The 288,358-nt window shown below is 46.9% G+C and overlaps 1 protein-coding gene across 2 annotated transcripts; it reads left to right on the top strand.

Annotated features, from left to right (window-relative positions):
* Nucleotides 1–78,050: 78,050 nt before the first annotated feature.
* Nucleotides 78,051–245,418, top strand: PRPS1 (phosphoribosyl pyrophosphate synthetase 1). Of its 2 annotated transcripts, none has more exons than XM_069613046.1 (7): nucleotides 78,051–78,298; nucleotides 109,574–109,757; nucleotides 140,315–140,413; nucleotides 180,893–181,017; nucleotides 196,261–196,434; nucleotides 218,017–218,176; nucleotides 242,890–245,418. In XM_069613046.1, the coding sequence occupies exons 2-7, from the start codon at nucleotides 109,653–109,655 to the stop codon at nucleotides 242,980–242,982; spliced, it is 756 nt and encodes a 251-aa protein (XP_069469147.1). In that variant the 5' UTR covers nucleotides 78,051–78,298; nucleotides 109,574–109,652; the 3' UTR covers nucleotides 242,983–245,418. The 2 variants fall into 2 exon arrangements, with proteins under 2 accessions (XP_069469147.1, XP_069469146.1); XM_069613045.1 differs by having other exon boundaries at nucleotides 78,053–79,426.
* The last annotated feature ends 42,940 nt before the right edge of the window (nucleotides 245,419–288,358 follow it).

Here is a 288,358-nt window from a genome sequence, read left to right as displayed (position 1 = left end):
ATACACTACAGCAGGGAAACACGTACCTTATTTACTTACATTAAGATATACACAACTACAAGTCATACATACACACCACATTTGCTTATACACTTACCTGGCATTACATTTCAAAAATAAAACTGCAACCACCCCAAAAGAAAAACATGTCCATTCACAAACGCATGTGTTAATAATTACCACCTGTGCATGCATCATTTAAACTATTTCTATGTTGCTATAGTAATAACCAATCATTATACACTCTGCCGAACTTATTTTTACAACAAACACATGTGCAATGTGTGCTTTGAACCACACCCAAACGCAGAACCGTTCCAACCACGCCAATTAACAATATTAAACATTACAATTGAAGACAGTGACCCGTGCGTATGCAAAGTACCCTTTACAAACGTTTATCATTTCTGCATAAACATAACCACTAGTATTATAAATTATGTTAAATGTGTTGAATTTCTAATTTCATATTATAAAATAATTCATGTATGCTTATTTTATTGCAGCAAATTAAAAAAAAAAATCCACCACGCCTATGTGAGCCGCGTATACCAGTAATTTAATGCATAACATATTGAACACTCTTTACTACCCATTTTGTCCCTCTTGAATGTCTCTTGTGCCTGCCTTCCTTCTCCTGGTTTTTCCTTTTCACTTCTTCTGGCTCTCTTTTGTTACTTCTGGTATTCTCTTCTCCTTTACCTCTTGGTCCCAAATGGTATACCCTTTTCTCCTGTTCCTTGGGTTACACCACAATCCTCTGCTAAAACCTATCATCCACTTTCTCCAAAATACATTCCCTCCCTTGATGGTCTCCTTCTCTAGCCAAGCCTTCAAACGTGTGGCATCCCATCATCTGCCTTTCTACACAAAGTTCTTCCAAGGACTGACAGCTGATTGGGCTGGCTGCCTTTTATATGATGATTGCTCCTCCATTGGATTTAGCTTCAAAGAATAGCTTGCACCTGGGGTAAGGTGCTTGTGTTGTCAACTCATTGGGCCATGTGCTCCTGCTAATGAAGTCTCTCAGGGGGCTGGTCTATAGCGATATAAAGTGTATCCACCATTTTGGATTCAATACTGATCTCTGCTGCATGTGTGCTTTTGTTTCTCTCGCCAGAGATCTCCTCTGAGGCTATCTGTATCACCATGTGTGTACCGGTTGTATGTATTTGACTTATGAAGCACAAACCTAGCTGGGAAGCAACTAAGTGTTGTACAAAGAAGATGCATCCAGGGGTTTTGGTTATGGTACAGGGGTAGAAGAGAGGCTGGGATGGGTGTGGGGGAGCATAGGAGTAGAAAAGCACAGTGTGTGTTTGCTTTATTTGGAAACCCTTCAGTATGCCTGGGGAAGTATATGTTACATTTGTTTCCTTTACCTTATTAAGGATTTGGAAATTAAAGAAAGTAACACTTCCGTCGCCTAAAACAGCTTTTTCGAGGAAAGAGCACAATGCTGGATACATTTTAGCTTCCCAATGTTTCATGTTTTCCTTTGGATATTCCTTAGCAACCTTCTACAGAGCATTGAGCAGAACAAGACAAATGTTTCTGTGGTCAGTATGCTACTCTCCAGAAAGGCACATCCTAAAAAAAGTCTGACAGTTCATCTCTCCAAAGAGCTATAACCAACAGTCACCACAATTGTTAATCTTGAGCTTAACCTCACTGACAAGCCGTCAAGGTTATATTGTTTATTGGAGTTAATTTTTGCCCAAGCGCTGTACAAGGCACAATAACAGAACAATGATATGAAGTACTGAAAAACCAAATGTCATAACTGATACAATTTATATTTTAAAAAGAGAGACAAGAAGTTGAAAGACATAGATAAAACATGGCATCCTAACGATGGATAGGACCTGACATTTAGAGGCAGTGAATTACAGTGATTAGTAGCCCGAAGACAGAGGGGGCAAAGGTGGGATTGAGCACAATTGTGATTGAGAACCCTGTCTGGGTTTGTAGTTTTTCCCTCAGCAGAGAGAAGATTATGTGTGTGTGCTGTAGAGAAACCCCTCAATGCTCACACGAGAAAAAATACAACCCTCAACGGAAAAAGACCAAGCACACCCCTTGCAAGAGAGAACAAAGTTTGATTTCCACAAAAATAGAAATGCGCCAGCAAAGCACTCTGCTATCATGGAACGTTCTGGCAAACCAGTATGAGCAACACTTTATGAAGGCACACAGCGTCATCAGTAATACAAATGACATAATGTACAAATCCAAATGGCTGGTTGGTGCGACCCTATACATAGGCTATCTGCTCCAGAGGGGATGACTGGCCATTGGCCCCAGCCCCTCCTGCCCGTCTTCTTCCACAGGGCTCCTCCTTGCGTGTCATCAGGCATGAAGCTACACTTAATTGGTTATTAGGTGAAGAAAAACAATGCAGGCTCTATCTCTCATTTGATGTGCACTTGGTACTGCAGACAAGGGCTAAGGGGATGCTTCGACATCATTGCATCACACACACTAACTCGATTCCAGACACGTCGACGCACATTCAAAGCTCCCCACCCTCTTTTTGCTATTTTGTTTTACCCCTTCTGGCACCTCACAGCACAAATCGTGTGACCTACAGTGAAGGCAACTGGTCCCTACTTTCTGATCTTTCCTGATCAAATCAGGGTATAAACGTTCTATGGTTGGTGGTATGGGATGGTCTGGTACCTTGGAATGCTGTGGGTCTTGGAACGGGGGCTTTTGTGTGCTAATACTTAGAGCTGCGACAGGCAAGGTCGGAGGCTTGTGCCCTCCTTCTTTTGGAATTGCTTTTTGCAGAAAGTTCTCAACCCCGTTGTGGCCTTGAAGGGGGCATTCCTTCTGGGGTACGAAATGTTCACAACATGAAACAATCAAGGGTCTATGAATCTCTGCAGCTCTGACCTTTCTAACCAGTGCCCAAGCTGCACCCTATTCCCGCACTTATTTCCATGTGTGTGGCTCTGGCCTGTGGCCATGGCTGCAGCACAAAGTTAGGCTTTGATTCCAATATGGATGCTACTATCTAAGAGGGTGTTTGGTTTCCCATGTTCACTAGAACAAAAACATCACCCATGCATCCCACACTATGGCCCTTGCCACCACCCCCCTCACCCTTGTCCCCTCCCCCGAGTCCCTATTGCACACTTCCAGGCCTCTGCCTCATCTGAAAGCGCAGGGGGCCCTGGGACGATTATACACCTTCCCATCATCCCCCCTTTTGTTAATACTACATTAATGAACTCCCATGTGGGCACCTCATCCTTCTCACCGCTTCTTTCCTTTTCCAATCTTTCAGCTTCCAAGTATGGAGGTCAACCTTCCTTTGGTACCCATGCCTTACATGTGGACTGTAAACGTTCCTCTGACTGTGCATATTGCTCAGGGGTACATGTCATGTATATACATCCTCCATCCCCTGCTAAATCTACCCAGTGATCTGTGTAATTCTAGGGGTCAGGTCGGGGAACTGTGGTGATACCTGGGGGTATTGTGGTGGTACCTGGGGGGGGGGTGAAGACGCTGCTCTGTCACAACCATGCATGGCTTGTTTGGGTCGTCAGTCTGAACTGCGCTGTCTTTTGTACCACAAGGTGCCTCGTCCTCCTGTAACCCAATTGAAACCATCATCATTGCGCTGCTAGGCACTGCTTTAGCACAGCATCAAAGCCCAAGCTGGCAGATGCAGAAGAAAACCAACACAAACACGATCACAGGAACCAGCATCTTCACAATGGCTCTCATCCAGGACAGTGCCCATGAAAAAAGGTTGTCAAACCAATTAGTCTCTTGTATTCAAGCTTCTGTTTGCGTGTGAGTGCTGAGGATGTGCAGGGCCCCTATTATGTTGGTAAGGGACCCATTCTCTGCATCATTAAGAGGTACATAGGTGCAACATGAATCGCCAATCTTCTTGCAGACCTCTCCCTCCATGGCCATGCTGAGGTACAACACATAACGATTCTGCAACATCATCAGCCGGATTGTGCACATTTTGATCTTGATCGCATTGAGGCCCTGTTCAGTGTCATTGGCCAGCTGGATCACCTCCCACTGCACAATTTGCAGCCATTTGGCATTCACAACGGTGTGCACTCCTGGTAACAGTAAGGAGGCAAAAAATGTTTCTTCTTTGTTGACGAATCGATATTGACCTGGTATTTCTTTAAGTAGTTTCAGTAGTTCAACCTTCTCTTGCTCCACAAATGATCTTTTTTCTCCTTTTCTGGCAGGATACAGAATATGGGCTTCTGCCGTGGCACTGTAGTGGGGATGTCGAATGCTAGTGCAGATGTTGGGGCCGACAAGCCACCTGGTCCCGCTATCAAATGTTCTTCAGGGACCAACAGGAGAGCTGAATGCAGCGAGGCCAGCAAGCAGGTGCCCCTCCGTGATCGCGGGATGTGCAGGAATGCCTGCTGGCCATCACGGCTGCTGTCCCTTTCTTGAGATCTGGGATGTATTATGTTTTGTTGCACCTGCTGTTGATCCCCACAAATATGCTTCCTTCATTGTAAAAACACAGTTCGTATTCTTCCTGCTTTTGTACTTTCACCGGTTTTTCCATTGCCTCCATCTAAGTGAGATTTGCTACTTGCCCATTTCAGTACCCACGGCATACTGTGTTCACTTTTTCAATCACTTTGTCTCCAAATCCTACCAGTTGACCTACTATACAGTTCACTGTAGTTTCTTGCCACAAACCTCACGCCTTCCAATTCTAGATAGGGTCTTTGTAGGCACTGTATACTTTTGGAATTTTGGGCACATTGCTCTTGATTACTTTGAGTTGCATGCTTCATGCCTGGAAAGTGCTTTGCAACCTGCACAAGGTCAGATGGAGTAAACATTGAGCCTCCTCAATCGGAATTTCCTGTGGCAGTAATACCTTGGGGGGCCCAACGCTTGTTGAATCAAGGAACACACATAACAACTTCCATTCATTTTCCCCACTGAGCTCATGTCTGCATGCCAGCTATTACTTAACCCTGGATTGGGCACATCTTCTATTGTTTCTAACCCAGGTTCTTTCTACTGGTCATACTTGTCCCTTCTAGCTTGTATTTTAAAACATTTCGGGCCTCTAGAATGTGAAACACTAGAAAAGAAAGTATCATTTGCTATTATGTTAGAAAACACATGAGAAAATAATGATAACATAAGACAAATTGTGAAATCCCCCATAGGTTGCTGGTTGACACATGTATCATTAGCAGATGCATTAGGTTGTATATTGTGGACCGCAGCCATGGTATTATTTGTTTCAACCACATTTGCATCATTGTCATGTATTTAAGAACCTAAAGAGCCATTAGTAAAAGATCCATTAGTTGCGTTTCTTATTCCCCCCCATTTTTATATGACCACCCCATGTAAAACTACACCCTAAATATATTCCTAATCCAAACATAGAAATAGCAAATAGACCAGCTACCCAATTGTTGTGACCACCACCACTGAATAGGGTTGAACTAACAAGATTTTGGAATTCGGAATCTAGGTCGGATCTGCCTCAAACCCTGTGAGCCGGGGTCTCCTGAATACAGGGCAACCTTTTTCTCTAAACACCACTCTATCTGTTCAAGGTTACAGACAAAATTGCGGTTAGAGCAAAAGAGCAATTCATATTGTCTTGGTATGCGCCAGGCTGCAAAGAAGAAAAACAAAGACTTTAGTATCCGAAGGAGGTAAGGATAATATGGTATACTAGGAGTAGTAGTAAGACAAACCTGATAGCATGGGCTAGCATTGGCCTTTATCCTAGGTGATGTTGCTCTATGTTTAGCCCTCCTGAAGGTAGAACACAGAGTCCCAATTTAGGTCAATTGAACAATTAGGCACAACTATCCAAACACGTGGTGGAAAAAATAATAAAGAGGAAGGTTAGTAAGGACCTACCCGGGCAGAATGAGGACACTCTAGAGGCTCTATAGCAGACACCAGAATACTGCAGAGCGCCGTATCCCGGTGCGTGCTCCTTCAGTTATTTCAGAAGTCCACTGAAACTTCAAGAATAAACAAAAGAAAAAAGTTCAAAACTCCTAAATTCAAAGCCAAGGGAGTCCAAAGCAGTCCAGTGTTGGATCCGAGGTCAGTTTAAAGGGGCGTCCATGGAGCAAACCGGGTTGATTTACTGTGTAGCTGAAGAGTAGATGGTATCTCTCAACTTAAGAATCCAAAACCAAAGGGAGTCCAAAAGCAATCCAGTATTTGATCCGAGGTCAGTTCAAGGAGTCTGGGGGGGCAGCGAGAGGACAGTGTCCATGGAGCAAACCGGGTTGATTTGCTGTGCAGCAGAAGAGAAGATGGCGTCTCTCACTTCAGGATAGAACGCCAAGTATGGGAAGATAAGGGGAATCCTCAGGTAGTATTGAAGATAGTTACCGTGGGAAGGAAGGACAACAGAGTTGAAGGTAATTCTTGGATAGGAATCCAAGTGAACCTGTAGTCCCTTTAAGACGAGGTAACAGTATCTGAAATGGATGGGTATGCAGATCCTACTCATACATCAATAATCAGACAGACTCAGCAAGTTGGCAAAACACCATTTTTTTTATTGCAATTCTAAAACAAGGAGTACAATGGGCAACAACGGACGCCGCACAGTCATACGATTTTCATGAAAAAACACATTCATAACAAAGAATTATCATTACTGACGTCATACTACGTGGGAAAATAAGAAAACCTACTAGGGCATGTGATAGGCTTAAGGGGAACATCTAAGTATACTTTCTTTGGGGTATGGAATCGTGATTGTGTCTCTAAGGTCAGGTGGACAGCTATGCCCACCACTAGTGCAAGTCATCTTCTGTGTCATACTAATACACAATGTTTCATTGGCTTTCAAACTATAGGGCTCTTTGCTACGTGGCCCTCTACAATTGGTTGGCACGCTTGTACCCTTCGGCAATATTCCACTCGTTAGCAGCAGGCTGGAACCCCAGAGGCTGGAGGGTTGGCTTGGTCATGCCTCCCCACCCCATTATCCCAACATCCACCATCACTCCTACTGTCTGCCATTCAATTAGTTCTTTGAACTCAGCCTTGCAAGTATCACTGTGCCTGAGAATAAAAGGGAGTGTGAGCATGGCCTTATCTTCTGGTTTCAGTGTAGCTTGCCCAAAGTCTATTTTCAACTTGGCCATGTGACAGGAGACCATGTTTTGATCTCCTTCGTTGTATTTAATACTATTAAATGAATAAAACCTGGCACTTCCAATGTTAGTTCATCATACCTCAACAGGAGCTTCTCATGTTCATTGTATCGCCTCGAATAGATAACCAGTTACTTGGCTGCTCCAACCCTCGACACTGGGCCAGACAAGCCTTCTCCAATCTTCATTCGCCCTCAGCTGTTTATTTCTACTGTGCCATGCTTTCAGCCCTTCTATTCACGGAGTCCAAGTTTGCTACAATGCATCATGGAACATCCAGATTCTATACACACTTATATATTGGCAGCACCGCCTGCAGTCTATTCACTACGTATAGCCAGCCTTATAATTACTTAGTCTGCTTGCGTTACTGCATCTGTACAATTATAAAACAACATTGCATTTTCTTCAGTGCTCTCTGCATGTGCAATCTTCATTTTGCTCATGAAATGTTGCTCAATTCTTTACTTCGCCATCAGATTCTATAAGGTCTATTCAACTTCTTCATTGGCATCTCTTCTGTGTGCGTCATTTCTGCTTCATGTGACGTCACCCGTCTTCACTTTCACTCATCTTCACACTTCTCCCGGAATTTCCATAAGAAGACTGTCATTTGTTTGCAGATACATCATATAGGGTTTTCTCAATGGATACCTTGTTTCAAGGACTCTTTGCACTATAGGTACCATTATTGGCTTTGCGCATGTCGCAATTTACAGCTTCCAACATATAGGCAAAATGGGGGCGGGACCTGTGGTAGAGGCACTTGGCTACTCCTCAACACTCCCCCCTCTGGTTGATTCATCAACCACTCTCTCATCAGTTTTCACATCTAAACATCCTCGCCTGAAAAAGTGTTTTTTTGGAGTCAATATCATCATTAATCCTTTCAGGGATCCAGCTGATTTTACATGGCATCAATACTCCAGGCCATGAGACTACATTGTCCATTCGGAGATCCATCTTCCCACATACTTCTTGTGGTTTCTTGGATACAGGAACTTTGTTCCCTCAGGTACATGAATGCTTGCTTCTACAGACTTCATCTGTCAGCTCTTTGGGTCCAAATCCTGACTCGACATTGATCATCGATCATGATCTTCATTCCTGTTGCTTTCTTTGCTGTCTTTTTGCACTGTGTGATTATTATTCTGATCACACAGAATCCAAACATGATCATCACCAACAAGGCTCCAAGGAACTTGAAGATATTCACCATTCACTGTGGAACCCATAAGAAAATTGATGCAAACCAGCTGTCATCTGCAATATCTTCTACTTCATCTTCCATCTTGACGTGCAAGTTCGTCAGCATCGGTATGGCCTTGGTCAAGGTTCCATTCTCTTCATAAGGACAAGGTATGAATGTGCAACACTATTCTCTGATGTTGGCACAAGCACCTCCATCCATAGCTGTAATCATGTCCAGGACATATCTGTTCTGAAGAGTCATCAGTCTTAGGGCTCTCACATCTTCTTTGATAGCATTCAATCCCTTTATGGTAGTGTTGATCATCTGCAGAAGCTCCCATCTCCTTATCTGTACCCATCTGGCATTTGCCATCATCTGGATCCCTACTATGAAGATTGTTGTGAATATCGCTGAAGTCTGACTGAACAGCCTGTGTTGGTATGGAATGTCATTGAAAACTTCTATCCATTTAGCTGAAAAGTAGTTCTCCCTCTTTGTTCGATTGACGAATCCAACTGCTCTCTTCTTCCTCTGGTGAGCATCTGCTTGTGGAAACTCTCCAATGTTCAGGGCACTTTTCGGAATCACTAACGCTGGAACATGGACAAGTACTATAGAACACAGCCCTCCCCAGTCCTTGGGCAGCTTCATGTATGCTCTGGATCCGCAGGCCCATTAGTTGTCCATTATCACTACTGTTCCATCCTTCATTCCTGGTACATCGAAGATTCGACCGCACTGCTGATTTTCTCCAACCTTTCTTGTACCATTGTTTCTGAAGCATAGCTCTGCACTAGCCAGAGGGACAATCTGCAACTGGCCTCCTTTATCCTCAAAAGGTTTGCATCCCTTTTCCACATGATCTATAACTAGTTTGTGATGTCCTGCTACTGCCACCGCTCTGCATACAACTATGCCTTCTTCCCATTCATCTGAAGAAAGTACTGTTCCCCAGATCTGCATCTGGACTCTCTCCTTGCATCTTCATATTTCTTCATCATTCTTTCCTTGGCAATTGAGCTTTTTATTTATTGCCCATCTAATTCCTGCTTCCTTCATTCCAGGGTGTTCGTAACTTATCACATGATCTCTGGTATGTTTTCTTGCTCTTGTCTTCAAAATTTGCACATAATCATCTTCTTCTGGAGCTGACCACTCAGTCACCCATACAAAGGATGCTGTTCGACCTGGAACTGACCTCTTGTATGGCAGAGTGCAAGGTGAGTCAGGCAATGAGCTGTCTGGACTTCTAGTTCTATAGCTATGAATATCTTGGACTTCCCCATTGCATATGGTAGGAGAGCACAAACATTGCAACTCTCCTCAGAGGGTCTTTCTACCACCTCCATCATGTGCTGATACCACATGTTATTCCCCAAATGTGCTGTACTGTCTAGATAATTATTTAACTCATAATCATCTTCCCTTGTGCTCCTCTTGGCTCTCCCACTTGCAAGGAGAGCATGTGCGTAATGCTCATGGAGTACATCAAACATGGATCTTCCTACAGGGGGAATCACAGGAACACTTGTCAGAGAAATAGGTGACTTCACATGCGTCACTGGTGTGGGGATAATCAATATGGCCTTGGTCTCTTTGCAACAGTTAATTCTGCATAGGACACTGGAGTGGGAATCAAAGGAACTTCTACCTTTTTGGGTTCAATGAAGTAGACAGTGTGGATAAGCAAAATCAGAAAAACAATGACAAATGCTGAGCATGCATGTATTATGCAACAATACATCAGTCCCCACCACTTCCGATTCTCCACACGTCATTGAGTTTGCTCATTTTCTGGAACTGCATTACTCTCAACAGTCCACATCGTGCCAGTGTACTACTTTTAAAGAAGGAAAAAACCTTTTTAATTAGGCAGCCCCGTTAAATGCTCAGGTAGCTACCAGAACTGCTCAATTATCTCCATAAGTAACCTTCTAATTGCAGGGCGATTCTTAGGATCTTGCAGAAACACGCAAATGTTAGTATTACACCAAACAAGAGCAGGATAGAGTCGAAGTATGCAAACAAAGATAGCGATAAGTAGACTATGGGCATCGACATTAGAGAGAACCATGAGTCTAACCAAAGAGAAACTCAGTGAGGAATGAATTAGGGAACTGCTCCCTTTTCCATTCATCAAACTCAATGTCCAGATTTGGCATTTTTTAGCACATCAGCACTTTCTAAAGTCCAATTCAAAGATTCCTGTGGCTCAATAAAATTAGCTTTTTGCACTCCTGCTAAATATCTATAAAGAGTGTCCGAGGTGAACCACAGTCCAAATGCACACTTGCATTTATTTAATCAGCAATCTTAGCATCCTTCTTCCTCGTCATCAATCGAGTTTGCACGTGCTGAACTACTTCTTCTTGTCTTGCTTCCAAATCAACAGGTGTGGGTGCCTCGGTCTAACCAGCATACGGCTTCACGTCACCCAGGTGTATCCAGGCGCGCCTTTCATGGACTTTTACTGCTTAGGGAGTGATATTCTCAACTGCAAAGGGACCACTAAAATGGGGCTTGTGCCACTTCCTTGTCTCCAATAAATAATTTGGGAATAGGTAGTAGTTATTTACATCCGGTTGCTGAATGGTCTTCATCTGTGTCCTGAGACCGACACCCCTTATGCCTGAGTTGATCTGAAATGACAGAGATACCAGCAGTCATACATGTCAAATATGTTTGTAACTCATTTCATAACAATTCTTCAGTCGTCTGGGCATCACTTCTAATCCTTGATGGAGGAGACGGGGGTGTTCTCATTCACCACCCTGTTACTAACTCTTTAGGCTGATTCCTAAATGCATATAATGCAAGGGGCAGGCAATACAGCCATCCCTTCTTCAGTGACAATTTGAGTTTAACGATTCTTTCTTTGAGAAAACCGTTGAGTCTCACACATATTCCGTTCGCTTGAGAGTGATAAGCAGAAGAAAACTTATGTTTGATGCTAAGCATTAAGCTGATCTGTTCAAATACTTTACTAACAAAATGGGTCCCATTGTCGGATCTCAGCACCTCACGTACTCCCCATCTAGGAAAGACTTCTTGGACTAAAAACTTTGCAGTGCAAAAGGCATTAGAGTGTGTACATGGACCTGCTTCGATCCATCTCGAAAAAGGGTCACACCACCACTATCATATACCTATGTCCACTACATACTTGCAGCATATCAACATAGTCAATGGGCCTCATTACAAGTTTGGCGGTAACCTTGCCGGTAAAAGCGGCAGGCTGCCACTGAACTTGCGTATTTTACAGGTGCCCAGGAATGGGCAATTACCGGGTCATTACAGCCCCGCCAGACCCGGTGTTTGCCCATTCCCAGGTGCCGGTAAAATATGCTCCACATTCCCATTGAGCCAAATAGGGCTCAATGGGAATGGGGAGGCCGGATGCTCTGCTCGCGGGTGCCGGTCCGCCCCACAAGGTCCGACCTGGCGAGTGAAAAGGCATCCGCGAGCAGCTTACCGGTAACGTAGTTACCAGACCGGCAAACTTGTAATGAGGCCCAATATGTAAATGCTGAAAAGGACCATTCGGTCGAGGAATCACCCCTTTGATTGTTCGCAGTGTGTGCCCAGCTGTAAACTTTGGACATATGATGCAATTTACTACATAAAAGGCAAAGGGCCTCATTACGAGTTTGGGGGTAATGAAAAAAGGAACGCGGAATGGCATTAGCGGCATCGTTAACGGGTCCGGGCCATTACGAGCCGGCAACCCGCCAATACCACCACCGACCATACCGTCCCCCTTCTTACCGGCATGCGCATGTACACGCGCCCCTACACGGGGCCAATACCAGGATGCCGCTAACAGGAGGACATTACAAGTTATGCAGGCATGCACTTACCGGCATCCCAAAGGCGGTAATTAGGGCCTACACGACGGCAGCAATACAGGCATCGCGGACCACCCGCAAATAGCAACCTGCAGTGCAGGCAACTGCCACAGGTGCACACAATCACCACAGGTGGAGTCAATGGAGCCTGTCCCAATACAAAAGGAGCACACCCACACACCACACCCCTTCCTACACCAAAATGATCCCACTAGCTGTTGCAATCATGGGGTTGGAGGACATGCCAGTACTGCTACAACAACAGCAACAACAACAACTACAACTACAACAACAGGCAGAACAGAGGAGACACAGGAGGAGAGGGAGGGTGAGACAGGCCCTGCAAGTTCCACCAGTGCTGCCAGTGGTACCACGTAGGCAGCCACCAATCCCTCGCATCAGACCCAGTCCATTCAATCTAACACCTGAGCAGATCCACACCCTGTACCGGTTGGACCGGGACACCATGGACATGATACACGACAACATTGTCAGCCTGATAGAAATCCACACTGCCATCCCCCCTCTACTGAAGGTGGTGTCTGTGCTCCACTTCCAGGCCACAGGCACCTACCAGCACACAGTGGGGCAACTGCATGGCATATCACAACCACTCTTGTCCCACATGCTGACCCAAGTGCTTGATGCCCTCCTGATGCATGCAAGCAACCACATTTCCCTACACGGACTAGCCAGGAGCTCGCTGACACCAAAGTAGGCTTCCCTGCACTGGCAGGCATGCCCAATTGTGTTGGTGCCCTCGACTGCACCCATGTAGAATTGGTGGCCCTCATGCCAATGAGGCGGTGTACCGCAATAGCAGGCAATACCACTCCATCACTGTGCAGATGGTATGTGACTCCAGCAAGATCATCACGCATTGCTGTGCCCGATATCCCGGATCTACACATGATGCAATGGTGCTGCGTAACTCCACGCTACCCCGCTACATGGAGCGACATGCTGGACAACGTGCATGGCTGCTCGGTAAGTTGCCTGACTGGGCAATGGCAGTGCATTGGGGTTGTGAGGTGGGGGGATGCATACTCCACCTGGGTAGGATTGGGGGTCATGCATACTCCACCTGGTTGGGATTGGGGGGCAAAGCATACTCCACCTGGGTGGGATTGTGGGGGATGCATACTCCATGTGGGTGGGATTGGGGGGATGCATTCTCCACCTGGGTGGGATTGGGGGGATGCATACTCCACCTGGGTGGGATTGGGGGGGATGCATATTGGGGGGATGCATACTCCACCTGGGTGGGATTGCACGGTGAGTGGACAATGCACTCAGAGCTAAACACTGTTGTCCTGAACATCCCAACCTGAACATGACACATTAATGCCATACATAAGACCAATACTGCACATCAATGACAACATGCGAGACGCACAAGCAGGCCACCATGGGTATGTCAAGCGGTGCATGACTAAACATGATTACAACTGTGACAATGCCTCTTGTGTGATTAGGTACAGATTAGCATACACTGCAATAACGAGTGGCAAGACATTGTTCCGCATCCACAGTACATCTGCATCAGCATGCAAGTAAACACCCTGCATCATATGTACAATGCAATCCACACTAGTAGACCATTGTGCAGTACACAATGCATCGGATGAACCTGTGTGCATACATCCAGGGACATGTGCATGTCAACACCAAATAGCTGCAGCCATGGCCGTTAATCCTAAAGGTGTCAGCTCAGATTGACTCACACATACCTCTTTGTGCTCCAATGCAGGTGATGGAAGCTATCCCTTGAAGCCGTGGCTACTTACCCCTGTGCAGAACCCGCATAACAGGCACGCAGAGGAGTACAATTGGGTTCATACCCGTACCCGTGTTGTGATTGAGCAGACATTTGGCCTGTTGAAGGCATGGTTCCGCTGCCTAAACACGTCTGGGGGAGCACTCCTTTATGGGCCTGAGAAGGTGGCAAAGATCACCATGGTCTGTGTCATGCTGCACAACATGTGCATCCGGAGAAACGTACCACTGCCACAGGACATTGACATGCATGCACCGGGTGAGGATGATGAGGATGATGATGGAGGAGAAGCAGCACCCCTGGCAGTATGTGATGCACAAGATGGCCGTGATGTACGCCAATCGCTGATTGACGATTCTGAACCACAGGAATGTTGATGGTTATGTGTCAGTACTACACTGAGCACTGGGACCGTGTGGACATGGACACAGGGTATGTGGGGAGTTGGGCACTGTGCACTGTCATGAATGCAATGAACACACACGAAATGAACAATGTACAAGCATTAAATGATTTTGAACACAACGGGTGTATTAAGAAATATAACAACATAGTGCTTCCTCCCTCCACCACTCTCACGCCCGCTCCCCCAAAAACACCCAAACAACCCATACCACCATACAAGCCAAACCCCCCCCAAACAACTTAAATCCCCCCAAAAAACCCATACCCCCCAATAAACACCCCCGTAATCCCCTCAACACCACCAACACCACCTCCCCCCTCACCCACTGTAATCCCAAAAACGATGTGGTTGGGCCGGCTATTTCCAGACATTTTTTGTGTCGGGGGCAGCATTTCTGTGTGCCTTGCCCTGCGCCTTGTCATTCGCACAGGACTGGAGGGAGTGCAGCTTGCAGGTGTGGACCATGGGGTGCAGGCGGGTGGATTTTGCACCACCAGTGCAGGTTGTTGTTGGTGCTGCATATGTTCCAGCATCCTGTTTAGGACCTGTGTGATGGGCCCCCAAACTGTCACGTATCATTATGGCAGTTGAATTGATGGCCGCAATGGTTCCAGCATTCGCCTCCCGGACCTTACGACGTGTTTCCTCGCCCTCAGCCACATACTGGCGCACCAGCTCGATTATTGAGTCCTGGCAGACCTCTACACTTGACAAGCGTGCCTCCATGTCAGTGGGGGCTGTGGAGGTGGAGGGTGCTGCGGATGGGTGGGCCACTGCAGGGCTGGCCTCTGAGGTGCTTGTCAGATGCGGACTCTGCAGTTCAACCGCTGGTTCCTGCTTGGGGCTGGATGGTGTGCCCTGTCTGGAGTGGTGGGGGGTGGACGCGGGGCTTGGTGTCTGAGGACACTCGACATGGATGGTGCCATCAATGTCCTCGTACTCCTGTCCGCATCGCTGACGGGGGCCCTGGCTGCTGCCTCACCCACTGAACTGGTGGCAGCGGACTGCATGCCATCAGCCTCGCCTTCAGCAGGTGTTGCCAGTTCAGTGGTTGCAGTCTCGTCCACTGCTGTTACCTCCTCCTCAGCCGGCATGGCCTGTACACGTGCCCTGGGTTGTACTCTGGGCCGCGGTGCTGCAGCGGAGGTGGATTGCCCAGTGCCCTGTGGTCTGGCCCTGAATGTTGATGCCCTTGGGGCAGGCTCCTGCCCTTCGCCTTCAGCATCAGTGCCTGTGATGCAAGAGATGCAGGGCATCAGTGATGGTGTCACATGCAAGATGCATGAGTTGGTGCTGTACAGTACTTAATTTCTCAAGCATTGCATTCTTATAGGTGTGTCACACAGGGCACTTTCAAGGGGAGGGGGGGCATGTTGGCATAAGCCGTGGCCTCTCCATTCGTTACTGATTTGTACCAGGTGGCATACCGTTGTATTGAGGTTTGCATGCTTTGTGACATGTGAATGATCCCTGTGTGTTGGGTGTCTGTTGTTAATGGGATTGGCACACAGCATGCATTTCATTGTGCCAGGGTTTGGGCCTCCATCTGGACATGGATCTGTATATGTGTGTATGATGGGCCATGCATTGGCTTGGCTCACTTTCACATCTGTTGTACTACATCATGGTTTGGCCTACTGGGGTTTGAAGGGTCACTCACCTCCATCTCTCGATGTCGCTGAACCCGTCTCCATTTTGCCAAATCCCTCTATGGACTCCATCTTTAGGGTTGTGCTGCAGGTTTCTTCCCAGCGCATCAGTTTTACTGGTGAGTGGGCACCCCCGCCTGTGGCCATGGCCTCCCTGCGATTGGATGCCAGGATATTACAAACCCGGAGACGTAGGTCATCCCATCATTTTTTACAGTCTTTGACCGTGCGGTGGGTGATGCCAACCGCTGAAACCTTGCGCGCAACCTCCTCCCAGATTTCTTTCTTTCTTAGCTGCACTTCCCTTTTGAGGTTGTTTGCAAAAACCTCATCTGCATGGGCTGCAAGGGTATCAGCCAGCACATTTAGCTCCTCATCGGAGAAGGTCTTCTTGCGCAGGCAGGGGGTAGTTTTGCAGGTAGCCTTGGACATGCTGGATGCTATGGCCCTGCTCTCTCCTCTGTAGCACTGCTGGATGAGAGGATTGCAATGGATTGTGTTTTTAAAGATGGCCGCACATTTCCCATTACGACGCAATGGCATTACTTCCGGGTCCGGTATTACAAGCCCGGTATTACCATGATGTTATTACTGGGTGGTTATTAAGGGGTTGCTCCTTGGCGGAGGCGGTATCGGCGGGTCCTGTGATGGCGCTATCGGGGGGTTGGAGGGCCTTTAGCGGCATTGCGGTGCAGCCATTACTGGCATTGGGGTTCGCATGTGCTCGCGCACTCGTAATCCACTGCTATTGGCCCCGTCAAGGGTGCACGGACGCACTATTACCACCATGCCGCTAATTACTCCGTTTTTACCTCCATACTCATAATGAGGCCAAACATGTTCTAACAGGTTCGGTACGAACCAGTCCTCCACAATAGCTGCTGCTAGGCTTTCCCTAGTTCCAAGCACTGGCTGGTTCAGCTGTTCAAGCACTACCCTTAATAAGGCTACAGGCATCACCGGCTTTCCAGTGCTGTCCTGTCGCCACAATGCTTCAGAGGGGGATAAAGAACACCCCCTTTGTTTCCACAAGCCTTGCTCTTCCTGTGGAGCACTGCCTTGAAACTCCACCAACATGCGTTCTTGACAAATGATTAAAACCCTTCATTTATAATGATTATTGTGACTACTTTTTCTTTTACATTTGGAGTATCAAAACTGGCATATGCAATCCTTTTGGCCTCTTTCGGCTTCGTTTGCACGTGAGATAAAATGAGTATGCTTAGTATGAACTGCGCACTTAACTATTGCGATGGCTAATGGGAGTTGTAGTGCCTTGATAAGCCTGTCCAATAATGCTGAATGTTGTACAGGAGTGCCGTCCACTCTGCGGTAGCCCCTCCTTTTCCAACGTGCTAGCCATACGTGCACTGTTGACGTCACATAGGCAGAGTCACTGTACACCGTCACTTCCTGCCCTGCATGTATCTCGAGCACGACAATAAGCGCCACCAATCCTTCTGCTTGTACCGAAAAGGGAGATGGTAGTCTTGCACTTGCTACCACTTCAAATTCACCATTAGCTCTGTTCCTTACCACAAAACCTGAATGCCTTTCCCCATCAGTTTGATCAATTTTTAAAACCCATCAATAAAGAGAACCTCCCCTCCTGCTACCGCATTCTCATTTACTCTTGGGATATCATAATAGAACACCTCGTATTTTGAGCTGTCATGCACATGCTCACCTTCTGCCAAAGGCTCGGCTACAAACGTGGCATTGTTCACTATTTTACACCGGACTACTTTGATTTCTGTATTCAATATGACTACCTCATATGCAGAAGCCCTCTGAGATGTCAACATACCCTTAGGTTTCTCTAAAACGGCAAACAAAGCATGCTCAACAAATAAAGTCATAGAACACCCCATCACAATGCTGGTAGTCTTCTCAATGGTGAGCATGGCTGCTGCCAGTGATTGTTCGCGAGGAAAGTGCCGTCTCATAACTGGATCCAAAATCCCACTATAATAGGCCAGAGTGTTGTACCCTAGTGTAGTCCTCTGTGTAGGCACTGCTGTCATAACTGTCCCATTCATGTGCGAAAATAAAAATAACTCCTCAGAATAATTGGGAATTCCTAAAACTGGAACTGTACAAATTGCTTTCTTCAATTCATCAAACCCTCCCTCCAGTTCCACGGACCATTCTATTTTTCCTTGTTCACTTGGTCTTTCTTTAGAGCCTGCAAAAGGGGTCTTGTGTATGAACTATAATCAAATACCCATGCTCTAACATAGTTGCACATTCCCAAAAACTGCTGCATTTGCTTTATAGAGTGTGCGGTTTTGCTGTTTTCATAATCGCCTCAGTTCTTTCAGGTGTGACTTTTTTCCCCTCATGTGAGATCAACTGACCTATGTACAACACCTCTTCTTGAAAATATTGCAACTTCTCCTTGTCTACTTTATATCCCTTGTCTGCCAGAATAATCATTAGCTGAATCGAGTCTCCCCAGCACTCCTCTTCTTTCGTGATACATACTAAAATGTCATCTATGTACTGCAGCATAATACTTTGCAAATCAATATTGCTTAGGTCCATCTGCAGGGCCCAATTAAAGATCAATGAAGATTCACAGTACCCTTGGGGCAAATGAGTGCTCTTTATCTTAGTCTGATGAAACGTAAATGGCGTACGGTCTTGGGAGTCCTTATGCAACGGGATTGAGAAAAACGCATTGTTCAAGTCAATCACCATGAAATATCATGCCTCCGCTGGGATACTACATAAAATAATCGCCAGATTCGGAACTAAAGGAAAATCCACCTCTTTAATCTGGTTAATTGGTCTCATGTCCTGAAATAGTCTCCACTGCCCCTCTTTTGATTTTTTCACAGGGTACACTGCGGGATTACATGGTGACTCTGGCATCGCTAAGAAACCCTGGCTGATATAGTCTTAAAAATATCCTCATCCGCCTCTCGAGACATGGATACTGTCTTGCTCGGGGTAAAATGTCTCCTGGCTTCAGCTTGATCTCAACCTCCCCTCCCCTCTTCAATAGGCCTACATCATAGGGGCCTGTAGTCCATAAAAAGGTTGGCACTTTTTCCAATACTCGTCAAAAAATGTTGATTGCTGCCGTACTATCATCATTTGCTGTGGGACCTCTCTTTTCTCTAATCTGATCCACTATGTAATACTCATCTCGAATATTACTTCATGATCTGAAGGATCATCTCTAAACATATCCTTTTCTGTGCCGTCCGTCAATCTATACCCTTCCCCAATGGCAATCACTGTTCTCCATGGCTTGCCCTCGACATTGGTTCCTTCGAACATGGCCAATTCCCCTCGCACTATGGCTGCATCTAACCCCAGGGGAATAATCTATCCCCCCTCTTCGTCCATAGGTATCTGTGGCCTGAACAAAAACTCATCAGGTATTCTCTTAATCTTTCCCACTAAACCGGGCACCCATGTAAACAAAATGTGCTCCCCATAAAGAAAGACTTCTGGCTCTAATGGCATTCCTCGCAGAGACATTTGCCCAGTAAACGGCAATATAAATTTGCCCACATTTAGATCATGTATCCCCGGAGTGGAACACACTATGCCTTCATCAGTAAAAATAATTGTCATATTTAGCTTTGTCATTAAATCTCGGCCCAAAATATTAACCAGTGTCTGCCTTGAATACAATAATGGAACAGACATCTCACACTCTCCTACAAAGACTGGTAATTCATTAGTAAAAGGAACTTTGCTTGTGGCTCCAGAGAAGCCTTGCACATTCATAGCATTTCCAGATAACATATATTTTTCCTCTCGTATACATGGGCGAGTCACACCCGTGTCTACTAAAAAAGAAAATGATTTGCCTCCTATGGTAACATCAACCTTTGGTTCCTCTTGGGGGTCTGGTGTTACCGATAGTACTGAATACATCAAGTCACCCTTTGAGCTGTCCTATTGTGGGTACATGCTTATCCCCATACCCGTAAAAGGACTTCCTCCCACTACAGTGACACCCCCTACTCTAGGTGTCAATAACTATCCCGTCTTTGAATTCTGCTGTATCTGCATGGGTGCATGCTATGACTGCCCTTGTGGTGGATTCAATTGTGCTTGCTGTGGTTGCAATGTATGTTGCAATTGCGGCGCTTGTGCTTGATACACTGTCTGATCTTGGGTAAATCCGTCTCTATTTTGTGAGCTATATGGTGGAGGATTAGCTGTCCCCCCTCTTGAGAAATGCCCATTCTGTACATACCCTTGGCTCCCACATGTTCACGCAATGTGCCCTGTCATTCCACATGTCCAACACACAGGAGGAGCTCTTCTGACTAGCCCCCTTGGTTGAATCCTCCTTGCACATTTTGGTGATCATTCTGCATATTCTGAAACCTGCCTTGGTTATTTTGAAAACCACCCTGATTATTCTGGAAACCACCCCTTCCTCTGTATCCCATTCCTCTGCCTCTCGGTATAACCCCATTCCCTCCTTGGTCCATCTGGCATTGATTATTCACTTGCGATGTACCCACTGCTTGCTGCATTCCCGGCCCTTCTCCGCTTGTCAGTACCGCCTCTTCTATGGCGTACTTTGACAATTTCTTCTGAACTAACATGTCTTCCTCAAGTTTTCCAGCATCTTCCTTCTTATTTTTCTCTTGTAAGAGGCGGCAGTGATGCGAGATAGTCAACTGTATCTCTGCCCATGGTTTCGCTTCCATTCCCACTAGTTTGGTAAGCTGTCTCTGTACCTGTTCTGGCAATCCCTGACACAGAATATGGTAAAAAACTGGCTCTGATTTCCCCCACAGCTCCCTTGTTTCCAAAGTCCACAGTTCCTGAATACTTTGAATGTAAACAAGCAGATCTTCATCATCTTTCATCTTACATGCCATAATTGCAGACATATCTGATGTATCAGGATATTGTACCCTGAGTGCCCTCCAGATGCCTGCTCTACAATTATTAAATGGCGCTCTGTCATGAGCTGTGTTCTGTGCCGTAACACTTGAGTAGCCTGCTCTTGTCCAAATGTCATCACCCCTTTCTACAAGAATGGCTGCCAGGAGATCCTTAGGGCCTGATTCACAGAAGTGTTTTATAATGGCGCAATCCCATTGGAAAACGTTCTGTGAATCAGGCCCTTAATGTCCCCTATTGCTAGAGTATTTCCTCCTGTCATCTTTTCTAGCCGTTAAACTAGGGAGTTCGCATCTTAAATTATCCCTATCCATTTGTGGCCTGGGAATATACTGTGGCTGGCCCCTCCTTTTTCCAAGAAGGGAAACTTTGTGAACCCAAATCGGCAATCTTCTCCCAATGTCTGCTTATCCATAGTAGGAACAATGGTTCCTGATCCCCTTCTTCCTCTCAATGACCTTAACCTGTTCACATATGGTGCTGTCTCCCCCTTCTCACTATGCAATCGCCCTTTAGGATTCTTTGGATACGCCATGGGGTCTGGCATCCTATCCTTAGGATGCTCTATATCAGACCATCTTACTTCTTTGTCTGTCTGCAGACATCCCTCAGGACCGCATGCACTTTCTCCCTCCTCACCACAGAAGGTTTCTCTCTCTGCATCTGACATATCTAGTCCCCAGCTAGTATGGCTTTTGTCTCTTTCATCACTATTTAAGGTCAGCCGGTCTAAGGACAATGCTCTATGCTCGAGACTAAATGGACTTCCTGCTTTGCCTTGTGATTGATATGATATGATATGGCATTTGATATGACATGATGTGGCATTTATAACACGGCCATACACAGGTGTTTCAAGGTGCGACTATAGATCGATCTTCTTTTCCTCTGCTTCCCAATTCACCTCTTGCTCTCAAATCTGGATGGGCTCTATCGATCCTACCTCCCTATCTCGAAATTCTCATCTAATATAACTTTAGATGGCCCTGACTTTGCTCCCTGTGCTGGGAGGAACTCTTCTAAATTTATCCTAAGTGGTCTTGTCGTTGCTTCCTGTGAAGGGAGAAACTTCTCTATATGACTCCATGATATTACTGGACTCGGCTCCATTAACTCATTCTGAATGCGATCAATATCGCGTTCCCTTTGTCTTCTTTTTTTCTTCATTTCTTTGGCCCTCATTACAAGTCAGGCGTTAAGGGTTTAACGGCGCCGTCGGCGCCGTTAACCCTTAACGCCTGATTCACACTTTAACGCCTGCTTTTTGCAGGCGTTAAAGTCCAAGGCTCTAAGCGACCTTGGTGCTAATTACGGGACCGTAATTTACGGTGCCGTAATTAGCGCCTTCCCCATCCCCATTATGCCCTATAGGGCAAACATGGGAATGGGGAAGGGCAAATGGTGAATGGGGAATTACCGCCCCACTCACCTTGGAATGGGGCGGTAATTCCGCCATCCATCATGGCGGAATCCGGCATGGACCATGGTGCTAATAGCACCATGGTCCACCGCCTGACTTGTAATGAGGGCCTTTGTCTAATTCCCTTCACTTTCTTGCTTCTCATCTAACCCTTTCCTCTTCTTGTCCTTTCTCTTCCCTTCTTTCGTTTTCTCTGTGCTCTTCTTCTTCCCTTAGTCTTTGCATTCTTTTATCCCGTAATTTCTGCGCTTCCTCCTCTTGTCTCCTCTTCTCTTGCCTATCTCGTTCTTCAATTGCTCTCTGCCTGTTGTCATACTTCCTTTGGTCCTCTGCCCTTTCTTACATATTTTGCTGCTACTCTTGATATATCTGTTCTCACCTCTGTCTATTCTTTCTTTTATATTCATCCTCCTTCAGTCTTTTTTCTCGTTCCCTGTCTTTTCTATCCTGTTCGTCTTGGTCTTCCGTTTGCCTAACTTCCTCGATACTTTTCCCATCGAGATTGAGCAATATCTTTCCACCCATCCATTCTTTCTGTACGAGCGTTACCTCGTCATCTTTATCCTTTTCTCCTTTACATCTCTTCATCTCTCGTTCTATGTTTAAGGTCACATTTGGTTGTTCAATTTTCTCCTCTTTGACTTGTAAGACCTTAAAGATCTCCTCCTTTCCCTTAGTCTCCGTTGGACTTTCATTACTGCTGTAAGCAGGCGGTTCATATATCGGATTACCATAGCCCGTTGCCGCTTTTAGTTCCCTTAATGGATACAACCCTTCATCTTTTGAACTATCGCCACATTTATCGCACCTTCCTCCCTACACTGGTTAAGCATCAGTCCTCAGGAGGCAGGTCTTCCCGTTCCTCCTGGTACATCTTCCAGAGCTCTAAACTATTTTGCCTTTTCTCCACCTTCTTCCCTGTGTACGTGGGGTGCACGTATGTGGTCACATGTTGCAAAACCGCCTTTGACAGCGATTCCCCTTGTGGCCATGGCATGAACATTTTGTCCGCTGTACCCTTTACCCACTCCGCACTATACTGTTTGAGCTTGGGTGCGTGTTTTGGCAGTGTCTTGCACATGTGCATCAGTGGAGTAGCATCCCCCATTGTACAAGTCTCAATGGACTGTCAATACTTACCGTTGATTTACACACAATACGTTTCATAAAAATAACAAATATGAGCGTGTACCAAAAGTCCCCACTCAAAGCCTCTACTTCTCAGTTATCCAAACCAATCTGTTCAGTAGGTGCAGACAATGACTAAAAGATAGATAACAACTTTTTATCTCTTCTTTAACCTCACAGTTTTGCTTTTGTCGCTCTTTGACACATTATTTTCAATTTCAAAATTCACAAACAGGCACACTAGTCGACTTTACATATATCTCATCATAATACTCCTATTCTCTTAGCCCCTAAAATACCCCGATTGGAGTTTGAATCATTCCCTCTCATAAACCTTTTTATGTGCCACCTAAGTACCCACTTGGCTTTTGAAATGGCTCCTTCTAAAGGTCCTTCAGCTAGGATGCTGGGCCCTTTGACGTTCCTCGTCATATATCTCTAACGCTCCTCTTCATATATTAACCAACCCCCCCATTACTTTTCTTTTACCACAATCCCATCCCCTTTATTTTGCCAGTCCCCTCAATCTATTCAACATTCGTTTTTCAGCTCCAGACCTTTGGGATCGTCCCTTCCAGCCACCGTCGCCTTTGGTCCGCTCAGCGCCTGTGGAAACCAGGAGGGATTTTGTGAAAGAGGGACCCATCCCACCTATATCGATTTTCTTGCAAGTGTTCTATATTGGCCACTCTCCATAGGAAACTTCACAATCCTACAGCTAAATGGCAGAGGGTATCCTTTTTCCATAAATTCTAAAAACCTACTAACCGACAGGTCTGAACCATCCTCTTTCTGCTAACAAATGAAACCATAGAACCTTTAAGACAAGTTAACAGTATCTGAGATGGATGGGGATGCAGATCTTACTCATACATCAACAATCAGACCGACTCAGGAAGTTGGCAAAACACGGCTGTTTTAATTGCAATTGTCTAAAACAGGGAGAACAACAGGCGTCAACGGACACTGCACAGTCATAACTCTCTCAACGATTTTCGTGAAAAAACACATATTTATAAAACAATAAATCGTTATTACTGACATCATACTACATGGTAAAATAAGAAATCCTACTAGGGGATGTGAGAGGCTTAAGAGGAACATCTAAGTATACTTACTATGGGGTATGGAATCATGATTGGGTCTCTAAGGTCAGGTGGACAGCTATGCTCACCCCTAATGCAAGTCATCTTCTGTGTCATACTAATACATGCTTCATTGGCTTTCAAACTATAGGGCTCCTTGCTATGTGGCCTTCTACAATTGGTTGGCATGCTTGTACCATTCTGGAATATTTCACTCGCTAGCAGCACGCAAGCTGGTACCCCAGGTGCTGGAGGGTTGGCTTGGTCATGTCTCCTCACCCAACTAGCCCAACATCTATCATCACTCCTATGGTCTGCCATTCAATTAGTTCTTTGAACTCGGACTTGCAAGTATCACTGTGCCCCGAGACTAAAAGGAAGTGTGAGTATGGCCTTCTCTTCTGGTCTGCTGGTCGCAGTGTAGCTTGCCAAAGTCTATTTTCAACTTGACCATGTGACAGGAGACCACGTTTTGAGCTCCTTCATTGCATTTAATACTATTAAATGAATAAAACCTGGCACTTCCAGTGTTTTTCCATTACAACTCAACATGAGCCTGTCTTGCTTCTCATGTTCATTGTATCGCCCCAAATAGATAACAAGTTTCTTGGCTGCTCCAACCCTTGACACTGGGCCAGACAAGCCTTCTCGAATCTTCCTTCGCCGTCAGCTGTTTTATTCTACTGCACCATACTTTTAGCCCTTCTATTCACGGGGTACAAGTTTGCTAAAATGCATCGTGTAACATCCAGATTCTGTACACACTTATATTTATATTGGCGGCACCGCCTGCAGTCTACTCACTACGCATAGCCAACCTTATGATTACTCAGTCTGCTTGCGTTACTGCATCTGTACAATTATAAAATGGCATTGCATTTTCTTCAGTGCTCTCTGCACAGGCAATCTTCATTTTGCTCATGAAATGTTGCTCAATTCTTTACTTCACCATCAGATTCTATAAGGTCTATTTACCCTCTTCATTGGCATCTCTTCTGTGTGCATCATTTCTGCTTCATGTGCCAGTCTTCTCTTTCACTCATCTTCACACTTCTTATGGAATTTCCTTCAGAAGACTGTTATTTCTTTGTGGATACATCATATAGGGTTTTCTCAATGGATACCTTGTTTGAAGGACTCTTTGCGGTATAGGTACCATTATTGGCTTTGCGCATGCCGCAATTTCCGGCTGCCAACATATAGGCAAAATGCGGGTGGAACCTCTGGTAGAGGCACTTAGCTCCTCCTCTACATAACAATGAAGAACAAAGTTCCAGGAAGTGATTCAGAAGAAACGAGTTGGATGAAAGTTGTGGGAACAAACAACTTTAATCAGAAGCGCCGGACCACCAGATGGGAAATTCCTTAATGGAAATTCCAGAAGCCCTTCCTCATTGCGGCGGTTCCTCGCATCGGGTAACCATGGCAACAAGTGAATTTACCCGATGCGAGTGTCCAGCTATTGTGGGCGCCATGGCAACCGCCACTTGCGTAGTAGTGACAGAGAGCGCTGAAGGTACCCGCTATGCATACCCTCACTCGTGCAGTGAGCCATGACAGTATCCTCGCCCAAAGGGGCAGAAACCCCATGGGAGGCATGGTGTTTATCCAGCAATAGAGGCGCAAGAACATCCTCTGCCCGTACCCACGACCTGTCCTCCGGGCCACAACCTTTCCAGTCAATAAAGGAATAACATGTACACCCACACATCTTAAGGATCCAAAATAGCATGCACTTCATACTCCTCAGAACCCTCCACCATCAGGGGGACAGGCGGTTCACATATTCTGGTATTGGGCAAGCACGGCTTTAATAATGAAACATGGAATACCGGATGGATATGCCAGTGTCTAGGGAGATCCAGGCAAACTGCTGCATGGTTCAGGACATGAGAAATAGCGTAGGGACTGACATATCAGGGCAGCAGCTTCCTCTTTCCCAACAGTCTCAGGTGTTTAGTTGAAAGCCATACTTGCGTCCCCACCACATACAGGGGAGCAGGGGTGTAGTGAGTGTCCGCATATTTCTTTGTCCGCTCTTGCGCCTTTGTCAGGTGTTTCCTTACTCCAGCATGTAACAAGGCTAGGTCACGGACACAATCAGCAGCTGCAGGAATATCCATCGGTAGAGATGGATCCAGAGGAATGGACCTAGAATGCTGGCCATACAATGCATAAAAAGGAGACGATTGAGTAGAGGAGTGCAGGGAATTATTATAAGCAAACTCAGCTGTGTGGCAAGGCAGATAGCTAGCTGTCTTGATGTTGGAGACAAACACAACAGAGATACTGTTCAATGGTGGCATTCAGTCTCTCCATGTTTCCGTTGGTTTGTGGGTGGTAAGCACTAGAATATCGATCCTCAATACCAAGCGAGGTAGTCAAAGCAGTCCAAAATTGGGAAGTCAACTGAGATCATCTGTCAGAAACCATGATAGAGGGTAACCCAAAATATCAGAAGATGTGTTTGGAAAACAGGTCCACCAACACCAAAGCCGATGGAATACCTGGACAAGGAACGAATATGGCAATTTTAGTGAAATAATTGATGATGGACCAGAAAGTGTCACAACCCTGTACAGGAGGGAGTTCTACGAGAAAGGCCATGGATACCTTATACTAGGGCTTATGGGGAAATCAGGAGAGGGCACTAAAGGCCCATGGGTTTTGTGCATTGATTTTTACACTGAATACATACAGAACATGTGGAGACATACTCAAGAACATCACGAAGTCATGGAGGGCCACCAACACCATCTCCTTAATAGATCCAGCATCTTTTGCCTGTCTAGGTGTACTGTTATTTGTGAATCATGACACCATTGGGGAGCTCTCCTTCTTGTCTCTTCAGTAGGAATATAGATTTTCCCCTGCATGTAAAGGAGCCCATTGATGACATTAGCATTCAAGTCTGTGAGCTCTTTGGATGACTTTAGAACCCACATCTGGAGTTGTTCCCTAAGCAATGAATGTGGTGTGCAACCGCAGGCCACCTGGTGAGGCAGTAAGAAATACTGGTCTTCTTTTGATACCACAGCCAGGACACCTATACGAGAGAGAGCATCAGCCTTAGAGTGATGAACAGCTGGGCGATAGGTGATAACAAAATCGAACAAAGAAAAGAAAAAATGCCAACGTGCTTGCCCGGCAGATAAGCATTTCAGGGTTTTCAGGGCCAACTGGTTGTGATGGTCAGTGCACACAGTAATGGTATTCTCTGCCCCTAACAGATGGTGTCTCCATTCAACAAAGGCAGATTTAATTGCCAATAGCTTAAGTTCTGTGATGGTGAAATACCTCTCAGAAGGGCTCAGTTTCTGGGAGAAAAAGGCAACTGGATGGATCCGGCCCATCCAGGGACACAACTGTGACAAGACAGCACCTACTGCAACACCCGAGGCGTCAGCTTCGACTAAAAACGGTAGCAAAGGATCCGGATGCTAGAGCACCGGAACAGTCATGAACACCAACTTGAGAGCATTGAAGGCCTGTTGGGCAGCCGAGGTCCAGTAGAAGGGAGTTTTAGTACTCGTGAGAGATGTCAAAGAGGAAGTAATGGAGGAAAGGTAATCAACAAATCTTCTATAGAAGTTAGCAAATCCTGGAAAAGATTGCAATGATTTAACTGAAGACGGAACAGGCCAGTCTAATACAGCCTTAACCTTAGAGTTATTCATCTTAACACCCTTGTCTGTTAGAGCAGATCATAAAAACTTAATTACATTGTTGTTTAAAATGCATTTTTCGGGATTGGCATACAGATGGTTGTTTCTTAGCCTTTGTAGAACTGTACGGACGTGCTCAATGCGTTGTTCATAAGACCTAGAATAGATCGGGATGTCGTCCAAGTATATGACAACAAATTGATCCAACATATCTTGGAAAACATTGTTCTTAAAGAACTGGAATGTGGCGGGAGCGTTACATAGCCCGAAGGGCATTACCATGCATTCAAACAATCCATAGCGTGTTTTAAATGCTGTTTTCCACTCATCGCCGTCCCTTATGCGGACCAGATTGTAAGCTCCCCTGAGATCCGGTTTGGAGAAGATCACAGAGGAAACCAACTGGTCCAACAAGACAGAGATAAGTGGCAGAGGATATTGATTCTTTATGGTGATTGTATTGAGTGCTCTGTATTCATTCCAGGCTCTCAGATCACCCCCTTCTTAGGTACGAAAAACAGTGGGGATGCAGCAGGCAACTTAGACAGGCAGATAAACCCATGTGCTAATGATGCCTTGATGTATTCCTTAAGAACCTGGTCCTGCCTAAGGATAAGGGAGAATACCCGGTCAGAAGGGACTTTAGAACCAGGGACCAGGTCAATAGGGAAGTCATATGGGCTTTGCGGCAGAAGTTGCTCAGCCTTTTTCTTATCAATTACATCGGAGTATTCCAGATATACATCTGAGATTTGGGTATCTGCGTTCTTGATGACTGCTCCGACCGAATTGAGTGAATCAAGCATGGACCTACAAGGGGACTGTGAAACGGGAGCACTAGAAAGACAGTGTGAATCACAAAAGGAAGATGGAAAGGCTATCTTCTGTGACATCCAGTCGATTTGAGGGTTGTGAGTTTGCAACCAAGGTAGCCCCATTATAACACTGTATTGGGGTGTTGTCATGAGATCAAAAGCAATCTGCTCATCATGTCCAGAGCTGGTGGACATGTGGATAGACTTGGTTTGTTCGGTCACTAAGCCATATATGAGAGTGGTATCATCGACTCCATTAAAAACTTCAGGCTTGCTTTTAGGTAGGATAGGGATACCTGCTTGTTGGGCAAACCATAAGTCCATGTAATTGCCAGTAGTACCCGAGTCAATAGAGACACGGGTAAGCAGAGGAATTTCACATCCATCCATAAAAGTAATGGGTAAGTAAACAAGTGACAGAGTAGGGGCCAAATGGGAGGCCAAAGGACAACTACTCGACAGAGGGACTCTTTCTACGGCCGAGTTTTGTTTCCCAATTTCCTAATTAGGTTTTTGGGACAGTCACGTAATAAATGATCGGCGGACCCACAGTACATACATAGGTTTGCCTTGCGATGATGTTCCCTCTCAGCACTAGATAACGGACCATGTACCGCCCTTATCAGCATGGGTTCCATTTCAGTGTGGCTGACCACTGTATCCAGGGGTTTAACCACTGTCGGAACGGTGGTCCTTCATTCCCCCAACCTTTCAGCCTGTCTGGTGTCGATCTGTAGAACCAGATCCAACAGTTCAAGAAAAACACCAGGTACTACGGGAACAGTAGAAAGCACATCCTTGAGCCCTTCGGGTAATCCTTTATAGAACATGTCGGCCTTCTTCTCTTCAGGCCTTCCATTTTCCGCAGCTAATTGATTAAACCTAGCCAAATAAGTAAGCAAGGGTGAATTTCCTTGGCTAAGGTTAAGAAACTCCAGATTAGTGGCTTACGTCTTGTATCTGTATCAAAAACACAGTTAATGGCCGTGATCAAGGCCTCACATATAGCATGTAGCTATTTGTTTCCAACAATGGATTAGCCCATGTAGCTGCCACCCGTCCGAGATATGAAAGCACAAATGCCGCCTTGGTAGTGGAATCAGGAAACAAGGCAGGGCTGCAAAGAAAGTGTAGTTTGCATTGGTTTATAAAGGTCCTATAGGCCCTCGGATCGCTATTGGACCTTTCAGGTGGGGCCAAAGGGAATTGTGTGGACATTAAGACCGGTACAGGCTTTTGGCCCAAAACAGGGTAGGAAGACCCGGATGAAGAGTGACCAACTTGGGTGCCATCCTGTGAGCCGGGAGTCTCCTGAATGTAGGGGGACCTTTTTCTCTAAACATCACTCTATCTGTTCAAGGTTACAGACAAAATTGTGGTTAGAGCAGAGCAAAAGAGCAATTCATACCGCCTCGGTATGAGCCAGACTGCAAAGAAGAAAAACAAGTATGTTAGTATCCAAAGGAGGTAAGGATAAAATGGTATAATAGGAGTAGTAGTAGGACAAACCTGACAGCATGGACGTAAGGCCTTTATCCTAGGTGATAATAGGAGTAGTAGTGGGACAAACCTGATAGCATGGACGTAAAGCCTTTATTTTAGGTGATGTTACTCTATGTTTAGCCCGCCTGAAGGTAGAAAAAGAGAATCCCAATTTAGGCCAATTGAACAATTGGGCACAACTATCCAAACACATAGAGGAAAAAATAATAAAGAGGAAAGTTAGTAAGGACCTACCCGGGCAGAACGAGGATGCTCTAGCGGCTCTATAGCAGCAACAGAATACTGCAGGGTGCGATATCCTGGCATGTACTCATTCAGTTATTTCAGAAGTCCGCCGAAACTTCAATAATAAACAAAAGAAAAAAGTTAAAAACTCCAACATCCAAAGCCAAGGGAGTCCAAAGCAGTCCAGTGTTCGATCTGAGGTCAGTTCAGGGGGGGTGTCCGTGGAGCAAACGGGGTTGATTTGCCATGTAGCTGAAGAGTAGATGCTATCTCTAGACTCAAGAATCCAAAACCAAAGGGAGTCCAAAAGCAATCTAGTATTCGATCCGAGGTCAGTTCAAGGGGGCGGGGGAAAGGAGGACAGTGTCAGTGGAGCAAACTGGGTTGATCTGCCATGTAGCAGAAGAGAAGATGGTGTCTCTCACTTCAGGATAGAACGCCAAGTAAGGGAGATAAGAGAAATCTGGAAGTAGTATCGGCGATAGTTGCCGCGGGAAAGAAGGACAACAGAGCTGAAGGTAATTCTTGGATAGGAATCCAACCAGGAAGAACAAAGTTCCAGGAAGTGGTTTGGAAGAAACGAGCTGGATGAAAGTTGTGGGAACAACTTCAATCAAAAGCGCCGAACCACTGGAAGGGGAATTCCTTTATGGAAATTCCAGAAGCACTTCGTCATTGCAGTGGTTCCTCGGGTCGGGTAACCATGGCAACAAGTGAATTTACCTGACGCGAGTGTCCAGCTGCAGATACGGCGCACCCACTCTTGCACCACTGTCATAGGAGCCATGGCAACCGTCACTTGCGCAGTAGTGACAGAGGGCGCAGAAGCCACCCCCTACGCATACCCTTGCTCGTGAGGCGAGCCATGACACCAATGCATTACACACATGTATGTGGGGTAAAACACAGTTATAGCTTTAGTTGCTTTTCATAGATAGAGTTGTTGGGCCCATGTACATCCATTGCGAGGTAAATAGATGAGAGAAAGACAATAGAGAGGGACACAATGGAGAGAGAGAGCAAGAGAGAGAGTGAGAGAGAGATAGAGAGAGAGAGAGAGAGAGAGAGAGAGAGAGAGAGAGAGAGAGAGAGAGAGTGAGAGCACTCTCAGTGCAAACAATGCCTAGCATCGTTTTTCTATTTATCACAGAGATAGGCTTGTTGTAGAACTTTGAAAAAATAAAGTCAAAAACACATCAGGAAGACAACAGCAGTCACTCTGCAACTACATGTGATTCTCTAGACTGTATACCAGGAGAATGATTTTTACTAGGAGGCACTCAACATGTACTATTTAGTTCTATACTGAGTTTGGGCTGGGAGTGTGGCCGGGGTGCCTTGCGAACATCAGATAAATGCACCCAGTATTGTAATTCACAAACTTTTACCGCAAGAGGAGTAGCATAGACGACCTCAAAGGGGCTGTTAAATCTAGGCTTGCTCGACCAGTGGACAAAGTTCATTACATAGACATGATTGCCAAGGAAAAGCTTGAGAGGAGACGACACGGGTGGAGTATCAGATGCAGCACTGGTCAATTCTTCAATTCTTGGCGGTGCAATCTGTTGCAAGATATATTTTATGGCTTTGGTTAGGGCAGACAAGCCCTAAAACAGATGCAGCCCTGTGAGCATCAGATGCTCCTCCTGATTGGTGATAGGGGTGTTGCCCCAGTACCACCTTGTGGGGTGATAAGTGATGATCACTACAGAGAGGCACATGCTAAATAGAGTGAGAAGTAAGCAGTGCACCCCATTTTTCTTTAAGGAGGTGCAAAGCTTAGACAACTTGCTCTTTAGAAGACCATTAATCCTCTCCACCCCCGTTGGCCTGGGGGTGGTAAATTGTACACATCCGATGCTTAATTGTCATGATTACATCCAGGGTTTCTGGTTTAGACTCAGGACTTCTGTATCTCTGTAGGCTTTAGGTGGGTGTTAGCTTGGCAAGCATTGCATTCTTACAGTTTGCTACATTAAGTTAACCATAGACTTCCATAGGGACTCAGTGTACCAGAACCCTTAAAATGGCCACACTATGGGTCACTATGATATGTTATAGTAGAGAACTAGAGGTAGTGCTTTGGAGGATACTTAAGTCCCGCCTCTGCAGTAATGCACGCTTAACATTAGGTCCACTGACAGCGGTGTAAAACTACCAGCGCTCAGCTCACAGAACCTGCAGAATGAAAAAAAAGTAATGTCAATAACTTGAAAAGACTCACCAAATATTTCACAGACCACAGAGTTGAATTACCTGACTAAAGTTTCTACCGCCGCAGTTTTCAAAAAGAAGAATTTCTTCCGTCATATTTCCAGTTCAGTCATCAGCCTTCGTTCGCAGCCACAGTAACATTACGAGGTTTATTCCGACTTGCGAAGACCTGCAATACAAGGTACCATAGTTATAGAACGAACATTACAGAATGAAAAGTGAAAGATAATTCCAACGCGCATATGTACCTGAAGCTCCCAGGAGTTTTCCTCACAGTTGAAAGCCACGCTTCACAGAAGAAGGCTACAGTTTGAGTAAACAAACTTTTGCTTTGCAACGTTCTTTTTCCAGATACGGGCTCATACTTACCACAATCAAAAAACCCTGTCAGTTTTATGAAGACACTCCATTTTTACGCGCTTCAACCCTAGCAAGCACGCCAACTTACCTCAAGAAAAGGTTTTCATATTTTTCCTTTACAAATCCAAATTCTTCAGTTTTAAGTTTATTTCTTCAGAGAACCTGCAAAAGGAAAGAAGAATTAATAGTCATCAAGAGAGATCTCTCCAACTTTTAGAACTTTTACAACAAAGACATCAGCCTTTCCCCTTGGTTAAGACACTTACCTTCAAAGGCTTAGCAGAGTTCAAAAGCATTTTTGTCTTCAGAACCTGAACATCTACATACCCCTGTGTTATTGCAGGATGGAGAGCTAAAAAATACAAAACACAGGTGAGGAGAGTGTGCGTATTAGAATTAAAAGGGGAGTTTATTTAGGGTGGAAGGCAGAAGAGAGCTCTAGAGGAATGTTATCATTCTTATCAATTACAGTACCTCCCTCACCAATGCAGTGATCTCTTTGAAGAGCTCATTGAAAAAGCTTGTGCCATTGTTGGATGTTTCAACTTCACACACGCCCCATCGAGGAAAGACCCCTCTACCCAAAAATGTGGCTGCACATTTTGCATCAGGGTGTGCACAAGGACCAGCCTCCACCCACCATGAGAAAGGACACACAACAACTATTAGTTAGAGGGATCTGTTACACCTTTCGCCCATGTCCGCATAATTGATATGTAACTCGCGGAATGGCCTAGTAGGTTGGGGCTGTGTCTCTCGGCTTGTTCTTAGTGTAAGACAAGCACTATAAGTCTAACACTTAATGCAGTTAACAACCATTTTAGTTCTTGCCATCTTCAGATTTGGGACAAACCAGTCTTCCTGTATACCTGCAGATATATGCTGTTTTCGCACATGGGATGGAAGATGCAGCTGGTCGAATGCGACCTGCAGCAACTCATGTGACATAACTGCTTTGCCCGATGTTTCTTGTTGCCACAGTAAATCTGTAGGGGACTGCTTGCATCCCCTTTTCAACCAAACATCGTTCTCTTCCTGTGGTGCTTGTCCCTGAAATTCAATTAGTTGTGGAAAATGGAAAGGAATTGTACGAGTCTGGCAGTTGTTCCCTGCTCTGTGCTACCACTGGGTACTCAGAAACACTTGGCACAGATAAGTATTCTGCTTGTTTGGCTACCGAATCCGCTGCAGAATTACTGAGTGAGACAGCGTCTGTATCGTTAGTATGTCACCACCGCTGTCAATGATGGCTGGGATAGTGCATCAATTAGTTTATCTAACCATGTTGCATATTATACCAGGGACCCATCAGCCCTCCTAAATCCCCTCCTCTTCCATTGTGCCAGTCCTGCGTGCACTGTGGTGGTGACATAAGCCGAATCAGAATAGATGGTGATGCGACAGCCTTGACACGCCAGACGCACCACAATTAGCAAAATATGTTTGCTGCTTGGGCTGAATAGTGCATGGGTAATCTCATTTGCACCAATACCTCCTAGAACCTGTCCACTAGGTGGACCACTTCCACACCAGTATACCTAAAACCTGTGCCCTAGTCGATAGTTTCTGACCCATCAAAGAAAAACACCTTGAGTGGGCTATCTCTTGCCTTCAGGATGTCATCCTCCTCCCCCTTAAATGTTACACAAGCATGTGCTGCAAGGTCTTCCTCAGTACACTGTTCAGTCAAAAAGGTGGCTGGATTTACAGTTTTACAGCTCACAATATGAATGACAAAATGATCTCATATGCGGATGCCTGCTGCGTGGTCAAAGTTAATTTGGTACGCTCCAATTTGGCGAACAATGGATGATCCACACACAGTGTTACAGAGCACCACATGACAATTGTGGAGCTTTTCTCAATCGCAAATGCAACTGCAGCAAATTCTTGTTTGCATGGGAACTGGCCCTGCATCACAGAATCTAGCAGTCGGCTGTACTAGGCCAATGGCTTATGGCCCATTGTGATCTTTTTTTGTCAGTACTGCGGTCATCAATTGGCCATTTGAATGGGAAAATAGATTAAAGTCTTGTGTGTAATCAGGGGTAGTGGAGATCACTTCTTTTAGGGTGTTAAAGTTTGTGAGCATTTTCTCCATCCATGCAATTTTATGGCCATTCTATTCTTTTTAGCCTCTTTAAGGCCCTGTAACAAGGGCCTAGTGTATGCTACATAATCTAGAATCCATGCCCTACAGTAATTGCACAACCCTAGAAATGTCTGCATCTCTTGGACAGTTTTGGGTTGGGAGTGCTGGGCACTGAAGCAGCATGATCAGGTGTCATTTTCCTCCTGTGAACAGATATCAACTGACCTAAATAGAGCACTTCTTGGAGGCAACATTGTAGCTTTATGTCAGCAGCTTCAGGAGTGTGATGGAATCCTTCTGGCACTGCTGCTCACTGTCGCTACACACTAGCAAAATCATCAACATACTAAATGATGGTACTGGGCACTTGGATATTCCCTAGGTCAGCAAGTAGAATCCTGCTGCGATGCTGGGGGACTCACAGTACCCCTGAGGCAATCTTATGTGCTCAGAATGAACTCTCCCATGCACTAACGCGGTGAGCTACTGCGAATAAGGGTGCAAGGGTATGGAGAAAAAGGCATTTTTAACATCTACCACAGTCAAGTGGGAAAAAGTTGGTCGCCTCCTTGGGAATGCTGCATAGTATTGTTGCAGATTTGGAACTACAGGAAATTCTGCCTGGACAATGTCATTTAGAGACTGAAGGTCCTGTATCACCCTCCAGCTTCCCTCTTTTGCCTTTTTAATCGGATAGTCATGTTTCATGGGGAGGTGGATGGCACTGTTATTCCTTGATTCAGAAGGGCCATAGTGGTGTCCTGCATGCCCTCTTAAGCCTCTTTGGACAATGGGTACCATTTAGCTGGGGTAACACCGCGCCTGGTTTGAGTGTTATTCAGACCAGCGCCACCCCCTGCAAGAGCCCTACATCGTGAGTATTAGTTGTCCATAATCTCTCTAGGACCTGCTCTAAGTCACTGTCAGTGAAGGGGGGCGGGGTGACAAGGGTCATCAAGGAACACTGCATTTTTTGATTTTTGATTTTGCACCATAATGTCACATGGGATGCAAATTGCTAACACAATCTCTTCTTTGAGGGGCACCGTTGGATGAATACACAATACAGTATGCCACTCACACCCATCAGGGTCTGTGCCCACCAGAACAATTCTTTTAGCCGACACAACCAGACCCTGTAGATCTAGGAAACTATCGTACCTCCCACAAGCTCAGGGGTTACCACAGGTTAGATGATGAAATCTGATGGTACCCACCAACACGCCTTGTCAGTCTGGGGAACAGCATCAAGCAATACTGTAATCCTATACCCAAATATGTTCGGGTCCACAGTGATGCCACAAACCCCCACCTCCCCTCCTCTGGCCTGTATGATGACTTTGGCTTTTAAGACTCACCTGTCTGCGGTGACACATACCAACCCACAGTCTATTAAGGAAATGGTCATGTTCGATATGCTCAACAAATTTTATCCCAACAGATTTATCGGGGAGGACTCGGAATACAGTGAGGGTCCATGCACCACTTTTCCTCCTATTTTGATAGCTGCCTCTTGTGTGTAGGGAACCGTTGCGACATCCCTAGAGAATCCCTCTGTGTCAAGAATTGATAATGGAAAGTCTCCCTCACTGATGCATGATTTAGTGGCACCAGTCTCTGCCATAAAGATGACATGTTTATGTTTATCTCAGAGCCCAGAAAGGGTCTCTCGTCAGGGTGGGTAGTCCTAGACAGGACTGGACACACAAGAGCTTTCTGTGGGCTGTTCTTATCAGGATACACATTCCTTTTCGGCACTGCATTGGGTGTGGCCATTTGGCCTCCATACAAGGTGTTCTGCTGGGCCGCTTGTGGTTGCACATTAGGCAGTGCTTGGGCCTGCATGTGTGGGGGGGTTGGTGGCAGCTGGGTGTAGGCCTGGTGTATTCCATAAGGTATGGCGGTGAAACTGGGTAGCTGTGGTCGTGCTGGGGCAGGTTAACTGCATGCGTTATACCCCACCCCCTCCATGCTTCTACACTCTCTTGCAAAATTTCCCCACTTCCCACCTCTTCAACAATGAGACAGTCCCTTACCACTTCTGGGTTCCATTTCACCGAACCTCCTTCAGCCCGCTCTGCTCCCTTGAAATCCTCCTCTTCCACGCTGATGACCTCCTTGGTTCCAGCCAGGATACTGACGTGTGGGGCCTGCCACCTCACTGCCCATGTCCTCCACCTGGCCGAAACTCTGCTATCCTTACATCTGCACGAGCTGCAGCCTGTTCCACTAAATTTGTCTCAGTGTTTGCCATCACCACCCCTTCCCACCACTGATATTTTAGCTAGCTTTATTAGTTTTGTTTCCTCCACCTGCAACCTTTGACCTGTTTCTTTTTCTCATCATGTAATCCTTTTGCAATGGTGTATTATTATAGTCTGACTCTTGGCCCACGCATTCGTCTCTGTACAAACTATCTTGTCAAGCACTTTCTGAACTTCTTTGGGCAATCCCCTCTTAATAACAAAATAGAACAGAGGAACTGATTGGTCCCACTGGTCACCCGTCTCTGCTCGCCACATCTCCTGCACTTTTAAAATGTACTGAGCGGCATCTTCATCTTCTCCCATGGTGTACTGCATTATGGACTGCATGTCCGGAGTGTTGGGGTACGCCCGTCACAGTGCATCCCACACTTGCACCCTAATATTGTTGAAACAGGCCCCATCAAGTGCATCATCATCTAACTTCACCCCTCGGTACCCAGCCTTAACCCACACATCACCCGCCTGATCTCCCACAATTGTGACAAGTAAACTTTTCATGTCTCCCACCGCCAAAGGATTTCCTGCTGTCTGCTTTTCAAAGGCATATATTCACTTCCCGGCAACAACAGTAAGGGGCGGAAGTGTTGTATTCTCATTATTCTTATGAAGTTGCTCCCATGGCACATAGTGCGCCCTCCCGGATCCCTTGTGCATCAATGGCAGTTATGTGCCCACACCTCGCTTTGCTTTCTGTCCATCACTTCCCTTTTTCCTTGCCACTGCTACCCGCCCATATCTGTTCCTCAATTGTGGTCCCACAAGCTCTCTACTCTGGATGATATATCTGGCACTTCCCAGCCATCCCCCTCATCATCTTTGAATTCATCCACAGTATCACATTCTCCCTCTCGCAGTTCTCTAATCGCATCCCTGTCTGACCTCACCGTCCCGTAGCCTACACTTTCTGCTCCATGGTAGTCACCCTTCCCTTTCTCCACATGCACATCTTTTATAACGGTGCTATCCAGTCTGAACAAAATATCTCTGGCCCTCCACTCGTCCAGACCGCACCCCTGGTTTCTCTCCCCTTCTTTCACTGCCCTCAGACCTGTCAGCTGGGCTTGCGTTGCCTCTAACTCCTTCTGTGATTTACCCTCCTGTGGTGGAATGCTGTTTGTGTCAGTTGATATGGGGGTGGGGCAGTGGCAGTCATGGGCACATATGTTGGGTTAGTGCATCCTGTGGCTGGACGGGCGGAAGGTGGATAAAGCCCCTCTCAAGGTGCGGGCTGCAGCAATTCCTCTGGCGTTGGCACATTCAATATACTTGAGGTAGTGCTATCTTCGTAACAGGGTGTACACCCAGCAATATCCGATATGTCCTCTACCATTTTCCGCAAGTCTAAAATCTCTTTTTGTTTCTGCAGTTGTTTACCTTTAAACTTCACAGTTAGGAACGTGATCATATATTCTAATATCTCTCTGTTAATGGTACCCTGCAATGACATCCCCCCTTGGATCTCCTCCACCCACTGGTTGTGGTACTTCTCTATCTTGTCTATCTTGTCCTTGTACAATGCCAATGCACTAAACATATATTCCAGTGGAATCAATACCTCATATTAACCATGGTATATTTAAAAGAAGCTTCTAATTGTACGCCACTCACAATGTTATTATAACCGTCACTACCAGTACTCCGTTCCCGCCCCCCGGTCGCCCACTGTTCATGCCCCCTCTCTTTGCACTCGCTTCCTCACTTCTCACACCTCACACTCAAACTATTTTCACAGGACCTTCCTCGGTCTCCCCGAATTCACAATAATAAATCAATGCACTAAAACAATAAACAAAAATAACAAGCCAAAAGCAACAACCACTACTCTGCCTCTAATATACTGGGCAAGCTTTCTAATTATACAGAGCTCCTACTTTTCTATCCCTTAATCACAATAAGATGGCACCGTCATCTCCCCTCACTTGGAAAGGATCCCCACACTCCTGTTCTCCTCCTCATTATCTCCTTAATAATAATATGAAAAATACAAAAACACACACACTTCACTTCCCCACTCACACTTACTCCCTTTTTTGTCACTCAAAGGCTTCAAAGAGCAGGCAGGAATTCTGTGAAAATGGCTCCTTTACACCACTGCGGGTTGCACGCTTTGGACTGGTCACTGTAGGGGCGTGCTGGATCTCTGTGGGGGTCGTTGGGATCATGTCAGAGTCACCAAAAATGTAGAGAAACCCATCAATGCTCACACCAGAAAAAATACAACCCACTAGGGAAAAAGGCCCAGCACACCTCTTGCGAGGAGAACAAAGTTTTATTTCTACAAAAATAGAAATGCGCCAGCAAAGTACTCTGCTGCCACAGAACGTTATGGCAAAATCAGTATGAGCAACACTGTATGAAGGCACACAGCATCATCAGTGACGTACATTACATAATGTACAAATCCAAATGGCTGGTTGGTGCGACCCTATAGATAGGCTATCTGCTCCATAGGGAATGCCAGGCCATGGGTCCCAGCACTTAACCTGATGTGCAGATAAGGGCTAAGAGGATACTCGAGGTCATTGCATCGCACAAACTAACTCAATTCCAGACACATTGGTGCCCATCCAAAGCTCCCCACCCTCATTTTAGCTATATTGTTTTACCCTTCCCAGCATCTCGGAGCACAAATCATGTCACCTATGGTGAAGGCAACTAGTCCCTGCTTTCTGATCTTTCCTGATTGGTTTGGGCTTCTAACGGTTTTATGGTTGGTGGTCCGGGACTGACTGGTACCTTGGAATCGTGGGGTCTTTGGATGGGGGATTTTGGGTGCTATTATTTGGAGCTGGGACAGGAAAGGTCAGAGGCTCCTGTCCTCCTTCTAGTGGGATCGCTTTTCTCATAGAACTCTCAACACCCTTGTAGCCTTGCAGGGCGCATTCCTTCTGGGATGCGAAATGTTGGCAACATGAAAAAATGAAGGGTCTATGAATCTCTGCAGCTCTGGCCTTTCTCACCGGTGCCCAAGATACACCCTACTCCCACATGCATGCACTTATTTCTATGTGTGTGGTTTTGGGCCTGTGGCCGTGGCTGCAGCGCGAAGTTAGGCCTCGATTCCAGTATGGCTGCTACTATCTAAGATGGCGTTTGGTTCCCCATGGTCGCTTAAACAAAATCATCCCCCATCCTCCCTGCACTGTGGCCCTTGCCACCCCCCAGCTCCCCACTGTCCTGTCCCCGACTACCAACTGCACTCTTCCAGGACTCTGCCTCATCCGAAAGCACTGGGTGGCCTGTCACGCTCGTCCCATTTAAATGTATTTCCCTGTGCTGTGCTGTCAGTGTTTATTTTCCCTCTCCAGAAGGGCAAATCGATATAATATATTGGTGTGACCTTTAGCTTTTCTTGGCAGGGATGGCCCTGAATTCGAAACAGCGAAGCCACTGTTCAGATTTGAGAAAGGTTTTCAGCTTGTGAGTGTCAAGTCACAAACAATTTGATAACCTTCCAAATAGCTGCTGTCCTTCCCGCTCTGCATTCATGCAACCTATTCCAATACTCCTCCAAAGAAGATGGGGTTGGGATGAAAGGTCAGAAGCACAATACTGTATGACCTAGGCAACTTGGAAACCACTTTTGGGAGAAGAGGACTCAGGACTCAGGTAGAATCCTTACAAAGGACTTTGTATACAACAGTGGCCCAATTTCACCCAACCTTCATACGTATTTGATGGCAAATAAACAAATTGTTTTCAGCGTGAGCAATTTCAACTCAATATACTCCACCAGATCAAATGGAGGACCCTGCACAAATGTTAAAACAAATGGAAAGTCTCAAGGAGGAGTCCTTGAATATTCCACACTGCTGGAGAGAGGGGAGAGGAGGAGGCGTTTCATAAGACACCTCACCAGAGTTTTGCTCTCAGAGGTTTCCACAATGGCTCCCCAGATAGTCACATCAGACAACTGTGCCCTCAGTGTAGACATGGTGAACCCCTTCTTGCATTTATCCAATAAGAACTGCCATACAGGCAGAATATTACAAGCTGAAGCATGTTTCCAATTCTTCATGCACGAGAACACAACATAGTTCCAATGTCTATTATAATGCTTCGAGGTAGAAGGCATTCTGGACTGCTGAATCAAATGAGGCAATGTGGAGTAAGGCTTATGCACAGTAACCCCTTCTCTCAATTTCCACATGAACCACTGAACCAGGAACACACCATCCCTTCACAATCACCTGAGACAAGATGGGTATTTCTTTATTATGCACATAGGTGCCATTGTTAGTTCTATTAGGATGGAGAACAAAAGGACCTTCTGAGCCAGTATGGCACCACCAGAATAATCTCTGGGCCCCTGTCCTTAAGTTTGCCCAGAACAGCCATGGAAATCAGAGGAAATGCTTACAGGCTAGTTAGTCCACTGACATCACATCCACAACCTGGTGCAGACCAGAGGAAGCTGGGCAGTGTTTGGTGTAGCAAAGATATCCAGGTATGGAAAACCAAACCTCACACCCAATCCTCAGGAAAGTCTGTGGCTGAAGAGACATCTGAGAGGACGGAAACATCTGAAAGAGTCGGTCTGCAGTCCAGTGGTCCAATCCCCTCATGTGCCAATCTTTAGGGATTCAAGTTGCAACCCATTCTCCAAATACCTTCACCTGCACCTCCAATGACCTCGACTGAGTGGCCCGTTACATGCTGGCATAGGCATTCTCCATCCAGACCAATACAGAGCAGCCAGACACCCTGATTTAAAAAAGCACCAGTTGGAGGAATGCCTTGTCTCTGGGTTGCTACACTGATCCTGGTGTGTGAGTGCTCAGAGCGTCACTCTGACCCTGTGTCACTGGTAGCAGTGTTAAGAATGATTGGTGCTGAATGCACCAATGATAATCCTTTCCTCAGTGTGGCCATGGCCAGCCACAACAAAAGCTGTCCTTTAGAGCATGGGTCACTGGCAGCAGTGTCTCAAACTCCAAAGAGGCTGGAAACCAATGTGGATGTAAGTGGGACACCAGAGGCCTCAAGGGCAAGCCCACCCATAACACTACAAACAGACAGTCTGCAGGGGAATGATCCTATGCAAGGTCTCCATCTTCAATTTGCCTGATAATGGAATAGTACCCCTGACCTCTCAAAGTCATTGGGCTTCTCCTGATTTTCTTTTTACCCTACAAATCCTGAACCCTTGACGAAGAGCCAACATCTTGAACTTGCAATTCAGCCATGGAGAGATGACAGACACTGACCAAATGGTAGGAGCATGGAACTCTTATCTTTTATGCCAGCCTGCCCCTAGGCTTTATGAAAGTAGGGGCCTGACAGATATTTGTATCCAGAGCAACAGAGAAGACCTGCACGCCGTCAAAGCATATTTCTGATAAGAACTTCACCTGGAGGAGCATGTTCTTTAGAGTGCAGTCTGCCCCGATCACAAATGCATTTTGCAACTTTTGAAAGCTCCTCTAAAAAAGTCTGGGCGATATAGGATGAATTCATACTTGCTCTCAAAGCCAGAGTGGCCGCAGAATAAGATATTTTAAAAGCTGCATCCACCTTTCAATCCACAGGATCATGGATTGTCCTTTTTTGGTTACCTGGGATACCTCCCTATCAAAATGGTCAAAATTGGGTCCACCTCCACAGAATCTGCCATGGAGTATTCCTCCCCCTTCAAGGTGTAGAATCCATCCATAAACAGGGCATTGTGATCCACTCCTGGCCCTTCCACTCAGAAAGAATTGTGTTCTTGATATTGGCAATGAAATGTAAACCAAGCTTGGGAGAGCTCTTAAACTGCCAAAGCTTCAGATCTCCTCATGTGCCAGGTGTTTGAGTGGTGAATCATACCATCCACCACTTGTTGCAGAACCCAAAGGACCTCTTTATTCTGGTACCTGCCCCTGCACTGTTTCCCTTCCTCCGAGAAACCAGGATTGTACAAGGATGACCAGGATGGAGACTGTGATGAGGAAGAGGATACAGTCCTCTTCTTGCCCTTCCTGTGCACCCTGGCCTACCTTAAATCTAGCTGCATCGTTTTCTCAGTGACAGCAAACCTCTTACCATGCTTTTTATGTGACCTCACTGAAGGGTGGGGGTAACAGAGTTCTCCGACTCCTCCGCAGAAGCCTGCACCAAATGTCTGTGCTTACAGGTTTCCTTCCTCCCAGAAAAACTGCATTTTACATTTCCCAAACAAACACAAGAACACTGGCCGCAGCAACAGAGCCCAGCAAATCCACTACTGACGTAAACTAACAGCAACAGCAGAACAATGAAAAGCCAACTTAAGCACCCTTCCTGAGGCCATTTGAGCAATCTGACCTTCATTGCCTTTACCCTAATCGAAGAGATCTGCAGCCGCTAAGTGAGCGATGCATACCTGTACTTTGCCCAACACCCCCCAGGCTGGCCCAAATACCGAGCGTGGATCCGATCTACTAGCCCTGCCCGGATGGAGAAAATCTGCCATCCTCCAAGTGGGGAGCTTCCATGCCCCACCTAGACTAGTGCTGGCATATGTTTACATGCCAAACCTGTCCGGAGCACACGTGTCAATACCCTCCCTCAGCATGGAGCTGCTTCCACATATGGCCTGAGAAGGACTTCAGCCCCTGCATGCCCACACCACTGTAACCGACCAACCACACTCTCTGGGTGGAAGAGCAGATGTCTTATGTCCCCCCTAAAGCACTGGTAGCTACATTAAGAACCACCTGCAAACAATAGTCTGAATGGGGCACCATGTTACGCTCACCTGACTCCCACGGAGGCGCTGGCCTGGTTCGCGCTGCTGTGACCTCTTCTAAGGTGATGCGCAGGGTTCGGAAGACGGACTGGACCGGGCCCCCAAATCTGGCTTGTCTGGCTCGCAGAAGTATCCTTCTGTAGGCGAAAATAGGGGATTAACTGTCTGCGGGGTAATGCAATCGGCCTCCCACTTTCCCCTCTCACCCTCCTCGAAACCCTTCTGTGATTTCTCGTAGCGTCTCACCTTAGGGTCTGGAAGGCCGAGCTCTCCATCCTGCTTCTGATGCAGGGGCGCGTTGGTATCCAGTTACTTCACTGGATTTTCGGATTGGTGAGAACCAAACTTGCTTGGCTTCCAGGTAAGTTTTTTGATAAGAGGTTCCCCTTGTGTCCATGCATTAATGTACTAATGCTAGTGTCTTTTTCCCCATAGGGGCCGGGGTACGGAATGCCGGGGAACAGGCATCGACCCAAGATGAGAGGTGAAATCCTTGTAGAAATCAGGTAAGTCTTTAATGAGCGTTTTTTTGGTAATGTCTTTTCATTCGCTCATTAACGCTGATGTCTCTTTTTCCCCTTAGGAGCCGGGGTCCGGAAATGCCAGGATGTGGCGCGGACCCGAAATGAAGAGGGAATGAATCAACAGGTAAGTCTTAACATGAGATTTAGCTTTCCTTATTCCCTTCTCTCTCTCACCTTTTGTTCTGGTCTTTTTCTCCCTAGGTGCTGGGGCGTGACTGCGAATCCGGATGATCGCTGCTGAACATGGAGGCGCCCTGTAAAGGTGAGTGGAATGCGGCGCTGCAGCGATCGACGCGATGAGCTTTTAAATTAAAGTCTTCCTTTTCAGGATTGTCGGCGAGATGTCTCCGGGATGCAGATTTAGCAGGTAAGGACTTTTCCTTCTTCTGTTCTCTTCTTCTCTTCCTTTGCAGGTGATCCAGGATGCTGGCAGGCGTGGCAGAAGTCAGGATGCAGGAGCAGACACGGTGAGCGTCCAGCTGCTAGATGCAGAACAACGCGAAGCACGTGTGGCTGTTCGGGTGGGGTTTAAATAGCTTTGGAAGAAGTTCCAGGTATGTATCCTTCCTCCAATCAGGTATGTATCCTTCCCTGACCACGCCCGGATGGTAAATTAGTCCCACAGGTAAAGTAGTTCCTTTCAGGCCTCAAGGAGGCCGGGATCCTGCAGCATGGTCTGCATCAGGTAAGTGCACCCAAGCACTCCCATAATGAGCCTGGCGCCTATGGCGCCAGGACTGATGTCTTTTATGAGCCTGGCGCCATAGGCGCCAGCACACTGTCCAAAGGGCCCCTATATGGGGTTGCTGGGTCCTTCCTTGAGGACTGGATGTCCGCTTTCGGGGACGCAGGGCTTGAACCGGCTCCCCGGGAGCGGGCATCATGACACACCAGTCCCCACCAGCTTGGAAGGCCCATCCCCTCAAACAGGTCACCATAACTCCTCAAGCACCAGAAAACGGGAAGGGCCGGCCTGGCCGGACATCTGTCCTAGCTTCCACACGATGCCCTTTTCTCATCCTGGGTGCGGGGTGACTCCCAATTCTTGAGCAGATGCCAAATAATCTACATCAATGAATGCTCCACCCACACTGCACACGATGCCTTGTGCATAGCAAGTACACAACCATGTCCCCTTGCCAATCCAGGGCCCCGAGGCTTCCACATCCCTTCCTCCCAGGTTCAGGGCATAGTACTAGGTGTCCCATCACCATTTCCCCCAAATCCAAGCAGGGAGAGAGGTTGAAGGTCCCCGTCCAGAGGATTGTGGGTGGAGGGAGTTGTGATACCTTTAGGAGGGAGGAGTAGTACACTTTATTTGGAAAGCAAGATTTCTGTCATGAAAGCTGGTGCCTCAAAATTAAAATACTGGAATGAGAAAGAGGGAAGTTGAGGTAATACAATCCCTCCATTAGAATATCTATGTACTTGTGATGCTGTAACTGTCCATTGCCAATAGAAATGCCAGACCTTGTCCAGAGCAGTCAACTGACCCATGACTCATGAGTTTGTTCCGCAATAAAAGATAAAACCCCTGACACCCCAAACAGTGTCAGGAAACCTTTAAGCAGGTCAAGCTGAGAAAAAAGTAATCACTTACTTAAGTGATAATCCTTTTACTTGCAAAGTGTGCCCCCCCTCTCCGTACAATGGCTTGACTGAACTCTGCTTCTGCCAGTTTGACCTCCTCAAACTAAGCATGAATCAGTAGGCTAACCCCTACTGATGCCCCCCACCAACACAACACAACATACCAAATATAACCATCATAATAAATTGGGAAGACAATATTATATTGGAAAAAACAGATCACATTTATTGGAGTCAACATAAGGGGCAGACCCAGCCTTGCTCAGTGCACTTGGTCTAAAACAATCCACGGGTGTCCCTTTGCCATTCCTGGGATTCCACAACTGGTGCACCAGCACTTTCGATAATAGTCATTGCAGGTAACCCTGTCCCTTCCAGTTTTATTTCGTAGTGGACGACAACCTCTGGTTGTTTTTACTGCCAGTCCAGTAAGTCTCCCACACCCTTATATGGAGCGAATAACCCCAGGTCCACTGCATTCAGTTGTCGAGGACTCCCAACTGGCTGTAAGAGTGTCAGTGTCTGTTTGACCCCAACCTGGCTTGTGCAGCCAGAGGGTAATGCTTGCGGCTGCATCTGCAGCCTGACGCCTCCCCAACTAGGACCGCACAATAACTCTGCAATGCTTTGGGGTGGCCCTCCGTGACCTCTAATGCCCCCACTGCCTCTTCCCTGATACTCACCATAGAACTTCATTCACAGTCAACCCCCCTGAGAGCTTCAAAGACATCCAGTAGGAAAACGTGTTCCTCTTCCGACAGGTGAATCCCATCGTTAGCACAATGCCTACGGTCCTTCTTGCACTGCATCTGGTCCCTGATATAACCCATGCCCCCTGTTTTCATACATTTCTCTAAACTCGTATTCACTCTTTTCCTTATTTTTCTAAGGCTGCATTGAAAACTGCTCCTTGCCATACCTCCTTGGGGCACAATCACAGACCTCCTTAAGGGGGCGAAATCATGCCTCCCAAGGTGCAAGACCACAATGTTAGGTGACTGCATCCTTCCCTGCTGTCTGCGAACCGTGGGCAGCAAGCAATGCGATTGCATGCCCGGTGTGCCCAGCCAGACCAATGCTGTGTTCTTCAGACTCATGCTGCCAGACCTTATACTCATGCATATATACTCATCATGGCTGCTTGTGCACATCCTGCCCTTTTAAGAGCTGCAAACACATTTAGATGAAAAGATTGTGCCCTTTGTTACAACACATATGTGCTGTATGAATGGTCATCCACCTGCCATGAGAATTGGCACTCTGTCTAACAGTCAACAAACAGGTGGCCCCAGCACCACCTGTTACCCATGAATAGGCTGTAAGCCATTTCTTCTGGTTGGGGCTTTGCCATTCCCATTCATCCATGTCCGGTGACATCTTCTGGTCTTACCTACTTCCGGGTGGCCCTTTACCATTTCTGGGAAGTTACTCACATATTCCGTATAGAGCATAGCCCCGAACCACTTAGCAGTTGTTGAGGAGTCCAACTACTCCCTGTTGTTAAAAGAGCTCATCTATTATCCCGCACTCACGTGTGGCCCTCCACTATTCCTGGGAATTCCAGGTGGCCCTTTGCCATTACCGTTCATCCATCCGAGTCCCCTTTGCCAGTCACAGGTAATATACACTGCCATACCCTGCATGGAGCACTGCCCAAGCCAACTCTGCAGTTGACAAGGACTCAGTCCAACTGCTCCTATGGTTAAAGTGCCCATCAAACAACCCTGGCCCCTATCACCCTAGGGTATCGCTCCTCCTCAGCTGGTATCCCCCTTCACGTTCCTGTCGAACCCTACCATATCCAGCATCTCTGAGCTCATTCCTTTGTTCTAATAGTTGTCCTGAGCGATCTCCCTTTTGTGGGCTCAATGTTACATCACAAAGCGGCCTGCACCAACACACAGCGTGAGATATCAATGCAAGCTGCAGCCCATTGACAGTTGCTTAGTTTCCAGACACACCCCCCTTCAAGAACGTATTGCAGCTACGCTGGTACCTGGACCCAACTCCTGGCACAAGCGTATTCTCCACGCGGTCCAGAGCGGCTGGTCCACATCACCAGCTGCCACCATTCTGTCTTGAACTACTTCCTTGTCTCCCACCCCTACAGATAGTCCTTCTAGAGCATGTGATTGCAATACTCAAGACTTACCTTCTTTGCAGTATGCGTGGTTTACCTGGACCATGCGGATATCCTGATGCAACCTAGTATTACCCCATACATTGATGTGGCATTTTCCTATGACATAACAAACAGAATTAGCAGTTTAGTCAACACAATCACATCCTTAATTCCAATTACCAGGTCATGTAGCTATTCAACATTTTACAGGGGGCCACCCCAGAAATGTCACCTTGAAAACCACCATCCACTAGTAACTGAGCCAGTACAGTCCCTGTTCCTAGTGACACAAGTCAGAAAAAACATGTGCCTATTATGACACTGATGTGCTCCTGACCCATCGGCATGGCGTGAACCTGATGCACTGGCCACTGCGCTTTCACTGCAACCAAGTTCTTTTATTATTTTAATTATATTATTTATGTACCCCTTTTGCCAATGCAATATAGACCATTTCTCTTTACAATTATTATACAACCAAAATTGATATGTATGATCTACCTTCAAAAATGAATGGCAGAGTCAGCCATTCACAATCAAACCTGTGACCTCGAAATCCCACATGGATTTTAGTTGCAACAATTTAACTTGTTGAGCAACCTTACTAGAAAAATGGCATGCAACACTCCAGGAACCATAGGCAATCCCACCAATATGTGCTGTTCCTTCCATGACAAACACTCATTCTAACTTGTCTGCTCTGTTGTGCTCCTTCCTGACAAACGTGTTCAGGTTGTAATAAGCTCTACCCAGGCCCTGAAACTCGGGAGTCCCCATGTCTCCCTTTGAGCCACTCTTTTCCTTGACCCTGACCCCTCAAAGGCAAATCTCTCAGCAATCCTTCACTTACCATGGTTTCACCTATACCTGCCAACAGATTGATACCATCAACATCAACCATACAATCGGGATATCCCCATAATGCCATTACAGTGATGTTACCTTATCTATGATCATGCACGGTCCATTGAACCCATACTAGTACTTACCGGGCCACAGAGGCGTGCAACCCTGATACCTGTAATCAACTCCACTTTCTATCAACTGGACTGTTTCATGATACAGACCCATCTATTGTGCCCTTCTGCTGGTACATTACACTGCGACATAACAAACAAAAATAGCAATCCTGTTAGTACTATTTGGCAACCTTAGTAAACTTCCCCATAAATGGAACTACATCCTTATGTATATCCTAAATAGCGAGTGCAAATCATTGAGTTAGAAGTTCCTCATTCCTGAGCTACCTCCTAATCCTGTGGGGATCTCCACCTTTTACTCAACACAAAAACCCCACCTTGAACAAGGGTGTGGGAGCACCTCTACTGAGAACAAACATGGGTCAAATACTCTGTTCTATGGGATTTTTCCTTCTCAGGCGGGCCTACAACCACGTTTTAGCTCGCTGCACCCTTCACAGAGGAGAAATGTCCCCACCTTACCCATGTTAATCCCACATGTGCGCTTGTCCTTCACCTGGGCTGCTGCCTGATACAAACCTGTTTGTCTTGTGTACTTCCCCAAGGTCCCTGTGATATAGCAACCAGAAAATAGTAATACCATTATTACACCTCTCCAATTATTTTGGTAAACCTTCACCCCTCTCCAATCGCCCCCGAAGTCACATGCCACCGACCAGATCCACCTGGCACTCATATTTGCCTGACATATCTTTTGGGCAAGGTAGCAAAAACCTGCCTATATTAGAAACTCACCATACCAAACACTCAGTCCCCATAAAAATTGAGGCCCCATCTTGCCGCACTATGCGCCTGAGTTTGATACATGCAGCATAAACAATCAACAGCCCTTTTCCTTTTTGACGTAAAATAAGCATGTTTCCCAGTAACATCCACCATGCTAACCGCATCGTGAGATACCCTGCTCCTCCCATGGTATCCTACATATTGTTTGCAAGCGAATATTTCGACCAATTTGCAGCTGCATCCTCACACTTGCGGCCGCACACATTTCCCAAAGCACATGAGGAATTCATCCATCTGCACAGTGGGTGTGCACTCGCCTGGGCTTTTTTTAAATGTTTCATTAAATTGAATGATGGTAGGCCAACCTCAGGAAAACATGTGGGGCTAATCCACACACAGTTACCTATTGTCACGCATTCCCCACATCAAGACACCTCCAGCCCCACTAGATGTCACAAACCTACTAGTACACTACGCCCACGTGCTGGTCATGGTCAGCCCTACAGACAACAACACGGCTGCTGAGTGGCACGGGGTCACCAGCGTACTATGAAATCAGCTGTGATGCGATCAAGTTATGCGTGGCAGCTTCGGCTGCGCCTTCGGCCGCGTTGGCAGTTACCTTGGAAACTGGGCTCTGTTCACGCTGCGCGGCTGTGCAATCACGTGCTACGGATCAAGTCACATGATCGCGTTCCCCTGATAACAGGTTACAAGTATGCCGGAAGCCCGAATCCAATGCTTCTCAGCGGTGTTCTTACTCAGCATGCAGCGTTCTCTACGGTACCTCAGACAATCGCTTACTTGGACTTTGATCACGGTTCTGCTCCATGGACTTCCCTTCGTCAGGCCCATGGTTACGTCGACAACTCTTGGCTTGCTTATCTAAAACTTTTACAGACTCGGAACGATTCACGGACTGCTCTGAGTGTCATTCCCCCTACTAAGCGCATTGGTTTGCAACCGTTATTCAGACCCTGGTTTATGAACTGTGGACTGCTCTTGGAATACCTTACATACTCCACATAACCATCTTCCCGGGGTTTGTCTCCATGTTCTGTTTTTCTCCATGTTAAGTGCTATCAAGCATCAGGTGACCCATCTGCTGGACCCCCGCAGAAACATCTCATTACACCGCTCCAGAGGGGGGAACTAGACCTGTACCTGTTCTCACCTCCCTCTGCTTACATCTTCCACAGCATACCAACTGGTAGGTGTTAGTCCTCCATCTTTCCTTTTGGGACACATATATTGTACACGTGATTGTTCTGTTTTCCATTGCAGCTACCTGGGGACCCAGTGTTTTGTTCCAGCCATTTGTGGCCTCAATAACCGGTCAGTGAGTGTTTATAACAATCTCTCTGACTAGTGCTAGGGGACATAGGTATACACAGTCTACGCAAAGAATTCAGGTGTGACACCTATGCTCACACCACGACAAAGCATGGACTCTCTGGCGGGGACACAGCCTACATGTGCAGTCTGCCCCTATCATATTTAGTTGCAATATGACAACCAAGCGTACACAATGACATCTGCAGGAAGGGGGAAGGACCAATCTTCCCCCTGCCATGCTCAGCCTGATTATCAAAGGCTCCATGGATTCATCCTGCTCTTTTATTTGGACTTGCAGCTGGTGGCAGCGATTATCATACCAACAGAGGGAATTTCAAACAGGCATGGACTGTGCCTGGCTGCAGAGAACAATAAAGGAGAGAGGAAACCCAAAAACCTTTAATATGCAGCTGTGCCAGCCTGAAGCCAGCTCCTGCTTCTCAGTATCAAGGGCTGTGAGCTGTCATGTCTGGGTCTGTTGTTTACAGTAGGCCATCCGGTAGGGGAACCCATTAATAAGGTAAGATTACATGGTTTTCCAGAGTCTGGTCTGACCGCAGCTTCAAGGGAGACCTGCCACTTTCATCAGGAACCACAGAGGGAACCATTAGGCAGAGAGACTCTTTGATCACAACAGACAGGAAGCTGGGTGGGACTTAGTATCACAAGGGAAGGTGGCCAGAATTCTCCCTGTTGCGAAAAGGATTCCGCCATTTTAGTTCTAGGACACACCTTGGTCCTGATACTGCACTCTTGTTATGACCTCGCACATACATGAGATTGTTTGTAGGGACACCAGGATTGGTTCATCAAGGTAGGTTTAGCCTACACCAATCACTGTGGCCCACTTGGCTTTGAAAGATGGCTGAGCTCCTCTTTTGGGAGATCATCTGAAGACTTCAGAAGAAGTAACATACAAGAACTCAACCTTGGACCCTGGTTGAAGGTACAGTCTGCCTTACATCTTCCACCAGTGAAGGAAGGTCAGGATATCCAAAGAGGGAAGCAATATCCCTGCCCTAAACATCTCCCGTAATAGAGGGAGACACAGAACTCGGAGCACCCTCCAGCCACTCCAGTACCAGTACCCTGCCAGCAAACTGAGTGCCCTGCTAGCCTCTGCAGCAGGCTTCCTGGATAGGAAGTGCCAGAAGGTCTCTGAACCTAACACCAAGGACAAGGCAGCTGCTATCATGACCTACCATTCGTGGCCGTTCTGGCAAGCTTGGAGGTCTTGTTCACAGCGGCCATTCTTTCCACCAAGATGGGCGCTGCAAGTGTTCCTGGTTACCTTTGAACATTGTCTAGTCTTCCCCAGACGGCGTTCATGTGAGCCGTGACACAATCGAGCTTCGCATCTGAATGCTTGGTTGTACCTGCCTTACTATTGCTCCTGTCAGTACTCCCTTGCCAAGGGCGTTCCTCCCTGTCCTAGTTCCTTCTTCCTTTGCCCAAGTTCCTCCTTTAACTTTGTTGCGCTCTGCGCCTTGTTGTCACCTTCCTCTCCTTCCTGGTCATTCTGTTCTCTGTCCTTTCACTTGTTCTGCATACAGCCTGCTGCATATTCCTGGATCACCTTGCTCTGCATACTTCCTGCTGCATATTCCTAGACAATCTTGCTCTAAACACCTCCTGCTGCACATTCCTGGATCACCTTGCTCTGCATACATCCCTCTGCATATTCCTGGATCAGCCTGCTCTGCATTAACCTGCAATATTCTTCTGGACTTACCTGCTCTGCGCACCTACGAACCAACTAAAGGTTTTGTACCCCTTTTTTTTTTTCTTTTTTTCTTCCTGATACTGGGTTGTCTCCCTGGGTCAGTCTGACTGGTGGTTTGCCTACTAGGCAGGGTTGCGTCAGGGGAGGGTCGCCCCTTTCGACACGAAACACTGACTAAAAAGAACACCAAGTCAAAAACAACTAAGAAATCCTCACAAAAGATTGACAGGTGAGCCAAGTTCCACATTCTTAAAACCTGTCCGTTCGAGACGCCAACAAACCACTACACCTGTGGATATGGATCCCTCAGTTCAGGATTTATTGCTAGGTATGCAGGAACTCTCCACCGAAGTCCAGACCTTAAAAGCCAAAAATGCGGCCTTAAGGCAACTGGTGTTGTCTCGAGATACCTTCATGCAGGAAGGAACATCCATGGGGGGTGTAGTAAAGACGTACGATGGTTCCCCTAAGATGTTGCTGGAATTTTTGGATTCCTGTATGGTATACTTTACCTTTAAGCCCTATTTCTACTCTACTGATAGGGCAAAGGTGGGCTTCATTATTCATTATATTTATATCTCACCTTGCTGGTAATGCCCTCACCTGGGCTACCCCCTTAGGCGCAATTGGACAACTATGATGGCTTTGTTTTGTCCTTTAAAGCCATATTTGATCGGCTGACTTGGTGTTTCATTCGAAGAGAAGATACTTGAGTTTCAACAAGGAATGCAGGACATGCTTACCTATGTCACCAGATTTAAGCAGCTGGCTAAAGAAGCCGATTGGTCAGCTAATGCTTGCCTTACTTTATTCTAGAGAGGATTGAATGAGGAAACTAAAGATGAGCTTGCACGTGTTGCCAGGCCGGGCTCTTTTCAGGCTCTCCTTGACATGGCTATGCAAATAGACTACAGTCTTCAGGAATGGAAGGCTGAAAGAAGAAAAGCTTGCTCCTTATCTCTGGAACCCACTCCTGTCTATCCGAGTCTCCATGAAGCCCCACAGTCCTCCATGGGAGAACCCGAACCTAATTACGAGGACCCCTTACTACTGAAGAGAGGTACTGTGTACTGTGTGTCCCCCAAACACATGGTACGCAACTGTCCCATTGTTCCTCCTAGGCGTTCAGGAAACACCAGCTCCCACTCCGTAATGGAGCCAAGGCTCAGGAGGTCAACACTTGCTCCTTTTTTCTGCCTCTGTGGGACCTGCATCACATTCCTCATTGGTGGTCCTTCAAGTTTCCTTGTTGTTGAATCAATGTGAAGTCCATTCAGTACTTGCATTGGTGGATTGTGGTATGGAATATTTCTCGATGATGAATGGGCCTGACAACATCGGATTCTCAGGGAAACAAGGAACAGGTCCAAGCAGTGGAAGGTATCGATGGACGCCCCTTGTCTTCTGGACCAATTACACAACAGTCAAAGCCTCTTTTCTTGAACATAAACAACTACCAGGAATATCTCGGCTTCGATAACATCAAGGTAGCCCACTATCCTGTGGTTTTGGGTATGCAATGCATTAATCGATACAATCTTTACATAAACTGGTCTGCTGTTTTCCTGTTTCTGGGTTCAGAATACTGTCTTTCTCATTGCTTATCTAAAGACTCGAACATCATCCAGAGTCCTCTGTTTGGACATACTGAAGATCAACCTGTGTCTGTTTCGAATCTCAATTATGTGCCACAAGAATACCAGGACTTCATTGATATCTTCTCAGAATCTATTGTTCAGTCCTTACCCTCTCATCGTCCTGAGGATTGTGCCGAGAGAGCAGAACCTGACATTGTTCCCTTTGGAAGAATGTTTATCCTATCCACCCCTGAAAAGAAGGCCTTGAAAGATTACCTGACAATAAATCTAAAAAACTGAACAATTCGACCATCTAAGTCTCCAGCTGGAGCCTCGCTATTTTATGTTTCCATGAAGGATACCAATGAGTTACGCCCCACTGAGGCCTTAATCATGGTCACTCAGAAGGATAGATATCCCTTACCTCTCATTTCTGATGTTTTGGAGGCCCTAAAAGGGGTTGTTCTATTTTCAAAATTAGACCTTCGGGGGGCTTACCAACTCATACGAACAAGGGCCAGTGACGAATGGAAGACTGCCTTTCGGACTCAATTGAATTTGAATGTGTAACCATCAGCACAGGCTGCGCTTGTAACCTGGTGTAAACTCACTGGGTGTGATATTTTATAAATGGGATGGGTGGGGAATATTCACAAAAAGGCACAACCAATTTGTAATTGAACAAATTTATATGGTGCATTCACATAGATGATAGTGCATAATAAAACAATGTTTCAGAAAAACCAATAGAACCATCTTGGTACATGCGGATACATATTACATGTGAGGACCTTGATACTGAACAATACAACGAAAAGTAGAAAATATCATCCAAATGCCAAGAAATTCAGAAAATGCCTACATATTACATGTGAGGACCTTGATACTGAACAATACAACGAAAAGTAGAAAATAACATCCAAATGCCAAGAAATTCAGAAAATGCCAACACGTGTTTCAACCTATGAGGTCGTCATCAGGGCATATGGGTACATATGAAGCATTAAAATTGGATGCTGATGCTGAACCTAGACTGAATTCAAACTGGAAATCTGTCAGAGTTGGGAGAAGGGTGTCGGAGCAAGGAACGGTCGGAAATGGGAGAGAAAAGAAAAAGAATGGTATAATGTTAGATTGCTGTGTGCACAATAGAACGTTAGAGGTAAGTGTATAGGCTATAAAGAGTAAAGCATACCGTATTGAAATATTTCTCAAAAGGCTCATGGTCAAGCTATTGGAAAATTGTGGCAGCGGATGATTCCCTTATTCATATAACTGATAGTTTCTGTATGCTGTAAAATATAAAAAGCAAATGGAGCAGATTTAGTCTATTGACGAGTGCTCTCTGACATGTTAAAAGGGTAATTTAACAGTTTTAAATAACATATAGAGTGAACTGGAGGCAGATATTACCTTCAAACAGGACAAGTTGTGATGTATTTTGCTTTGCAGCGGTACCGTAGCTGTGGCAATGGTGCGATGCAAGAGGGCGTGTTTGATTATTTTAACCGGATATCTAGCCGCAATCTGTGAAATAAATGTCACATCGTGTTTGTATGGAATGGGTTTTGGATACAAACAGTGTAATATACCCAATGTGAAAAAGTAGGGAAAAAGAAAGAAATGCTTACCGGCTTGGTGATATAGCGCGCTCAGTGGCAGACTGTTTCTCACTGAAATCAGTCACAGTGCTAACGGGTTACTGTAGTAACCTCGTCCGGGTCGGTCAGGTGATCGAATCACCTGACCTGGTTGCTAGGACACTTAAACCAAGCCGGAGGGCAGGGAAATGCTGATCCATTCGTGAAGTATAATGGAATTAGAAACTAGCGGTCTGGTAGGACAGGAAGACTAACATTTGTAAAAGCCAAAATTGACTTGAGCGCAATGAAAATTAGAGTCAATTGATTACATCAAGCGCGGTTATTTACCTGAAAGTTTCTATCATTGGTATTTTTGTTAGGACTGTGGGATGTTTGGTTGTCAGCTGCCAGGGATTACTATTTACAGGGATCCAGAAATCCAGATGTGTGTTAGCTGTCGCGTGTCAAAAGGCAACAGACAGATTAATAATAGTGTGTGCTTGAGCTGGGGAGCCAATAAATTCAATAGTGGGACGGATGTCATAACGTATGTGCGTGATGGTACTGATTTGGTGAGGCAAAGTCAAATTAGGTATTGTAAATACAACTGTGATCCTGCTAGGAAGTTTATTGACATGCTCCAAGGTCAAAAAACAAGAGTAATGAACCTGTTGGATCTGAAAGTGAATCACATTAAAGGTATATGTAGGTAATACAGTTCATACCTATAATCTAAAGAAGTCTAGACAGTAGGGTCTCTGTGCCACCAGACCAACTGATTGTTTAAATGAACACATTAAGTTCAGAATCTTGGTTCAAACCAAGCGATAAGCAGCGGAGTTTGCAGATTAATCTTGCTTCCTGTTGCCGTAGAATCAATTCTCTGTTACCACCTCTCTGATGTTGTTTGATATGTTGTAATCCAATAAATTTAATATCTTGAGTATTGTCCAATTGGTGATGTTTCTGCCAGTGGGAGGCCAGTGGGAGTCTCGTATCTTGACTGCTGAGATGGTTAAGGTGTTCCCGAATCCTGAAACGTACTTCTCTAATTGTGCTGCCAATATACACTTTCTTGCAAACACATACTATTCCATAAACAACATATTTCGTTCGGCAGTTAATGAAGTCCAAAATTTTGGTTTGTAGGCCATTATGACAACTGAAGGTTTTTTTAGGCGCTAAGGCATGATGACAAAAATTACACGAACCACATTTATGAAAGCCTACTGGTTTGGACTTGGTGGAAAACCAACTCACTTGTCCTATAGGATCAGGTTTAAGGAAAGAGGGACTCAGGATATTTCGCAAAGTGGTAGCTTTTGTAAAAATAATATTTGGTCTATCCGTGATATATGGTGTCAGATCAGAGTCTAGGTGCAAAATATACCAGTGTTTTTGTAGTATATATTGAATGAATTTGTGATCGCTGGAAAATTTAGTGATAAAGTTGACACATGTCGGATATTGATCTCGAATTGTTTTGGTCTTCTCTGTCAATAACTGCGATCTGGGTACTTGCTTTACTGCATTTGTTGTATTCCTGATTAATTGAATTGGGTACCCTCTTTCCCGAAATCTGTGTCCTATAGACTTACATTCTGTGTCAAACATTTCATCTTGACTGCAGTTTCTCTTGGCTCTGAGCATTTCACCTCTAGGTATATTGTTGATAACACTCTGTCTATGACAACTACTGGCGTGTAGTATGGAGTTCACTGCTGTAGCTTTCCTAAAAGTGCAGGTTTCAATGGTATCAGAGACAATTTTGATTTGTAAGTCTAGAAAGGTAATTGAAAGCGGATCAATGTGGCCTGTGAATTTGATGTCAAAGGTGTTGTCATTAAGATAGAGCATAAATGCTTCAAAAGTTTCTCTACTGCCTTCCCAGATGGCCAGTACATCATCAATGTACCTTTTCCAACAAATAATTTGACGTTTGTAAGGATTGTTCCCACCCCCACAACTCTCTTGTTTTTGCCTTTCGGACTCCTTTTGGCCATTTTGGGTATTTGGAAATGCCCTTTGGCCTGGCCAATGCCCCAGCGGTCTTTCAGCACTTCATACTGTTCTGACATGTTGTTCCTTTTTGTAATTGTTTACTTGGATGACGTACTTGTTTACTCCCGGGATCCTAAACTACATCAGGAACATTTTACAAAGGTATTGATTCGACTATGCGAGAATCAGTTGTTGGCTAAACCTACGAAGTGCCAGTTTCATGTGTCTACCATCCGCTATCTCGGATTTATTCTAAGCCCACAGGGTATTTCCATGGATCCTACTAAATTGTAGGCTGTCACGTCATGGCCTGCACCCACTACAGTGAAGCAGATCCCGTCCTTCCTAGGACTATCTAACTTCTACAGAAAATGCATCCAAAATGTTTCCACCATTGTACGGCCAATCATTGCATTACTAAAGAAGAATACTCCTTATGTTAAGGTTAACACTTTGCTGACAACAATCAGAACAAACATTCATATATAAAGGATTTCACTAACCTGAACAGACAGCAGTGACTGGGAAGGCAGTTAAATAGAATGGATTAATATGAGAGTTCCCCCACAAGCTCTGCCGCCCTTTGCCCGAGTAAAATAACCAGCATAAGAGAGGACAGCACTCCCAGGGAAACCCTCTATGGGAAGAAAACCCTGTGCAGCGGCTAGGGCAGTCAGATGCCGTTTTGTCTTCAGGAGCGAGAATCCTGCAGTAGCTTGTCTTTGTGCCAGAGTTACGACTCCTGCAGGGAACATGTTCTGCGAATAAGAAAGGACAGGTAAGAAGAGTTTTAGAGTAGTGAGCTAAACGGAATTCCAGCGAGAACTGCCACCCACCTAAGATCAGCTTTGGATGTTCTAATGCAGATCAGTTAGACTCTCTATTTCCTGAAACTCTGATGACTGAAAGAAAGGGATGATTAATCCAAACAAAAGGGGTGAAATGGTTAGTCTAATAGTAATAGGAGCTAGAATAGCATCTTATGGAAGAATGTTTAGTACCATAAAGAGGAATCGTGTTGTTGGTAAATATGTATCCCTGTGCGAAGGTTAAGCGGGACACTAGTACGAGTCAACAGCATCGTTCCGGAGAGAGACGTGGATGAACCTTAGAGGGAGGAGTCAAAGATTCTCCGAAGCCCGGAACAGTCAAACGAAGCGTCTGGACTAGGAGTAGCGACCACAGACCCAATAGTCTCGATCCCTTATATTCAGTCACATGACCGGCCGGCAACGTCGGGAATGCACGTGTAGCTACTAAACTGGTGCCCAAAGAATAACAAGAAAGGTCCCATGAACACAGAACGGCACAACCGGCCACGATGCAAAAAGGACCAACGTTTGTAACAAGACGTAACACCTTTTGTTTGGTCCCCTACTCAAGATTCAGCCTTCAATCTATTAAAAAAATAATTCACAGAAGGTCCTATACGTTGTCAACCGGACATTTCCAAACCCTTTGTTGTGGAAATGGATGCTTCCGAATCTGCTATCGGCGTGGTGCTTAAACAAGAACAGGAAGACAGGTCTGAACATCCTATTGCTTACCTATCCAGGACCTTGTTTGACAGCGACAAACATTACTCAGTCCTCGAAAAGGAACTATTAGCCATTCGTCAAACCTTTGTTGAATGGCGACATCTCTTTGCAGGTGCAGTTTTTCCTGTACTGGTCAGAACGGATCAACAGAATTTATAGGGATTGCAGTCGATGGAATGCAGAAAACAATAGACAAGCCCATTGGGCCTATTTCTTTGCCCAATTCCAGCTCCAGATAACCTACATTCCTGCACCTCAAAACTTAACTTAATAGCAGACGCTCTCTCACGCTGTCCAGACCTCATCCTGAACACCACTCTGCCGTTTCTTAGGATGTTTCCCGAGACTGTTTTCATCAGTCATGTTGATGATTTCCTAGAAAGAGTTTGTCAAGAGACACTTTCCTGTGAGGAGTTGTGAAAACATCCTCATGACAACCCCTGGGGTTAACTGTCAAAGAAGGATAGCTCTGCAAAGGCACAGCCCTGTACCTACCTTCTAAGACCTTCAGTGATTCAGTGATGTTTCTCTGTCATGATACCATCTTTTCTGGACACCGGGGAGTCAAGGTTACCCTGCGAAATCTCAGAAGGTACATTTGGCCTAAGATGTCGCTGAAGTACTGTCATATTTGCGACCCTGTTCTGTCTGTGCTCAGAGCAAGTATGATACTAGACAGCCATCCAGTCTGCTATTGCAGCCTGATGTTCCATCTCAGCCCAGGCAAGTTATTGCCACCCATTTCATTGTGGAGTTTACTCTGTCTAAAGGATGTACCACCATCATGGTTACCATAGACCTCTACACTCACAAGGCTCACTTCACTCTGCTAGCCAAACTACCCACGGCTTGTGAAATGGAAAATATCTTTCTTTCTGAGGTTTTTCAATTGCATGGGTTGCCATCTACCTTTTTGTCTGATCGAGGTACTTAGTATATATCTCGTTTCTGTCTACACTTTGCCAACTTCTCAGTGTTCAAAGAGCCCTATCCTCTGGATATCATCTTCAAAGCAATGGGATAACCGAAAGGGTCAACCAAACCCTAGAGCAATACTTTTCATCTCAAGTACAGGACAATTGGGTGACTCTTCTTTCTGTAGCTGAGTTTGCTATAACAACTTGGATCACACATCCTTGGACAACAGTCCCTTCTTCTGCAACTATGGTTTTTATCCTTCTATTTTGTATGTAGATACTGCTAGAGACTTTCATGTACCCTCTGTGGACGTCTGAATTAGCGATCTACAAACCACTCATAGGAATGTAAAGGAACATCTGTTGAGAGCCAGAGAGGCCACTAAGAGGTTTGCAGACCGTAAATGACGCCAATCCGCCCTATATAGCTGATGAGATCTGGCTATCCTCTAAATACCTTCCCTGGCATTTGCGACCTAACAAGCTATCACCATGTTTTTATGGTCCTTTTCCTGTAGTCAAAATAATCAAGCCTGTGGCATTTCATCTTAAGTTACCTGCTTCTTAGAAACGCATCCATCCTGTGTTCCACACTTCTCTTTTAAAGCCATTTCATCCATCTACAAGGAAGTCTGTGATTCCTCCACCAGTTATAGCTGATGATCAAACACTGCAATACGAGGTATCAAGGATATGTGACTCGAGGTATCGGAGATGGCGACTGCAATGCCTTGTAGATTGGAAAGGTTAGCCTCTTAGTGAACGTTCTTGGGAGCCTGTTGCCAATAGCCTCTGTACACCTTAGAACAAACTATAGGTTTTTCCCCCTTTTCTTTTCTTCCTGATACTGGGTTGTCTCCCTGGGGTCAGTATGCCTGGTGGTTTGCCTACTAGGCAGGGTGGCGTCAGGGGAGGCTCGCCCCTTTCTACATGAAACCCGGACTAAAAAGAAGAACAGCAAGACAAAAACAACTAAGAAATCCTTGCAAAAGACTCCATAGTTGAGCCATGTTCCACATTCTCCAAAACCTGTCAGCTGCCTGCAACACAATCCACCGCTGTGGGCTGTTCGCCTTAAAGGACGACACAAGCCAATTGAAGAAGCTGGGAGAAGTGCCGCAATGAGCATCTACCGCCATCCGCCATAAAGGAAATTTTCGAGCCAGTCGAGTTCCTTGAGCCGCAACCGACTGCAACGCTGATTGTTGTCAAGCTGCAGTCACTTAAAGGCATCCCAGACATCACCTGTGCTTCAGAACCATGGAACAACTCTGAGACAACGATTCCTGGCTCTCAGCAACCATGTAGGCCAGGCTGCAGCCATTCGCCCAGCTTCCCAGCTTTACCCGCTGAACCCTCTTGCCACCTGATACCCGCAGTTGACTCCCATCTTGAACTCTGTGACAGAAGCCTGCAAGGCACCCCATACCAACCACCCTCCTGTCAATATCCAGAGTGCATCCCTTTTCCTTCTTTGAAACTGTCTGTCCTCTGCATTCCTTATAGAACTATCTGTTGTGATATAAATAAAGCAGATATTTTTGATACAATCTTAACTGGACAGTCCTTTTTATCATTGCATAATAATTGTATTTTCACTGGGTTGCAACTAACCAACGATACCCGACCTTTCAGAGATAAGCCTACCGTTCCATCCACGTTACCAAAATTGGACAAAGAGGTTTATAATTAGCTTGTTATTTCAATCAGATCCCTTCAGGTGTATTGGAGGTGTGGGGCTGAATGACTGTTTAGAAACCGATATTCACCTCTGGACCACTGGTACCCCGGAAGTTGATTTGTCACATTGGTGACAGGCGGATGGGTCTACCCGAATGAAGGGAGGGGTAGTGGAAGATGAGGAGGAAGACAGCATGAGTAGTGTTTCTAGGCAACCATCCCGCCATGGGGTAAGTATGGTTTCTCAACACTCCAGGGTGTCAGGGAGGTCAGGGGCTAGTGTAGCATCCCGCAGATCCCAATCCTCGGCGCAGCCTCTAATTGGCCCAATGATTGTTCTGGCTGTTAATACGAGATAGCAGCTCGAAAGCTCCTGTTGGAGGAGAGCATGCTAGCGCATGAGGAACAAAAACAGCTGGACAAAGTGTAAGGAAAAAGGGGCTGCAAAGCGGCTCAGGACAGTGTTCCTGTGCAAAAACGGGCAAAAGACTTCATTTCCCATGAGCCTTCGGTTTTCAGTTGAGCCGGTGCGTGCGCCGGCTTACTTGCGGTATCTAAGTCACTCCTCCGCCCATGCTGCCAGCTGGTGATTGTTGGCGTGGCAGGCACAGGCCGGAGGAGAGCCGGTGTGCAGGTGTTCGCTGAAGACATGTGCAGCACCCGGGCCAGGCGGTGAGGTGGCATGCTCCTGGAAGGCTCTGTCCCTCAAAAGGGCACAGAGCAAATCACGGCAGTTAGTCCGTTCAACGCTGGATACCGATTTGCCTGGGGTGGTGCCGGCGAGCCCCCTCAGGCTTCAGTTAAGTGCTACAAGGAGTGTGTGTGGGATATTTGGGTGCATACAGCCATTATTTGAGTGCAACTCACATAGCGTGTAACTCTCTGAGCATTATATCTCTGCATGCTGATAAGATCAGTAACACGTGTCACAGAGTACCGCACATGTGTTTCTCCCTTTCAGAAGGGAGCCTGATGAACTCATGCTGGGCAAACCGCAGTAAGCGTTGTGGGGCATGAACGCAAAAGAAGCGGAAGATGCTTATGTTTTGTTTATGGCTTCTTGCTCTTGTCCCCTTCATGTATGTGGCAAGCCGCTCATGTTCAATGCATTACTAGGCGTAAACCTTTGCCTGCTGACACGGCAGGAGGGATTGGAGTTATTCCAATGGAAATACCATGCTACTGCAAGATACATGTTTGTTGGCTTGTGCTTTTGTCCATTTCATGTTGTACGCTGCTGCAAGATACATGTTCGTTGCCTTGGGCTGTTGTCCATTTCATGTTGTAAGCTGCTGCAGTTATCAATGGGCCATTGATAACTCATTATGTGCTTATGTTTGTTGCTGGCAGGGGGTGAACAAGTGAGGAATACACACATTGTGAAGCTATATCCTAATAAAGAAGAGTGTTAGCTAGTGTCAGGAGGTGATAGGAGATGTGACACAAGTTTAGGAAAAGTGTGTGTTAACAGTTTGTTTCTTTCCCTATGTTCCCCATACCTATCCAATTCAAGTACCCTAAACCTCTTTCCAGTGACCCTAACACGCCCTACCTATCCACAACCTCTCCCTAACCCTCTTCCCCCCTTTGGCTGCCTCAAGGTACCTGTATATGCAAAATTAGGAGCTGTGCCAACCAAGGTTGGTGGGGTCAACAGCATTTGGCTTCGGTGGCTAGGAAGGAGTTGTGTGATACTACAGGGGTGTGACATAATCACCAACCTCCGAATTGGGATAATTAAGCCATCCAAGCCAGATGTAGTCCCCTCCACCCTTAAAAGAGGTGCTAAAAGCACTACAGGATACGCGGGCAGAGTTCATTCAGTCCCGGCAGGAGACTGCTACATTAAAGATGCAGGTTAGTGGGTTAATAGCTCAAGGAACGCTGCTTCAGGGTGAGGCGGCGGCAGCCTCCTCTGCCGGACCATCCAGTTGATCAAATACAGTTGTGGTGCAACAACAGCAAGTTGTTCCATTGGCATCCCCTGAGAGATTTGCGGGGGACACCAGGAGGTTTTCGACATTTTTGATGCAATGTAAGCTACATTCTTTATGCATATGCAAACCTACAGCATTTGCGTCCACTGAGGCACGGACAGCTTTTATTATTTCTTATTTTAATGGGGGTGCTGCAGCTTGGGTGATTCCCTTAGTACAGAAGGATGGGTCTATTTTATTTGATTGGGACGGGTTTTCAGTGGAATTTGCTCGACTGTTTGATCATCGTAATGTATTGTTGGTCCAGGACAAAGAGTTATCAGCAATGAGGCAGAGTACTAAGGATTTGGTGACTTATGTGATGAAATTGAATCACTTGATGGTAGAGACGGAGTGGCAGGAACCAAAGCAAGCGGTTTTCATTTATAAAGGATTGAGAGAAGAGTTAAAGAATGCGATAGCTCATGTGGAACCACAGTCAGAGTCATGTAGTGCATTTATTGACTTGGCCCTGCGGTTGTACCATAGATAAGGTGAGCGCAAGGATGAAAAAAGGAGGACAGAGGGGGTACCATTTGTGCATCTAGACAGATGTAGGGAGGTAGGAGGGTGTGCTGGAGGGGAGCAAGGGCTGCCCATGTAGATTGGTAGTGTACAGGGACCTTTGTCAGCAGAAGAAAAGGAAAAGAGGAAATCAACTTGTGTCTTTATTGTGGGAAATCGGGGAATTATATATGGAACTGTCCCAATATACCCGCCCGAGATGGGGAAAAGAGAAAGGTGGTGGTGGGAAAAGAAGGGGGTCGGTAAGTGGGGGAATAACTCTACTGAGCCAGCAGGAGGTAGAGTTCCCTTCGGCAGTGGCTAATTCCATGCAGGTTAAGGCTCCTCATATCTATTTATTGGTGACTCTGATTTTTGCAAATAGTAAGAAGGTCGCATCAGCAATGGTGGATTCTGGGGCCATGGGAAATTTTATATATATTGCGTTGGCAACCAAATTAGGACTCCACACATGAATCAAGGAAGAGAGCGAGTTGGTGCAGGCAGGGGATGGTTCATGCTTAACATCGCATCCTATTACCACGCAGACCAGGACGTGAGGATGTGGTGTGATGAAGGTCATGAGGAGGGAATCTTGTTCTATTTGATTGTGGCTCCCCAATTCGGGGTGATTTTGGGAGTGCCCTGGTTAGTGGCACATAATCCAAGCATAGACTGGCGAGAAAAGGCATTGACTTTTGGAAATAAGCAGTGTGGATCTCATTTAACGAACATTGGGGGTCCCACAGCCTTTTTGGTGGAAGGAGTGAATCAGCGGGCCCAGATTGGGGCAGTGGTTAACACCCTGCCTGTAGAATACCAAGAGTTTGCTGGAGTTTTTGACAAGGGCGGTGCATCCCAGTTGCTGCCATTTGATTGCGTGATCGAGTTCGAGCTGCAGGCTAGGTTACTTTGCAGTCGGGTGTATGCCTTATCTGAAAAGGAGACACAGTATTTGTGGGAATATTTAGATGAGATGTTGGCCTGTGGGTTTATAAGACCTTCTAAATCCCGAGTTTCATCTCCATTATTTTTCATGCCCAAGAAGGAGGGCACCTTAAGGACTTGCATTGACTACAGAGCCATAAATAGGGTGATCATCAAGAACCAGTTTCCTTTGCCCTAAACTTCAGTATTGCTAGAACAGGTAAAGATGGTAAAGATTTATACCAAGTTGGACTTAATGGGAGCGTACCATCTCCTCAGGGTGAAGGAGGGTGACGAGTGGAAGACGGCTTTTCGTGCAAAGTTTGCTTTATTTGTGTATTTGGTCATGCTTTTTGGTTTATGCAACGCTCCTGCTGCTTTTCAACATTTTATGCAGGAGGTGTTGCGAGAATATTTGGATTTGTTTGTGATTATATATATATTGATGACATTTTAACTTTTTCTGAGTCTGTTGAACAACATGCGCAGAATGTCAAGGCAGTTCTAGCCAGATTAAAGGAGTATCATCTGTTTGCCAAGTTAGAAAAATTTGAATTTTATGCCACTAGAGTAGAATTTTTGGGTTTCATTTTGACACCATCAGGAGTAGCTACGGATGACAAAAAAGTACAGGCAGTCACCAAATGGCCGTCTCCTCAGTGTGTGAAGGACATTCAATCATTTCTGGGATTTGCCATTTTCTATCAAAGATTTATCAACAGTGTCTCTGCCATCATTACACCCATTACCCAATTATGATATGATAGGTTATTTATAACATGCTTAATACCCAGAGGTTTCTAAGCGCGGACCCGGGGATTGAACCTGTGGTGTACCGTGTCGTCTTGCTTCCAATGCAAGCATGTTGCCCCTGCGCTATCCTCCTTAGACTGTTAAAGAAGGCTACCACGTTCCATTGGGATAAGGAGGCTGAGGAGGCATTTGAGAAGTTAAAGCAGCATTTACAGAGGCCCCGATTCTATGTCCCCGTAATCTTGAGAAACAGTTTCAGGTGGAGATTGATGCCTCCATTCTGGCCATAGGGGCAATCCTGTCACAGGCAGATGGGGAGGGTATTTTACATCCAGTAGCCTATTTTTCCAGCAAACTGACAGTGTGTGAACAGAATTATGCCATTATGGATAAGGAACATCTGGCAATCAGGGAAGCTTTTCTGGAATGGTGTTATTACTTAATGGGAGTCCAACATCCAGTTTTGGTTATCACTGATCACAAGAATTTACAGTATTTAAGTTTGTCCAGGACCTTGAGTTCTCAGCAATTAAGACAGGCCCAATTCTTTGACGAATTTCATTGATTTTTTTGTTCATATACAGGCCAGGTAGGAGCAATGGAAAGGCAGATGCATTGTCCAGGCAGGAAAATCTGGGAGGGCAGCGTCAAGTGGAACAAAGTATCATTCCAGTGGAGAAGATTGTGTGTGCGGTGACTCAGGTGGTACTTGGGGAGATATGTCAGAATTTTCCAAAAGAAAGGTGGACAGAGTGGGTGAAGAAGGTCAAGTTCAGAGTCATACGTGGGGGTCTGCCTTATCAAGAGGGGAAGCTGTTTCTCCCCACTGAGTCATTGAGGAAAAAGGCCTTGTTTTGGTGCCATAATTCCCCCATGGCCCATATGCCATGGCATTTGGGCGTCAGGAAAACGCAAGACATGGTGCAACAGTATTTTTGTTGGGAGGGGTGGGCCTCCCAGGTGGAGGAATATGTGGCAGGTTGTGAGACTTGTGTTCTATCTAAGGCAGATCATTTAAAGAAGGCTGGGTTGTTACAGCCATTGGGTACTCCCACAGAACCATGGGCATGTTGTCAAGATTCACACAATAATGGGGAAGAGAGGTCGACACACTCCCCCAAACCACAGAAGCCGAATGAAGATGACCCTCCCACTATGGTTTGCACAGGTACCTGATATATATTATAGACAGGTCACCACGTGGCAGCCAGTGGGGGGAAGAGTGTTAGGGAGAGGTTGTGGATAGGGTGGGGGATGTTAGGAACACCGGAGAGACGGTGAGGGAGAACCTAGTTTGGATAGGGCTGGGGAAGGAGCAGGGAAAAAACCCTACACTAACTAGTACCTGGTAACACCTAAAATGGTGTGTTTTAATTGTAGCATAGACTATGCCTTGGTATGCCTTGATACACTCATAACCTGCACACTTAACATTCCTTGTTATATTCACAACATGATTTGTTAGGACATCTTGATACATGTACTCCAACACATATGCATAGCAACAGGATGGAACGTACACTGGGGAATACTCCCAGTATGAAAGACATAACACATGGCCCCCTGGGCTGGCGTAAGTAACACTGACAAACACAGAAGAAAATAGCATTAGAATAAACATGAAACACAAATAGTTTGCTCCTTGCATCCTTCAAACATGAGTTGTTCCCAAATAGACCCTGGTTATTAGCACATGGAACTCAGGGAACTTGAGACCTCTCAGACTCAGAACTCTCCTAACCTCCATAAATGCACTTTCTTTACCACAATAAAGTAGAACATGTTTGTTCTTCAAAAGATGTGCCCCCCATGCATGAAAAACCCAGAGCGTTAGTGTCAATCCCCGGGCAACGCTCGAGCTCAGCATGGGTATTGTAACCTCTATGTATGCGTTCATTTCCACAATAGAGTAGAACACGTTTGATCTCCAAGAAGTTAACACCCGTACAGGGAAAACCTTAACATTAGTTTCACTCCCCAGATCACGCCCGAGGTCAGCGTGGATAGTATGCCATTCATGCGTGTCCCCTTCAGATCACCTGCCCACACTTATCTTTGGGTCCGGGAAGCTCCTTCCCGGACGTAGTTTGATGTTGCCATAGTAACCACCGAATTCTCCTTTAACACCTTCTCACGCCCGCCGCTTCCGCGTCCCTGCAGTTTCCATCAGCGAGCAGCTCCATTCTCCCTCGTACACCGCACCGTCCATAATGCAAAATAGGTCACACTTGCCGTGCGCCGCGGCCCCTTAATAAGCCGTTACTCATCAGGATCAGCTGGCCACACACACGCACGGCAGTAGACTACTCAATCTCCCAAGTACTGCTGGGAATTGTAGTCTTGCTGAATTCTCCTTATTGTAGCCTTTTTCTGGGTCCATAACACCCGTGCCTGCCCTTATTCCTGACACATGTGTATCTATGGACTTTGTTACTGAGCTGCCCCGAGATGGAGATTGTGATACAATCTTGGTGGTAGTGGACTATCTGACAAAACAAGCTAATTTCATACCAGGTGATGGAATTCCAAGTGCTGGTACTCAGCCGGAATTAATTTTTTTTGCATGGATTGCCAAGAACAATAGTATCCGACCGGGGGTCGCAATTCACCTTTCAGCTTTGGCGTGATTTCTGTAAGTTACTCGGAATCTCCTGCGCACTATCCACTAGTTACCATCCCAGATGGATGGCCAAACTAAAAGAGTAAATCAGATCATCGAGCAATATCTGAGGTTTTGATTGACCGAGGGCAACTCCTCGTGGGTTTGGTCTCTTTGACTGGCAGAGTTCTGTTATAATAACACCAAACATGATTCATTGGGAATGTCCCCTCATTTCTGTTTGTATGGCCAAGATTGTCGAATGTTACAAGAGGAGGTTCCAAGGTTTAACAAGATTCTGGCAGTGACTGAACGCACGTGGGAGCTTCTTGAGATACGAGAGAAGGCACGCCAAAATCTGGACAAGGCCAAGGAGTCCTATAAGAAGCAAGCAAATAAAAAAAGACGATCCAGTCCTAGGTATGTGGTGGGAGATTGAGTGTGGTTGTCCAATCAGCACATTAAGTTGTTTGGATCTCGTACATTTTTGCCCCGCTTCTTCGGACCTCATACCATTGTACGATGTGTGTCTCATATCACAGTACGGTTGTGATTGCCTTCTCATATGAGGATTCAGCCAGTGTTTCACGTTTCATTGGTTAAACCCGCAGCTCCTGGTGTGGTGACAAGAAAGACTCCGGGGGAGATGAAGGATGGTCAAGAGGAATTTGAAGTACAGCACTGACTTGATTGCCTGTGGTCAAGCTTGAGTCATGCCCCCTCCCTCCACCTCAGTTGAGTCTTTGGGAAATGGACAAGGAGTCGGTAGTCATGTTTTATGACAATAGGCACCCCAGGAGGTGACCTAGTGCTTGGGACAGCCTTTCTGAGTGTTTGCGTCCTTTTAGCATAATTTTAACCAATGCAGCCAGGACATTTGTGAAGTTCTTTGTACTAAAAGAGAGACCATTCAAAAGCATTACTCAGAAATATGCAATTGACAATGAGAGTAGTAGGTTCATATATTTTTAATATCACACCTATCTTCTACAAGCTCTAATTTGCATTGAACAAGACATAACCGAATCAACTATAACATAGCACATTACCATACAGATAAAAATAACTGCTATATGAGCGAAGAGCATGGTTTACATTAATAGAGAAAAGAACAAGTGATAATTTTAGGTTAGCAGCTTGAGTGACCTGGGAGTTATAGTATGTTGAGCTATGCTATGGATTAAGATACCAAACACCTTTAGTTTCTAAATGCACACAGCAAGACTCCACAGTTAACTCAAGTTTTAGGACAAGATGTGCTGCACATGAACCGACCACGGCTTCCTGTCCAGCTTGGCCTGCTTATCTCTCTCTCTCGCCTCTGCTGTGGGATCTGCGACGGATCTCTCCCCAACCCCCACGACATGAGTCTGCTGATTGCTGTGTGAACCTCTACCCTCCCTTAAGACAGCTTGCGTTTGATATGTAACACAGGAACCAGACCTATGCATCACATCCAGCATTTGGGAGGTTAAAGCTTAACGCTTAGAGTGTTCCTTTGTCTGTTGAACATATGAAATTCCTATGTGCAAACTTATAAGAGAGAGATGTTGTCTGTGTCCATTGGTTGTCTCCACTATAGTAACGTTGCTACAACTAAATGAACTGTGTTAAACTGGTAAATGTGGGTCCGCGCTTAGAAACCTTTGGGTATTAAGCACATTATAAATAACCTATCAAATCATATTATATGTGAACCAGGCTGAGGGATGCCAGTGAATGAGAACAAAACGTAACACCCCTGTAAACCATTGTGTCGACAAGTGTGAACCCGGCCGAGGGATGTCCACAATGAACGGTTGTTTAAAAAGACACCGAGACTCTTGTGTTACAAGTTGCTGATATCTTGAAGAAAAGGCTGTAGTGAACCCAACTGAGGTAGGCCAACATTGCAAAAGGATCAGAGCCCGGTTTAGGGGGTCAATGGGTGAAGGGAAATCACCCGATGGGAAGATTACTGAAAGGAACTTTTGTTTTGCTGTTTAAAGCACATCAGGCCCTCTGAGGCAAGAGACTTGGCGTAAAAGAGACTTGGCCACAGAAGGCTCTGATATTTTGGAAACAAACTGTAAGCTCGTGCTGGAGAAGCCCAGGAGTGTGCTGTGCTCGAGAGTCCCGCCTTGTCCCGTGTTAATGAGATCCCAGTTATATCATCCTGACTTATCATTTTGTGAACACTTCTTTCTTTTCTGGTGACCATTATTCCACATTATTTTGTAATTTAGCGTTAAGGATTGGCAATAGTTTTTTTTTGGTATAGGCCCTTTTTATTTGTCAAGATGCCACTAGGTCTGCCTTATTATTATTTGATAGTTGTAGCTTGTTCCCATCTTAGATTCAGGTTTAGATTAGGCATTTATCTCACCCTTTATACAGTTTAATAAACACCCTTGAACTGTGATCACTTGTGTCTGTCTTTACTGTTGCCACCATGAGTTCCTTACAGAAAGTAGTTACCAGCATGTGCATAAGCTATTACCTGTGTAAGCCACAGTGCTTCCAAGGTGAAGTAGTAGGATCAATCTCAGAGCATTTGTTTCATATATGGTAGCGCTTCTAGGCTCAAGTGGGGCGCTAGAGGGGGGAAAAGACTTGTGGGAGAACGACATCAGGGCGTGTCTTAGATTGACATGGGACTGAGAGGTGTCATGTACCAAAGTGCCCCCAATGTCTAGTGGGTGACAGTCTCCTTACTGTGTGCCCGCTGTATTGGAACGGGTGTAGACAGAGACGCCCGCTCGTGCAGTGAGATATGGCAAGGTTGGGATGTAGTCATCGAGACTGGCCTATACACGGTCAGCTGTGCATGTGCGGACTGTCATGCGAGGACATGAGCTGCCCGTTGATGTGGAAACTATGCACATTGGAATGAGGAAGTCAGAGAACAGCGCGGTCATTGACAAAGGAACTGTTGTGTGTTGGTCTAGTTGTTTTCCCTACGTGGCAGGGGACTGTGTCATGACGCTCCTTTAATAAAAGGGGCTCTGCTGGCACGCGCAGGGCAATGCAGCAGAGCCCTAGGAAGCGGCAACTCGTATCTGTGTGTTAATTTGTTGGGGGTCCGTTGCAGTGTGACTGCGGCTCGTGGGCGCAGCTCAGCATGGGTGTCCCCGGTGCTGAGACTGCCTAGCTTGGGGTGATTCCCAAGCATCTGGAATCTGGTCCGGTGATCCAGACAACAAAGGATCACCCAGCGTGCCTGACCTGTCGGGTGATCCCGACATCATCTTTGGCCCGCCCCGGTGACTGGAGGCGGGCCACTACATTGGCGACGAGGAGGTTGCGCCCGCCTTGCGGTGCTATCGTTGGGTGGGAGAAAGGACCCACGCATATGGCCACAGTTGGCGACCGTGTGGTGGAAGCACGTGGTGGCGGCCACGTGGCGGGTGGCCCAGGGACCTGGAGTGGCATTCCTGCAGAGGTCTCCTGGTGCCTGCTGCGGTGCTGTGAAGGACTGCTTGGGGCGGCAGCACAAGTATGGTGCGGCCGTCCAGCACAGAACGAGGAGGGGCGAAAATCAGACGGCGGCGTGAGCCACGTGGGGGCCCAGGCCCGGCACAAAGGAAGCGGGTGGAACCTGAAGCTCCGGGTCCGCAGCTCACCGGCGCATCCCATCAGAGAGGGGAGCAAACCCACATACCCCGGGCTGCGGGCCTTTACGAGGTTCTGATATTTTATTTGGTAAATGAGGTTGATAATGAGTACCAGTGAAAGTTGGGATGATAATTGTATGTGAATATGTGCTATGTACGGTGAAGTATTCAACAGTCTTGTAATCGTTCAACTCTTATTTATTTACATTAAATAAACCTGCGTCCCACACAGCGTCCTCCCCTTCACTTCGTATCTCTCCAACTGTCCTTTCCCGAACGTTCGCTTCCCACCCAACATTCTAATTCCTAAAGCTCACACGTAAGTGAGCGTAATACGTACATATAATATTAAACTAGAATACAACATCATCCCCCCTTTACAAAATTTGATTAAGATAATAATTGAGAACCTTTCAAACCAAATCACATTTGTGCCGAATTTTTAAAACTGTTACTACTAATACATAAATTAATCTGACAAATATACAATTTCTTTCAATAACCTGTATATGTAACATTTCTTAGTTCTGCATAACATAATCTCTAGACCAAAACGGTAACCTTCTTTCCCTAGAACTACGTACATTCTTATTATTAACATCTACCACAGCCCGTTGAATGTTAACATCTTCAACTTGTCTCAATGCGTTACCGTTCATATTCACATTTTCTATTCCATTTTGAATAATTTCATCTCCAAATAAATCTCTTCTCCCGATTTTAACCTGTTTCACTCTTTCATTCTTACCATTCCACATCCATTTACTAACTCTGTCCAAATTCCACACTGATCCTCCCTCAATTCTAACTGCTCTCCTGAACACTTGTAACACCTTGACAGGACTACTGTATTTAGAGTCACCTTTCATAACATTACGTCCATGCTTGATTCTTACCAAATCTCCTGGTGATATTCTCATCTTAACCCTTCCAGAAGACATGGTTTTTTCTGGAACCACTCTTCTCCTAATTACGTTTTCATTAGAATTACGCAATTACGTGTTTCCACTTTTCCTATGATTAACCCAAACAGGATTTAGTAATGTATTTGGAGCTCTTCCTCTCATCAATTCAAAAGGGGAAACTTTCATTCCTCTTTTAACAGACATTCTGGTACTCCATACTCTCTCCTTCAGAACTTCGTCCACTGATATGTTGTTACTTAAAGCTAACTCCACTGCCTCTACAATTACACGGTTATATCTCTCCACTAATCCATTTGTTTGTGGGTGATACAACGACGAGAATCTCCATTCAATACCTGACTTCTTGGCAAATTCTTTCATTTCTCTACTTCTAAACTGAACTCCATTATCACTCACTATTATTTTGGGAAACCCTTCCCTTCTGCAGATTTGCATTATGAATTTTATCACCTCTTCAGTGTCAATCTTTCTCACCGCTTTAACTTCCACCCAACCTGAATAGTAATCAACTAATACCAATATGAATTTCTTCTCTCCACTTAACTTAACATATGGTCCAATGATATCAATTCCTACCATCACCCATGGTGCATCACCCTTGTTGATACTCATTGGCTTAGACTTCACTATCTTGCAGCTCTTGTCACTGTTCTGACATGGCCAACAATTTCTGATAAATCGCTCAACCATAAGATCCATGCCTGGCCACCAGTATTTCAAACGCACATTGTTCTTAGTGCCTGTAATACCAGGGTGACCCTGGTGTGCTTTCTCAATAAGGTCATTCCACAACTTACGTGGGGGAATCAACTTGTCTCCCCTCACTAAAAATCCATCTTCCATAGACAATTCATCCTTAACCTCCCAATACCTTCTACAACTTTCGCTAATTTCTCTTTTATCAGGCCACCCTGATTCGGAGTATCTTATTATCTCTTGTAATTCATCATCTTTATTTAGTTCTTCAATCCACATTTCCTTAGACGTAACCTCAAAAACTACTGCCACCATCTCTTCGTCCATATCCATATTTGTGTCATCATTACTTAATGGCAGTCTCGACAAATAATCAGCAACCATATTCCTTTCCCCTGGTACATATTTGACTGAAAAATTGTAATCTTGTAATTTTAGACTAAGCCTGGCTAACCTGGGAGAGGCTTTACACATCCCTTTTACCGTGAGTACTTCAATTAATGGCTTGTGATCTGTCTGAATTACAAATTTGCTTCCCCACAAATATTTTCTAAAGTAATTCACTGCCCATGAACATGCTAATAATTCCTTTTCAATCACAGAATATCTGCTTTCTGTTTCTGTAATAGCTCTAGAAGCATGACTAATCACCGTCTCATATGCATCTTCATTTGTGTTAAAACTGCTCCTATGCCACTTCCACTGGCATCTACCGTAATCTTCGTCAGCCTTCCAAATTCGAATCCTCCCAATTCCAAAGAGTCACAAATTTCCCCCTTTATGCTTTCAACCGCCTCAATACATTCAGCATTCCATGTAAATTTTGCATCCTTTTTTAACAACTTTCTCAATGGTTCGGTTATACTCGCAAAATTTTTTACAAACCTGTTGTAATACTCACATAATCCTAAAAACGATCTTAATTCGTCTTTATTTTTAGGATTAGGTGACTCTCTGATTGCCTTCATGGCATCTCTTTTGGGCCTATAACCTTTACCATTCACAGTATGCCCTAAATACTCCACTTCCTCCAATCCAATTTTGCATTTACTTTTCTCAATCTTCAACCCAACTTCTCGTAATCTCTTCAACACTTCTTGCAACCTCCCATCATGTTCCTCAGACCCCTTACCAAATACAATTATATCATCCTGATATACCATAGTTCCATCTATACCTTTCAGTACTTGCGTCATAATCCTTTGAAATACTGCTGCTGCAGACGCTAATCCAAACGGCATACGTCTGTACCTAAACAAACCATGTGGCGTTATGAATGCTGTAATGTCCCTGCAATCCTCCGTCAAAGAGATTTGATGGTAAGCACTCGAAAGATCTAATGTGGAAAATACGTCAGCATTACCAATACGATTTAACATTTCAGATATGATAGGGAGTGGATAAATGTCAGTTATTATATTCTTGTTGACATCTCTCAAGTCTACACAAATCCTGAGTTTGCCACTTTTCTTCAATGTAACCACAATGGGGCTCACCCATTCAGATGATTCCATTTTTTCTATTACTCCTTCAGACTCCAATGATGCAAGTTCTTGCTCCACCTTATCCGCAATTGCAAATGGAATTGGCCTGGATTTCGTGTGCTTAACAGGTATTGCTCCCTTCTTGAGACGAATCCTATGCGCAAAGTTTTTGAGCAAACCCAATTTTGCTGTCTCGACTCTCTTTTCTTTGACCTTCTCTTTACCTTGTTCTTGGCTTCCGTTTACCACTAGAACTTGTTCTTCAACACATGGATCCAACCTGATTCTCAATCCAGCTTGGTCTCTCCAACCCAGTACATTCACACCTTTTTCTGCTACGTATACCTTTACTTGAGACCGTCTCTCTTTGAACTGAACAATACACGAAAACCAACCAATCATCTTGATCTTGGATCCTTCAAACCCACCAGGATTAGGTATGTCTGATATCTCCATCTTACTTTTGAGGCCTCTTGACGCTAAATTCTTCCATGTTTTCTTGGTTATGATCGTCCAAGGTGAACAACTGTCAACCTTTACTGTAAGTCTCCAATTATCAAAAATTACTTCACAACTCGGGCATTTAAATTCTCCAGTTGGTGGCTCTCGAATCAAAAACACTCTCTCTTCCTCCGATTCATCCTCTTCTTCTAAAATGGCAGATACTTTCTTCCTTCTTCTACATGTGACCGCGAAATGACCTCTTATACCACAATTTCCACATTTTTGCCCCAATGCTGGGCACTGTTTAGCGTAGGCATAATGGCCCGCTCTGCCACAATTATAACACCTGTCTCCTTCTCTCGGCTGGAAATTCTGAAATCTTTGTTCATATTGAGCTCTTGGTTCATTCCTTATCCAATTCTTTCCTCGATTTGAACTCCCTCTCTGCTCAAAGTTCTTCATTTTGTTATTTCTTCCTGCATTGACTTCAATTTCATCTTTGTTTTTAACATTGACTCCACCTCTGTCTTTTGACCGTAGAACATTAACCTGGCTTTGTTCTTCTGTATCTTTATCTTGTATCTCCTTACTATTCTGCTTCTGCATACTTTGTAACACCTCTTCTTTCTTGTTCTTCATTTCCTTCGAACACAACTGACTATGTTCTACACGTTTAGCAATCGCCATGGTTTCTGGTAGGGATGGATTGCCAACCATCCATAGTCTGTCTTGAACTAAATTGTCCTTTGAGTGAATAATGATCTGATCTCTAATTAACTCATCCAAAGTGATACCATTGCCAAATTGGCAAGTCCTCGATAACACTCTCAATGCAGAAACATATTCTTCTATGCTTTCATGTTCTTTTTGTATCCGCGTGTAGAATTTGTATCTATTTATGGCTACATTAGTTTCTGGAGCATAGTACTTGTCCAATTGCCTTAAGGCCCTGTCATGTTCATCAGCATCACCTGCTTCATCAACGGTCAATTCTGGTAGCTCCCTGAACTTCCTCTGTCCTTCCAATCCTAATGCATGCAATAATAATAACTTCTTCTTCCTAGACGTGAGATCTTCATGTTCAACTGCTTGAATGTAATTTAACCAGAACTCTTTCCATTCTGACCATACAACTACTGGTTGGCCTGGCGCTGGAAGAAAACTTGTAGGTGGTTGAATGTTAATACCTTGCATTTTTATGAGTATTATTGATCCTTAATACTCTAATACCAATAAAATTGCAATATATGCAAAAAAAAAACTTCAATTCTCTCCCTCCTTAATTGATGTTTTATATCTTTTATATCTCACTGATTGCAGTGCATGGATTTACTGTTGCCAAAAAAATTTTTTTTTTTTTTCTAGTACTGCGACGAAGATGAAGGGATCACTGTGTCCTCTTCATTATGTTCATTTCCTGGTAGAATGTCACCTGACTTCAACTTCCTGATAGGTCCTTTCTTCTAACCTTTTTCTGGCCTCTGCACAAACCAACACGAAGTGCGCGTCGGTTCGGAGCATCCGCTCTCCCCAAATAAACAGCTGTGGACCAGACACCAGCTGTGGATCCAAATATCAGCACGAATCAACGCAGTTGCAAGCGTCGACTCGGAGCTCCCGCTCACAAACCTACGCGATATGCGTAACAGTTCGGAGCAGCTGCTCTACCAGTCTTCTTCCCCGTGGGTTCTCCGGACGCCGGCATCCTCGTCGCCATGTGAAGTATTCAACAGTCTTGTAATCGTTCAACTCTTATTTATTTACATTAAATAAACCGGCGTCCCACACAGCGTCCTCCCCTTCACTTCGTATCTCTCCAACTGTCCTTTCCCGAACGTTCGCTTCCCACCCAACATTCTAATTCCTAAAGCTCACACGTAAGTGAGCGTAATACGTACATATAATATTAAACTAGAATACAACATACGGCTCTTAAGAAGTTCCCTAACAATATTTGCTCCAATCAGGAGCTTGGTAAGAAGCAAGCCATGCAACAGGCTTTCCATTTCCCAGAACATTATTTGATATTGGGCTACTGCTCTATTCTCCTCCATTCTCTAGCACAAATACGCCCATGTTCCTCCTTTGAAGCTCTGCACTCTCCTCCTTGCACCCTGGTGCCTATAAATGCAAAGAGCAACAGTACAAGCCAAAACTATTGGCATTGCCAATGCTTGTTCGGTTTTTTATCTGTGTAGGTGTCGGTCTTCAACCTGCCGCGGTTTCTCTTCTGTGCATGTCATTGGCTTCCAAACAAGTTTATTTAATAAATAGTAAATAAAAAATCGACGGGATGTGTTGTAAAGATATGCAATACAGACCGAGATGGCTTTTTTGTCATCGACGCATTATTTGTGTCGTTGTCTATCTTATACCGGTGACGTTTCTCTTCAACTTATTGATGTTACTGACTTTCAATAAAGCTTCTTTAAAAAAAAACACGCATGACATCGTTGGTGAGCACGTCATCAGGCTCCGCCCCCTGTTCTGGAGTCCTTGCCGGCTGCTGGTTAGGTGGGAATATTGATGCTGCTGCAGCTGCTGGCGTGAGGCCTGGAGCACTAGATACCAACGCAAGCCAGGAGTCCCGCACGCAGCGCACCGAGGCCGTTACCATCCCGCGCAGCCGGGACCGGGAAGTGGGGCCGGGTCAGGGGAGCGTTTCGCCGCGCTGGCTGCTGCGCCTCCAGCCGCTTCTTCCAATCTTTCAAGAGAGTCCAGCCCCAGGATGCCGAACATCAAGATCTTCAGCGGCAGCTCTCACCAGGACCTATCCCAGAAGATCTGCGATCGGCTCGGACAAGAGCTGGGCAAGGTGGTGACCAAGAAGTTCAGCAATCAGGAGACCTGGTGAGCGTGGCGGCGGGAATGTGCGCCAGCCTAGTCCTGGCAGAGGCAAGCATGTGTGCCTCTAGGCTTGCAGGGAGTTGTAGTTTTTTTGCCCCCCCTCTTAATATTGGATTCCCCGAAAGGGGAAGCCAAGTTCAGCGACGCCACAACATTTCTCGCTACGCTTGAGTCAGCGCAGGATATAAATACATGGCCAGTTGTAAACGTTGGTCGGAGCTTTTCTGCATCCTTTAGAAGAGACTGCGGTACGGAATTAGAGGGCTGCACGTGGTCCATAAAACAAAGAGCCCGCCCCCTTTTCGAGCCAATAAAACAGCGTGAAATTACATGCATGGGAATTCTCCATGTTTTGGAGGTGAACTCATTCTTATCTAATAATTTAATGTTCCGAACATTTTATTTCCTCCCTCTAAATAGCAATCAGACCAGGTTTCTTAGTGTTTTTGCTACATTGTTACATTATTATGTATTCACGTTACTTGTCAATTTACTTTTATTGTTGAAAACAATTATCAAACCTCTCATTTTGGTCCGATGACTGCACAAAATCATGCTGTGTGGTATATTTCTCTATGGCATACTTTTTTTTTTTTCGTATGTAGGAATGCATTAACGACAGAACAAAATTAGTGAGTCCTGTGCCTATCCCGAGCCACATTAATTTATCTTGCCATCATCAGACATACGATCGGCGATAACTAAATTAGCTATTGCAGCTAGGCTCTGTTGACATTTTGGCCTGCAAGTGCAAATATCCATAGCCAGCCCAGTTAATGGAGGGGATCACGGGCGTCTTAGTGTGATTTTGGTACAAATTGCAGACCCCCTGACCTACTGTTACAGGTCAGTAAGGAATACACCATCTAAAAGTTTGTGGCCTAACATGTGACTTAATCTATGCTAGCTCTCCTTTACCTATACTTAATCTGTTTCTGCACTATCGGTTTTTCATAGGTAGCAGCATGGCATTTAAATGACCAATTCAGTTTTAATAACGGTTCAAAGCCTCGTGATGTGACTGTTCAGTACTTTTGTATTTTCAGAGGTGAGTTTCTCTAGCACTGTTTTCTGAAGCACTACATGCCTTTCAGAAACGCCGACCTAACGCGTGACTGACTGGCACATCCACGGTGGTCTTTGAGAGGCTGTAACGCTCTCCGCCTGTAGGCATCTGTCTTGACAAGTAGGGGCATCTAATTTCTAGAGACACGCTTCAATTGCTTTAGGCAGCTGCTGTGTACTCTTTAAATGTTCCCTTTATTATATCTTTCAGCACATAAAAGTTTACTTGGATATGTTTGCACCAACTTTATATTAAATAACTACAGGAAGTGTTAAATGGATTTCACATTTTATCTCCAACTTTCTCAACCTAAATACCTCCCTGCCAGAGCCCTCTGCTCCTCTAACTCCAACTCTGCTTGTCAAAGGCTTCTCAAAGCAGAAAGTGGATGGCAGGCCTCTCTTCCGCTGGTGCCTCTCTTTGGAACAGCTTCCCTGCCCCTCTCAGACTTGAGCCGGACCTCAAGTTCCAGAAACGTCTAAAAACGTTGCTTTTCTCTCCTTCCCTGCTATTCACCCCACAGCCAATGAGACTGGCGGCCTGGTCCTCCAAGTAATCTCACAGGTTGCACTGCCCTTGTGTGCCCCCTGCCTGCTGGCTACATATTCCACCTTTTGGTATTTCCTCCTCCCTAGCACTTAGCCAGTGGCCCCCTCCTCTGGCCCCCCTGGGCACTTCCCTCCCAAGGCTCTCGCTGGCACTTGCCCATACCTTGCTCCCTCCCCTGCACTTCTCTTTATTGCACTTGCGTGTCAGAATGTCACAAGACCTAGTAGGACCACAAATTTATGTTTACTGTTTCTTTTGCCATTATTATTTACTCCCCTGCTCCCTCCCCACTTTGTCTTGTGGCGCCTGGAAACACCATTGTTGTATAGGCGAAAGAACAAACGCACCAGAACAGCAACCTAGAACACAACCATAGACGGGACCCCCACAGGCAGGAACACTAACCGAAGGAACTCTGAGAGAAGAGAAAAATCCCTCTACCTAACTCCATACCTCGCAGACAACTGGCCATAACACCAATCCAACCCAACATTAGAAGCAGCAACATCAATCAACCTAACGCAAGCAAGTAGAAGAAGGATGTCCAAAACAAACAACATACAGACGACCGACCCAATAACCCCCTACATCACCAAAGCAAGAGGAACTTCCAATCAACAACCACAACCCCCGGAAAACGAACCCGATGAAAACACAAAAAACCCAAGACAAAACCTAGAAGAACTCTTCGAAGACGCTGACACCCCAAACCCTGCAGCCCAACAAGTGACCGACCAAGAAGGAAACCTCAACACCGAGCGGAAGACGACCTCTACAAAACTCAAACTTCACTGCAATCTAATAAACGCAAGACCCATGTCAAAACACTTAACAGAGATCTTCGACCTACTTGACGACAACGGCATTGACATCCTGTTCATCACAAAAACATGGCTGGACGACAACTACAAAATCACACTCCAAAGCTGCCTTCCGACAGACTTCAAATGCCTACAAATAAAGAGAAAAAACAAAAAAGGAGGAGGCATCGCTATAGCATTCAAAGAACACCTGAAAATAAAAACTGAAGAACCACTCAACATCCTCAACTGCGAAACCATGGTAATTCACCTAACAGCGAGCCCAAAAACCAACATCACATTCATCCTGGTATACAGACCACCAACATATGATGCAACATTCGTCAATGACTTCATAGAAGCCATCACCAACTTAGCCATCAACCACGAACACCTAATCATCCTGGGGGACTTCAACATCTGGTTTGAAGACAGCCACGCCAACTCCCAAAACTCACTAATTTAACAACTCAGCACCATGAAACTACGACTAGTCAAAGGAGCAACGCACTCGGCAGGTCACACCCTAGGCGCAATTTTCGTCAAAGAAAAACTCATCACCATGGCACCTCCGATACAAATACTATGGAGCGACCATCTCATCATCCCATTCGTGATCACTCTGCCTACCCAAGCCTACATCCAACACCCGAAACTCACAACCACCACCAAAAGAAACTGGAAACCCGTAAAAAAAAGGCAACCTATTAGAACAACTGGAATTAACGAAACCTTCAACTACAGAACTAGAACTAGCTGACCTAGACAGCAAAGCAGAAATACTGCACAAATGGATCGCAGACACAATAGACAAGATCGCCCCAGAAAAACCGTTCACCCCATCAAAAAAAAGAGCAATGGCAAAATGGTTCACTCCACTATTAAACATGAAAAAGGGGAAACAGAAAGATGGAATTGGAATGGAGGAAAGAATACAACCCAGGGAAAAAACACTGTACCAGAAACAAATCCGTGCATACAAGAATGAAATTCAAAAGGCAAAGAAAAGACATTACGATGACAGAATCAACAATGCCACCAACACATAAAAAGAAATGTTTAGCTTCATTGAAGAAATGAGAAACTCACCAGGCTGTGATAACACCCCAGCCCCCTCAGAAAAACTATGCAACGACCTGGCAGATCACTTTAAGAAAAAATCGACATCCGTCAAACCATACAAAAGCGACCAACCACAACATACAACCCAACTCGGAACCACAACACAAACTCCAAAGCTTTCCTGAAATATCAGCAGAGGCATTCGCAATGCTGGTTAAACGAAGCAAGAAAGCGGGATCACCCATGGACCCATGTCCCCCAGACATCTACAAATCAATCCTCGCGCAAGGATCGCCAGCAGAACACTACAGAAACCTTCTAAATCTATCACTATCAACAGGGACTGTACCGAAGATCTTCAAATCGGCATACATCAAGCCACTCTTAAAAAAGAAACACGTATATAAACTAACCCAAGAACACGTAGAAAAACACCACCTGCTGGACCAAGCTCAAATCGGCTTCAGACCAGCGAGAGGAACGGAAACAGCACTACTATCCATCTGGGAAGACCTCAAAACTAACGCAGACTCAAACACTACTTCAGCCCTTATTCTGCTCGACATCTCCGCAGCCTTTGACACAGTTAGCCACGACACCCTGACCAAAAGACTAGAAAACATAGGCATAACAGACACAGCACTACGCTGGACCAAATCATTCCTAACAGACAGAACAGAAACTGTATGGATAAAACCTTTCAAATCCACTCCACGAGTTAACGATTGTGGAGTACCACAAGGATCCTCACTATCGCCACTATATTTCAACATCTACCAGACTCCGGTCATCAGAATCTTCAAAAATACATATTACATGTTAAACTACGCAGATGACACTCAGATCTACAAAATCAAAGACACCGATTCCGACCATTCAACCCTTACCGACTGTCTAAAAGAAGTCTTCGACTGGATGGATGCCAACAACCTGAAAATCAACCCAGGAAAGACAGAAATCATGATCGTATCCAAAGACCAAGAGAACGAAACCACCATCCCATGTCCTATGGAAATGGGAAAAGCACCAACACCATCGAAAGTAGTAAAAAATCTGGGAGTCCTAATGGACAACAACCTAACCCTGGAGCCACAAATAAATGCAACAGAGAAGAAATGCTTTTTCCTCCTCCGGACGGCATGAAGAATTCTACCTTTCCTCTCCTTCGCGCACAAAACTCTCACTATCGTCGCCCTAATCATGTCTAAAATAGACTATGCAAACACCCTCTACCTCGGAATACCTCCTGAAGAAACTGCAGCAGATCCAAAATGCAGCAGCAAGACTACTCAAACTATCCAGAAGAGATCGCATCATTCCAGCCCTAAAAAACCTACACTGGCTCCCAGTTAAACATCGCATCACCTTCAAAACAATGTGCATAACGCACAGGGCAATCAGCGGACAAGGAGCAGAATTCCTACAAAAGAAAATAAGTCTACAAACCAACGAGACCCCTCCGATCGAGAAACGAAATCCGCCTGGAACTCAAACTATGCCTCAAGAAAAAACTTGGAGGCACCTCCTTCTACCACTTAGCCGCAAAAACCTGGAACAACATCCCAAAGGAAATAAGAAACGCTGAAGATCACCTAAAATTCAGGAAATCACTAAAAACCTGGCTTTACAACACCACAGACTAAACCTGAAAAACGAAACTGGTAAAAAAGGATAACTAAACCGAAAAGACACGGACATCCCTGACCGGGGAGAGTAAAGCCCACGGCAGCTGGACGGGTGACATCGGATAGACAGGAACACAGGCGGCACACACGGAGACTGAGTCAACTAACACAGACAATCCCAATAACACTTTCGCCCGCCCTGTAATTTAATCACCGCCAGGTACCACGTTGGTGTGGAATTATCGAGACCTAGGCCATCTCCCCACTACCTGAGAGGTTGTCATTCGCAGATGCACTGGCCATTAGAGTCTAAATGGAGGATAAGGGGAGCCATGAGAGAGCATGTTAGAGGCGAGGACTAGAGGAGTATGGAACCTGTATGCCAGTCGGACCCAGATCAGGACAGAGCCGCAACAGGGGAGACTACGCAAGCCGAGCTCTTCAATTCAGGATAGAGATGCAAACTAACCAACCCTACTAACAATTTCCATTTCTGCATACACCAACTCCAAACCAAAACCTACAGCACCACAAACCACACAAACTTCACTACATTGCAACAACAAAACAAAAACAGACAGCGCCTTGCACAACAGTACACGACGACTACCGGCCGCAAACACCCCAGGCCCAGCCAACGGACCCACCGGGCTGAGGCCGCCAACAGCACATCACTACTCTCTTGCACTTTTCCTGCTCCCTCCGACTAACTCGACCTCCCCTCCTCTTTCAGAGCCACCAGAGCGCCAAGGGACCACTACGGTGGTGATGGTGCACGGTACAAATGTCCTTTAACATTACCATAGGTGCCTAACAAATGCTCAAACTCTGACCTCTTCTCTGTTTAGTTTTTTAACAAAATCATACCTCTCCAACTATGAATGGTGTCAGGTTTTCCAGAACCCTGAGAGTTGAGTGGATCAAACCAGTAGTGTAATCAATAACCTGGTGTCAACCAAAACCCTCCCAATGTTAGCATAGCTGAGCAGTCTGGCACGCAATTTATTAGTGTTGTGTAAAGTGAAAACATAAATCAATTAAATATTACGGGTAAATACACACAAACCATTTACTGTTTTAATACATACTGGGTTAAGTGACTTCAGTTCACTCCAAAACCGAGTTGGTCGAGAATCAACTATGAAATGCAAACACTGCATGTTATGCCAGGAGTTGGGAATAAAAGTGTTTACTATCTGGGTGTCTTAACTACATCCAGTTTAGGGCTCAAAGTACACGGTGCACCCACACACCTAGTATTCACAATAAACACACAAGCAAAGTTAAGCCAAAAAAAAGGGCTATGCATTGTAAGTGAAATAAATAACCATTGCAGGTTAAAAATGCACATATTCAGAAATCTCCAGGACCCCAAGGAAAATGGCTGTTCGCCGTCACAGGCACGTAAAGTCACTTTTAGTTTTCAGTGTTCCCAAAGGTTTGCCCATTGGATTCAGTGGGGAAAAAAACACTACGTCTCCTTTGGCATAACCGCCTTTGGTTCTACTTGCAGTGTATAGGTGCAGTAGCAGCGACAACCACCAAGCTGAGAGTTTTTGGGACCCCAGCAGAATGTAGGGTTTCAGAACCAAAGAATCCGGGGATGGGTGGCTGCAGTGAGAGGTCACAAGTAATTTACCTGCACTGAGCCACCTGCTGGCAGCACTTCTCCCACTCCACTTCCTGCACTTGCATGATCTGAATGACACAAGGCTTAGTAAAATTGTGTTTTGTCCTCCCTCTGTTTCCCTCTCCTTGTCTTGTCGCACAGACGCGTTATAAATTCCATATATCATATCGAGTTGTCTCATTATGGTCACTGTCACTGGTGAGCGCACTGAACTTGTAGTTGCAAGATCCAACAGGAGGAGAACAAGCATACGAGAGGGGTCAGAGAATCTGGGGACAACTACTTGTGTTGTGGGTTGTGCCAGAAATCGCCCAGGGAGTGCGTGTGCATAGGTGAGTTCTGGCAGGGGGTAACAATTTCAAGTTGCGAGCTACTAGCTAGCCATAAAAGTTCAATTGCTACGTCCGTTCTGCACAGCACATTGTTTCTTACTCGTCAAGAATCTCTAGCCGATTACTAGTGGCAAGTGCACATTTTGTGCCCTGGTTCAGGTGTTGGAATTTGGTCCCTTTAGCAGGCGGTTGGGTGGTCACCAGTTTGTTGGAGCAAAGTTCCCAGGGCTATCGTAGCCAGGACAATGGAATCTAAAAAGGAGATTACTTGATGACCCACGACAAGGAGCGCACAACACCATAGCAGATTATCAGTTGTCGAGGACAAAGGAAGCACACCCAGGCTCTCGACCTAGCAAAGACGTGGGCTTCAAGGAGAGCACCAGGACTGCAGGCACAGAGATTGCAGCCCATGAGGCCAGGTGTTCCTTCAATGAAGGCAGGAGGGATGCAGCAGTAGAGGCTAGCAAGGATTCTTCTATCCGGCTGGAGACGGTGACCTCCTCAAAAGGTCACAGGATTCTCAGGCTTTGTCCATCTCCCAAGCAGATCTGTGAATGTTGGGGAGTCCACCCCAGATATACACATTCTTACAGGAGGAGCACCCTACCCACCAGTCATTCAGCATCCAAGTTTTGGCATCTAGCCAATCTGGGCTGGCCAACCAACTTCCAAACATACTGACATGGGGATCAATTTGTGGATTGGGAAGAATGACAATTAAAAACAGAAAATGCATCCACGTACAAGAGGCCATTGTGTGCTTAAAAAGAGCCTAAGTAGGCTCTACAGCAAGGTCGCCAAATAGACGGTTGCAGGGCTTACTATGTTGGCATCGAAATGGCCCCTATTTCTGGGTATTTGGCTACAAATGCGGTAAAAGACTACACATGTGGTGTAGCCAAAACTGATTTGTCAGTTGCCAATCCACTCTTTCTGGGTGATAAACATTGCCCTGGGACAACATGGGGTGCTTTTTAAAAATCACCACTGTCCTGATCCCCAAAGGGTTACTAAGGACAGCTCATCAGAAATTAGTTGACATCTATGTGGGCCTTCAGTGGAAATCCCTCTGACCACAAAGTTAGTTGAAAATCCAAGAAAGCTAGCAAAACGTTTTGGGGGGGGTTTCACAATGGTAAAAGGAGGGAACGCAAACATTTGATTTTTGCTTTAACAAAGGGAACTGTGACTGTTCATTAAGATGTATTGACTTGCCACATTGTATGAATGCTTTTTGCTCAGGGCTCTCTCCGGTGAGAGGCCACGTGTAAAAACACTAGTTTTGTTAAGAAAAACATTGTAGGGTAAGAATGCTGTAAACAGTAGCCTATCAGAACCTGTAGGGTTGACGGGTATGCTATACACATCAATAACCATCATCACTATCTATAGTTGCTGATAAAACCTTAGGTAAGGTGTAGTTAAGTTGCACATTTTTAATGCAACAAAACCCTTGAAATTCAGCAGTGTGTCAAACTTGAAAGAGCTGGTAGACTGACCTTTGACTCAACAGCACCTGGATAGCCTTCCACCGCAACTGTGAGACATAAGCGCCTTCTTAAAGAGGGGGAAGGAGAGTAAGACTTTTTGGTTTTGGCGCTTAGTGGCATAAGCCACAAATATGCCAAAACATTGTTCCTGTAAAGCAAGGGGAGTTTGGGAACTGTGTATGGCATGGTCCTGGCAACGTTGATGCTCGGCGATGACATGGCTGAAGCACCAGCTGGGTCTTCACCCTCTTGCTGACGTCTGCCGGCCTTCTGCTGTTGCTGGGGAGCCGTGTGGCGCTCCGAAGTTGGAGCAAAATAAATGCACAAAACTAGATGGTCGTAATATATTGTCTTGTATTCACCAATGCTTTGTGCTAGTTTAATTTGTCGAATTGTTTTTGAAGCGGAGCTGCAGCCTGCTGCTGGGAGTTTCTATTGGCAGGCTGCGTGAAACTCATTAAATTAATTGGCTGTTCCTGAGAAAGTCCTGCCTCCAAGGAAAGCTGTGTGGTGCACGAGCAAATGCATAGGGGCACGCAGCAGTGATGCCCCAAGTGAGCGTGACTGAGTTAGAGGCCATGCTGAGACTGCGGCAGAATGGTGAGTGACTTGCTGCTCTGCGCCTGCCGGTTGTGCATGTTCCGGGAGGGCTGGCGCTGGGCTGGAGCATAGTCTAGTCTGCCAGGATACTGCCACGGATGGGCTAGAGCAGCAGGACAGCACTTGTGTACAATGCTGAGGATCCCCAAATAATAAATAAAATAAATGAATATTCTTTATCTTTTCCTTTGAGATGAGTTTCCTGAAGAAAAATTAGATCCACTCTGTTTTTCCCAATATGAGTAATTTCTTCCCTATTGACAGGTGTTAGGACTGACTTTCTATACTCTGGCTTGGTGGACAGATGCATAAAAGGCCAACCTATTATTGTGACAGCGACAACTCTGGGAGCTGCATCGAAACCAGTTCAAGGTAGCAAGGCAAGTCTAGGCTAAGTCTCAAGAGGTGGTGCGCTTGTAAGGAGTCCATAATGAGCACACGCAGTGACGGTCAAGGAACATACGTGGACAATCGGATATGAAATACTTTTTTACTTATGGCCAAATAACAAAGTGAAAAATGACTACTAATAGGTAGTAATATCACACGACACTGAAAATAGATACTTAAACACAATCATTGGAGTAGGGCAAAATGCAGTTCAGCGATGTTCCATACAGTGTTGTGAAGCTGGAAGAAAAAAATAAGGTCTCTGGGGTGCAGTGAGCAGCTCCAAGTGTTAGGTGACAAGTTAATCTAACTAACAAATGTGTTCCCAACTTCCGGAGTGCTTGTGTGAACAAGCAATGGCAAAGCCAAACTAATACAAAAGTTATGAAAACTTTTAAGGGAATTTAGGAGTTCAGGTAAGTATCTCTAAAACTCAACCTTGTACTCTTAACTCTTTGTAGGACTTGGCAGGTCTGCTGGAGAGGGTCAGAAATTGCTTTTCCTGCCATCAGCCTCAGCCCTTGATTCCCCATGGGCTGCAGGTTCGAGTACTCCTCCGGTCGGCGACTAATGCTGGTGCACGGTCTTGCAGTTGAGAAATGCAAAAGAACTCCATGCAGGGCCCCTCTCGGGAGAGGACTGGATGCAGGTAAGCAGTTTCAGCTGGGCCGTCCGCGGACCTCCGGGCAGGGAGGCCCCAACTCCTCCCGTGTATCCCAAAAATTAGTATGAGACACACACAAGAAGCAAGGTGGTTCTGCTGTTTATTAAACAACGGCAGGGACGGGTCTAGGATCGTACGCGTCCGTCCTGACTCTCGAAATTCGTGGGGCTCGCAGGCCCTTTTTGCTTCAGTATGACGCGCTACTTGCGTCACCTGGGAAAGTTAGCAAAAAACCTATCGCCACTCTGGATTGGTTCCTCGAGTGGTAGGGTTAGTATAGCATACGTATAGAGAACGCTGTTAGTGGTTAAGGGTCAGTCAGGTGGTATACTTGGGTTGTCCCTTCTATTTGATACATGAAAATTGTTACACGAAGACCCCTGATGATTGGCTAATGTTAATGGCGTCAGTGATGAGTGCCCCATGTTCTGATTGGTCCACTCGCGAGCCCCCCAGCCTGGGACCATCGTTGTTCCCAGCTCGCGGTGCACCTGTTATTTGCAACAATATGTAACTATGTGTTTATGCAGACAATGCGTGGATTTGCTCATATGCCTGAGAGCCGACTATTCCAACCGCTGTAGGTGTCCATTGGGTCGTTTCATTGTTGCAGCCTGTGTCTCTAAACGTGGGACCCAGGCGACTTCTCCCTCCTGGGTCTGGCACCCTGTCAGGTTCTGCTTGGTCACGTGAGGAGAGACCGTGGTTGAGGCAGAATTCTGCACATTTAATGTTGTATTTTCCACTGTGTGTCTGGCTTAGTTTGCAGGTGTGACCTTGGCTCCGGCTTGTGGCATGCAAGTTGCAACATTGCCCCTTGGCTGTCAGTTCTCGCTGGGCCCATTCTGCAGGGTCAGCAATTGTACTCTTGCTCGTTCAATGTTCGTGGAGGCTCTTGCTTGCGGCCTACTTGGGCCTGGTGCATAGGTTTGATGCATGGCACTTTAAGTTACGGTATCATATTGCTTCGTATCCAGTATCATGTCTTCGTTGCATTCTTCATCACAATGCATGGGTTAGGAGAAGCGTCCGCAAGCATTTTAGATGAGTGCTTTGTGCGTATTGCATTTCTGCATTTTAAAAAACCTATGTGAAAAATAATAAAGATGCGCGTCAGTGGGTGTGTCCGTCACCTACGTCATAGCACTGAATATGTTCTTCGTGTGGATTGGTGTGGGAGTGTCCAGTGTGCATGTTTGCACGGGTATTCTGACTGTTGGCTAGGTCGTCATGGCATCTCTAACGATGTGTTTATTTACTGTTGAATGGTTCAGTCGAGTTCATTCATGCCGCAGGTGTCGGCTTGGGCAGGGCAGGCTGGTGGGCACATCCGTATGTTCCTGTACCAGGGTATTTGGTCGTCTGGTAGATAGGCAAATTCCTCTCGTGGCGGGTGTCTGGGCCGCGATCCTCTAGGCCAGGGGCGAGAGGGGATTGGTGGGAGTCTTTTGTCCCATTCTCCTACTTCAGTCCCCCCTCTGGTCGACTTGTCGACCACAAACATATCTTTTTCCTCATCTCCTCTTACTCTCCATATTTTAGTTACTCCTCCCAGGTGTCCATAGTGGTTGACATGGTCTTCAAATGACCAATACATATACACAACTTCCTCCAGGTGTACAGTATACCCATTTCCCTATGTAGCTCCTTGGGTTCCTTGGGTTTTCGAGCTTCACAGATGGTGGGTCTAGGTGGTTGGTTATGATCTGTTTGCGCAGTTTTTCTCTTTCTTTTATTATTGTGTCTGTGTGCTGGCCATCATCCGTCGGCATCAAGGGGTGCGTACCAACCATTTCGATCATTTCGTCTGTAGTGCGTGCCTTCCGGGCCTTTCAAAACCTTAGTATGATCAGTGCAGCTCCAGCCAGTATTATGCATCCAACTATAATCTTCAGAACGTCTGACAGCCTATATGGCATCCATGACCATAACATTGAAAACCAGCTGTCATCCTTCTTCACTCCTTTACTTTCTTCCATCATTTTGGAGTGCATTTGAGCCAGTTGTGATACTGCTTCTGTTAGTGTACCATTGTCCGCATCGTTAGCAGGAATAAATGTGCAGCATGATTGTCCTATCTTTGCGCAAACTCCTCCTTCCATTGCTGTAAGGAGATCCAATACATATCTGTTCTGTAGTGCTACCATCCTTACTGCTCGCAATTCCTCTTTTATTGCGTTGAATCCATTTACTGTAGAATTTGTCATCATTAGCTCCTATCGAGTTATCTGGAGCCATTTTGCGTTTGCGTAAGCCTCTACTCCTGGATGTATTATTGACGAGAAGAACATTGCTGCTCTGCTGAATAATCTGTGTTCTGGTGGTATTGAAGTCAGTGCTGTTTCTGACCTTCCCCATAGGTAATGTCCTGTCAGAGGTTCTCCTTGTCTCTTCTTTCTATTCAAAATGTTGTTGTTGTTGTTTTCGTTTTCTGGCCTCTTCTGAGGTTGTACAGATCTCTTCTTCCTCTTGTTTCCTTCATCCATTTTAGGGAAGTTTGCCATGTTCACATGTTTCAGGGGCACCTCTAGTGATGGTACGTTAATGTGTACCATAGTGCATATACCATTCCACAGAGGGGGCAGTGTGTGGTATGCCTTATTTCCACAGGCCCAGTAATGGTCCATTAATACTGCTGTTCCTGCTCCCCCCCCCCCTCAGGTAACTCTATCACGCTTGCACAGTTGGTGTTGTATCCCACGTCCACTTCTCCTCTATGCTGGTAGCATATCTTAGGTGCAGACAGCGGCAGTATGCTCATTGGGTCTTCATCCTTCTCCATCCACGTCAGCATAGGTACGTACTTGCCCCAAATTGTCCAACATCTGTTATTGTGTTCATCAATAGTTGTAATATTTTCTCTTGTTGCCATGTTGCTGCCAATCACTCCTGTGTCCCATTTGTTGTCCATGTACACCTTCCCTGTTATTGTTACCAGTGGTCTTTCCCAACATCCTTGTGTACCAGGAACTTCAGTGGCGTACCAGTCACATGGTAGGTATTGTAGTGTTACTTTCTTCGTTTCTCCCTTTTCAGGACCACTTGTCATGTATCTGAATGCTTCAGCATGCAAACTGCTCTTGTGGTAACTCAAATAAGTCTTGAGGAAGTTGTTTTCGTATGGATATGTGTCTCGCGTTTTCCACACCAGTCCCTTGAAATCTCTCTCTCGTTTGGAATAGTGCCAGGTATATTATACATCGTGCTGTCTTTCCATCTATTTCCGTGGCAACGAATGTTCGAGAAGCACTCATGGCGTATGGGATCAATGAGCAAACGTAGCAGCTGTCTTCTGTTGTCTGCTTACCTATTTGGGTCATGTGTTGGTACCACATGTTGTTCGAGACGTGTGCTGAATCTGTTATGTAATTATCAATGCCTTTATTATCTGAGTATGTGCTGCGTTTAACTCTATTTCCCTTATGTGGAGGCTTGCTAGTACCACCTGACGTAACACCTGTTGCAGCCGTGGGTGGGGGTACATTAGGTTTGGGTACAGCCAAAATGTTGATAGCATAACTTTTCTGCCATACAGAGGCAGCCAAAAACCCAGTGATCATCAAAATCCCTATCATCTTTATTACAAAAGCTAGTCTCACCGGCATTTTGCTCTTACCTTGCTGCAGTCCGGCAGCTTATTCTTGCGACGTTAAAGTTGCCCGTCTGAAAATTCTCAATAAGCTTGTTATTAGTGTTGTTTTCAAGCTCTCCCTATCAAGTAGTCATTCAGTGCCCAGGCGAAGAGCTGTTCCCACGCCAATCTAAGGGATCTGTCTTCTTAGGGCAGGCAAGTGTTGGTGAAGATGGGGCATTGATTGTTCTATGGCCAAGATAAATGCTGTGTAGTAGACACGTACCCTCCTTCTTTTAAGGTACTTTGGCCTTTTTATGTGTTAGACAAATTGGTGTAATAGGGCTTCAGGGTAATTATCGTATGAGGGTAGCATCTATTCCTGGGCAATGGACGCTGTTAGTTATCTGTTTTCTCAGCAATACAATAATACGCGGTACCTGCATGTGCGAGAAAGAAAAAGAGAACATTCAAGTGTTTACATGTGTATATGTGCAAGATAATGTCCTTTAATTGGGTGGTGACTGTAGTGGGTAGGAGGTCGGTGGGCAGAGGGTTTGGGGCTCAACTGGCGGAAGTCTCTTTACTCTTTGATCGTGTGACCATGGGGTGGGCGGTATGGGAATTACCAGTTTCTATTTCAGTAGTTGTCTCTGGTGAATCTGGGGGATGGCAGGGTATGGAGACACTTAGGTCATCAGCTGTGGTAGAACTCTCTTTCTCCGTGGGTGACGCTGTCCCTGTTCTTCCAATGGCCCTGTCGGTGACGCTAGGGCGGGTCTGGAGTTTGCAGATCTTCACGTCGTGTAGGTGATTCCAAGCACGTTTATCCTGCAACTTTACTGCTCTCGTAGATACCTCCTCTACCAGGTGGGGGCCAGTGAAGCGTGGGCTGTTCCATTTTCTATTGAAATTGCGGAGTAGCACGTGGTCACCTTTAGCAATTTTGCACAGTTTTTCCTTTTCCAATTCTTTATCCGCGTCTTCTTGTTGTTCACTCTTAGACCCGCCCCGCGTGCGCTCGAGCTGTTGAGACACAAACACTACACTAGTAATCAAAGAAGACACATATTGGTACATTTCATCACCAAGAACAGTTGCAGTGTTTTCATAGTCTGTGAATGCCCTTGATGTTGGCGTTAGAGGAAGGCGCATTTGACGTCCGGTCACCACCTCGTGAGGAGTGAGGTGGTGGTCGGAGCCTGGTCTATTCCTCAGCTCAAATAGAGCTAGCGGGAGGCAATACAACCAACTCTTCTTTGTTGTTTGCTGTATCTTTGCAATTGCCTCCTTCAGTAGGCCATTCAGGCGTTCGCATACACCGTTGGCCTGCGGGTGATATGCACATGCAAATTTATGCTTGATGTTCAGTAAGGATGTGATGTGCTGGAACATTTCATTAGCGAAATGCGGGCCGTTATCCGACCGCAGTACCTCGCATACTCCCCACCTGGGGAAAACCTCCCTCACTAGAAATTTAGCTGCTCTAAATGCATCTGGATGTGAGCAGGGTCCTGCCTCAATCCACCTGGAGAATGGGCATACCACTACGATCATGTACCTATTTCCTTGACATACGTTGATCATATCAACGTAATCAATATGGATGTGTAGGAAGGGTCCCTCTGGCCGGGGTATAGTACCTTTTATCACTTTCAGTGTGTGACCGGCCGTAAACTGTTGACATGTGAGACAATTGCTGATAAAATTTGTCACATGGGAATTTAACTCGGGACAGAACCAATCTTCCCTAATTCGTGCTGCAATAACTTCCTTGCCTGTGTGGGCTGGGTGGTGGAGTTGGCTCAGGGCGGTGTTCAATAGTGCCAATGGCATTACCATCTTTCCAGTGTTAGCCTGGCGCCATAGTGCGTCAGTTGGCGACATTGTACATCCTCTTTTTACCCATATTTCTTTTTCTGCCATTGGTGCAGCCGCTTGTAACTCCATTATCTGTGTAGCTGGGAGATGGGTGTACCCTTCTCTCATCAACATTTCTTTAGCTATCCCCCTCCCTCTCTCTGACTCTGGGGGGTTCCATATCTCACCAAAATATGCAGCATACTTCGCATGTGCGTCTGCTGCTGCATTTCCTTTTGAGATATGATCTTCTCCGTTAGTGTGTGCCAGACATTTGACCAAAGCTAGTTCTTGGGGATCATTTATTACTTCAATTAACTCGGCTAACAAGAGAGCATGTTGCACTGGGGTGCCGTCAGCTCTCCTAAACCCTCTCCTCCTCCATTTGGACAATCCTGAGTGGACAGTAGACGTGACATATGCGCTGTCAGAATATATAGTTACTCTTTTGTCAAAGCTTTCCTTCAACGCCAAGATCAGTGCAACAAATTCTGCTGCTTGAGCAGAGTAATGTTGTGGTAATTGTACACATTTCACCGCCACACACACCAATTCCTCTGTCATTTTTACCACTGCTGCCCCAGTTCTCCTTATCCCATCACTCTGGTCTATTGTTGATGACCCATCAATGAACAAGAGCTCTCCTCAATTTAGCGTGTCCTCTTCAACTTTTCTAGTACATGAGTACATTTCGGTAGTCTGCGTACAATCATGTGCATAGTCGCCTTCCTCAATAACTTCCGCTATAAACCTTGCAGGATTAACTGTGCTGCATCTAACAATTGATAATTCTGGTCTAGATGAGATGATTTCATAACCTGACGCCCTCTGCGTGGTTAGTGTGGACTTAGGCTTGTTCAATATTGCAAAAAGTGCATGTTCCACAAATAGTGTGGTTGGGCACCCCATTGTAATTGATGATGCTTTCTCTACCGCGAAGGAAGCTGCAGCGAGACCTTGTTCGCAAGGGAAGTGACCTAACATAACAGGATACAAGTGACCGCTGTAAAATGCTACTGGTTTGAATCCCATACCAACACTGCTTTCATTACTGCTGAGTCGCAATGTGAAAATATAAAGAATTGTCGTTCATAATCTGGGGTGGCCAGTACCGGAGCAGTTGATATTGCGCCTTTCAGTTCATCAAAGGCCTCTTTCATTTCTATTGTCCACCCCAATTTTTTCTCCCTTTTATTAGCTTCTCTTAATGCTTCAAGTAGGGGTCCTATGTATGAGCTGTAATCAAATACCCATGCTCTACAGAAGTTGCACAATCCCAGGAACTGCTGCAGTTCCCTCACTGTTTGTGGCAATGGTGTTTTTGATATAGCCTGTGCTCTTTGTGGTGCAATCTTTCTTCTGTGTTGGGATATCAGCTGACCAATGCATAGTACCTGTTCCTGACAGTACTGTAACTTTTCTTTGTCTACCTTGTAACCCTTTTCAGCCAATATTGTCAGCATCCTCAATGAGTCCTCTCTGCATTTTTTTTCGCTTGTGCTGCAAATTATTATATCGTCAACATACTGCAACACTGTGCTTTCCAATTCAATGTTTCCCAAGTCCATCTGTATTACTCTGTTGGAAATTGAGGGTGACTCGCAGTACCCTTGTGGCAATCTAGTGTGTTTCCATTGTGTTTCTGTACGTGAAACTTGTTAGATCTTGTGAATCTGGATGCAGGGGTATTGAGAAGAAGGCATTTTTGAGGTCAATCACTGTAAATCGTGATGCCTCTGCTGGAATGCCACACAATATTGTGGCCGGGTTTGCTGCTAAAGGGTATTCTGCTTCCACTATGTTGTTCAAGGGCCTGAGGTCCTGGATGAAACGCCAAGACCCTCCTTTAGCTTTGCGCACTGGATATACGGCTGTGTTACATGGTGATTCTGATGGTACCAATATGCCATTATTTATAAGGGCCGTTATTGTTTCATATATGCCCTCATCTGCCTCCTTTGATAGTGGGTATTGCTTCACTCTAGGGAGTATTGCACCTTTTTTCAATTTTATCCTCACTCCCCCTATACTTTTTATTCACCCCACGCCATAGGGACTAGTAGTCCATAATGATGTTGGGACTTTTGCCATATCCTCCTCACAAAAAAGGAACTGGGGTGGATGTGGGTGCTTCAAGTGCCATTGCAATTTTCTGTGCCACTTGTTTGTATGTTACTCTTAGCCATATATCTACACTCATCATAAATACCATTTCACCTTCTTCCTTTTCTTCTGAAAAAAGCTCCTCGTCTGACACCTGGGTGAGCCTGCATCCCTCAGCTATGGCTATCACTGCCCTCCATGCTCTTCCTTCCCTGTCTTGGGCATGTACTGCGATATAATCAGCAGTTGCTATAATGCTCTCCATGCTCACTGAAATCACCTTTCCTTCTGGTTCATTGGTTGGTGTTTCTGGTCTAAACAAATAGGCTGTTGGTCTCCTCCAGATCTTTCCTTCTATTCCTGGCATCCATGTGAATGCCATGTCTGTTTCGTACTGGAACAGTTCGCCATCTACTGGCTCAGCCCTAATCACTGTCTGTCCACAGTATGCTTGCATAATTTGCCGTGCAGTGAGCATGTTTATCCCAGGAGTGGAACAAATTATGCCGTCCTCAGTAAAGGAGATCGTCATATTCAACCTGCTCATTATGTCTCTCCCAAGTATGTTTACTGGTGAGTCCGTTGAATATAAAAGCGGGACGGACATGTCATAATCCCCTATTGATAAAGGGATGTTATCAGTAAAGGGAACCAACCCCCTAGCCCCAGAGAATCCTTGGGTGTTCATGGCCTCACCTGACATCTTAAATTTACCTTCCCTTATGCAAGACCGGGTCGCCCCGGTGTCAACAAGGAATGATAATTTTTTGTCACCTATCGTTACCTCTATGCGTGGTTCCTCCGCACTATTAGGTGTTACCGACAGGATGGGACACACCAAGGCCGTCTGTGGGCTGTCCTATTGTGGGTATAATGATTGACCACTTCCTGTGTAAGGGTTGTGTCCCAGGACCGTCACCCTTCCCAGTTGTGTTTGCTGTAGTTGTGTATTGGTAGAGGTTATTTTATGGTCTTGAATTTGGGCAGGTTGCTGTACTTGCTGCACTTGAGGTTGTTGTGTTATCGCTACCTGTTGTGTTAGTGAATATGTCTGTGGCTGTTGGTGTGGCTGCACATTTCCCGGTTGCAGTGCCATCTGTTGTTGGTTGCCCTGTTGTTCCCTTGTAGGCCCTTGCTGTCCCTGTTCTCCCCATACTGGTGTGCCGGGTCTCATTCTACATGTGCGTGACATGTGCCCTAGTAATCCACAAATCCAACATACCGGTGGTTCCCTGGTCTGCCATGGAAAGCCCCCTAAATTGTCCAGATATACTGGTTGCCCAGTGGGGTAGACATTTCTGAATCCTCCCCCTTGCTGTTGTGTGTTATAGCCGTATCCCCTCCCCCTCATCATTCCTCCCCTTCCCCTGTTATAATTATAATATCCAGCTCCTGGTGTTGCGTATCCTCCTCCCATGTTAGTCGTGTATGGTTGGGGTGGTGGCAGCTGTTGCGCTACAATCTGTGATGATTGTATTTGGGAGGGATCTTGTGCAGCCACTACTTGTGTGGGGGTTTTGAGTCATTGTTGTAGGTGTAGTTATTAGTGCACCTTCCATCGTATATTTAGTAAGCTTTTTCTGTACCAATTTAGCCTCTTCCGCTTTTCTATTCTCTTCCTTTTGTTTAATCTTTTCTTGCCATGTCCTACAATGATGTACTATCGTCAGTTGTATTTCTGGCCATGCTTTTGCTTCCATCCCCACTACTTTCTTCAGTTGTTTCTGCACTGCTTCTGGAAGCCCTTGTATTAGTATATGGTAGAATATTGCTGGTGTTTTGTCCCATTGTTCTCTAGTTTCCATACGCCACTTCTCTTGAATTTCCTGGATATAATCAACAGGATCTTCGTTCTCACGCATCTTGCGTGATGTAATCGCTCCTATGTCTGATGTATCTGGGTACTGTACCCTCAGCGCTTGCCATAATGCATGTCTGCAGTTTGCGAATGGTGCCCCATCCTGTGATGTGTTTGTTATTGTGACCCCAGGGAAGCCTGCTCTCTTCCAGATGTCATCTGCTGCATCCCCCAATATTGATATTAGGAGGCCCTTTACATCCCCTACTGCCAGTTTCTGTCCTGCGGTGTGTTTTTCCATTTCATATATCCATTTTCCCGCACCTCCACTTAATGATGGAAGCCTGCACTTTATATTTTCCTTGTCTGCATGCTTCCAAGGGACGTATTGTGGTCTAACCCCTCCCCTCTCCAGAAGTGGCATTAGGTTGTGTCCTGTTTGACCCCCTGGGTTCCCCAAAGTCGAGTCCGTGTACCCCTCCTCTTCCTCCGTGTCGTCTACTCGTCTACTGTGTCCATATTTACCCTGCTTGTAACTGTTTCTCCTCCATCTCTTCCCCTTCTGTTATTATTTCCTTTTATTTAATGTGGGCGTGTGTATTCGTTCTTCCTGCCTGCGTCCAGGGAGGTCTCTAAGCCTGCCTGCATAGGGCGTGAGTTCATGAGGGGCGGGGGCGGGTGTAGGTGGGCATGTTGCACGGGATGAGTGTGGGGTGGTGGAGCATGTTGGACGGGATGATGAGGGTGTAGCTGCACGTGTCTGCCTTCCCGCCATTCCTTGCTCTTCCTCCTCACTTCCCCCTAGTTCTTCCTTTCTCCTGCAGGCCCATGGTGATTCCCTGTTTGTCCGGGTGATGTACAATTTATCTAGGCTTTCCCTTTCCCTATTTCTTCCTTCTCCATTCCTTCTTCTTCCTCACTACAAAAGTCATCCAAGAGCGACAACCCCCAGTCTGTCTTTTTCCCCCTAATCGTTACCGTTTTTTAAGTCTATTCCGTTCCTCCCATTTCTTCTTTACCAATTGCTCCCTTGTGCTGATGTTGTTGCTACTTCTGTGTCTCTGCGTACCTATCTCCTTACTTCACTCTCCCTTCTCTTTCCTCTTCTCTTTTCTCTGCTATTTCTCTACCAATTTCCTCTTTTCTTTATTAATTCCTCCATTACTTCACTACTCATCTTTTCCAATATCCTTTCCTCTTCTCTCTTCCTTTCCCATCTCTCTCTTTCCCGCTCTAATATACTTTCTATCATCCTCCCTTCTTCGTATTTCTTTGTCGTTTCTGATGGTATTCTCCTCTTCCATATTTCCATTTCTTTTTCTTTCTCTTCCTCTCTTTTCTTGTCACGCAGTGCTGCTCTGGATACCCTTTCTGCTACTGCCTTTACCCTTTCAGCTTCTCTTTTTCGCTCCTCTGTTCGTTCCCTCATTTTTTCCATCTCATTCTTACTTTCTTTCCTTTTCCGTGCTCTCTCTCTTTCCTCCCTCTCGAGTTGCTTGATCAATGCATTTTGCTCGTCCCTTAATTCTGCTAATCGTTCCTCCAAAACCTCTTCCTTTTGTCGTGACAGCTCTTCCTCCTTCTTTTTTCCTCCTTCCCCTTTCATTTCGCTCTTCCTGTCATTATCCTCGTCCATTTTCCTTACTACCTTCTTCTCTTCTCCTGTTAATGAACCTCGTAATTTTAATAATACCTGCGCAGCTACCCACTCATCATGTCCTATTGCTGCGATTTGTTCTTCGCTAGTCCTCCCCTCCCCTGCGGGCATCTTCGTATAAGTTGATCCCGTCGTACTAGTCTGTTCCCCTCCCGTGTGGCCACCTGTAGCTGTATATGGTGGCGGGCTGTATGCCGGGTTCGAGTACCCCTCAGCCGCCCTTAATTGTTCTCTCACTATTTCTCGTAGTTCCGTTAAAGGATATAACCCCCCTTCCTATTTTTTCACTACCTTTGCTAGGGGCATGTCGTCGCTCGGTTCCTTTTTTATTTCTTTTTCGTTTATGTTGTTACTCTTTTCTCCTCCCTCTTGTCCGTTCCCCGTGTTCTGTGAGCCTTCACTCTCTTTTTCCCCATTCTCTTCTTCCTCCTTAATCATCTTCTCTTCCTTTGTTTCTCCCACCGTGAACATTCCGTTTGGTCCTGGTAGGGACCCCTGGAACATCCTCCATAAGTTTAACACCTCCACATGGCGTGTCAACTTCTTCCCCTTGTATGTGTTATGCAGATGGGTTAATAGTGAATATTGGGTATATGGATCGAAACTGCCATTAGGCGGCCATGGTGTCGTCATTTTGTTGTCCGTCCCCTGTGTCCATTCTATGCTGTATTTGATCAGTTTCTCCCTATGGGGTGACAGTGTTTTACATATATGCTGTAGCGGGGTAGTGAGGGTGTTCCCCCACCCTCCCGATCCTGTCCCGTATGAAATGGTAGCACTTCAATTGTTATCCTCCCTCCTATATGGTAGCGGTTATCTTGCTAATAGTGTACGCTATACAATTTCAGACCTTTACCTGGCCCCGTAATTTTGGGGACTTGCGATTGTCCGCTAAAACAAAATAGTAAAATATAGCATTTGCATTTGTATATTCTTTTCTCTCTTTTCTTCCTTCACCAAACACCGTTACGGCCCCCTACGGCCGAGGCGCACGTAGCCCCCTGCGGCTGCGTGCCCTGTGCGACGTTCTTATACAGCCGTTCCACTTTATTTTACCCCTCCTCCTCTTTCTTCACTTGTCGTGGCCGGCGTTCTCCGTGCGCGGCCGTCCCCCTCTTCACCTTGCCCCGATCTACTCGTTACCGTTTATCTTCGTCTCCACTCCCTTACCATTATTCTCTTCCCCACCACTCTCCAAAAAATGCCTTGTGTTCGAGATATCCTATGAAAGCCCTACTGGTGACGTCACCGATCTCTTCCAAAACTACTGGTAAGTTCTTTACATGTTTTTAAAAGTTCGAAATACGTTTGCAATCTACACCCGTTAACCCCACAGCTGTCCTCTTGTCACGCCTGGAACAAGGTAATCAACAATATAATCAGACTGCGCACGCTGCGTCGCCTCGTGTGTGATACGCCCCTCGACAGGAGGGCTTAACCAGTCAATTATCTTCCGTATTTGGCAACCAGCTAGCTACCGCCTACAGGGAAACGTCATCCATCTATCGAGTTTTCTGCTCGATCAATAGGGATCCTCATCTACTCATTGATCACCAAATTGTAGGAAACAGCACACACACACACACACACACACACCCTTACAGGTGGTCGCGACCTAGGCCAATCTGTGTCTACGAGCGGCCGCACGTGATGTTTTTGTGCTCCGCCCCCCCCTCCTCCTTCGTAACGTAGCGGACTGCTCTCGCACTTGTCCAGCTACCATTCACTTCACCGTCAACACTAATCTATCAAACCTTCGCCGCGCACCTATGTAACGCCTCCCACCTCCCGTATTCTATTCCTCCACCCTCCCTCACAATTTCACATTGCTTGTTGGGCGTGGCATACTAACCAAGTTCTCTTGATGTGGGGCCGCTCGACCGCGTGCACCCCTCCAAGCGGCTCGCCACCTCCCCTCGTCTGGACCACGTCTGGACACTCGCCAACCGCGGGCGGGATACTTCTCAACCGGCTCCCGAAGGCCAATATCCGGATTGCGCTGTCCGGTCTTCTCGCAGTTCCGCGATGGTCCTGTAGTCCTCCAAAAGGGGGCAGCGGCAGAGGGGGCCGCGCCGCCGGGCCTCCTCGCAACGAGAGCACTCGGAAAAATAAAATAAAAGCAGATCTTAAACAGATCTCAGCAGTGCCTCCAACTTGTCGGGGGGAAAATTCTCCCGGGGTCAGCTGGGCCGTCCGCGGACCTCCGGGCAGGGAGGCCCCAACTCCTCCCGTGTATCCCAAAAATTAGTATGAGACACACACAAGAAGCAAGGTGGTTCTGCTGTTTATTAAACAACGGCAGGGACGGGTCTAGGATCGTACGCGTCCGTCCTGACTCTCGAAATTCGTGGGGCTCGCAGGCCCTTTTTGCTTCAGTATGACGCGCTACTTGCGTCACCTGGGAAAGTTAGCAAAAAACCTATCGCCACTCTGGATTGGTTCCTCGAGTGGTAGGGTTAGTATAGCATACGTATAGAGAACGCTGTTAGTGGTTAAGGGTCAGTCAGGTGGTATACTTGGGTTGTCCCTTCTATTTGATACATGAAAATTGTTACACGAAGACCCCTGATGATTGGCTAATGTTAATGGCGTCAGTGATGAGTGCCCCATGTTCTGATTGGTCCACTCGCGAGCCCCCCAGCCTGGGACCATCGTTGTTCCCAGCTCGCGGTGCACCTGTTATTTGCAACAATATGTAACTATGTGTTTATGCAGACAATGCGTGGATTTGCTCATATGCCTGAGAGCCGACTATTCCCACCGCTGTAGGTGTCCATTGGGTCGTTTCATTGTTGCAGCCTGTGTCTCTAAACGTGGGACCCAGGCGACTTCTCCCTCCTGGGTCTGGCACCCTGTTGTAACGCTCACCTGATTCTCGCAGAGGCGCCGGTCTTGACTGGGCGACTACCGTATCTCCAAAGGTGATGTGTAGCACCCGGTTGGCTCTTGGGCTGGACCTCTGTGCACTGTATGCCTGACGTGTAGAGTAAGATGTCTTAGGTAAGTGGATGCCGAGCTCTCCATCTGCCTCGGGGCAGGGTGCTGTAACCAGTTTCTTCACTGGATAGGTAGCGCAGGCCTCTTGACTTCAGAGGACTGCTGTCCGTCGTTTACTGCACGAACGGTAAGTTTTGAGTCATTCAAATGTCTTTAAAGTCTTTAGTAATGATGTCTCTTGTTTTGCAGGGTTCCGGCGATGGCGGATGACGGGCTGAAGTGAGTTGAAGATGGAGCCCGTGTGATGAATAAAGCGCCTGGAAGCACGTAAGTAAGCGCTTGTTGCCTGCTTCACGATGCGCTCTAACTGTCTTTTTATTTTGCAGGTACGAGCTCGGAGCGGCTGCAGGGTGCCGGAATACCCACTGGATTAGATGTGGAAAGGAGTAATGGCACGTGAGTATTAAAGTTCCCCAATGTCTTTAAACGCACCTTGTTTTGTCTTTCAGATGCGGGATGCAGCGCCGAAGGCCTCCGGAGCGTGCGAAGAGTTGGTAAGCTTTTGTCTTTCAGATGCCGGAATGCAGTGTGAAGACCTCCGGAGCGCACGAAGAGTAGGTAAGCCTTTGCCTTTCAGATGCCGGAATGCTAACCTGTTCTTTCTTGTCTTTATAGGTGTTGCTGAAGACTGGATTCAGGATGGTAAGCCTTTGCCTTTCAGATGCCGGAATGCTAACCTGTTCTTTCTTGTCTTTATAGGTGTTGCTGAAGACTGGATTCAGGATGGTAAGCCTTTTTCCTTAGGCCCAGGACCGGATGCAGAAGACACGATGAGCGTTCTGCTGCAGAGGTTGCAGAATAACGCAAAGCAAGATTCATCCACTGGGTGTGGTTTAAATAGCCTCCTGTAGTGCTTCGGTGTCTCCTTCCACAGCCACGCCTAGGTAAGAAAAGAGTTCCTGCTTTCCAGAAGAGTTCCAGTGTTCTGAACCTAGGGAGTGGCTCCAGCCCCACCCAACAGGAAAAGCAGTTCCAAACAGAAGGGGATCAGAGGCTCAACTGGCAGGCAAGTAAGCAGCATGGTCTGCTGCAGGTAAGTCCACCCAAGCATTATGAGCCCAGCGCTTCCAGCGCTGGGACTGGGCATATTTATGAGCCTGGTGCCACTGGCGCCAGGACTGGGTCCAAAAGGTCCCAATTGGGACTGGTTGGCACTCGGAACCTGGGTTATGGATCTGCTTCCAAGGGAGTTGGGAAAACCCTGACCTTTTGGAAGCTAAGATCATGACACCTGTCAGGTTCTGCTTGGTCACGTGAGGAGAGACCGTGGTTGAGGCAGAATTCTGCACATTTAATGTTGTATTTTCCACTGTGTGTCTGGCTTAGTTTGCAGGTGTGACCTTGGCTCCGGCTTGTGGCATGCAAGTTGCAACATTGCCCCTTGGCTGTCAGTTCTCGCTGGGCCCTTTCTGCAGGGTCAGCAATTGTACTCTTGCTCGTTCAATGTTCGTGGAGGCTCTTGCTTGCGGCCTACTTGGGCCTGGTGCATAGGTGGGGATGTTTGATGCACGGCACTTTAAGTTACGGTATCATATTGCTTCGTATCCAGTATCATGTCTTCGTTGCATTCTTCATCACAATGCATGGGTTAGGAGAAGCGTCAGCAAGCATTTTAGATGAGTGCTTTGTGCGTATTGCATTTCTGCATTTTAAAAAATCTATGTGAAAAATAATAAAGATGCGCGTCAGTGGGTGTGTCCGTCACCTACGTCATAGCACTGAATATGTTCTTCGTGTGGATTGGTGTGGGAGTGTCCAGTGTGCATGTTTGCACGGGTGTTCTGACCGTTGGCTAGGTCGTCATGGCATCTCTAACAATGTGTTTATTTACTGTTGAATGGTTCAGTCGAGTTCATCCATGCCGCAGGTGTCGGCTTGGGCAGGGCAGGCTGGTGGGCAGGCTGGTGGGAACATCTGTATGTTCCTGTACCAGGGTATTTGGTCATCTGGTAGATAGGCAAATTCCTCTCGTGGCGGGTGTCTGGGCCGCGATCCTCTAGGCCAGGGGCGAGAGGGGATTGGTGGGAGTCTTTTGTCCCATTCTCCTACTTCAGATTGCCGTAATCAGACATAGCTTCCCATCTATGGGTCCCTTTGATGCTAGGATCTCAAAACTTCGCAGAGGTAAGTCTAATGGCACAAGCTGAAGAACTCTTTCCCCACTCCCCACACCCTCTCCCTAATTCCAGGTCTCGACTCGGAACAGCGATGTCTGCAGCACGGTAGCCCAAACTCTGAGCTGGTAAGCCACTGGGCGGCCAGGGGCTTTTCCAAAGGCTGCTGTAGGGCTCATGATGTTGTGAATGGATGTTCCCTCCACTCCAAGGGTTGCAGCTCCTTCGCAGGACTGCAGAACATCACCTACAAGACTGGGCTCTCCCAGGACAGCAGCAGAAGTTGGTCACCAGGCCTTCTTCCAAAGGGTCTCCGGACTCATTGCAAGTCTTGCAGCTGGACAGGATTCTTGTCTCAGTTTCTGCCAGGATCTCTCTAGAGTGGGTGCAGGTGTCCTCCTTCTTATCCTAAAAGCCAGGTAAGAGCTGAAACTCCCACTAGCCAATGACAGATCTGGCCCACGCACGCACACCAGCAGTGGTCCAATCAGGCGTCAAATCTTATGCATACCACTCAGACACACCAAAACCAGTTTGTGGATTGGGACCAGACAGTCCCAACCCACTTCCAGGCAAAAAAACACCCACAGCACTCCAGTAGCCCGCCAAAAGCCTCCGCTTTCCCAGGCACTGGAAGTCCACATAAGGATTTTCTTGACCTCCCAATCAAGGAAGAAGGGTAAAAAGCAAGCTGGCCAAAGGACAAGTGAAAAACCTTGTGGCATGGTCATGTTTGACCACTAGCCACAGTCGGTAACTAAACACGGTAAGGCTCAAACGAAATGTAGCAAAAATGATTTACTGTTGGCACCAGCTTGTCCCTTTGGCACACCTAGAGTAACCAAAAATCCTCTTTAGTGTTCGTCTAGGGCAGGGGTGCACAACTGGTTTTGACAGACGGCTGAAAGTACCTTACATGATGGCTATCATGGGCCGAAAAGTAAATGTGGGTGGGGCGGTAGGCGCGGCATGGCGTGGCAGGATGCTTTTTCTCAATTTTATTAAACACATGGAAAAAGAATAGGTTTTTGAGGTGTAACGATTTTTATTTGTATTTCAAACTTACATTTTGTACTACACATTTTCCATTGTTATCATTTAGTTATTGCATATCGTCTGTTTAATTAAATTATATATATATATATATATATTTACCCTTGATTGGACATTCTGTTATTTTGGACTGTTGTACTTTGCTGTTTGGGTTGCCCAAGAGGAGTATGGCCTTCATTGAGTCAGGTTTCCACAAAAAGCAAAGGATGTACATCTCATAACTGTGCCTGTTTTAGCTATATTATTGGGTTCACTCTTGGAGTGCTACACTATGCCCCATGCCACCAAGCATGCACCATGTACCCATAACAGAACCAAACCCCCCCCCCACCCCCAACTCGGCATAGAAACTCACAAGCATACACCAATACACTATGCACCCATACAGACCCAAACCCCCACCCCAGCATCCAAACTCACAAGCATACACCAATACACCATGCACCCAAACCGACCCGAACCCCCACACTGCATCTCAACATACACTGCACTGTCACACAAAAACAAACACTCAGGCAGTGTGCCCTGAGCCAATGAAGACAACAAAGACTTTCCTAATGGAGGGCGGCAGCGGGCCGCACTCCATTAGGAAAAGTCTTTGTTGCTGGCGGGCCGCAACTGGCTCGCAGGCCTTACGTTGTGCACCCGTGGTCTAGGGCAAAACAAAGTTTACCCCATTGTACTGCATTGTACAATGATAAAGTTACAGAAGTGATAAAGTTACCAAAAGTAGTAACAAATTAACCACTCTATGGGAAACTGTTTCCCAGTACTGACAGCCTGAAGAACTTGTCAGTTTCCCCTTGACAAAATTAGCAAAAGCCAGTGTAGGCTTCACTGCACTGTAAAGAGTAGGTCAGAATCAAAAACTGAAGCAAAATGTTAGGGTGTCCATAGAAATGTAAGGAAAGGTGCTGTAAAGAGAAATCTTTCCTAACAACTTGACTGTCACACCCTGAATGTTCCTACTTGATATCTTCAATTGCTTGGCTATCTCATTATGTAAAGTTTGCTATTATCCAAAATAATATATACATCTAAACAATGAAAACACCCCTCAATTGTTGCTCATTTAAAAAGGGCATCCTTAACTACTACAGTGTATGACACAGTTTACAATAATTACCTGCATTACCAGAAGTCCAAACCAAAAGAAGTGAAAAGATAATAGTAATAAAATAATTTAAAACAATGAAGAATCCTACCTTTGATCCAACCTACTAGTATAGTATTCCAACGTTTGAAGTATTAATCTATCAAGTATAAAAAACAACCATTAAACTGATACAAGGTAGCCTAGAACTAGCAACCTCTATTATATACATGTGACTCGATATAATTCACTCCCTGGAGTATCTGTGTGTAGCATGTATCTATTGCTATTGAATGGAAATGAAGCAGTATTTGACTTAATGTAATATATATCTACTGTGGCGAATTGCAAGTATTTGTCACTTCTCTCCAGGGGGGAGCCACCTTCTGCGAGCCTGCTCTGCAAGAGGGTCTGGGCAAGTGGGACCTCAATGGGAGTGCCTCCACCTCTAGTTGACAAAGATTCTCATTCCCATGAGGAACTTCTTATACCAGGGGGTAAGGGGAGAGATGCATACATACATGCGCATGCAGGGAATTTCCTGTCATCACGTCTACAGAGCGTAGTACCAGGCCTTTTTATGCACTAAAATCTTGCAAATACATCTTTTATCTTTCTCTGTTTACCATTCGAGAGCAGAGGTCACTGGAAAGGGCAGGTTTGACAGAAACCATAACACATGCTTTGATTCTTATCTGCATGGCTGAAACAGCAGGTCATGAAGCAGCAGTTCAGACATTTTTCTCTGAGCTTGTCAGAGCACAGTGTGAGATGTGAAATGGTTTCGTTTCAACTGCTGCTGTATTTTGTGTCTGGAGTAGAGGGGCATTGTTAGGCGGAATCCTGTACAGTGCCCTTAGGGACCACTACACACAATTAAGACTACCGGTGGCAATACAAGTTTTACCTTTGGTACAAGCCTGTACTACTAAGTTATAGTGGTAGCAGTAGCAGAGTAGCCAGGCTTATCTCAAGAGTATATGAGCAGTAGCAGAGATTACACAAAGGGACCACAATTACTGTGACTCAAGCAAACACTGACTCAAGGTTTCAGGTAAAAAATATAAGTACATTTATTCTTAAACCATCAGTTATAAACACAACACCTCTATTAAACTTTAAACAAAACCACACGTTAAATATACTACAACTAACCAATTCACTTTGTACAGTAAGTCTCAAGGTAAGTACCCTGTGTTTGAATGAACTGTTTGTGTGATTAAGGCTATCCTGCACGTCAAGCCCTGACGAGGCAGGCATTTCTCCACCCTTAGCATACCAGTCTTTCGTTTTGCGCACATGCCATGCAGAAAACACAATTATCAATTTGAACTGCCAACCTTGGAGTGATTAACGCTTTTCCATCCAATTCTTTTGGGGTTCACTGTTGTCGGCTTTAGTTTGACGCGTGTGGTTGAAGGCAATGTTTTGTCGGTGATTGTTTTTGAACATTAAAAAGGTGCGTCATTGTACTGCCGACTGTGGCAGGAGCCAGAAAACATGATGCTTCTCACATTGACTTTACATGGACTGCTCTTTGAATATAACGTTTTGGGATAGATTTAGAAAGCCCAGGTTTTTTCCTGTGTCTACTGGAACATTTGTCGGCCTGTAGAATCTGGTTTTATTAGCTAAATGCTAAATGGCAAGCGTTCATATTTGTCTTTTTCTTCTTTTTTTTCCTTTTCCTCAGCGTGGAGATTGGAGAAAGTGTTAGAGGAGAGGATGTCTACATTGTGCAGAGTGGCTGTGGGGAAATAAATGACAATCTGATGGAGCTTCTTATTATGATTAATGCCTGCAAAATTGCATCTGCCTGTCGCGTCACAGCGGTCATCCCCTGCTTTCCCTATGCTCGACAGGACAAAAAGGACAAGGTATGACATGTTTTTGTAATGACTAAATATTCCGGTTTTTGGGAGGGCTTCAGACAGGGACACGTGGGGCATTGCCATCTGAATATGTATTAACCATATGGGCAGGTTCTTATGTTGGTTGCTTGTGAAATACTGTGCAAACGGATACGTCTCTAGGCTCTATTCCTGGGTGGAGATCCTTAAAGCAGAGGAACTGGTGGAAGTGAAATTTGCAGTCTACAATAATAACTGTTTAGTGAGTTGGCAGCTCAAGAGACTGGGGGCGGTTGTCTATTCTTGTATAGAGCCAGAAAGCGGGAAGTGCCATATCCCCCCTCCCCCCTCCGCCGTCCCCAATATCCAATCCAGCACATTAGACATGCCCTATTCACCCTCCCTCACATACATCTGTTTATTCTTTTATTCCGGTTTGGAAGGAGCAGCGTTTGGGATGAGCTTACTCAATGGGAGGTGGGTTTTATCATGTTTCGCTCCCCTTCTTTTACTGTCATAAAACGGACCCAGAGAAGCTTTAACCTTGTTTCTTGTCGGAGCATCAGGAGTGCACCCTCCATACAAAATGCCATCTGTGTTGCTAGTGTCAGGCCTTCCTTCATAATGAATGGAGGTGTTAAGTTTTATTTTAACGAAATGTTAGTTTTGTCAGTGAAATGTTAAGGGACGTCTCTTCAGTTTTTTTTACTTGGCCATATTACATCTACATAAACAGTCATGGAGTTAGTAATGTGTGGGCCTGGAAAGGATTGTGGGCGTCGGGAGTGGCGACTTTCCCTCCCTAATTTTCTATGCAACCCGATTCTTTTTGCTGTGTTTTTGATTCTCCTCTGACTTTTTGAAGCCAGCGCTTGCCTCTGCTCATTCGGTATTGGGAAACGGACTAGTCCTTCAGACCAGCAGTAGTGGGAATCTTTGTTTCCCCTTATGGATTTTTTAACATTTATTTTTTTAAGCTTTATTTAGAAAGAAAAGGCAGGTAATACAAATAACCTGATTGAAACACGATATATGCAATCTAATAAAGCTTTTGTTTGTGATCAACCATGAGTTTGCACACGATCCCAGTGCTATATCTAGGACACGTGCCTCCTAATCACCACCCCGCCCCCCTTGTTGCAGCGGAGGGGGGGGGGGTTTATCTTCCTCCTGTTAAGAGCTGTGGAGGTATATCCTCAATGGTTCTCAGCTATTTTTAGGTCGGCACACTGGAGTCACCATGGCAGTGAAGGTCTCTTCCCTCTCACTGGTATAAACCTGATCTCTCAGCCATTCTGCAAATGTTGGGTCAGCTTTGGCCTTCCAGTATCGGAGAAAGCATCATTTAGCAATAATACAGACCACATTAAAAGGTCTCCTTGTTACCTGTGACACTTTACCAATATCCCCCAGAAAGTATTTAATGTGAGACATTTGTAGGAGGGATATCCGCTATGTCCATCAGAGCCTCAGCCCCTTGAACCCAAAAGGAAGCAGCCTTCTGAAACGCCCAGAACATATGAAAGGTATTAGCTGGGGACATCCCACATTTCATACAAGCATCACTGATTTCCCCCCCTCCCGCCCCCCTCCCTGGGGTGAACCTGGCCATTTGAACCGGCACATAGTGAAGGTGGTGATTCAGTAGCTTGAATAGGATGAACATGTACCTGGCGCACCTTGACACTACTTTCGTTAAGAGGCAACATCTCTTCCACTGTGCATCAGAAAGTTCATGTCCCAAATCCCACTCCCATCTGTAACGCACACTGGCTTGCTTGGACGAAACTATATAGCCTGGTACCATGCATCTAGATTAACCCCCGGCCCCCCTACCCCCCCAAAAAGCAATTGCTTCAGTACATGGATGCAACTCTGGCTCCAAAGGGAAGGACGGCCATAATCTTCTTACCCAGTTTATCAGTGAATTCACTGGCAGCCATCAGAAAAGTCTCCCAGCACCAATTGCTCCCTGTCCCCCAGGATTTATGTATATCCCTATGAAATGATGGGGCAATGTCTGGGAAATTCCATAACTGTTCTGCCCTGTTGTATAGAACAGTTACACCCAGTCTACGACAAAGCCTTGATCGACAATTACAGTAGTACGTACAGGGTTATAAGTGCAGGAGTCAACCTATTTATCACTAATGATCACTGCTTTCAGGTGTGTACATGCACCCCCATATTTTTCCATGGCAAGCGAGTGGAATAATACCTCTACCCTGCATATTGTGCTTGTGCAACCAGGTAAAATAATTTGAAGTCGGGTGCAGCTAGCCACCCCGCTCATATGGTTCCACCATCTTCTCCCAGCTCATCCTGGTCACCTCCACGCTGCTGAGAAACTCTACCGATGGGGACCTCAACGACGTAAAGGACCTCCGGGCCACATAGATATGTTACAGAAAAAATATATATGGCTTAGGGAGAACTACCCTCGTCAACAGCCGCCCATTTGTAGAAATTGGGAGCACAACCCATATCTTCAATTTCGCAGTTAATTGCGGTATGTACTCCTTATAATTAAGACGTTTTTACGGAAAACAGGATGCGGCCCATCTGAACCTCATAAGGTCTTGCATCAGTCAAATGGAGAAGCTCCGACTTGGCCCTATTGACCCTGTAACCTGAGTATGTCAAATTTGTGTACGTCCTACATTATGGGAGCAAGATAAGGTGTCATCAGCATATAACGAAATGGTTATAGGTCAAAGTATCGAGTCAAAAGGATCGAAAAGTAAAGGTTCGAAAATGTGTACTCCCGTTTTTGTGGTAAAACATTTTTTTTTTTTTTTTTACCTATACTGAAACCCCAAAAATATATTTAAAAAAAATACATTCAAACCTTTGTTTTCGATCCTATTGACTCTCACCTTTTGCATTCGAACCTTTTGTATTCAATCCTTTGACTGGACACCTAACAAAATCACCTGTGCTGGCCACCAGCTATATGTATACCCCTATGGCCATGTCTCTGCCTTATGAGTGCCGCCAGTGGTTCTGTTGTGAGTGCAAAGAGGAGCAGTGAGGGGGACACCCCTGATGCGCCCCTCCTTCTGCCCCTCTAAGAATATGCTCGGCGATAGTGTATTGTTCATATGGATTCTCGCTGTGGGCTGATTTTATACAAAAGACAAATCCTTGGCAGGATGTATTGACCGGTTCTATGTGATATATTTATTTTTTATTGCAGCCAAAATGTGTTTTTAAACCTTTTTTTGCATTTTATTTGCGGGGGAGACTTCTGCAGCTCCCCCATACTCCCCATTAAATAAATGACTACCCTAACCCACCCTACACGTATATAGTGTCACACAATGTAAAAGAAAGAAATACATATTTTTTGCCGCAGTATCTATTTGGCACAATAAAAATCGATGGATACCGTATTGACCTATCCGAAAACGTCTAAGAACCGTGAATAGTTATTTCCAGGACACAGAATCAAAGGCCTTCTCTGCATCCAAAGAGGCTGCTGTTGGGGAGAATTCTCATAAATGTGCTAATTCTCTTCACCTTAGAGACCCCCAGAAACTTTGCTTTTGAGGACTTGATTTATTTACCTTGAAATAGTGTGAGCCTTTTTATCCCACTCTTTCATGTATTTTGATGTTTGTTGTTTACTCTTGTGGTCTCTGATTATGGGGTTTTAAGATAACCCCATAGGCATCTTTTCATGTGTTACACAGCACCCTCAGTGCAGTGACACAGGGATGTCTTTTTAGACTTTCCAAATGTTTAAATACCTTCTCTGGGATAAACTACTGTTTCCCAGAGAATGTAAGGTTAAATTGACTTTACTAGTCTTTTTAAATTCCTAGACGCAGCACACACTATCTTCCTATAGTGCTGGAGGGATTACCTAGTATCCCCTATGTCTCGAAACTCATGTAGCAGTCAATTACTACCCTTTCCCATCGAAATGGCTGGTGGCAGTGGTTTTACAACAAACTACCATGATTTTTCCTGTCCGTGAACACTGGCTGCTAAAAATCGCAGGAGCCATGTTTTTCAAGATGGCGCCTTAGCCCCTTTGTTAAAACGGGTCCCAGTCTTCTTTTTTCGCCATGTCATTTTGGAAAGGTTCTTCTAGAGTTTCTCTGCATGCCAAACTAGGTTTGGTTCCTTTTTGTTTCTATGCCTTTGGCGGGCTTCAGGACTGAAGACCGCCTCTGGCGTCTGCATGTCTGGGGTGTGCAGGAAGTGAGGGAGGTGCCCGAAACTCCCTGTGCTTAGTCTCCTAGGAGACCCAAATGCACTCTGGCGTGATTGGTTGGCTGACAGTCCAGCAAGGACAGCCACCCTGCTGGGTGAGTGGCAGCTAGGCTGGAATGAAAGGGAGAAAACTATTTAAAAGGAGAGTCTCTTGGACTGGAAAGCGGAGTCGACCACTGTAACGAAAGAACCGAAGACGAGCTGGAAGAGGACGGCTGCTGCAACTCCTGGACCGTTGGTTTGCCCGGTGAATCCCTGCTGCAGGTCTGAATCGCCAAGTTCATCTCGACAGAGAAGCCCCTTCAAGGACGACTTCTTCCTTTGAGTGGGTGCGACCAATCAACTCGTAAGCCACCTGGACACCAGCTTGTGTGCTTGACGACAGCTACTCAAACCGATGATCTTCCATTTTGCCAGCTTGTCTGACCCATCCCCGTGCAGTTCAGGAGTCCCCTGACGTCCTCCCTCTTGTCCCCACGACTGAGGCTCAGGAACAGTGAGATCTGCAGGAACTGCCAGGAACCAATGTCTCCGGTACTGTGCCAACCCGATTGAGAGAACTTGCCTCTCGCGGTGAAGTTCGTGAACCTTTCCCAACTTGCAGGCCTAATCTGCTTGTGACCCAACATATGATTCTTTTTCGTACAAATTACTTCTGAGAACATTGGCAAAGACTTTACCGTTTACTACAAGAACTGCTCTTTCCTACCCAAGACACTAGCCCATTGCTTTGGCCTAGGCCTATTGAACTTAATCGAGTCCTCTAGTGAACTGAAACTATTTGCACTGACTAGGAAAGTGTTTGTGATCTATTCTATTAACTTGTGCCTTTTTACTCCCATTCAAAATAACTGAAATGCCATTTTGCTCCTATTTCAGGGGAGCCTAATTTACTCAAACGTATTGGTTTGGTATTGAAGTATATTTTGTGTATAATGAGTTGCCTCCTTTTAGTGAATGTTTTCTAAATGACTGTATATTAAATGTAAGTGTCTACTTGAACCACTGTGAGTGTAAGACCTCTGTGTAACATCCGTGTACTGCTCACATTCCCTCTTGAGATGAGCCTGGCTGCTCAGCTCGCTACCACAAACTGTGTAGTACAGACTTATACCAAAGGTTGGTTTTGCTTGTATGTGGTGGTCCCAGAGGGTACTGCATGCAATTCTGCCTAACCGGAACAACAGAATGTTGACAGAATATTATAAGGACAGTGCTCTTGTAAATGGTCTGGAAACCCCTGCCATCAGAGACACAGGGGCAAGCATTACAGCGGTAGATGAAAGCTTTTTCAAACCTGAGTATGTAGGCAAGGCACCCAAAGGCCCCACTAAACTTGCGGGAGACCCTATACAAATGGTTCCTATTCTACCAGCTCTCATCCAGTGCAATAATATGACTGTTAGAATACTTGTCCGTGTACAGAATGAAGTGCCAGGGAGAGTCCTATTGGGAAATGATTTGTAAACTCCTGGAGTTGTACCTCCCAGCAAAAAGAAGCAGGAGCAAACCGAGAGGAAACCTTGAGATTCTGTCAGTTGAGGTTGATATGTCCAATACCTCCAGTCCACAGGAATGCCACCCTTCTAATTCCAAGAAAGCGACAAAAGAGAAATCTAAAGTCTCTGGGAGAAAGAAGGGTCTCAAACCTAAACCTCTTCATAGGACAAGAACATCCCAGAGAGGACTGTCCCAGGTTCCCAGGTCACCTCATTGACCCCCTCCCCCCCCCCTTCCCCAGCTGAGGCAGAGTGAGAGGATCAACAAAGCTCTGGAGTCAGCTACTGGTGACGCATAGCTGGAAGAAAACCTTCCCTGCGTTGGAGATCTGGATCCTAGATACCATCCTGAGCTGAAGACTTTACTTGCAGAAGGTGGACCCTCTAGGGCAGACTTCAGCAGAGGATAAAGGGAGATCCCTCTCAAGAAGGTGTGCACCAGCAGACAGCTTCTCAGCTGGAAGGGCAAGAGCCAGGGAAGCATAGGCTTTACTGTGAGGGATGGCCTCATCTACAGTGAACCAACTGAGTCTACCCCAGGGGACTACAGGAGAATGGTAGTGCCCCAAGAAGTGAGACAGAAGTTCTACAGTTACCACATGAGATCCCTGTGGCTGGCCACTTGAGTTTTAAGGGGACCAAAGAGAGGTTATCTCTGTACTTCTACTTGCCCAAAATGGGGGCTGATGTGAATACATTCTGTAGGAGCTGCTACACTTCTCGGACCTGGCAAGAGTGGGTCCAAGAATGTGTAGTGCCCCTCCTTGTGGTTGGAGTACCTTTTTGAGAGGGTGGGGATTGACCTTGTTGGTACCCTAGATCCTCCACCTTCCTCAGGCAACCGATTTATATTGGTTATGGTAGCCCATGATACCAGGTATCCTGCTACCAGATATCCTGAGGCCATACCTATGTGAGCTGTTACTGCTCAGGCAGTGGCTAAGGCCCTCCTTGGTATCTTTACCAGAGTCGGTTTTCCTAAGGAGGTCATATCTGATAGGGGATCCAACTTTGTCCCACTACATGCAGACCATGTGGAAGAACTGCAGAGTGACCAGTTCTCAACAGCCTACCATCCCCATCCCCAAAACAATGGATTGATGGAGAGGTTTAACCATGCTATGAAGAGCATGATTGGTGCTTTAGAGGAACCCCTTGGAAGAAAGTGGCACCTTCTACTGCCATGCCTTCTCTTTGCTTATAGAGGGCTCCCTCAAGTAGGGGTTTGGGGTTCAGCCCCTTTAAACAACTTTAAGGGCCTCTTACTGGATGAAGGGTTGGTGTTGCACTCACCTGGTATCCATGGGAATGCCACCCAGCCCTGGTTGGATGATTTGCACTCTCGAACCCTCTCCCGGTCCCTTGGTAAGGCCTCTGGTTAAAGATGGGTCTGCAATATAGGAGAGCTGGATTCAATACCAGATTGTCTGTGTTTTCCCACCTCCCTTGGCCTCAACTCCTTCCTCCCACTTGGGCCCTCTCCTCACCTTAATATTGTAAAAGGTGGATTCTCCGTCCTGCTCCTCGTGGCAGGGGCACATAGATGTGGGGGGCGAGCAGTGACCAAGTTACTTAACCGGTGCAAGCCCCCCTGTGGGAATCCAGGTCTGCTGCGACTCCGTAGGTTTGCAGATTTACAGTCATTATATGCAGTTCTTATGTTCCTCTTAGTTCGAATAATGTCTTGCTTATTTCCTTTTAGGTAAGGAAAGGTATTTTGGTGTTGTCATGCAGTTTGAAGATTAGCATGGGCCGGTAGGCGAAAGCGCGGTGTGCGCGATGCTGTCCGGTGAGTAATGCGCAATGCGCAGTGCTGTTTCGGCTTTTATATTGCTAACCTGTGTCTTTTCTCTCCTTGCAGGTTGCGATGTTCCTTGATGAGTGCCGTAATGTTCCAGCAATGACACTGACCAGAAGATGACTACCCAGGTAAGAATTGTGTGGCTTTATTCATTTGGGAGGAAACGTGAATAAACTCTTACTGATGCTGTCTTTCTTTCCCCTCTTTCCAGGTTATGGTATTCCAGAATGCATGCGGTGTACCTTCAGGTGAGTGGTCGGCGATGGATTGAAGACAGGATACTGTTCCAGGTAAGTTTCGTAGTGTTCTTTCTCTTTCTGCAGGTTGTTGGTTTCAGGTAAACTGGCATCAAAGAACAGGACACGGTGAGCGTTAGCTGCCCACAGCAGAATGACGCAAAGCATGTTCTGCTGTTTGAGTGCGGTTTAAATAGTCTCAGGAAAAGTAGTCCAGGTAAAGTAGTCCCAGGCCTGCCACACCCAAAAGACTAGACCGCATAGCTCAGTTCCTTGTAACTGAGCTATGTGTGTGCCTCCATGTTGGCTGAAATCCCCCCACCCCCAAATTAAATAATCCCAAGTAAATAGTGCCATTCTAATGTTGGTCATCGTGATGGTTATGAGCCTGGCGCCAAAGGCGCCAGGACTGACTCCAAGAGAGTCTTGGATGAGGTTTTAAAGCCTTTGACCTGGCCCTAATTGGAAGGCTGACTTGCCAGTGAGGGCCAGGGGCAAGGGTCATGACAGTTGCAGAGTGCTACTTCTACAGCCAGTGAGTAGCTGGCTGTGCTGAGCCTCAGGAAGAGGATGGCACTGCTGAAGGCAGAAGCTTCAGAAAACATGAAAGCAGGTCAGGCTCTGGTCAAGCATTGTCATGAACAGAAGGCCAACATGGTGGAGTTTACTCCAGACCAGCTTATCTTGGTTATGGTACCTACAAGGCAGAGGGCCTTGCAGGACAAATGGATTGGACCTTTCAAGATTGTTATGTTATTTTGCACTTCTATAGCGCCTTATATACCATTGGTATGGTCTGAAGGCGCTGGTAGGTTGAACGCCCTTGAGAACCGAAGGTCAGATCAGTAGAGGGAGTCAAAGGTGCATGTGAGCACCGGTTATCTGTGCAGCTCATGCGGTATTCGTGTAATAGCTGCTTCTTAGCGGTAGGTGTGGTGGTTGAGGGACCAGGAGAATGTGTTAGTTCTGGCAGGTTTTATCCAGAACGGTTGTGGCTGCGTTGGGCCTGAGGAGAACGCCTGGCTGGGGGTGTAAAACCAGCAGTGTTTATTCAGAGTGATGTGGAGTAAGCGGCGGATGTTGGTATGAGAACAGTTAGACCGAATGGTGTCATAGTATCACTCTGTTCTAGTTGAGTGGTGATGTAAAGGAGAGAGTAAGCGTGGTGGTGTGATATGGTGGGTTATGTGCTCTTCCAACGTTCTCTGCATTCCAAACCATACTATGTACGTCCCATTCTATGCGCTCCAGTCCATAGCGTGCACACATATCCACTCCGTGCACCCCAGTCAGGTATAATATACTCTGGTCCACCCCGCGTGCACTAGTCTGCTCCGTTCCATGCACTCATCCCGCTCCATGCACTCATCCATTCCATACTCATCTCGCACCGTACTCTCATCTTGCACCGTACTCTCATCTCGCACCGTACTCTCATCTCACTCCGTTCACTCGTCCGCTCTTCCACTCCATACATTCATCCACTCCATACATTCATCCACTCCATATATTCATCCACTCCATACATTTAAGTGCTCTATACACTCATTCATTCTATAGTTTCGCCAGGTCTGTATATTCATCTGCTCTGACGATCTACACACTCTCCGCACTTCCTTATTCATCTGCTATCCATACTCGTGGGCTCTACATACTCATCCGGTTTACGCTTATCCGTTCTGCACATTCGTCTGGTTTGCGCATTCCTGCATTCTACTCGCTGCTCTGAAATTTACACACTCATCCGCGCTACTCACTTACCCCCTTTCCGCACCCGTCCCCTTTCCGCACCCGTCCCCTTTCCGCACTCGTGCTTTTCATGCATCCAACGGTAATATCCTGTTCTATAACTTCAACTCATACACTCATCTGTTCTATACCCTCGTCTGCCATGCGCACTCATCCTCTCCATATATTCATTTGGTCCGTACACCCATCCGCTCCGTCCACCCAAGTGCCCCGTACACCCAAGTGCCCCATATACACTTGTCCGCCCCATATACACTTGTCCGCCCCATATACACTCGCCAGGTTTGCACATTCATCTGCTCCGGTTACCTACACACTCACAGCACTTCCGTAATCATCCGCTATCCACATTGGTGCACTCTAAATACTCATCCGCGCCACAATACTCCTCTGTTCTACACACTCGTTTGGTTTACGCATTCCTGCGTTCTACTCGCTTCTCTGTATTTGCGGACTCATCTGCGATACACGCTCGTCCGCTCTACATACTCATCCGTTAAACATGTTTATCAGTTCTATACACTCATCCGATCTACATGTTCATTTGATTGCCACACTTATTCGAACTATATAGTTATTTGTTCTTCCATTCATGCATTCTTCCACTCAGCGCATTCATCTGTTCTGCCTGCTTCATCCATTCTAACTGTTTCATCCACTTCTTTCACTCCACCTGCATTCTGTCAATTTTAGCAGTTTAATTCTCGTTATTGATTCCATAAGATTTACTCTTATTAACCATTTCGCTGCTTTGATCTACTTTATTTGTTTAATTCTGTTTGTCCTTCTAGTTTATATTGGGGGTTAATTGGCTGTCAATTTCTTACATCAGGTAGTTTGTTGGATTGGTGTCACTGAGATGCTGTTTGGGCTAATTTAGTACCGGTTGGTTTTAGGGGAAGAGCCAGGTTTTCAGCAGTTTGCAGAAGGACGCTAAATCCTCAGTTAGGGATGTGGGGTGGGAGTGAGTTCCACAGCGTGGGGGCCAAGGTTGAGAATGATGACCCGCCTAACCTGACTGAATTTGTCTTGGGTATGACTAGGAGGCCGGCTGGTGCGAGGGGGGTGGTAGGGTTTTAGCTTGTGTTGGAGATATTGAGGTCCGGTTTTATGCAATGCTCGATGGGAGATGCATAAGGTTTTGAAGGTCACCCTTCGGGCTACTGGATGCCAGTGCAGCATCTTAAGGGCTGGGGAGATGTGGTCTCTCGGGCTGAGCGCAAGTAATAGTTTGGCAGCCGCATGTTGTGCCTTTTGGAGTTTATTCAGTTGGTACGCATGGACTCCGAGGTATAGGGGGTTTGCGTAGCCCAGTCTTGATATAACGATTGATTGGACTGCGGAGAGTCTGTTGGGAAAGGAGAGATATGGAAAGATGCGCCTAAGGGTTTTAAGGTGGTAGTGGCAGGACTTTGAGACGTTGTTGACTTGGCGTGAGAGTGTCGGAGTCAAGGGTGCATCCAAGATTTTTCACTGAGTTGGAGGGGGTTGGTAAGTTGCCCATGGCGGATGGCCAGGGAAGCGGGTGCGGAAGAAGTTCTGCGTTGCCACATATCATGATTTCCGTTTTGGAGGGGTTTAACGAGAGGTGGCTTTGGCACATCCAGAGTTCTATGTCAAGGAGGCAGGAGGTCAGGTCAGGTCGGGAGTTGGGTGTTGAGTTCAGGAGTTTTGGAATTAGTTGAGTGTCATCGGCGTAGTTGTAGCACAGGCTGTTGTGTGAATGAATTATCAGTGGGAGGGTTATTAAGTAGCGATTGAATAGGAGGGCGGATAGGCATGCTCCTTGTGGGACTCCTGTGTCGACTGGTCTTGCTTGGGAGGTGTAGGTGGAGAGTGTCGTTATTTGGTACCTATCTTTGAGAAATTAAGCTATCCATTTAAGAGCGGTTCCACGGATTCCTAGGGAGTGGAGGCGGTCTAGGAGGATTGAGTGATTGATTGTGTCAAAGGCGGCGGATAGGTCAAGAAGGATTAGTGCGGAGCATCCCGTGGAGTCTGCTGTCATTTTAAGGTAATCCCAGATTGAGGTTAGGGTGGTTTCTGTTCCGTGACGGGCTCTGAAACCTGATTGTGCGGGATCAAGGAGGTTGTTGGTTTCGACAAAGGCATTTAGTTGGGAGTAGGCGGTTCGGTCAATGAGTTTGGCAAGGAACCTGGTGTTTGAGATGGGGCGGTAGTTTTTGGGCTCCAGGGGGTCGAGCGAAGGTTTTTTAATTAGAGGTTTGACATGAACCGTTTTGAGTGCGTCGGGGAAAGATACCAGAGGATAAGGAGGCCTTTATGATGGATCTTGCGTGTTCTCCTGCGCAGGTGGAAGCAAACATTTCTTTGAGGGTTGAGGCTGGGCAAGGGTCCAGCGGAGATCCAGATGGTTTGCGGGCAGAAAGAAGTTTGAGAAATTGCTCTGCTGATATTGGGCTAAAGGATTCGAACGTTGGTTGCGTAGTGGTCCTGGCTGGTGGGCTGGCCGGTATGGGGGAGAATTGGCAGCTGGATGTAAGCGAGCCAGTTTGGTGGCTAGAGTATTTGTTCTTTTGAGAGCCGTGGTGTAAAAGTGGAGGGAGAGTGAGTCGAACAGAGATTGTGAGGGGGTCGGGACAGTCGTGGTGCAAGCCGGTTTGGTGAATTCAGAGATGATTTTGTGGAGTTCTTTGCTTGGGTTTTTGCAGTTTAGGATTCGGGAGTTGTAGTGGGCTTTTTTTGCTTTCTGATTTCGGCCTTGTACTGGTAAAGGTGTCGGGCCAAGATTGCCCTGCTCTCTGGGGTTTTCTCTTTCTTCCATATGCGTTCTAGGTTTTATACAGTTGTTTAGTGGTCTTCAACTCCGGGGTGAACCATCTGGGGAAGAGGCCACGGCGGGTTGATGGTTTGCAAGGGGATGTGAGCCGTATCAGAGATGTGTTGAACCATGAGTCAAAGGCGTCGGGGGTTAGCTGTTTGAGTTGGCAGGTAGGTGGTGGAGACTGGAGGAGTGCGTCGGCTAGGTCCGGGACGATTATTCGTTTTTTCCAGCATTTGCGTAGATTCAGAGGTTCAGATTAGAGTACGGGAAGGGGGTCGGGTGAGTGAATGGCGAACGAGAGAATGAAGTGATCGGACCAGATGATAGGGGTGCGGGGGTTTAAATGAATCTGGGTGTTGGAGCTAAAGATGGCATCGAGAGTGTGTCCTTTATAGTGAGTCAGGCCATTTATGTGGGGTTGGAGGTTAATTGCTTCTAAACCGTCAACCAGAGAGTGTGTCATAGGGTTGGTGGGGATGTCGAGCCATATGTTGAAGTCTCCAAGAAGGGTGAGGTTGGGATGGTTTAGTTGAAGGGTGGCAATGGAGTCGCAGATGTTGTTTGCGAATTGTCTATCGTAGCCAGGGGGCCTGTAGATTAATAGGAAGCTGTGTGAGAGCGACGGGGAGAGGGATAGTTTAACGATGAGAGATTCGCAGGAAGGAATGGAAGGTTGGTTGTCGATGATTGAGGCATGGAAGAGAGATTTGAAGACAAATGCTACTCCCCCTCTGGAGGGACGGTTCATTGGGATGAGGGAGTTGTTGGGGGGTGGGCTTCATTAGCGATTGGGGCGAAGTCGTCAGAGAACCAAGTTTCGGTGATGAAAACCAGGTCTGGTTTGTCGGAGGAGAGGAGGTTAAAGATGCAGTGTCTGTTTTTTGCAACGGATCGGGCATTAAATGGGATGCAGTTCACATTGGTAGGCGAGGTTGGTTTCGGGGCTGGAGCGGAAGGGGGTGGTGGCAGGGAGAGTGGAAGCTGGAGAGGGGTAGGGTGGGTGATGGTCGATGGGGAATAGTGGGCGAGCAGAAAAATTGGCGGCCTTTGGGCGGGATTGGGTGGCTGCGTGTGTTAGGATGATCAGGTTTGGTTCGGGGGATTTGAAGGTGGGGTGTGGGCGGCTAGGAGTTTCAGTTGCACTTGATGAGAAATCGAGGAAGCAGGGTTTCAGGAAGGGTGAAGCCACAGGGGAAGGAGGTGATTGGGGGAATGAGGTGGTGGGCCGAGACAGGGGAGGCGAAGAGTGCTGAGAGATTGAGGGGTACCAGGTGCGTTTCCTCTTTAGTTTCTTTGTTGCGATTGGAGTGCGATTGGAGTGTGAGAGAGGGTAGGAGGGGGAGAGGGATGCGGCTTCGGGTCTTTGTAGGGCTAGGTGTGCAGTTTTTAGGGAGGGGAAAAGGTGCGGTCGGTGGGGGAAGGTGGCGGGGGTTTGTGGGCAAGGCGGGAGGTGGATGATGGCAGGGCGGGGTGTGCCTGGTATGATAGTGAGGGGAGCGGGCATAGTTAACGTTGGCTGGACGGTGGTGGGGTTCAGGGGAGGAGTGGTCTTAGGGTGGTTGGCTCGCCATCGTGCCCCTCTGGCTTGGTGTTTGGAGACGGGAATGGTGGAGAATTTGACGGATAGTGGGATGATTTGGGAAGGTGGGGACCGGAGGGAAGGCAGATCGGGGAGTGGGGGGCGGTCCGCGGTGGTCGTTTCCGACACTCTGGAGTGGGTGTACTCATGCTTGGTACGAGCTTTTAGGTGGAATTTAGGAGGGCTTTCTAATTGTAGTTCTAAATTGAGAGTGGGCACGCTTTAGGCACACTTCCAAGTTCAATTTGCACAGCGATGCTATTAGACTATTAGGTGCACTTCTAGATTCGACTGCACACATTGATGATATTAGGTACTTATTAGGTACACTTCTAAATTCAACTGCACACAGAGCTGGTATTAGGTCTGTATAGAGGGGATATTAGACTATTAGGCACAGTTCTAAATTCTACATTACACAGATGATATTAGACTATTAGGTGCACTTCTAGATTCAACTGTACAGTTCTAAATTCTAGATTACACAGATGATATTAGACTATTAGGTGCACTTCTAGATTCGACTGCACACATTGATGATATTAGGTACTTATTAGGTACACTTCTAAATTCAACTGCACACAGAGCTGGTATTAGGTCTGTATAGAGGGGATATTAGACTATTAGGCACAGTTCTAAATTCTACATTACACAGATGATATTAGACTATTAGGTGCACTTCTAGATTCAACTGTACACAGACATGCTATTAGGTCTACCTCTAGATTCAATTTTGTATAGAGATATTATGTCTATCTCTAGATTCAATTTTGTATAGAGGGGATATTAGACTATTAGGCACAGTTCTAAATTCTACATTACACAGATATACTATTAGGTATACTTCTAACTTAGACTTTGCGCAGAACGGATATTTAGGCACGCTTCTAACCTCAATGCTGTCGTGTACACTTCTAAATTGAACTAAGCGCAGAGAGACTATTCTGGACACTAGTCGGTTCAATTAGGGCACGCTAATAGGCACACTTCTCACAATTCGGCTTTATACAGGGAGGGTATTGGGCATGAATCTAAAATCAACTTTGCACAGCGAGGTTATTAGGAAGATTAGTCGGTTCAACCAGGCACTGTATTAGACTATTAGGATATTGGGCACACTTCTAAGTTCACTTCCACAGCGATGCTGTTGGGCGCCCCTCTATATTTAACTTTCCTTCAGAAGCTATTGGGCACACATCTAAATTCAACTTTCACATAAAAGATGTTGGGCGCACTTTTAAATTCAGCTTTCACAGATAGCCTAATATCATAGAAGTATCCCCAATAGCCTATTAGGTACTTATGGGTAAACTTTGAGAGGTCAATTATTTAGTGGGCTTGGGCAACCCCAAGCAGGCCACTAACCATCTGCAGGCTTCTGTTTCCAGACTAGAACTAGGAGCTTTGCTTCTAGCCTCTGACGAGGAGGAGGAGGAGGAGAGTGAAACTCTGCAAACCCAGGTGAGAGCCTTTCTTGGCCTCGCTCGATATGACAGGTATTTTTTGGCAGTCTGTGGCACCATAGCTGCTCCTCTAACTGCCCTCACTATTCCATAGTAACCCAAGAAAGTCACTTGGTGTGAGAAGTCCTTCCAAGGCCTAAAGTATTCCCTTTGGCATTCAGGCGTCCTGAGAATAGGGGCCTGACGGAGACCTTGCATAGTGCCGACAGATGCCTCAGACACTGTTGGATGAAAAAAAGTGGGAGCATCCCATATGTTTCATCAGTCACTAGCTTAAGTCCCGAGAGCGTGGGTAGGTTTTCCATTGTGTGTGCCCGATGGAAACTGAGAACCTACCTTTTTGGGACTCTTCACTCTGCAGACTGACCATAAGCTCTAGTGGCTAATGAACATGAAGGTAGAGCATCCCAAGTAGGTGAGGTGGTGCATAAGTCTTGAATGCTTTGACTTCACAATTGAGCATATGCCATTAGTCTATGGAACCCCATTCTTTTTGCTCTGTTTTCTTTTCTCCTGTCCTTACCTTTTTGAAGGCAAGTAGAGCCTTGAACTTCACTTCCCTTTTGCTAATTTGTTATGGGAAAACTCGCTCATCCTTCAGACTATCAGTACTAGGACACTTTGTTTCCCTTTTTTAGGGAAGTTTTTCTAAAGTCCACTTATGGCAGGTCTTTTGGTATACAGAGCCACAACAATCTAGTATAAGTCTACTACACAAGGTTTTGGTAGTATGGCAGAGCAGCCAGGCTTCTCTTGCGAGGGAGATGTAAGCTGTAGGTAAGTGCAAAGAACTTGGAATATACATGGGCCTAAAGAAACACTTATACACTTGTTTTATATCAAAATAGGTATTTGTGTGTGTATATATACACAAGACACCGATACATCTGTAGATAACGTAAGTATTATTTCAAAGCTAATGAACACAATAGAAAACCAATGCGATACTTTGGATGAGTAAACCAAAATGTAAAGACTTGGCAATTCGAAGGTAAGTAAAACCACTGTTATAGTAACTCATTTCTGTTGTAGGAATAACATGTATGACCAACATTCACAAATAAGCACTTTTCAAGACTTGTAACAGCAGTCGGTCCCTATCTAGATAGGGGTTCTCCAAAGCCAGATAAAGCAGGAAAGGGACATCTGTAGAAAAGGCAAAGTTCCAGATTATTCTTTAGTTACAATGAAGTAGCAAGCTTTTGTTGGTAAAAATGGTTCCGGGAATTCGGGAAAAGCTCCTGAACTTGCACAAATGTAGACTAGACGAACGTGCATGGGCGAACACACAAACACCAGAATCGGAAAGGAGGTACTCTGGAAGGGATTTCGCAGCAGCAGTTGAGAGAGTGGACTCCCAGCAAAGGATTCTCCAATGCAGATATGTGGTTTTGGTGCCTGCTCGCAAAAGTAAATGTAGAATGTTGCTCATCCGGTCGATTTTTCTCGCTGGCTTGGTCCTGCACTCTGGTGAGGGTACTTTAAAAGGAATCTTTTCTCTGGAGGTCCAACAGGATTCCACCAGAGTTTCAGGAGCGTTCGTTTGTGGCAAGACAATACAATACACTACACTGGCTCGACGTCCATGGGTATTAGTGGTTTGTAGTCCGGGAAGGTCGCAGCTTGTCGTGGGATGGCTTGAATTGACTTAGGACTGATTATGCCCACCAGTCCAAGGGAGGAAGTAGTATTCTTGGTAGTTTCCTGCCAATTTAAAAATGGGGTCAGGACAGCAGCAGTCACTTCTCCGGTTGCTGGATGGTGCTGCAGGCGTCTTTGGTTGTTGTCTTCTTCGGTTCTTCTGTTCCAGTGGCCGACTTGTCTTTTTGCCTCTTCTTTTATCCAGGAGCCTAGCCAATGAACTTTCATACAACATTCAAACTTTGTAACTGGTTCCAGGCCTGCTTCAAAAAGAATTCGCTCCAAAGACAAAGGTCAAATGGGACCTCCCCCACACAGGACAGCAGAAGGACCAAGAAGGGACAGGGCACAAGAAATGGTGAAAAAAGAAAACTGCCTCCATTGTGGGTCAATGGTGACCCTTCTGTCTATTACCGCAGCTGTGAAGACAGCCTGCAAGTAGAAATGACACGAAAGCCGGTAGAACACGTTCACTGCCACCAGCCATTCAGGTTTGCTTGTTTCTGTAACATAAATGTAACTGGAGCAGAGGCAATCCTACGTATCCCCTCAGCACTCTACTTGAGGTAGTGTGTGCTGATCCGATCTCTCAAAGAAAAAGGTTAGAAGGATAAAAAGTATCCCCCTAGGCTTGGGAACAGTAGCTTACAAGAAAAATAAAAGGATAAAAAAGGGCTCCCAGACACACTGCTCAAAAGTTGCTATATGCTGCAAAAGTTAATCACAGATGCCTTTTAGAAAAAATGTAGGAATACATGACTAGTAAAGTAAAACATAACTAACAAGGGTTCCATGGTCTGAGAAAAAGAATGAATGAATGAGTGAGTTGGAAAACTGCTCCTCTGAGTGGAACGGAACAAATCCATATGTCCAGCAAAAAGTGCTGGGTGTCTTAAAGGTAGATGGGATTTGGCCTAAATATGAACAATCTCCCTAATGCTCCCCGTTGGAATTCATATATTTACATTGCACAATGCACCTTGCAGTGCAATGGGGATAACTTTTTCCACATGGTTATTTTGGTTATGTTCATATGTGCCCAATGACAAGCTGATGGCAACAGTTAGGTTTTTGCATTATGTTTGGTGTGCACATTCGCGCTTACTGCGTATGAATACTAACCATGTCTAGTGCCCTGAAATGGCTGTGCCACAAGATTTTCGCTTGTTCTTAGACCATATTGGAGTTTGGCCTTCTTCCTGCATTCTCAGCAAATACCTTATGTCATGCAGTGAGCCTTTGCGTATGTCCCATTGTTGGGAAAAGTTTGTAAGCAGTACCCTCTCGGAACACTACAAACAGCTCTTACTACAGGTATAGGAAACACAACCTTTGGTATAAGCTTGTACTTCAGTTTTGGTAGCGTGTTGGGCAGCCAGGCTTATCTCAAGAGGGGTCAATGTGAGCTGTAGTGGAGTTGCACAGAGATTTACAGTTACAAATATTCAAATAAACTCTTACACTCAAGGTTTCTTGAATAAACTATTAATTTATCAGTCAGTTGGAATAAGCATTCTTCAGAAGGGGCAATATAATAGTAACACTCAAATAACACTTCATCAAATACACACTCTTTTAATATCTCTAAATCAGTAGATACCCTTTTGGGATGGCCCACAGACACTACCTACACCCTCAGATGACTTCAATTGCTAGAGTGCTATATCACTGTTGAATTTAGGATCATATAGTAATGAGTCAAAGGAAAAGATTATTTAGAACAAACAAGAGACCACAAATATTCTTAAGCAGGCACATACTTTTGTAGCCCCTCCAGACGAGTCACAGTACAATAGGTTAGGCCAAAATCAATGGGCAAAAAGTCTTATATAGGATGAAGCCCTTCTGGTAGGTTAATGGAAAAGTATTTGCTCAATGTTTTAGAACTCTTTTGAAGAAAAGAAGAATCAAATGTAGGGCCACAAGCTGATTAGACTTGTGAGTAGTAGAAGATGCAAGCAACTCTACAGCAAGAGGTAAGTTCTCTTAGACTTGGTACAGTACCTTTTTAAAATGAAGAAAAGATGCAGCTGAGAGTCCTGTGCAGCTCTGCAGATCTCACTGTTCCTGTGCCTCAGTCGTGGGGACAAGAGGGAGGACATCAGGGGACTCCTGCACTGCACTGGCACGGTGAACGCTCGCAACCGACAAACTTCGCTTTCAGTGGCTGTTAATTTAGCTCCTCGCGTCTACTGCAAAAATAGCCACACCGCGGTTCCTGGCTGTCGAGATGGACTTTCCTTGCTTCTGGGGTCCCGCATCCTGTTGAGGGGGCTCGGTCAGTCCTGTTTCCTGGGAGTCCGGAGGATCTTCCTGGAGCTCTTGGCCAGCTTAAAAGCAACGCACACAATCTAGTGTTCCTCTCCCTGGCTAGACTGTTTCCAGCAGCAACTCTGTGGAAATTCAACCAACTCCGAGATGGTTGTCCGGGTGGCTTAGCTTACAAGTTGATTGGTCCCACCAACTCAAAGGGAGAAGTCGTCCTTGCAGGGGCTTCTCTGTCTAACTTAATCGTCGATCGACTTTGAAGTTTCAGCACACCAGCAGGGCTTCACCATGCAAATCAACAGTCCAGGAGTTGCAGCAGACATACTCTTCAAGTTCTTCTTCGGTTCCTTCGCCCAGTGGTCGACTCGGCCTTCCAAGTCTCCTTTTATTCATTTCTCTACCATTCATCCCAGCCTAGCTGTCAATCACCCACCAGCGTGGCTGTCCTTGCCGGACAATCAGCCGGCCAATCACCACAGAGTGCATTTAGGTCTCCTAGGAGTCTAGGCACAGGAAGTTTTGGGCACCTCACTCTTCCTGCCTACCCCAGACACCCTGGAGCCAGAGGCAAGCTTCACTCGTGAATCCCGCCAAAGGTAAAACTAACAATGGGACCAAACCTGGTTTGGCGCACAGAGTAAATCTCAAGAAGGATCTTTCCACAAAGAAATGGTGAAAAAAGACGACCGGGGTCATTTTGACAAAAAAGGCACCCTTGGATGCTTTACTGCAGCTGCGAACGCAGCCCGCGGTAAATGCACACCACGGTAGTTAAAAAGAAACCACTGCCACCAGCCATTCAGTGAGGAATGGGTAACCTAAACAATGTTACATGAGAAGCTAGACAAAGGGGATACTAGGTAACCCCTCTAGCACTCTATTGTAAAATAGCGTGTGCTGGGTCTAGAAAGGTTACATGTGTAAGTAAAGTCAATTTCACTTTACTGCCCTGAGAAACAGTAGTTTAGAAGGTATTCAAACCTTTGGGAAATCTGAATGACTTCCCCGTGCCACTGCACTGAAGGTACTTTGTGACACAATGTAAAAGATGCCTATGGAGTTTGTCAGGCTCCATAACCAAAAGAAACACAAAGGTCAGAAATCACATTAAAATAAATGAGATAGTGGGGGAAAAAGGGTCTTTCTCCAGGTGGAAAAAATCAAGTCCTGAAAATCCAGCAAAGTTGCTGGGGGTCTCTAAGGTGGAGGGAATTAGCACATTTTTGAGAATTCTCTCTAACACTCATGAAGAGGACTGGGACTGTCTAGTCTGGGGCAAATGTGAAAAGAGTGGTTCTTCCTCATTGAACAACCACTGGCTGTTTGAACGGTGTAGATCCTTAACATTGCTAGGCTTTGAATTTCTTTTAGATCTTATTTTGGATAAGAGGACTCCTGCAGCCATTCTCCATATCTACGCTGGAGCCAAGGATCCAACGAATAGGAGCAGCCCGTGGATGACTTCTGCAGTGGTCCAGCATCCCCTCTAGCGATTGGCCTGGTGAATCCCCGCCTGATCTCCGAAGACTCTAGTCGGTGCTTCAGCCCTTGGACTAGGAGGGGCGGGGAGACAACTATTTTCAACCTCTTCTTGAGGATCCAGCCCCCTCGGAGCCTTGGGAAGTGGCTCTGGACTGACCAGCTCCCTCATGGGCTACCTTGTCAGAATAGTCACCGTTCTGCATTCCTGCCCGGAACTTGTTGCCAGCTTGTGCCAGAAGCCACCTCCTGCTGAATTGTCGACTTTCTAACATCAAGGAAAACTGTCCTGGAGCTGATGCTTTGACTGCGACTGGAATGGCGCCTGTCATCACCTGAAAGCTCGGACAGTCGCTAGAACACATCTTCATCCATCCCTGAAGAGGTCTGCATCATTGCAATCTGTATTGTTTCATCAACTGGGCTTGTATCTTGCAGGTAAGCCCAACCAGAAGAATACTCAAACCTGCAACCCCTGGGCACTGCTCACTGGAACAAAGAACGGAAGTCTCTGCTCCCAGCAAACGCCCCCAGCCATCCCAAGTAGACCTGTCATGATCCTTTGGGGGGGGGGGGGGTGGGGGGGAAATCTAAGCTAGAGAGGTAAGTAAGCATGCCTGTGCCTGTTCTCCATTGGATAACATTGGGAACAAAGCCCCTTTGTCTCCTATCTTTCTTACCTGTTTGGTTGTCGAACATGGTTCAAGTGTCCTGCCCCTGGGTTAGTCTTGGGTCTGGAAATAGTTTGCAAATATTATGAATCACCACAAGTCCATTGCATCCCTTCAGAGAATACATACCTTTAGGAAACCTTGTGTTGGAACATGCATCTTGGGGTTGGACTTCTAAAGTGTAGGTAATAGAACTTGTGACTGGTTCTCCACATTTGTACAAAATCTGAATTATATACTGGTTTTGCATAGTTTTTGTAATGGTAAATGTATATATTGGTAGATTATTGTGTGATATTAGTACCTTCTAGTTTCATTTTTATAACTGATCTTAATTGGTGTGTGCTATTCTGTGTGAGCTCATTGATGGTCCCTGTCCCCACTCACACTATCCTTAGACTAAGCCTTGACTGCTCTCCATTGCTACCTTGGTTAGGTTTTGGCTAAACTCTCATAGCTCCCTGTTCACTGTGATGGGTGTGGCCTCCTAAATCTGTCCACCAGGGCTGATTTTAGAAATCCATCTAAAGGCATTCATGGTAACTTGCTGGATATTGTAAACTCGACCTTGTACATTAATTAACTGGGTGCATATGGTTTGTCAAGCTGCATCTGCAGCTCAGTTTTGTACCTCCAACTTGCGATGCAGTTATTGTCAAAGCTTCAGGCACTCTGGATATTCTGTATGTTCGGGACCTCTTCCCAGATGGCTTCTTCATGACCGCAACGATATTGAGATAGTTAGATGCAACAAAACTAGTCTCATTCGGCCTTACTGTCCATCACTCTCGCCTACTTTCATATATTTTGAATTCCTCCAGATGCAGGAATAGAGTATTCATGATCTATTGCATGAGCCATCAGGCCACTCCCAACTAACCCCCAGCATGTCTGAAATGGAGAGAGCAAGATACCCCTTAGAATTGATTGTGTCCTCCCACGTATTCCTCATCTTGGATATATCCTTACCTTCAGCTTTGCTCTCTCCACCAGAGGGCGCTCCACTCGAGGCTGCTGCGTCGATGTCACTCTGCGGCCTCCGTCGAGCGTCTACGTCATCCGCTGTATAAATGCCTCGAGCGCGCTTGTTGGACTCAGTCCCGTTTTTCCATTAGCTTTGCTTCGGATCGATGAAACGGCACTGCAGTTCGTACGAATGTCGTCTTCATCATCTAACCCTTCCACACCAAAGACTGGATTCAAGAAATGCCAGAAATGTGGGAGAAAGATATCGCTAATTGATCCCCATCGGAATTGCCTCTGGTGCCTTGGTTCCGACCACCGTATGGATGACAGCGGTTCCTGTTCCTGTCAGTCGATGACCCATAAGACCTTGAAAGAATGAAGAGGTAAACTGGCGGTGAGGGAGGAATCCTCGAAGTTTTCTTTGAGAGGGTGAAAAGAATCGACTGAGTCTTCGACAAAACATCATGAAAATCTAGGTCGGGGAGCAGATCCCGGAAGTCACCTTCTTCCTCTAAAAAGGCGAAGAAAAGAAAACACCGGTCCCCCTCATCCTCGATGTCTTCTGTGGAACATGTCCGTCGAGACATGACTCCCCAAGAAAGTGGGAAGCTTTCAGAGCATCTGTGTTAAAAAAAAAATTGAGAATGCAGCCCAGACACACCTAAAAAGAGTAGTCTAACGAAGACCATGTCCCTGCTCACAAAAAAAGTGACTGGGGAAGATCTAAGACAAGAAAATCTGACAAAAAATCGAGGGTGTTGTCCAGGGAATCTTCCTCATAGAAAAAGCCTACCAGTGCATAAATCGGAGGCAGAAAAGAAAATGGCGTCAGACTCTCATACGTCATCAGATTCCTCGTCTAAAACGTCCTCGAAGCCTCTATTGTAGGCGGTCGAGCACAAGGTGTCGATGACCCAACCTAAAAAGATTGAGTGCACAGTCGACAGTATCAAAGGCTCCTTCGACTGTGTCGACGGGATCGACTATTCCTCCGAGGGTGTCAAACTACCTCGACAATATCGACGGTAAGGCCTACAACATCTACACTTTTGTCAACGTCTTCGTCCATTCCAATGGCTAAATTGACACCAGTGTTAAAATCTATGCCACCTGAAAAGGTGATTCATCCAGAAAGCAGACTTGACCTTTTTAGAACCATGTCCTCCATATATGAAGGAGATTCATTCGCAGTAGAAGAGGTTTCCCCTTCTGGTGTTACATTTGGTGCAAATCAATTCCCTGAGGAGTTAATTGACCCTCAGTCTAAGATGCAAGACTTGTATGAGTGCTTGCAGTCAGCAAGTGGTCTGGATACATCTCCTGAAAATTAATTTGAAAAGCCTGACCCAGCTGAAAATGCGGATGCAGGTTATAGAAAATAAATGAACAGGGTATCTGAATTCATGGGACGGAGTAGAAATTCACTGGTCCATTAGGATGAAGACATGACTGTCCTCCTTTCAGGAGGACCTCAGCAAGACCCCATACTTGACCCCTTTTCATGTAGCCTTACAAAGGAAGGTTAACACTGCATGGTAAAACCCAGAAACTATTCCCGCAGTAAATTAAAAGTATGTGTCAAAATATAGACCCTGTCCCTCAGATCCCGAATACTTAAACACCCATCTCCTTAAAGTCTGGTAGTTGAAGCAGCTACCTCTACTAGAAATGCTGCATACCCTACAATTCCACCTGAGAGGGATAATAAGGTTGATGCATGGTCCAGAAAGATCTTTACGTCAGGGAGCATGGCTTTAAAATCCACAAATGTAACTTGCACCCTTGCAAGATTTACATATACCCTGTGGGACTGCATGTCAGCGGCAGCTGAACACATCCCCATAATAAGGGATGGAAAGGAGGCTTCAGGGGAATGCCTTCAATCACGTTTGGACACAGCTGACCATATCAGTAGGTCCATGCCGTCTAGCACAGTGCCATGCAGATTTGCGTGGCTAAGAAAGTCAGGTTTTGCACCGGATGTGCAATCCAGACTTCTTAATATGCCATTTGACGGCTCGAGGTTGTTTGGCATCAAGGCGGATGACAGTTTGGAGAAGCTGCAGACCTCCAAAGTGGCGGCAAAATCACTGACGCTATACGACAACCTCAACAACGCCCCTACACAGGCTCATCTTCCTGGAGGGGTCGTCCCTTTCGATTTTATTCCTCATTTGGAAAAGGAAGGGGACAGGCCAGTAAGAGCAGGCAAAAGAAATTTCCTTGGGGGCGAGGAAAAGGTGCTAGATCTGCCCCAGCAGCGGCATCTGTGCTTTCAGCCGCTGCTGCAGCTGCCGCAAAACCACTCTGAGGTTTTGACCCACAAGACCCCAGTGGGAGGCAGGATCTCGCAGCATCTAGAAGAATGGCGGCATTACTTCAGATGCTTGGGCACTGGAAACAGTATCCCAAGGTTACTGCCTTCCTTTTCAAAAGAAACCTCAATCACCCACCTGGGTACAACTCTGACAATCAGCGGTCGTTGGTCTCCATCGGATTCCAAACTACACATCAACCTATTGGAGCTGAGGGAAATCAGACTGGCGCTGAAGGCCTTCCTGCCCTCTGTACGGGGAAAGAATGTCCTGATAATGACAGACAACACGGTGGCCATGTAGTACCTCAACATGAGGAGTAGGGTCACTACCACTGTGCAGAGAAGCAATGCAGCTCTGGTTCTGGGCAATACAAGAAGGGATCTCTGTCGGCAGTTCATCTAGCCGGAGAGCAACACACAGCGGCGGACGCTCTGAGCAGGCAGAGCACAGTGGGAAATGCTCAGGAAGTCCTACAAGAGATCTTCGCCCTTTGGGGAACCCAGCAAGTGGATCTGCGACCAGTGTCAACAGGAAATGCGAACTGTACTGCTCAAGGGGATTTCCCCAGAGCGGAACTCTAGGGGACGCGTTCGTAGTGGGATGGGAGTTTCCACTTCTGTATGAGTTTCCTCCAGTCCTGGTGATCCCTCAGGTAATCAGGAGATTGAGAAAGTTCAGGAAAACCATGATCCTAATTGCCCCGTTTTGGGCCGGGAGAACGTGGTACCCAGACCTTCTTGACATGTCCATCTACCCTCCAATATGTCTTCCAAGAAGAGAGGATCTTCTCTCGCAAGAGGAAGGTCACGTTCTGCATCCAGATGTCAACACATTCAACCTTCACGCATGGCTTCTGAGAGGTTGAGATATAAGGATTGGGACCTTCCGGATGACGTCATGGAGATCTTGTTTTTGGCCAGAAGGTCTGCAACAAAATCTCTGTCGTTGGAACAAGTTCAGTAACTGGTGCAGAGATAAAGAATGTGGACCCGTTTCAGTGTAATATTCCCACAATATTATCTTTTCTATTACCCTTGGCTAATCTGGGGCTCCAGGTTGGCACGATAAAAGGTTACTTAGCAGCACTATCCATTTTTAAGCGCTCTATAGAAGAAGAATCTTACTTTAAGATACCTTTTTTAATAAGTCAATTCTTAAAAGGTCTGAATGCGTTTCCTCCAATACCTTTTTGAGTTCCTGTGTGGGACTCAAACTTGGTACTAAAGGTCCTCGCATGCATTCCATTTGAGCATTTGCATTCTTGTCTGTTGATGCTCCTTACTTTTAAAACAATACTTCTTGTGGCTATTACATCAGCCCGCAGGGTAAGTGAGTTGCAGGCACTTTCTAGTGGGCCTCCTCACACCATCTTTTAAGATAAAGTGGTCTTTAGAGTAAAACCCTCTTTTTTGCCAAATATCGTCCTGATTTTAACCTGTCACAAGAAATAACACTGCCTACATTCTACCATCCTCCTCACCGAAGTAAGGAAGAGGAACGACTTCATAGGTTAGATCCCAGAAGAGCTTTTAGCTTCTATATTTTAAGATTGACAAAACTACATCAGTGTGACCTACATTTTGTGGGATACACTGGCCGTAAATTGGGATTAGCCATGACCAAGCAAACCTTATCTAGATGGATCATTTTGGCTATAACTGAATGTTACAGATTATCCTCCAGATGGGCTGAGGGCACATTCAACCAGGGGCATTGCAACTTCAACAGCACTTCAGAGGTGTCCCTGTGCAAGATATTTGCGCAGCAGCCACATGGTCATCCATGCATACTTTTGTAAAACATTATGCTCTAAATTCGACTTCTTCACAAGGAGGTCTGTTCGCTAAATCAGTACTTCATTCTGTACGTGACTAAAATGTATGTACTCCCACCTCCAATGTAAAACTGCTTTGGGAGTCTAAAGTTACTTACAAACTGTAAGGTTCTTTCGATTGGATGTTCCTCCCATGTATTCCTCATCGACCCTCTCAGCCTACCCCACTGTACAGTTTGTGGTTTACACTCTAAAATCTTTTAAGGCTTGGATCAAAAGAGGCACACCATTAACTACAATCCAGTGGCTAAAATATATGAAAAAACAGAACTGAGGCCAACGGGCGCGTTCGAGGCATTTATACAGCGGATAACGTTGACGCTCGACGGAGGCCGCAGAAGGACATCGACGCCGCAGCCTCAAGTGGAGCGCCCTCTGCTGGAGAGGGAACATTTCCGAAGCAGCAAAGCTGAAGGTAAGGATATATCTAAGATGAGGAATACATGGGAGGAACATGTAAAGACTGGAGGGGAGTGTCTGGATTTCTCTCTATATGGTAGAGGAGAGGCACAGAGGACCCCAGCCAAGATTTTCTATGCGGTAGCTATGGTCGAGCAATCGAGGCCTAGCTTCTCAGGAGGTGATGCAGGCTGGTTCTTAAGTACAGTGTAGTCCCCAAGTCCCCACAAAGGAATGTCCACACACTGTATTACTGAAAACAGTCTTTATATAATTAATATTCAAAGGTATGTACACTATCACAATAACGCACTTTGTACTCGAAATCGACAATGGTAAATGTATACAATTCTAAAGTGGTACCACCAATATTATCAGATCTCATTAAAAGTGCATCAACTATACTGTTAGAATGTCACACAGATCAATAACAAGGAAACCAGCGATAGAGATAGGAAGGAAAGCAAGATGGTTGACACAATTGGCAGAATACTGGCCCCTACCCCTGGACACAGTTCTGTGTGCAGATTAGCCCCCCCCCTCTGTACCCCCCCACCTGAGCAACCTGTAAAATGAAGATATAGCACAATCCCAGTCCATATATTGATCAATAGTCTTATTCTCTCCTATAATGTTTTTACCATGTACCTGGTGCAGTAGAGTTCTTGGAAGAAGTGTCGACCGATCCTTCTTGAGTGACCCCCTTTCAAACAGGAGTCGCGGATCGTCGAGAGGCATTGAAGAAGGTGAACTTGGCGTCAATGAGAAGTTCGAGGGTGCCGAGACCACGGCGTCGATCCAGGCGGTGCTCGTCGGTGACGTCCTGCGAGGATGAGGTGTGCGGGGCACCTCGGCGATTGATTGTTCAGGACCGCAAAGAGTTTCTGAAGAACTGTGGCCCAGCAAGGGCGTTGAGTTGTCAAAGTCTTTGTGGCCTTCAGGTGGCGGGAAACCGGGCGGATTCTCCTCGGCACGTCGGCGGCCTTGACTCTCTTCGGCAGGATAAAGCGGTCGTCTGTGCGGACAAGGGAGTCCTTCGATTCAAATGTTCTAAGGCAAAGGAGCGGGCGCTCCGGTCGTCGGCGTCACGGCATCAAGCGGTTCCCCCTTCTGGGGCAACACGACTTCGACGGGCCTCCAGCCGTTATACAAACCTGCGAACCCTGGTCGACGGCAATGGACTTCGACAGCGGCGAAGTCCTGGTGTTTCACTTCGTTCTCCTCAGCGGTCCCCGTCTCCGGTCGGCAGCCTTTCGAGGGTCTGACTACCAGGGAGCTTCGGCGAAGGTTAGCAGTGCTCGATGGTCCCTCCGAGCACGGGAAGAGGGCGCCTTACCAGGTCCCCTCTCGGATCAGTCTTCGAGTTCGGCAGCTTTCAGATTGGGTCGAAGCAAAAGCAACAGAGTCTTCTTCTTCCAGCTGGGCGTCGAGGATCAGCAGTTCCAGTTACTCTTCAAGTGTAGACACAGCTTCTGAACAATTTCCAATGGTGAGAGGTCCCCAGATATACTATCCTGTCTCTCATCCACACTGCTGGGTCACTATCGGCAGCCAATCATACAGAAGGGCATTCATGCAGTCAGCCAATCAGGCACACAGTGCATTCAGACCATCCGCCTCCCTCTCAGACACTCACAACAAGGAATGTGGATTGGGACAAGTACCCAGCCATTCAACACTACACACTGCATTCAGGCCAGTTTCGGGCAGGGCTGTCTCAGTCTTCGTCTCTCATACCAGTAACCAGACAGCCACAACAAGAGGTGCATATTGGTCACACACTCCATTCACCCAGGTCCCACCCACAGGGTGTACCCACAACATACAGTCACTGGGAAGGCTTCAGCCAGTCTGGACGGGACTTCACAACACCACCATATATGGAACTTCCACCCAACAGTCAGTCAGGGGGAAGAGGCAGAGTCGGGGCTTCCCAGGACTTTAGGAAAACAAGGTAATGGGCAATAGAAAGCAAGAGGCCACAGGGGCCATCTTGTTTTCTATCGGGAATCAACCGATTCCAATGGCAGGGCCTGGGTATCCCAAAATGGAGGATACTCGGAGCACCCGTCAATTCAGCATGGAGCTGCCACCAGCCCATACCCTGCTCTGTGGGCCACCCACAGCTGCCCAAAAACATACACTAGGGGCACAGGGTTGTACACCCACCCATGGGTGCCATAAGGGTATCCCATGGGTCCGTACACCAAACCGAAAACAGGAAGAGCTGCACTGCCAGGAGTCCCACATGGACTCCTGGGCAGAAAACAATACAGAACACAAATGAAAAAGGACTACAGGACAAGGACAGGGAAGCCCTTTCCCTCCAATGCATTTCCAGCATCACACATCCAATGGAAAGAACGTTACAGTTGGTAAGTAACTTCTTCTTTTCACTGATCAACAGTGGCCTTCGGTTTCTTTTCTAAGGAAGGCATTGCTAAATTCAAAATACAAGTGGTGAAGTGATTATTAAAATTAAAGCTGTTACTTCACCCACCAGGCTTTCCTGTTTTGATCCATGCCACAGCCCCAACTGTCCTAGCTATGTGTACTATCCTGTCATGACTCTACACACTTTCTTGAAATAGCTGACTAGATCTACCTGCTGGTCCAACATTATCAATTTGTTGAACAATATCGTATGAGAGGGTGTCTCTCTGCCATTTTTCTCCCATGGATTGTCAGTTGGGAGGCCTCTATAAAATGCCCAGGAGAACACTCTAAATGCATATTCCTTACGCTATTAGCCAAGTGTTGCATTCTAGTAATATCAATTGGATCTGGTGTGCTCTTCCTCATCCTTGCTCTGAATTGTCCTGCTGTAAAGAATGTGAGGAGTCCAGAGAACATCAATGTCCCAATATATCTACTAAGCGTTTCACATATATTTTGATACTTCATCTCTGAATCTGATACTGCCGACGAGGGTTTCCAGCTTATCCTCTCAGAATGTATGCTTGTTTTAGTATGATCTATTTGGGTTGTGACAGCATTGTAACTTTGGTTTTCTGAGTGCTTGATATGTTATTCTTATGTTCTGACCAAGTATGTTCTTGTTGGTTTGCATATATGCTTTTCACTGTGATCGATAAAGATGTTAAAACAAAGAAAATACCCTTGACTCAGCCAAATTACGAACCAGAATATCTTCACATACTGGGAGTGGAACTTCTCTTAATTGGAAAATGAAAATGCATTCTGATAGGTTCAGAAAAAGAAATTGATTGTTTTTCACATACTTCAGAATTACAGAAAAACAAAGTCCTCCCTAGACTGGGTGATTCAGGCAAGTACTGGCTCTAAGTACATCATCCAGTTTCTGTAGAAAGATGCAGGGTGTTGCCTCTGAATCGGATAACTATCAATCCAGATTCCGAACCAAACTATTAAATGGTGTTGATGATATATAGCCTGAGTGTCTTAACTATCATCAGACTTGAAAATGCAGACGTGATTCTTTTCATTGGTCTCGATTGTTGCAATATGGTTCCGTTATATTAGGTTTTTTTTTTTACGTTAAAGTGCACTTAAATCTGAAGAGATGACTGCCTCTCCTTTTTTAGTCCTTCTGACAAGTGCTGGTTGGGGAATGTAACACGTGACTGAGTTTAAGTGGGCTTCTATTTGAACAAAATTGTAGTGGTCGTTTTTCAGTTTAAATTTGTTTGTTTGTAGAGTCGTGCTCCAATCTCTGCTAAGCTGGTGGCTAATATGCTGTCTGTGGCTGGAGCAGATCACATCATCACAATGGACCTCCACGCCTCCCAAATCCAGGTAAATGAGTAACTGAATGTGCTTGAAGTAAATTGAGTGTCCTCCCTGAATATTTGTTGAAAATGTATTGTGTTGTCAACCGAGCCAATGTGCAAAATACTTTTCTTGATGTCATAATTGCATTAAATTTGTATTAGAAGTAACTATTACAGATTAGCTACCTTATATCATGGGGAAATTGTATACCTGGGAGTGCCAGACTTTCTAGCAAGACTAGAGTTCTGAATGCAGCAGCGTGCACCTCACGAGATCTCCCCTGCTCTGATCTCTGTGCCTGGCTCCTCATAGATGGGAGAATTGCTTTTAAATGACTTTGCATTATAATTAAAGCAATATAGGGAATAGGCATATTTCTACAGGGTGCAAAAAAAGTCACTCGCCAAGCAATTAAACGCAGAGGATCAGGAGGAGGACACAGACACTGTATAGACATTTTTACTATACCGTTTATTTAACAGAAAATAAATGACATCTCTGCCTGTAACTATGGGTTGTTCATTGCGTATTTGCTAACTGTTATGGCAAAATTCAATTGTTTGTGTTCTGCAGTCTCATTTTATTGGATGCCTACTACTTGCTTTTTTCCTCTTTTTTTGGGGGTTTTTAATTTAATTTGGTGGTCAGAGGGACTTCTGCCAAACCTACATCCCTTTTTTGTTTCTATACTTAAGGTATATGATTTTGGGTTGCTCATTAGATGCCCAGCACCCCATTTCTGCCCTAGGGTGATTTTAGCACCCTAGATTGGTTTTAGAGGGTAGGCTGGTGGCAGCTAATATTTAGTTTTGGCTTCACCAGGGTAGAAGTTGATTTACCGCATTAGTAGCCCAATGTGCCTTTATAGGAGCCATTGGGGTACTAATGGGTCTTTAAATCCTACTCTTCCATTTTGTTAAGGGGGGTTCCATTGTTCAGGGAAACCGCGAGACCGCCCTTAAAATTGCTATTTTTGCTATATGGGCTCTTTGTGAGCTCAAGATGGTAGCATCCAAGCTGGGTTGGGTTCCTTAGCCAGCCATTACACTTGCTGTGGGGGTGGTCTGAGTTTTTATAGGCCTACCTGATTGGCTGGCTGCCACATTGGTGGGCTGGCAGAAGGCAGCCCCGTGAGTGAAGAAATATATAAGGGAAACTTGTTCTCCAGCATTGGCTCATTCATGGTTTCACGTGCGCATGAATATTCCCTGTTGTCCGAATGGGAATCCTCAGTAATATTAAAGCAGTTTAGCTTTAAAGCCTTTAAACTGCTTGGCACCTCCATAGCCTATTGCTTCCACTTTGGTTCATGATGCACCAGTCAATAACAGTAGCCGTCCCTTGCTCCACCCCTGGAAGCCATCCTCAGAATTTTACCGCACATTTTCATGTTGGAGTCCTTTCACTCCCCAAAATAGTTTTCATTTTTGAGATACTTCAACTTTTTTTCTTCACCATCCATGCCGTTAGTGGGGTCCCGTTGCCAGTGAAGATCTGGACCATCATAGGATCTTCTCGTCACGAGAGCCCGCTTTCTCTAGTTTGAGGCCTTCTGCACGCAGCCATGGTGGACGCCAGCAAGAAGAGCCTATGCAGGGTCTGCTTGGTGTCGCCTCAACATTTTTGTAGACACTAAACATAAAAAATGCATATTATTGCCTGCACCCGGACAACGATGTGGACAACTGCTCCATTTGCCTGTCCTTCTCCTTGGATTGTCATCTCAGGTTGGTGGTACTTGCTTGATTACTGCCGCGAGAGCAGAGATCAACATGAACAGCGAAGGCTGCTTCATTTCACAAAATGGCAGCCTCCTTGGCATTTCCAGCAAAGTTCACATAGGAAATTTTTGTTAAAATCTTTTTTATATATATTTTTCATTATGGCCCATCTTTTTAAACAATAAAAATGTTGTGTGAACTACCCCTTAAGTGTGGCTAATCTCCCCACCCTTGAAGAGTTTCCGAGGAGGGCTACAGGGGGGTGGTACACCCATTGGAGGTGGTGAAGGAGGTGCTGAGAGAGAGGAAGGAGGGTTTGCAGGAGCAGGAAGGAAGTTGTGAGAGGCGGCAGGCGCCAGTTGAAAGAGGAGATTGGTCTGAGGACTCTGGGCCATGATAGTGCCATTGTGATGAGACCTTACTGATGTAACTCGAGGATGAGAAGCCAGCCAAGGGAAATTCCCATCTAGTGCCACCATCAATGGGTGAGGAAGAGGAAGGTGAGAGCGTGGAGATCAGATGCAGAGTCCATAGGTCTGGCGAGGGGACATCGAAGAGAATATCAGTGTCCACCTGTCTGGAAGTAGTGCTGACATAGGTGTCTGTGATGGGTACGCCGCCAGGCTTAAAAGAAAGGAGATTTTTAACTTTTTTTCTTCCAGACTTTGTTAGAGGGAGGATAGGTGACATGGAGAGCACCATAATGGAAGGTAGTGAGGGGAGTAAAGGAACAGGAGTAAATAATGCACAGCCACGAGAACTCAACAGGCGGCCTAGCACCCGGGGCTAATGGGTAGATTGCAAAGCACACCTAGATTTGACGTAGCCCAAAGAGCAGCAGTGCAGCATAAAAGGGTTAGGCACAAATAGGCAGCAGACAAGTAACCATGTCAAATGAGAGTAGGAAAATAGTTAGTAAGGCTACCAGCTCGAGATAGTTGGCCCTGACAGGAGATCCAGTGTGCTTACCGGTAAAGGGTGGTGGCATATTGTTAGTTCCTGAATGCAGGGATGTTTAGTTGGCAAGATCTGAGCAGAGAAGGCTGAGTGAATATCGGGCACAGTGGCATAGTGTGGCACCTTCCAGGGCCGGAGAGGAGCCTTTGTGTGGGTCTTGGTGCTGCGGGCCAGCACTTCTGCCTGCCGGCTCCTGATATGCTAGATGCACACAGAGAACGGCCAATCGGAGGGAATGCGACCCCCTTCCTATGGCAACGCTCTAAGGCATTCCTGTGCCGAGTAAGAGGGCGGCCATCATGCAGGGTGGCCAAATGATTAAAGGATGGTGAAGCCTGCACATGTTGTAGTGGAAAGGCAGCACAGGGTTGCAACACTATGTAAAAAAAATGAATTCACATATGCCAGCAAATTATGATCAGCTGCAGAGGGGCACCGCCACATAGTCGCCTCCGACAAAGAATTGTAGCAGCGGCTACCTCCTCTGACCCCTCCCTTGAAAGGGGCCCCTAGGGGTCCCTTACGTCTATGGAAACCAGGCAAGTCACCACACACGATAGATACGCCAGACACGAGTTTGTACTCCCAAAGCTAGGGTTTATTGCAAAGCAAATAGTCTCAGTTGGCCAACTCGGTCTCACACTCCGCGACGTGTATCTCTAGACCTCGAGGGACGCAAGAGCGTGAATTACGTACATCAGTTACATATATACAAAATACATATCATACAATCAGCTATGACTTGTTTAACACCCCCCTTTATTGGGTTTCTTTGAACTCTGTGTGATGATGGACACTTTCGACAATTATAACACCTTCAAATATCTATTCTAGTAACAATATGTGTGCGGAGGCGTCTTTAAGTTGTTGAACAGAACACAGCGCTTCTGTTCTAGGAAACAAGCTACATACGGGACGGGGGAAGAGTCACGTTCCAGACCGTGCTATTCATGTCCTGGGAGCCGACACGCTCTACAGGGCTCAGTAAAGGAGGGCCGTAAGAAGACCATAATTCGAGCCTTTAGCTGCTTTATTGTAACATATTCTACCATATAATGAGACTGGCTGGCAGCTGCAAAATGATTAAATGCCCTGCAGCTCTGCTTCAAGGCTACATTCGGGAGGGAGCTGGGCATTCCTTCCTGGCGCTGCCTACGTTGTGTTTCAACAAACTCTTGTTATCCTCGCGGCCCTGCGGCCTTGACCTTTCACGTGCAGACAATGTTTTACAGTCGAGCAGTGTAAGCAGAAAATGTGCTGCGAAGCAATAAAAACAGAAAGCAATGAGCAATGGTTAGAAAACAAAATGGCGATCCTTGTTGCATCCTTGTTACATCAAAATGGTCGTTCATTGGCAAACTCGGAAACCTATGTCTGTTATATCGTGCATTAGATGGTTGGCCCACGGCCACCAAAATACGTTTGCCGTCAAATATGAGAGGTATCCATTTTTGTAGACTGACAAACCCTCCTTTGGCCGTATGCCAAACGTCTCATCCATTCATTGTATCCTCCTCTAATGACGATTAGTCTGAAGTACTTATGTCTGAATTTTGTATGCTATTGTAAGCATCATCATCTTCATTAATCTCTATAGCCATCAATTCTTTTACTGTTTTCATCTCATTTATGTCTTGGTCAGCCCGACCATGAGTTTGTTTTCTTCTTGTCATCATATGCATACATCCCTTAGTACTTCGCTCAGTTACCTCAGTGCAAACTATCGGTAGGCAGTGTATGCAACAACAGCACGTTATGAATATTCCAAACACCACTACTAATATCGAAATCAACTTCCATCCCCAAGAACGCAGTATTCCCCAAAACCAGGACTCTATTCCCCCGCCTCCTTCTCCAGTAGGGAGTTCGGAGCTTAGGACATGCATTTTCTTTATCGCTTCAAAGATTGTAGGGGAATAGTCCTCTACAAATGCACAACACGCTGATCCCACTATTTTGCAAATTCCCCCACGATCAACCAGGATCACATCGAGAGCCATTCTATTTTGCAGCATCATTAACCTGATTCCTTTTTCTTCCAACGTCATGTTAAATAGTATATCTGTCGTTGTGTTTATGGTATTTTTTAGTATTCTGGACAGCTGCCTTACATGAGTTCACTATCTGGGACAAGAATGGAATGAATGATTTTGCTACGTCAGTCGCTATCAAAACACCTTTGCTACTCCTTTTGGCTCTAGATCTGGATAGTCTTGCCATGGATGCTGTTTCTAAGAGGAACACTCCTGGGAACAGTAGACCTAGGTAACCTGTACTTCCCCAGTTTCTGGACAACCAAGGATATGCTTGCCCTCCACATATAAAATAAACAGGATCTCCCACATATACTGGTTCTATTTCCCATTTTAATACCATTGTATTCATGCATCCAGTAAATGTTCCGACTGAATAGGAGCCTTTCTTTTTTTAAACAAAAAGGGACAGTTCTTGGGTTATAATTCACCGTGTAAGAAGGGGGAACTATATCTTTGTTCCCGTCTGTTCTTACACAAAACGTCATCACAGATGTTTTAACTGGTGGGGACAATCTATCTAGTCTATTTTGTCGTGTTATTTTCCGCGTACTTTTCCTCGTAGGCTCTGGGGTCATCACTTGTGCTTTATGGAATATGGAACAACCCACAGGCCTCATAATTATTTCCTCAAACTCATTCATGTTTGTCCTGTCTAATTGACCCGTACTACTTATTCCATTTTCCATAAAACATTGCACTTAAAGATGCACTACATGCAGAACTTAATGGTAATGGCTGTACATACCAACCTATTCCTTTCCCAGCATGCTGCGGTAAATGGGCACATAACCAGCAATTTGTTTTCTTTAGAATTGCATGTGTCATTCATAATTAATAGCAACGTATTGTTCCCAAACCCTTCCCTGTGTCTTTCTTCCATTGGGGACAGGGTATAAGTAATCACCTGAGCCGGGCTTTCAGCAGTGGATATATTAACTATTGGTATGAACATTCCCAATGGGTGTATCAATGCCACATACCATAATACTAGGGCTGTCGTTATTGGTGCTACCACAGTCGTAAAGCAAATAATTATTGTCAGTGCCAGCATACAATTCTTTTTACCATGCATTTTTCTTAATCTTACAGTCTTTACAATTAACTCATTCTCAGCAGCGGTGCAGGAGGAGGCTGAAACCGGTCCCGACATGTTTCTCATCGTCCTTCTTCTTCCTTATTGGAGTTTGTCGAGGATATCTCTCTTTGTTGCACTTGCTCTGATGTCACAAAGTTCAACGGAATTGTCACAGTTCAGTTCTGCCAGTCCTTTATAGCCTGGATTTGCTTATTTGTTTTTAGGCAAGATCACTTGTCCTTTCTCATACTGCTCAGAGGACTTTTGATCAGTTATCTATTGCCTTAGTACCATGTGCGCCCAGCTTGTCCGCTCTGGTTCAGGACACATGTACTTTTTATGATCGCACCGAGGAGCCGCGAGTCTTGAATTGTCCGACTTGCACAATTCTCATGCTTCTCTCCTCTACACCTCTAGTTCCTTCTCCGTCCATGAGCAGAACCAGAGGTTGACATAAACACCAAGGAACTGTGGATCACTTTGTCTTTCCAGGCCACAAATTGTATCGCCTCACTCCTGGTATTGTGTGATCCGTGAACAGTGCCGTTGCACTTCCAGATTCAGGCTCAAAGTCAGCTTGTGGCGCTACTGTAGGTGCTGGTGTGCGCCGCGCCAGTGATGCAGATTCGGTCTTTGGCGTGCTGGTGGGCGCCAAAGGGGTACAAGTTTAGTTTCTGACGGTATTTGCAATGCAGATCGTGTCGGCCAACAGTGATGTAGATTCTGCTGGGCAACGTTGGGGCACTCTTTGCCCTTCCCCCTTTTTGGCAATCGTCTCGGGCTTTGTTTCGAGTTTCACTTCTCATTTGGCCAGATTTGGTGGCAGCTTACTGGCAATAGTGTCTTTCGTTTCTAGGACCGCTGTCTCTTCCCGGTCGTCTGGGTCGGGCAAGTCTCAGTAAAGTTGAAATCTTTTTGGCATGGGTGGCATGGATCCACGACTTCCGTCCATCCACCCATATTGCCGTCTGCGTTGCCAAGAGTACTTGATGGGGGCCGCGCCACCTGGGTGCTAACGATGACTTTCTTTCAAAAATGTTAAGCAGCACCCAGTCTCCTGGCTCCAGCGCGTGCCCCGGACCGGTGGATCTCACTGGTAAAGCCTCCTGCACCTGCTGATGAATCCAACGCAATTTCTGCATTAAAAGGCCACAATAAGTACTAAGCACAGGATGTTCTACCTCTCTAAGTCGTTTTGGCTGAGGTGCGCACCAAACATTCGCCGGCCTCCCCATTACGATTTCGTACGGGGAGAGCCCAGTTTTAGCCCGTACAGACGTACACATGCATAATAGCGCTATTGGTAATGCATCCACCCAACTCAACTTGCTTCCTGTACATATCTTGCTTATTTGTGACTTGAGAATCCCGTTGTGCCTCTCCACAAGACCGGCCGAGCTCCGATGCCTTGAACTATGGAATCTCTTATCAATCTGAAGACCCGCACATATCTGTAACACCACTGCGCCCACAAAATGTGGGCCATTATCTGACCATAGGACACAGGGCAAGCCAAAACGGGAAAAATATTCTTTAAGCATTACTTTTGCCGTGCTCATTGCTGTGCAGTCTTTTAAGGGATATGCCCCCACCCACTTGCTGAATGCACAGATCACCACTAAGACATATTTCAAATTTTGGCATCTCTCCATCTCAATGAAATCAAAATGGATTACCTCCAAAAGGCATAGAGGGTGGGCCAAAACTGCCTACCGGAGTCACTGTTCCCTTTCCTACATTGTGTTGTAAACACGTGATACAGTTCTGCACCAACCTCTCTGCATTCTTCATGTTTACATCTGCCATACTGTGGATAGGTGCTGTATTATCTTTTTCGCACAGATTTGCGTAGGGCTGTGGGCCATTGTGACCATTGCAGTCACATACGAATTTGGCAACATCCAGTTTCTAGTCCCCTTGTCCACCCAACAACCGCCCAGATCTAACTCAGCAGAGCCCTCTGCCCACCCTTGTATTTCATCGGCCGTAGCTTTGGCCTGCATTTCTTTGCAGTGGCAACTCCATTTTCTATCATACAGGGTACTTCCTCAGTCTGAACCGTCATCATTTTGGTATTTAAATCAGTGGCAGTTTGTTTCGCAATTCTGTCTGCAAACGCGTTTCCCTCTCCTACTTTGCATGTTACCTTTTTGTGTGCCTCGCATTTCACTATTGCTAGGCGCTGTGGAAGCGTGAGTGCAGACAGCAATCGTACAATCAAAGGGCCATGTTGAATTCTGGCACCATGTGATGTCAAAAACCCTCTCTCAGCCCAGAGTCGACCAAAGTTATGAACCACCCCAAAAGCATACTGACTATCAGTATATATATTCACATTGAAATTTTCAGAAATCTCGCAGGCTCTGGTCAATGCTATTATCTCTGCGGCTTGTGCCGAGTTGTAGGGGATTCTTTTGCTTTCCACAACGCTCCCTACGGTAGTGATTGCGTACGCGGCAGTTGTCGTGCCATCAGGTAATTTAAAACAAGAGCCGTCACAAAATAACTCCATCTGGCTCTCTGTGGGGTATCACTTAAATCAACTCTCCCCTTGGTTTCTTCCTCAGTGACCATTAAGCAATCATGGGGGGCGGGGGGTGATCATTCTCACCGATTTCTTTTATGGGTAGTGGCATTAATTCTGCAGGATTCAAAGCGCTACACCTCATAATTTGGATATGGGGCGCGAACAAGATAATCTCATATCTTGTCAATCTAGCAGAGGTGAGGTGTTGCGTCTGTGTTCTATTTAATAGAACGTCTATGGCATGTGGCACCATCAGAATTAAAGTATGCCCCAATACCATCCCTTCCGTTTGTTTCACTGACGCAGCAGCCGCCGCGACAGATCGCAAACATCGTGGTAGTGCGCGCGCTACAAGGTCCAGCGCAGAAGAAAAATAGCCGCATGGCCTATTTCTTCCACCTTGTTCCTGTGTCAAAACCGCCACTTTCACACAGTCTAAAAATCTTCTCATAATTTGGTGTGCCCAAAACTGGAGCAGAACGTAATGCAGTTTTCAATTGATCAAATGCTCTCTGACATTCCTCATCTCACTGTAGAGGCATAACCGCATCCTTTCTAGTCAAATTCACCATCGGTTTCACAATTAACGCAAAATTACTGATCCATTGTCGGCAATATGAAGCCATGCCTATTATGGTTCTGACTCCTTTCTGTGTCTTACGAATAGGCATACAAGAAATACTTTTTATGCGTTCTGGCGTTGGCCTTCTCCCCTCTTTCGAAAGTAGGTAGCCCAAATAAGCTACCTCCTTTCGATTATATTGAAACTTCTTCAAACTAGCTTTATGGCCATGTGCTGTTAGGTGTGACAGTAGTAATACAGTGCTTTCTTTACAAATCTCCTCTGTGTCAGCAGCTAACAATAGATCGTCTATGTATTGCAAGAGTACGCAACCCACTGGTAAGTCTAGCATGTCTAGCTGCTCTTTCAATGCTCTACTGTAAATACTCGGACTTTCCGTGTAACCTTGCGGAATCCGCGTGAATGTAAATAATCGTCGTCCTAATGTGAACGCGAACAAATATCTGCTGTCCTTGTCCACCGGAATGCGAAAGAACGCATTTTTTAGATCAACTACACTAAAGTATTCTGCTGAATCGGGTATCATTGTCAATATTGTAGTGACATCTGGCACTAAAGGAAATTGTGGATCTACTACTTTGTTTAGCGCGCGCAAATAAATTATGAAACGGTATGGTACTTCATTGCCTCCTTTTTTATAAACTGAAAGAATCGGGCTGTTGCATATACTGCCTGTAATTTCTTCAATTGCCCCTAATTTCACCAAATCTGTAACAATACTCTTCAATCCTTTCTCACCTTCAGCCGAAATTCTGTATTGGGGAATTCGCGGTAGGGAAACACCCTCTTTCAAAATGATCTTTACTGGCTCTATTTTCAAGCATCCTACATCGTTGTCATGCATTGCCCATATACAGGTTGGCACTTTACTTAGTTCTCCTGGTAAAGTTTCAGACACGAATTCTGACACAGGGGCATCTTGCGGCCAAATCGTTAGGAACACCCCGTCTGCCGTGCACTGTATAACGGAACTTACATTTTTTTTAACAAATTTAATCCAAACAGGTTCTCCACACAATTTTCTGTTAAAAGGAAAGGACAATGTTCAGTGAATGGTCCTATAGTAACTGGGACTGGTTGGGACACTGGGTTTATGACTGGTGTACCTGCGAACCCTACGGAAACATTCTTTTGCCCTGATAGTGGTATATCCGGAACCAAGTGATGGTCTATTGAACACTTTTGCGCTCCTGTATCTACAAGAAAGCGGTGCTCCTCATTCCTGACTCTCATTTCTACATAGGGTCCTCTCTGATTCACGGTAATAGACACTGGTTCCGACCCCTGTCCTGGGCTGTCCTATTGGGGAAATAACACATCATCCGATGTGTAATCATTACTGTTATTGTAATACGTGTTTGGCTGCGTATTGAAAACGTTCCCACTCTTCCTTCCATTTCCCCCACTCTGGTTTCCATACTGTTGGTTTTGCTGTCCCTGACTCTGGTTAGGGGCACTTTGGTTTTGGGCTTGGTTTTGATTACCTCCATTATTGTGGTGCTGCTGCATACTATTCCTATTTGGTCTGTTCGCTCCTGGGTGCCCTCTATGCTGTCTCCTCTGACCAGACCCATTTCTATTCTGCAGATGCGGACATTGGGCTCGCCAGTGTCCTTCCTCCTTACAATACGCACACTGAATTGGTCCCACTGCTCCCCCATACATATTCGAATTACTCCTTCCTTGTGCATTCCCTCTCCCTCTATTATGTCATACTACTTGCTGCAGTAGTACCCGTGTTTTCAGATTTACCCTATCCTTCTCCTCTTTTTCTTTCTCTGTAGTCACTCTGTTCTCATAATATTGGGCCATGTGTAATGATTCGCCCAGCGTTTTTGCTTGCCATGCACACTCTGATGTCATTATTAGGTTCTGGATTGGAAGTTTTAACCCCCTCACATATTTGTCAACAAATCACCTCTTTCCCGCTTCTGAGCTCACATCCTGCCCACTGAAGTCTGTAAATACTACTTCAGACCTGTTAAAATAATCTGTAGCTAACTCATCCTTGCCTTGTACACATGCAGTCAATTTGTCCCATTGAATTCTTTTCTCTGGGACAATTTCATTTAATTTCTGTACTATGCGTGCTGGTAATGCTACCAGGTTCGGTTCCGGTGTTCCTCCAACCGCTTTATTCCTGTCTTCTATTATCAAGTCCGCCCATGTGGCACCAAAGGTTGTTATGTCATCCACATTTCTTATTTGCTTCCATATGTCTGTTGGCAGGATCACTGGGAATATTAGGTCTATGTCACCCATGGTAAGCACGGATGATTGCAGGCAGGACTCTACTTCCTTGTAAAACCCTGTAGGATTCTTTCTTATATCAGGAATCTTCTGCTTTATGTTGTTCACCTCCTGTCTGGAAAAGGGGACATGCACATATTGGGCGGTATAATGGGCTGGTACCTGCGCCGCTACGTTGCTTGCTGCGGGAACCTCTACTTTGGGCACAAAGGTAGGTGGGACCTCTCTCATAGGAAATGCCCCACTTACTGTCCCTCCCCCCTTCTCTCACGTGTAACAATATTCCCAGATCAAGCGATAGGGCTGTTTCTCCTGTCCCTCGCTCTAGTGTTCTCTTATATACTTCCATTATTTCGGGCGGGCTGGCCTTATCGTTTTTTATATCTTTGTCTAGTAAATATTCAGCCATCGACTGCAGTGCTTTTCTTTTCATGGGCATGGAATGTTCATCAAATATCTCATGTATCTTAATTTTGGGGATACTGGGATCCGACATCCATCTAAACGCTTCTCGTATACATACTTTCAACTTGTCGCCCTTCTGCACTGACGACATTGAATGTCATAGTCGTATATACGGCTCTACAGCTTCCTTCCTATGTCTCCCGATATCCTTACCCCTGTACCCAGGTGCAGTAAACATTTCGGCATAATCATTATCTAATTCATCTTTAAGTCCATATGCATGTTCTCTCACTTCTTCATCCCTCTCCCTACAGTGTGCTAATGCATTCAAATCTAACAATCGCTGTGGTGGTAATTTCCCAATTTCTCCACCAAATATTCACCCATGCATTCCAACACTACCTGTCTTTCGTTGCTTCTTCAGAAGTCATATATCGAAGCCAATGTTGTCGTCCCATCATTCCCGTCTTTATACATCTCTGCCTGTTGCTGCAATCCCACCTTCCTTTATTTGCTGATCGCACTGCGAGTTACCCTCGTGCATCTACTTTGTTCAGTCCCGCCTCTCGCCCCCGTTTCAATTTCAACCCCGGGAGGGACGGACTGTACCGAGTCTGTATCTAAGGCGGGAGGTGCGGATGGGACAATGGGAACAGGGAGTGTCTGCTGTGGGCCTGGTTGGCTAATAGGACATGTTACGTGCGCGGTCTGTGGCTGTGGGAGAGCTTGAGCTACAGGAGGGAGAGTTTGGGCTACGGGCGGGGTTTAGGCACTAGTTACTGACGTGTTTGGCCTCGCTTCTGATCTTAGGCCTTGTTTTGATCAATTTCTATCAATTCATCTGCTATTGCAATTCTCGTTGTGGGTATATTTTTTCTATATTCAACTGGTCACGTCTACCTGACCTCCTTAGACTCTCAGTCCACTCCTCCTCTTCCTTTTCTTCCGCTACTTCACCTTTCGATTTATGCCTGCGCGCATGCTTCGCTCTACTTTTAAATCAGAGCATTGCTTCCCTTCTCCAGTCCTTAACGATATCAAATGCTGCAAGACGTGCTTTCTTTCTTATCAACACCCTTTCCAAGTTATCTATTCTCGCTATCTCAAAACTACCATTAATCGGCCACTGATGGTCTTGTTGCTTTCTGGTTTGCCTATGACGAGTCTCACAGAATATTATTGCACCCACTCCATACATCTCATATGCCAGCGTTCCCCCAGGTGGTGCAATTTGGCCATCTTCCAAAATTGTCTACCACAGCGGAAAAACCCTACTAGGGTGGACAATACCCCAGGCATGTTTCAACCTTCCCCCTGGTTAATCAACCTTACCTAAGGTGTTTGATTTTGCAAAGTCAACTCTCAACCAATATCAGGATTACTTGAATTGGGGAATGACTCACCTGATAAATCAATTTGTCCTTTCGGACACAAGTCGTCAGTATACTGACGCAACCAATGACGTCGTGTCTGCGTTTCTTGGCTTCCGGCTCGTTTCGGGACCCTCGCCTCCTTGTTCTCTAGCCAGGCACGTCGATCAGGGATCAGATGTGTGCAGATCTGCAAAGGAATCTCATCACTTCTATAGGGCGCCTCGAACACCTCTTGATCCCGGCTCGATTGTCCTGTTCTCCGCCTTGACTCAATTACAACGTATGCGATGGAACAAGTGGGGGAGGGTCCCTATTCAGGCACCATCTTGAAAGGGGCCCCTAGGGGTCCCTTACGTCTATGGAAACAAGGCAAGTCACCACACACGATAGATACGCCAGACACGAGGTTGTATTCCCAAAGCTAGGGTTTATTGCAACGCAAATAGTCTGTTGGCCAACTCGGTCTCACGCCCCGCGATGTGTATCTCTAGACCTCGAGGGGCGCAAGAGCGTGAATTACGTACATCAGTTACATATATACAAAATGCATATCATACAATCAGCTATGACATGTTTAACACCCCCCTTTATTGGGTTTCTTTGAACTCTGTGTGATGATGGACACTTTCGACAATTATGACACCTTCAAATATCTATTCTAGTAACGCTATGCAATTTGCAAGTGCGGAGGCATCTTTCAGTTGTTGAACACCGTGCTTCTGTTCTAGGAAACAAGCTACATACGGGGGAAGAGTCACATTCCAGACCCTGCTATCTATGAGGTGCTATTCGTGTCCTGGGAGCTGACACGCTCTACAGGGCTCAGTAAAGGGGGGGGCCGAAGAAGAGCATAATTCAAGCCTTTAGCTGCTTTATTCTAACATATTCTACCATATAACGAGACTGGCTGGCAGCTGCGAAATGATTAAATGCCCTGCAGCTCTGCTTCAAGGCTACATTCGGGAGGGAGCCGGTCATTCCTTCCTGGCGCTGCCTACATTGTGTTTCAACAAACTCTTGTTATCCTCGCCGCCCTGCGGCCTTGTCCTTTCACATGCAGACAACAATGTTTTACAGTCGAGCAGTGTAAGCAGAAAATGTGCTGCGAAGCAATGAAAACAGAAAGCAATGAGCAATGGTTAGAAAATAAAATGGCGATCCTTTTTACATCCTTGTTACATCAAAATGGTCGTTAATTGGCAAACTCGGGAACCTATATGTCTGTTATATCATGCATGAGACGGTTGGCCCAAGGCCACCAAAATACGTTTGCCGTCAAATATGAGAGGTATCCATTTTTCTAGACTGACACCCTCATGATGCCCCCGGTAGGAGTCCTCTGCCCTTGCCCTCATGTAACGATGTGGCTGTGACACTCTCCCCTCCAAGTTCAACTCCTCAGTTGGTTTCTGGACTTGTGGCTACCCTCACAGACACAGATACCGGACACACACACACATCTCCAGACACACATACTACTGATGAGTATGATGACCTGGTGCCAGCTGATGGGACTCCCACACCTGCGTTCAAGAGGTGCGCCTCTGGACGGAATTGGCTCCATTCGTGCACGTGCAGTTAAGCTTTGTGTCCTAGTTCCAGAGGAACCGCAGAAGGAGGGTTTCCTTTTCCAAAGGCGGGAAGCAGCCAGGAAATTGGTGGCCACTATCCCTAGGCTGGACGACTGCTGGTTATGAAAAACCCCTTCCACGCTCCTTCAAAGAAGGATCACCTGGAAAAGAAATATAAGGCTACAAATTCCATGTCCAAGTGTCTTTCTCTCTGACCACTCCTGAAGAGGTGTTGGGGAGAATTCTCAAAAATGTGCTAATTCCTTTCACCTTAGAGACCCCCAGCAACTTTGCTGGATTTTGAGGACTTGATGTTGGTACCTGGAGAGAGTGTGAGCCTTTTTCCCACTCTCTCAAACGTAAGGAACTCTGCATCCAAGCCAGAGACCCAAGCGTCACTTATAAATAAACCAGTGGAAGAATCCAATCTGTTTGGGAAAGCGGTCGACGAGGCCCTCCAGACCGCAAAAAAGGAGCATGACACCCTAAAAACTCTGGGCCAAATTACACTACAAGACGAGGATCTGGGACCAGACTGCTTTTTTGTGGCTAACGCTTCCCTCAACAACAGTACTCCTCGGGAAACAATTGGAACTTTCCACAGGGAACCAGTGGATACAACACCCCGTATCCCCAAAGGGGTCAGCGTCGTGGAAAAGGAAGGGGCTGGAATCCTACCCCCAGAGGCTCTCCGGCCTCGGGTTCAAAATTACCCGAACATTTGTGTTCCCTTCCTTGCCTCCCCGGTCGGGGGCTGGCTAGCATTGTTCCTTCAGGTATGGGAGGCTATAACTCCAGACCAGTGGGTGCTAAAGACGTTCAACCGGTCCCCAACATTCAGATCTCCGGGAGCAAGACTGACACAGACCATCTTTGCATACTTCTTCAGGAAGTCGAGACACTACAAGAGAAAGGAGACCTATCTGTCACAGGTAAAAGAAGGTATTTATTCAGTGTACTTCCTTGTACCCAAAAAGGATCTAACCATGTGCTCTGTTTTAGATCTGCACCCAGCGAACAAATTTGTAAAGCCACAAAAGTTCTGCATGGTCACTCTGCAGGTAGTAATTCCCCTGCTATCGAAGGGGGATTACGTGGCAACACTGGACATGAAAGATGCGCACTTTCATATTTCAATGTTGCCAGCGCACAGAAAATACCTCAGATTTATGATACAAGACGAGCATTATCAGTTCAAGGTACTACCCTTTGGCATAGCATCTGCACCAAGGGTATTTACAAAGGTACTAGCTGTGGCAGCAGCACCTCTGCACAGGCAATCCATCCCGGTCTATCCTTGCCTTAACGACTTGCTCATAACGGGGGACTCTACAAAAAATGTCTGTCAAATACCCAAAAGACGATAGATCTTTTATTCAGTCTGGGTTTCTCGATCAACGAGAATTAAATCCAGCCTAGATCCCAGTCAGTTCACAGTTTCCAGGGGCTCCAATTCTAACAAAGGACGGCCTTGTCTTCCCCTCCAATGAGAGGGTTCAAAACATGCTTCAAATCCCTCCAGTATGTAGCCAGTCGAGAGGTGACGGTATGCAAGGCTATGTGACTGCTAGGAATGATGGCGTTGTGTATCTACTTGGTTCCTCCCGCACGCTTGCGCCCAATGCAGGAGTGGCTCAACAGCCAGTGGTGTCAGGCCAGCAGACAGTTGGACGATCTAGTGCCGGCGCTCGTTCTCTCGATGCAGTGGTGGTCAAGGAACCCCCTCTTGAAGGGGAAATCTTTCACCACCCCCGCAGTGGAAGCCACGCTAACTACAGACGCGTCTCTCACAGGGTGGGGAGTTCACCTGCTTCAACAAACGGCGCAGTTTGGTCGTCGGACATAGCATCCAACCACATAAACCTGTTGGCACTGTTCAAAGCACTAAAAGCTTTCCAGACACAACTGCACGGGAAGACCGTCCTGATCCTCACAGACAGCACCATGGCCATGTACGATCTGAACAAACGAGGGGGGCACGGACTCTCCAGGGCTGTCCAGACTGTCCCAGAACATTTGGAAGTGGGCTCTCAAACGCAACATGTTCCTGTTATCAGAACATGTTCCAGTGGAACTCCATCTTCTAGCAGACGTACTCAGCAGAGACTTCCATTGCTCATGGAGTACGAATGGCGATTACATGGAGACATTGTCTCCAATGTTTTTGCTGAATGGGGCTTCCCAGAGATCGATTTGTTCGCAACTCTGGAGAACACTCAATGCCAAGATTACACCTCCAGGTACCCCCAGAACCGTTCCAAGGGGAACGGACTCTGGATAACATGGCCAGGGAAATTTGTTTATGCTCCCCTCCCACCCCGACTCCCCTTCTCAACAAAATGGTGCACAAGATGCACCAGGAACCAGTCCCGATGATACTGGTGGCCCCCATGTGGGCCTGCCAACCCTGGTTCACTCATCTAATGGCGATGTCCCTATCTCCTCCAATCAAACTGCCTTACCCGTACAACATGTCGCAAGACGAGGGGAGATGCTTCACCCATGCCCGCAGACATTGAATTTAGCGGCCTGGCTCCTGAGGTCTTAGTTTGGGCACCTGCAGCTCCCTCAGAGGTATGGACATTCTCAGGGAGGCAAGAAAACCGAACACTAGATATTGCTATTCCAGTAAATGGAAACGGTTTGTCATCTGGTGCAACGTAAAGAGCGTTAACCCAATTAACTTCTCTCCCACTCAGATTGTTTTGTACCTAACTCATCTGCTTGACTCAGGCCTGGTCTTTAACTTTCAACCGATGTGTCATGCTGGAAGATGCCAGTTATTAAAGCTTTCATGGTGGGAGTGAAAGAATTCACCCTCCCATTTCTAACCCGGCTCCCGGATGGGACCTGAACGTGGTGTTGACTAGGCTTATGGGGGCTCCTTTCGAGCCCATGCACAAAGCAAGTCTTAAAAATCTCACCTATAAGGCTGCTTTTTTAATAGCTATTACCTCCATTAGGAGAGTAGGTGAACTACAAGCGCTTTCAGTCCTAGATCCCTTTGTAAAAGTTCACAAAGATAAGGTGGTTCTGCGCACTCACCCTAGATTTGCGCCTAAATTAATTTCCAAGTTCCATGTGAACCAATCTATAGAATTACCTACGTTCTTTCAAAATCCTTCAAGCCTGGGAGATACACACTGGATGTATGCAGAGCTGTCATGTTCTACATAGAAAGAACTCGACCACTAAAAAACAAATCAGTTTTTCGTTTCAGTGGCGGCATGAAGAGAAGGAGACGCAATCTCCAAATCCACTATCTCTAGGTGGATTGTCAAATGCATCGCACTCTGCTACAGTCTTGCTATGAGAGAGCTTCCCTTCAAGCCTAGAGCACATTCTACTCTAGGCACTGGGGCTTGCATAGCATTCATTGCAAATGTTCCCCTTGAGTCCATTTGCAAAGCGGCAACCTGGAGTTTTGTACACACCTTTACAAAATACTATTGCCTAGACACTCATTCTAGGTCTGATTCTCAGGTGGGACAGGCAGTACTAAGACATCTTTGCACTACTGTTCCTTCTCACAACCCACCTCCAACTCCCAGTATTGCTTGCTAGTCTATGCACAGCATGTGATTCTAAGCAGATTAACAAACATAAGAAGATATGCATTACTTACGTAAAAGCATTTCTGATGGTTGTATCTGCTTAGATTCACATGCGCCCACCCTTCCTCCCTGCTCGGATAGAAGGAACATAGACTTATCATTTTCTCTTTTCTGTACTCGTTCACGATAGTCATAAGGCTTCCTCTCGGCAGAAACAATACAATTGGAGGGACCTCAACGCGTGAGGGATCTTGGGTACTGTTAGGCGGAAACCTGTGCAGTTCCCTCTGGGACCACTGCAAAAGATTTAAGACTACAGGTGTTTGGCGGTGAACCCACTTGGTAGCAGTCCGTACCACACAGATTCACTTGGTAGCTGTGGCTGAGCAGTCAGACTTCCCTCAAGAAGAGTTGAGCAGTATGTGGAGTATACAAAATAGGGCAATCCTTCACAGCAAGACAAGCAAACACGCAACGAGGCTTAGTGTAAAGATATTACGGTATTTATTTATAATGAAACATCTATGAAAAACACTATGGCACTTTCACGGCAAACAAATCAAACACAATTACTCTACGAAGAAGAAACAATCAATCCCCCTAGCAATAGTTCAACAAGTCTAGGTTCTACCGGCACCACTTATTTACAGACAGAGGTGTATACCTCAACCTAGATGGCACTCGAATATTAGTTTGGGCGGGAGAGAAAAAGATAGGCAGGTTACGAAATCCACCCAGTTCAATACTTCACGGGCAAAATGTACGGTAAGAAGGCAAGCACCACAATAGATCATAAAGTTCAGAGGCCAGGCCCACTCGGAGAGAGGCAAGGCGCGATGTCCCAAAAAGTCTCTAGTGGAGATGCATTCAAGTCTTTGTAGCAAATTGTTATCGGCAGATTGAACCAGTTCAGAAAAATATATGAGAAAAGCTTGGAGGCGACCCAACGGAAAGGAGAGGATTAAGACACCTCACTCGAATCGATCGAAAGGGAAGCCAGGCAGACACGGTACCTTGTTGTGGAGGGCAGCTCCGGCGGGGGCAGTTGTTCCTGGTGGTGGATGCACGTTGGGTCTTTGCCAAGAGTAGAGAGGTTCTCGTCTTCGAAGAAAAGTGAAGTCCGGTGCACCACCAGAGAAGAGACCAGCCGCGGAGTGCTCCGTCACAAGGCACCACCTTTTGGTCGCGGTACAGGGGTAGTGGCTATCCGGTTGCTGAGGTGCGCTGCACGGGCAATTCGACCACTGCGTCCTGAGGCGAATAAAAAGCAAAGGGGACCGGTTGTTCCCACCAGTCAGGGGAAGAGACTCTCCGGCAGGGAGATCTCCTCTGTCGTCTGGAAGTGGTGAGTCGGGTCAGCAGGGCTCCACCGGAGGTGTCCTCGTTGCAGGTCGGCTCAGCGTTACCCTCGTCGGATTCTTAGGTCCTGTGGCGACTTCTGAAGATCCAGTCCCAAAAGCCCTGCTTTGATGCAGAAAACCCCCATTCATTCAGCCTAGCTGTCAATCAACACATGCTAAGTGGTGAGCGGGAAGGCTCACCACTTGGGCCAATCACTCCAGAGTGCGACCGGAGTTGGCAAGGCAACTCGGTCCAGGGTGCCTAAACCCCCCTCCCACACCCCTGTGGTAACCCAGACAGAATGGCACCACTTTGGAGGGTCTCTGTACAGAGCCCGCCAAAAGTGGAACAAAGGGCTCAACCTTTGGTTTAGGAGTCACAGAGACGAACACAGACGCCATTTTACAAACCGAATTCTGGCAGAAAATACCATCCGATAAACCTATTTAAGATAAGTAGATCGGTGGTACGTTCGAGATTAACGAGAAAAAGTATCAATCTCCAACAATGGGACGAATCCCATACGGTTATTTTTGGGGTCGAACATAACGAGTAGTTTCCACTGCCACCAGCCAAAACTCGACGAGGGGGGACGGGACAGTGCCCCCTCGAGTAACAGATCCAGGAGTAATCGAATTACCCCTACTAGTACGTCCACAATAAGATGGTTTGTACTAGTCCTGTTAGTAAATTTAGGTCTAGTAAAGCCAATGGTGACTTTACATGCCCGGGGAGACAGTAGTCAGTCCCCGGGTATGGAGTCTACGGTGGGGGTCCGCTAGGACGTCCCAGTGCTACGGCACATAGGGTGCGGTGTAACACACATACAAAAACATATGAAACCCTATGGAGTAAAAGACCCCATAGCCCATAGAACACATTGACATTCAAAGGAATTACACACATACATGTCCAAGAGTGGGAGGAAAAGAGTCTCACTCTTGGCAGGATGGAAAAAAACAAACTCCCGAAATCCAGCAAAGCTGCTGGGGGACTCACTAGGTTAGGAAATTCAGCCTAAACAGAGAATTCTCCCTAACAGGTACACTACACGTCACGTAGGCATAGTGACAGACACGCCCATGTCAACGTCCCCTTTTGACTTTCGAAAGACGAGATGCAATACTCTGCGGTTACCACTTGATGTCGAACCATATGCACAGCATGTGAATCTAAGCAGATACAACCATCAGAAATGCTTTTACGGTAAGTAATGCATATCTTACTCTGCTCTAAAGCCTGAACGGCCCTCTCCCATAGCCTTCAACCTACTTTCAACATCGGGCACCGCCACCTCCTTCATCACAACTCCTCTTAAAAAAAAAAAATAATAATAAAAAAAAAAAATGTGGATGGAACTCCTGATTGACAAAAAACTGAGACCTAGAAGTTGAATCGTTAGCAGTGTTATTGCAACAACTCGGCTAACCAAAGCAGTTCTAGCCAACCGTGACCTGATCCAAGATAACACTGAATATACTTTGACCCTTTCAGTCTGTCCATTACCCTCGGTATGTTAACTGGTAGTTAAATTTATCCCAGCAAAACGCTTGCCAAAATTTGGAAACAGAGTACCCTTGTCTGATATCACCTGACTCGGTAGGCCGTGCAGTTTCACCAAATTCTGCAAAAATGCCTGAGCCAATGATGTAGCTGTAGCGGCTCCTTTGCTAGGAATAAAGTGCCCTGCCTTTAGAAAAAACCTCCACTACCACCAGAATAGTCGAACATCTCTTATCTGGCGGCAAATCCACAATGTAGTCCATCGAAACAGTATACCAAGGGTGAGGCGGAATCGGAAGAGGCACCAACAATCCCACCGCCTTCTGATGATCAGACTTGGAACGGATACAAATTTCACAGGTTCTTACATACTTCTCAGTATCTTTATGCATTTCCTTCCACCAAAATTCTCTTTGTAGCAATTAGAGTTCTCTTAAATCCAGGATGCCAAGCCAACGGTGAATCATGACAATCCCTCAAAGCTTCCATAAGTAACTCTTCAAATGGTAAATACAATTTGGTACCCACAGAAGGTGGTTACCAAACCAAATCGGGGTTCTTTCTTGATCTGGCGTATCAGATCCCCAACCTCCCAATCCAAAAGCTGCTTCGAAGACATCTGCTGCTGAATTAACAAAATCCTTTGCTTTCTGAATCTCTCCAATGACAACATTTCTCTCTGCAAGCAAAGGCATCGGCGCACCAGGATCAATCTTAACACTTCCAGGAACACACAGAGACAAGGCATCCGTCTTCCCATTTTAACGCCCAAGCTTAAACAAGATGACAGTCATATTCAGCAAAAATAAGGACCAACGCAGTTGTCTAGGTGTTAGAGTTCTTGCCGACCGAAGAAAGGTCAAATTCCTGTGATCAGTTGGAGCTGTGACCCGATGTCTGGCTTCTGAAAGGTAGTGTCTCCATTCCGCGAAAGCTGCTTTGATGGCCAACAATTCTCGATCAGAAATTGTATAGTTAATTTCAGCAGGAGACATAAAGAACGCTACAGGATGAAGTTGACTAATGACGTTGAGGCCACACCGCTCCCATTGCGTAATCTGAAGTGTCCGCTTCCAGGAAAAAAAGGCTGCTTCAAATCAGGATGCAGCAAAATGGGTCCTGTCACAAATTCCAAAACTGACAAGCCTTCTCTGCTTCCTCACTCCATTTGAACTGAATTCCTTTCTTCACCAATCTGGTAATTGGAGAAACAATTTGCGAAAAACTTTGAATGAACCTACGATAAAAATTCACATTTCCAGTGCCTCTGGAGAAAGCACAAACCCTAAATACTCCACTCGTTCTGTTTGAAACTGACTTTTCTTAAGTTTTGCAAACAATTGATTTTCCCTCAACTTCAACAATACCCTTCTGACATGCTCCTCATGTTGATCTACCTCTTTAGAAAAAATCAAAATATCATCAATGTAAACTACTACGAAGACATCTAAAAATTCTCGAAGGACTTGATGAAAAATTGAAAAGCTGCCGGAGCATTGCAGAGACCAAAAGGCATGACTTGATATTCAAACAAACCATTGCAAGTCCTAAATGCTGTCTTCCATTCACCACCTTCTCAAACTCTCACCAGATGATGAGCACCTCTAAGATCTAACTTGGTGAATATTTTAGCTCCCTGTATCCTATCAGGCATGACCGAAATCAGTGGCAAGGGGTATCTATTCTTGATAGTGATTTTATTTAAAGCTCTATAATCGATGCAAGTCCTCAATGTCTTATGGGCACAAAAAAGAGGCGAGGTTGCAGGTGATTGATAATGCCGAATAAAGCCCTTAGCAAGATTTTCCTCCAAATACTCTTTCAAATGCTAATTTTCCTTTTCAGTCAGTGCATATATTCGACCACAGGGATTTGGTGCTCCATCCTCCAGATCTATTTTACAATCAAATGAACGATGAGAGGCAATTCACCAGCTTCTTGCTTATCAAATACATCCCGGAATTCTTGATAACCCTCGGGTAAAACTCCTGACACTGCTACTATAATATGTTCCTTAACAATTCCTGCAGCGAAACGCACCCCCTGAACCTCAGACACTTCCATCAACTCTTGCCCCCATTCCTGAAACACCATTGAACATTGCTCATTACAGAATTCAGACTTGAATTCTACTGTCCTTTTTTTCCCCAATCAATCAAGGGATTGTGCAAAGTAAGCCATGGCATTCCTAGAATAATCTGTAGTTGTGGTGCATGTATTAACTCAGACTATATCCTCACCATGCTCCTCCCCAATCCTCATCCTTAAGACTCTTGTCATTTCTTTAAATCATTAGGTAATTCAAGGGTAGTAGACCCTATGGTATAACATAGTCATAGTATTTAGTATTTATTTTATTTATAGAGCGCACCAGGCCTAGGGCCAAGCGGGCGCATCACGCAGATAGAGCTTTTATAATTTACAAAAGTTAGATATATACAAGGCAGTTACATAGTGAACATCATAGCTAGGCCTATATACAAAAAGGTGAGGCAGGTTGTTAGTGCCTGGGGGGTAGTTAGGCCAGAGGAAGGGGGGTCTTGGGCGGACAGCCACGCTTTGGCCAAGTGTTTGAATCTACGGAAGGAAGGCTCTACTCTTAGCGCATTGGGGAGCGTGTTCCATAATTTAGCTGCCATTACTGGGAAGCTGGTTCCGCCTGATCTTTGAAGGTTGAAGCGTGGTATAACGAGGCAGTTATACCATCACTGGTTACAAGTATCTCTTGCAACCCATGTAACTTCATCTTCTATCAAGAATGGATACAGTTACCAGCCCACCCTTTAAGAACACAGTTCAAAGGGAGTAACTTAACCTGTATGCTACATAGAGGCCTAAAGCTTCTTAGAGAAAGTATGGATACAGAAAACTATTTTAGAAGTGCCCTAGAGCAGATCAGGGAAAGCACAACCCAGTATTAGTTTTAAAAGAGCAGCAGCTATTCAAGATCAGAATAACCTATTGGCACATAAACCTTTACACTATTACTTAGCCTAGGAACAGATGGTATAACCAAGGATACTTTTCACAAGGATAGAATATAATTCTAAGGCACGTAAGAACTCTTATGAATGTTTTAGAAGTTTCTAAAGCTAACACTAATTAATTTACAAGCGAGTACCTTTACACTGGTTATCCCTGTTCTGTACTATGGGAAGATCTGCTTGACCAGTTAGAGCCTTGGTGCTTTGATGAAGGTTTTTTTCTATTTGTATTGGCATTTATAATCTCAAACACACTGTCCTCACCCGCCCACCCCCCTTAACTTCCCCGTAACAGTCATTCCCCTCTTGGTCCACAACGTTTATGTTGCCAACCTCCTACAAGACCACCAAATGTGCCCCGGGAAGTACACCCTCTGTCTGAAATCACCAGGTAGCACTTGTGCAACCTTACTGGAGTGAAGGGCCACTGAACCATGACCTTGACCCACATTTCCCTGATTTCTACCGCCCTGATCACGCGGGGAATATCTCTCCACAGCTGATCCCATTCTATTTCTTGCCCCACAGTGTCCTCCCAGGATATCATGTAAGGCCATTTCAACCGGTCTACCCAGGACACAAATATCCTGTTCAGGTCCATGATGATGTGCACTTCCCCTGTTTTGCTTGTCAGATTTCTCAAAGCCTGTGAGGTTTCTTGTTGCCCCCTATACAATTGCAGGGTTTTTCACCCAGTGCCTTATTTGAAATATCTAAACCTCTCTTCTTCCCTCAGCTGAAAGTCTTTTTTGCATTGTTCATATGTTTTAACCTCCCCCCTGCATCAATCGGGTCCCTTAACACCCAGCAACCCGCAACTTCCCCCTTCCCGAACGCCCCCACCTCCCTACCCGGGGAAAATTGTGAGTTGTTAAATATTGGCGGCATCAGTGGGGATGGAAAAGACGTCAATCCCACCTTAAACGGGGCATCCCACGCCTCGCCCATTAGGGCCATGATCTGACTCCTGTACATGTTTTCTGGCCTGTCTGCCTAAGGGCACCATAACACTGCATCAAGCAGCCATCGCTCTCCATGCTACCCCATACCCTTTCTTGTTCTGTCCTAAACCACTCTCTGATCACTCTAAACTGGGCCGCCAAGTAATAGAGCGGTTTGGGGAGTCAAAGCGCCCCCTTGTAGGTGGGAGCCATCAACAACCCCATGGACACTCAGCTTCTTATTGTTCCAAAGAAACTTGCTTACCTGCCCCTGAAGTTCCTTGAAGTGGAGCGGGTCCGTCACAGGAAGAGCCTGAAAGTGATAGAGGATCTTCAGAAGTACCACAATCTTCAGAACAAGAACACTCCCCATCCACGAAATCGATCGAGGCCCCCACTCCCTCAATAGTCATGTGACTTTTTGCAGGAGAGGTGTATATTGCTTTATATATCCCATCCAATGACCCCGTCGTAAAATTGGATTCGAAGTAGCGGATACTCCCGGAGACCCACGCATAGGGGCACCTCTTCAGCCCTGATGCCCTTTCATCAAGGGTCAGGTTGATCATCTCCGATTTGTGGTCATTAATATTTAAGCCCGCTACCCCATCAAACTGATCCAATATATTACCCAACACCGGCATTGCAGACTCTGTGTTCGTGACCGCTAACAAAATGTCGTGGGCCAAGGCGATCACCTTGTGGGATCTCCTGCTAAACTCGGTCCCTGTGATCTCTAATACGGGAAAGTAGAAGCACCAAATGAATAGTGTATAGGAGCGGGGAGAGCGAGCACCCTAGCTTCGTGTCCCTGGATATCGATATAGTCCCCGATAGCTGGCCATTTATAGCAAGGCAGAGAGTTTCGTCCCTATAGTTGGCCCTCTCCATGCATATAAACCAGTCTCCCAACCCCATAGCTTCCTTGTGCGGAAAAGAAACGCCCACTCGATCCGGTCGAAGGCTTTCTCCTCATCTAAAGCCAAAACCCCTGCAGGAGTGCAGGTCAAGGGAGCCTTCTGAGATGGCACACCCTGCGAGTTTTGTCCGAAGCATGCCTATTGTTAATAAATCCTGATTTATCCTCACCGATCAACTGCAGGAGTAGCTTTCCAAGCAGGGTGGCCAATATCTTGATATATAATTTAGCGTCTAGGTTGATTAGGGAGATAAATTGGTATGACCCACAGAGCTCTGTGTCTTTGTTGGGTTTCAAGAGCAGAACCACTTTAGCCTCCTCCCTAGACCGAGCGGTTCTCCTGGTCTCCCCAAAAGAATTAAACAAGGATACCAAAATCTGTATCGAGACCTCCTGGAAAGTTTTATAAAATCCGGCCAGGTAGCCATCTGGCCCTGCGGTCTTCCCCTTTGGCAGCAACCGAAGCGAGGCCTGCACCTCTTCTGGAGTGATCGCCTCCCACAGCTCCGCCCTTTCCTCTTGGAATATCTTATGCAATTAAGACCTCGCCAAGTACTCTCTGTGCCCCTTCCTCCAGGGAATCTGTTGCATACAGGTTGGAGTAGAATTCACTGAAGGCATCTAAAATGTCCTCCTTCAAGGTGCACTCCACCTTACTCCTGGACCTTATTTTCACTATCACCCTGGAACCCTCTTTTCTCCCTAATTGTAATGTATCCGCCTTATTGGCTTTAACATAACATTTTTGTTGGCGGTATAGGAGAGATTGTTCTGCCCTTTTAGTTTAGAGGGTGTCAAAGCTGGCCCCTAATCGCCCTTAATTGCATTACCTGCATCATTCTGCATTTTGGACGTTACCCCCTTTCAATTGTTCTTCGAGATCCTTCTGTAGTGAGTTTTTTTACATATCCCTCTGATCTTTTCTAGCTATCAGCTCCCCCTCATGGTGGCCTCAAATGCACCCCAGATAGTGTGTACTTCCATTCCCTGCGAGGAGTTTGTCGTAAAAAAATATTTTCTGATGCGTGTTAATATGCTTAGAATCACATGCTGTGCATATGGTCCGACATCCAGTGGTAACCGCAGAGTATTGCATCTTGTGGGGACGTCGGCATAGGCGTGTCTGTAACACTATCCCTATCGTGACATACCCAAAATCCCTCACGCGCCGAGGTCCCTCAGATTGTTTTTTTCCACCCAGATAACTGTTCGCCCTATAGCGTAGCTCTTACTAGAGACATTGTTTATCTTCCCGAATTGACGGTTTATTCCCCGTTAAGTCATTTCGCCAGTAACTCAACTTCAACGAAGACTATAGGGGAATCGTCTACGGCTGTGGATTTTGGCGCCTAAGATCCGGCGGCCAAATTGTCCACGTGGTCGGGCCCTCTGGCCGACCTATACAGTAGGGAGAGTGGGGTCGGGGTGGCCATATTGTTTTAGTATGTCTTTCCTCCTTTCCGCTCCTTTACCTTTTGGTCTGGTCATCCTTCCCTTTTGCTATGGAAAGGACTCCCTTTTAGATTCTGCCTTAAGTGTAGGGTCAGATATCCTTGGAAGAACGAGCACACGACGTGTAACGCCTGTCTCCCCCTAGAGCACGACGAGAAGCGGTGTGCGGCGTGCAAACTCCTTCGGCCCAAGACCCCTTAAGGACCGCCATGTAAAGCGGTGGGCCGCGTACGGCATGTCCCGCGTGGAGCCCCCCTCCCCACCACACCAGCTGAAAGTGACGGGGGTACTTCGGATGACCAAACGTCCAACGCGGATGTTATAGACCTTGAGGCGGACACTTCTAGGTCCGCCATGCCCGTCTCTGACCCTTCCAGGGTCGACTCTGCTCTTGCTACAGGTACCACACCCGGCGACAGGGGCGTACAATCGCACCGCAACACTAAGCACACAACCCCTATGCCAATTTTGACGGTTGCGTTGAAAAAGGCGAAAGCGCTAACGGGACCAAAATCTTTGCAGGTTCCCACGGATCGCTCCGATCCAAGGCCTTCCCCGGATTCGCAGCAGTGCATGGCGACTGGGCAAACAAAAAAGACTAAGGGCGCTACTCCTAATCTTACACAGGTCGAAAGTCGGGAGCCCGACGTTTCGACGCGTTCCAAGGCCTCCATAGGCCCAAAAGATACGACTAGGCCTCTACCCGGAAACCCGTCTGCTAAACTTCCTGGTAACACGACTGTCTTTCTTTGTCTCTCAACGAATCGGCATCTATTCAAAGTAGCATCGGAAGGATCACAGCGGCGGTGGGTCTTATCCCGGTCCTGCCAAAGATTATGGGTCAATCCGCGGAAAAGGTTTCGGCGGATTATGTTCCAGATTCCGATGGGATTTGCATAGATAGTCAAGAGACTCTCTCCCAACACCCTTAGAGGTTCCCGTCCACGCCAAAGAGCGGAGAATGTCACTTCTCCTCGCGCCGGCCCGTTCGGGTCCTCTAAATGGATTACAGAAAAGTTCGAGGGTTGTATGGATCGGCTGGAGCAGATTATCGACTCTTCAGATCATCCACACCTGAAAAAAGCACGGGTAGACCCTAACCTTCAGTCTCAGGTTTCCCAACAATACTTGATCCATATGGATACTTGGAGAGCTCTATAACGAGGAAGAGGAAGCATCCTTTCTCAAACTATGAGGAGGACCAACAGGACACGATGGACAACTGGGAGAAAATCCAGCAGGAAGGTGAAAACCCTTGGACACAACAAGATCAGGACTCTGATATTTTGTGCCTAGGTTCTCCTCCATCCACCCCGGCTCGCCAGGCCTCCCCTGTAGATGACCAAATGGCTTTCAACTCCATGTTGAGAAAAGCGGCAGAATTCTTCAAGATTGCCACCCAAGAGGTGGTACCGGAGCAGGATTTTGTGGAGGATACTATCAAAGAAAAAACTCCAGCGAGTCAATCCATCCCCCTCCTTAATTCTGTTAAGAGATGGGTAGCTCCCTCTTTGGTCACACCTGCTCGGACACGGGCAGTGAACCCGAGAGTCGAAAAATTATTTCGGCCTTCTCCTACCGACCCTCTGTATATCAAAGGGCATGCCATCCCAGACTCACTGGTAGTGACTACCACTCGAAAGAGGGTAGGGCTACCCCTTGCCACGGGAGAATCGCCACCGGACAAGGAGTTTAAAAGGTTGTATGCCCTGGGCAAACGTGTCACATGTGGTTGCTAATAATACTACGCTATTAGCGAGCTATGCGGATGCCCAATGGAACTTACTCCAAGAAGGCCTCCAGGAGGTTCCTGAACCCGCCAGAACAAAGCTTCTCGCCATTGTTTTGGAGGGAAAACTGGTTAACCAGAATGTGGTGAAGAACACCCTGGACACTGCAGAAACAGCAGGCAGGTCTCTTGCACAAGGAACTCTTCTAAAAAGACACGCATAGCTGCGTACATCGGGCTTCAGACCTAAGACTCGGGCCTCTCTCATTTAATAAACCCATTGTAGAGACTAACCTCTTCGGGAAAGCAGTTGATGAAGCGTTGGAGACGGCCAAGAAGGAGCACGAGATTATTAGGTCTTTGCACCAGATTACACAAAAACCATCCTCCCAGAGGGGTAATAATTCTCGGCGGTCCTTTCGAGGACAAGCCTGTGCCGGTCAGAACAATTACAGCACGGGTAACTTCAACACGAATCAAGCATCCGGGAGCCCTACTTACTACCCCCAAGGGGTCAGAAACGCGGCAAAGGTAGAGGCAGAGGCCCCAATCCCAGGGAGCCACAGCCTCTGGTCAGAAATGACCACCAAGTCCAGGTCCCCTCCCATGTATCCCCGGTTGGGGGGTGATTAACATCTTTCCTCAAGGCATGGGAGGGGATAACTTCTGACCAGTGGGTCTTAAAGACGGTCGCCCGCGGTTATTGCGTGGAATTCGCCCGACCTCCACAGTTCAGACTGCCGTGCCCACGGCGCCTTTCACCGGACCATCTGGAGATCCTGATCCAAGAGGTGGAAGCTCTGCTGGGAAAGGACGCCATATAAGCCGTCCCGATTCTTCAGGTAAACAAGGTATCTATTCAGTGTACTTCCTTGTACCCAAAAAGGATCTCGCCATGTGTCCTGTTCTAGACCTGCGCCTAGCGAACAAGTTCATAAAGCCCCAGAAGTTTCGCATGGTAACACTACAGGAGGTGATCCCATTGCTGAAACAGGGGGACTTCATGGCAACATTGGATATGAAAGATGCATACTTTCATATTTCAATGTTGCCAGCGCACAGAAAATACCTAAGGTTCATGGTTCAGAACAAACACTTCCAGTTCAAAGTAGTCCCCTTTGGCATCGCCTCAGCGCCAAGGGTGTTTACCAAAGTCCTGGCAATGGCAGCAGCACACCTGTGCAGACTATCAGTCCCAGTTTACCCTTACCTCGACGACTGGCTCATTACGGGGGACTCGTTCGACGCTTGTTTTTCGAACACCCAAAAAACAGGATTTCCTCTTCAGCCTGGGTTTTTCAATCAACGAAAAGAAATCCAGCTTAGTCCCCAGTCAAGTAAAACTATTTCTGGGAGCGCGAATTCGGACGGAAGACAGCCTTGTCTTCCCCTCCAGCGAGAGGGTTCAGAACATGCTCTCTCAGGTTCCTCAATATGTAGCCAGTCGGGAGGTGACGGTACGCAAAGCCATGTGTTTGCTAGGGATGATGGCGTCATGCATATACTTTGTTCCCCACGCGCGGCTGCGCATACGTCCCATGCAAGAGTGGCTCAACAGCCAGTGATGTCAGGCCAGCAGACAATGGGAAGATCTGTTAGTTGTCTCGCCAGCCCTCGTTCTCCCTCTGCAGTGGTGGTCAAGAGAAAACCTCTTGAAGGGGAAGACCTTCACCACCCCTGCAGTGGAAGCCGCTCTTACGACAGACTCATCTCTCACGGGGTGGGGAGCTCACCGGCTACAGCAGACAGTATACGGAGTGTGGTCCCCTCAGGTAGCGTCCAATCATATAAACTTACTGGAGATATTAGCGGTGTTCAAAGCATTGAAAGCCTTTCAGGGGCAACTACAAGGGAAGACAGTGCTGATTCTAACCGACAGCACTACAGCAATGTATTACCTGAACAAACAGGGGGGCACTCGATCTTCAGGGTTATCCAAGCTGTCCCAAAACATTTGGAAATGGGCTCTCAAACACAAGATGTTTTTGTTGTCCCAACATGTTCCAGGGGAACTCGATCTTCTGGCAGACGTACTCAGCAGAGATTTTCCTCTACCAGAAGAATACGAATGGCAGCTGCACGAAGACATTGTGTCCAACATCTTCGCAGAATGGGGTTTCCCAGAGATCGACCTGTTCGCTACTCCGGCAAATGCCCAATGCCAAGACTACGCCTCCAGGTACCCCCAGAACCGATCCAAAGGGAACGGACTCTGTAGAACTTGGTCAGGGAAATTTGTCTACGCTCCCCCAGGCCACCACCTCCAACCCCCTCTCCCAGACTCCCCTTCTCAACAAGATGGTGCACAAGATGCACCAGGAACGAGTTACCATGATACTGGTGGCCCCCATGCCAACCCTGGTTCGCTCACCTGATGGAGATGTCCATCTCCCACCCAGTCAAACTGCCCTGTCCGTACAACATGTTGTCTCAGGACAGAGGAGAGACCCTCCACCCATGCCCACAAACTCTCCTTAGCAGCCTGGCACCTGAGATCATAGAGTTTGGACACCTGCAACTCCCTCAGAGATGCATGGGCATACTCTGGGGAGCAAGAAAGCCTAATACACAGTATTGCTATGCCAGTGGAAACGTTTTGTCTTCTAGTGCAACTCCAAGGGTGTCAATCCTATCGATTGCTCACCCTCTCACATTGTGTTGTATCTAACCCACCTGGTTAGCCTTCAATTCCCTAAAGGTTCATCTGGCTGCACATCACAGCAAAAATTATTGTGGTGGAAGATACCAGTAATTAAAGCCTTTATGGAAGGGGTTAAGATGATTTATCCTCCCATCTCTCATCCAGCCCCTGGGTGGGATCTGAATGTGGTTTTGACCAGGCTCATGGGAGCTCCCTTTGAGCCTATGCATAAAGCAAGTCTGAAAGATCTGACTTATAAGACTGCCTTCCTAGTGGCTATCACTTCTATCAGAAGGGTTGGCAAACTACAGGCTCTTTCTGTTTTAGACCCCTTTGTTACAGTCCACAAAGTAAAGGTAGTTCTGCGCACATATCCCAGGTTTGCGCCGACATTTATTTCAAAGTTCCATGTGAACCAGTCAATCGAACTACCCACGTTCTTGCAAAAACCTACTAACATGGCCGAAAGAAGCCTTCACACACTAGACGTGCGCAGGGCAGTCATGTTTTACATGGAAAGAACTAAATCACTGAGGAAGACTAAACAATTCTTTGTTTCAGTGGCAGCTGGTAGAGAAGGGGATCCTGTCTCTAAATCCGCAATCTCAAGGTGGATTGTCAAATGCATCACACTGTTACACTCTTGCAAAGAGAGAACTGCCCTTCAAGCCTAGAGCACACTCTACTCGAGGCACTGGGGCATCCATAGCATTCATTGCAAATGTTCCCCTAGAGTCCATTTGCAAAGTGGCAACCTGGAGTTCTGTACGCACCTTTACAAAACACTATTGCCTAGACACTAATTTTAGGTCTGATTCTCGGGTGGGACAAGCAGTACTACGACATCTTTTCTCTACTGTTTCTTCTCACAACCCACCTCCAACTCCGGGTACTGCTCGCTAGTCTATGCACAGCATGTGATTCTAAGAAGATTAACAAGCATCAGAAGACATGCATTACTTACCGTAAAAGCATTTCTGATGATTGTATCTGCTTAGATTCACATGCGCCCTCCCTGCCTCCCCGCTCAGGAACATAGACTTCTTACTACTTCTCTCTTATGTACTCACTCACTATAGCCTAGGGCTCCCTCATGGCAGAAATAATGCAATCGGAGGGACCTCGGCGCGTGAGGGATTTGGGTACTACACACGTCACGATAGGGATAGTGTTACAGACAAGTCTATGCCCATGTCCCCTTTCGGTCCCCGCAAGACAAGCTGCAATACTCCGCGGTTACCACTGGATGTCAGACCATATGCACAGCATGTGAATCTAAGCAGATACAATCATCAGAAATGCTTTTACGGTAAGTAATGCGTGTCTTATCCAACCCCTCAACTCATCGCAAACCACTGGGTTGTCGGAGGTGTTTCCATCGCCAGAGTTACAAGCCTCCCCTCTGCCTACTGAGCGAGATGCTGATCAGAGCATGGTCAGATAGTGCTATTGCCCCCACCTCCATATCACACACCCGTCCCAAGAGGGTTTGAGCCACCCAGACATAATCTATTCTTGAAAAAGACCTGTGGAGGTGGGAATAAAATGTGTACCCACTGTCCCGCTCCTTTAGTTCCCTCCATGTGTCCACCAGACCCAGCCTCTCCATCCCTCTCTTTTGTTTTCTTGATTGAGGTCCTGTGAGGTATATTCTTGCACTCCTGTCTCGGACGGGGGTCCCATGCCGAATTGAAATCCCTTGTGAGTGTTATCCTACCCTTTGCGAACTTCTCTAGCTCTCCCAGAACCATCCTCAGGAACCCCTCTTGCCACACGCTGGGGGCGTAGATTGTCGCCAGCGTGTACCCTTCGCCATCCCAGATGATGGCCATAATGTACCGGTCCTCCAGATCTCCCTTCGTCTCTGTAACCCGTAGACCTGGCTGTGTGCGTAGAGCTATGAGCACTCTGCTCTGCTTTCCCTTGTCATTGCCGGAAACCAATGGGAGTACCCTCTGAACCAGAGTTTTTGCGTATCCTCCTTCCTAACAAGTGTCTCCCGAAGGGCTACCCAGTCCGTGTTCTCCCTCCTCAAAAACTGTTCACCTTCCTCCTTTTCCCCGGTGAGTTAAGGCCTCTCACATTAAAGAATGATTATCTTCAATGTATGCATGTAATCTGTGGTGAATCAGGTCTGTATACTCTTATAGGACAACTGTTAAGCCCCCCCCCACCCCTCACCCCTGTGCCCCTTTTCCCCAAACTCCTCACCTCACTCCTCTCCCCCCCCCCACACTCTGGTCAGGCTCGGCCAGCCTTTAGAATCCCCCCCCCCCCAACTACCCAACCCACCCCCAGTCTCTGCCTCCAGGCGCCAATCCCCTTTAACTTCCTAGAGTCATGTCTTGCAGGTCCCCCTAAACCCGTAGACAAACCAAGATACCCCCAAACATCCGCAACCCCCCATACCTCCACCAGTGCCTACTCCTAACACCCTCTCCCGGGCATACTGTTGCTATAACATTCACCATAGTCTCAGCACGGTGGTATCGCCTGTACTACCTCCAGCCGGGCCTTCTCTCCTCTCCCATCTTCTCCAGGTGATGGCACCCCCAGGCCTTGAGGAGCTCTGTTTAGTCCCTTTCTTTGAAGATGTCCATTCCCAGTTCTTCCTTTTGATTGGGTTGCCCCTTGTTCCGCCAGGATTCTCTTTCTGTTTGTGCTGATTCAATGCCACCATGACGTCCCTGCATCTAGCCCCAGGCTCACCCCTTCTAGGTCCCACTCTATGGATGCAGTCTAGCTCAATGGTGGACTAATCTTCCTCTCGGAGAAGATCCGCAAACACCTGTTGAGCTATCAGTCGTAGGTCCTTATCCACCACCGCATTGCCCATACCTTTTACCTTTATATTGGACCTCCTTGAGTGATTATTTGTTGTTTATTTTTTTCCCAGCTCTTCACTCTGCGTCTCCAGCCCCTGCGGGCCCTAGCGAGTTGTTTCACCAATTTGTCTTCCTTTCGCGACCCTCCACCACCTCCTGTAATGTGTTTTCTGTAGCGTCCACCTGCTCCACCAGCTTTGACATTTTCCCCTTCCACCTCTTGCAAGGTGTGGGAGAGTTTCCCCCTGCATCAGACTCAGCTGGGATTGAGTGGTGTCCTCCATCTTCTCGCCAAGTCCTCAAATTATTGGCAGAGGACCTCCTGTGTTACCACCTTTTCCTTGTCTTGCAGGAATCCCCTAATTTCTCCTGTTTCCCCCTGGTTCAACGGACCATGATCGCCCCCCGATTGGGGAGTCCTCTTCCATAAACCAGTCTTTGCACATTTCCTTTTTGTATCTTTTTTTCCTGGTTTAGGGGCCGTCAACTGGTCCTTTCCCTTTCCTTTCGACAAATTACTCTTCAGTGCAGCGAGGGGTATTCAGGGCCCCCCCCCTCCCCGTCCAGGCTATTCAGTCATCTTGTGTTTCTTGCCACCTGCTTCCGTCCCCTCCACTGCTGGTCTTTCTACTGCAAGGCGCATGCCTGTGTCACGCCACCGGGCACCCGCAGACCTGCCCCCCGACTCAGTTGTAGTAGTGTGGCTCTTCCCTCTGTGGGGGGCCCTTCAGCCAGGCGGTGGGCACTCTTTCCTTGTGTCCCCCTGGACTCCTTAATTACTTGCAGCTTGACTGAGACGGATGCCACTGGGGGGGGGTGTGGCATCCGCCAATGTCCACGGGTGAACTGCTGTTTGCCGCTGTATGCCACTGGTGAGTCAGCCTACCTGCTCTGTCCTGGGTCTTGACTGGTGCTCCGCAACCCCGGGACGTGCCAGCTGGTCAGCGGGGCTCCCCGATCCCAGCCTCACACCCTCCTTACGCTGCTTCTCTTCCTCCAAATTATTAGGATATACCTGCCTGGGGGAGGCTTTAATATTGTTTTTGTCGGCGGCCCCGGGGCGAGAGCGCACTTAACACGCAGTTTTCCCCCTTCGCTGGCCATCTTGGAATCCTTAAGTTTGTATTGCTTACCTGCAGGTTTTCAAAGCGTATATTGACATTCAATCAGGTCTCTCAGTTTAACCTCCTTGTGGAGGACAGGACCTGCAATAGCAACCCTGTAGTTATGGTTAAGTTGCTCAACCCATAGGAAGAGTAAATGCAATGTGTGATATCTGCGTTCAGTCCAAGGACTCACTTCCCTGCTCGGTCTCGGTCTTTATATTGCCTAAAGGGCAATATATCTAGATCTAAAATCTTTTTGCAAAGTTTGGTGGGATTTTGTCAAAGGACTAAATCAGAGGACTAGGGGGGGGGCGGGGGGGTCTCAACGATTTTAGATGGCTTATAGCTTTGTTGCTGTTTGAATGTGGACAAATGTTTTCAGAAAGATTATATACCCAACCTTGAATGTTTGTGTAGAGTCTGAATGAATTTGTCAAGTGGGGGCTAAGTTATAATTATTGTATGTACATATATTTTGACACTTTTGAAAAAATAAAACCTGGGCGGATTTCCAGGAAACTTGTCTAAGGAGCATTGGCATAAAATAGGTACAAAAAATAGTGATCTACCTTTTGGTGACTTAGGTATAGCCTGTGGCCAGATTGTCCGGGTCATGGCATAAAGTCATGACCCGGACAATCTGGTTACTGGCCATGACTACGAGGGGCGACTGTTGGGTAAGACTTTCACAGAACTGTTAAATCTTCCTGACCTGGGTCAACCCCAGAACTTTTTGCTTTATTAGTGGGATATTTTTCCTTAATACCTCAGTGAGTGGGAACCTTTTTCCACACTCACAGAATCTTGAACTCTTTTTATGGGTGTAATTTTTCTGACTCTCCATAGTGTCTTCATCTTTAACAACTTATTGGCAATACGTGTCAGTTGTTGCTGCGATGCCCTAGGGGCTCCCCTTTTACTTTCTTTTGCTAAACCTGAGAGAACCATAGTTCCCAATGGTAGAAAAGATCTTTGGATCCCTTTTACATTTTATTCTGTGAAGCCAGCACACCCCACCTTATGTGGAGTGCTGGGGAGATGCAATGTATCCCCTTTCACATTAAAACTGTAACCATTTTGTTACAGGGACAAGCATACCTTCAATGGTTGGTGGCAGTGATACCTTGTATTAATTTGGTGCACCTTTACCGCGGGTTGTGTTCAGAGCTGCAGTAAAGGCACCCAAGGTTACTAATTTTACCAAAATGCCCCCTCCTCCCAGCTTTTTTTGACATTTTCGTGTTTCTGGTGCTTTCTTGTTCCTTCCCCTGACATCCAGGGTGGGAAATTCCTTCATGTGATTTATTTATTTTTTCCTTTGGTGGGAGTCCGATGGACTACCTGCCCAGGCTCCAGTCTGTCTGTGAGGGCAGGAAGCGAGGGAGGAGTCCAAAACTCCACAGCCCTTTGTCTTCCTCCTTGCCTGAATGGGGACAAATCCCAGTTGGAGGGATGGGGGGGGGGGGGGGTGGCTGTCCTGATTGGACAACCAGACCGCCCCTTGTTGCAAAATGCGAGAAGAGAATGCAGAGGTTGTGCTGTAGTTCCTGTTAAATACTGCAAACCTGGAAGCTGAAGAGTAGTCAACCACTGGCACCGAAACAGAAGAGGATGATGGAGAAGCAGCTGAAACGATTTCCAGCGACCAGAGAGCCTGCTGTGTAACCGGAGCTTGCTGTAGCCCTTCATTCCAATCGACCTGGGGACTCTGAAAACGATGACCCAGAGCCTGGTAAGACCCAAGACTCGAGGATCTGCATTTTGAGCCACCCCACGCGTTTTTGCGACTTTGCGTTGCTGCAATACTCCAATACCCTGGGACCTTAAGCCACTGTGCAGTGCATGGTCTTCCGAATTCTGAATCTCGCTAAAACTTTGTGGGCATCTCCAGCGGCATGAATCGAGTCTGGAAAGTCCGCTCAACAGAGTTCTGAACCTTTGTAACAACGAGGATTCACTGTGATTTTCTGTCTTCTGTGCTCCTTGAAAAGGCACCAAATCCGCATAACCAGCATTCAGCCGCAAGGAACCATGCCTAGTGCCTTCGATACCTGCTGCAAAGTTCCTTCAAGTACAGGACTCTCTTGTTTGCCCAGTCTTCCTAAGGAACTCTGACTTTAGCTACTGAATAACCGATCCTGACACTGCCTGTTGGACACTAGATCCTAGTGAGAATAAGGGAAAGACTTTTAAGGGATTGGGCCTTTTCCCCAGAAAAGAAGTGTTTAAAAGTTATTTACTTGTAAAGAGCTGGTTGGTAAATTTAACTCTAAGAGGGAACAGTTAGAACAGTTCTTACTTACCTTGGATGTGTGATAACCATTCTTAAATGTATGGTTAACCTATTTTCCTTAAACTGTTTTGCCATTCTAATAGAAAGTAGATGTGACGGTATATTACTCTCCTGTGATTACGTTGTAAGACTGATGTGTGAGAAAAAGCCTGGTACTGGGTGTGTGCAAACCTCTTCTACAATATAGATGAACAATCATTATGATGGAGTGTGCTGCAGTAGTGAGGAAGGGTAGGTGACTTCTCACCGTCACCTATAACAGTCAATAGCTAGAAAGATATCTTTGTATTCAGCACTCACTTCCAAAAGTTTATTGGGGATTCAAACCACTCTTTGTGTAATTAGATTGTCCCTGTGATTAGTTCCAAATACCTTTAGCACCTATGAGTGCTAAACCAAAAGCAAGGTGTACTGAAAAAAAAAAAATTGAGAGTTGCTATGGAACCCGTGCGTCACGTGACACATCACGTGACTAGAAGTTACTTCTGTTGCTTACTTAGCAACAGGACAGCAGGAGAGAACGCCCCATAAAGTTGATCTTAATGTGTACACATGAATTGTGTGTTTGAGGCCTGCTTATTGCCCCATGCATGTGCACCATGAGCTGAGACCAAACCCTAAGGAAAGTACTTTAAGAACATATGACAAGGTTAACGTCTAGATATATAGCGCCTTTTGAATTAGAAAATTCTGACCGTCGGTGAACAAAACCACCTGGCCTAGATATGTCCGTGAACAAAAACGAGTGTCCCAGATATGTGATGTCATCAGTGATGTCATCAATACAGTTTGTGATGTCCTCTTCGATGTCCTGGGTGTTAGTCTTAGAAGTGCACGGTGGTGGCACAAGTTATGGTTGCTTCTCCACTCTCCCACTCCAACAGTACCAACTCTTTTGGATCTCTGATAAATGTCTATCCTCCCAAGGCAAAGCCCCTTTTTAGGCCCCACCTAATACTTCATAGAAGGATTTTGATATCTTAGTCCACAGTGATCTTGGTGGTGCACTTACAGGACAACTCCCTTCAGATAACCATGAATACTAAAATAGAGCTAAAACGAGTTTACCAATATTGGTACCTGAGCGGGTCTTCAGGCCTAATGGCCTCATAATAGAAGTAAAGGATCAGATAGGCGTTGAAAATTATCAGGATGTGTTTACCCCTGCCTAGTAGGCAGTTGTCCCTTATGCCAAAATAGAATAGATGGTGCATGCCATTTTCTTTTCTTGCTCATTATACATAGGATCAAGAGATGTCTGATCCAGATCTAAAAACCAATACGAACAAGGGAACTGCATGGATTGGTTTACTTCTTTGCAGACAGTCCTCTACATCTTCTGAAAACTTGAGCGTAGTAAAATACATGTGTTTGGCTTGGAAGCTAAAATTGGGGTACTTGAAAGATCCATATAGAGAAGGATTAGTAAATGGTGGGGGGAGGGGTGGGGAGGGGATACATTGAAATGCCTTTTGTTTTGATCAAATTGTATCTTTCTAAAGATTTGAATGCAATTTTATTGTGTAGGTTCTTTGTATTGCTTGTATTTTAGCATTATTTCTATTTGATGGTTTTTGTTGACATGATCGCTTCCAGTATTACTCAATTGGTAGTTTCTGATCATTGTGTGATTTAACAAAAATGAGTAATCGATGACCAACGTTTGACACATTATTTCTGAATTCTTACTCTTTGAATTTGAGGAGAATGTGTCATGTTTGAACCATGGAGTTTAGCTTCTGCTCTAACGGGGAACTAGATGGTACTTATTCTGCCCTCTGGTCTGGCGACCATTGGCTGACTTAGTTTTACAAGATCCTCCATGGTGCTCCATTGCTGGGAGGAGCAGGGAATCTGGGTCAATGGACTATTTGATAAATGTGTGGCGCAAGGCTAAAGTATTAAAGTAAGTGGAGTATTAATTGGCAAAAGCAATATGCATAGTTGTCACAGGAAGTGACATCATGGCACAACAATTTGTTAGGGCATCTCATTTTAAGTTGCTGCCATCTGCAGTAGCTTCGCAAAAAATGTGTTCTTGGCTTTGGCTCTTAATGGAAGGAGTGATTCTAAAGTGACTGCTACAGTAGGTCCCTACCCCACAAAAGGCATTCCTTGCCAAACCCTGCCTTTAGCAAAGAAGTACCAGTGGAACATCACACACCTTTAATGCCTGAAAGTCATGTCTGATTCACGGGTGATACTGTCTTCTTCTCCCAAACAGGGCACAAATGGGGATGCAGAGGTGGTCATCTTTACAGGCAGCGGGGTAGACTGTCCAATAGAGCCTACGGTCCAAATTGTGTCCTCATGAACTGGCACTAGATGTTACTTCAAAATTATTTATTTCACCAGGCACAGTGTATCAACCTGAACTTGCATCAAATCTACTTGTTATGTTTGCAATTGGGCGTCTGTTCGCGAATTGTGGCAAGCAAAGTATTAAGCTTGGCTATTGGCGCAGAATTTTCCATTTTGCACAATGGAAATGCAATGCTAAAATATTTCTTTTAGAGAACCGAAATATCCTAAATGATTTCTCATTATAGAGCTCCAGATTCTGTTAACCTATATGAATTTCATGCAAACGCTAGTTACATTTTGAAGCCCTCTGAATTAAATCTTCATATAGTTTTAAAATGTCTATCTTTGTATACTTTTCATGTTACTTGCAATTCTGATTGATAAGAATATGCTTGAATTTTCTTTTGACACAGGGCTTTTTTGATATTCCGGTGGATAATCTGTATGCAGAGCCTGCAGTATTGAAATGGATCCGGGAGAATATTCCTGAGTGGAAGACCTGTACCATTGTCTCGCCAGATGCCGGTGGAGCAAAGAGGTGAGAAGCAGGTTGGCTGTATAATAATGGGTTGTTGCAACAGGCCTAGTTTCCAATTAGATGGTAGGTCTATGTGGCAATCTTCTGCACTCGAGAGGAGTAGAGGAATTGCGAATAATGTAGGCCACTTCTAAGCTGTGATGCTTTGGTCTTGGGTCGGAGTGGGGTGTCCTACAAAGGAGCAGCAGAGGCGCAGGGCTGGAACTTGCAGAGCGACGCAGCAACAGGGGATCCTCCCCAAAACCTTTGTGTAGGCAATGACCTACCTGACCTAGTGGTTTCATGCACAGCATGGCAAAGATGGAGGCTGAAAGGGGGGGTAGGCTAGACATCCTTATGAAGAATTCCAGGCAAGTCCTGGCCTGTCTAGGGCAAGCTCAAGCAGAAATTGTGCCCGATAATGACTCTCAGTATCTAGAAGAATGTAGAGACATTACTTTCCATGCTTGGGCCATGGAAACCGTAGCCCACGGTTACTGTCTTCCTTTTGTACATAAATCTCGAACAATCCACTGTGGATCCAGATTCACTCCTTGTGCAGGAGATTTTAACCCTGCTACAGAGAGGCGCGATGGAACCAGTGCCTGTAGCGGATCGAAAAAAGGTTGGTATTTCCCTAATGTTCTAATACCCAAGAAGGACGGAAGACTTGGAACCATCTTGGACTTTTGATACTTGAACAAGTTCCTCAGGAAGGACAAGATAAAGATGGTCCCACTTTCTCAGATCCTTCAGGCCCTCCAACTCCATGATTGGATGGTGTTATTGGACCTTCAGGGTGCTTATTTCCATGCGCCAATCCATCTCAAGCACCGAAAATACTTGAGGTTGGCAGTTCTCATTATCAATTTTGAGTTCTGCCATTCGGGTCGACCTCTGCCCTAAGGGTTTTCACCAAAACGATGGCGGTAGTGACCGTGAGTCTCGGGAGAGGCAGGGATTCACGTCTACCCCTATCAGGACGATTGGCTGATCAGGGTGCTTTCTGCCGAACAAGTCCTAGATCATCTCAACGTCACCTGCTACCCTTGACAGACTGGGCTTCTCCCTCAATTACAAGAAGTACCATATGACACCTTCGCAAACTCCAATTCATTAGAACTGTTCTGGATACATCCTTGAGAAAGAGCCTGCCACCTGAGGTGAGGGCTCAAGACGTTAGACCGATTTCTTTTTTTGATGTAGCTCAGCAGTATGGCATCCTGCATTTTTCTGGTGCCAGAGGCCCGCCTGAGAATGTGATCCCATCAATGGGCTCTAAGAATTCAATGGTCACTGTTATCAGGAAAGATGTTGGACCTACTTCAGGTTCCAAGCAGGGTCACACAGGATCTTCTGTGGTGGTTCTGTGAGGACAACATTCTGAAGGGAGAACCATTTTGGCAACCATGGCCGGAGATGACAGTTGTGACGGATGCCTCACTCACGGGGTGGGGAACCCACACCAATGATCTGACAGTCAGCGGCTGTTGGTCTCCATCTGAGTCCAAACTATATATCAATCTTTTGGAGCTGTGGGCAATCGGACTAGCGCTGAAGGCCTTTCTGCCCTCTGTACCGAAAAGTGTCCTGATAATGACAGACAACAGTGTCCATGTACTGCCTCCAAAAAGAGAGATGGTGTAGGGTCACTACCATTGTGCAGAGAGGCAATGCAGCTCTGGTACTGGGCAATACAAGGAATCTCTCTATCGACAGTTCACCTAGCCACAGAGGAGAACACAGCGGCGGACGCTCTGAGCAAGCAGAGCAGTCTCCCACGAGTGAGAACTAGTTTTTGTACCGTTGCCGTTAGAATACATTCTGCAACTGGTGCAGAGAAAAGAATGTAGATCCTTTTCTATGTAAAACACTGGATGTTTTATCCTTCCTGCTATATTTAGCCTCTTTGGCGGCTCGTCGATACTTCGAAATTCCACTGGTGGCAGTTTCTAAAGGGGCGCACCAATGTGTTCTGTCGCCCCCACCCCCCTAACCCCTCCTCCCCCCCATATCTCTGTTCCAGGTTCTTAATTTGGTTCTAACATTTCTAATGTGTGCCCCTTTTTGAACCTTTACATTCATGTCCCTTAAGGTTGTTAACCTTTTAAAGCCGTTTTTATTGGTAGCTCTGAAATCAGCCCGTAGGAAGAGAGTTGCAGGCCACCCTTTACTTCCACACGGATAGGGTTGTTCTTGGGGTTAAACCTTAATTTTTACCCAAAATCATTTTTGATTTCCACATAGGACAAAAAAATGTTTTGCCTTGTTTCTATCCCCCATCCCAGCATGGAGGACAGATTGCATAGGTTGGACTCTCGTGGAGCTTTACGCTTTTATAGATCTAGAATGTCAAAACTCTGGAGCTGTTCATTGGCTAGAAGAGCCACAAACTGGGTCAGGCTGCCTCTAAGCAGACCTTGCCCAGATGGATCATTCTGGCCGCCATTTCAGAATGTTACAGGTTGGCAGGGTAGGAACCTCGGCAAGGTTTAAGGGCCCATTCCCCCAGGGGCATGGCTACCTCTACAGCCCTGCAAAGGGGTGTCCCAATAAAACATTTTTGTGAAGCGGCAACATGGTCTAATATCCACATGTTCACAAAGCAGTACTGCCTGGAATCTTCCCTTGGTCAGGATGGTAGCTTTGGTAAAGCAGTCCTGCCCTTGGTTCATGAAAACAACTAAAATACAAATTCTACTCCCTCCACCAAATCCAACACCGCTTTGAGAGTCTATCAAAGATGAGGAATACGTGGGAGGACACAATCCATTCGTAGAACAAGTTACTTACCCCGGATATGATGTTATTTATAACTTGCTTAATACCTAGAGGTTTCTAAGCACGGACCCGGGGATCGAACCTGTGTTGCTCTGTGTTGTCTTGCTTCCAAGGCGAGCACCTTGCACCTGTGATCCTCCCGGGACAACGTTCTTTCGACTAGATGTCCCTCCCACGTATTCATCCCACTCCAACCTACCCCTCAGTAGAACTTCCCATGCTATTACAGCTTTCATTCCTTCAGGCTGTGTATGGTCATTCCTGTGTTTATGCAGGTATTTCTGCTGTAAAGGGGGGAAAAACTGAACTGAAGCCAATGGGTGCTGTGTGTGCTATATATGCCTTCGATGACATCATCCTCGAAACTGAGGCCTTCAAGGGTCATGGAGTCGACGCACAGCACCCTCTGCCAAATTTACTTTTCTTCTGAAGCTGGATAACATATTCCAAAGATGAGGAATAGGTGGGAGGAACATCCAGTCAAAAGAATGTTACCAGGGTTATGTAACTTGTTCTGCTACACAACTTCTTTGCAGAAAGGGGTTATTCAGGCATCTACTTGTTCGCAACTCTGTGTTAGGCAAAGTTTGTATGTAGTACCCTCTGGGAACACTACACACAACTATAATTACAGGTGTAAGCAAACCAACCTTTGGTATAAGTCTGTACTACACAGTTTTAGTAGCATGTTGAGCAGCCAGGCTTATCTCAAAAGGGGAATGGGAGCCGTAATGATGTTACACAGAGGTTTACAATCACAGGTGTTCAAATAAACTTACACTCAAGGTTTCTTTGATAAATACTTATTGATTTATAAAACATTCATTAGAAGGAGGCAATTGTATAATGACACACAAATATTCTTCAATACTTTGCAAGAGGAGTAAAATGCAAAGGTTATCAGAACATTAGACGACAATAATTCTTAGACAGTGTAGATACTTTGAGTTCACCACAAGATACAATTCAATAGGCCAGGCCAAAGTCAATGGGCTAAAGTCTTGGATAGGATAAAGCGGTTCTGGTAATTAAACGGAAAAGTCTCTGCACATGTTCCTAGAAGTAGTTTGTAAAAAGAAGAATCATATGTTGGGTCACAAGCTGATTGGGCCTGCGAGTTGCAAAAGTTTCAAGCACTTTCACCAGGAGAGATAAGTTCTCTGTCTTGTTTTACAGTACCTTTCAATGAAGAAAAAGATGCAGCTGATGACTTCTGTTCCTGCATACATTTAAAAAAAGGTAGCAAAAAGCGTGTGCTGCAGGTTATCATGCCATGTTCTTTCTGGAGAGGAGCGCCTGCTACCTTTTTTTACTTCTGTTCCTGGCAGTTCCTTCAGATCTCGCTGTTCCTGAGCCTCACAGTCGTGGGGACAAGAGGGAGGACGTCGGGGGACTCCTGCACTGGGACAGTCAAAAGCTTGCAACTGGCAAACTTCAATTTCAGTGGATGTTGCGCGTTACAGCTATCGCACTGGTAACAACGCTGGTCCTGGCTGTCAAGGTGGACTGTCCTTGCTTCAGAGGTCCCACACTCAGTTGATTGGCGTCCGGCTTGGTCGGTCCGACGTCGTGGGAGTCCGGAGGATCTTCCAAACGCTTTTGGCCAGGTTACAAGTAACGTACACAATCGGGTGTCCCTCTCCCTGGCTGTACGGTTTCCTGCAGCACTCTGAGGAAATGCAACCAGCTCCGAGATAGGTGTCCAGGTGGCTTACTTGGGAGTTGATTGGTCTTACCAACTCGAAGGGAGAAGTCCTTTACAGGGCTTCTCTGTCGATGCAAACTTGATGATTCGGACCTGCAGCAGGGCTTCACCGGGCAAACCAATGGTCCAGGAGTTGCAGCAGCCGTCCTCTTCAAGCTCTTCTTCGGTTCCTTTGTCCAGTGGTCGACTGTCTTCGAAGCCATTCAGTGTTCTCCCATTCATGCCAGCTTAGCTGCCACACACCCAACAGGGTGGCTGTCCTTGCTGGACAGTCAGCCAGCCAATCGTCACAGAGTGCATTTGGGTCTCCTAGGAAACTAAGCACACAGAGTTTCTGGCACCTCCCTTACTTCCTCCCTACCGCAGACACTCTGTAGCCAGAGGCGGTCTTCACTCCTGAAGCCTGCCAAAGGCGAATGAACAAAGAGACCAAACCTGGTTTGGCGTGCAGAGAAAAACTCTAGAAGGACCTTTCCATAAAGAAATAGTGAAAAAGATCAGGAACCATTTTATCAACGATGCTCCTAGAGGTACGAGTGATGCTAAAAAAAGGGTGTGATAGAACTCGTCCCGAAGAGGCTCCGTAGTGTACTCTCAGTACTTCCTCGTCCGGAAGAAGACGGCGGTTGGCGGCCCATCCTGGATCTCTGCTGCCTCAACAAATATATCAAGTTCCAGAAGTTTTGGATGGTCACCCTTCAGCACGTGCTGGGATAACTAGAGGAATGGGATTTGCTGTCGTCACTGGACCTGGAGGATGCTTAGTTTCCCATCCACAAGGGGCATCGAAAGTTTCTACGCTTCGTGGTCCAGGGGCAGCACTATCCATTCAAGGCCCTTCCCTTTGGGTTGAAGTCGGCGCCAAGGGTCTTCAAGTGCCTGGCGGCGTGGCTGCGCCTGCCGGGGATCCAAGCCTACCCCTACCTGGACAATTGGCTCCACCGAGCGAAGTCTAGGGAACTCGCAGTCGAGCACACAGCGAGGACCGTCCGCCTGCTCACGGAACTGGGGTTCTCGATCGCAGGACGCTCTTGTTTCTGGGGTCCAGGCTCAACAGTGTCGCGCCTGGCTTTGCCGTTGGATGACAGGATAAAGGCCATCCTGGGCAAGGAGCAACGGCTATTGACCATGGAAATTGCCGGGGTGAGGTCCATCAAGTCCCTGCTCGGCATGTCGTCATTATGCATCTTACTCGTTCGGCTGTGCAGGCTGCGGATGCGGCCGCTGCAAGAGTTCCTAGACGCCTGTTGGATCCAAGTATCGGGAAGCTTTGAGGACCAGATCGCCCTCAATGAGACATTCAGTCGAGCATTCGGTGGTGGGGCGCCCTCGCGCATCTAGCGGCAGACTTCCAGACTCGAGCACATCAGGAGACTGTGACGACGGACGCCTCCCTGGAGGGATGGGACGTGCACACCGGAAATCTCCACGCAAGAGGCCTTTGGCGACCGGAGGAGAAGTCGTTGCACATCAACTTCCTGGAGCTCCGAGCAGTGTTTTGGGCCATCAAATCATTCCTTCCGCCCCTCAAGGGCAAGGTGGCGTGGGTCCTCACCGACAGATGTTCCTGGTACCCTTTCATCTGGCAGGAGTGAAGAACGCTGTCACCGACTCAGCAGGGAGATGCACTCTTGACATGAGTGGGAGCTCCGGCAGGGTCATGTGGACCTACTGTTTATGGGGCACTCCCCAGATCGACCTATATGTGACGGCCACGAACACCAAATGCCGGTGGTTCGCCAGTAGGTTTCCCCAGTCGGGAAGCATGGGGAGATGCATTCTCCTTCCCCTGGGATGGCCTGTTCCTCTATACGTTCCCGCCATTGCTGTTGATTCTGCGACTCATCAGTCAACTCAGATGGTCCCGGTGCAGGATGATCCTTGTCGCACCAGCGTGGCCAAGGCAGATGTGGTACCTGGACCTTCCGGATTTGTCAACGTCCCCTCCAGTCAAGCTTCCAGCGGACGCAGATCTTCTCGCCAGAGAAGGGGGCACGATTCTGGACCATGACCCAGGGTCTCTGAACCTGCCGGCTTGGCTCCTGCAGCGCTAGAGTTTGGAGGATACATTATCCTGGCGGACTGTAAGAGTGCTCGCTAAGGCCGGGGCGTCGTCTACGCTGAAATGCTACTGGCATAAATGGAAGAGGTTCACAGTCTGGTGCCGTGCACAGGAACTGGACCCTCTGCAAAGTACGGTTCCACAGGTGCTGCCGTACTTGCTGTCACTGGCCAATGCAGGATTGGCTTACGCCTCAATCGAGGTTCACTGGCGGCTATTTCCCGTTACACCAGACTCCAGAATGGTCGTCGTTGTGGTCGCACCGCCTGGTCAAGGAGTTCATAAAAGGACTATTGTTCTTTCCCGCCGGTGAAGGCTCCAGCCCCGGCGTGGGAGCGCAATGTGGTGCTGACTAGGCGCATGGGTCCTCCGTTAGAGCCTATGCATTCGGCACCGCTGAGGTTCTTGTCGTGTAAGACATAATTTCTTGTGGCCATCACCTCCGGACGACAAGTGGGAGTGATCCAGGCCCTCTCCTGTAAGTCTCCATATTTAACATTCCACAAAACGAGGGTCGTGCTGCAGATGCACCCCTCCTTCATGCCCAAGGTGCCGTCGGACTTCCATCTCAACGAGCCCTTGGTGTTACCAGTTTTCTTCCCAATCGCCTTTGTTGCAGGCTGAGAGGACTTTGCACTCGCTAGATGTGGCTAGAGCGCTGAAGTTCTATGTGGACTGCACAAAGTTTTCGGAAGACATCACAGCTGTTTGAACTTCGTCCCTGTGAACCAAGGAAAGTCCCTCTTCAAGGCTTCCATTTCCAGGTGGCTCTCCGGCTGCATCACCCATTGTCACCGGTTGGCAAACTGACCGTTGCCCGGCCGTCCGAGAGCCCATTCGACCAGAGCGATTGCTGCAACTACGGTGTTCCTGTCTGGTGTGCCCCTGCTGGACATCTGCAGGGCTGCTACGTGGAGGTCGATGCACAACTTCACGAGATTCTACTGCGTCAACAGGGATTCCAGGGAGGAGTCCAGAGTCGGCCAAGCTGTGCTCCGCAACCTGTTCGCTTGAAGGTGAGCCTGGTGAGGAGGTAAGAGTTGCTTAATGTTGAAATGCTTAATGTTGATCCTTGCCACCTCCCGTGGTTGTGCATGTGTTTACTGCAATGTATTGCTGCTTTATTCATAAACCTGTGAATCCATGCCAGACCCCATGCTGGAGAAGGAAAAAGTTACTTATCTGTAACTGTTGTTCTCCAGCATGGGTCTGGCATGGATTCAAATGCGAACCCTCCCGCCTGCTCCTCTGCGGCTCTTCTCTTGATCCTACTGCCACTTTACGTGCTACCAAATTTGAAAATGGCTGCCAGAGGAGGGGCTTAAGTGGACGGCAGTCATTGGCTGGGGGCAGTATGACCCAGAAACCAGTGATTGGTTGTTAGGAAAAAGACAGTTCAGAAGTTGAACTGTTTTTTTTCTTTACCGAGGATTCCCAGCCTGACGCCGGGGAATATTCATGAGCATGTGAATCCATGCCAGACCCATGCTGGAGAACAGTTACAGGTAAGTAACGTGTTCCTTGGATGAAATTTGGGATGAGGGGTTGTCCCTCATGAAGAACCCTCCATCGGCTCTGGCGAAGAGGGATCGCTACGAGAAGAAATGCAGAGTGCCAGACTTTGCGCTCAAGTGCTTATGGTCCCAGCCATCTCCAGACTCTGTGGTTTTGGCGACAGCCAAGAAGTAGTCTTCGGGCTCATCCTCGGCGGCCTCCTCCCTCCCTGGACGGTGAGGGGAAGAAGTTGGATGCCATGTGCGAAGGGTGATCATGCCGGCAGCGACGACCATCAAGGCCGCTAACACCCTGGCCCTCGTGGTGTGTTACGATAGGGAACTATGGTTCAAGTTGGCTCCCTCTTGGACTGAGGTGTTGAGATTCTACAGGAAGGTGAGGTGGTTTCGGACCACGCCATTAGTGGCTACGGAGGACATTGCCAACACGTGATTCCGCCAAATTGGCAACAGCATTTGCCTTCGGCGAGGCTGGCTGAGGGCAACTAATTAACCGGCAGGATGTTTAGTCGAAGGTGTTGGGCATGCCCTTCGACGATGACAATTTGTTTCGAAAGACTGTGGATGAGTCTCTTCAGGCCATCAAAGCGGACACTGAGACGGCTCGTGCCTTGGGCACGCTTCAACAATGACGGCCGTCCTTTCGGACTTCTGGAGGGAAATCCCAAGTTCCTCTAAACGATTTTGAAGGAGGTGCCTCATCCTACCGTCGGCCCTCCCGCTCATCGGCCCAGGAGGCCTACAGGGGCCGCGCCAAGTCTGGAGGTGGATGTCGTCGCCAAGGCCCCTAAGGCGGAGCCTCAACGTCAAAACAAGTTTGAACCGGCCGTGGAGTCAGACCCCCACCCGTGCACCCCAGTGGGAGGCCGGCTGGCAAACTTAGTCAGCATGTGGAAGACCATCTCCACTGACTGTTGGGTGCTGGACGCTCTCACCCACGGACACACCCTAGAGTTCCAACGGAAGTGTCCACGGATACCGCCAGTGGTCTGTCAGGAAAACCACGTCCCTCAGCTGCAGCTGGAGGTACGGTCTATGTTAAAAAAAGGGGGCGATCGAGCTTGTCCCAAAGAGGCTCTCGTTTCCGGTTTTAGGCCCATTGTGGACCTCGGCCGTCTGAACATGTACATCAAGTCTCAAAAGTTTTGGATGGTGACTCTTCAGCAAGTGCTAGGTCAGCTGGAAGAGGGGGATTTTCTATAGTCACTGGACATGGAAGATGCCTTTTTTCACATACCCATACACAAGGGACACCGCAAGTACCTGCGCTTCGTGGATCAAGGCCCTTTCCTTCAGGTTGAAGTCAGCACCACAAATGTTCACCAAGTGCCTGGACTCGGTGGCTGCGCAGCTGCGTCTAAGGTGGATCCATGTTTACCCATACCTGGACGACTGGCTCATCCGGGCGAACTCCAAAGACATCGCCGTCAACCACATAACGAAGACAGTCCAACTCATGACGGACCTGGAGTTCTCGGAAAATACGAAGTCCTGCTTGACTCCATCGCAGGATGCACTGTTTCTGGGAGCCCTGCTCAAGTGTTGTGCCTTTCAACTCCGTCGGAGGAGAGGATCGTGACCATCCTGGCAAAATTTACAACGGCTGTTGGCCCTGAAGGTCGCAAGGGTGAGGTCCATCAGGTCCCTACTCGGCATGATGTCGTCATGCATATACCTCATTCAGCTGTGCAGGCTGCGGATGCGGCCGCTTCAGGAGTTCCTTAACGCCCGTTGGATACAAGTAGCGGGGAGCTTCGAAGACAAGATCACGCTCGACAAGAGTTTCTGTCGAGCGATACGGTGTTGGGGAGTGCACACACATCTCTCCGCAGGCGTGGATTTCAACACCCCACCTCATCAGGAGACGGTCACGACGGATGCCTCCCTGGAAGGATGGGGAGCGCACTTCGGAAGGTTCATGCAAGAGGCCTGTGGCTACCAGAGAGTGGTTGCACATCGTGTTGGAGCTGCAGTCAGTGTTTTGTGCCCTCAAGGCCTTCTTTCCGTTCATCAAGGCGAGGGTGGTACAGGTCTTCATGGACAACACCACCACGATGTTCTACATTCGGAAGCAGGGGGGAACCAGATCTCTGGCGCTCTCCAAAGAGGCGTAGGACCTTTTGGCACTGGGCCGTAGCCCAGGGGATGTTACTCATCTAGCAGGAGTGAACACCATTGCCGACTCTCAGCAGTGAGCTACGCTGTTAGGCAGGAACAAGTGGATCACCTGTTCCGCTGATGGGGCAATCCCTAGATCGATCTGTTTGCAACGGCACATCAATAATGTCCATAGTAGTGGATACAGTTGCACTTGAGATTTTTTTTGCAGTTTGCAGAAAGCTCACTGGTTAAATTACATCATACCCCTATAGCTGGACAAACGTTGGTAAGATATGATTGGAGCAAACAGGTCAGCCCCCTCCCGGTGAGTCTCCTCCTTGTGTTGTGCCACATTGATTCTCACTCCTCCTGCAAACAGTTTACAATTAGTAAAATAAAATGTGTGCCTACCTCTGGTCCTTTATTCATCTGCCATTGGTCCGCACCACAGCAAAAAACACGAAGACACTGTGATCTGATGGGAAGGGCGATATTCACATGGTGCCTGCTAGATAACGACATTCGCAAACGCTGGTGTATACCCGGAAGGCTGGCCACTTCCCAGGGACACCAGAACTTAACGCCTGATTGGTCCTTCGAGGAACGCCACTCCATTCTGCATTCCCATTCCCACCTGCCAAAAGGCGATTAATGCTACGTGAGCGTTTCTCTGGCTTGGGTCCACTTGCCCAGCACCCACAAGTGGCAGTGGGATTGGCTCGCCAAACTTCATTACATCACCCAGTGCTGTCTCAGCGACGACTGTCTGCTGGAGACGTGCATCTTGAGTTCAGTTTTTAATAGATCTGATTTTAATGCTAGAATCCATTTACTAGAGCTACTAATGTTTAAACAAAATCTGGGAGCTTCCCAGCATTAGATTGAAATGTCACAGGAAGGTTCAACCCAAAAATAGGTCTGCAAGGAACTGCCAAAAACCAGGTCCAAATGTGAAAGATGCCCCACTTCAAAAGAGCAGAGAACCAGGCTCATCAGGTAAACATCGGTCTTGGAATAACAAAAGCATAAAACCAAAATGATTAATGATTGTAATACTTCTCCTGAAATCCGCTGTATCTGTCTGCTGCAAACACATCTCTTCCCCTCACTCCTGTTCTCATGGCCTTGAACCTTTGTCTGAAAACTTAAAATCCAAGATTGTAAGTCAGAGGTTCACAAGTGAGAACTTGCTGACCTGTCCAAGATAGGATTTTAGTCACTAGGTGATTGGAGTGCTTGAGCGCCACTCGACACCTTCCCCCGAGGAAAATCCCAAGAGAGCCAATCATGACTGAAATGATCTAACACTGAATCGACGAAGGGCTCGGGGAGGATTTAGGCCTTCTAGGATTCCTTTCGCCCACCCTATGGACAACTCTCCCAACTTGTTGGTCCCATTTCAGGAACTCGGCTGCAGTGAAAGGAGAGCAATGTGCGAGTTATATTGAATCGCTTAATTCCAGGACCTGCAGCATGAGCCCCTTGCCGCCCTACAAATCCTACCCCCCAACCCGTGCACCCTCCCCATCAGTCCGTCCCTCCAAGCCCCACCCAAAATGAATGTAGCCAAGGGAAATGAAGAGGCCAAAAAACTAACCAAGCGCATAGACTTACAAGCCCAGGTAGCCCTTTGTACAACCGAGTAGCTCAATGAGCAGGTACAAAATAAAAATATGATTAAAAGGTATGGACTTGCAGAATAAAGTGCAATGAAATCAATAAAATGGCCACCTTCTTCCATGAGCTCTTCAGAGGGCCAGTCTAGTCTCCGTCTCCCTCTAAGCCTGCTTTTCAATGACTTCTGAATAATGAGCATGAGGAAAGAGACCTCGCTTTGAATCAACCGTTCCAGGAGTGAGTTACAAAACATGTGGTCTGAAATTGGCAATTTGGCTGACTGTAGATAAGTCTGTTTGCTGCCACTGATGGTTATGCCCTGCAAGAGAGCCGGAAAAACACTGGGAACCTCGGTCTTGAAATCTAAGATTGATTGATGCTTACCCCTCCATTCTTGCTAGTTTCAGGTTGTGCATGCTTTACTGGGATAACGGGCTAGAAATCCAACATTATGTGGCACACCATACTGTGTTCAATGCCTTTGAAATGTACTGAGTGTTCATTCAAATTGCATGGTTTATTTATAATTGGTCTCCAAATTTGGAGAAGTTATGTGTTTGTGAGTGATAATCTTTGGTATTTTTTTGATGCAAGATGTATCTAAGAAGCACAATACACAGAAAGGTAGTTTGGTGCCTGCTATTAGAATCTCATAATGTTGCGAATCTCAATGTTGCAGAACATTTGGCATACCTTTTTTTTTTTTTTCTTCATGTATCGAGTAGGTGTTTAGAATCGCCACTGTAAAGTTTAGCCTTATAGTTTTTGACATTTGTTTTCCCCTCATGATCCAAAGCAAGATTCTGATCTTTATGCAGGGACGCTTTTTTTCTTTTCTTTAGAAAGCATTCATTGATATTGTAACCATTTTTCAGACCAAATCAGAAAATGATGCTGTGACTAAATGAATATGGATGTCTGACATTTTAGTGTTTTGGTAATTAACTGTGCCAACCTTGTTTGTTAAACATAGTAACTTTGGTCCCACTTTCTAAACAGATTTTCAACTATTTTGGGAAAGCTTGCTTGGCCAAATATTTCCAAGTTAATGTATGGAAGGCTTCTGGATATGTTGATATCGTATTTGCATCTTTTTGATTTGTAGAGGCTTTCATCAGCAACAAAAATCATACAACCAGAGACAAATGGAGTGATTTAACAACGTCTGGATTCTACTCTAACCAATACACTATAGACCATAAAAAGACCAAAGAATCCAACCGTCACTCTCCTTAAACTTCTGCCTACTTACTAAATAACTCAGTCTTTGGCCCAAATAGGTACCGAGTCAAGGTTCAAGCATGATAATAATCAATTTATTAATAAATCACAATAATATCAGTCATTTCATACATATCAAAACACACATCCGAATAAAAAATGGGTATACTGTTTACAAAAAGACAGGTCAAAAACTATGTGCAAAGCAACGCAATGGTTTGTAGCACCTGGGAATCCTTACTTCAGGAATTGTTCACAAGTTACTGTTAGTGATGCAATCAAAGTTGGATCTACCCTGCTTCCAGCTACCGGGGTGAACACATAAACTAATATGCTATTATTTGATACCAATATTATTTGTGGTATCACACTAAACCAACATGTTTCGTTCATAACCCTCATTAGAATTGTAATCATTAACTTCTTCAGGGGACCATTAGTGCCCTCTCAACACTTACTAAATTTCAACTATTTCCAAACCTGTCGCTGTGCGATCCAAGAACGAGGGAGAAAAAAATCTGAGAGAAAAGGGAACAGTAATAAGAATCTAATCTGTATTTTCATACTGTTCATCCTCCAAGGCTATCAATCACCCACGCAAGACTTACCATAAGTTCACCAGACTTCAAAGTTAGTCTTGAACTAGTTAACGGGGGGCATCTAATCAATAGACTGCTGTCACACTGCTCAACAAAGAGGGGAACAAAAAACAGAAAAAAGAGAGCTGAATGAGTATACAGTGCTAAAACACACTGAGCAGCAGTGGTGTGAGTAGTGCACAATATTAAACAAGCCGCCAAGTGAATGAAATATCCGTAATGTCCAAGCATGCTGTCAAGTCAAGTTCCTTAATGTAAACAAACTACTATCAACATTACGTCTCAGGTCATTTAGTGACACCTTCGAGATAAAATGATCCCGTCTCAGTTATGTGAGCATATTGTAATCAGATTTTACATGCGTGAACAAGTACCTTCAATTGTGCTTAAAGTGTATCTCACTGTGCACGTATCGTGCTTCTGACAGTCGTGCCCTCAAGTACTAGTGTAAGTTTCAATTCGAGAGTCCACATCGGAAATTCAATCGTCTGGAAAACACAAATGCGTAAAAGTAAAACCTGTTAGTGCCAATCGTATGTTATGACTCCTCTATAACGCATATATAAGTCCTCTATGGTCTTCCGTCTACGTTATCTACACCTGATTACAGAAGTCCACGGCTACACGAGTGATCGCATCAATCATGTGACACGGTTTACGTAGTGGAATCCATTGCAATTGGCTACGTCTTTTATGATGTAAGGCACAATTGGGAACGCTACTCACGGGGTCGGTCCAGAGTGTGTGTGTGTGTGTGTGTGTGTGTGTGTGTGTGTGTGTGTGTGATTCAGATATTCAGTCAGGTAGCTACCTCGACAGAAATTGTACCGGTAAGTGCAAAATCACACGCAAGATGCCTGGAATGTACCATGTTGTGAGAAAATATTGTAAAAAAAATGTGTAACAAAATGCTGGACAGCAGGCATTTCTGGTCTGTGGAACCGACTGAGCCGTATATCAGTGCACTAATCAGCAGCTGGTGAGTGGAAAAAAAACATAATCTGAAAAAATACCATATTGGCCTATATTTAAATACTGTGCTTGCAATCAATTTGTTCATTAAGCCCAATTTCAGATGCCTTGCTCTTTATAGAAGTTTTTGGGTGTTGGCATTACCGTTCTTCGATTTCTCAAGTTGCCATAAGATAGCCCATCTCAATTCTTCTACATCATGTGCGATCATGATGAAATGATTCACCAATGGTGCTGTAGGGTTTTTCTTTTTAATACAGCGTCTGTGCTCACTGTTACAATGTTTAATCTTTCGCTCTGTCATCCCAATATAGTTTAGGGCACTGGCACCAGATTGCATAAACTACATTCGCTGAATTACAATTGGTGAACTGGGTTTGGATCCACAGTCTGGTTAACCCTAGGTCCACCTCTTCAGTCTGTCAGGTAAAGTTACAGTTCACACATTGACCACAAGGTGAATGTCCAGTCAAAATAGGAAGTCCCCATGATTCAGTGACACTTTTCTGAGGATTCGTTTTCAAAGCAATGTTTTTTGTAAGTAATTCTTTCAGATTAGGTGCTCTCTTAGGCTTTCATCAGCATCACAGAAGCAATGATGAACGTTGTTCTTTTTGTTGTCTGTATCGAAATTTAAGAATGATTGGTGTTACTTTAACTGCCAATCACGATTTGGAAAATATTTTTTTGCAGAGTGACCTCGATTGCTGATCGACTAAATGTGGACTTTGCTCTTATCCATAAAGAGCGGAAAAAGGCCAATGAGGTTGACCGCATGGTATTGGTGGGTGATGTGAAAGACCGAGTGGCCATTCTGGTTGATGATATGGCAGACACTTGTGGCACCATCTGTCATGCAGCAGAAAAGTAAGTTGTTTTTCGATATTTCAGTCTAGAACTTTTTTATTTCAAATAGTTTGATCCAATTCTTTACTGTTTGCTTATTGATTTTCTCCTTAAATAAGAACACAAAAACTGCATCTGCAATTTTTTTTATAAAACATTTTTAGTTTTGAAATGACATTACATAGTGAACATATAAAAAGGAACAAATCCAGATCCAGCACTTTCAGATAGTAGAATACAATATGCCATATTCACAACATAAATTCTTCCCATAAACAGTGCACCTACAGGGTTTGTGTAGTTATTGTGCATCTTCCCACTTCTGCCAGATTTTCATTGCTTTCCTGGGGCACCCTCTAGCTGTATAGATATGCTGTTCCATCAACATACAAATGTTAACATCCGTTGCCCATTGTGCGAAGTGTGGAGCTATGTTCGACCCACCCGCCCCCCCATTGCTTTACTACATTGCGTTTAATCAGACCTGTGGTCGCGGAAAGAAACTTTTTTCAAAGCGTGTCGTGTCTCCTTCAATACCCAATGGCATCATCTTAGGATCTCTAGGGATATTGCGACCCAGGACCACGGACAGTTTATCACAGCAGTGTTGCCAATATTCCTGAATCCCAAGTACTCCCTTGTTAATCATCGTTGACCGCTTTCGTCCTGCCGGAGAAAGTCAAGGCTGCCGACGACGGAGGAGAATCCGCCGGTGGGTTTCCCACCACCCTCAAACCTCAGACGCTGACGAAGCTACTGAAGCCAACCGTGGTCATGTCCCACCCTGTTTGCCGACGACTTGACGCCCTTGCTTGGCCAAAGTTCTTCACTAACTTTTTGCAGCAGCGAACCATTGTTTTCGAGGTGCACCGCACGCCTCCCCTGTTGCATGACTTTTTTGATCACTCGTCTGGAAACACCGAAGCTGCTGCCTCACTGACAACATTCAGCTTTTTTTCATCAGAAGTTCGACAACCCGTGGCTCCTGCTTGAAAGGGAGCACTCTCAAGAAGGGCCTGTCGATTCCCCGCCGAACTCGCGCAAGGTACATTGGGTTGCAGGACTATAGAAGAAGACTCTATTAGACAATATATGGACTGGGCTTGTGGTGCATCTTCATGTACAGGTTGCCCAGGTGGGGGGGGGGGGGATCCTCATACAGAACTGTGCCTAGCGGTAGGGGTCGGTATTCTGCCAATTGGCTCACCAACTTGTCTTCCTCCTAAGTCTATGGTTGATATAGTTTTACTGTGTTGATTCGTATGCTATTTGAACTCAGTACAGTTGATGCATTTTAATAGAATCGGAGTAATAGTGGTACCACCTAGAACTGTATAAATTTACCATTTTAGAATTGTCGGAGCACAAAGTGTATTATCGTGATAGTTGATCTAACATTAAACCTTATTTATATAAAGACTGTGTTTTAACTAACATAGTGTGTGGACATTCCTTTGTGGGTGCTTGTGGACTACAGTGTACTTAAGAACCAGCCCGCATCACCTCCTGAGATGCTAGCCCTTGATTGCTCGTCCACGTTTACCAACATAGAGAATCTCTGCTGTGGTCCTCTTTGCCTCTCTGCCGTATAGAGAGCAGGAGTACAGACACCCCCCTCCAGTGAGTTTCTTTACAGGAGTCCGCGCACATCGCTGTCCGAAGGCCCGGATTTCAGACCCTGCCGCACCAGGAGACTGTCATGACGGGCGCTTCTCTGGAAGGTTTGGGTGCTCACACCAGAAGTCTTCATGCAAGGGGCCTGTGGCTACCGCCGGAGAAGACGTTGCACATCAACGTGCTGGAGCTGCGAGTAGTGTTTTGGGCCCTCCACTTCCTGTCGTCCCTCAAGGGCACGGTGGTGCGGGTCTTCCCGGACAATACTACCACGATGTTTTACATCAGGAAGCAGGGGGGGCACCGGACCCCCATCGCTCTCCAAAGAAGCGCAGGACCTATGGCACTGGGCCATAGCCCTGGGGATGTTCCTCATCCCATTTCATCTATTGGGAGTGAAGAACACCGTTGCCGACTCTCTCAGCAGCGAGCTGCGCTCTTGCCACGAGTGGGAACTTCGGCAGGACCAAGTGGATCACCTGTTCCGCAGATGGGGCAATCCCTAGATCATTATGTTTGCGACGGCAACGAACACCAAGTGCCGTAGGTTCGCCAGCAGGTTTCCCCAGCCGGGGAGCATGGGGGGATGCGTTCTTTCCCCTGGGACAGCCTGTTTCTGTATGGGTTCCCTCCGTTGCCGTTGCTTTTTCGACTAGTCCATCAACTCACTGTCCCGGTGCAGGATGATCCTCGTCGCACCGGCGTGGCCGAGACAGATATGGTACCCGAACCTTCTGGACTTGTCAGCGCCCCCTCTAGTCAAGCTTCCGGTGGTCGTAGATCTTCTCGCCAGCGAAGGAGGTGTGATTCTGCACCACGACCCAGGATCGCTGACCCTTAAGGCAAGGCTCCTGCAGCACTAGTTTGGGGGCTATGATCTCCCAGCGGATTGCAAGGAGGTGCTTGCCAAGGCCAGAGCTTAATCTACTCTCCAATGGTACGGGCACAAGTGGAAGATGTTCTCAGTTTAGTTCCGTTCTCCGAAGATGGACCCTCTGCGAGTCACTGATCCGCAGGTGCTTCCATATTTGCTGTCGTTGGCCAAGGCCGTGCTGGCTCCTGCTTCCATCAAAGTTCATCTGGCAGCTATTTCCTGCTACACCAGATCTCCAGGACGATCATCCTTATGGTCGCATCGATTGGTCAAGGAGTTTGTCAAACGGCTATTTCGCTCGTTTCCACCTGTGAAGGCTCTGGACCTGGCATGGGAGCTCAATGTGGTGCTTACTAGGCTCATGGGTCCTACGTTCGAGCCTATGCATTCGGCGCCATTGACTTTTTTAGTGGAAAACCGCTTTTCTTGTGGCCATCACCTCTGCACGACGAGTGGGAGAGATTCAGGCCCTCTCTTGTAAACCACCTTATTTGACATTCCACGAGACGAGGGTGGTGCTTCGGACGCACCCCTCCTTCATGCCCAAGGTGCCGTCGGACTTTCATCTAAACGAGCCCTTGGTGTTACTTCTATTCTTTCCTACGCCTTTGTCGCCGGCTGACAGGACTTTGCACTCGCTGGATGTGGCTAGAGCGCTGAAGTTCTACGTGGACCGCACAGAGTTTTCGGAAGACGTCGCAACTGTTCATGAACTTTGGCCCTGTGAACAAAGGGAAAGCCCTCTCCAAGGCTTCCATTTCCAGGTGGCTCTCAGGCTGCATCACTCATTGTCACCAGTTGGCAAACTGCCCGTTGCCTGGCCCTCTGAGAGCCCATTTGACCAGAGCGATTGCTGCAACTACGGTGTTCCTGTCTGGTGTGCCCCTGCTGGACATCTGCAGGGCTGCTACGTGGAGGTCGACACACACTTTCATGAGTCTACTGCATCGACCGGGATTCCAGGGAGGAGTCCAGAGTTAGCGCAACCTGTTCGCTTGAAGGTGAGCCTGGTGAGGAGGTAAGAGATGCTTAATGTTGAGATGCTTAATGTTGTCCATGCCAGACCCCATACTGGAGAAGGAACAAGTTACTTACCTGTAACTGTTCTCCAGCATGGGTCTGGCATGGATTCACATGCGAACCCTCCAGCCTGCCCCTCTGCGGCTCTTCTCTTGGTCCTACTGCCACTTTACGTGCTACCAAATCTGAAGATGGCTGCCAGAGAAGGGGCTTAGGTAGAGGGCAGTCATTGGCTGAGGGCAGTATGACCCAGAGACCAGTGATTGGTTGTTAGGAGGAAGACCGGTAAGAAGTGAAACTGAAACTGATTTTTCCTTTACCGAGGAGTCCCAGCCTGACTGGGAATATTCATGAGCATGTGAATCCATGCCAGAGCCATGCTGGAGAACAGTTACAGGTAAGTAACTTGTTCCTTCCCAGTACTGACACCCTGAAGGCCATGTCAGTTTCCCCCTAACTGATGAGCAAAAGCCAGTGTAGTGAACTGCACTGTAAAAAGTACTGGATCGATATAAAAGCAAAAGGTTTGGGAGTCCATAGACATGGAAAAGAAAGGTGCGTTAAAGAGGAATCTTTCCTAACACCAGTCCAAGGAACGAGAGGTCTTCTGGAAAGAAAGGATCAGCAAAGCCGCATCACTCAGCAGCCATCTCTGGTCATTGAAAGTAGCTACAGGCGTCTTTTTCGATTCAGCACCAGTGGTCGACTTGTCTTCAGCCATGGGATCCAAGACATTTATCCAGGAACCCAGCCAATTAACACTCATGCTACATTCAAACTTTGAGGAGTGGCTGTTCGTTCAGGATAGCCAGCCTCCCAGTTGGAACTGGTTCCAGGCAGTCGTGCCAGAAGACAAAGGACTACAGAGTTGTGGACTCCTCCCTTGTTTCCTGTCTTCAGACACTCTGAAGCCTCGGCAGGCTTCACAATGGATTCCCCCGAAGACCAAAGTCAAACCAGGACCTCCCCCCACCCAGGATGGCAGACGGTCTAATAAAGAACAAGCACACAAGAAATGGCAAAAAAAGAAAAGTTGCCATTTTCCCCTTTTGTGCATTACTGCGGCTGTGATCATAGCCTGCGGGTAAAAATAAAACCAAAGCCGGTAGAACACAACCACTGCCACCAGCCATTCAGGTATGCTTGTCACTGTAACAAATGTTACAGGAGCAGTGAGAAGGGGGATACGGTGTAACCCTCAGCACTCCCATAGAGTAAACTAAAGGGTGAGTGGGGGAGAAAAGTTCCCACTCGCTCATCCACTTAGAAGAGAAATCCACCATCCAGCAAAAAGTGCTGGGGGTCTGACAAAATCCACCTAACTTGTGTCCCCAAACGCCCCTCCCCCCCACCCAAGTCTAAGGGACAGGTGGATCTTAACCATTTCTGGACGGATCTTTCTTGCAGTCAGTTACACCTAAAGAAGAGTCCATTAGCAATCTTTTTGTAACCCTGAGAGTATTTTGGAAAGTCTTTATCGTTAGCTGTAATTGTTGGTTCTATAGTTTGCCTGACACTTTTTCTCTTTTTAAAAGAATAAGGGGTCTGAATCACAGGCCCTCTGGAGGGGTTTCAGCTCCTGAACCTAAAATGGGCTTTTTAACAGTACCTTTAGTAAAAATAAACAATGACCTAGAGGGGTCTTCATGATCCCTACCCAGCACTCCATCTGGAGCAGTCTGGGGTCTCCGGTTTCATTACTGGAGTCTTAATGGTAGAGCATGGTTTAGTCTCTCATTTCATCTGAGATCTGGATTTGCCTTTTGTTAGAGGCTGCCCTCTTCTGTAGAGGATCCCAAAGATTTAGCGTGGTCCCCAGAACTGGAGACCCTAGGCCTCACAGAAATCTTAGCCATTTCTCCTATGTGAACAGGCTGCGTCAAAGGCTTTTTGACAGGTCTCGGGGAAAGAGCTAAGGTTAGCCTTCCTCTTTCTCTTGGATTTGGTCACTTTTCAGGCCTTGACGTTTCCCTCTGGGCACCCTGATCCAATAAAGGAGAGGCATTAATCTCTGCCTTTTGGGTCAATGATATATCGGATGTTGGACAGGAACACTTGGGTTCTGGCCAACCTTCCGGAACACCTCCACTGTAAGTCGATTTTCAGGGGATTCCGGGTGTTAGGTTTTATAAACCATGTACACAGTATGTGTGTTTTTCAAGCAGTTCAATGAGAGCCCTAGTTTCTTTTCTTCTTCTTTTTTTTTGGTTTTTTTACAAGGAGCCGCAACTAGGTGAGTGACTGTTGAGTAAAGGTCTTTAGTACAAAAGTTGGTAGTGTGCCTATCTCAAGAGGGTAAATGTGAGCTGTAGCAATGAAATTCACAAATGCAAGTAGCCAAGTAACACTTACACTGAATGTTTCATTTGTAAATAGGTGTGTATTTAACATCAATTTTTAAATAAGTGTTCTTTAAAAAGGGCAAGATATGTAACAATCAAATATACTATACTTTTCCAGAATCAGCAGAAGTTTAGTGGATACTCTTTAGAGCTGCTTTTTACACACTTCCTATACCCGAAGGTGACTTCATTCACAAGGACAGTAATGGCATTTATATATCACTAGTTATACTTTGCAGATTCTAAGGTTGCACAAAGGAAAGGTTAAAGGAAGGAAAAAGGTTAAACAGGTTCTCAGGGCAGGTGAGTATACTTAAATCTTCCAATGAAGTCTAGACAAGCCTGTCCCAGCAAGAACAGTCGAACCACCTGTTACCACCTATGAGGGACAGAAATGTCAAAGTCAATGGACTAGAAGAGTCTGCAAGTCTCAATTGAGAAGAGCACAGCTAAATACGCTGAGCTAAGTACTCCAATTCTAAACAGTACCTGTGGCTTGAAGAAAAGTGGTCCAGCTGGATTCTGTCCTGTTGCAGCGATGCAGATCCTGGGTTCCTGAGCCTTGTTAGGGAGAATTCTCAGAAATGTGCTAATTCCCTCCACCTTGGAGACCCCCAGCAACTTTGCTGGATTTTGAGGACTTAATTTTTTTATTTACCTGGAGAGAGTGAGACCCTTTTTCCCACTCTTATGTTAATGTGATTTTAACCTCTTTCTTTTTGGTTGTGTAGTCTCTCAAACTCCATAGGCATCATCTTTTACATTGTCACACAGTACCTTCAGTGCAGTGCCACAGGGAAGTCGTCCAGATTTCCCAAAGGTTTAAATACCTTCTATTGGACAAACTACTCTTTCCCAGTGCAGTAAAGTGAAATTAACTTTACTTACATGTGTAACTTTCTAGACCCAGCACACACTTACAACAAGGTGCTGGAGGTGTTACCTAGTATCCCCTTTGTCTAGATTTTCATGTAACACTTTTTCTCACTGAAGGGCTGGTGGCAGTGGTTTCGTTTTAACTACCGTGGTGTGAATTTACCGCGGGCTGCGTTCGCAGCTGCAGTAAAGCACCCAAGGGTGCCATTTTTGTCAAAATGACCCAGTCTTCTTTTTTCGCCATTTCTTTGTGGAAAGGTCCTTCTTGAGATACTCTGCGCGCCAAACCAGGTTTGGTCCCATTATTCACTTTGCCTTTGGCGGGATTCAAAAGTGAAGCCTGCCTCTGGCTCCAAGGTGTCTGGGGTAGGCAGGAAGTGAGGGAGGTACCTGAAACTCCCTGTGCTTAGTCTCTATGGAGACCCAAATACACTGTGTTTGGCCGGCTGACTGTCCGGCAAGGACAGCTACCCTGCTGGGTGACTGACAGCTAGACTGGAAGGAATGGGAGAGAACTGAATAAAAGGCGAGGCTTTTGACTTGGAAGGCAGTCGACCACTGGACGAAGGAACCGAAGAAAAAGCTTAAGACGCCTGCAGCAACTCTTGGACTGTTGGTTTGCCCTTCTGGTGTGCTGAAACTCCAAATTCGTATCGACAGACAAACCCCTGCAAGGACGACTTCTCCCCTTGAGTTTGTGGGACCAATCAACTCCAAAGTAAGCCACCTGGATATCCTTCTCGGAGCTGGTTGAATTTCCACAGATTTGCTGCTAGAAACTGTATAGCCAGGGAGAGGAACACCAGATTGTGTGCGTTGCTTTTAAGCTGACCAAGAGCGCCAGGAAGATCCTCCGGACTCCAGGAAGCAGGATTGACCGAGCCTGAGCCCCCTCAACAGAGTGCAGGACCCCAGAAGCAAGGAAAGTCCATCTCGACAGCCAGGAGCTGCGGTGTTGCTATTTGCAGTAGTCGCGAGGATAAATTCACTATTACTGTTAGGATAAAGGTATGAGTGTGCCCAACTTGGTCTTGCTTCGCCTGACTTGCTGTTAGCCTGCCCAGAATAAGTCTGCATTAGGTTTTACCTACCTAGAATAACCAGTCATTCATAAAGTGTAAGGCAGAGTTTTGCTTTCCCTGGTCTGTTTTAGACCGACACAAAAATATTCCTAGGTTTGTACCTACCTTTAAGTGGCTGATTGCTCCTGTACAAAATGTAGAAGGGTTTACTTACCTTGAGTATAACTGTGTTCTCCTAAAAAGTTAGCCATTGCTTCCCTTAGTCTGTGAACTGAAAAGCAACTGTAATTGAATATTACACCCCAAGGTCCAACTCCCCTAGAATAACTGTTATACTGAATATCAGAGTTATAGGTGTTTTACTGTTCCTAGAATGTATGCCACTCTTTACAAAATGTATATTGTCCAGTTGGTTTACTAAGTGATTTCTTGCTGGGCGTCAACTGCTAGCATCTACTACCCCTATACTACTGAAAGTAATCTAAAAAGTAACTATTGGTTTGACTTCCCTAGAACTCCTGTTCGATATTCCAAATTAGGTTATATGCTTTGGTCTGTGTACCTTCCAGTATAGTTTTGTGTTTTTAGAATTGTGGTTATATATAATGTGATAGTACTTGTTTACCGCAAGATTTATCTGAGCCTACTTGTATTTAAATAAACCATTCATTTTTTACAATACATAGTGTTTCAGTTTTTTCTTTTGACCATCTGTACTACAATTTCATTTGTACTGATTGTACAGTGCTCTCCCCCTCCTAAGATGAGCCTGGCTGCTCTGTCTACGCTACCATGAACTCTGGTGATACAGCCTTATACTAAGAATGGAGTCTTGTACTGTCTCAGTTGAATGTTTTTATTAAGCCCTTAGTTGGACTTCAGACAAACTGTCCTAACACTGCCATCTAGTGGTTAGCTCTGAGTATTGCGTCTTGTTTTCAATTAAAAAAAAATCGGTCTCAGGCTAATATTGAGTAAGTAATGTTTGTTTGTTTTGTTTGTATTTATATAGCGCACAGCAGTCCGAGGACCTTGTGGCACTTGTTACAAGACTGTACTTAGTTACAGAGTAAAGAGGCATGCAATTGTTACAGAAAGCATTTTGAGCAGGGGGAAAAAAAAAGTTTCTCTCATATATTTGAGTGGAGGGCGTCTCGGGTAGAGGGGAGTGAGACAATCTGATAAAATAGCAAGCTTAATGAACATGTTGGGGTGCAATGTATGTTGGTCTTCCAGGGGAACCAACTCAGCCTTTGTGTTTGAAAGCTTATAAAGTGAGTACTCTTGTATGCTGTGTAATTCCCGTTCCCTTATGACTGTAGGTACCTAAACGTCTGCAAGTCGTAGGGTGACAAGTCTGCTGAGCCTAGATTTTAACAATAAATATGGGTTATTAATTTAGGCTTATTGTGAGGCCTGCCTTTTTGTGTAGTTGACTTATCCCGTCACTGTACTTGAGTACGCGAGTAACAATTTTGTGGTGCAATTACTTGAGTAATCCTAGCTCTTGAGCTGTTCCATGTCTAATCGAAGCTATCCATCCAGGCCTGTAGTTTGCTGTGTGCATTATGTTACTCCTTGTTTTGCATTTTTCTTAGAACTTTGAAGAACTGCAAGTAGAGTAAATAATAGTCTTACATTTGCTTTAGTGTGATTATAACGGATCTGTTCTTGAATCACCCACTATGTCGCCTGTCTGTAAAGGATCACCTACACAGCTCTCGGTCTCGTATACGTACACCTAACTGCATACTTGCCAACCCTACAGATTTAGGCACTAGGCTACTGCTTTTTAAGCAGTCCTACCGCCTACAGATTTCAGTGACCGATCCTACTGCTTTTTACAGTGCCAAGTAATTTATGTGTTTTAAGTCCGGCTCCAGGACAAAACATGCAACACAATGAGTCTATCTGTACAGTGTGCTGGTAGGTGATTACTTTGATTGGGCTCAGACCAATCCACTGACCTGACAGTTACTTGACTGTCTTGCACTCTTGCCGGTACAACCCTTAGGTGAACAACCAGTGAAGGCAAGTGGAAGAATGTAACACCATCACACAGCATCTGTCTATCGGCCTGACAGGGTTATCAGTCGCCATGTCATTCAGTGTTCAAGTTGCAATACATCTGTACTGCCTGGGCTGCTGCTACAGAGCAGTGGCAAATGTTGCCTATCAGCTGTGTGTGTGTACCTTCTGTGAAGTTAGGTAATTGAATTTGGTGTTAATTTATCATTTAGAATTATACATTTGTATCATTTGAACATCTTTCCATATTGTGCTGTTTGATGGGTTGGGCATTTTAGAATGCTTCAATGGTGCCAACAATGTATGTTTTGTATAGACCCAATTCTAGAGGAGGGGGTGTTATTATACACAAATGTAGTCTTACCATGAGAATTGTAACCACTATCAACGTCCTCTCTTGCAAACTACTCTGTCAAAGTCCCTCTTACCAATGCCCAAACTCAACAGCCATCTGATCTATCACCCTCCAGGCCCAATAGGCACTTTTGATGAGGACATTAACACTATATTATCCAGCAACCTTAAAAGCTCTACCCAAGTACTCACCCTTGGGGACTTCAATATGGGCTTCAATGATCCGGAAGACCAAATTGCCAGTACTACACTTAATACCCTCTCCGAACTAGGATTTACCCAAAGATGTATGGAACCTACACATGCCAAAGGCAGAATACTCGATTGGGTGGCTGACAATAACTGTCTAGCTAACATCACCGACATCCCGCCATTAGCCTGGACTGACCACCATTTGGTATTGTTCATGCTTTCTACCATCCAACCCCCACCCCTGCCGATTAGCAGGGCCCCACCCACACTCACGAGAAACAAGAAGAGTATCACTGTGGAGAGACTTATCCCGAACTTACTCAACACACTGCCTGACAGCTTGGATCCAGAGACTTTGGTTGAAGAATACAATAAAATCATGTCCACCTCGTTGGATCTAATCGCCCCCCCTCAAACTCAGACCAAGCAAGCCCAAAACGCATCTGAACAAATGGTACACGCCATTCCTCAAAAATCTAACAGAGCAAAAAAGAAACTGCGAAGCCACTTGGAAAAAACTCCCTTCAGCAGCTAATCAACTCAAACTTACTAAACTAGCTGCCCTTTACAAAAAATAAATCTACCTTGCAAAACAAACCTCCTTCGACTCCCGTATATCCAAGCAAAATCAAACGTGAAGGAATTATTTTCCATCCTTAAGGAAGTAGAAACCCCTATAGCACCACCAGATACTTGTACCAAAGATAAACATTGGTGCTCAGAAATCCAAAATGCCTTAGCCAACAAGCTTGCTACTCTACAAAACAAAATTTCCCGCAAAAAAGTCTCCCTGAATGACCCTCTGCCTTCCAAACTACATGAGAAGCTTACTATAAGGGAAATTACCAGCTTCAATTTCTATAAAGTCACCACACTTGAAGTAGAAAAAATCATTCTGTCACTGAAACCTTCCAACAGTCAGGGCGATCTGTGCCCTGCACAGCTCATTAAAGATGCCACCCGTGACCTCTACTCATCACAAAATTAATCAACGCCTCCTTCTCCACCGGTGCTATCCCCACCAACTTAAAACAATCCTGGGTACTTCCACTACTAAAAAAAACCCACACTCGACCCAGCCACACCTACAAACTATAGACCCATGATGGCCGTACCATTCCTTCTAAAATGATTGGATAATGTTGCATACGTACAAATACAGAAGTACTTGGAAGAACATCACCTACTAGGAGCTAGACAATCAGGCTTCCGTCCTCAACATGGGACTGAGACTGCTCTCATTGACCTTAAAGCACAGATCAACAAGCTTAGAGACAATGGCCAAGCCGCCTTACTCCTCCTCCTAGACCTCTCTGCAGCATTCGACCTGGTCGATCACTCTGTCCTATGCACACATCAGCCCATTTTTCCGTTGAGGCCATCACATGGATTAGATCATTCCTCAACGGCAGAACCATGAGGGTTTTTCACCTACAGGTGCAGCAGACCCCATACCTATCACCTGTGGTGTGCCACAGGGGTCTTGTGTCTCCCCCACATTGTACAATATATTTACTAAGCCCCTTTTCAATGATTTGGGTCATCTCTGTATCACCTACACGAACTACGCAGATGATGCCCAGATCCTCCTTCCACTTTCTGGAGATTATGGGAAGGATTTGGCCTTGGTGAATAGGGTACTTCATCTTCCAGGCATGGATGGCGACACATGGACTATGCCTGAATGATGATAAAACTGAACTTATTATTCTAGGTACTACCACCAGCTTAAAGAAATTAGGCCCTGCCTATTGTTCTTTCATGATCGATGGCAATAGCATCGAAGTAGGACAAGAGATTAAAACACTAGGCTTTTACTTGGACTCTATCTTCTCCTTCAACAGACAGGTGAACTCCTTAGCCTCTTCCACGGCTTACAGGTGTAAACTGATCCGTGCAGCCAAACCCTTTCTATCTGACGCTAGCTGCTTGACCCTCGCTAGAGCACTCCTACTGTCCCTCCTGGACTGCTGTAACGCTCTCTATCTTGGGTCTTCTAAAGCCACCACCGGCAAACTTCAAACTCTCCAGAATAACGCTCTCAGAGCGGCATTGGGCATCTCCAGAAGAGAGCATATTACAGTATACTGCCAACAGGATAATTGGCTCTCTATCAAAGACAAAATTCTCCTAAAAACTGCCTCACTCACTCACAAATCCCTCAATAACGCTGCCCCAATCTATTTGATCGACAGATTTCATAGACGGACCTTCCTGAGACCCACAAGAACAGCCTATAAAGACTGCCTTTCTGTCCCCAACTTCAAACGTTCCACTATAGGGGGTATCCGCTTCCCAGTGAAAGCAGATAAACTGTGGAACTCTCCACCACTAACTCTCAGAATGGACCTGCCCTATCAGAACTTACGTTCTAAGGTCGTTTTATGGTTGTAAACATAGGCCTCCAAACACATCCAGGCTCTTAGTCTTTCATACCCCTGCCATCTGTATATATTGTACTGCCTATTGCCTGTACTTATTGCTGCCTATTTGTATATATGTTTCTGATGTTTGTTAATCTGCTTAGAATCACATGCTGTGCATAGGTCCGACATCCAGTGGTCACTGCGGAGTATTGCATTTTGTTTTTCGTAGTCGAAAAGGGACGTCGACAAGGCGTGTCTGAAATACTATCCCTATAGTGACGTGCGTTGTACCCACAATCCCTCACGCGTCAAGGTCCCTCAGATTGTTTTTTTCCGCCCAGCTACTGGTCGCCTTTACGCGGAGCTCCTCGAGAGACATTGCAGATTTCATCTCCTCGACCTTTGGTCGTTTTCCTATTTAATATATAACGCATCGATCCCTCCCTCGACGCAGTTGTGAAGCTGTCTCCGCCGAGCAAGATCTTCGACGGAGGGGACGAGCGGAGGAGATCCTTCGGCGTTGCCGAACACGTGGCCTGGCCTCGCAGGCCAAATACAGTAGGGAGAGTGGGGTCGTGGGACATCTCTGGTTCTTTTCTGAGAATGCCTTTCCTTTTCCCCTTCTTTTCCCTTGGGGTCGTTATCACGATTTATTGCCTCGGCTATGGAGAGGACACCCTTTAGGTTTTGCCCGCTTTGCAAGGGCAAGTTTACTTGGAAGGACAAGCATTCACAGTGTAACCGCTGCTTGCCCCTCGATCACAAAGAGGAGGGTTGCACGGCTTGTCGGCTTCTTAAGCCAAAGACTCTAAAAGACCGTAGGGTCAAGAGGTGGGCGGCCTACGCTATGTCGAAGGCCGATACTTCACCCGCCGCTGCTACCACCGACAGTGACGAGGAACGTGATAACACGACCTCCGCTACGGAAGTCGTAGACCCCTCTAAAGAGCGCTTGCGCTCTTCGTCGTCTGTCCCCGGCCCTGACGGGCTCGGCTCACGCCCTGCTTATGGGGCTGAACACCCCGGCGACACTGACGCACACGATACCACACATAAGCACACAACCCATGGCTCTTCTTCGTCGAAGACGAAGAAAGCATCAGCGCCCAAGGAGACGCAGGTTCCACCGGCGGCCTCCTCGGACCGTTCAGGTTCGAAGCCCCTCTCGCAGCCGCGACCAGCGACTGGGCTTTCGGCAAATAAGGGCGCTGCCCCCAAACCATCGGCCGGAGCGCACCAGCAGAGGGCGCACCCCGTCATAGAACGATCGACACCCGTAACGTCGAAACCACAGCCCTCCGCTGACAAACGAGTCGCAGAGAGCTTGGCGAGGATCGTTGTAGCCGACGCCCAGAAGCGTACGCCGAAAGACACGTCGAGCGCTACGCAAAGGTTGAAAGACACACCGAAAAAGCCCGAAGAAAGACAGGGACTACCCCCTTCAGTCGGGGGGACCCCCAGCACACCGGAAGGCTTTTCGGAAGGCGACGGGACACTTTCCTCGACGTTATGGGAGAGGTCGAGCCGTTTTCAGCTAGATGACACTATTTTTCCCCCGCTAGACCGCTCAGGGGTACCCCATGAAACCATGGAAAGGCTCCATCTCTGCATGGAGAGAATGGAGAGGTTTATGAAGACCCAGAACCCTCCTACTCCCAAGAGAACAAGAGAAGGGCCTCAGGAGGACCCCAGGGCCAAATATCCGAGACTATTCAATCCCCAGCAGGACACAGCCTCAGATTTCCATAATGTGTATGACCTCACTGGTGAGGAACAATACTTGGAGGAGGAGGATGAATTTGTGGACGATGAAGAGGGACAGAACCAGGAGGAAGGTCTGGAAGACAGCCCAGACATGGTAGGAGAAGGCTTCGGAGAAATTCCAGAAGAAGGACCTTCTCATCCCTGGCAATCCCCATCAGTATATTCGGACACTGATGTCCTGAACCTAAATCCTCCTGACAATTCACCTGTTAGAAACACGTCTCCCATTGACGATCAGCCCACATTCAATGCCCTGTTGCGCAGAGCAGCAGCACATTTCGAACTGGACACTGGGGAGATCTCTCCTGAAATAGACTTTGTGGAAAGAGTAATTAAGGAGAAACCCCCGGTCAGCCAGACCATTCCCCTCCTCGCTTCAGTGAAGAGAAGAATCATCCCTTCGCTATCCACACCCGCACTAATCAGAGGAGTTAATCCAAGAATTGAAAAACTTTTCACTCCTTCACCCTCAGACCTGCTGTACATCAGGGGACATTCCATTCCGGATTCCCTTGTAGTAACTAATACAAGGAAGAGGGCAGGGGTGCCGCTGTCCATCAGCGAGGCACCACCTGACAAGGAGGGCAAGAGGTTATATGCCCTTGCAAAGAGAGTCACATCCTCGGCTGCCTTTTCGGCAAGAATTGCGAACAACAATTCTTTGCTAGCTAGCTACGCAGACGCGCAGTGGGCCAAACTGCGCAAAGATGCCGAAGAAGCGCCGGAACCACTACGTACACGCCTGCTATCAACTATTGGCGAAGGAACCCAGGTCAACCAGAGTATTGTAAAGAACTCTCTGGATGCTGCAGAGACAGCGGGACGTTCCCTGGTTCAGGGAATACTCCTAAAACGCCATGTATGGCTGTGCAACTCAGGGTTCAAACCGGAGACACAGGCGTCTTTAATAAATAAACCTGTTGAAGACTCAAACCTCTTCGGGAAAGCGGTGGATGAGGCTCTGGAGATGGCTAAAAAAGAGTTCGATACTATCAAAACTCTTGACCAGATCTCTAAGCCCACTACCAGACGCGGCTATGGCAACAAACGCTTTTTTCGTGGCCAACAGCAGAATCAGCAGCAACAGTACCCTGCCACCAATTACCAGACCAATAGTGGGCAGTACAGCCAAAGAGGCCAGCGCCGTGGCAAAGGGAGAGGTCGGGGGTCCACCCCCAGAGGCTCCCAAGCCCCCAATAACACCAAGTGACGCGAAGATTCGCGTCCCCCCCCCATGCAACTCCGGTCGGGGGCCGGATAACATCCTTTCTTCCAGCATGGGAGGGAATAACGTCAGACCGCTGGGTACTTTCCACCGTAGCCCACGGATACTGCATCGAATTCAACGGTTCCCCAACATACAGACCCCCGAGGGGACGACGCATGACACCGGAACACCTTGCCATCCTTCTCCAAGAAGTACAACTGCTGGAAAAAGGAGCCATACAGGTCGTGCCTCTATCTCAGGTAACGGAAGGTATTTATTCAGTGTACTTCCTTGTACCCAAAAAGGATCTAACCATGCGCCCTGTATTAGATCTGCGCCCAGCGAACAAGTTTATCAAACCCCAGAAGTTTCTTATGGTGACCTTACAGGAAGTGATCCCACTGCTATCACAGGGAGATTACATGACAACATTGGACATGAAAGATGCATACTTTCATATTTTAATGTTGCCAGCGCACAGAAGATACCTCAGGTTCCTGATAGAGGGCAAACACTACCAGTTCAGAGTGCTACCCTTCGGCATAGCATCTGCACCAAGGGTATTCACGAAGGTACTGGCAGTGGCAGCGGCCCACCTGCGCAGGTTGTCCATCCCAGTTTACCCTTACCTCGACGACTGGCTCATAACAGGGGATTCTTACGAAACATGCTTCTCCAATACCCAAAAGACTGTAGACCTTTTGTTCCAGTTGGGCTTCTCCATCAACGAAAAGAAGTCCAGCCTAGACCCCAGCCAAATCAAACAATTCCTAGGGGCTCTAATTCAAACAAAGGACGGCCTCGTCTTCCCCTCCAACGAGAGGGTCCAAAACATGCTGTTTCAGATACCTCAATATGTGACCGGTCGAGAGGTGACGGTGCGCAAAGCAATGCGCTTGCTAGGCATGATGGCGTCGTGTATTTATTTGGTACCTCACGCGCGCCTGCGCAGGCGCCCTATGCAAGAGTGGCTCAACAGCCAGTGGTGTCAGGCCAGCGGACTATGGAACGATCTAGTGGTGGTCTCGCAGGCCTTGGTTCTCTCGCTACAGTGGTGGACAAAGGAAAACCTGGAAAGAGGGAAACCCTTTGCCACACCCGCGGCGGAAGCCACTCTAACCACAGACTCATCCCTCACAGGATGGGGGCTCACCTATCCCATCAGACTGCTCACGGAGTGTGGACTCCGAATGTAGCATCCAAACACATAAATCTACTGGAGCTACTAGCTGTGTTCAAGGCGCTAAAAGCCTTCCAGGAACACCTACAAGGCAAGACTGTGTTGGTCCTTACAGACAGCACCACAGCCATGTACTACATCAACAAGCAGGGGGGCACCCACTCTCCAGGACTGTCCAAACTGGCCCAAAATATATGGAAGTGGACTCTCAAACAAAACATGTTCCTACTGTCACAACATGTACCAGGGGAACTCAATCTGCTGGCAGACAAACTCAGCAGAGATTTCCCCCTGCCCGAAGAGTACGAATGGCGACTGCACGAAGACATCGTCTTCGACGTCTTCACACAATGGGGATTCCCAGAAATAGACCTGTTCGCAACCCTGGAGAACTCACAATGCCAAAGTTACGCCTCCAGGTACCCCCAGAACCAATCCAAGGGGAATGGTCTGTCGATGCAATGGTCAGGGAAATTTGTTTACGCTTTTCCCCCCCGACTCCCCTTCTCAACAAGGTGGTGCACAAGATGCACCAGGAACAAGTGACCATGATACTGGTGGCCCCAATGTGGGCCCGACAGCCATGGTTCGCTCACTTGATGGAGATGTCTCTATCTCCCCCAGTGAAACTCCCCTGCCCTTACAACATGCTGTCACAAGACAAGGGCAGGACTCTGCATCCATGCCCCCAGAACATGAACTTAGCAGCTTGGCTCCTGAGATCATAGAATTCGGACATCTACAGCTCCCGCAGAGATGCATGGACATCCTCAGGGAAGCCAGAAAACCTAACACTCGCCACTGCTATTCTAGCAAGTGGAAGAGATTTGTCATCTGGTGCAGAGGAAAAAGCATCAACCCGATTGACTGCTCTCCCACACATATTGTTCTATACCTGACCCACTTATTGGATTCAGGTCTAGTGTTCAATTCCATTAAAGTCCACCTAACGGCACTTTCTGCATAACCACTTCCCAACTCAAAGTGTCGTGGTGGAAGATCCCTGTTACAAAGGCCTTCATGGAGGGAGTAAAGAGAATACACCCCCCGATAGCTAACCCAGCTCCCGGATGGGACCTTAACGTGGTACTTACCAGACTCATGGGCTCACCATTCGAACCCATGCACAAAGCATCTCTTAAACACCTCACTCTTAAGACTGCTTTTCTAATAGCTATCACCTCCATCAGGAGAGTAAGTGAACTACAGGCTCTTTCTGTTCTAGACCCCTTCGTTACAGTTCACAGAGATAAGGTGGTTCTACGCACGCACCCAAGGTTTGCTCCGAAATTCATCTCGAAATTCCACGTAAACCAGTCTATAGAACTGCCAACGTTCTTTCAAAATCCTTCCAACTTTGGAGAAAAAACTCTGCACACACTAGATGTCCGCAGAGCAGTCATGTTCTACATGGAAAGAACCAGACCACTGAGGAAGACTAATCAGTCCTTCGTCTCGGTGGCAGCAGGAAGAGAAGGGGATGCAGTTTCAAAGTCAACTATTTCTAGATGGATTGTTCAATGCATCACTCTCTGCTATACTCTTGCTAAGAGAGAACTGCCCTTTAAGCCAAGAGCACACTCTACTCGAGGCACGGGGCCGTCCATAGCATTCAATGCAAATGTTCCCCTTGAGTCCATCTGCAAAGCGGCTACCTGGAGTTCTGTGCACACCTTTACAAAACACTACTGTCTAGATGCACACTCGAGATCTGACTCCCAGGTGGGACAGGCAGTATTAAGACATCTTTTCTCTACTGTTCCTTCTCATAACCCACCGCCAACTCCGGGTACTGCTCGCTAGTCTATGCACAGCATGTGATTCTAAGCAGATTAACAAACATCAGAAGACAATGCATTACTTACCGTAAAAGCATTTCTGATGGTTGTATCTGCTTAGATTCACATGCGCCCACCCTTCCTCCCAGCTCGGATGGAAGGAACATAGACTTCCTTTTATATCTCTCTTTTAGGTACTCACTCACGTCTAGAAGGCTCCCTTAGGGCAGAAAAATACAAACAGAGGGACCTCGACGCGTGAGGGATTGTGGGTACAACGCACGTCACTATAGGGATAGTATTTCAGACACGCCTTGTCGATGTCCCTTTTCGACTACGAAAAACAAAATGCAATACTCCGCAGTGACCACTGGATGTCGGACCTATGCACAGCATGTGAATCTAAGCAGATACAACTATCAGAAATGCTTTTACGGTAAGTAATGCATTGTCATACAATCCTGATATCACTTTTACTGTGGATGTAGATATTTTTGTTGTAACTAAGCTTCGCAATTTCATGTAAATGTTACGCAGTGTTACCTGAGGGTATGCTCGCGCATTACAAATAATAAAACGAACAAACATTTTCCTGTGACGTCATTGTTATGGGAATTATTATTTTTGAAACTTGAAAAATCCTACATCTTTTTGGTCACAGAATGTTGGCAAGTATGGTAACTGCACCTAAAAATCATCCCCAGCCCCAAATCTCGGTACTGCTATTGAAATGTATTTAAAAAAAAATGCCTCGGCCAAGATATGAAAGTCCAACATCACAAATTACTACTCCACCCCACACAACCACCCTTAAACCAATACTAACTCCTAGCATTACTCTTCACCCACCTATTGTCATCACTTTGATTAACATTCACGTATATTTGCACGTAGATGCCTGAGACTAATATGAGGACAGAGAATCTGCATGAGAGAGGCCTGTATTCTCATTGCGTGTTACTGTGCAATGTCGTGATATTTTACTTGCAAAGTTCTCCCATGTGGGGACCACACTGCAGCTTTGTAAGAGGTATGGCCTCAACAGTGAGTTGCAAGAAAGATTAAATCGTAAGAAGAGCGAGTACGGCCCGCCATGCCCCTTGGAAGATGTGTTGGGGGCTTATTTCAACATGATGGTGGGGAGGGACCCGCTTGCTTGGAGCTTAAAAACCATCTGGGACTGGGGTGTATACATAATAATGGGGACAAAGATGCAGCTAGTGGTTAACAGCTGCCTATTATCAGGAGCTAGCCAGCAGGGGGCTAAAACACTAAATGCCCACCGAAAATCAAGAAATCCTCCTTTATCAGCAACTGGCTGATGTGGAGGAACCCTTTTTTTTAAAGGCAACGAGGTAAAGACATTTATGTATACCCCTAGGCAAGGGCTCCATCAAATGCAGCTTGTGAGGCGAGCGCTGTAAAGCGCACATTTGAAGACCCCAAATGAAAGTATATAAGGAATATACTGCAGTGTTATAAGACTGCTGACTGGCAACATGGAGGCAGTTGCATGGTGGCCCCCCTGAGGCTCAAGGCCCCTTTCAACTTAAGGTTTGAAAGGCCCCGACTCCGTCCCTGCGGCCCACAAGCACCAGTGCTCCAAAAAATGCAAACCAGATTTCTGTTTGGAAGGAACATGTTAAGTACAAAGAGCACTGCAGAGCAAATATTTGCTATTTTCAGATAAATCGGAGTGTACAATGTCAATCTAGACAAACTGGGTTAATCAGATGGTCTCTCAGTAGTCTGGGGTCAAACTGGACCTACGTGAATTGAACAATGTACAATTATGTCCAAATAGCTCTTGCCTCTGGACAGTTTGATCTTGAAAATCTCTTTTGAAATATGTAAAACGCTTTGCATTTGATATTTGTAAGGCGCAAGACAAAAAAGAGGGACAAGAGAGAAAGAACAATAACGGTCCTACGAGGCCTTGTGACATTCGGATCATGCAAGGGGGATGGGGTGGTCTGCGCCAATGCGTAGTGCTAGAGTGGGAAGGGAGTGCAGTGTAGAAAGGAGAGTGCAAGTGAAAGGGGCTGAACAGGAGCGAGAGAACCAAGGGGCTTGGTCAGTGCTAGGGGAGGCCAGAAGGGCAAGTGCCACGTATTTCGGCGGGTGAGGGTCTGCATGCTAAGTGCGAGGAGCGGGGTGGACTGGACGGGGGGGGGGTCTGGTGCCCTGTAGAACTCGTGGTGACCAGGCAGCCAGTCACTTCGGCAGACGGGAGATGGGGAAGGAAGGAGAGAAAAGGAGTTTCTTGAGAAGCTTTCGGAATTTAGGGCTATGAGGCTCAAGCCTGAGAAGGGCAGGTGTTGATGACCACATTTTGGCTTGAGGTCACCAGCACAGGCGAGATTGGGAACAAACGAGATCAATGAGCTGACGCGAAAGTGAAAAGCTTCAAGCCTGACCAGCTATTGGAGTGGGTGAATATGGTACTGAATGCCAAAATAACGTTAGTTCAAAACCAATGTGCTCGTTTTCATGGACCTTTTTTAAAATACACATTTACACATCAGTACATTGCAAACAATGTTCAACTAATTAAAGTAATTAACAATATGCTGTTTTTCATTTGTAGTATATCTTGGCGTTTGCATGCTTCACAAATTATTTTCATATCTGTAGCAGTGTTTCTATTTGCACTTCATTACTACAAAGTAAAATACCTTTTCAGTGATTTTTCTTGTCAAATAAAAAATCGACATTGACACGAATTAGCACATTGCAAGTGATTGTCATCTCCCCGCCTCCCCCCAGCCCCAAACCCCGCTCTCCCCCACGCACTTCTGCCCAATTTCTAAACTGATGCAGCCAAAACTGTTTGCCTAGTCAGTGCTTTTTGTTCTTACCCGTATTGATGGTGCCGACGAGTTGTACAAATAACTGCTACTGTCTGTCTTGTGGTCAATGTCTACCTTGATGTCTCTTACTAAAATCCATTTATGTTTTAGAGCTAACATGTTTTCTTGTACACCAGGCTTTTATCAGCTGGAGCAACAAAAGTGTATGCCATCCTGACTCATGGAATCTTTTCTGGACCGGCCATCTCCCGGATAAACAATGCTTGCTTTGAAGCGGTGGTAGTCACAAATACGATACCCCAGGAAGACAAGATAAAACACTGCTCCAAAATCCAGGTAAGAAGTGTGGTCTTTCCATTCTTTTTCAAATGGACCTGACTAGCTTTAGTCTTTACATTATCCTGCCATCTACTAAATTATATAGTCTTTAGCCCGTGGCACTAGCTCTGCACAGTGGGTTTGTTCATATTAGCCAAACCCGACCCACTGCTATATTGAGAATGTTCACATTAAATACATAGACCTATTCCAGACATTTACGAAAATATAAATGGTCAACATCTGTCTTGGACCATCTTTCATTAGAAAGTCTTTCCATCAGCTCTTTGGATGCAGCCACTTCCAAAACAGGACTTTTTGTAAAATGTGTTTATAAGCTGGTTGCAGACAAGTACACCCAACCCTAAAGGGACCCATGCTGCAGAAGGTGCGTGTTTGCAAAGTTTAAAGATTGTGTCTTTTTTCCGGAGGCTTGCTGTCTGATGGGTGGCAGCGATCCTCCTCCTTGAGGATCGAGCTGCTGGAATTTGCAATTAGTTGCTAAAGGAAGTGCCACTCATTGGCATTAGTTTCATGTTCCTGCCCTGTGTGAGGTTTCCTGATCACATCAGCCATTGTCTGGCGCAGAGGTTAGCTTGGCTTAGAATCTGTCTGCTTTAATACTGATACATTTACGCAGTGCAGAGTTAAAACTCTTTGCAGCCTTGAGGCAGGGCCGGCCTTGGAGGCAGCTGCGCCCTGGGTGGGGCCAGGAGTGCCACATTTGTTTTGTTCCTCCCTGCTCCGGCGCCTCGCAGGGGTTTAGTCGTCCTATTCCAATGAAACCCTCCCTGGTGCGGAGCAGGGAGGTAATCATGTGAATAGGAGCACCTTATTGTTAAATGCGCCTGCCCTTGCGGGCGCATTTAATAACATAAGGGACCCTTCCGCACCTACTCCCACTATGCCAGCTCGTTTAGCACAAAAGACTCCCCCGACCTGCTTTGGCGGGGGCTAATGGCACCCTGGGGGGGGCATGGAGCCCTGGGCGGTCGCTCGGCCCACCCTACCCTAAGGTCGGCTGTGCCTTGAGGCGCTGTAAATAACAGGTTTTATAACCAATGGATGAAAGTTGCTTTTCTCACAAACACCCCATACACTCACAACCAACTTTATTTGTTTTATTGAGGCAGTTCACGCTAACACAATGGGAGCCGGCACATCGAGAGTGGCGCAACCACCCTTGCTTCTCAGTAACCGAGCAAAGGCTACAGATGATATTCTGATCCAATGGCTGCGTCACTTTATGGTTAACTACAGCCAAAGGCAGTCCCCTTCACAAACATTGAACATGCACTAACACCTTTCACCCTGACTTTGGCTCGTCGCTGTGCATATCGCATCCTTTCATCCCGAGCAGAGAGCAAAGAGATGGTGGATGCAAAGAGACCCCTATGCGGCTTCAGCGTTGATTTCTTTGACATGTGACAGTACTCCTGATTGCGAGAAAATAAGTTGATCAAGCCACTATTGCATTACATTTGCATAGTACAACAGGAATGAACACTTAGTGCAGTGGCACTTGTATGCCGCAGCATTTCCAGTTCTCATGCCAACCATAAAGCCTGCTTCTTAAAACCCCTTTCTTTGCTGTAACACTGGTGTTGGCGATAATCTGGTGCCTATGCCACCAAAATGCATCAAAAACATGGAGGACTCATTACTGGTTGGGGAAGGCGTGGATGATGCACTTGAAAAAACTAAAAATGGATGCCCCCATGTCCTTGCTTTTGTAAATTTTGAGCTTCAATTGCAAAAAATTTTACATTGGCACTTTTTTTTTTTATGTCCCTATCTATAACATTTTTTGGGCAAACCATTCCTTTAATTTTGCATTCGCATTTGTGTCTTGTTACAAATATGTACGATCTTTTATAGCTCCATGATTTTTACATTTCTTCACTTACATGTTAATCATTGTCACGCTTCTAAATACATGTTTAGAATTATGCACATTAGTTGTTCTATGGTTACTGTATGTCGAAACGCGTGTCTGCTGACCCTTTGGCAATAAAATCACTAAAAGATGAAAATTTGGCAAAACTGACTTGTCTTCACAATAATTATGTGTAACTAACATTAAGGAGGCATAGCGCAACTCAGCAGTACCAATCCATTTTTTTTTTTTTTTTACCACTTATCTCAGGTCTTTATGGGCAGACTTTGTGGAACTGGTGAAGCTGCTTGCCGCTTTTATCGATAGTGTTCAAAGCACACTCTCCAGGGTTTGGACCCATACACACCTTCATGTTGCTAGTTATATTTGGAACTTGCACCCATTTTTCATCAAAATGAGAACACATTTCTCCAGATTGGGGTCTGGCATGGCTTCACATGCTCATGAATGTTCCCTATCGGGCTGGGAATACTCGATAAAGAAAAAAATCAGTTTGTTTCCTTTCTGAACTGTCTTTCTCCTAACAACCAATCACTGAGCTCTGGTTCATACTGCCCCCAGCCAATGACCGCCCTCTGCCTAAGCCCTCCTCTGGCAGCGCTCTTCAGATTTTTACCGCACGTTCAAGTGTTGGTAGTTCTCATGTTTAGCTCTCGAGCTTTTACTGCGTTTTTTGCTTTTTGGAAGAGCATTACTCTATTTTTCGGTCAATCGGGCCTTGTGCTCCATCGATCAACCTATCCGATTAACAAGGACCCGTTTTCGGATTCTTCAGCGCCCCCTCAAGGACGAATTTCGACAAGTTTCTTTGTGGAGGCTTCCTGAAGATTCTTTCAGGCCTATGCCGCGTGGACCATGTCGGAGGAGAAGGATTCAACTCCCCATGTTCAAGATCTGCTCCAGATGCGGCTCATGGGATGTATTTTTGGATGACAAGCATTCTAAATGCCTTTACTGCCTGTACCCGATGCACAAGGAGGAGGATTGTGCATTTTGCCAGGAGATGGTCCCTTGCACAGTGAAGGATTGGCACAGGCGGCTGAATGAGTGACTACAGGCCAAGGCCCCAGCGCTGGGTGGGTCCCAGCAACCTGCCTCTCCCAATTCCAAGAAGGCTGAGTGGGCTTCTAAGGCCTGTGAGGGTGCCCCTCACGCAGGGGTCCAACAGAAGGCGAAGCACTGCGAGTCCACTGTCACCGGGAGCGCCGTTTCTACGGACTCCTCAGCGGCCAGGGCACGTTCAACGTCTCCAGCCTCCGTCAACGCTCAGGATCTTCGGCCATGAGGAAGTCGGACCATCCAGGCAAACTCGAGGAGAGGCCCAAGTCTGTCCAACCGGAGAAGTCGGGGGGGGGGGGGCGGGGCTTGGACCCTGCTCCTAGGAGAAGGCCAAGCAGGGCAAGGCTCCAGCCCTGACCGTGAAGTCCCATATGCACCCGGCGAAGGCCCAGCCGTCCATTAAGGGGGTGGCGGCGTCTCTGGTGAAGGCCGCCAAGATGGTCCCACAGGACGCGACCCCTAAGACCAGGGTGTCCCTTCCTCCCAGTAGGGAGGCTACGTTCCGGCCCATAGAGAAGACCCCGGAGAAGAGGATTCCCGTCCTCTACCTGAGACATTCACTGCTGGAAGCAAAGGGGAGGTGTGGGGGTCGGTGGCCCTCGAGGGTACGGATATCTCCTCATAGGAGCTCACCGGCCTGCAAACTATCCAGGAGGAGGTAAACTTAAGAAGCGGGACCTACGGCAAAGGTGACGACGGCGAGGACACCATTGAGGAAGAGCAGCGAGCAGCAATGCGACAATGGTCTGGGCTCTCAGTCGGTGCCCCAGCGGCCTATCCCACCTGCACCTCAGCTGCCACCTCCACCTCGGGTACCTCCTAGAGTCCTCGCGGTGGACATCCTTCCGGCACTGCATACGCTGGTCTCTGAGATCCAGACAAGGATGCCTATAGCGCTGGCGGCCCCGCCTGGGGGAACCCCGGTCAAGAAGAAAAGGGTACGCCCTTCACCTCTTCCCCACGCTTTGCCCCCCTCTTGCCCCCCCCCCTCCTCCAGTCAATGCCGCCCAGATCTTCGCAGCCCGACGAGATTGGCTCGTTCCACTAGATCTCCAGAGCGTCAGAACTTTTTCAACTTGCTCCAGAGGAGAAGGAAGGCCTCTTATATCAGCGCAGAGAGGTGAGGCGCAAGACAATCCTCTCTGTCCCACTCCTGGATGACGTTTGGGATGAGGGGTTTTCTCATGAAGAACCCTTCCACGGCCCCGGCGAAGAGGGATCGCCTCGAAGAAGTACAGGGTGCCTGACTCCGCACCCAAGTGCTTATGGGCCCAGCCTTCTCTGGGCTCTGTAGTGTCTGCAGCGGCTAGGAAGAAGTTCTCGGGTGGCTCTGCTTCAACAGCCACCACCCCACCAGATGGCGAGGGCAAGAAGTTAGATGACATGAGATGACGGGTCATCTATTCTGCAGTGACTACCATCAAGGCCGCCAATGCCCTCGCAGTTATGGCTCGTTACGACCGGGTGTTGTCGTTCAAAATCGCTCCCATCCTGGACTTCCTTCCCGACAACAAGAGGTCAGAGGCACTGGAAATTCTGCAGGAAGGCGAGGTGGTGTTAGACCACGCCGTCACCATGGCCGTTGCAGATGTGGGATTCTGTCAAATGTGCAACAGCGTTTGCCTTCGTCGTGGCTGGCTAAAGGCCACCAACTTTCGGCAGGACGTTCAGTCAAAGGTGCTGGACATGCCCTTCGACAATTTGTTCCAGAAGGCTGTGGATGAGTCTCGCCATAAAGACAAAGACGGCGTGTGCTTTGGGCACTCTTCAGCAACGGACGCTGTCCTTTCGGACCTCAGGCAGCAAGTCCCAAGGATCCTCCAAGAGGTTTGGCGGGGGTTCCATTTCTTACCGCCAACCCTCCTGCTCTTTGGCCCAGGAGACCAACAGGGGCTGCTCCAAGACCTTCGTAGGAGGATGTCGCCGCCAGGGCCCCCAAGGCGGCCCTTCGACGTCCAAGCAGGATTGGACCAGCTGTGGCGTTGGGTCTCCACCCGCGCACCCCCGTGGGAGGCTGGCTGGTGTACTTGGTCAGCGCATGGAAGACCATCTCCACCGACCGTTGGGTGCTGGACGCTCTCGCCCATGGACACACCCTGGAATTTCGACTGAAGTGTCGCCGAATGCCACCAGTGGCCCGGCAGGAAAACCACGTCCCTCAGCTGTTGGTGGGGAGGACCATGCTAAGGAAAGGCGCAATAGAGCGCGTCCCGAAAAGGCTCTGCAGCTCGAGTGTTGTCAAGGTACTTTCTCATCAGAAGGAAGGTGCTGGAGGCCCATTCTCGACCTTCGTCGGCTGAACAAATACATAGTCCCAAAAATTCTGGATGGTTGCTCTTTAGCATGTGCTCGGACAGCTGGATGAGGGGGACTTGCTGTTGTCGCTCGGCATAGATGATGTATACTTTCACATCCCCATTCACAAAGGTCACTGCACGTTCCTGCGTTTTCATGGTGCAAGGCAAGCACTACCAATTCAAGGCCCTTCCCTTCTGATTGAAGTCGGCGCCAAGGGTCTTCACCAAGTGCCTGGCGCCAGTGGTGGCGCAGCAACTACTACGGTGGATTCAGGTCTACCCTTATCTGGACGACTGGCTCATCCGGGCAAGCTCGAAGGAGATGGCTGTCGACCACACAGCGAAGACCGTGCACCTACTGACGGATCTGTGGTTCTCGGTGAACTATGCAAAGTCCTGCTTGCAAGAAGCACTGTTTCCTGGGATCCTGACTCAACAGTGTTGTGCCTGGCGTCTCCGTCAGATAAGAGTATAGCAGCCATCTTTGGCACGGTACAACGGCTGTTTGCCCTGAAGATGGCAAGGGTGAGGTCCATCAAGTCTCTGCTTGGCATGATGTTGTCCTGCATATACCTGATTCGGCTGTGCAGGCTACGGATACGTCCCCTACAGGAGTTCTTCACGCCTGTTGGATACAAGTGTCGGGAAGCATCGAGGACAAGAGCACGCTTGACGAGAGTTTCCGTCGAGCAATACGGTGGTGGGGCGTTTGCGCACATCTGTCCGGAGGCGCGGATTTCCAGACCCCACCTCACCAGGAGACGGTCATGACGGGCTCCTCCCTGGAAGGATGGGGAGCTCACACCAGAAGTCTTCACGCAAGAGGATTGTGGTTACTGGAGGAGAAAACGTTGCACATCGTGTTGTAGCTGCAGGCATTGATTTGGGCCCTCAAGTCTTTCCTTCCATCCCTCTAGGGCAAGGTGGTGCAAGTCTTCAGGGACAATACCACCACCATATTTTACATCAGGAAACGAGGGGGCGGGAGCACCAGATCACCGATGCTCTGCAAAGTAGCGCAGGACCTGTGGCACCAGGCCGTCGCCCAGGGGGATGTTCCTCATCCAGTCTCATCTGGTAGCAGTGAGGAACACAGTCGCCGACTCGCTCAGCAGGGAGCTGTGCTCTTGCCACGAGTGGGAGCTTCGGCAGGACCAAGTGGATCACCTGTTCCGCAGATGGGGCAATCCCCAGATCGATTTGCGACGGCAACGAACACCAAGGGTCGGAGGTTCGCCAGCAGGTTTCCCCAGCCGGGGAGCATGGGGGACACATTCTCATTCCCCTGGGATGGCCTATTTCCTCCGTTGCTTCTTCGTCTAGTCAATCAACTCAGACAGTCCTGGTGCAGGATGATCCTCCTCGCACAGGCGTGGCCGAGGCAGATTTGGTACCCGGACCTTCTCGACATGTCAGCGTCCCCTCCAGTCAAGCTTCCGGTGGTCGCAGATCTTATAGCCAGAGAAGGAGGCTCAATTCTGCACCACAACCCAGGATCGCTGAACCTGTAGGCCTGGCTCCTGCATTGTTAGGTTTCGGGGGTTCCAACCTCCCAGCGGATTTCAAGGAGGTGCTTGCAAAGGCAAGGGCATCATCTACTCTTCAATGCTACGGACATAAATGGAAGAGGTTCGCCGTTTGGTGCCGTGCACAGAAGATCGACCCTCTGCGGTTCACGGTTCCGCAGGTGCTACCATATTTGCTATTGTTGGCCAAAGCAGGACTGGCCCATGCTTCCATCAAAGTTCATCTGGCGGCTATCTCCCGCTACACCAGATCTCCGGGTTGGTCGCCGTTATGGTCACACCATCTGGTTAAGGAGTTTATTAAAGGACTGTTCTGTTCATTCCCTGCCGGTGAAGGCTCTAGCCCCGCCGTGGGAACTCAATGTGGTGCTGACTAGTCTCATGGGCCCTCCATTCGAACCTATGCAGACAGTTCCACTGAAGTTCTTGTCGTGGAAGTCAGCATTCTTCGTGGCCATCACATCTGCACGACGAGTGGGTGAGATTCAGGCCCTATCCTGTAAGCCACCTTATTTGACATTTCACGACACAAGGGTGTTGCTGCGGACGCACCCCTCCTTCATGCCCAAGGTGCTGTCGGACTTTCATCTAAACAGGACCTTGTTGACTGTTTTTTCCAACGCCTTTGTCACCTGTCGAGAGGACTTTGTGGTTAGAGCACTGAAGCTCTACGTGGACTGCAGAGTTTCTGGACGACATCGCAACTTTTCATGACCTTTGGCCCTGTGAACCAAGGGAAGGCCCTCTGCAAGGCTTCCATGTCCCGGTGGCTCTCCGGCTGCATCACCCGTTGTCACCGGTTGGCAAACCGACTGTTGCCTGGCTGTCCGAGAGCCCATTTGACCAGAGCGATCGTTGCAACTACAGCGTTCCTGTCTGGTGTGCCCCTGATGGTCATCGGCAGGGCTGCTACGTGGAGGTCGACGCACACCTTCACAAGATTCTACTTCGTCGACAGTGATTCCCGGGAGGAGTCCATAGTCGGCCAGGCAGTGCTGCGCAACCTGTTCGCTTGAAGGTGAGCTTGGTGAGGAGGTAAGAGATGCTTATGTTGAGCCTTTGCCACCTCCCGTGGTTGTGCATGTGTGTACTGCTATGTATTCTTTATTCATGAGCATGTGAATCCATATATCAACCAAACGGAGACATTAAGCCATTTATCGACGTGTTGACCTGACTCTTTACACAAAAAAATACTGGACAATCCTTTGACCAAGGATCAATCACGTCTACTTGTTACCTTTCCTTGTCCTACCCAGGTCGCTATATCTTAGTACTTTGAACAAATAGTAGTATGTGAATCCATGCCAGATGCTATGCTGGAGAAGGAACAAGTTACTTACCTGTAAATATTCTCCAGCATGGGTCTGGCATGGATTCATTCGAGCCTGCCCCTCTGCGGCTCTTCTCTCGATCCTACTGCCACTTTGCGTGCTACCAAATCTGAAGATGGCTGCCAGAGGAGGGGCTTAGGTAGAGGGCGGTCATTGGCTGGGGCAGTATGACCCAGAGCTCAGTGATTGGTTGTTAGGGGAAATGAAACTGAAATTGATTTTTTATTTAATGAGGATTCCCAGCCTGACGGGGAATATTCATGAGCATGTGAATCCATGCCAGACCCATGCTGGAGAACAACAGTTACAGCTAAGTACTTCATGAAAGTAAAAAAATGTGCAGTCTTATTTCAAAGCCCACAAACTGGGTGAGAAAAAGCACTTCTCGAACTTGATGTGCATAGAGTGATTGTTTTAAATCCATGCACAACACCAGTCACCTCTTTTTGTGTTTTGCAACATGAAGGGAGAGGCGCCTAGTCACTAAATCTACCATTGCAAGTTTGATCCTAGGCTGCGTTCAACTTTCCTACACTTTCTTTAGGACTGAAATGAAGGTTTGTGCTCCACAAAACATGAAGTACAGTGCAATTCTCCCTTTGTTTGCAAATGCCCCATTGGGGGCATAATGCAAATGTGCTTCTCACACAACACTATCACATTTGCAACTGTTCAGTCAGCTCCCTAGTTTATGCAAAGCACGTGAATCTTTACAGATTCAGAAGCCTCAGAAGGTGGGCAGTAATATATATATATATATATATAATTTGTGGTATCTGCTTAGATCACATGCTTTGCATAGGCTGACATTTAGTGGATGCTGCAAGTACTCCAGTTTTTGAAAATCGAAAAGGGACGTTGTCCGGGCATGCCAATAATACTATCTCCAGTGTGACGTCCACTGTACCCATGGTCTTTCACAAGTCGAGGTCCCTCAGATTGTTTTTTTTCCACCATCGTAGACTGACTCCATTTCGCGGAGTTCTCCTTTCGGCATAACACCATTGATTTATACTAATTAGAATTAGTTTCTCTTCCTATCCTTTGTATTTCCATCACTGACTATCAATACCATCAGACAGCAGTGAAGAAGACGGCCGTCAAGGAACATTGACTTATCTGTCTGGCCTTGGAGGGCCGCTTTGGGATTCGGCCCACACAGTAAGGAGGGGGGGGGGACATTTGAGAATGTATTTTTCCCCTTTTTGTACATTATTCTCGCCTAACTGCCGTTTCCTTTCATTATGGATAGAACCCCTTTCAAGTTCTACCTGAATTTCAACAAAAAATTCCCTTGGGTTGACAAGCACCTGGTGTGCAACATGTCTCTCTGGGGATCTTGTTTAAGGTACCTGTCGAGTCTGTAAGCTCTTTAAACTCAAGACGCTAAAGGACCGTTTAACGAAGCGCTTGGCCCACCACGCCATGCAGGCCGAAGCCACCATGGATGTGGAGGGGACATTCAGCGGTTTGCGACAACAAAGGCGACGGGGATACTTCAGTTTCCCAAGTGCTAGCCCCTGACCCCAACAGACAGACCGGCGGTCCTGTTATGGGAACGACCCTTGGCGGAACCAGCGCTCAGACACTCTCACTAAGCACACAGCCAAGGGCTGAGACTCGACGTGCACTTTGACTAAGAGCCACACAACATCTAGTGAGAGGTCCACAAGTTCTGTCCTCTGGGCACCCGAGGTCCTGATCGTTCCATGACAGGGCCGACTGTCGCAAGACAGCACAGGCGTTGTGCCTAAAACCATTGCCCGAACGTCACACGTTGGCTGACGAGACGTTGGGTCACTCCACGGCCAAAGTGCGACATGCCCCGTCGAAATTGGCAGAGATTTCGAAAGTCGGGCTTAGCCCATCTAATCGGAAATCAAATTGTCCCGAAAGGCCTATGTAGGGGGAAGGAGTCCAAGAAACAATTTTCAAGAGGAAAGGTCCCATTCACCATCCAGAGAAAGGGATTTGCATCCAAGGGAAAGGGATTTGAATCAGTCGCGCCTCAAGATCAGGGTCACTCCCTATGTCCAGCCCAAGCTCTGCCCAATGGATTTGTCAGGACATGGATAAAGTAATGAGGAGGATGACCTTTATAGCAAACTTTTTTTAAAAAAAGAACCCAGATTGTTTTCAAAGCATGCTAAACACCCTACCCACAACAGCTGTCTCTAGTTGTCAGGCCCCTGTTGATGCCACTACTTCTGAGCCCCCTTCCAAAAGGTCTTGTCCCGATACCCTGGCTATCGCATCCCAGCTGGACTCCAGTCATTGACCTGTATGACCCGGATACAGATACTGAGGACCTCTATGTAACTCAGGAGGCCACAGATCCATACTATGGGGATTATGATGAGCTGGACATGTATAACATTGACTCTCCCGTCACCCAGGATCCTCCAGTGGTCGATTTGCCTATAGATAACCAGCCACTACAAAACGACATGCTCATCAAGGCAGCTGAGCACTTCCAGATAAACACTCAACAAGACAAAGACTTTGTTGACATTTTAGGGGATAAAAAGGCTGCCACACAGTTTGTTCCCATCCTTCAGTCTATCCAGCGTAGGATACAGCCCTCTCTGGAAACGCCTAACCAAACGCGGCAGTTAATCCCCGCATTGAGAACCTCTTCCGCCCTGCACCCACAGACCCCCTCTATATTAGGGGACAGCTCAAACCTGATTCTCTTGTAGTAACAACAAGGAAGAGCAGGAACACCCCTAGCCTCTTCGAGGCACCTCTGGGCAAGGAGAGTAAGAAGCTGTACACAATGGGGCGGAACCTGGCCTCTTCAGCTGCCTTTCAAGCGAGGATCGCTAATAATACCACACTGCTAGCGAGTTATAACTGCCGTAAGTGGGATGAGGTGTCAGCTTTATTATCCTCAGCTCCTGAACCACTTAAGACACAATTGGCCCTGGTGGCTGCAGAAGGCAGGGCAGTTTCAAGCTTCATTCTAAAGAGTCATCTTGACGCCACAGATACTTCGGGCTGAATTATTGCCGAGGGTACAATTATTAACTCATGCTTGGCTACGCCAGTCCGGCTTCAAGCAAGAGACGCAAGCCACGCTTCTTAATATACCCGTTGAGCCCAACGTCCTCTTTGGAAAGGCTGTTGAAGATGCCTTAAACTTCAAAGGAGGAATATGACACACTAAAGTCACTGGGCCAGCTAACCTATAAACCCACTGGCCAAAGAGGCAATAATATTAATTTTTTTGCTTTCGCAGACAAAATTCACAAAGAGGTTCAGGCTACATTCAGCATCAGGGTGCATCCTGGGGTAACAACCAAGGCCAAACCTCACAAGGTTACCAAATGGGACAGCGTCGATCCCGCGGCTGGGGGGCGGGGGGGTCCTCTTCATCTAGAGGTGGGGCCACACCTCCAAAGCAGTGACGCCACACCTCCAAAGCAGTGACTACCCGCTTTAGGTGCCCTCCCATGCCTCTCCAGTAGGAGGGCATATTTCAAACTTCACCCAAGCATGGTCCATCAGACCATGAATGACCTCAGACAAGTGAGTGCTTTCTACCGTGGCGAGCGGTTATTGCATAGAGCTGCTGTAACGACCCTCCCACCATTCTCTGCAACAAAGATCCACCACAAAGGAAGAACGACGCATACTCCTGGAAGAGGTGAAAGCGCTGCTGTTAAGGGACACCGTCTAAATCGTCCCGCCGAACCAGGTAACTAATCAACGTACATCCCTGTGCCAAAAAAAGATCTAACAATGCGCCCATTATTAGATCTGCACCCTGCAAACACCTATGTCAAGCCACAAACGTTCTGCTTGACAACGCTACAGGAAGTAATCCAACTGCTTAAGTGAGGGGGCTACATGACAACCTTGGATACGAAAGATGCCCATTTTCATATTTCAATGTTCCCAGCGCAAAGAAAGTTCTTACCTTTCAAGATCGTAAACCAGCACTACCAGTTCAAGGTGCTACACTTCGGCATAGCATCCGCTACAAGGGTATTCACCAAGGTACTTGCGGTGGTGGCAGCACACCTGCGCAGGGAAGCAATCTCAGTGTACCTATTACCTGGACGACTGGCTGATCATGGGGAAACACCCCAAATCTGCAAGCAAAATACCCAAAGAATGATCAACCTTCTTTTCCTATTGGGCTTCTCGATAAATGAAAGTCAAGCCTGGTACCAAACAGTTCCTAGGAGCCGTCATAAAAACAGAGGAAGGGTTAGTCTTTCCATCAAAACATACTGCTGCAAATACCGCAGTAGCCAGCCGGTCACCAGATATGCTTACGCAAAGCTACGAGTTTTCTCGGCAAGATGTCATCTTGCATTTACCTGGTCCCACACGCAAGATTGCGCATGGGATGTGTACAAGCTCTACGCTGGTAGACAAGAGAACCTGTTTAAGGGGAAAACCCTCCCACAACCCGGCGGTGCAAGCAGTAGTTACAACAGACTCATCACTCTGCTGTTGGGGGGTTGGGGGGCATCACCTTCATCTCACAGCACATGGTCTGTGGACTAATCACAGCACAGGGCCACATTAACTTGCTGGAACTTCTAGCAGTATTCAAAGCACTGCAAGCCTTTGAGGCGCACCTGACAAAGGTGTTGGTACAGATTCTCACAGACAGCATCTCTGCAATGTTCTATATCAACAAGCAGGGGGGCACACATTCTCAAAATGTGTCCAGGCTAGCACAGAAAATATGAAAAATGGGCACTCAAACGGGGATGTTCCTGACTTCACAACCTGTTCCAGGAGAACTCAACACCCCAGCGGACTCGCTAAGCAGCGATCCTCTACCAGAAGATCACGAGTGGTGGCTCGACAGAAATGTTGTAGATCACATTTTCTCAGTGGGGTTACCCCACGCTGGACTTGTTCACTGCAAGCGAAAACAAGCAATGACCAGACTTCACATCCAGGTTTTCCCAACCAGACTCCAAGAGGAACGCCCTATGGATGAGTTGATCAGGGAAATGTGCCTATGCTCCCGCCCCCTGTACTCCACTAATGAGCAGAGTGGTGAACAAGATTCGCAGGGAACCGATGACGTTAATTCTAGTTGCTCCATGATGAGGATGGACCTGTCTGCTGCCTTTGATCTGGTTGATCATGACAGGCTGGCGGACAGTCTGAGTGAGGTTGGCAACTGGGTCAGATCTTTTCTTGGACCAAAGAGAGCCAAAGTAGCTAGGGGGGCCTTTAAGTCTCAAGGTCCTCCTTTGTTGTTGTGTCCCACACGGATCCATTGTGCCCCCCCACTGCTCTACACCTTCTATTCTAAGCCTCTTTTCGATCAGCTCTTCGATATCATGGGTCTCAAATATGCAAATTATGCTGACACCCAGATCAGCCTGGAATTGTCGGGCTCTTATGAGGCAGATTCACGATTGGTTGGTGGGGTCTTGGATGCCATTAAAACAGTTTTTAATCCTCGGCAGCACAGCTAAGCTTAAGACATTGGGCCATCAGTATGAGGCCTTCTTGATTGGTGGGGCTAGTGTTCAGGTTTCTAGCCATGTTATAACCTTGGGTGTGATCTTTGATTGTAATCTTGACTTCAAGAAACCTGTTTCCTACTTTGCCTCTAAATGTACTGTAGTGGGGGAGCCAAGTACCTCTACTGGAAGTCCCGCCCCCATTTTGCCTATACGTTGGCAACCAGAAATTGCGACATGCGCACACCAGTGATGGTACATATACCATGAAGAGTCCTTGAAACAAGATATCCATTGAGAAAACCCTATATGATGTATCAGCGAAGAAATTGGTCTTCAGAAGGAAATTTCCAGAAGAAGTGTTTAGAGGAGTGAAAGAAGACTGGTGAGGTTACATGAAGCAGAAATGACGTTCCCAGTAGAGATGTCAATGAAGAGTGCATAGATGGTATAGAATCTGATGGAGAGGGAAAGAATTGAGCAACATTTCATGAGCAAAATGATTGCACGTTCGGAGAAGCACTGAAGAAAATGCAAAGGCGTTTTAAGATTGTACAGATGCAGTAACGCAAGTAGACTAATCCTAAGGCTGGCTATGCGTAGTGAATAGACTGCAGGTGGTGATATATAATCAATCACGACGCATTTTAGCAAACTTGGACCCCATGAATAGAAGGGCTGAAAGTATGGCGCAGTAGAATAAAACAGCTGATGGCGAAGGAAGATTCGAGAAGGCTCGTCTGGCCCAGTGTCGAGAGTTGGGGCCCCAAGAACCTGGTTATCTATTTGAGGTGATACAATGGACGTGAGATGCAAGACAGGCTCCTGTTGAAGTGTAATGGGGAAAAACACTAGAAGTGCCAGGTTTTAGTCATTTAATAGTATTAAATACAATGAAGGAGCTCAAAACGTGGTCTCCCGTCACATCGTCAGATGAAAATAGACTTTGGGCAAGCTACATTGAGACCAGAAGATAAGGCCATGCTCACACTCCTTATGATTCTCGGGCAGAGTGATCCTTTGCAAGGCCAAGTTCAAAGGACTAATTAAATGGCAGACCGTAGGAGTGATGATGGCTGTTGGGCTAATTGGGTGGGGAGGCGTGACCAAACCAACCCTCCAGCACTTGAGGTACCAGCTTGCATGCTGCTAGCGAGTGAAATATTCCAGAAGGGTACAAGCGTGCCAACCAATTGTAGAGGGCCACGTTGAAAGCCAATGAAGCGTTGTATATTTTCATGACACAGAACATGACTTGCACTAGGGGTGGGGCATAGCTGTCCACCTGACCTGAGACCCAATCACAGTTCAGTCCCCCATAGGTTTACGTAGATGTTCCCTTTAAGCCCATCACAAACCCTAGTAGGTGTTCTTATTTTGCCACAGAGTACGTCAGTGATGACACATTTTTACTACACATGTAATTTTTTATGAAATGTTTTGAGAACTCTTGAGAGAGAATACTTATGCGGCATCCGTTGATGTCCACTGTACTCCCTGTTTTAAACAATTGCAATTAAATAGTTGTTTTGCCAACTTCCTGAGTCGGTCCGATTATTGATGTTAGAGTAAGATCTGCATCCCCATCCATCTCAGATACTGTTACCTCGTCTTAAGGTCCTAAGGGTTCAGTACTTATGACTCATTTGTTGCAGATTCAGCCATACTTGTCCAAAGGAAATAGGGCTCTGATTGCCACTGCGACTATTCATTCTAGGCTTGATTACTCCAATGGGCTCCTGGTTGGCACCACACAAGTAAACGAAAAAAAAAAGTGCAAATCATCCAGAATTGGGCTGTGAGAGCTGTAGGTTGCATCAGACGTAGAGATCATGTCTCTGATTCCCGGAGGAAACTACATTGGCTGCCGGTCCAGCAAAGGATTCACTTTAAAGCATCCTGCTTGGTGTACAAATTCCTTGCAGGTATTGCTCCTATTTACCTTACATCACGGGTCAGAAGATTGCCTTACCGGTGTACTCGGCAGTTGAATAACCCCTAATCTACTCTTGCAACCACGCATCATGGTGGAAGATCCCTGTCATTAAGGCATTAATGAAGGAAGTAAATAGACTCCACCTTCCTATATCAAACCCACCGCCAGGCTGGGACCTCAACGTAGTACTTGCAAAACTCATTGGAGCTCCCTTTGAGCCTATGCATAAGTCGAGCCTTAAATGCCTCACGTATAAAACGGTTTTCTTGGTGGCTATCACCTCCGTAAGGGGGAGTCGGTGAACTTCAAGCATTGTCAGTGCAAGACCCTTTCTTCGTTTGTTAAGGACGCTTGGGTGATCCCACTGCTCAAACCATCCCTAGACCCTACCTACTAACTTCCGACCTATCACCACAGTACCATTTTTGCTTGATTTTAGATCGTGCAGCATACCTTCAGATCCAAGATTACTTGGAATCTAACAATCTGCAAGGTCTACAACAATCCGGATTTCGTCCCAGACACGGGACGGAAACTGCTTTAATAGACCTAAAAACCCAAATTGAGGTATTGAAGGACAAGGGTAAACTAGCAATGCTACTACTCCTCGACCTCTCTGCCGCATTTGATTTGGTCAACCACCAGATCCTATGCAGGCACCTCCACTCTGCTGCCAACTTCTCGTCCTCTGCTGCGGCCTGGATCAATTCCTTTTTGAGCAACAGATCCATGAGGATCTTTGCCCCATCCGCAGCTGCGGAGCCCTCCCCTATTCACTGCGGCGTACCTCAGGGATCTTGCGTGTCAACTACACTTTATAACATTTTCACGAAACCACTCTTTGATGTGCTTGACTATCTGGGTGTCTCATACACCAACTATGCGGATGACACCCAGATACTCATTCCCATCAACGGTGATTATCTAGCTGACACCAAGGCCCTTAACGACATTTACCTTGTCATCCAAGCCTGGATGGCCCAATACCAGTTATGCCTAAATGACGACAAGACGGAGCTCCTCATCCTGGGCACCTCAACGCCTGAGCAAACTAGAGCTGTCCTATCAGTCATTTACCATAGACGGTAATACCATACGAGTCTCGAAAGATACCAAAATGTTAGGTTTTTACCTTGACGCCACCCTATCCTTATCTCGACAAATAAATGCAGTCAGATCTGCCTCTGCATACACGTGTAAACTTGTTGCAGCTTGCAGACCGTTCCTTACCACCCCTAACAGTGTCACACTTGCTAGAACTCTCATTATGGCCAAAATTGATTATTGTAGTGCTCTTTACTTAGGTACTAGCCAAGAGAACCTGAATTAACTCCAAACAACACAGAAAAATGCCATTCGAGCTGCCCTAAACATCCCCCGCAACCACCACATTTCAGAATCCAGACCCAACCTAAAGTGGCTACCTGTCAAGCAGAGAATCTCACTAAAACACTTGCCCTCACGCACAAATGCTTGGCTAACAAGGCCCCTATCTACCTCTGCAGTCGGCTGTCTCGCCACTCGACCTCTAAGAACTGCCCAGACCCACTGTCTATCGGTCCCTAGGTTTAAACTTCAAAAAGCGAGGGGCACCAGCTTCCCTGTCCTAGCCTCTAAGCTATGGAACTCCCTCCCCGCTACAATCAGAGCAGAAGACCCATTGAACACATTCAAGGCCAAAACCAAATCTTGGCTTTTTGACCAGCACTAAGACATGCTCTGCGCCCTTGATTTACATACTCTGGCCCGCTGACCTCAGTTACTATTCTCTGTACACCCTAGGGGTATATCTACTGTTAAGCATAGCAGCATTGTAATTACTGTAATGTTTGTAGATAGAAACACTGTTAGTATTCTTTTAATGTAATCTTTATGTCTGTATATATGCATTATTGTAAATTTGTACAAATTGCGCCCTGTTGCCTCCGGGCCTAATGGCTTGCGCGTTATAAATAAACAAATACAAATCCACAAAGATAACTTGGTTTTAAGAATGCACCCTAGGTTTTCACGTAAGTGCTACCGGCCTTCTTTCAGAACAAGCTCATCTGAGAAAAAACTCCATACACTAGATGTAAGGACCGGGGTCCTTTACTATGTAAACAAGACCAGACTGCTCAGAAAAACAGTCCAACTGTTTGTCGCCGTAGCACCAGGTAGAAAAGGAGACCGCTGCCATCCCCAGGTGTATAGTCGGGTGCATACAGCTCTGTTACTCTTTATCAAGCACAACACTGCCTTTCCCACCAAGAGCTCACTCCACTAGCGGGACAGGAGCTACTCTGGCTTTTATCGCAAACACCCATTTGCAAAGCAGCTACATGGAGCTCAGTACATACTTTCACTCAGCAGTACTGCATTGACACACACTCTGAAGCAGATTCTCAGGCGGGACAAGCGCTTCCTTCTCACAACCCACTACCTTCTCCAAACACTGCTTGCTAATCTATACATTGCATGTCCTCTAAGCAGATTCCGCAAGCCTCAAAACGGATACATTACTCGCCGTAATCGTATTTCTGATGCTTGTATCTGCTTAGATTCACATGCGCCCACCCTGCTTCCCCTTGGAGTAGAAGGTGCATAGATGTTTTTCTGGGCTTTATCTGATAGATATCTGCTTTACTACACCTGTACTCTGCTGTACTCTCGCAACACTTCATGCAACCTCAAGTCAGAAACAAAACATTCGAATGGATTGTGTCCCTCCCACGTATTCCTCATCTTCGATATATCCTTACCTTTAGGTTTCGTCTCGGGAAATGTTTCCTCTCTCCAGCAGAGGGCGCTCCACTCGAGGCGGCGATGTTGATGTCTCTCAGGGGCCTCCGTCGATGTCCCTCGGCGGCCTCCGTCGAGCACCAACGTCATCCATTGTATAAAGGCATCAAGCGCGCCCGTTGGCTTCAGTTCCGTTTTTCTGTTAGCTTCGCTTCGGATCAAGATAAAACTGCGCTTCAGTCGCAGCGAATTGTCATCTTCTTTGAACCCGTCTACTCCGAAAACTGATTTTAAGAAATGCCTAAGGTGTAGAAGGAAAAATGTCGCTGACTGACTCTCATCGTAACTGCCTCTGGTGCCTCGGGTCCGAACATCGAATCGATGACTGCGGTTCTTGTCAATCTATGACTCCCAAGGCCTTGAAAGAAAGACGAGGTAAACTGGCGGTGAAGGAGTAATCCTTGAAGTTTTCTTTGAGAGGGAAGAAAGACTTGGCTGAGTCTTTGGCGAAACGCCATAAAAAATCCAGATCGAGGAGTAGATCAAGGAAGTCCTCTTCTTCGTCCAAAAAAGCGAAGAAAAGACGACACCGATCTCCCTCTTCTTCTTCCTCGACTACATCGGAGGAAGTTATTACTTGTCCAACAAAACATGAAAAAGTGGGAAGCAATTAGAGCATCAATGAATAACATTTTTGAGAATGCGGCCCAGACCCCCTCAAAAATGTCTGTTGAAGATCATGCCTCTACGCACAAAAAAAGTGACAGAGGAAGGTCTAAAACTAGGAAATCCGACAAATTGTCGAGGGTGTCGTCTAGGGACTCTTCCCAAACACCTAAAAAGAAAAGCCTTTCAGTGCATAAACATTAGGCAGACATTAAGAAAAAGACTTTAGACGTTGATACGTCATTAAGAACCTTGACGAAAACATCTTTGAAGCCTCTGTCGAAGGCTGTCGAGTATAAGGGGTCGACGACCCAGCCGAAAAGTTCCATTGAGTACTTTATCAATGTCCTCGAAGACTCTTTTGATGGCGTTGATTGCCTCGAAGATTCCTTCGACAGCATTCGTAGCGCCTTCGAAAACATCGAAGAATGCCTCTATAACATCGAAGGTAACGGCCACGACTTCGACGTTTCTGTCGACGTCGACACCAATTAGAGGCGTGAAACCTATTCCTGAGAAAGTATTTCACCCAGAAAGCAGACAAGATGTTTTCCAAACTGTCATCTGTATATGGAGAAATGTCTTCAGGAAATGAGGAGGATGAAGAAGATGAACCTGAAGTTTCATCAGCAGGGGTAAAATATGGTGCAAGGGAGGTCCCTGAGGAATTAATTGATCCTCAATCAAAAATGCAACACCTGTATGAATGTTTACAGTCTGCAAGTGGACTAGATGCGTCCCCTGAATATGAATTTGAAAAACCAGATCCAGCAGAACATGCTGATTTGGGCTATAGAAAACTTCAGAACAAAGTAAGAGTTTATGGGATGGGTTAGGAACTCGCCTGTATACCAGGATGATGATATGACAGATACTTTGTCAGGAGGTCCTCAACCAGATCCCATACTTCCCTTTCATATTGCCCTGCAAAGGAGAGTAAATGCTGCTTGGGGAAAAACCTGAATCCATTCCAGCAGTGAATAAAAAATGTGGCAAAATACAGACCTTGTAACTCTGATCCACAGTATTTGAGTAAGCATCCATCTCCTGAGAGTCTGGTAGTTCAGGCAGCCACATCAACAAAAAATGCTGCATACCCTACAATTCCCCCTATTAGGGATGACAAAAAGATTAATGCATGGTCGAAAAAGGTTTTTACATCAGGGAGCATGGCTCTAAAATCCACAAATGTATCTTGCTCTGTGTCTATATTCACTTATACTCTGTGGGACTGCATGTCAGTGGCAGCTCAACACATCCCGGAAGGAGAGGAACGTGATGGTTTCGTGTCCATAATTAAGGATGGCAAGGAGGCTTCGGGAGAAGGTCTTCAAGCAGGTGTGGACACTGCTGACAGTATCGGCAGGTCCATGGCGTCTAGCGCAGTACTACGCAGATTTGCGTGGCTAAGGAAGTCAGGTTTCACACCAGATGTTCAATCTAGACTTCTTAATTTGCCATTTGATGGCTCGAGGTTGTTTGGCAGCAAGGTGGATGAAAGTTTGGAGAAGCTGCAGACCTCCAAGGCAGCGAGCGGCAAAGTCGCTCAGTGCTGCTATAAGACAACCTCAGCAACGCCCCTACACAGGCTCATCTTCCTGGAGGGGGTCGTCCCTTTAGTTTTTACTCCTCATTTGGGAGAGGAAGGGGACAGGCCAGTCAGAGGGCAAAAGAAATTTCCTCGGGGCGAGGAAGAGGTGCTAGATCTGCCCCAGCAGCGGCATCTGTCCCTTCAGCCGCTGCTGGAGCTGCTGCAAAACCACTCTGAGGTTTTGACTCCCAAGACGCCAGTGGGAGGCAGGATCTCACAGCATCTGAAAGAATGGCGGGGCATTACTTTAGATGCTTGGGCGCTGGAAACAGTATCCCAAGGTTACTGCCTTCCCTTTCTAAAGAAACCTCAATCACCCACCGGAATACAACTCTACCAAAAATCCAGACACGCTCCTGTTGCAGGAAGTTTTTACCCTGCTACAGAAAGGTGCAATAGAACATGTACCTGTAGCGAAAGGAACAAGGGTTGGTATTCCCCATATTTCCTCATTCCAAAGGACAGAGGACTGAGACCCATCTTGGACTTGAGAAGCTTGAACAAGTTCCTCAGGAAGGACACGTTCAAGATGGTCACTCTTTCTGAGATCCTTCAGGCTCTCCAAATTCAAGACTGGTTGGTATCTTGGACCTTCAGGATGCTTACTTTCATGTGCCAATCCATCTCAAGCACAGAGTACCTGAGGTTCGCGATTGGCAATTCTCACTATCAGTTTCGAGTTCTGCCATTCAGGTTGACCTGCGGCCCAAGAGTTTTCACCAAGTTGATGGCCGTAGTGGCAGCGAGTCTCAGAAGAGGGGGGATTCATGTCTACCCCTATTTGGGCGACTGGATTATCAGGGCATATTCCCCAGAACAAGCCCAGGACCATCTATCCAAGACTTGCCATTTCCTTCACAAACCAGGGTTTTCTCTGAATTTAAAAAAGTAAAACATGATTCCATCACAGAAACTCCAGTCCATAGGAGCAGTCTTGGATACTTGTTCGGGCAAAGCCTCGCCTCCCAAAGAGAGAGCTCACCACATTCTGCAGATGGTAACAAAATTCCAGAATGCCCAGTATCTACCGGCCTTCGACATTCTCAGGTTGCTCGGTCTCATGGCATCCTGCATTTTTCTGGTGCCAGAGGCCAGATTGAGAATCAGATATCTTCAATGGGCTCTCAGGACTCAATGGTCCCAGTTCTCATGGGAAATGTCAGATCTTTTACAAGTTCCAACCAGGTTGGCACAGGATCTACAATGGTGGACTTGCAGACAGCACATCTTCAGAGGGCAATCTTTTTGGCAACCATTGCCGGAGATAACAGTAGTGATGGACGCCTCGCTTACGGGATGGGGAGCTCACACCAACGGGTTGACATCTGCGGTCGTTGGTCTCCATCGGAGTCCAAACTACATATCAACCTATTGGAGGTGAGGGCAATCAGACTAGCACTGAAGGCCTTCCTGTCATCTGTACGGGGAAAGAATGTCCTGATGACGGACAACACAGTGGCCATGTACTACCTCAACAAGAGAGGTGGTGTAGGGTCACTACAACTGTGCAGAGAGGCAATGTAGCTCTGGTTCTGGGCAATACAAGAAGGGATCTCTATCTGCCATTCACCTAGCAGGAGAGCAAAACACAACGGCGGACGCTCTGAGCAGGCAGAGCCGTCTCCCACAAGTGGGAGTTAGCTCAGGAAGTCCTTCTGGAGATCTTCACCCTTTGGGGAACCCCTCAAGTGGATCTGTTCGCGACCAGTGTCAACAGGAAATGCGAACTGTTTTGCTCAAGGGAATTTCCCCCGAGAGGAGCTCTAGGAGACGCATTCGTAGTGGACTGGGAGTTTCCACTGCTATACGCGTTTCCTCCAGTCCCTGTGATCCCTCAAGTAATCGGGAGGTTGAGAAGTTCGGGAAAACCATGATCATAATTGCCCCGGATTGGGCCAGGAGAACTTGGTACACGGACCTTCTAGACATGTCCATCTGCCCTCCAATAGGTCTTCCAAAAAGAGAGGATCTTCTCTCGCAAGAGGGAGGTCATGTACTCCATCCAGAGGTCAACATACTCAACCTTCACGCATGGCTTCTGAGAGGTTGAGATACAAGGATTGGGACCTTCCGGATGATGTTATGGAGATCTTGCTTTCGGCCAGAAGGCCAGCAACAAAATCTTTGTACCAGTGTCGTTGGAACAAGTTCAGTAACTGGTGCAGGGATAATAATGTAGCTCCCTTTGAATGTGATATTCCAATGGTATTATCTTTTCTGTTACATTAAGCTAATCTGGTGCTCAGGTTAGGATGATAAAAGGATACGTAGCAGCGCTATCTGTCTTCAAGCGCTCGTCAGAAGAAAAATCTTATTTTAAGATACCTTTTTAATAATGCAATTTCTAAAAGGTTTAAACAATGTTTTTTCCACCAATACCTTTTCAAGTTCCTTTTGTGGGATTTAAATTTGGTACTGAAATTTCTGACCTATGCACCCTTTGAGCCTTTACATTCTTGCCCGTTAAGGCTTTTTACTCTAAAAACTATACTTCTAATTGCATTGACATCAGCCAGCAGAGTAAGTGAGTTGCAGGCACTTTCGAGTGGTCCTCCTCACACCATCTTTCAAAAAGATAAAGTTGTCCTTCAAGTCAAGCCCTCTTTTCTGCCAAAAATAGTTGACTTTCACCTGTCACAGAAAATATTTCTACCTACGTTCTATCCTCCTCACACAAGTAAGGAAGAGGAAAGACTACATAGGCTAGATCCTAGAAGGGCTCTTAGCTTTTATATATCTAGATTGTCAAAAATACATCAGTGTGACCAACTGTTTGTGGGATACACTGGTCGTAAGTTAGGACTACCTGTAACTAAACAAACATTATCAAGATGGATAATCCTAGCCATAACAGTTATAGGCTAGCTGGAAAAGATCCCCCTGAGGGCTCAAGAGCTCACTCAACTAGGGGCATGGCAACTTCAACAGCACTTAAAAGGGGTGTCCCTGTACGAGATAATTGTGCAGCAGCCACATGGTCATCCATGCATACTTTCATAAAACATTATGCTTTGGACTCAACTACCTCTCAAGGAGGTCTATTTGCCAAATCTGTCCACATTCAGTACATGACTAAAAAGATATCTGTACTCCCGCCTCCAATAGAAAACTCTTTTGGGAGTCTATCTGAGATGAGGAATACGTGGGAGGACACAATCTATTCGAAGAACAAGTTACTTACCAACTGTAACGTTCTTTCGATTGGATGTTCCTCCCACGTATTCCTCATCGACCCTCCCAACCTACCCTACAGTAAAGTTTGTGGTTTACACTCTGATTTCATTTGAGACTGGGGTCAAAAGAGGCATGCTTTTAACAATGGTCATGGACTCTGATATATGGAAAAAACAGAACTGAAGCCAATGGGCGCGCTCAAGGCGTTTTATACAATGGATGATGTTGGTGCTCGACGAAGGCCGCCGAGGGACATCGGTCGCCGCCTCGAGTGGAGCGCCCTCTGCCGGATGAGGAATACGTGGGAGGAACATCCAATCGAAAGAACGTTACAGTTGGTAAGTAACTTGTTCATCTGAGGGACCTAGACACGTTAAGGACCATGGGTACAGTGAACGTCACACTAGGGATAGTATTAGTGGCCCGCCCTGTCGACGGCCCTTTTCGAGTTTCTTAAACTGTAATGCTCTGCAGCTTCTACTAGATGTCGGCCTACATAGCATGTGAATCCAAGCGGATACAAGCATCAGAAATGATTATATATATATATATATATATATATATATATATATATATATATATATATATATATATATATATATATATATATATATATATATATATATATATATTGTTCACATCATCTCAGAAAAAGCATCAATCTGAGGATGTGTATGCATAAGGGGTCATGTGTATCTGTACATCTAGGGTGGGGATAGTGTGACGGGAATGTTCAGGTAAGCACCCTTTTACATTGGAAGGAAAACACGTGTATTGGTGGTGGTTTTTGAAAAGTACGAGTTCTCAACTGATTCACACCACAGAGTTGCTCTGGGTAAGTAATATCCACCATATAGTATTACTTGTGGTGGTGCTATTGATAGCGCTACTGTTGCAAAAACCCACCTGTGTTGCTGACAGTACTATCACTACATTATTCATGTGGCATCCCCTCCCACTTGATTGATAATTGTTTACCTTTTTGAAGGAATTCCACTCTAGGACACTATCTTAAATCTGTTTCTTTTCCCATTAAAGCCAGTGTGATTATGTTTGTTTGCAGTATGTCTAACCTCTTTTTGCTCCCATTCGCAGGTCATAGACATTTCGATGATCCTCGCAGAGGCAATCCGAAGAACGCATAATGGAGAATCTGTCTCTTACTTGTTCAGTCATGTACCCTTATAACCTTTGTAAAACCTGCCGCTTTCCCCAAGACTCTTTCAGCCTCCAACTATTGACTGCATATAATGAAGTTACCAAGACGATTCTGCTTGCTGCAGTTCAGCTCTTCATATTTCAAATGCTTATTGCTATGTCATTTTAGACATTCTGAAATCTTTGAAGAAGTAAAAATGTGTGGGAAGTAGTTCGGTTTGTACGCTCACCTACAGTTCCACTAGGGAACTCCCAGAAATGAGTCTTCATGCTTTTGGAGTGTGAAACGATTTCAACTTTAACTCGTATAAAGTTAACGTGCAATCAGTTTGACTGCTACAGTTTCTCTCAATGCAAGTAAGAAACAAGGGGGGAATAGTGCTACCTCTGTAGAGGTTATGAAATACAAAAATTGTAAACTTTTATATATTGTGTTTGTATACATCACGTTAATGCATGGATTGAGCAAATACTGACCAGGCTAAAGAAATAGGTTACTTTAGCAAGTTATGTTCTTTTTACAACTTCGTATGGTATTTTACCACACTGAATAATAGGGAATGCAAAATATGCCTTTAGGCACCTTTCTTGTGCTTTAACATTTTTATTTTATCCTGTTGGCAGTGCAGTTTTCTCACCTAGTAGACTATGATTGATTATTTTTGCTATATCTGGTCTGTGCAACTGGGTTAATTTATTTCCTTTAATTTGGTGATCCAATTCATACTGTGACCTTTTTAAGCACTGATCAAGAAGTGTTCTATATTACAGCAACAATTCTTTTATTTTCTGCTTTGTCCCTTGAACCTTTTCTCCTTGTATGTTTAGTAGAAGTGATACCCTCCACGCCTTTAAAAAAAAAAAAGCAAACCTACATTTTGAAAGCTTATCCTGTGTGTAGAAAGAAATGGTAACGTTTATGGTAGTGTCCTGGGCCCCATTTCCCTAGAAGCTTGACTACTCTGAGCCTGCAAACAGGGTGGGCTAGTGAGAGCACCACAAATCGAAGTTTTCTAAAAATATGAATGCAGTCACAAATAAGGAATGACCGGAAACCATTATTTGCCTTTCTTTTTTTGTTGACATTTGGTAAGAGATTGGTAAGCATCTTGGTGAGGTTTTTTTTTTTTTTTTTTTTTAAACAATGTCATTTTTCAAGCAGAACATTTTGGACGGAAGTGGAAACTGATGCCAATGGGGAATCTCTCCCGTAAACCAGCTAGCAGCCCAGCCCTGCATTATACTGATGTTGGGGTTAGACACGTGCATTGCCTGGTGCCACAGATGAGCCCAGTGGAGGTTAAAGAAGCAAGACTAGCTTCAGTGGAAAATACCCATTTTTATTACTTAGACCGAAAGTTTGAGTGTTCTCTTTTTGCTAATGAGTTCCAGCCACTGAGCTCAAGGTAGTCAAGATGGGACGACTGATTGCTGCAAATTGTATTTGATGTGAAGACTTGGTCTTTTCTGTATTGTTGTCCGAAACCACTAGCCTCTTTAAATTACCAACAATGTATCATCAATTTTAAAATGATTATTTTGGGGTAGTACAATATTAAACTGTTGGGTAGAATTTTAATGCAGAGAATTAAATTCAGTGGAATAAAGTCATGGGCAAATAAAAAGATCTCCCCTCCTTATAAAACGTCCCTTGTTGATGGCGATTGTGTATGGTCCTAATATGTGAAGAGTGTCTTTCAGTAAAATGACAGAAGCTATATCTAGTGTGTCAAATGCCATTTAATTGGATGATAGCCTAGCCATAACTGCATTTCTGGCTATATACGACATTCAAGGGTTTACACACTGTTGAGGGTGTTTCATCCGCAGTTGATGGTAAAGTTTGTTGGGGAATCACAGATGATCATGGATTGTTGCCTGAGCTGCTGCTACAGGTGTTTATGTTGCCTCTATTTTATTTTAGGACTATATACGTTTTGTCTCACACAGTCCAGCGTAATGAGTTAGCTTTCTTATGCTTTCTAGTTTTGCTAATGGCATTCATGTTAAAATATTTGTAAACTTTAGAAATCGGCACTAAAACACAGGGGGCACACTGAGAAAAGTGGCTTAGATTGGCAAACATGCATGTGCTCGTTCACTTTTTAATGTGCATTTAGAATTGAAGACATTTTCAGTAGTTTGCTCTGAATGTTCTCATCAAGCATAAGTTAGCTGCTCAGGAATTTGGGAGCAGTGCATTTTCTAGTGTATGAAGACAACTTGAGGAATATGGCAATACAAAGATGACCTAGTTTGGAGCCACAGGAGGGAAAATCAATGCACAGAGTTCAAGGGAAAGCAATGGGATGTTGTAGCTTTTTGTGTTTACAAGTCGTTTGATTGGCTTCTTAGCCAAAGGAGAATGTGAAGTGCTCGTGTCTGCATATTGTGAAATATATATTTTATGTGAATGTAGTTGCTGTCATTACAATAAAGATGCAGAATGTCTTTTCTATATACAAAGTGTGTGTCTCAATATAGTTTCATGCTTGAGCTTTCTGTGTGCATTCAAGCTTTTGCTTACAGAAGAACGGGTTGAATATAAGCACTTTTAAGAAGGTACAATTAATGCATGCTTAGACTAAAGACCTGTTATGCACCATTCTTTTGATCACAAAGTGGAGAGGGCTTTGTAGAAGAACCTGCCTGAGATGGCATAACTCAGTACTCTGTGGACGGATTGTAGAATTTTGCATTTTTGATTTTGAAAATCTTACATGAGGTACATCAAATTCTAACCCAAAGTATTATTGGCATTGAGGACTTTCCCTAGAGATCGAATTCAAATGCTTACAAGGAATGAGGGGGGGGGATGCTGTTGCGCACGACCAAGATGGCCGCATAGGGCCGAAGCTCTGTGCTGGGTTTATCCTGCTCATAACTGCTGACCAAACCCTGCTTCTGGAGCTGTGAGCCCATAGTGCAGTCGCTGGCCGGATTACATCCACAAACGTGTTGATTGCAGGGAGATACCATGGCTGGCTCTTGGAGGAACCCGTAGGCGAGCTCCAGGCAGGGCTCCCTTCCTGCAACTCGAGACCGCAGAACTGGTGGTCTGCTGGGGGAGCGGTGGCACCTGCCTGACACTTGGGCGAGCTGCCCACTCCTTGCCAGTGGCGACGCCTTGCTCAGCCCTCTGCTGGGTCCCGTGGGCGACCTCCTTGGTGTCAGCCCTGCCACCTGCTTCTATCTGCTGCTGGGGCCGTGGTCTGGATGGCCCCTCCAACCTTTCTACATGCTACTGAGACTGCGGGACAAGCTGGGGAGGCTGCGTCGTTGAACGCCTGCGGCGAGGATCCTCATACACAGCCCAACTGTTTGGAGCTTCCGAGCCCCTTGGCGGAACGGCGATCCTTCGGAGCCGGCTGGGGGACCAGCTGTCGCGGGGCCCCGACGGTGTGGCTCTCAAGGGTGACGAAGCCTGCTGACTCGAGTGCATGCGACAGCAAGCCGGTAAGAAGATAACACGTGTGATACCCCCGGCGGGCCCGCACCCCCTGCATGATCTGCATACGCTCCACTACCACAAGCCTCCTCAGGTCATCCCCAGCTCCCCCACCCCCACACTGGGTATACACACATGCTCATAGGTCCTGTTGCTGGGCCTGGTGAATGTGGTCAATCCAGGCATCCCTGTCCCAGTAATCCTCAATTCACGGCTGGCGAACCACTCTCAAACAGCATGCCCGCAAGAACAACAAAAAGCAGAGCACAATTAACCTGTTTACTAAAATGCCCCAAGGGTTGACGGAGCAGAGACCGGACCCTGACATGGCAGCGGGGTCGTCCCTCGACAAGCAAGATGCAGCTAAAATGGTTCAATACATGCAAGAGGGGTTTGCCGCCCTCTACTCTAAACTAGATGACCTGAGTGGCACAATTTGCTCGATCAAAGCACACATGGAGAGGACAGACAGCCGTGTCACAGAGGTCGAGAACAGTGTGGGCACTGCGGAAGACGACATTGGCTCTCTCCGTGCAGAGGTGAACACTCTGTCCAGGAAGGTCCAGGAGATCAGCAAGAACGATGATCTGGAATCTCGCTCTGGGCGCAACATCTACATTATTGGGGTCCCAGAGAACATCGACGGCCCCATGGAGGAATTTGTAGAACGCACCCATCTATCCCTACTGGACTCCCCCAAACTATCTCCACAATTCACCATTGAAAGAGCCCACCGCACCCTCATGGCCAAGCCTAAACCCGGAGCACCTCCCCGATCAATTATAGTGAGGGTGCTGAACTACCGCGATAGGGACGCGTGGCGAGACTAGGTGAGTTGCTTCTAGGATCATCTAGAATCCACCTCTAACCCGACTTCTCTACCGCCATACAGCTGGAGCGCAAAACGTTTCTATCAGTCAAGAGACTCCGTGATCTCAGAGTGAAATACTCCATGTTATACCCCGCCAAGCTGAGAGTAGAGCATGCAAACCGGATCATCTTCTTCAATATCCCTGAGGAGACTACCAAGTTCATCGAGGATCACTTCCCTGGCTGACCCTAGTACAGCAAAAGCTCCAAGTAACTCTCCAATCTGAATACCCCTAATACCAGTTTGTTCACGTTTAATCGATCTATGCATATCCTTCTGTGAGTCATTACTTGACCTGGGCATGACTATTTGGTTATGTGGCGGATGGATCCTGCAGAGGTCGACCTAACTGCAGAAACTGAAGAGCTGCCTCAGTTAATATGTGCTACAATACCCTTCAACTCACCAGCATGAGTGCTAAAGCTTGGTTGGTTCTAAGTCCCCCAGGCAATGTTGCCAATGGTTCTGTTGTGGTTTAATGCAGGGTTGGGATTAATTCTTCAGATTGTCGAAGGGGGGATGAAAATCATTCCTAGGTTTTCAGTGGGGCTCTGGGAGAGGGGTGGCGAGTTGGGTTGTTATGAGGAAAAATGCTTGACACATGCGATAAGGGCGAGGTGCGTGATCATGTAATATCCGACACACGTATCTGATGGGCATAAACTGCTTCACTGGCACTGGGCACGTGGCGTATGGCTTCAAAAATTTCTAATATTCATTTTCTTTGAATGCTACAATGACTGATATCGTATATGAGCTGGAACGTGAGGGGGCTAGACAACTACAAAAAGATGAGGAATATACAATTATATGTGAAACGACACGCTGTTAAAATTCTATTCTTACAAGAAACGCATGCCAGATCCGAAGGATGCCTAAAATTTGCGAAGTCATGGGGCCCGCTAAGATTTTATACAGACTATTCTACTCAGAACAGAGGTGTCATGATTCTATTCCACAAAACTGTCAAATTCCACCTCATCACCTCCTATAGACCTGTTGGGCCAATATGTTCTACTCCATGGTAAACTGCATGACAAAGAGATTGTATTACTTAATGTGTATGGTCCCAACATTGACGATCCGGAGTTCTACTCACATCTCACTGCATTGCTAGCAGGATTGCCCCTGATTCACATCCTTTGGGAAGGAGACTTCAATACTATCCTCTATGTAGATTGGGACAGATCTGGCACTATGCCCTGTCAACTCTCTAGGGCTGCTAAGGTCATCCTGGAGTCCCTACCACAACTAGAGATCTGTGATGCATGGAGAGTGCTACACCCTGATTACCGCATGTACTCATTCTATTCCTCCGTGCATGATTCCCATTCCAGGATAGACAGGTGGCTCATATCCAACGTCCTCCTTAGGAATGTCACACACATGCTGATTCTCTCCAGAACACACTCTGATCATTCCCTGGTGACTGTCTTTCGTCTGGGGCACAGAACACAATATAACCCGCTCGTGGAGACTCAACCTCAGTCACTATTGGACATAGCATTCACAGCTGACCTAGAGAATGCCATTGACGACTACTTTGCACTAAACACCGGGTCTGTCCTCACTCAAGCTACCCTCTGGGAATCATTCAAAGCCTACATCAGGTGGATGGCTATCTCCAGGGATCCTTAAGGTTATCCGCCGAGACATATCAAACAGTGTGGCAGCACTCTCCTCCCTCGAGACACAATATTCCCAACACCAATCCCCAGTTACCCTTTCCAGCATTAGTGTCGAATTAGGTGTTTCGAGCCCATGCTGAAAGAGAGGCAATTCATAGACACCCAGAGTCTGGTGAGATGTTATGGAGAGGGAGAGCGACCCGGCCGTGTACTGTCCAGACTCCTCTGCCAGGAGACTGGATCACCACACACCCTGACCATAGAGAAACCTGACGGCACCTTGGCCCTACTCCCGCAAGACATCAATGCACAATTTCAATCGTTCTATTCCACTCTACACCAATGTCGACACTGTCCCCGGGTCGGTAACAGAAGCGTATCTCGACAGCCTTTGTCCATTCTCTCCAGAGATACTAGCACTGCTCTGGACATGCCTATCACAGGTGAAGAAATATCTGAGGCTATCGACTCTCTCGCTTCGGGTAAGGCCCCTTGATCTGACGGATTCCCAATCAAATTCTATAAACGATATAAATCACGCCTGATACCCCATCTATTAACACTATGGAATGAATCCTGTGATTTGGGCACACTTCCTCCCACCCTGCGGGAAGCCGTCATAACAGTACTTCTCAAACCAGGTAAGCCTCCAACTCAATGTGGGTCGTATCAACCCCCTCTCACTCATAAATTGCGATGTCAAGATCTACGCTAAAGTTCTGGCCTTACGGTTGACCCCATACATGCCCCACATTATACATCCGGATCTGTCCAGACTGATCCCTGGCAGATCCACTTCCCTCAATTTACGCCACCTCTTTAACATTATCAGTCATATCAACCCCAATGTCAGTGCAGTGGCGGCAGCCCTTGGCATGCAGAAGGCCTTTGATTCCGTCTCCTGGAACTACCTATGGCAGGTGCTTAAAAAATGTAATTTCATAACCTGATTTACTTCATGGGTTCAAACTATTGTACGCGAACCCAGTGGCCAGGGTGCGCACGGAGGACAGATGTTCGCCCCTCTTCAATATTGCTCAGAGCACGAGACAAGGCTGTCACTTCTTGCCATTGGTATTCGCCATAGCAATTGAACCTCTGGCTGACAAAATACGACAAGCACACTCACACCATGGCTTCCGCTTACTTGATGCACCTCCCTATACGCGGATAACTACTTTTTATCCGCTCTCCTGAACACACCCTAGCCCCGATTCTGGAAGACGTCATACAATTCGGTCAGTTGTCTGGTTTCCAACTTAACTGTGCAAAATCGACACTCTTCCCACTCACTGATGCCATCTCCCTGACCTCATGGGATTCACTTGGGCACAATCAGTTTACTTAGCTTGGAGCGGTGGTGGCTCGCTGTCGCGGCAGGCTATATGAGACTAACTGCCTGACATATCTAACCACGCTCTCCAGGAATTGCTTGGGATGGGCTAAACTTCCAATATCCCTTGTAGGCAAATTGAGGATCCTAAAAATGGTGTTACTTCCGCAACTCATTTATCGGTTTCTTAATCTTCTCCTCTGGCAAAGTAGGGAATTCTTTAAATGACTAAAACATACACTCAATGAATTTCTGTGGCACTCTGGGGCCTTGCGCCTCAAGATGGACACGCCATTGGAGAGGGGTGGCTTTGGCGCTCCGGATTTTAAAATATACTGGCTAGTTGCCCAAGCACAATTTGCATCCTACTGGTTTATCACCGAAACCCCCCTTACATATAGGACTCGAGCGGTGGGATGTTGGAGACATCCATCCCCTAGTCCTATCTCCTCCTCGCCTTAACTTTGGCCCTCTCGACCCGGTGGGCACCTAACTTTTGGTTGTTGCAAGGATATAGAAGATCCACCCCTTCCATGGCAGCTTGCCCCTCAAACTTCCTTCCTGGTGCTCCTTGTATTTCCCATTCCGAGACACGGAGCTGGGTGGAGTCATCCTGGATATTTTCATCCAGGACAATTTCCAGGAGTGGTCAGGCTTTCCGGTGGATTTATGCTGGAAGTCACTTATCTGGCTCCAATACTCTGGCCTTCGCTGAATCCTAAAGAGGAGATGCCCAAGCTTCCCTATCATACCTCCAGATTACCCTATTTTGACTGAGATTATGAATACTACGACCACTAGAGGTGAAATCTCCAAATTATAATCCCACCTACAGTCCCAAACCTACCCCCACATTCGATACGCTGAGACAATCTTGGGCTAGATACCTGGGCGTAGACGTAACTGACAATGCTGGAAACAGATGTGCGCCCGCACACCAGAGGTATTGTTCAACTCCTGTTTTAAAATGATACAGTTCAAAGTTCTACACAGATATCACTACACACCAATTCGTCTACACCGGATGCTAGCGGACCACTCCCCTAGTGCCCCAGGTGCAGATCTGAGGATGCAATCTATATCCATATGATCTGGTCTTGTCCCCATCTCACTCAATTCTGGTCCGTGATCTTCTCCACTCTCTCAATGATCCTGCACCACACATTTACCTAATCCCCCCCCCCTCCCCTGAAGTGCCTCTTTCATGACTTCCCGGGCCTCTATCGTGACTCTAGGAAACTTGCGGGGCTTTGTATGTTACTTGCAGTACGTTATATCCTGTTGTGCTGGCTCCGAGTACCCACACACCCACAGTAGCTAGCTGCTGTAACCTGGGCCTCCGATACAGAGGAGGCCTGGGGAACACAACTCCCGTTGATCTCCAGACCTAGAGATGTGTTGCCCTGATTCCGCTCCTACCTTGCCTCTTATCTCAGCTGAGGCTGACACCATCTCATCTACACCGAATTGGACATTTACCCGAGCGGTGGCTCCGAGGCTATACCAGATATACGTATGATTGTTCCTTGTCCTGTTTAGCTGTCACTCCAACTACCATTGTTATGTGTCAACTATACATGCTATTAGTGTAATTAATGATTGTTGTTCACTGCTTGCCCTATGTAGCTGTGTCAAGTACAATAAATAAAGTTAAAAAAAATATATATTTGCCAGGAATATGTATGGGACTGTTGACAAAAGACAAATGAAAGCTAACGGGCAAACAAAAAATATAACCACATTTCAATTGAATCTAGTTTAGCATGTTGTGCATCTGTTTTCAATCCACATGCTATGTATGGCTTGCCTTCTAGTGGTTGATGAAGCGGGTAGTACAAATATTTACCAAGTGTGGGCATACACAATGCTCCACTTATTCCTCAGATTGTTTAATATTCTACAATCCGTTTGGTCGGAGTAGAAACTACAAGGATTTAATAAAGTGATCATGCAGAATCTTCAGTGACTATATCCCGGGCAAGTAGGGTGGGAATGTGGACAGTTAATGATGTGTGGACACTCCATAGAAATGAGCGCTGACAATGAGTGGGAAATCGCTGCAAATACGCCTAAGGACATCTTTGAAAAGTGTGAAACCAGACATGCCTTTGCTCACAAGACAACACAAAATGTCACAACTTCATCTTCATATTCTCACAACATGGGTCTCGGGGCAATCCACTACCTATATGTTGGTGAGACACTTGCCTTTGCTTTTCCAAACACCTTGGATACACATGGAGGTACATAAAATGGAGGATTTACAATTACACTCCTTTCTCTCACATCAACAAGGTTAAGACTGGTATGGTATTAATAAAAATACCACTACTTTAATGAGTGGAATACATGTTTTCTGGTAAACAAGGGAACAAGTTCAACTGTAGCGAATCACACTGTCCAATATCTATTAAACCAATTGGATAGCTGGCTAACGTACAATTGGATAAAGGTTCTTCGGTCTGCTTTAGCAGCTCATCTCACACCCTGATACAAGACTAGGCGGTGAAAGGTCCTGTTTGTCTTTTTTATTTTGGGAAAAGTTCCAAATATTACACCGACCAATATGTAAGCAAGTGTCCAGTTGCAATATGAGCACGGTTCTACAAAGGCTGATATTGCCACCTTTTGAAAGAGTGAACGGGTGTGCACTCAACAGCACACATGTCTTACTGTAAAAGTTGCATAGCAATTATTTTGATCTGGAGAGTAGTGAGATAATGGCATTACCCGAAAATACAGATTGCCCATGCGACAAGCGCAGGAAGTCTTGATTCTATTAAAGACATGGAGGCGAGCATTATGCTTTTCTTCTTTAATTTACTGCTGAACAGCAATTCAAAACGTTCACTTTTGAAACTTTTTTTTTTTAAGAATGTGTGCCCAATGAGCTTAATACGAAAAACAAAACATGAAGGGCATAAAACTCTCAATTCCAAGAGCCCCACAGGCTCTGTAGTCCTAGCCTCTTTCCTGTCCACCAATGACAGTCCCCTGGTAAGTATAAACTCCCATGTCCATAGGTCCTTTCCTCTTCTTTCATTTTTTTCTTCTTCCTCGCTGTATAGCCCTCTCCACTATCAAACAGAATCAACTTCCAACAACTCGTATCTCTCTGTTAAGCTTCGAGATGAAGACCCCTGTCAATCCATTAGTCTGTTATTGTTCTGCTCTTCTCCTACGACAAAGAGAAGGTAATTGTCATTAGGGTCTGGAAATTTCTCTGAACATACCAAATAATAATAATGCAGTACAACATTATTCTTATATTTTGTACCCTTGAAGGGCCGGATAATGATCGCCTCCGTGTCTTTAATAGAATCAAGACTTCCTGCGCTTGTCGCATGGGCAATCTGTATTCTATTACAAGACCGGAGGCGAGCATTATGCTTGTTCAAAGCTTTGTTTCTCCAGCATGGGGTCTGGCATGGATTCACATGCTCATGAATATTCCCCGTCGTCAGGCTGGGAATCCTCGGTAAAGAAAAAACCAGTATCAGTTTCGTTTCTGATCTGTCTTTCGTAGTAATAACCAATCACTGGTCTCTGCGTCATACTGACCACAGCCAATGACTGCCCTCTACCTAAGCCCCGCCTCTGGCAGCCATCTTCAGATTTTTACCGCACGTTCATGTGTTGGGATCTTCGTGCTATTGCTCTCGAGCGTTAGTGCTATTTTTTTCACGTTTTTTCTCAAAAACTTCGTTTTTTTTCGGTCAAAAGAGCCTCAAGCTCCACCGACTCTCCATCCGATCAACGGGGACCCGTGTCGGATTCGTCTGCGCCCCTCAAGGGTGAAGATTTCGTCGAGCTACGCTTTTGGAGCACTCCAGAAGTTTTCTCGGGCCCGCCCCGGACATGGCCCAGGAGAAGGGAAGCTCGACGCCCGGAAAGCTGTTCAGGGTCTGCCCTGGATGCCAGCTGCAGAACGTCTTTAAGGAGGACGAACACTCCTTTTGTCTTTACTGCTTACATGAGGACAAGACGCACGTGGAGAAGGACTGTGCGTTTTGCGGCAACATGTCGGAGCGGACCATGAAAGACCGCCATCAACGTCTCGCCAACTGGCTGGAAGGGAAGAGCCCGTCCGGAGAGAAGAAGAGGAAGAAATCCGAGCGGTCTTCTAAGACCTTTGAGGACGCCCCGGCGACGGGGGTCCAACACAAGGCCAAGCACCGCGAGTCCGCTGGCACCGGGAGCGCCGAACGGTCGGGCTCTACGGGCGCCAGGCAGGGCGCACCCTCCCCGGTACCATCAACCACGAGCCAACGCTCTGGGTCGGGTAAGAGGAAGGCCGAGCACCCGGCGAAGCTCCTGGAGAGGCCCCGGTCGAGCTCGAAGGCCCCATCGGAGGGGGAGCGAGGCAGTGTCCCCCCCCCCCCCCTCAAGGATAAGGCGGTGAGCGCACCTAAGGTGGTGAAGGCCTTAATCCATCCGGCCAAGGCCTGTATCGAGACTGTCGCGGCGGCCCTGGCTCAGACTGTGGAGGCTACGCCAGTGGTGGCGACCTCGGGGCTCAGAGTCTCCCTGCCACCTCGGAGGGAGTCCTCTTTTATGCCCATCGATAGGACCCCCGTGAAATCTCCGGCGGAGAAGAAAAAGGGGGGGCAGGGTGTCGTCGTAGACTCGGCTTCGACCTCGGAGGAAGAGCTGATCGAGGTCTTAAGCCACGGCCTCGGATGGATCCCGACGCGGGTGACGACGACATCGCCGAGGGTGCCGACGGGGCCCCTGATCGCCCGTCGGATTCCCCTCTGCCAGCGCCGCAAGACAACTCGGCGGCCATTTTGTTGGCTATACAGTCCTTATGCACGGAGATAAGGACGAGACTACCGTTGCCAGCGGAGGAACCACTCCCGTCGGGGGACCCAGAACCGGGACCTTCTGGCGTTCCTCCTCCCAAGAAAAGAAGGATTCACCCTCCACCTCCTCCCCGTCCACGACTCGAGGGGATGATACGGGGACTGACACGGCCGCGACGGGTACGGACGACGAGGTCTACGACGAGGATCTTCCGTCCTCACCTCCCACCAGGGCTTCTCCGCCCGACGAGATTGGATCGTTCCACTCCATGATCGCCAGGGCATCCGATCTTTTCCAACTCTACCCTGAGGAGAAGAAAAAGGAAGGATTCCTTTATCAACGGCGCGAGGCCAAGAGGAAGACGGTCCTCGCGGTGCCTCTACTGGACGACATTTGGGATGAGGGCCTCGCCCTCCTCAAGAACCCTTCCACGACGCCAGCGAGAAGAGACCGGTACGAAAAGAAGTACCGGGTCCCGGACGCGGCCCCCCTGTGCCTCTGGGCGCAGCCTACCCCGGACTCCGTCGTCTCCGCGGCGGCCAGGAAGAAAGCGGGGGGGGGGGTGCGGCCTCCACATCGACTTCCCCGCCGGACGGCGAGGGAAAGAAATTGGACTCTATGGGACGCAGGGTCATCTCGTCTGCAGCGACGACGATTAAGGCGACCAACGCCTTGGCTATCGTGGCCCGCTACGACAGGGAGCTATGGTACAAACTGGCTCCTCTGCTGGACTTCCTACCGGACGACAAGAGGGCGGATGCCCTGGAGATCCTACAGGAAGGTGAGGTGGCGTCGGACCACGCCATCACTATTGCGACCGACATTGCCGATACGGGATTTCGCCAGTTGGGCAACGGCGTGTGCCTTAGGCGGCGTGGATGGCTCAAGGCTACGGACTTCCATCAAGACGTACAGACCAGAGTCCTGGACATGCCGTTCGATGGGAACAACCTGTTTGGGAAAACAGTGGACGATTCCCTTCAGGCCATTAAAGCGGAGACGGCCCGGGCCCTTGGGGTTCTGCAACAACGACGGCCGCCCTTTCGGAGCAGCGGAGGCAAGGGCGCGTCCAAAGGTTCCGGCGGCGGTTTCTCCACCTATCGTCAAGCGGCCCGCTCGTCGTCTCAGGAGGCCTATAGGGGACGAGGCAAGTCGGGCGGACCCCGCCGTCGTCTCCAAGGAGGTCAAGGCGGCAAAGCCTCGTCGAAACAGGATTGAACCGGCCGTGGGGTCGGGCCCCCACCGAAGCACCCCGGTGGGAGGCCGGCTGGCGAGCTTCGTCAGCGTGTGGGAGTCCATCTCCACCGACCGTTGGGTGTTGGACGCCTTAGCCCGGGGCCACGCGCTCGAGTTTCAAAGAAGGTGCCCGCGCGTCCCCCCCCATGGCCAGGAAAGAGCTTCACGTCCCGCAGCTTCTCCTGGAGGTAAATGCGATGCTCAGGAAGGGCGCCATCGAACTCGTCCCAAAGAGGCTTCGGGGCTCCGGAGTCTACTCGAGATACTTCCTCGTGAAGAAGAAGACGGGAGGATGGCGCCCCATCCTAGACCTGCGACATCTGAACAAGTTCATCAAGGCTCAGAAGTTCCGGATGGTCACCCTCCAGAACGTCCTGGGTCAGCTGGAGGAAGGAGACTTCCTGTCGTCGTTGGATTTGGAGGATGCCTACTTCCATATTCCCATCCTAAGGGGGCACCGAAAATTTCTCAGGTTTGTGGTCCAAGGGCGTCACTACCAGTTCAAAGCCCTCCCCTTCGGACTACGGTCGGCACCCAGGGTTTTCACCAAGTGCCTTGCACCGGTGGCGGCGCAGCTGCGCCGAGAGGGGATCCACGTCTACCCCTACCTGGACGACTGGCTCATCCGAGCCAAGACGAGGGAGCTCGCCGTGGACCACACGGCAAGGACCGTCCAGCTTCTCACGGACCTGGGATTCTCCGTGAACTACGCCAAATCCCACCTGGTACCCGCGCAAGACGCACTGTTTCTGGGAGCGAGGCTCGACAGTGTCCCTTCTGGCCTCCCTGTCGGAGGAGAGGACCAGGGCCATCCTGGGCAAGGTACAACGGATGTTGGTGGCCGACGCGGCCAAGGTGAGGTCCATCAAGTCCCTCCTCGGAATGTCTTCCTGCATCTACCTCATTCCCCTGTGCAGGCTCCGGATGCGCCCGTTGCAAGAGTTCCTGGACGCGCGCTGGATCCAAACGACGGGCAGCTTCGAGGAAAGGATCACACTCGACGAGAGTTTCCGACGAGCGATCCGGTGGTGGGGCACCCGCGCGCATCTGACGGCGGGCATGGACTTCCAGACCCCATGCCTCCCTGGAAGGGTGGGGAGCGCACACCGAAAATCTGCACGCAAGAGGCCTTTGGCTCCCGACGGAGAAATCACTACATATCAACGTCCTGGAGCTCCGTGCAGTGTTTTGGGCCCTCAGGTCCTTCCTTCCGTCCCTCAAGGGCAAGGTGGTGAGGATCTTCACCGACAACACCACCACCATGTTTTACATCAGGAAACAGGGCGGAACCAGGTCCCCAGCACTGTCCAAGGAGGCGCAGGACCTGTGGCATTGGGCCGTCGCCCAAAGGATATTTCTGGTGCCGTTTCATCTGGCAGGGATAAAAAAACACCATCGCCAACTCACTCAGCAGGGAGCTGCGCTCGTGCCACGAGTGGGAACTACGGCAGGATCTAGTGGATCGCCTCTTCCGACGGTGGGGCACACCCCAGATCGACCTGTTCGCGACGGCGACGAACTCCAAGTGCCGGAGGTTCGCCAGCAGGTTTCCCCAGGCGAGGAGCATGGGTGATGCTTTCTCGTTCCCCTGGGAGGGCCTGTTCCTTTACGCGTTCCCTCCATTGCCACTGCTGATCCGGCTCATCAACCAGCTCAAGAGGTCACGGTGCAGGATGATCCTCGTCGCACCTGCGTGGCCGAGGCAGATATGGTTCCCGGACCTTCTGGACTTGTCAGCGTCCCCGTCAATCAAGCTGCCGGTGGACGCGGATCTACTCTCCAGGGAAGGAGGCGCCATCCTCCACCACGACCCGAAATCGCTGAACTTGCAGGCCTGGCTCCTGCAGCGCTAGAGTTTGGAGGATACAACATACCGGCCGACTGCAGAGAGGTTCTTGCAAAGGCCAGGGCGTCCTCGACTCTTAAATGCTACGGACACAAATGGAAGAGGTTCTCTGTCTGGTGCCACGCACAGAAGATTAACCCTCTACGGATTACGGCTCCCCAAGTACTGCCGTACCTGCTGACGCAGGCCAAAGCTGGACTGGCACACGCGTCCATCAAGATTAATCTTGCTGCGATCTCCCGATACACCAGAACCACGGGGCGGACGTCCTTGTGGTCTCATCGTCTGGTGAAAGAGTTCATGAAGGGACTGTTCAGATCGTTCCCGCCGGTGAAGGCTCCGGCCCCGGCGTGGGAGCTCAACGTGGTGCTGACCAAGCTCATGGGACCTCCGTTCGAGCCTCTGCACTCGGCCCCGTTGAAGTTTCTGTCGTGGAAAACAGCGTTTCTTGTGGCCATCACCTCCGCACGACGAGTGGGAGAGATCCAGGCCCTTTCCTGCAAGGCCCCGTACTTGACTTTTCACGACACGAGGGTAGTGCTCAGGACGCACCCCTCCTTCATGCCCAAGGTGCCGTCGGACTTCCACCTCAACGAACCCTTGGTGTTGCCTGTGTTCTTCCCGTCGCCTTCGTCGCCGGCTGAGAGGACTTTGCACTCGCTGGATGTGGCTAGAGCGCTAAAGTTCTACGTGGACCGCACAAGTGTTTTCGGAAGACGTCACAACTCTTTGTGAATTTTGGACCTGTCAATCAGGGGAAGGCACTCTCGAAGGCTTCCATTTCCAGATGGCTCTCCGGCTGTATCATGTACTGTCATCGGTTGGCAAACCGACCGCTGCCTGGCCGTCCGAGAGCCCATTCCACCAGAGCGATCGCAGCTACCACGGCGTTCCTTTCTGGTGTGCCCCTGCTGGACATATGCAGGGCTGCTACGTGGAGGTCGACGCACACCTTCACGAAATTCTACTGCGTCGATCGGGATTCCAGGGAGGAGTCCAGGGTCGGCCAAGCAGTGCTGCGCAACCTGTTCGCCTGAGGTGAGCCTGGTGAGGAGGTAAGATGCTTAATGTTGAGTTTGATGTAATGCTTAATGTTGAGCCTTTGCCACCTCCCGTGGTTGTGCATGTGTGTACTGCTATGTATTCTTTATTCATGAGCATGTGAATCCATGCCAGACCCCATGCTGGAGAAGGAACAAGTTACTTACCTGTAACTGTTGTTCTCCAGCATGGGTCTGGCATGGATTCACATGCGAACCCTCCCGCCTACCCCTCTGCGGCTCTTCACTTGGTCATACTGCCACTTCACGTGCTTCCAAATCTGAAGATGGCTGCCAGAGGCGGGGCTTAGGTAGAAGGCAGTCATTGGCTGTGGTCAGTATGACGCAGAGACCAGTGATTGGTTATTACTACGAAAGACAGATCAGAAACAAAACTGATACTGGTTTTTTCTTTACCGAGGATTCCCAGCCTGACGGGGAATATTCATGAGCATGTGAATCCATGTCAGACCCATGCTGGAGAACAACAGTTACAGGTAAGTAACTTGTTCCATCACTGTTGCTGCTGCAATATTAGTCACTGGCTTAAAATTGAAAGTCCTAAACACTGAATCACTGGCCCAGTCTGCGGCTGCAGTGGAACTCCAGCTGCAAAAGCTCCCAAAGCCATAGCCCCCCCTGGCTGAATGAGGATCCAGGATCTGAGGGTGAGGCGCTCCTGCTGGAACTAGGAGAAGATCCTCTTGGTGTAAGATCCTCTGAGGGAAATCTGTGGAAAGCTCCATCAGAATCGGAAACCAGGCTTGAGAACTCTATTCCGGAGTTACTATCACTAACGCGGCCTCGTCCCTGCGCACCTTCTCCAGGGTTCTGGATATCATCGCGAAGAATGCGTAATGGACGTGCTGTCCCCAAAACTGAAGGAACGCGTCCATTCCCAAAGCTTCCGGATCTAGTCTCCAGCTGAAGTAGCTTCTTAGATGTGCATTCAACCTGGAGGCAAACAGATCTGTGTGCAGCGGACCCCATCTGCGCTGTAATTTGTCAAACTGATTTGTGTAGTCTCCAGTTGCTGGAGTCTACTAGATAGCGAGAATTCCAATCGGCTATGGTATTTTTTGTTCCCGGATCATATTCCGCTCTGACTGCTATGTTCTTGCTCAGGCAAAAATGCCAGAAGTCCTTGGCAATCTCCACTAACATCTTGGACTTTGTTCCGCCCAGCTTGTTGATATACATCACTGCGCAGATATTGTCCATGCAAAGCAGAATGCAGCACTGAGCACTGTCTCTGGCGAAGGCTTTCACTGCGAATGATCCCGCCAGTAGCTCCAGGCAGTTGATATGCAGCTCTAGCTCTTCTGGAGACCACTTTCCTCCCGTCGCTGTGCTCCCGCACCTGGGCCCCCAGCCAGACCTGCTGGCGTCCGACTCTATTATGAGTTCTGGCATGTCCCCCGAAGATGGCCCTGTTGTTCCATGCTTCCATATTGCTCAGCCACCAACGGAGTTCCGTCCTGCTCTCCTCGTCCAGAGGAACCTGATGATGGTAACGCCATCCTTTCTGAAGGTACTTGATCTTGAGCCTCTGAAGGGCTCGATAGTGCAAAGGCCCGGGGAAGATAGCCTGGATTGAGGCCGCCAGAAGTCCCACTATCCTGGCTAGATTCCGAAGCGAAATAAGCTGTCTCCCCAGAGCTGACCTCAGATCCTTCTTGATGGCTCTTATCTTGGAGGGCGGGAGGGCCAGAGTAGCCTTCCTTGTATCTATGGTGAAACCTAGGAATTCGAGGTTCCTCGTTGGGACTAGGGCTGACTTCTCTTCGCTGATCAAAAAGCCTAGGCTGGAGATAAAGGCAGTTGACCACTGTATCTGTCTCTGCAGTCTTTCTTTGCTCTCTGCCATGAGCAGGATGTCTAAATATATGATCCTCCTTATGCCCTATTCTCGCATTGCGGTGGCTATAGGTCTCATTAGCTTCGTGAAGGCCCAAGGTGCTGACGCCAGTCCGAAAGGCAACCTCTTGAACTGCCATAGCTCCTCTCTCCACTTGAAACGCAGGAAGCGACGGAATAACCGTGCTACTGGAATTGTAAGGTATGCGTCCTTTAAATCTAGCCGTGCTAGCCAATCGTCTTTCCTTAGGTCTGCCAATAAGTGCATCCCCTCCATCTTGTATTGCCTGTAAACTAGCGACCCGTTCAACTCCTTCAAATTGATAACTGGTCTCACCTTCCCTCTGCGGTGCACCAAGAACATGTTGCTCAGAAAACCCTCTGCCCGAGGCTGCGCTCTCTCTATCGCCTGCTTTTGCGCTAGCGCTTCTAACTCTGCATTTAAAAGAGCTATCTCCTCCGCTGAGGTATGCATGCGCTGAGGGGGTTGGGGCTTTCCCATGAAATCTAGCTGAAACCCCTGAACTGTCTGAAGCACCCACGCGTCTGCTGATAATGCGCGCCAGTTGTTCATAAAAAGCAACGGTCTCCCGCCTACCGGGGGATAACTTACTGCGCTTTTTCTCACCTGAGGGGCTATTCTGGTGCCTGAAGTATCCTCTTCCACGGCGCCCTCCAAAACCTCTACCTCTGCTCGGGAGGAATGAGTCCTGTTGGCGTGACTCCCAATATTGGGCCCTGGGGCCTTGAGGTCTCCTGTTGTAATTGAGGCGGCCGGACGAGCGACCTCTGTTGTGGTTGGGCCCTGCAAAAACCTGAGTAGGGAAAACTTTTCTGATCGATGCCTGAGCTCTCTCAAGAGCAGTATAGGTCCCTACAAATCTGTTCATTTCTTTGACGAAAGTGTCGCCAAAGAGAAGGCCTTGCGCCCCCTCTCCTGCCTCGTAGGAGGCTAAGTCTCCCAACTTATTGTCTATCTTCAAGAGTGTGGACCTACGTCTCTCTGCTGAAATGGTGGTGTTTGCATTTCCCAAGAGGCAAACGACTCTCTGAGCCCATCCAGCTAGAACATACGGGTCCACCGGTTCTGAGGTATCCTTTGCCCTCTCTCCGAGGTTCATGATTTTTGCTATCGGGCCTGTCAGATCTAATACCTTATCCTGACAGGATCGCCACGCGCAAACCATCCCTCTCCTCGTGTCCTTACCGGCCTTTGTAATGAAAGTCAGCATTTTGGGGTCAAGCTTTGGGGTCACCACCACCTTCCCCGAGAGCTCTGGCCTAGGACATTCTGATCTCGATCTGAACCTTCTTTCTCCAATGGTTTCCTTATTTTCTGGGACATGTACAGCGCCACTTTAGGGGATGGCGTCTAGTCTGTGGTGTGGATCGCGGATGCTTGATGGCTTCCGGCTCAAACATATCCGACATGTCCTCCTCGGGGGCACTCTCTACCAAGCTGGCATTTTTCTCTGTCTCTCCTTCCCTTTCTCCTTAATGCTCTCTGACAGACTCCTCACATCTTTCTCTTGTTCATTGTATTCATCAGAGGAAGACGGTGTAACCCCTGTGTTTTTCGCCCCTGGGGTAGGGGGTTACGAGGCTGGGCACCGCTGATCTAGAAACAAACGCGTCCTTTAGCCTGTCAAAGGCATCAGCTTCCTCTAGGGATTTCTCTTTCCCATATCCAAGCCCGCCGGGGTAAAAGAGTGCTTCCTCTTCCAGGCTGCTTTACACCCCCTTTGTTCTTTCTGTAGAGGCTTGATGGTGGAGGTCCCCTCCCCTGGGTCTTCATTCCTGCCAGCGTTAGTGCCCAACATATCTTCAAGGACTTGAAGCCTGTCCTGAATAGGCTGAACCCCTTGAGCTACTGCTCTAACCAGGGAATCCCCCAAGACCTTCTTGAAGCTCTGAGAGAGGTCAAACTCCTCCTTGCAGCTCCTGCTCCTGGTCAGAGTACTCCTGCCAGCACTCTTCCTCTCTGTCACAGGCCATGTCTGTCAGACCGAATGCCCTGCTCTCTGCTGTTCAGCAATTGTTCAGGCAGTCTGCTACAAAGCAGCTCACGAGCGTGTAACTCCGCGTGTACCTTTTAAATTGTTTTTTATTTCTTTATGCCTCTTAAACCGCTCATTAAACGGGAGCCAATCTTTCCATCTTTCCGTGTGCTCGGGTCTTGGTGCACTGTCCAAACGCGTAACGTTCGAGTGAAGAACATTACGCGAGTGGAAAATCCTGTCCGCGCATGTGTGGAACTCTTCAATGAGCCTGCTTCTATCTCCGCGGCCCCTGAGAGGATGCGCGTCTTTCAAGCTCTTTTCGGTTACTGAGGGTATGGGTCCCCTGAAGCGAATGAGATCACTCGCGGGATACCCATTACCTCTAATGCGCCCGGTCCGACAATATCACTGTCGCAGGCGCCGAAAAACCGACTCGCGCTCAACACGACGCGCCTGAATGAAATATGCTGCGCTCGCGAGCAGTAATAATAAGCTCCTACGCGCTGGTGTTGACAGGAGAATACGCTAGTAATATGAATGTTAAATAAATGTCAAGTGAAACCCAGCTACTGCCATAATAAGCCTGCAAAATATGAGAACACTTAACGGTCGAGCCCGTGTAGGGAAGGATTGGTCCAAAAAGACCCTTCTTGCCTACATCCCTTCCCCAGGTGAGGGCCATGGCTCATCGGGCGTCCCCTCCTTACCACCGGGGCCCAGGTGGTGGATGGCTCACCTGCTGAAGACCTTGCCCAAACGTATTAAATTTAGCTAGGCCTCGGAAACCATTTTGTCTAAAGAAGATGGCCCCCACCTTTGGAGAGTTTCAATCATCCCTGTGGCCGCAGCTCCCTGGCAGATCCGCTGTGTGCCCTTTCCCACGAACAAGACGGACATGAGCTAGTGTAAGATACCAACACTGTAACATTTCACCTTCCGCAGTGTATCACTGCTTCCAACATGACCCGGCCAGCAGAGCCGGGTGGAAAAAGAACTGTAAAATGGCCATCAGATAAAAGCAGAAGTTCCCAAATACTGATGCTAAAACTACCTGCAATGGGCGTATTTTCTCCACAAACCTCTTGGATTAAGAAAACCTGTAAAATGTACAGATATGGCAGAATACATGTTCACATGGCATTAACAATGAAGCACCTACACCACTGCAGTTATGTGCAAATAGTAGAAGCGTCCCGGGGGGTTATTTGTTATGCGTATCATTGAAATGTTTACACCCCACGGTCCCGCGCCATAACCAAACTAATGCTGCTAGAGTGCAAAGAAAGACGAACACAACCATACTGAGGGCTCATGTGAAGGACGCGCGAGAATGCGCCCTTCACGTGTGTATGTCCAAGCCCCTTATGTGCCACTACCGTCACGTACGGTGGCGAGTCGTTTTCTATGTGCTCCACCAACCTTATTGCTACCTCACTTACTGTAAATGTATATGCATATAACGAAATGTTGTAGTTGTTAAAACATAGTGTACAAATAATGTGCTCGGGCTGGCTATATTTGAGAGGCATTTAGCAAAGTTAAAAATGTAAGCCTTGGAATGATTCAATGAGTATTATATAGTATTCAAATGTTTATGATGCTTTCACCTCTGGTCGGCCACACACGAGGAAAATACCTTTGTGAATATGAGCAAGGCAATTCCCGCTCCCTCCCTCCCTGCAAAGCCTGCCAGACGAGAGAGCAGAGGCCAGCGCTGCGCCTACTCCACCTCCCCCAACTAGGCTGGAGCCGCTTCAAAGATTTGTAGTTCCCTCTGCAGCACCCAAGGCCATGGCCCGCCACCTGCATTATTTACAGCCCAGCAGTAAACCTCTGCCTGAATACACAAATCCAGAGGCGCCCTCCCTTAAGCCCCACAACCCACCAGATCACCTTAGGTTAATGGCCCCTGTAAAATTAGGACACCCAATATTATGGCAACATTACAGCAACACATTCATAACGACTTCTAACAAGACAGGAAGACATGTACCGCCTGTCCCATGCCCTGAGACCTAGCCCCACGACCTATGGTACCCGGTCAACAGGACACTGGTAACCATGTACTGATGAATCGCCATCAAACCCCTCTCGAGGTGCATTCCTCCTGTGTTGCATTAACCTGAAGAATAACCTATTGGAAGATTTACTAAAAAGATAATATTGCAATGACTGAATGACTGCGGTGTGTATGGCCTAGGGCAAAGAAGTCAGGAAAAGACATTAATCTCTGACACTGGCCACAGTGGTACAACAACACTGCCCGGATGAACCCAGCTGACCTGCCAGGCCCAGCCCAACCCACGAGGCTGACCAGTGACGTCCTCTAGCCAAGACCAACCACATCACAGCAGCACCTATAGCTAGTCATCGCCACCCAATCCCATTGAACTTGTGCCCCCTATAGTGTGTAGGTTTTGATGACGTTTTTTGTAAATATATACGCCTGTCTTTGCTATTGTCAGGCAGAGCGCTCTCGGAGTTTGCAGAGTTCTTTGCATGCCCTATTCTGATTGCTAAACTCCCATTTACGCTCACCCGCACTTTGTCTTGGCCTTATTCCCATCCTGGGAGAGTCCTTCATTGTCTCTCATTGCGGGGAGGATCGTGCTGGTTGGGGACGCTTGCGTTCACCAGCCAAAACAGAAGAGGAAAGGACCTATGGATGTGGGAGTTTATACTTACCAGGGGACTGTCATTGGTGGACAGGAAAGAGGCTAGGACTACAGAGCCTCTGGGGCTCTTGGGATTGAGAGTTTTATGCCCTTCATGTTTTGTTTTTCGTTTTTAAGCCCATTGGGCATACATTCTTTAAAAAAAAAAAGAGTTTATAAGTTTTGAATTGCTGTTGAGCAGTAAATTAAAGAAGAAAAGCATAATGCTCGCCTCCTGTCTTGTAATAGAATTAAAATGCAGAAATCCATGAAAATTCTTCCTACTTAAAATGCAGAAAGGTGCTTTTCTAGTTGTTTAGTATCGGAAGACTAACTTAAGATAATACACACTTTTCTGAAAAATATCATTTAATCCTATTGTGTGGAACAGAACATCTTTCATGTCACCAAACCTACATCTAAAATACGCAGCAAAAATGTCAAATCATTAACATCATAGATTTTCCGTATGACAGTAAACCCACTACAATTATGCTAACCTCTACACACAATGCCTACAATACACTGACAGTTCATACAGACAACATCCTTGTTATGTGCAAATATTGTATGATTTAAAAATCTGTGTAAAGTAGAAACCTATAATTTTGATGAGTCTACATAAATATTAATCCTGGGTTGTGCAACAAGTCCACCCGTTTGTAAAACACCATTGTTAATGTTGCTACATTCTCTGTTGCCCTCCCAACTTATCTTCTGGCTGAAAAGGTCTTGCACTTCCCTGGCCCAGCTTTCTTCAGTGTGGTGTTCTTTGCCAAATGTGACAATTATCAGTGGTAAATCCTATATTGAAAATGAATTCTTATGTATTAGATCTCTCCCTGTTATTGTCTATTAAATCAATTAATGCATAGTGAACATTTACACTCCTTGGTGGCAGAGGGAGGGGTGAACCCATCAGTTTGCATCGTAGGTGTTGCTACAAGTTGCAATCAGAAATTGTGTGTTTGTAACCATTACTGTAGTTTAAGAAGGTGCATGCGTTTTGAACAATGTTCGTATATATAAAGCTAAAATTGCATTTTTTTGAAAAAAGAATTGAGCAGGCATACCGATGCTGTAATCCCTGTGGACTACTTCTACCTACAAAACAGACGAGTCGAAAACACCCAAGAAAATAATCCAGTATTTAGAGCACAAGGTTTTTCCACTTTCAAAATGCTCAGGAAATGCACTTGGTGGTGAATGCTCATGGTGTTGGCTCTTACCTACACTCACTGAACCACGTCGGGAGGATGCTGGTTACCGCTGCCTTCTTGTTTCATTAGTTCATTTGCACTGGTCGCACAAGACTATGTGTACCAGTTCAAGATGGAAAATCATGGCGGCTAATATTGGGTGTCTATACTTGTGGTACAAGCAATTGGGGTGCTGAAACGATTAAATAGAATTCCAAACCACCGTTTAGTTTGTTGTGTTTCAGTTATATGGGACAATGCAGCCTAATATTCACACAAGTAACTCGGGTAATAGACATCTGAGCCCCAGCCAGATCCCATGGGCCATCTTCTATATTACCCAAATTGAATGCAACTCTGAAGAAAGAAGTGTTATAACAACTTTTTCTAATTAATTTAACACAACATTGCAGACCAATTGAGTTCATCATTTAAAAGATGACTTCACTGTTTGTCTGTTCAAAATGGAATAATTAGATTTGCTTGGTACCAACATATGTTACATCCATTTTAAATCAGTGATTGATTGTCAATATAATTCTCTGCTATTCGGACCAAAGATGTCTTGTTCTATATTTTCAGTTTGTGTTCACTTATCCTGATGTCTACTTGCGGGTAGGCATACCAATGTATATTTTGGGACACTGACAAATTGCACATGTGTATTACGTTTTTTTAAAATTGGAATTCATAACATTTCTAAGTGTACGATGAAAGGTGTTGTAAATAAACAGTACTTTTTGCCGTAAACTCGCATGTGTTGCAATACCCACAGTGGAAATGACCCACAATAGGGGTTCTCTGTAAGTTCCAACAATCCAAAATGTTATTCTTTGTATCAGTTTTGCTCTTATCTGTCTCTAATATTCCATCCACACTTGGAGGGCAAAGCGGGCATAACGGGACGACATCGAGTAGATCTCAGTAAATTCCATTGTTTCTTTACTAATTCCTTAATTTTTTACAGTGTGATTTTGAAAAGCAGTCGCACAATCCTTTTTACAATGGTATAGTTTTCTTGATTTCAATAGAGCGTCCATGTTAGTAAATTGTGCCCATGAAATACAGCGCTTCAATAATCTTCGAGGTTAACCCCTATCAGCAGGTCTCTCAACTATCACAAGCTTCATAGTCTTCCTGAAAAATGCAGTTCCGTCTTATACGCAAACATTGACTGTAGGGTACGTTTTGCCACAGGCTTTTGGGATGTTGATTAGAGTATTGCAAGACTGAATTGCGGTCTGTCTCTTTGAGAAAAGTGTGGTGTATAAATGCCCATTTGTGTGTCCAATAATTGGGCCTAAAAAAAAGGCAGTGCATCTTTGTTGGAGTGACATGTGAACTGTAAATTTGAGTTGCATTTCTTTAGCCAGTCAATGAAAACCTGCAGTTCTTCACGATTGCCCTTCCACATGAAAAATGTCATTGATATAACGTTTCCAACATTGAATGTGCTCAAAATAAGGATTATTTGTAAAAAAATGAATCTATCCTCAAAGTCGGCCATATACCTATATTTAGGCCAAACTTGGTAGAAAAGCCACGCCGGTGGCGTTCCCTTCTTTTGCAGGAACATCGCCTGACCAAAAATGAAATGGTTGTTGCATAATATCGCTAGGACTTCCCCAATAAATTCAGTGGTAACCATATGGGGGGGCCAGGACAGCCATTGAGATTTTTTTTTTTTCAAGGGCCTTAATTTTCTGAATATTTGTATAAAGGGCTGCAATGCTTTGATACTTTTGTAATATTGTATTTTAGATGCAAGTTTGGTGGCATTCAATATTTTCTACACAATATGATTAAAGGGGAAGTTTGCTCAAATTTTACTGGCCGAATCGATAGGGCATTTTTTTTTTACATAATGCTCCAAGGAGATTAGGTCCATGAAAACATTGATAACTTTTGCAAATAGAGGCTATATCTGGCAAACATTGCATGCTTTGCATTTTTGTGTAATTCTGATATTATAATGCCGATTCCGTTCATCGATCGACTAATCTGAATATTTGCATTCTCGAGTGAAAGTTCCTATGTTCCATCACCAATGTTTGATCAACGCACATGGTGTTCAATTAGGGAGAAGAACGGAGTAGTTTTACTTTCAAATGCAAAGCGTTCACATCTGCATGTTTTCAGACCCTATAGGCTGCCATGTTGCTCCTTATTACTGCAAAAAAGACAGACTGTGTCTGGTGTTCTTCCCCGATAATGGTTATCACAGATGAGCTGTTGACTATTATTGTCCAATTACGGGAGCAGTGGCAAACACCATTTGTATTTCCAGTTTGCCACTGCTCCCCAAATCCCACCCTCCATTATGAGCCTATTTATACATCTCGTTCAGTATCTGCTACATGTGGCTGGGTCTCACTATCTTCAGATTCATTCGGGTCCGATATAGATCCAAACAGTTCCGCTATTAATAGTTTCCATGCCATCAGGGTACCCACTTCTTCCTCCCCACTCATGCCGCTCGCCTCCTGCCATACTACTGTTTCAGCCTCTGCCCATTTCTGTAACTCCCTCCACCCGTGGCTTGTGGCACTTCTTCCATCCCATGGCGATCCTCCGTTTTGCTAACACATATGCCAAATTTCTCAGTTTCTCGACATGTTTAAGTTTCTGTGGTCTGGGAAACCCTCCCAGCAAGCAGGCCCAAGCAGTGTCTATGACCAGCGTGACCCCTTTTTGTCGCAAATTTTTGTGCCACTTCACCCCAGAAACCTTTGATTACTGGGCATGGCCAAAACGTGTGTCATGTCAGCGTTTTCCATGTCACACTTAGGGCACGCCTGGCGCCCTGCATTCCAGAACTTGGATATCTTCAGAGGGGTCATTTATGCTCTATAAGTTATGTACAGCTGTATTTGTTTAAGTCTGGCGTTTCTTGACACTTTTTTGTGATATCCCAGGGCGCGTTCCCACATCCCATCTCCCATCGGGGCCCCCACCTCCTCCCAATCAAGTCTCAAATGTGTCAATTCCTTCCCCACCTTGGTCATCACCATCTCATACAATCTAGAAATCTCATGCCCCCCTTCCGATATGTCATATATTACCCCCACAGTAGCATCTGGTTCCTCTGCTAACACTGTTTCGGGCCACGTTTTCCGAATTTTCTGGACCATCCTATGGTATGTAACATATTGGCCAGTGTGTAATCCCACCGCCTCCCCAAGTTCTTGGAAATCTCTAATGGTCCCCTCTTGCCAGATGTCCCCCAATGTTACCAGTCCCGCCGACTCCCAGTAGGTCCTGATAATCACCCTCCGCTGCTTGTCCCCTCCTGCTAATGTGACCAGCGGTACTTGCGGGGAGCACGGGAATGGGTCCTCCATCCTCCGACACGCTCAACGCCACATTTTCCACCCCAACATCATCATCTTGGGGCGCTCCTTCATATCCGTTTCAGGCAACCATATAATTTCCCTTAAGTAAAATGGGGTACAAACCCGCCCAAACAACCTATGTTCAGGGGTCACTTCGTCAGAGAGCCAATTGGCCACATATTATAATTGACTTGCTATGTAGTAGACCTCAAAATTGGGCAGCCTGATGCCTCCCTTTTCGTAGAAGTTCTGCAACTTCCATAGCGCTACTCTATTCCGGGTACCATGCCATAGGAAGTCCCTGCACACACTATTCAGTTTAGCGAAGAACTCCTTGGGTATCATATGTGGGATATTGTTAAAATAATGTAAAAGCCTAGGTAGGACCACCATCTTAAGCATTGCCCCCCGTCCCATCATAGCTAGGGGCAACTTCTCCCAAAACTTCATGCAGTTCTGGATTTTCTCAACAGCTACCACAGTGTTGTGCTTATGTTCCTCTTCTACGGTGTGATACACATCTATGCAAAGATAAAGGAAAGAACCAGTCACCCACGGTATCTGTAACACCGGCAACCTTTCTTCAGGGGTCCCCTTATAGCTACCTAGGGGGGAATATACTGGATTTTTGAGGATTTACCGCTATGCCGGACAACCCCACGTATTTCTCCATCACTTCAAGGATATATTGAAGATTCTCCTCTGGGTATTTCAAGTATAATAATAAATCATCCGCATATAAGGATATTAGATGCCGCTCCTCCCCAACCTCAATACCTATCCTATCGTATTGCTGCCTGAGGTATATTGCTAGGGGCTCCAGGGCTAGGATGTAAAGCATCGGGGACCAGGGGCACCCCTGCCTGGTACCTCTGCTAAGCTGCCATCTCTCGGATATCACCGATCCTGTTCGAACTCTGGCCAACGGCTCACTGTATAGCATTTTCGCCCACCTGATATAACCGGGCCCTACTCCGTAACCTCCCAGGGCTGCCAGCAGCCATGGCCACTTAACGGAGTCGAAAGCTTTAACTGCATCTAGGGATACAATTGCCATTTCGCCTTCATTTCTATCTGCCCATTCGATCACACGGTGAAGTCTCCTATGATTATGGGTTATATTCCTGTGTGGGACATAGCCCGTTTGGTCCGGGTGGATTAATTTACTAATTACTCTTCGCAATCTGTTTGCCAGGACAGCAGTCAGTATCTTGCTGTCCTGGTTCAGCATCGACAAAGGCCTGTAGGAGCTACAGCTATACCCTGGTTTGTTGGGCTTAGGAAGCGGTATTATGATCGCCTCTCTGAGTGACTCCGGCAACCTTCCTATCTCAAACGCTTCGTTAAGCATATCTAGCAATGGGGGTAGCACTTCTTCTCTATATAACTTGTAAAATTCACTAGGGAACCCGTCTGCTCCTGGGGTCTTACTGGTGGGCAACTGTTTCACGACCTCCCTCAGCTCCTCCAGGGTAATTGGTGCATCAAGCTCTTCTCTCTCCTCCTCACTTATCTTAGGTAATCCTATATCTTCTAGTGTTTCGGTTATCTCCTCTTGACTACACCACTCCTTGTCACCGTATAGCACCCTATAATAATCCGCAAATTCCCTGTTAATTCTTTCTTGAGTGTCCACTACCTCGCCATCCTCTCTAATTATTGTCCTAATCGGGGGTCTAGGGGTCTCACTCTTGTACAGCCACGCTAAAAGCCTAACCGTTTTATCTTCTCCCGCGTGCTGCCTTTCCACATACTTTTTATAATTGAGGTTACAGAGCCTTTCCCAATGTTCCGCACATTGCTGTTGTAGTTTTAGTATTAGCTCAGTGTCCACACTGTCACATTCTAATGTCCTTTCTAGTTCATCTTCAACTCTTTGTAGGTCAGCCAGAACCCCACCTTGCAGGCCCTTTGACTTAGCAATGGCTGCCCCCCACATCACCACCTTAAAAGCTTCCCATAGTGTACCCGCCGAGCCAACACTACCAGTATTTGTCTCAAAATAGTTAATGATCTCATCCCTTATGTCCTCACGAAAGACCAGATCTTTGAGTGCTTCCGCTCGGAGGTGCCACGTCGGGATCCGTGCCCTCGGGGGGGCAGTATTGCCACCCAAGGATCAGGGGTGAGTGATCCGAGAGGACCCTCGCCTTGTATTCTATTTGGGTGCTCTCTGCCACCACATTCGGCGTGGCAAAGACATAGTCCAGTCTCGTGTGTAGCTGCTGCGGGGCAGAATAGTGCGAATATTGCCTATCATCGGGATGTTTTGTTCTCCATGCGTCTACCAAGCCGAAATCATCTAGTAACACCTGTTGTTAGATCTATCCACCTTGGGGTTCATTACACAATTGAAATCCCCGCCCCAAATAACCACGCTTCCCACACACATACTGAGATTAGTGCACAGAGTCCTGAAGTATGCCGCCGTGTTATGGTTAGGGGCATACGTATTCACGATGCATACCTCTTTATTCTCCAACAGCCCTCTCACTATAACCATCCTCCCGTCAGTTTCCACCAATTCCTGCAATAGTTGAAACGGGACATGAGGTGCTACCCAGACAAGCACTCCCCTGGCGTAAGCAGAGTACGACGAACCCACCACAATCCCTTTCCATTTTTCCCCAACTAGCTTCAGTTTCTCCCATGTCAAATGCATCTCCTGCAACAGTGCAACATCTATCCTTTGCCTCTTCAAATACAGCATGACTTTATTCCTCTTCATATAACTGTTAAGTCCCCTGACATTCCACGTCATTATTCTAAGCTCTCCCATAGCGCTCTGATATCTTCCTCCCTCATTCCCAACGGAACCCTCCCGGCCATGCTATGCAGATACCACCCTTCAACTCTTCCGTGTAGGCTCATATTTAAACTTAAACTCCCCACAACTATGTACAACCCAAACTTCCCACCTCCCTTCCCTCCCTCAACCCAACCCTTCCCCAACAACGCCTCCCCCAACTGTTGCCTAGCTCCATCCCTGGATCACAGGCACCCCCACATCTAGCCCCGTCCAGCACAAACTTATGCTCAGGGCTCAGGAGGGTAAAGTCGCCCTAATGGCCACTTAACTAATAGTATTTCGGGGGTGAGTTGCCTCCATCCTATTGCTCCTATTTCCAAATATATTACGCATTGTGTTAACTTTATGCTGCTTCCAATTACAATTTACCTACTATATTCCAGTCCATGATGGGCCCAGGGCCCGAATGCTATCCAGTGTTGACTAGTATCACTTCCCGGTATAATCCAGTACCCCCAATGTCCGCGGCACCAGTTTTTTAGCCGTCCTCTTCCTGCCGGTCACGGTCCACTTCTTGTTCCAGGCAACCCTGCAGATCCAGCCACGTTACCACCTCTTCGGGAGTGTCAAAAAAGAGCACTCTGCCCTTATGTATCACCTTCAGTTTTGCCGGGTATGGGAGCATGTACTTGATGCCTGCTGTTGGCAGCCTCCTCTTGACAGCCACGTAGCTGTATCTTAGTCTCTGCACCAGCATCGTATAGTCCGGGTATGCTGTAATGTTGGCGGATGCTCTCTGTATTGTCCCACCTTTACGAAAATATTCTAGGATCATCTCCCTATCTCTGTAGTTCAGGATCCTCGCGATGATAGGTCACTGCGGAGCCCCAGGTCGCGGTTTCCTCATCAAAGCTCGGTGCGCCCGCTCCACCGTGAATCCATGCGAGAGCTTATCTGCTGCTATTTCTTGTAGGATCATGTTTTCCATATAGTTTGTAGGGTCTTGACCCTCCTCCCCCTCCGACAGGCCGACCATCCGAATGTTATTTCTCCTCGCTCTTCCCTCAGCTTCTTCCACCCGATTTTCGAGGTTGGCTACCTGCTGTTTGAGCACATGAACTTCCTTTGTGTTAGTTGTGCTGACCTCAGTATTGGTCTTTACGGCACTCTCCAGCCCACTTGTTCTCTCCGCCAGCCCCCTGACATCTTGCCGTAACAGGGTAAGTTCAGTCCCGACCGCATCGATTTTGCCCTCCAGGGCTGTCTGCAAGTCCGCCATCGCCACGCCCCATTTGGTGCTAAGCTCCGATATAGCCTCCAGGATTTGGTGTTTGTCTCCTTCTGGGGCTTCTTCAGCAGAAGTAGTGGACGCGCTCTGCTCCGATGTTGTGGGGTTCCTATGCGCTTTCGTGAAGACCTCCATTGTAGGTTGTTTGGTCTTGGCTCTCAAAGTTTTCACCGACATGGTGCAACCTTGTCCACGTGTCTGGCTCCGGCCCGGTGCCGCTTAGTTGTTGTTCGAATCGTTGGAGTCTCTGTATATCAGCCTACACCAATTGTTATACACAAAATCGTTATTCAGGTGAATTGTAACTTTTCCGTGTCACAATTACCTCTCGGCGTCTGTGCCTGTTATCAGCAGGGTGCCGTCATCAGCATCTCAGGTGCTTCATCATGGTCTTTGCACCGATCAAAGGCGGATGATGCATGCAAGATGCATATAACCATTTACTGCGTCCCAGACCTTACGAGGCCGCTTCATTGTCCACCAGTGTAATCTTTTGTTCAGGATCAGTCGCCATTTTGTTTCGGGCGTACAGGTCTCGGCGCCACTTATGGTGTCCGTATTTGCTTATCCACTCCTCGATGCGGATTGGGGATGTAATCCCTGCGTGCTCGACGCTTCCAACTTACTGCGGGAACGCTATCAGTCTTCTTGTTCATTTCATGTATACATCGTCTTGGTCTAGTGGGAGCGCCAAGGCGGTGCCGCCTATCTCGTGGCCCAGTACTGTGTGCATCCTCTCGGGCTATTCGTGGGCTTTTCTCCGGTAGTCGGCCACTCACTGTTTCATCCGCCGCTGCATGCCTACAGTCCAGTCACTTCCCGCCTGGCACCCGATTTCAAGTGTCGCCGGGGGTCCCTTTGTGTTGGCAAGCCGCCATCTTAGTATTGATTGCGCCGCTTCCGGATCAGGACACAAAGTGGCCTAATTCAGTCTGCTGTGTCCACTTTTTCTCACCGATACGCTCATCTGCTGCCTGAAGTATTCACCCAGATACCGTATCTTTTTTTCCGCTGGAATCGGTCGTAAACACATGCGTTTTGCTTCGAATCAACAAGTCGGATCACGGAGCTCCAAGGAATCGCAGCCTACTCCATGGCTGCTTGGCCACGGCCCCATTAACATGCAAGATATCTATTCTTTGCGTCAAATTAAACATTCATCCATCACATTGTTAATCATCAAGCACGTAGCACACATGCCATCCTGACTCGCCTACCTTTTTATTATCTAAAGCTAGGATTCTCTCTTATGTGAACGTGACCAACCGCTTCAAACGACTGACCTGAGCAATAGAAATTTTACTTTCATATGTCCGTTTTCATTATAGTGAATCTTATCAATTCTTTGTGGATATTCGACACATTGTGTCCTTCAAATGGTTAGTATGGTTGATTCAAGGACAAATACCAATGAGTCCCTCTGGGTTCACTGCCAGCTATGGGTTGGTTTCATTTTAAGGAACGCATGCCACATAAATGAAGAAAATCTGCTGTCAGTGGAAAGCTGTGCAGTGAAACACAAGGAAATATTTCAAGTATTCCACAATGCAAAATATTAACTTGCATTTTAACGGTATCATGGCGCCTGGTCCCACAGCGTTTATGGATTCTTTCACAGATGTGCAGACAGGCTTGGGTTGTGTCTTATAGGGCAATGCCCAAAACAGAAACGCAAAAAGCTAGTGTCGGCTACTTTCTTTGGTCAAAGTGAGCCACTTAAATGAGTTACTTCACAATGTGGCTAGTAGTTTTGACTATTGTTGCTGAAGAAATATTCAAATGTCACAAGTGTATTTCATTTTATCACAAAATCCCCCATGGGTACTATTCAAACTGTCAGTTACAAAAGGAATGAATTGCCATTTGCAAATGTGGGCCACTTTTTCATTTTGACCGACACAATGTTATATTCCAGTCCAACCTTGGGTGCAGAACATGGGCACCACACATTGCTGTTTGTTAGTGTTCACAAACAAGCATTACTGCCCTGGGCATGTACTTATGGAGGCCATCCTGCAGCAGTATGGTTGAGGTGTAGACCTGTCTGTGCATGTGGTCCAGATCCGACTAGGTGGTGATTGCATTGCAGTCGAAGGAGTTTTTACAAACCGGTGCCAGTCTTTCTTCAATGTATATTCTAGCAACAACATCACAACAATACCAAATTGTATCGTGCCTGTACATGTCCAAGCATCTCCTCACTTTTCAAACAATGGAATTTGAATACACACCATGAAAACCGTTTTTTCATTCTGTTCAGTGCTTAAATAATTTTACCTTTCAGGCCTTGCAACCTATTTCAAGATCACTCAGTCCACCTAGTTCCCAACACCAGATAAGTATGTGTTGCTGTTGGCTAACTACACACAAACTCATTTCATGAGGGTTACAGTGTGAAATATGGATGCATGGCTATAGATGGATAAATAGCAGTGGGTTAATATATAGCGACGGCACAGGCGGACCGGGAAGGGGACAAAGGGGCGATTGCCCACGAGGCTGGTCAAACTGTTGTTCCCAGGGCCACACATGCAAAAAAACTAAAACAAAATTCCAGCATGCCTACAATAAGCTGCGTTTTGAGGCTGCTGTGTTAGGCAAGATTGTATGCAGTACCCTTTGGGTGCACTACAACAACCCTGACCACCTGGCAATAGAAACCCAACCTTTGGTATACGTCTGCACTACACAGGTTGGTAGCATGTGGAGCAGCCAGGATTATCTCAAGAGGGGTCAATGTGAGCTGTATGGGAGTTACACAGAGATTCACAGTGACAAGTATTCAAATAAACTCTTGCACACAAGGTTTCTTGAGTAAACAATTATTAATTTATTTACCAGTCAGTTATAATAAGCCTTCTTCAGAAGGGAGCAATATAAAGCAACACACAAATGCACTCCAAAAAATGCACACTCTTCGTTATCGAAATCAGCAAATGCCCATTTGGGATGACATACAGGCACTACTTACACCCTCAGGTGACGTCAATAGTTGGGGTGCTGTTGGCATTAATATATCACTGTTGCATTTAGAATATTCTTGGGAGTAGTATTAGAGAAGCGAGTTCAGAATAAAAAAAGTATACAAACAGGTATTCCTAATTAGATAAGTACTTTCAAAACAACCCACCAATGCAAAGTCAGTTAACCCTTTCCTGAAAGGAAGGCAAAACACATAAGCAGAAGAGAGAAGTCCTTCAGGGAGCCAGGCCAGCCAATGTTAAGTTAGCAAAAATCAAGGTGAACTGAAGCTCTTCTTGCAGGTATGTAGAAAGTCTTTTCCAATGTTTAAAAAGTCTTTGTAGAATAGAAGCAATCAAGATAGGGCCACAAGCTGATTTGGCTTGTGAAGTAAAGAAGCTGATGGCAACTCTACACATGCAACCAAGCAAGTCTATAACGAGGACAAGTGGCTACACAACAAGAGGTATGTTCTCTTAGACTTTACTGTACCTTTAGGTTGAAGAAAACGTTCAGCAGATGACTTCTGTTCCTGTGCAGCTCTGCAGATCTCGTTGTTCCTGGGCCTCAGTCGTGCGGACAAGAGGGAGGACTTCTGGGGACTCCTGCACGGAAATGGGACTGTCACAACTTGCAGCCAGCAAACCTACAAACAGGTGGCTGTTCGCTGTTTCAGCTCCTCCCGTCTACCGCAAATAGCAACACTGTGGTTCCTGGCTGCCGAGATGGGCTTTCCTTGCTTCTAGGGTCCTGAACTCTGAGGGGGCTCAGGCTCGGTCAGTCCTGCTTCCTGTGAGTTCGGAGGATCTTCCTCAAGCTCTTGGCCAGCTTAAAAGCAACGCCCACGAAATGGCTATCCGGTACCAGCAGAAACTGCAGTGGATACTCCACCAGCTTTGAGAGGATGTCTAGGTGGCTTACTTTGGAGTTGATTGGTCCCACCAACTCAATGGGAGAAGTTTTCCTTGGAGGGGCTTCTCTGTCGATACGAATGTGGAGTTTCAGCACAGCAGCAAGGCTTCACCGGGCAAACCAACAGTCCAGGAGTTGCAGCAAGCGTCCTCTTAAAGTTCTTCTTCAGATTCCTTTGTCCAGTGGTCGACTCTGCCTTCCAAGCCAAAAAGCCTTGCCTTTTATGCAGCTTGCTCCCATTCATTCGAGCCTAGCTGTCAGTCACCCAGCAGGGTGGCTGTCCTTGTCGGACAGCCAGCCGGCCAATCACCTAAGAGTGCATTCCTGTCTCCTAGGAGACTAAGCACAGGGAGTTTCGGGCACCTCCCTTGCTTCCTGCCCCGCCAGACACCCTGGAGCCAGAGGGGGGGCTTCACTCGTGAATCCTGCCAAAGGCAAAATTAACAGAGGGACGAAAACTGGTTTGGCGCGCAGAGTAAATCTCAAGAAGGACCTTTCCACAAAGAGATGGCAAAAAAAGAAGACTGCAGTAAAATCCCATAATGGTAGTAAAAAGTAAACCACTGCCATCAGCCATTCAGTGAGGAAAGGGTAACATAAATGTTACATGAGAAGCCAGACAAAGGGGATACTAAGTAACCCCTCCAGCACCCTATTGTAAGATAGTGTCTGCTGGGTCTACAAAGTTACAAATGTAAGTAAAGTCGATTTCACTTTAATGCTCTGGGAAACAGTAGTTTATCCCAGAGAAGGTATTTAAAACTTTGGAAAATCTGAAAGACCTCCCTGTGTCACTGCACTGAAGGTGCTGTGTGACAAAATGTAAAAGATGATGCCTATGGAGTTTGTCAGACTCCACAACCAAAAAGAACCACAGTGTATAAAATCACATTAAAATACATGAGAGAGTGGGGGGGGGGGGAATCAAAATCCAGCAGTGGAGGCCCCTTTGAAGACCCTCTGGGCCTTCTGTAATTTATTTGAGCCTCTGTGTGCCTCCGCCCAACCCATGTACTCTGACCTCCTTCCCCTCACTAAACTTCCTTATTCCCGCCTCCCTAGCCCTCCACCTCCAGTGATTGGTCCCTCCCCTGTTTTAAATACTCCAGGGCAGCCCTCTGCCCGAGCAGCCCTGCGACTGAGGGCCTCAAGGCCAAGGGAGGCTCCAACAGAGGCAGCTCCATGAAGTGTCATCAGGTGCCCTCAAGGGAAACCAGGGAAGCCAGTGACCAGCCGTCAACCATCAACTGCAAGGACCAGTAAGTGCCCTGGTTAAGGAGAGATACCCCAGAACCCCACCCACCCCAATAGGGGTCCTATTTCCAGGCTGCATTGTGTGATACTCAGATTGCATTAATAGGCCTCTCTCCCACTATACAGGTCTCTCAAATGTAATAGGAGCTTGGTCTCCATATTGCATTGTGTGATAACTAGATTGCATTGATAAGCCTCACCCACTATACAGGTCTCTCAAATTTAATAGGGATTCTGGGTACATATTGCATTGTTTGATACTCTGATTGCATTGATAGGCCTCTCTCCCACTATACAGGTATCTCAAATTTAATAGGGGCTCGGTCTCCATATTGCATTGTGTGATAACTAGATTGCATTGATAAGCCTCACCCACTATACAGGTCTCTCAAATTTAATAGGGGTTCTGGGTACATATTGCATTGTGTGATATTTAGATTGCATTGATAGGCCTCTCTCCCACTATACCAGTCTCTCAAGCTCAGTAGGTGTTCTATTTCCATGCTGCATAGTACGATATTCAGATCTCATTGATAGACCTCTAGACAGGTCTCTCAAATCCCGTTGACCAACTCACTCCTAAAGTGAGACAGTACCCACCATTGTATTACTGTGGAATGACACCCTGATTAGGGGCTTACGCCTCATAATGCATAAGTCCTAGCTGCGCCCCTCTCCCTTCAAATAGTAGATATCCTTCTCAAACCCACACTGCTTGTTCACTGCAGTGAACCGCATATAGGGAGACGAACAGTAGAGAGACACTGATAACACCCATCTAAATAACCCCTAACCACCTCCCCTGCCCCTCTCAAGACAGCGACTGAACGAGTCGGCAACATCAGCCGGAAATACCACCCACAGACAGAGCCCTAACTGGTAGCGGACAGCCCTTCATACCCATTGCTACACCACAAGACAACCAGACATAAGCAGAACCTACTGGACATCACCAAACAAAGACTAAACAACTATCTTAAAATTTAGAGCAAACGACCCATTCCAAGGGAAAGAAAAAGAGAAAAAAGAACACACACTCTGGAACAGCAACAAAGAACCACAGCAACAGAACTCGCCCCCGCAGTCAGGAACAAGAATCAAACCAACACTCATAGAAGAGACACATCCCTCTACTTAACTCCCTACCTCGCTGACAATTGGTCACCAGAGCAAACCAACCCAACGCTAGAAGCAGAAACATCAAACTACCCAACACAAACGCTCAGATGAAGGATGAACAACATAAGAAACAACAAACACACGACCGATGCGAGAACACCTTACATCACCAAAGCAAGAAGAACTTCCAATCGACAACCATAGCTCATGGAAGACGAAACCGGTGAAAACAAAAACCCAAGACAGAACCCAGAAGAACTCTTAGAAGACGCTGACACCCCAAAACCTACACCTCAACAAGAGATCGGCCAGGAAGGAAACCCCAACACCGATCAGAAGACAACCTCAAAAAGAAAGTCCAAACCAAACAACACCTCCAAACTCCACTGCAATCTTATAAACACAAGATCCATGTCAAAACACTCAACAGAGGTCTTTGACCTACTCGATGACAACAGCATTGACATCCTGTTCATCACAGAAACATGGCTGGACGACAACTACAAAATCGCACTCCAAAGCTGCCTTCCAACCAACTTTGACCTACTCGATGACAACAGCATTGACATCCTGTTCATCACAGAAACATGGCTGGACGACAACTACAAAATCGCACTCCAAAGCTGCCTTCCAACCAACTTCAAATGCCTTCAAATAAACAGGAAAAACAAAGGAGGAGGCATCGCAATAGCATTCAAAGGAAACCTGAAAATAAAAACAAACCGCTCAACATCCTCAACTGCGAAACCATGGTAATACACCTAACAGCAAGACCAAAAACCAATGTCGCATTCATCCTGGTGTACAGACTACCGACCTATGATGCAACCTTCGACAACTTCATACAAGCAATCACCAACATAGCCATCAACCACAAACACCTAATCATGCTGGGGGACGTCAACATCTGGTTTGAAGACGCTCACGCTGTAAAGACCGGTAGGGGGTGTCTGTACCTCTGCTCCCTATATGGTAGAAGAGAGGCACAGAAGACCCCAGCCAAGATTCTCTATTATGGTAGCAATGGACGAGCAATCAAGGCCTAGCTTCTCAGGAGGTGATGCAGGCTGGTTCTTAAGTACAGTGTATTCCCCAAGCCCCCACAAAGTAATGTCCACACACTGTATTACTGAAAACACAGTCTTTATATAATTAATTCAAAGGTTATGTACACTTATCACAATAACGCACCTTGTGCTCAGGAAAATCAATAATGGTAAATATCTACAATTCTAAAGTGGTACCACTAATATTAGACCTCATTAAAGTGCATCCACAAAAATGTCACACAGATCAATAAGTGAAACCAGCAATAGAGAGAAGAGAGAAAATAAGGTGGTTGAACAATAGGCAAAATACTGGCCCCTAACACTAGACACAGTTCTGTGTGGAGATCCCCCCACCTGGGCAACCTGTAAAAGAAAGAGATCTAACACAAGCCCAGTCCCTATGTTGTTCGATAGTCTTATTCTCTCCTACAATGTTTTTACCCCCCCAATGTACCTGGTGGAGTCGAGTCCTTCGAAGAGGCGTCGACGGATCCTTCTTGAGCGACCCCCTTTCAAGCGGGAGTCACGGATCGTCGAGAGGCGTCGAGAAACGTCGAAGACCTCGGGGTTCGGCGACGGGGAATCGACGGCCCTTCTTGAATGCCTTCCCTTTCAAGCGGGAGGCACGGGGCGTCGAACGTCCGTCGACAAACGAGGTAGAACGATGTCAAAGAGACGGCAGCTTCGTCCGAGCGGTGCTCGTCGGCGTCGGGGCGTCGGCGTCCTGCAAGGCGGAGGTGTGCGGGGCACCTCGATGACAATAGTTCTGGACCGCAAAGATTGTAGAGACGGAAGCCCAGCAAGGGCGTCGGGTCGTCCGAGCCTTTGAGGTCGTTGGGTGGCGGGAAACCCACCGGCAGGTTTCTCCTCGGCGCGTTGGTCGTCCTCGACTTTCTCCGGCAGGATAAGCGGTCGACGATGCGGTCGAGGGAGTCCTTCGATTGAAATGTTCTTAGGCAAGGAGCGGACGGCTCCGGTCGTCGGCGGCACGGCGTCAAGTGGTTCCCACGGCTGGGCAACACAACTTCGACGGGCCTCCAGCGGTTACACAGACCTGCGAACCCTGGTCGACGGCAATGGACTTCGACAGCGTCGATGTCCGGGTGCTTCACTTCGATCTCCTCGGCGGTCCCGTCTCGGGTCGGCAGCCTTTCGAGGGTCTGACTTCCAGGGCGCTTCGGCGAAGATTCAGCGGTGCTCGATGGTCCCTCGGAGCACGGGAAGAGGGCGCCTAGCCAGGTCCTCTCTCGGGTCAGTCCTCGACGATTTCGACAACCTTCAGTTTCTGTCGAAGCAAATGCCACAGCAAGTCTTCTTCTTCCAGCTGGACGTCGAGGATCAGCAAATCCAGTTACTCTTGAGTGGAGACTCAGCTTCTGAATGCTTCTGAACAATTTCCAGTGGTGAGAGGTCCCCAGATATACTATTCTGTCTCTCATCCACACTGCTGGCACACACACAGCAGCCAATCACACAGAAGGGCATTCATGCAGTCAGTCAGCCAATCAGGCACACAGTGCATTCAGGCCACACTCCTCCCTTTCAGACACTCACAACAAGGAATGTGGATTGGGACAAGTACCCAGCCATTCAACACTACACACTGCATTCAGGCCAGTTTCGGGCAGGGCTGTCTCAGTCTTTGTCTCACATGCCAGAAACCAGACAACCACAACAAGAAGTGTATATTGGTCACACACTCCATTCACCCAGGTCCCACCCACAGGAGGTACCCACAACATACAGTCAAAGGGAAGGCTCCAGTCAGTCTAGCTGGGCCTTCACAACAACACCATATATGGAACTTCCACCCAACAGCCAGTCAGGGGGAAGGTACAGAGTCAGGGCTTCCCAGGACTTTGGGAAAAACAAGACAACAGGCCATAGAAAGCAAGAGGCCACAGGGGCCATCTTGTTTTCTATCAGGAATCAACTGATCCCAATGGCAGGGCCTGGGTATCCCAAAATGGAGGACACCCAGAGCACCTGTCCAATTCAGCATGGAGCTGCCACCAGCCCATACCCTGCTCTGTGGGCCACCCACAGGTGCCCAAAAACATACACTAGGGGCACAGGGTTGTACCCCTACCCAGGGGTGCCATAAGGGTATCCCATGGGTGTGTTCACCAAACCAAAAGAGAGAGCTGCACTGCCAGGAGTCCCAAATGGACTCCTGGGCAGAAAACATAACAGAACACACGATAAAAGGCAGAAAAGGACAAGGATTCAGAGGCCCTGTCCCTCTGATGCATTTCCAGCATCACAGTCGCCCCCCCCCAGACTGAGGTGGAGGGTGTCTAATCTCCCACGGGATAGACACCCTCATCCAGACGGTCAGCATACCTTCTGGAAAGGCCATCTGCATTATCGTGACTCTTCCCTGGTCTGTGCTCTATGGTGAAGTCTAGCCCTTGCAGGCTAATGGACCACCTGAGCAATTTCGGATTCTCACCCTTCATCTGCATAAGCCACTTCAGGGGCTTATGATCTGTTTGGACCTTGAAGGTAGACCCCGTAAGGTAGGGCCTAAAACGCCTAAGGCTCCAAACTATGCTAAAACACTCCTTTTCAACAGTAGCCCACCTAAGTTCTCTACCCTTGAGTTGTCTACTGATGAATATGATAGGATGTTCTCTCCCTTTGTCATCTAACTGGGACAAGACAGCTCCAATTCCGGTGTCGCAGGCATCCGTCTGGACGATAAAGGGTCGGCTGTAGTCAGGCGCACACAACACAGGTGCCCTACACAGACTTTCTTTCAAGCCATCAAAGGCCCTCTGACAGTCTTCGGTCCAATTAACCTTCCTAGGCTGTTTGGGTGAAGTTAGAGCTGTCAGGGGTGCAGCTATGGTTCCATAGTCTGCCATGAAATTGCGATAGTACCCAGTGAGGCCCAAAAAGGCTCTCACCTGGGTTTGAGTAGTGGGAGTCTCCCAGTTCTGTACATCCTGTACTTTACTGGAGAGAGGTTGGATTTGACCCCCTCCTACCTCATGACCAAGATAGGTAACTTTCCCCTGAGCTATCTGGCACTTGGTGGCCTTGATAGTGAGGTTAGCCCTTTTCAAGGCCTGCAACACCTTATCCAGATGTGTCAAATGCTCTTCCCAGGTGGAACTGTAGACGGCAATGTCGTCTAAGTAAGCCACACAAAAGGCTTCCAGCCCACTGAGCGCATGGTTGACCAATCTCTGGAAGGTGGCAGGGGCATTCTTCAACCCAAAAGGCATGACCCTAAACTGGTAGAGTCCCTCAGGTGTTGAGAAAGCCGTCTTTTCCTTGGCATGGTCCGTCAGAGCTATTTGCCAATAGCCTGAGGTAAGGTCAAAGGTGCTCACAAACTTGGCAGCACCTATGGTGTCCACGAGCTCATCAGCCCTGGGCAATGGGTGCGCGTCAGTTTTGGTGACGGCATTGACTCCTCGGTAGTCCACACAGAACCTCCAATCTTTGGTACCCGCCTGGGAACTTGCCTTGGGGACAAGGACCACTGGACTGGACCAGGGACTGGTTGAGGGTTCAATAACACCCAGATCCAACATCTTGGCGACCTCAGCCTGGATGTGGTTCTTGACGGTATCTGACATACGGTAGCACCTGCTTTTGACAGGCACACTGTCACCAGTGTCAATTTCGTGCTTACACCACGGTGTAAGGCCCGGTGTCAGTGAAAAAAGAGAGGCATACTGCTGGAGCAAAGCCCTGCAGGCCCTCTGCTGCTCTGTTGTCAAATCTGGAGACCACTGAGCCATCCTGAGGGTTGCTATGCAGCAAATCGGGAAGGGGCTCACTCTCATCCTCTTCTTGCCCTGAAGCTAGCAAGAGACATGAGACCTCTGCTCGCCTGTGGAAAGGCTTGAGCCTGTTGACATGGAATACCTGGGGGGCTACCCCAGAGGCTCCCATGTCAACCAGATAATTGACTTCGCCCATCTTGGAGATGATCCTGAAGGGTCCAGTCCACTTGTCTGCCAAAGCTCTAGGCTTGGTAGGCTCCATCACAAGGATTTCCTGTCCCGGAGTCCAATCCACTTGCGAAGCTTTAAGGTCATGCCAGTACTTGTTCAATTCCTGGCTGGCCTTGAGATTTGCTGTTGCCTGACCCATCATTTGTGTCATCCTCCGCCTGAGGCCTAACACATAGTCCCCCACTTGCTTGGCGGGACCTGGAGGGGTGGCTTCCAAGCCTTCTCGGATCAAGGCGAGGGGCCCCCTCACGGGATGTCCAAAGAGTAACTCAAAGGGGCTGAAACCAACACCCTCTTGAGGTACCTCTCTGTAAGCAAACAGCAGGCATGGCAGGAGGAGATCCCATTTCCTCCTTAGGGGCTCTTCCAAAGCACCTAGCATGCCCTTGAGAGTTTTATTAAATCTCTCAACCAGACCATTGGTCTGGGGGTGGTAAGAGGTGGAGAACTTGTAGGTTACCCCGCACTCTTTCCACATGGTTTTCATGTAACTAGACATGAAGTTGGATCCTCTGTCAGAGACAACCTCCTTGGGGAATCCAACACGGGTGAAAATGCCCAGGAGAGCCCTGGCAACCACCTTGGCAGTAACAGTCCGAAGGGGTATTGCCTCAGGGTACCTGGTGGCATGATCTACCAAGACCAGGATGAACCGATGTCCACCTGAAGTGGGAGGGTCAAGGGGACCGACGATGTCGATGCCCACCCTCTCAAATGGTGTGCCAACCACTGGTAATGGCTGCAGTGGGGCAATGATCCTGCCTCCAGTCTTGCCAGACAACTGACAAGTGGGGCAGGTCCTGCAGTGGGACTCCACCTCTACCCCCATCCTTGGCCAGTAGAAATGGGCAGAGAGCCTCTGCTTAGTCTTCTTAGTCCCAAGATGACCAGCCAAGGGCACCTCATGCGCCAACTGCAGTAGGAAGGGCCTGTAAACCTGGGGTACCACCAACCTCTTGCGGGCGCCAGGTTCAGGCTTAGTGGGCTCACTAACAAGGAGCTCACCCTCCCAATAAATCTTGAATGTCCTAGGCACTTCACCTTGTGCCTGGGACAGGGCCTGTTTCCTCAGACCCTCGAGAGAGTGGCACTCTCTCTGTCCTTTACAGAAGTCTGCCCGGGAGGGTCCCCCTTCAGCTAACAAGCATTGAAGGTCGGGGTGCTCCTCCGGGTTAAGAACCTCTCCCACAGGAGAGTCTTCTGCCTCTTCTCCCACAGGAGTTGAGTTTGGGTTTTCCACTGGACCCAGCCCGTCCGGAGCATGGATCCCAATGGGTGCTGTCGGAACAGCAGGAAGAGAAGGTGTTCCCTCCACAGAGGTGGCCTTCTTGGTCTTCCTTCTTCTTGCCTTAGGCCTCGCCTTTGGCTCGGGTACCTGACTCACAGCCAGACCCGGTGTCACCTGTGACCTAGTGACCGCAGCAGTAGTCGGGGAAAGACCATCCGAGATCAACCCCAACTCCACTAGATCATTACCTAACAGAATGTTAGCAGGGACATTGTCCTGAACCAGGACAGGAAGCTTTGCTGTCTTGTCTCCAATCATGAGGGTGACTAAGGCTACAGGTGATAATTTGGGAGGCCCACCAGCTAATCTGGTGGTTTGCAGAGGAGCACCTTCATAGTCCTCTGGCTTGAGCAGGGTCCTGTCCACCACTGTCATGCTTGCCCCAGTGTCTCTCAAACCAGTAGAAGGCTGGCCATTCAAGAGGACACTTCTCAAAAACCTACGGGTGTTCTGTGGGATAGTCGCCAGTACTTCTGCGTACTGGTCCCAGGCCCCAAGGGACACTAAGGAAATCTCTACCGGAGCACCAAAGGTGATTCCGGTAGAGGAGGGGAGGACAGTGGCCTCCACCTCAGACACGGGGTAAGGGTAGGTCAGGCTGACAGCCTGTACTCCAAGTGCCTTACCTTTACACTTGGGGTCACCCCTTTTGTGATCCAGAGCCCCACAATCCCAACAAGTGCCAGGAGTGCGGGGTACGGTACTGGAACCACTGGGAACCTGCTTTGCAGCAGGTGGGCCACTACTCTTATTCCCACCCACAGAGGACTTATCCCCACTAGATTTTTGGGTCTTAGGAGAGGAAGGTTTTGGTTTACCCGACTGTGACTGCTTTTGGGACTCCTCAGCTTTCTGAGAGGCCCCCTTTTCTTTGTCCTTGTCCTTCCCACTGGAGTCCTTAGGGGACACCCGGTGGGAGACCCACTTGTCAGCCAACCTAGCCAGCTTAAAGGGGTCCAAAATGTTCTGGTCAGCCACATACTGACGCAGCTCTGGTGAACAGGCTTCAGAAAAATGCTCAAAAAACAAGAGGTGGGACAACTCAACAAAAGTTTTCACCTTGTATCCATCAATCCACCCCATCATGTTCATGTGCGCAGTACTCACCCAGTCAACCCAAGACACATTCTCTCTTTTCTTAAATTCCCTGAACCTTTTAAGGTATTGGGTAGGTGTCTTGCCAAACTTGGCAATCAAAGCAGACTTCATACACCCATACTGACCCCTTTCTTCCACACCCAGCTTCAGAATACAGTCATATCCAGTTTGAGGCACTCTGCTTAACAAACACTTAGCCCAATCTCTTTTATCTACATCATGAATTGCACAAGCCATTTCAAACGCTTCAATCCATTGGAGGATATCTGAACCCTCCACAAACACACCAACCAAATCTTTCATAAACTTGGTGGCTGGGGACCTGACACTCTCACTGGATCTAGCTGAAGTCTCCACTCTAGCTTTCTCTAGCTGGATCCTCTGACATTCAGTGTCCTGGCTTTTGAGTTCAAGGTCCTTATTTCTGAGTTCCACTTGCTGTGCCAGCTCCTCTTTCTTAAGCTCAGCTTCTA

This window comes from Ambystoma mexicanum, chromosome 5p, assembly GCF_040938575.1.
Source record: "Ambystoma mexicanum isolate Mex_15411 chromosome 5p, UKY_AmexF1_1, whole genome shotgun sequence".
In the NCBI taxonomy this organism is placed as follows: domain Eukaryota; kingdom Metazoa; phylum Chordata; class Amphibia; order Caudata; family Ambystomatidae; genus Ambystoma; species Ambystoma mexicanum.
This window is presented reverse-complemented; position numbering and strand designations above follow the sequence as displayed.

Excerpts from the sequence above, each read along its gene's own strand:
- PRPS1 (XM_069613045.1), top strand. The coding sequence starts at position 79,305 with ATGCCGAACATCAAGATCTTCAGCGGCAGCTCTCACCAGGACCTATCC. Across the intron at positions 79,427-109,573 it reads TTCAGCAATCAGGAGACCTG|CGTGGAGATTGGAGAAAGTG; the intron begins GTGAGCGTGGCG and ends CCTTTTCCTCAG. Across the intron at positions 218,177-242,889 it reads AACACTGCTCCAAAATCCAG|GTCATAGACATTTCGATGAT; the intron begins GTAAGAAGTGTG and ends TCCCATTCGCAG.